The sequence below is a fragment of the Amblyraja radiata genome, chromosome 4 (genome assembly GCF_010909765.2).
Source record: "Amblyraja radiata isolate CabotCenter1 chromosome 4, sAmbRad1.1.pri, whole genome shotgun sequence".
Taxonomy (NCBI): Eukaryota; Metazoa; Chordata; class Chondrichthyes; order Rajiformes; family Rajidae; genus Amblyraja; species Amblyraja radiata.
The window spans coordinates 95,266,844-95,555,201 of record NC_045959.1 but is presented as its reverse complement, the minus strand read 5'-3'; the positions used below and the strand labels follow the sequence as shown (position 1 = coordinate 95,555,201).

The 288,358-nt window shown below is 42.5% G+C and overlaps 2 protein-coding genes across 5 annotated transcripts in view; one reads left to right on the top strand and one right to left on the bottom strand.

The window, feature by feature from the left end:
• The window catches only part of pou6f2 (POU class 6 homeobox 2), a 473,829-nt gene extending 413,257 nt beyond the window's left edge, over nt 1-60,572 (bottom strand). The window contains exons 1-2 of the mRNA XM_033019974.1: nt 60,466-60,572; nt 43,443-43,617 (exon numbers count right to left, since the gene is read on the bottom strand). Of these exons, the coding sequence (XP_032875865.1) occupies nt 43,443-43,617; nt 60,466-60,570 (280 nt within the window). The 5' untranslated portion in view covers nt 60,571-60,572. The remainder of the gene's footprint in view (nt 1-43,442; nt 43,618-60,465) is intronic.
• A 37,438-nt stretch (nt 60,573-98,010) lies between these two features.
• Nucleotides 98,011-277,083, top strand: vps41 (VPS41 subunit of HOPS complex). 4 transcript variants are annotated; one of them, XM_033019972.1, is made up of 30 exons: nt 98,047-98,087; nt 106,591-106,629; nt 128,975-129,055; nt 135,508-135,615; nt 140,865-140,942; nt 153,219-153,293; nt 175,353-175,415; nt 181,808-181,873; nt 204,790-204,909; nt 206,060-206,206; nt 209,294-209,360; nt 214,921-215,018; nt 222,599-222,731; nt 229,166-229,281; nt 229,381-229,437; nt 230,652-230,713; nt 230,804-230,885; nt 235,547-235,639; nt 239,208-239,335; nt 240,054-240,198; nt 242,649-242,690; nt 243,513-243,563; nt 249,627-249,764; nt 254,457-254,511; nt 260,403-260,543; nt 265,072-265,208; nt 268,921-269,020; nt 272,013-272,057; nt 273,709-273,788; nt 276,585-277,083. In XM_033019972.1, exons 3-30 carry the CDS (start codon nt 129,017-129,019, stop codon nt 276,642-276,644), a joined length of 2,526 nt encoding a protein of 841 aa, XP_032875863.1. In that variant the 5' UTR covers nt 98,047-98,087; nt 106,591-106,629; nt 128,975-129,016; the 3' UTR covers nt 276,645-277,083. The 4 variants fall into 4 exon arrangements, with proteins under 4 accessions (XP_032875862.1, XP_032875860.1, XP_032875863.1 ...); XM_033019971.1 differs by lacking the exon at nt 128,975-129,055 and having other exon boundaries at nt 98,011-98,087; nt 222,602-222,731; nt 276,585-276,974; XM_033019969.1 differs by lacking the exon at nt 128,975-129,055 and having other exon boundaries at nt 98,035-98,087.
• Nucleotides 277,084-288,358: the final 11,275 nt, after the last annotated feature.

The window sequence follows — 288,358 nt, the reverse complement described above, 5'->3', positions numbered from 1 at the left end:
TTCTGCACCGCTATTATGGGAAACCTTCAAGACATATATTCGCGGTGTCATAATTTCTTACCAAAGTTTTCAAAATAAGGAAAATAAAAGAGAACTTCAGCGGATAGAACAGAAAATAAAACTACTAGAACTGGACAATGCAACTGGCCCAACCATAAATAAACATAATAAGATAACTTTATTGAAATATAAAGTCAATAGAATACTATCGGCTAGAGTAATAAGATTATTCCAAATTACAAAACAAGCACACTTCGAATTTGGGGATAAGCCACATAAACTACTTGCGAGGCAACTGAAGCAACGAGAAAAGGAAAAAACTATTACTAAAATTGAATCGGATAAGGGTGAGTTTTTAACACTGCCTAAGGATATTAATAAGAGGTTTGCCCAATTTTATCACAATTTATATACATCTAAAATAAATACAGATGTAAGTAAAATTACAAATTTTTTAGATAATTGCAAGCTCCCAAAATTGGATAGTTTAGAACAAGAGCAATTAGGAGCACGGATTACTAATGAAGAAATAAAACAAATAATAAACTCACTGAAAAATGGGAAGATCCCAGGACCAGACGGTTTTAGTAATGAATTTTATAAAAGATTTCAGGAGTCAATTGTACCAAGATTATTCAATTTATACACGCAGGCTTATACCGAAAATAAACTACCAGAAACCCTAGCAGAAGCAACAATAACACTTATACCAAAAAAAGATAAAGATTTAGATGAACCGGGTTCTTATAGAGCTATATCACTACTAAATACGGATCAGAAAATTTTAGCAAAGATTCTAGCTAGAAGGCTAAATAATTATATTAACAATTTAATAAATACGGATCAAACGGGATTTATACCCAAAAGACAATCATTTAATAATTTGAGAAGGCTTTTCAATATAATGTACTCTCATAATGAGGACAATGAAGATATTTCAGTTGTCACGCTGGATGCAGAGAAGGCATTTGATCAAGTAGAATGGCAGTATTTATACAAGGTACTCCAAAAATTCAATATGGGAGAGAATTTTATTAGATGGGTTAAACTACTTTACGATAGACCTACGGCAAGAATACTAACTAACAATACGCTATCTCCAAAATTTTACTTATCAAGGGGTAATAGGCAAGGGTGTTCCTTATCACCATTGCTATTTGCCCTTATGATAGAACCGTTGGCCGAAAAGATTAGAAATCACCCTAAAGTATTCACGGATATAACACTAAGGACTCAAAGAATAAAATTTCACTATATGCTGATGATATCCTTTTATATATTACTAATACACAAACGAGTATACCCACCTTATTAACACTAATTGAGGAATTCGGCTCTTTTTCAGGATATAGAATAAATTGGAATAAAAGCGAAATTATGTCTTTAAAACCACAGGATTCGAGACACTTACTAAAATTCCCCTTCAAAACAGGAAAATTCAAGTATCTGGGTATTCAAATTACGAGAAGACACAAATCATTATTTAGTGCCAATTTTATACCACTATTAAATAAACTGAATGATATGATTAAATTTTGGAAAACGCTTCCGCTCTCATTGATAGGTAGAATTAACGCTATAAAAATGACTTTCTTACCACAATTAATATATTTGTTTCAAGCGATCCCAATATATATTCCAAAATATTTTTTCAAAAAACTAGATTCCACTATCACTAATTTTATATGGGATTACAGAACACATAGAATTCAACGAAAGCATTTGTGCAAATCTAAAGAAGTTGAGGGTTTATCATTACCTAACTTTATGTATTACTACTGGGCAGTGCATATTAAGAACATAATGTACTGGCTGGATAGTTCCACTCAGCAGTTGGAGTGGATAAGAATGGAGAAAGAGGAGTGCTATCCGCACGATATAGGAACGATCCTGATCTCACCGATAAAATTGAATAGTATAATATATAAGAAGAACCCAATTATTCACAATATAATAAGAATTTGGAAACAAATAAAAGTATCCTTGAAATTAAATAATTTATCAGTACTAACCCCACTATTGAACAACCCCGCATTCAAACCTTCTCTCATCGACAACACATATCAACAATGGGATAGACTGGGGATTAGGAAAGTAGGGGATATGTATGAATTGGGCAAACTGTTATCATTTCAACAATTAAAATTAAAATTTAAATTGAAGGATAATCAATATTTTAAATATATACAGGTATGTGACTTTATGAAGAAATATACACATAGATTTCAAACTATATTTTCAGACCCTTTAGAAGAAGCAATGAATATTAAGGCTGATTCACAAAAATTAATATCATACTTTTATAATTATATATTATATAGAGAATCACCCTCAACAGAAGCACTAAGGGAAGATTGGGAACATGAGCTAATGATAAAGATCTCGAAGGATAGATGGGAAAAGTATTTGATGAATACACATAACTGTTCTATTAATGCAAGACATAATTTAATTCAATTCAAATTATTACATAGACTATATTATTCAAAAACGAGGTTGAATAAATGTTATCCAAACGTCTCTCCCAGATGCGATAAATGTTTGTTTCAAAATGCTAATATACACATTCATTTGTAGGATGTACAAAGTTGAATAAATTTTGGAGTGATATATTTGATATATTTACAAAGCTCTTCAAGTCAAGAATAGAACCCAAAATGGAATGGATTATATTTGGAATAACAGAAGATACCAATTTAAATAAAGACCACATTTTTTTTTTATTATGGGTTAATAATTGGAAAGAAATTGATACTTAAATTTTGGAAAAATACAACCATACCAACTGTTAAAATGTGGATTAGGAATATGATGGACATAGCACGCCTTGAAGAAATGAGACTCCGACTAATAGATAAATATGACCAATTCTTAAGGAGTTGGTCTCCTCAACTTTTTGGAATCATGTGATGCAGCGGTACCATAAGGATTGCTGATTTCAGTTCATGACGTGGATAGATTTACATCTCCGAATATAGATTTGAAAAATTCTCTTTTAAGGGGCCTTCTCTTCTATTTCTACTTTCCACTTTTTCTTTTTTATTTTATTTTATTTTATTTTTTTTATATACACACTTCACGTTTTTCTACTCTCTACCATCTATTTTTCCACTTTTTCCCCTTTCTATTGTTTTCTTTTTCTTGTCTTGCTTACTTCCTTCTCATTAAAAAAAAGGGGGAAATAAATAAATAAATAAAAAATAAATAAATAAATCAAGCTTTGTTGGGAGTGGTAACTTTTAGTCGGGAACATGTCTATAAAGCTGAGATGTCAGCAAGATTAATATTCTCCAATTAATAATTCCGTTAGATGCTACTACAAATTGCATTTGGTAATGTGCACATTTTTTTTCTTAGAAAATTGAGTATATTACTGAAGAAGATTGTGCCATATAGTTACGGTAATACCTGGAATAATCCACAAAATAAGTATAACTGTGGAAAATGCACATAATATATTGTTGTAGAAGTGCATGCATCACTGGAGAGAGGTTTATAGAAAATATATCACAGCAGTCTTGTACACATATGAATTGTATTACTGATGGTAGCAATACTGTATAACAAGGGAGTGAAATATACCTCTTTTCTGTAATGGGCTTTGAAAGTGAATTGAAAATTTTGTATTTCTCCAGGTACCTTTAATCTATTAAAATGAAGATAATCCCTTTTCATCCATGCTAAATGGAAATATTTTATAAAGAAGTATGTTTGGCTGATTTGTATTCTTTTAAAAATTCTCTAGGCTTACCCAGCTATGGAGAGAGATCAAAATACCTAAACATAGCTATTCAGATATATGGACAGAACATTTACAATGCTTGCTGATCTCTGCAGCCAATTTAACAGTGTTCTATAAAGTGTGCTCATTTGTTAAATTGACCTTGGGGTTTATGCAATGCCAGTAAAAATCTAGGGCACAATATTCACTCTGATCAATTGTTCTATTTGTGCACATTTATAACTGCTGCACGATGTGTTACAGAGGCCCAATTCATTTTTGTCACATTTTAGTTAAGTAACAGTGCAAATATCAAACTGGGAACTTAGTGCAAACATAATTGAATCAATGAATAAAATTATGGTGGATGAAATATGCAAGGATAAATGGCTAGTGGCCCCCTTAAGAGTCCCTTAAGAATAAGGGGTAGGCCATTTAGAACGGAGATGAGGAAAAACTTTTACACCCAGAGAGTTATGAATCTGTGGAATTCCCTGCCTCAGAAGGCAGTGGAGGCAGAATCTCTGGAAACTTTCAAGAGAGAGTTAGATAGAGCTCTTAAATATAGCGGAGTCGAGGGATATGGGGAAAAGGCAGGAACGGGGTACTGATTGTGGATGATCAGCCATGATCACAGTGAATGGTGGTGCTGGCTTGGGCCGAATGGCCTACTCCTGCACCTATTGTCTATTGTCAGTAGGTGGAATGGACAATAGACAATAGGTACAGGAGTAGGCCAGGATTCAGGAGGAGATCAGGCTGGACCCAAGGCTCTCAGGTTCTTCATCCCTTTTTGTTTTAAAATTTGATCATGTCTCCAAGATTATGTCATTCAGAAGCTTCCTTTCAAACAGACTGTAAGTCATTCAACAAATGTACTTTCTACCTTTTGATTGGACAATCTATTTCTTCCACAGCATTTTTGTTCTAAATTGCCTGAAATATTTGTTTTTGCTCAGTTTTTATTGGTCTGACTTGGGGCATATGCTCAAACTATTAACCTATCTATAACCTTGACAGCTGAAAAATGATGTGCACACATTTTTTCTCTTGTTTATTTTTTGTTAAGTGGATTTTTCTTTAAAAGTAGATTTTTTTCATCTTAAAGAAACAGTACAATTTCTTTCAGCTAATTTTTAACCAAAATGTTATTTTTCTTTAAATTTGAGAGATTGTAAGTACATTTCAGACAAAGTCCAACCCTTCCGCGCAACATATTACAATTTGTCTAAAGACATTGTTAATTTCCAGTCTATTCATTGGATCCAAAAAACAGGTAAATAAAAGCATACTTTTTCTTAGTGCTCAGAGAGATAATTTTAATGTTAAAGATCATGAAAGATCTACAATCTAAAGTGTTAGTTTGGTTTCTTTCTCCACAGGTGCTGACCGATCTGTTGAATCATTACAGCACTTTCCATTCTTATTTCACATTCCCACATTTTGCAGTCATTTACATTTGGATTATTCGCGGAGAGCAAATATTCCAATCTTTAGTATACTCTCATAAACAAAAACAAAAAACATTTATGATCTAGTGACAAGAAGGTGTGTCAATAAATGACAATAAATGCTTGCATTCATTTATTGTCTTTGCAATACATATTTAAATCTGATCCTATAACAGTTTATCTTGGAATTTTTAATTCAGCCTCATTCTAACTTGATCACCATGCCTGCTAATGATTGCCAAATGTTTTAAAAATAATCACCTAAATATCATATTGATCTACTTTCCAAGCCCCCTACTATACCTTGTTCAGTGGTTTATCATCCAGAACCGTTGTCTCAGAGGAGGTGGAGAGTTCCTAATGCTAACTTCAGCAAGATGACCTTGTTCTATTTGATGGGGCTTGTCCTACATCACCCCAACACCTGAATTACATATCTTATTCTCCATTAACAATTATTTTCTAAGAAGAGAACATACTGGACCTTCTGTGGAGGAATGAGCCTGGCCAGGTAACTGGTATTTGAGTAGAAGGGCATTTTGAGAATAGTGATCACAACTCCATACGTTTAAGGCTGAAGACTGGCTCCTGCAGGAAATAACTAAATTGGAGTAAGGCCAATTACAACATTTTTAGGCAGGGGTTCGGGAAGGTACACTGAGAACAATTGTTATTGGATAAGTCTACATTTGACATATGAGAGTCATTTAAAGACCAGTTGATCAAAGTGCATAACTGTAGTGAGATGGTGGGATGAGGATGGCAAAGTAAAGGAATTTAGATGACCAAAGAGGTTATAAATTTAGTCAAAAATAAAACGGAAATGCATGCAAGGTTGAATATATGAGGGGGGAGGAAAGAACTCAAGCGGGCAATTAAAACGGCCAAAAGGGCTATGAAACGGCTTTTATGATGGATAAAACAAAATCTGGAAGCTTGTTATACCTATATTAAAAACACGAGGGAAACCAGAGAGAAGGACCACTCGAAGATCTGAAAGGGAATTAATAACATGATCCCTAACAGCATTGATGTACAGATGGATCTTGGGGTCCTAGTCCGTAAAGGGCCTGTCCCACGAGCATGCGACCTGCATGCGGCGAGCGCGACCAAACCGGAAGCGGGGGCCGCGCAGAGGTCGAGTGATCCCCGTACAGTGCCGGTCCCACCAGCATGCGTCTGCATGCGGCGAGCGCGACCAAACCGGAAGCGGGGGCCGTGCGGAGGTCGAGTGAGTGACGTGAAGTTCGAGCGAAGTCCGCGGGAAGTTTGCGCGTGACGGACGGCGTCAAGAAGCTGCGTACGGCTTGAGATGCTGCGCACGCCCGTCGAGGCGGTGCGTAAGGCGTCGAGGCGGTGCGTACGGCGTCGAGGTGGCTGCGGGCCGGCAGGCCGTTTCCGCGCGGAATTTTTGAACACGGTCAGATTTTCAGAGCCCCGTGCGATGTTGGGACCAGCTCCGCACAACTCCATATGGCTCCGGGGATCGAAGTGGGACCGGCCCAGCGAGGCCGTACGGCTCAAGCGACCACGTTAGGTCGTGCTTGCCGCATGGAGTCGAATGCTCGTGGGACAGGTCCTTAACTCCCTGAAAGTGGCAATACAAGTAGATGGAGTGGTAAAGAAGGCATATGGTATATTTGATTTCATAGGTCGGAGCATTGAGCATAAGAGTCAGGAAGCTTTATAGTACTTTAGTTGGGCTGCACTTATTCTTAATTTTTATTTATTTTGTAGCGGCACCAAATGTCGTGAATAACGCCACAATTTATTTATTTATTAGAAGTAAATATACAAAAATAAAACCAACGGCATATAAAATAATACTTATTGTACAGCTTCAATTTTAACTTTTAGCTATAGTCGGAAGAAAAGGAGAAAAAGCAAGAAAGAGAAAAAGTGAGATGTGCAAAGATAGAACCCCTAGACTACCAAAGTACCGTAACCAAAGAGTGAATAAATGAAAGAAGATAGAAAAAATAAGAAAAATAAAAGGACAAAAAGAGAAAGAAGGAAAAAAGTGGTGATATACCTGCCTCACATCCCTCCCCACCCACCTCACCCAAGCTGTATTTAGATTTAAATCCAATGTTGTGTTGTACCATATTATCCTTGTAATAAATCGATGAATGGTGTCCATGTCTTCGAAAAGTGATCTGGTTTTTCTGCCAAGACAAGTCTAATATTTTCAAGATGTAGCATCTCGGACATGTTTATAATCCACATCTTAAGAGTAGGAACTGATGTATGTTTCCAAAATTTGAGTATTAATTTTTTCGCCGTTATCAGGCCATAATTAAGGAAACGTCTTTGAAATAATGATAGCTCAGAGCAGGCTTCTGATGTACCTAGAATAATGATAGCTCAGAGCAGTCTTCTGACGTACCTAGAATAGTGATAGCTCAGAGCAGGCTTCTGATGTACCTAGAGCGATCAGTTCCGTGTCGGGATCCAATTTTATTTTTAGTGTTTTTGAAAACATTTCAAAAATTCCTCTCCAGAATTTTATGTAACTTTATACAAGAGACAAAGGAATGGGTTATAGTTGCTTCCTGAAGAAGACATTTATCACAAATAGGAGATACATTTGGAAAGATCTTATTCAGTTTAGACTTTGAATAATAGTCTAAGCAGTATTTTAAATTGAATTAACGAATGCCTAATGTTAATCGAACAATTGAGTATATATAAGTTTTCTTCCCATCTGTCTTTGAGAATTTTTAGGCCAAGTTCTTCTTCCCATGCTCTTCTAATTACTTCTGATGATGGGATTTCTACATTTAAAAGGGTGTTATACAAATATGATATTAACTTGTCTGGCTCTGAGTTTCTATTCATACATTAGTCTAGTATGTCTGGCAACAAAGATTGGTAGTCTTGGGTATATGATTTCAGATAGTCTTGAATTTGAAGGTATCTTTCATGTGATATTTCGACTGTAGTTCTTGAAATGAGAGAAGAGTTCCCATCTCATAAAGATCTCTGAGTTTTTTGATTCCGAACCTTTCCCAATATGTGAAAGTTTTGTCTAAAATAGATGGCTTGAATGAAAGATTATTGGCAATTGGTGAAAGAAGAGATAAATTTCTCAATTTAAGGGTTGACTTGTTTCCAGATTCGTTGGGTACTACGGATAATTGGATTTTTCTCAAATACTGTTTTCTTCAAATTTGTTGGAGAGAAAATAATCGTGCCTATATTAAAAGGCAAACAATCCTCTCTCTCCATTATTAACCATTTTACCTGTTGGCGTGTGTTACAATACAATACAATTCAATTTATTGTCATTGTGCAACCAATAGATTACGTTTTTAATATTCGTTGCCCAATAATAGTATAAAAAATTGGGGAGAGCCAGTCTACCAGTTTCTTTGGGTTTGCATAGATGCCGTTTAAGGATTCTATGTGTTTTATAATCCCAAATAAAATTTGTAATCAGGGAATCAAGTTTAAAAAATAATAATTTAGGAAGGTATATCGGTATTGATTGAAAGAAGTACAGGATTTGTGGTAGGAAGATCTTTTGGGTTTTATTCATTTATGGCATTTATTCTGCCTATTAAAGACATCGGAAGTGTTTTCCAAAATTGAGTAGTTAATTTAGTAACTAAGGGAGGAAAGTTTGCATTAAATAGAGAAGTGTATTTTCTGGTTACGTGAACATCCGTTACTAAATTCCAAGGAAATAACCGTTATTCGTTACTAAATTCGTTACTAAACCCGTCTGGGCCTGGTGTTTTGCCATTCTTCAATGAATTGATAGTCTCTTCTATTTCTTTAATTGAAATCTGTGCTCCTAATTCATCTCGTTCCACCGCGTTAAGTGTCGGAAGATTACAGTTATCGAGAAATGTTGTAATTATTCTCATTTCTGTTGATGTTTTGGATGTATATAAATTTTGATAGAATTGGGCAAACCTTTCTTAATGTCTTTTGGAAGTGTCAACAATTCACCTTTATCTGATCTAATTTTTTGAATAGTATGGTCCTTCTCCACTTTTCTCAACTGACGTGCTAGAAGTTTGAGTGGTTTGTCACCGAATTCAAAATTTTCCTGTTTAGTAATTTGAAATAATCTGATAACTCTTGCGGAGAGAATTTGAATTAGCTTAAATTTTAATACTGCTATCTTATTATGTTTATCCATAGACGGATCTGTCGCGTTTTCTGAGTCCAGCTGTCTGATCTGTTCTTCTAATTGCAATTGTTCGATCCTATTCTTTTTGTTTTGATATGTTTGATATGAAATGATAGATCCTCTAATAAAAGCCTTAAAGGATTCCCATAATAACGAGGGCGGAATACCTGGAGTATCATTGGTCTCAAAAAAGTGTTCCATCTGTTGTTTTAAATATATAAAGCAATCTGGGTTGTATAGTATTTGAGGATTAAATAAAGGGGTGGGGAGAAGGGGGGGGGAAGGGGAGAATGGGGTGGGGGGGGGAGAAGGGGGGGAAAGGGTGGGGAAAAGGGGGGGGGGGAGGGGGTGGAGACACTTTTAAGAAGCCAGACAGCATTTAATAAAGTTTAGAGTGCATTTAACATTACCGGTCGGTTTACTTAACTTTTTTTTCTCTACGAGCTTTAACTTCGACTACCTTCGATTGCCTTTGCTTACCTAGGATATCATGCCGACCTACTATGACCTACCTCGACTAAACCTACGAGTAAAAAAATATCAATTTTTTCCATGGTGACCTTTTTTTGCTCGCGGGCATTTTTCAGCTTGTTGAAAAAAAACACAGCAACCTAGCTGAGGTCTCGAGTACTCGAGAACTACTCTCGAGCATGAAGGAGAGTTACAAAGACCTCCTAGGACCTCGTGTCGACCATGCTGCGAGTATGAGTCGAGGGCAAATTCTTCTAAACTCGCGAATTAGGTGGCCGCAGTGGAACAGACCCTTAACACTATCCTACACCCACGAGGGACAATTTTTTTTTAACATTTACGCCAAGTCAATTAACCTTAGGGTGGTATTAGCAACAGGGAGAGATTGGATTGTTTTCTCTGGAATGTCGGAGGATGCAAGGAGGCCCAATATATAATTATGAGAGGCAAAAATGAGGTATACAATCAGAATATTTTTCCCAGGATGAAAAACTCAAGTACTAGAGGGCACAGCTTTAAGGCGAGGGGGGGCAAAGTTTAAAGAAGATGTGTGGGACAAATTATTTTATACAGAGACATGCTGCCGTGGTTGAGGCAGATATGATAGTGACATTTAAGAGACTGTTGGTACAAGCATATAGATATGTAGGGAATGGAGAAATATGGATTACGTGCAGGTATATAAGGGAAGGTCTTGGCATCATGTTCGGCCAGACATTGTGGGTTGAAGGACCTGTTGCCATGCTGCACTAATAGTAAGATTAAACGAGAACTTACCAGTTTGAAGTTTGATCGTTATTTTATGAGGAGTAACGTTGAGGAATTACGTGAAGAACCCCGCCAGGACGCATGCGTGTCATTCTTCAAAGCAGCGGTGTGAAATCACAGATAACTGTAGACTAAACATAGTAAGATTAGAGAAGAGATACCAGTTGAGTATATGATCAAGGGTGGGAGCGGAGGGCACGTAATCCCTCAACGTTACTCCTCATAAAATAACGATCAAACTTCAAACTGGTAAGTTCTCGTTTAATCTTACTATTTTACTTCGGAGTCACGTGAGTGACTACGTGAAGATTTTAAAGCTCTGTGATTTCATGCCGTGGAAACGAGTCCATGCATCACATCTGCCTTGATTATGGGGAGAATAGTGTTAACATCATTAGACATCAATACGATATTGAAAACCCAACGATAAATATATTAACACCAAATTATAGCCCCTATTTATGGGGTGAAATTATATTACAGAACTTAAAATTGTTTCTGCAAATGTTCCAGGTTCAATGACTGGTTTGTTATAAAATCGTTGGAAAGTTTTCTCCATTGACCATCCTGCTGTCTTGAGGATTTGGTCCATAGGAACATCCAACTTCATAGCTGCCGATGTAGCTGCAGCCCTGGTGGAGTGAGATTTAAAAATGCTAGTGTTTACTCCAGCCTTTATTAGGACCTGTTTTAGCCATCTAGAGATGGTCTGGACTGTCACTTTTTTGAGTGGCTGTTTGTAGCTGATTAAAAGTGACATTTCTTTGCCTCTGATGATCTTAGTATACTCCATATATAATAGTAAGTGTGTTACAATACAGAGACGATCATCTGTCGGGTAAGCCCTGAATTCTGTTTTTAGGCCTGCTGACCCCTGTCTGTTCTGTTTGACTAATTCATTGATGTGAAAAGTTAAATTTCCAGATGAAATAGTCATGTTGTCCAGCCTTAGTTTCTGTAGCGACTGGACCCTTTGTGCCGTGACCAAGGCCATCAGCATGACTGTTTTCATAGTCAGTTTCTGTAGGGACAGAGCTGTAGCTGGAGATCAGTTTCTTAACATGGTCAGTACAATGCTCACATCCCATATTTGGGAGTACCTGGTTCTTGGGGGATTAACATTAAAAATGCCCCTCATGAGTTTGGTTACCAGGGTGTGTCCCAACAGAATGCCGCTCTGTTCCTTGCCACAGGTATGTTGACAGAGCATTTCTGGCGCAGTTGATGGCACCATGACTGAGCCTCTCATCGTAATGGAGGCTTGCCAGGAATTCCAGAACAGACGGGATGTTTATAGATCTGTGGGTGGTGTTATTGTTGTGACAGTACTTTTCCCATTTCTTGATGACACCAAGTACTGTTTTTTGGTGGACTGTCTGTGGGCTGTTGAAATAATATCCACTGTTCGGTCCGTCAGTCCCAGGTGTAGTAGAGGTGCTTTCAAACTCTACAAATTAATAGGTTTATATAATTATGACATGGGTAACTTCCCCTTGTTGCGGGATGAACCAGTAAATTAAGTCTATGATGGATGGTGATGCATGGTTCTAATACCATGTCGAGTATCACCGGGACCCATGGTTGAGTAGGCCAATCGGGTACTATCAAAATACCAGACGCGGAGTCTTGCTGTATTTTCCTTAATACCCGACTGATGAGGCAGAAAGGAGGGAATGCATAAATAAACAATATCCCCCAATGCAGCAAAAATGCATCTGTTGCCGCTGCCCCAGGTTCCGGTTCCCATGAACATAATTCGATAACTGGTGTTAGGCGCTTCCCCCCCCCTGGTGAATGCTATGTACTTACTTCTCTGTTTCTATCCCAAGTACAGGCCTCGTGGCTGTGAGTCTGGAATCGAGGGGTTAAAGGCTCCTGTACCCGATTGGCCCAGCTGCGTCAGGTGACGGGTGACTCATCTGAAGTATAAAGACCAGAGCTTCCCAGAATCCTTCTCTTCGTCGTAGACTCTGACATGAGCAGACTGTTGGTGGGGGCCGAGGCAGCCTGACCACATGGCATAGAACTTTGTGTATTTTCACCATTCCTTGTTATCAGATATTGTATTGGGACGGATAAGGGCTGACCTTAGAGTTTTAGTGTATTTTGGTTTCAGGGTTGTATCTCTTTGGGCAGGTTTTGGAATCTCCGGTTCGACGGCCCATGGTGTGGCTGGCTGGAGCATTGTTAAATTGTTTGTCGGTTTATCCATATCCCTGACTGGGTTGTTTAAATCAGGTTTGAGTTTTGTGTTCAAAATAATAATTAAAACTGTTTTTGAACCTGAACCTGGTTTTTGACTTGTGTTACGTGGCTCTGAAGTACTTGCATTCGGGAGTCGTAACACTGGTGTGAGGCTGGATGCGAATAGGTCGATATCTGGTGTTCCATACCGTGCTGTAATTTCAGCAAATACATTTTTATCCAACATCCATTCAACATCCATATTTTAGCCCTCTGTAATTTTTGATAATGTAAAGGTCCGATTTGTGTGGCTGGAAACGCAGCCACTATTATGCCAATTATTCTTGCTACCAGTCTGATGGATGGTTTTGTGATGTCAATGATTTTGCTGCAAGCCTCCATTAAGGCTGTAACCTTTTCTTTCGGCAAAGTCACTGACATGTGAACTGAGTTAAGGGTGTACCCCAGATGATCCATTGTGTTAAATAACATCTGTGGTCACCTCTAATGGGTACTGTATAGTAAGCATCTTTTAAATCGATGCTTGCCATGTAGTAACCTTAGGAAATCAATTGCATAGCAGTAACAAAGGTTTCCATCTAGTAATAAATATATAGTACGAAAGTATTCAAATTAGTCAAGTCTATGATGATGCGGCAACCACCATCTTGTTTATGATAAAGATTTTGGACACAAATTCCTGTGATTCGTGTTGGGTTTCCTCCATTACTCCTTTTTTATAAGGCCACTGTAGTTCAGCATGCGCTTTTGATTTTTCTTTGCCTGTAAGCACGAACATTCGGTTCGGTACATGCTGAACTGGAGGGTTATGTTTTTGTATAAATTCTATGGTATAACCCTATACTTCTGAAAATATAAGTGTCGGTAGTTAATTTATTCCATGCATCCAGATAGAATTGTAATCTCCCACCAACCTCGTAAGGAACCAGACCCACCTACCTCCATGGTTACTATTGGTAGGTTTGTTACTTTTTCGGCATCCTCCGTGGACGTTGAGGCGCCGGTGTCTGGATCTGTAGTTGGGTCGGTGTTGAAGGTCAGCGCATTCCCCAGGAAGGCCGGTATGGGCCATGGCCTAAAAAAGACCGATGTTGAGTGTTCCTGGCCTTTGAGCTTTCACCAGTTTGTCTTGACCGACTGGTGGTGCATAGGGGTGCTGTTTCTGGCCGAAGTAGTTTTTAGACGTTGTTTTAATGAGCCCCAGGGTTTTAGCCTCTTCGTCAAGTTCTTTTACCTGTTTTGATAAGTTTCCTCCAAATAGTAATATTGGTGGTTTGGAGGTTCCAGGTTTGCACAGGCCTGCAAATTAGGATCTAATGCCGGATGGATTGCACTCTTCCTAATGCTGTTTACTCGTATTGGTAGTTGCAAAATAAAGCCAGTGCATCCTGGTGATCTTGTGTCATGTCTTTTTCGTTTATTGTGCGGGCGAAAACCGTAATTCCCGCTGTTAAGACTTTCAGAACTTTCTGTAGTTTCAAGTCCTGGCTCTGATTGAGGCTCCGACATGTTTTCAAATACACTGGTTGACACTGGGAACATTCAGTGATTTGCAGTTCCCTGTTGGTAAGTGTCTTGCTGTGGTGTCCAATAATGCCTGTCCTTATAGCTGGTTGAATGACAAGTAGTCGATACTTGCAGCTATTTCAGGTTCCAGGTTTTGGCCAGTTTGGTCGGGTTGAATAAACTGGGACACCATATCCAATAGGTTTTCTTGTACCCCATGCGCACTAGGGGTATGTTCTGCACACCCCTCTTCAGGGTCAGCCCAGAATTGACCCCCTGTACTCCCCTCTGATGAGGGAGAAACACTGTGCAGCCCTACAAGAGGTACTGCTGTAGGACTTACTAGCTACCCACTGTGACTAGTCTCCATCTCCCGGAGCCTGTCACTTTGGAGTATTTGCTCCAACAGCCGCTCCAACTGGCTCCAATGCTCTCGGGCACTGGTCACTCGCGGCTGCTCCTGTCCTCAAGCCGCTCCAACCGGCTCTAATGCACTTGGGCACTGGCCGCTCGCGGCTGCTCCTGAAGCCGCTCCAACCGGCCCCAATGCTCACGGGCACTGGCCGCTCGTGGCTGCTCCAGTTCCTGCAGCCGCTCCAACCGGCTCCAATGCTCACGGGCACTGGCCGCTCGCGGCTGCTCTTGTTCCCCCCTCCCAGCCGCTCCAACCGGCTCCAATGCTCACGGGCACTGGCCGCTCGCGGCTGCTCCTGAAGCCGCTCCAACCGGCCCCAATGCTCACGGGCACTGGCCACTCGTGGCTATTCAGAGTCGGACTCATCGGAGTCAACGACTCTGTTAGTTTTTTGCTTCGCTCTACCGCCCGGCCGTGGCCGGTGCGGGTGCGAAGTCGGGCACAGCTGTTCCCATTACGGGAGATTGGCGTGCCGTTGGCTGCTACTGCTGGCCCGCAACTCCGCGGTTCTCCCCCGCCAGCTTTTTCGCAGCCTTCGTGGATCTGGTCCATGCCTCCACCTGTAAGGTAAGTGGAAGGAACGCAGAGTCTCCTTACCTGCTGTTCCCGGCTTTCAAATTCTGCCACTAAGGGGAACGTCGTTCCCCCTGCTGTGACTCGTTACAATGCGTGTAGCGATATGACACGCATGCGTCCTGGCGGGGTTCTTCACGTAGTCACTCACGTGACTCCGAAGTAAAATCTATCTTTTATGCTCACTTCATAATAGTATAAACCGCAAGGTGATGCTGTTGCATATAAAAAAAAACATGAATATACACCTGCTGTACAGGTCGTTGATCAGGAGGACATATTGGCTAATCAATTAAAGTAAAATGGCTGCTGGCATCTGTTGGGTCATCTCAGGATCAATTAGGATATTTTTCGAAGCAGGTCAGGACAATGGGATAATTAATTTATGATGAAAATGGAAGAAGGTTCCTACAAGAGGTACTGTCACTTTGAAAGCCGGGAACAGCAGGTAAGGAGACTCAGCTGTGCCCGAATTCTGCTTGATTCTTTTGAAGGTAGACTCTTGTTGGGGTATTGATTTACGCTTTTAAAGTCTGAACACCTTTCAAAATAAAAAGGGTATTAGATTGCAGGAAACTTGAAAAGGAAGAAATTAGCACATGAAAGGCTGGGTTATGCATGGAAAGCAAATCATCTCCAATTCCCCAAAGCATTTCCAGCATTCATAAGGCTGATGGCAGGACTTTGGTGCAATTATCTCCATTTGCCTTGAAGAATGTCTTTATTTAGCAACTTGCACAGCTCCTGGATGTCCCAAAAGCACTTTACAGGCACTTCATTGGGAACTTGAGCTTTAATTGTTTAAGCCGCAGTGAAATTCTTCTTACAGCAGTATCATCTCCAAATATAGGCACATGGATATGCTGGGAATTGAGGGATATGAATCATGTGAGGTAGAATTAGTTTAGTTTGTCGTGGCATCATGTTCAGCACAGACTTTGTGGGCCGAAGGGCCTGATCCTGTGCTGTACTGTTCTATGCTGTACTTACCTTGCTCGTTAAAATGACCTCCTGATCAAAGCTTTTATCTTTTGTTCATATAGCTCCTTCTTTGCTCATTGCTCACTGGATAGCGTTCCTGTAAAGTACTTCTTCACATTTTGCCTTGAACATGTGATATTTAATTGTGACTGATGACAGCATTATCGTTGGGATTTCAGTATAACTATACAATGGTGATCCAAACAACAACATACAAGTATGGATTCTGTCCCTCCAAAAATGGATTGGTGACCAGAGATAGTAACACTTGGGCATAGATAACATTAACAGTAATTGAATTTTCAAGCAGTCTTGATGTCTATTGATTCTAATTACTATTTACTTGAAGCACTGGTATCAAGCGACTTTGGTTCCCAAAGCTCTCAGGCAATGGAGTTTTTCTTTCATCTCATTTAAGTCTACAGTGGACTAATTGATAGAGATTAATTGCTCAGATTAGTCAACAACTCCATTATCATTCACTCATGTAAACTGTGTAATCTTTGCTTCATCTAGCAATTGCTACGTTTTTTTAACATTCAAAGCCAAATTCAAAAATCTCAGTGATAACAGTGCCTCGTGATTCAGGTTCCCAAGTGAATATAGGCTATTTGAGCAGTGTTATCAACAGGCAATAATGTATGGAACATGCAGCACTGAAGTGGACCCTCCAACCCAATATTTCTCTGTCAGTGTTTGTGCTCCTGGCAAACCTCCACCCATTTGAATTATCTCTCCACACACCATCATCACTTTGTTCTATCCCATCTCTTTCACACAACATCGACATGTTAAATCCTCCCTTTTAATGTATTGATACTGCCTCTTTTGGCATCTGCATGGTGGCAAGTTCCACGTCCTCTGGTTTCTGCTCGGCAAATCCTCTTGATCTGTTGACAACTATTTTTGATTTAGAATTCATTATTCTGAACGGTTCCATTTTTCTGAAACATTTTGGGGGGTTTGGGGGGATTTTGGGGGCTTCAACCAAGACCACCATTTCCTGTCCATTCTTAATTGCCCCAGAGAAGGTGGCAATGAACACCTTCGTGAATTTGTGCAATTGTTGTGATTTAAAGGGAGGGGAGGAGAACAAAGGAGGAACTGGCGTGGGAACCTCTACGATAGATGGATGCCCTTGTGAAGCAGGTGGGGGCCTCAGAACGCAAAAGCAAGAGGCTGAAGATGTCCTTGAATACTCCAGCCAGTTAGTGCACAATGCTTTAGCACTCAGCCAGATAGGCTGACTGAATCATGCATTTTGTTGAATCACCCCCTGGAAGGAATGCTCTGTCATAGACTGAGATCACAGGGATGCTGAGGCTAATGCAGTGTGCTACTGTTTTTCCTTTCTAAGCGTGCGTAAAAGGCATTCTCAGTTGTTGTCATTTATGTTGTCTGGTTTCACCTGCTAGGAGGTGATAGCGTGTGAGCACTGCCACAGGTGTTGAACCACGAAACAATGGAACTGGGCAATTGTAGTATGGAGCTGGTGATGAGGCTGCCATGCTGTTATAACCAACTCTAAAAACATCTTGAAACTTGGTTTGGCTGGAACCAGCATGGTTTTCAGTAACTTTCAGATTTAGCAATAAAAGATGAGAGAAAGATATCAACCTCATTTTCCCTTCTGGGTTGTAATTTGCTGTAGAAGTGTTCTACTGTTCTACCCATTTATCCCATAGGTTAAACATGCTTTTAAAATAACTTATAGTATTGTTTTGGCCGTTTTAACCTGTGCTGCCAAAGGCACCACATTTGCTACTGTGCACTGCCTTGTGTTGAAAGTTGTGTGTGTACGTTATGACATCTCAATCCAGACTCAAAACCTCATGACAGTTGAGGGAAATTTCCACCTTGAGGAAACATACTAAACAACCCTCTACATATTAGATAGTAATGGTATTCCAAATACAACATTATATTCAGTGACAGTAAAAGTATACATAGGATTCGAGCACTCTGAAGTTATCATAACATTGAAGCTTTTGGAGTAAAGATTGATTATGCAGGAAGTTGTTGGGACTCCTTTTGCTATGAAATCTGCTTTAGCAACTTGCATTCTGGCATTTTAGATATTTTAATCAGTTAAGGACAAAACATGCTAAAGGTCAGAACATCTTCCAACAATTTTGCTTGATCTCAGAGGGATCATTCAAACCAATATTGGTATTCTGATCCAGTTACGGTAGGCAATAGAGTGATGCAGCACGGAATCAGGCCCATCACCGCAACCTGCATATGCTGACCAAGATGCCCCATCCACACTAGTCCCACCAAACCACATATCCCTTTAACCTTTCCTATCCATGTATCTGTCCAAAGGCCTTTTAAATGTTGTTATTATAGTACCTGCCTCAACTACCTCCCCTTGCAGCTTGTTCCTTATACCGACTGTGTGAAAAAAAAATTGCCCCTCAGGGTTCCTATTAATTCTTTCCTCTCTAGCCTTAAACCTGTGTCCCCTGGTTTTCGATTCCCCTACTCGGGATAAAAGACTCTGTGCATTTACTCTACCTATTCTCCTCATGATCTCATACACATCTCTAAGATCATTCCTCATCCTCCTGTGCTCCAAGGAATAAAGTCCTAGTCTGCTCAACCTCTCCCTATAGCTCAGGCCCCCGAGTTTTGGCAACATCCTCTGTAACAACCTTTCCCTCAATGTCAGCAGCAAGACAAAGGAAAGTGTAATCAACTTCAGGAAAAGAAGCAGCATACATGCATTGACGGCGCCGAAGTAGGGATGGTTGAAAGCTTCAAGTTATTTGGAGTAAATATCCCCAGTAATTTGTCCTGGACCAGCCACATCGAAGCAATGGCTAAGAAAGCACACCAATGCCACTAATTCTTTAGAAGGCTTCGGACTTTGCCATGTCCTCAACAGCCCTCACCAACGTGTACAGATGCGTTGTAGAAAGCATTTTATCAGGATGCATCAAAGCATGGTTTGTGGACAGCTCCATCCATGACCGCAGGAAATTAGAGAGTTGTGGACGTAACCCAGACCATCAAGCAAACTAACCTCCCTTCCACATACTCCACCTATACTTCATACTGCCTCGGCAAGGCCACCAACATAATCAAGGATGAGTCTCATCCTAATCACTTCCTCTTCTCCCCTCTCCCATCAGGCAAGAGGTAGAGAATTTTGAATGTGCACACCTCCAGATTCAGGAACAGTTTCTTCCCAGCTGTTATCAGGCAGATGAGCCATTCTATCACCAACTGGAGAGCAGTCCTAACATACATCTCCTTCATCGGAGACCTTTGACTATCTTTAATCGGACTTTACCTTGCACTAAACATTATTTCCTTTATCCTGGACAGCTTGATGTAATCATGTACAATATAGTCTTTTCGCTGACTGCATAGCATGCAACTTCACCTTCACGGAGAAGGTCCTGCCCATCCCAAAATGCAACACCTAGCACTTATCTGCATTAACATCCATTAACCATTCCTCAGCTCAATTGTCCAAATGATCAAGATCCTGCTATAATATTTGATAATCATCTTAGCTATCTACGATACCAGCTGTCTATGATAATTGTGAGGACAGTATGGCATTGCAGTGGTGGAGACCAGAGTTTGATCCTGACTACGGGTTCTGTCTGTACGGTGATTGTATCTTCTCCCCATGACCGTATGGGTTTTCCCTGGGTGCTCTGGTTTCCTCCCACATTCCAATGACGTACAGGTCTGTAGGTTAAATTGGCTTGGGTAAAAATTGTAAATTGTCCCTAGTGTGTAGGATAGTGCTAGTGTACAGGGATCACTGGTTGGTGCGGACTCGTTGGGCCCCAAGGCACTGTATCTCTGAACTACACTAAACCACCCACTTTAGTGTCATCTGCAAACTTACTCATCATGCCTTCTATATTCTCATCCAAATTGTTGATATAATCCACAAACATCATTGGGCCTAGCATCGATCCCTGAGGCACACCACCAATCACAGGCCTCCAGTCCAAAATACAACCTTCCGCCATCGTTTTCTGCTTCCTTCCACAAAGCCAATTGCCTATCCAGTCAGTTATCTTTCCATGGATCTAACTTTCCAGAGCAGCCTACTTTGCAGATCCTTATCAAATGCCCTGCTGAAGTCCATGTAGACAATGTCTATGGTTTTGCCTTATCAAGGTCCTTCTACAGTTGTATAGGGCCCAAGTAAGACCCCACCTGGAGTATTGTGTGCAGTTTTGTTCCCTTAAAGTTTGAGGAAGGACATTATGGATATGAGGGAGTGCAGCGTAGGTTTATAAGGTTAATTCCCGGGATGGCGGGACTGTCATATGCTGAGAGAATGGAGTGGCTGGGCTTGTATACTCTGGAGTTTAGAAGGATGAGAGGATATCTTATTGAAACATATAAGATTATTAAGGGCTTGGACACGCTAGAGACAGGAAACATGTTCCCAATGCTGAGGGAGTCCAGAACCAGGGGCCATAGTTTAAGAATAAGGGGTAAACCATTTAGAACGGAGATGAGGAAACACTTTTTCACACAGAGAGTTGTGAGTCTGTGGAATTCTCCGCCTCAGAGGGCGATGGAAGCCAGTTCAAGAGAGAGCTAGATAGGGCGAGATAACTTTAAATAGCGGAGTCAGGGGACATGGGGAGAAGGCAGGAACGGGGTACTGATTGGGGATGACCAGCCATGATCACATTGAATGATGGTGCTGAATCGAAAGGCCGAATGGCCTACTCCTGCACCTATTGTCTATTGTCTATCAACATTTTTGGTTACTTCTTCGAAATACTCAGATTCATCAGACACCATCTCCCACCTACAAAATCATGCTGACGATCCTCAAACAGCCTGTCTATCTAAATGCATATACATCTTATCCCTCAGAATACTGTCCAGTAACTTACCTACCACAGATGTTAGGCTCACTAGTCTATTGTTCCCAGGCTTTTCCTTGCAGCCCTCCTTAAATAGAGGCACAACATGAGCCACCCTCCAGTCTTCTGGCATCTCAGCCATGTCTAACGATGACATATCTCAGCCAGGGCACCCTTCTTCTTTAGTTTCCCACAGTGTCCTTACATTCAAAATATTCAAAGTATTCAAAGGTATTTTATTAGTCACATTCACATACACCGAGGTGTAATGAAGTGAAATGCTTTTTGCCATTTTGCAGCACACAAAAAAAAGAATACAGACATAACACCAATGAGAGTCTTAAAGACAAAGAACATCCCCCCACAATGGCTCCCACCATGAGGGAAGGCACAAAGTCCAGTCCCCAACCCCAGTTCACCCATAGTCGGGCCTATTGAGGCCTCCACAGTTGCCTCTACGGAGGCCCGATGTTCCTGGCCGTTCTCGCCGGGTGGTGGTGCTCCGGCGTCGGGAGAGTCCTCACAGCGGCATGGGAACCCTGGAACGGCCGCCTCCGTACTGGAGGCCGCGGCTTCCGAAGCCGACAAGGCCGTGCCGGATAGAGCTCCACAACTGCCGATCTCGTCGCGAGATCCCAGGCTCCCGGTGTAAAGTTCGGCGCAGCTGGCCGCTCCACAGTCCCGCAGCTCCGCGATGTTGTTCCCGGCGGTCTCAGCTCACCGGAGCTCCAGCGCGGCGACCCAGGCAAGGCATCGCCCGCTCCACGATAGCGCTCCAGCGCTGTGCCGCCGCCGAAGCCGAGGTTCTTGGCGGTCCACGACAGGAAACGCCGCTCCAGGCCCGCTGGTAGGCCGCGAGGACGGGTCGAAGCTACAGCCCGGAGAAAAGCTGCCTCTCCGACCAGGTAGGGACCCTGAAAGGCAGTTTCCCCCTTCTCCCCCCCCCCCAACACAAAAAAGTCTAGACCTCCAAACAAAACACTTTAACTAACTAAAAATATAAATAAAACGGTGAAAAGACAGACAACTGCTGGCAGGGCAGCCGCGCACAGGACAGCGCCCCCTGTCCTGTACATATATATGATCCAGTCCAGATGATGTATCTACATTGACATAGGACATTCAGCACCTCCTCGACCATAATGTGAACTGTACTCGACATTTCTATTAACTGTCCCAAGTTCTCCTGTGTTAATATCTTTCTCTACTGTAAAAAGAGGAAAAATACACAGTGGGGACCTTGTTCACCTCCTGTGGCTCCACACAGAGATGACAGTTCTGGTTTCTGAGGGCCCTATTCTCTCTCTAGTTAACCTCTTTCCCTTATAAAATCGCTTTGGATTTTCCTTAACATTATCTGCTAGAAGCATCTCCTGCCCCTTTTATACCCTCCTGATTTTCTTCTTAAGTATGCTCGACAGTTCCCAAAGCTCCTCCAGAGATGCACTTGATTCCAGCTGTCCCTATGTCTCCTTCTTTTTCCTGACCAGAGCCTCCATTTCTCTCGTCAAAGTATCCTTACTCCCACCTGCCTTGCCCTTCACTCTAACAGGAGCACACATTCCCTGAACTCTTGTCATCACACTTTTAAAAGCATCCCACTTACCAGGTGTTGCTTTACCGCAAACAACCTACTCCAATCAACTTTAGCAAGTTCCTGTCTAATACTATCAAATTCGGCCTTACCCCAATTCAGAATTTTAACTCGTGGGCCCATCCATTTCTTTATCTCTAACTATTTTAAAGCTAATAAAACAGTGGCCACTGGTGCCAAAATCCTCGCCCACAGATCCTTCAGTGACTTGCCCTTCCAAATTTCCTCAGAGTAGATCAAGCTTTGTAGGGCCCTCCACTATCGCCAAATTTGATAAACACCTTTGACAAATTCCAACCCATCTAAGCCCTTGACACTATGACAATCCCAGTGGAATTTTAAAATCTCATACTATGATAAACTTATTAGTCTTGCAGCAACCTGCAATCTCTGGGCTTATTTGTTCTTCTCATTCCCATTGACAATTTGGGGGCTTGTAGTACACTCCCAAAAAGGTGAACACCCCTTTTTATTTCTCAGCTCCACTTATATAGTCTCACTGGACGAACCATCAGTAATATCTTGTGACATTCGTCTTACTAAATAAAGCAACACTCCCTCTCGTTTTGCCGCCACCTCAACTCTCCTGTAGCATTTGTACCCCTGAATATTAAATTGCCAATCTGGTCCCTCTATTGGCCAGATTTACCACAATGGTCACAATGCCCCAGTCATAGGTACCTGTCCACACCCTGAGGTCCACACTTCCCGTCAGGCCACTTGCATTAAAATAAACGCAATTCAATCGAACTTTCCCTCCTTGCTCCCTTTACTCAACTCCTCCTTCCGTTTTATACTGAATCTCTCCTGTTCTTCATCCTGTCACTTGGCTTTGCTTTAGTTTTCTCATCTTCCAGCTATCATTGTGTCTTAAAGCTCATTTTACCATTATGTTATCCTAGTCCTGATGATCAGCAACTTTTCTCTCCGTGATCCTGACTGACCTACCATGTCTTTCTTTTTGTTTTCAGTTTTCTAACATGTAAAACTTCAACTCATGTTCTCCTTCTGTATCAGAAGGTGGCCAGGATATTCACGTGGGATATTTCCTCTCTTCCACCAGTTGTAGCGCTTTGATTTTTCAGATTTTATGAGTAGCCTAATGGTGATTATGAACAGCTCATCCAGACTGCACATCTGAGGCTAGTGATTTTTTTTGTGAATTCCATTGTTATAAAGATTAACTAGGGCACCAGTAATATTTCCCCAATTCTTCAAAATAATGGCATGGAATGCTTCCTTTCAGGTAGCTGATTCTAATTGATCTTGATGCTCCGAGTTACATAACTGATGAGGTGACAATGCTGAAAAAATTCTCGAGGACCATAAATTCCAAACAATATAAATCAATAAATAAGCATTTCTTTCCGATGTCGTCTGCTTCTGTGCAGTCATCGCCCTTGAAGCAGAAGCCTCGAGTATCCGCTTGTCATGAGTTATGTTAGAAACCAAGTCTATGACCCGGATACAAATGCTATTCCCAGGTCAATGCTTGGAGCCAATATAGTTCACCAATTGCAGAAGTTGACATCAAACATTATGAAACAGGAGCATTTTAAATTGATGGGAAATTCTTTGGAATATATCACTTGTGTTGAACACAAAACCTCAGCTTTCTGCATCCATATTAGAACAAGAGTATGGTGAAGAAATGTGTTGAAAACCTTCATTGAGATAACCGAATAATGTTGTAATATCATCAATTATATACATTGCCCATATCTCTCCACATGACTAATACACCAGTAACACAATGTTTATCTCTTTGAAACATAAAATTGTTAGATGGTTTAACAGAGTAGATACCGAAAGTATGTTATTCCGAATTGAAAAATCCTGGAATGTTTGGGAGGGTCTGAAGATCATGGACCCACATCAAGTAGCTGGCCATTAAGCAACAAGATGAGGAGAGGGTTGTGAGCCTTTAGAATAGTGAACATTAAAAGGTCGTGTATATTCAAGATTGAATGAGATCGATTGACACTCGGAACTAAGTGATCCTGCAATAAGGCGAGTTTTAGGAAGAACACCGACCATCAGCAATCAGGGTTTGAAAAGGAATTGCAGATGCTGGTTTAAACTGAAGATAGGTCGAAACCTTTCTTCAGACAGGTCTCATATGTAAAATAGGTCAACGCATCATTACGCGCGACGTCGAGCGCAAATCATGCATCATCATGCTGTCTGGTGCGCGTGACATCATTAGAATACCCTGCGGCGTGCGACGATGCATGGTTACGCACGGTGATGTAACAATGCGTCACCACACAATACACGTGAGACGTCGGGAAGCCAGCGTTCGATGCCAATGCGTCAGCGTGCGTACCCAATGCGTCAGCGTGCGTACCCAATGTGTCAGCGTGCGTGGCGTGCAAGGATTTCGTTACTCTACGAAATCCTGGAGCGCCGCGCGATACCGCGCGCCACCGCATGCGATTCCACGCCTCACCATGCGCAACGCATGCACACCCCACACGTCATGACGCGTCGACCTATTTTACATATGATGCGTAAATGAGGCGCAAATGACGGCCAAGTGGGTCAGGCCCTTAAGACAGCAGACCAGCTCACCTACTTCCTCAGGAGACAGAGGGAAATTGGCAAGTCTCCAATTACTCCAAACCTTCTACAGATGCACCAGAGAAAGCATAATGTCAGGTTGCATCACAGACTGGTATAGAAACAGCTCTGCCCAAAACCGCAAGAAAATTCAGAGATTTGTGGATGTACAGTATCTCAGTTCATCAATCAGACCAGCTGCCCTACCATTGACCCCATCTACACTTCACACTGCCTCAGGAAAACAGCCAATATAGACTTGTCACACCCTTGTCATTCCTTCCTCTCCCCACCTCCGTCAGTCAGACAATACAGAAGCATGAAAGCATGCACCACACCAGATTCTGGGACAGCTTCTTCCATTCTGTGATCAGCTTCTGAACAGTCCTTCTATTGGCTAGGGTACCGTCTGATTCACCTCTACCCATTGTGCACTTTGGAATTTGAACTGTTGTGCTGCAATGCTGAGAACTATATTCTGCACTCTGTATCTTTCCCTTTGCTCTATATATTGTGCTTGAGTTTGGCTTGATTGTATTTATGTATAGTATTATCTGATTTGATCGCTTAGCTTGCAAAACAAAGCTTTTCATTGTACTTCAGTACACGTGACAAGAATAAACCTAAACCTGCTAACATAAGCTTATAATCTTGCATGGCTGTCAATGTATTCAACTCCAGCAAGGGTCTCTTCATATACTTTATTAAAAGAAATAAGAGCCTGTTAGTTTTGATTGACTGCTTTTGGTCATTTGCATGATTCCACGTGTAAATCGATTTTACTTGAGATTCAGATCCACAAACTCCATGTTTAGAGGCGTGCAAGGACAGATGGATTTCATCTCCAATTCAAGGTTTCTGTGTAAACAGGATTGCTCCCAGGTGGGATCGCATCTGTGAGCACTCCTCTTGGAAAAATGCATGACTGGAAGAAGGAGAAAGGGGAGTCATCTATGCAGGCCATATCCAGGATACTTGGGGAGCAATTTGCAGATGTGAACTTCTGCAGGGAATAACATATTCCTTGTAAGAGTATTCTCTCTGAAATCTGCGATCAGCTTAAACCACAACTCCAACCACATGACACAGTAATGACCACATTGCCAAGAGCTTCTAGGGTGAATGTGGTAACTTTCTTTATATATTCAGCTAATGCTGGAGATGTTCTCACACTGCTGTCTACTGTTGCACAAGGATGTTTGTTAAACAACATTCCTTTAAAAACAAACTTACTTCATTACACTCTCTCAGCAGTGGCAAGCTAGCAGTGAACACATATGAGCTTTATTTCTGACTCCGTGGTGTGACATGACAAAAGTCGAATGGCAGCACATTCTATTCCTTCAAACTCCAGCTGATGCATGACCAAACACTGAACATGGTATATTTTAATGCACAGTATCCTGACAACAATCTTTTCATTCTCATTTGGTGATAGTCCAATGTAGCTTCTCCATTTGAAAGATCATGACAAAGCACGAGGGCATGGCTACCTACTGGCGGGTAGGCTCATGATCCAGAAGGCAACCAGAGCATCCTTACATAGCACGCAAATTGTGAGACCAATAATGAAATGATGAAATCTGATATAGAAAACTACCAGTGTGGTTCAAGTGTCTTCACTACTTGCAGGAGAGGAAATGTCAATCTCATTCATTGTGATGTGTCTGTCACAATTAAATTGATAGCAGTGCATACAGGTTCTGTGACATGGTCGAGAACTTTGCTAATGCGCAATGTTATGAGGATGAAGTCTGAGTCCTGGCTGTCAAACATCATTGCTAGGTCTATTAGGAACGTGATTAATTAAACAGTATTTTAGACAATGGACAATAGGTGCAGCAGTAGACCATTCGGCCCTTCGAGCCAGCACCGCCATTCAATGTGATCATGCCTAATCATCCACAATCAGTACCCTGTTCCTGCCACCTCTCCATATCCCTTAAAGGGCCTGTCCCACTTTCACAACCTAATTCACGACCTCTGCCGAGTTTGCCCTTGACTCATACTCGCAGCATAGTCGTCACGAGGTCGTAGGAGGTCGTGATGCTAGTCATAGGTACTCGTGGCATCAAGTAGGTTGGGCCGTTTTTCTAGCCTGATGAAAAATGGCCACGAGTAAAAAAGGTTGTGAATTAGGTCGTGAAAGTGGGACATGCCCTTAACTCCGCTATCCCTAAGAGCTCTATCTAACTCTCTCTTGAAAGCAACTAGAGAACCAACCTTCACTGCCATCTGAGGCAGAGAATTTCACAAATTCACAACTTTGTGTGAAAAGGTTTCTTGCCTCTAGTGTGTCCAAACCCTTAATAATCTTATATGTATCAATAAGATCCCGTCTCATCCTTTTAAATTTCAGAGTATACAAGCCCAGTCGCTCCAATCTATCAACATATGACAGTCCCGCCATCCCGGGAATTAACCTCGTGAACCTATGCTGCACTCCCTCAATAGGAAGAAAGTCCTTCCTCAAGTTTGGAGACCAAAACTGCAAACAATACTCCAGGTGTGGTCTCACTAGAGCCCTGTACAACTGCAGGAGGAGCTCTTTGCTCCTATACTCAACTCCTCGTGTTATGAAGGCCAACATGACATTCGCTTTCTTCACTGCCTGCTGTACCTGCATGGCTACTTTCAGTGACTGTTGAACCAGGACCCCCAGATCCTGTTGTACTTTCCCTTTTCCCAACATGACACCATTTAGATAATAATCTGCCTTCCTGTTTTTGCCACAAAGTGGATAACCTCACATTTATCCACATTAAACTGCATCTGCCATGCATCTGCCCATTCACCCAACCTGTCCAAGTCACCCTGCATCCTCATAGCATCCTCATAGCATCCTCCTCACAGTTCACAATGTCACCCAGCTTTATGTCATCTGCAAATTTGCTAATGTTACTTTTAATCCCTTCATCCAAATCATTAATTGCGGTACCCCACTAGTCACTGCCTGCCATTCTCAAATGGACCTGTTAATTCCTACCCTTTGTTTCCTGTCTGCCAACCAATTATCTATCCATGTCAGCACCCTACCCACAATACCGTGTGCTCTGATTTTGCCCACTAATCTACTATGTGGGACCTTATCAAATGCTTTCTGAAAGTCCAGATACACCACATCCACTGGCTCTCCCTTGTCCATTATTCTGGTAACATTCTCAAAAAATTCCAGAAGATTAGTCAAGCATGATTTCCCCTTTGTAAATCCATGCTAACTCAGACTGACCCTGCTACTGCTATCCAAATGTGCCGCTATTTCATCTTCTATTATTGACTCCAGCACCTTCCCCACCACCGATGTCAGGCTAATTGATCTACAGATCCCTGTTTTCTCTCTGCCGCCCTTCTTAAAGAGTGGGATAACATTAGCTACCCTCCAATCCACAGGAACTGATCCTGAATCTATAGAACATTGGAAAATTATCACCAATACGTCCACGATTTCTAGAGCCACTTCCTTAAGTACCCTGGGATGGCCCTGGGGATTTATCAGCCTTCAGTCTCATCAGTCCACCCAACACCATTTCCTGCCTAATGTGGATTTCCTTCAGTTCTTCTACTACCCTAGATCATCTGGCCACTAGTACATCAGGGAGATTGTTTGTGGTACAATTTAAAGTTTCTGTGTGGTGCTGCTCCCAAGGCCTTCTGAGTATATATTTTAATAGGTTCCTTGTACACTTGTGCCCGGAAAGGGAATGGGACAGTCAAATGAGAAAAAAAACAATCCGCAGGACAAAAGGAAGGAGTGGGCATTGTTACAATGAACTGAAGGAGATCTATGGCTCTCTACAGATAAAAAATATCTCTTCCTACGTTCCATGATAAAGCCTCTGGCATAAGCTTCCAATATCTTGGAACCTACTTTTCTCTTTATGTTATTCCTCATTATTTCCCAGGTGATGCTCTCTGAGAGAACGACCATCAGCATCTATGTTATTGTGCAGCCATAAATTAGGTATGTTGCAAAGCCTACCTGAAGCGTCACTGAAAATCTGTCGCTGCGGGTGTGCGCGATTTTGGTGCCATTTAGAGGGGGGCGGGTTTAAAACGCGATTTTCTCTAGGCTGTTCAAATCGAAGATGTTCAGCCTAGTTAATTATTAACGAAAAATCGCTGGAAGACCCCGTCGCAAAAGCTATTATTAGTTTTAAAGGCCTCGTATAATAGTTATAGTAGTTTAAAAATCAATCTCTAAACCCGCGACCACCGGCAGCTGTCAGGGTCGCATAGAACAAATAATAGAAGGTATGCTGCTTATTTTTACATTAAAAAGGGCTTCTTAAGATCCCTTTATACAAAGTTTAATATTGCGAGTAGCTCATTTTGGGCCCATTATATCCCGCAGTATTTTTCTGGGCATTTGAGGGCACAAATCTACCGCAATGTGAATGTTCTAAAACAGCGCGTTCACAGGATCCCACTAGAAAGCTGATTTAAAATGGACTTTAATTTACAGCAATTGAACACTAAATTCCTTCCATTTGGCCTATCAATTAATGTAAATGAGATTTAAAAATCATGTTTTATTGTGAATTATTTATGAATATTATTTGGACACTTAGGCTATTTAAAAATGTTAATCATTTATTAAGAAATGGATAGATGTTTAGATCTAGTAATTGAAGTTTGAAATTAGCTACACTTGGGTAACTAACTAATTATATGCTTTAATTTCAGGTCATCCAAGTAAGATTATTTTATATTTGTTTCAGAATGGTTCAATCTACGATAACTGAAAATTTCATTCAGTTCTCTTAATTTTTAAGAAGGTTATGGGCTTTTGACTGTCCACGATCACAGCTTTTATGTCCATAGAAAATCAACAGGGAACAAGATGCTAATTTCCGAGTATGAAAATGGCCATAACTTTTTAAATACTTGAGATATGAAAGTGAATTAGGTGTCAAATTAAACTTCTTTTTATGCTTTATCTGATGGGATAAATTACAGACTTGATTTTTTAAATCTCAAAATTTTGTAACATTGCTACATAAATGATGGCGGGGGATTAAAAAAAAAATAGATGTTTTTATCAAGAACATTCAATCTGCAATAAGTACAGAGTACTACAAGTGCAAAAGAAAGACAAAAGCATTAACAAATTCATTTTCATTCAAAGATGTTAAGCGGTTAATCCTTCATAGATTCCTCTGGGAATCCCCAGCTCCATTTCAAGAAATGGCCAAGAACACCGAATGCAACAATGGCCTTTGGACCAGGCAATATCTGATCTGTAACACAGTGCTGGAGTAACTCAGTGGGTTACGCGGCATCTCTGGATGACAGGGATAGTCAATTCTTCTTCAGACTAATTGTAGTAGGGGGAGGGGGAGAAAGCTGGAAGACTGGTGAGAGAAGAACAAAGCCTGGCAAGTGATGCGAGGAGGGGGACTTCATCGACAGATGGGTGTTCAATGGCAAGAGATGAAAAGGAAACAAAAGTGTGTCAGGTAAGGAGAAAGGATAGGTTAAAGCCAGAGGAAGGGATAATGGTGGAAAGAAGTTGAAGAAACAGGTGCATATCAGGGTGGGGAGGTGCACAGGAAAGAAGGGAGCGGGTTTTTTCTAAAATTGGAGATTTCAATGTTCATACCATTGGGTTTTAAGGTACTCAAGTGGAATACAAGATGCTGTTCCGCCACTTTGCGCGTGGCCTCACTCTGGCAATTGAGGAGGGCCAGGCCAGAAAGGTCGGTATGTGAAGATGAAGGGGTTTTAAAATGGTTTAAAAACCAGAAGATTCAACAGGCCTTGGCAGACTGAGCGAAAGTGCTCGGTGAAATGGTCGCCAAATCTATGCTTGGTCTCAATGGCATAAAGGAGGACATATCAAAAGAACTGAATGTAATAGATGAGGTTAGAGGAGGGGCACGTGCGCCGCTGTCTCACCCGGAAGGGCTGGATGAAAGTGAAGGAGAAGGTGTAGGGCCAGACATTACATCTCCGGCGGATGCAGGTGAAAGTGCCTGGGAAGGAAGAGGATGTCTGGAAGGGATGAGTGAACCAAGGAGTTGTGGAGGGAGTGGTCTCTATAGGCCCTACCAGAAATGTTGCCTATTCCATGCCTTCTGGAAATGCTGCCTGACCCACTGAGCTACACCACCACTTTGTGTTTCACTCTAGAATCCAGCATCTCAATAACTTGATAACACAATAACTGCTCCAAAACAGGTTGTGCCGCTGAGCAAGCCGCTCCTATACAGTTACAAAACAGCATTTGCCGGAAGTGGCGACGCTGCCCTAGCAGCTGCGGCTCACCTGCAGTCCGTCTGTTTTTACTTTTTTTTTTGTTTTCTTTTGTCCTGTTTTAGTTAATTTTGGTTTATTAGGTTGTGTATGTGTGTGTGGGAGGGTGGGAGAAACATGTTTTTGGTCTCTTTCTTCCGGGGGATGCGACCTTTTCTTGTCGTATCCCCCGTCTCCGCCTGCGCTGAGGCCTCCAACTGGGACCGACCTCGAGGCTCCAGAGGCAGAGCCAGCCAGGACTTACCATCGCGAGGCTGGCCGACTTCGGGGCTGTGGTGGCGTTCCGGCGTCAGCGACCCGACTTCGGGGCTGTGGCGGCAATCCGGCAGCGGTGACCCGACTTCGGGGCTGTGGCGGAGCTGCGGCGGCGGCGACCCGACTTCGGTGCTGTGGCGGCGTTCCGGGGGCGGCGACCCGACTTCGGGCTGTGGTGGTGTTCCGGCGGCAACGACCCGACTTCGGGGCTGTGGCGGTGTTCCGGCGGCGGCGATCCGACTTCGGAGCCTCGGCTGCGGGCCCAGTGGACGACATCGTCAGGAGCTCGCAGGTCACAGGTTGGTGAACTGTTTTTCCGGAGCTCCCGCAACAACAGTTTCGTCTGCTGGACTAGAGGGCAGCAGCTTCAGCAGCTTCGACCACCCCGGCCGCGGAGTTTGAACCGGCCCGTTCGCGGAGCTCGGATTCAGCCGCGGGTCTGACTTACCATCACCCGGCGGGGTCACAACATCGGAAGCCTGGATCGCCTCAACGCAGAGGGAGAACAAGGAGGGAAGAGACAAGGACTTTAAGACTTTTGCCTTCCATCACAGTGAGGAGGTGCCTGGTGGACTCACTGTGGTGGATGGTAAATCTGTGTTTATTGAGTGTTTTTGTTATTTTGTTCTGTGTTATGACTGCAAGGCACGAAATTTCGTTCAGACTGAAAGTTCTGAATGACAATAAAGGATACTTGATACTTGATTTACCGAACAATGTCCAAAATTGTCCTAGTCCACCTTGTCCACATAAAACAGAACAAATTGGATCCCTCTAATTACTGCTAATTTCCTCTCAATCATCAGTTAAGTGTTGGAAAATGTCACTGAAAATTCTATCAAGTGGCACCTATTCTACAATAACGTCCTCATTTAACCTCTGGGTCTCAGTTGAGCCTTAGTCGAAAAAAAGGCAGAAAAAGCTGAATTACTGGGGTTAGATGAAAGTGACTGCCTTTGACATCAGCAGCGTTTGAACAAGTTACATCGATGAACCTTGGTAAAATTGAAAAAAAGTGCGTACATACCATTGGCTGGTGCCATACCTTGCACGAAGGAATATGGTTGTGGTTGTTGCAGGTTCATGTTCATACATTATAGGAGCATGTTATATCATATCTTATATTTCCTCTCATTCCCATTCTCCTGCCTTCTCCCTATAACCTCTGATATCCATACTAATCAAGAATCTGCCAATCTCAAAAGTTAAGCTTCTCTGCTGCATTATATCACTATAGGTTTCCTCATGGCCTAGGTCTAATCCGCTGTTTCATCATGTCCTTTCTTCCATAAGATTGGAAGCAGGAATAGTCACTGATGTCTACACCATTTGTCATTTCACAGAAACTAAAACAGCCCATGCTTGCATGCAGTAAGATCTAAACAACATTCAAGTTTGGGCTGTTAAAAGGCAATTCATATTTATGCAACCCTACTGCCAGGCGGTAACCATCTCCAACCAGGGAGAACCAAAATACCACCTATAATCATCTTTAGTTTTAGTTTAGTTTAGAGATAGCATGGAAACAGGCCTTTCGGCCCACTAAGTCCACACCGACCAGCAATCCCCACTAATCAACGTTCTCCTACAACGTTCTCCTACAGGTTCACCAGACTGTTTCCTGGGATGGCAGGACTTTCATATGAAGAAAGACTGGATATACTCGGCTTGTACTCGCTAAAATATAGAAGATTGAGGGGGGATCTTATGGAAACTTACAAAATTCTTAAGGGGTTGGACATGCTAGATGCAGGAAGATTGTTCCCGATGTCGGGGAAGTCCAGAACAAGGGGTTTAAGGATAAGGGGGAAGTCTTTTAGGACTGAGATGAGAAAAACATTTTTCACACAGAGAGTGGTGAATCTGTGGAATTCTCTGCCACAGAAGGTAGTTGAGGCCAGTTCATTGGCTACATTTAAGAGGGAGTTAGATGTGTCCCTTGCGGCTAAAGGGATCAGGGGTTATGGAGAGAAGGCGGGTACAGGATACTGAGTTGGATGATCAGCAATGATCATATTGAATGGCGGTGCAGGCTCGAAGGGCCGAATGGGTTACTCCTGCACCTATTTTCTATGTTTCTATGTTTCTACACACACTAGAGACAATTTTACACTTATACCAAGCCAAATAACCCACAAACCTGTACGTCTTTGGAATGTGGGAGGAAACCCGCACAAGATCACAGGGAGAATGTACAAACTCTGTACAGACAGCACCCGTAGTTGGGATCAAACCCGGGTCTCCGGCGCTGCAAGTGCTGTCGGAAGCAACTACACTGCTGCGCCACCGTGCCGCCCTATTTACTATTGTCAAATCTGTCAACATCAATTTCTGGAGGCCATCAAAACCCATAAATTTAACTGCATCATCCATAAAAAATCTATTTACCAGAGCAGGATAGAAACTTACCCCATCACTCCCCCCAAGTCCTTTCACCTTCTACAATATATAGTCCATGGTACCAATAGCAGTAAAAAGACTCAGCAGCAACCATTCTTGCTTGAGTACGTCTCATCCACCAACCTAAATTTTCATGCAACCACATGGCTGCTGTATGTACTGCATACAAAATTTAACTCACCAAGCCTCTCTAACTGCACTTGTGAATCACCAAGGAGGACAAGAACACTGTCACCTCAGGTTTCCTTCCATGTAGTACAACATTCTGACTTGGAAATATGTAGCCATTCCTTCACCATCAAAGGATCTAATGGTGGAATTCGCCAACCAAACTGTGAAAGTATAGTCTTCAGACAGATGACAACGTTTCAATACAGATATTAAGCACCATCTGCTGCAGGGCACTTATGGGTATTGGCCTTGCTCAGCAACATGCACATCCTAAAAATGATCTGAACAAATGTAGGACAAAATAGCTTTAACATTTTTTTTTAAATTAAGAACGCCAGACTTCTGCAGTTGTGTCTGGCCAATGTACTGACCAGAACCACTGTCTGGACACCACATTAAATGAATGAGCAGTCAGGGCAAAGCTGCCTGGTTTTGCAATTACTGAGTGCAGTTTATTATATGTTGATGGCATATTTTCTGGAATAGATCTGACACTAACTTTCTGATTCAAGACTTTAGGATCTATATTATTATTTCCAGCTCTTTTCTTGCTGTTCTTCCACTTGCAAACGTTGTGGTTTGCCCTATCAGAATGACCACCCCATGATTAGCTTCAATTTTTGATCGGCCATAAGGAAATAAAATTTAAGGCAAAATAAGTGACAGACACTGACTCACCTCTTCATCCCTCAGGATTGAATACCAATATAATCAATATAAGATGAACACCAATGAATCAAAAGGGAAATTTAAAAAAATCACTGCTTTGGCCAACGATTAGTAAGGATAAGGAATTTGAAATTACGTGGTACTGAAGGCAAACAGATGAGAAATGAAGAAAAGGCTAAGTCGGCATGATGTTTAGGAGGAGGCTTTGCAGACAAGTGTTAGGCAAGTGTGATGGATGGTGTAATTTGAAGTAATGAATGTTCCATGAAGTATGGCTTTGATACATTATTGTGCCCAATACTACTACTTATATGAACCTGTGCCTTCAATAAAGGATGTTTATTTGCTCAGAAGTATTGTAATACCATACAAAGAAACCTACCTAACAGAGGAAATGTAAGTGGCCTCTCAAGTGCAGTATGAACATGAATATGGACTTGTTAAGCAGAATAGTCATCTTCTGTGCTATATATTCTGTGCAATTGTGCATTTGTCATAATGCCATGGATTTATGAGAAAAATAATGAGCATTTTTGCCGTGCATTTTAAATCACATCAGGAATGTGCTTTGATTCCAACCAAATACACTTGGATAGTAATTTGTGCTGCACTGTGCGACATATGACAGCTGTGTTGTGCATGGGAAGGCTTCAGAAACGTAAATACAATGACTAGATGATCTTAGTGATCAATGGTTGACTAAAATAGTACCTCGATATTTTGTCCATCCACCAGGGAGAGCAGGCAAAGTTTGAGATCAATATCTTTTCCAAAAGGAATCTTTCCATCAGACAATAAAATCAGATGTATAGCATAAAAAGGCTATTCATTACCAGATCTATCTATGCTTATTAACATTGATAGTTTAGAGTTGTGGACTTTGAACGTGCTTCAATATAGTTATTGTAACATGGAGAGCAGAACAATTTACAGAAATCTAAATGTAGTCCCACTCAAACTTCTATACTAATTTAATGTAACCTCTGTTTGGAGTTCTTGTAGTCTAAAATGAACCTGAATGCTGTCATTTTACTTTATGTTTGAAGTTGCATTGCTACTTTTAATGGTTGTTAATCTGTGCCTCTAGCCCCATTAGTCTTTTATTTTCCAAGCAGTAGGTGGCCTAATTAATTATATTACTTAAATGCACTTCCTCTTGTCTAGGCTCAGCTATTTGTCCTTTACACCCCAATTTTAGAGTTTGTTGACATCTACTGTTGTTATTATGGTCTTGCTCTGGATAATCGTTATCCTCCAAATTTCTGTTACCTTTAGACTTTGATGCAACACTGTTCATTCACAAATACAAGTCATCTCTTGTAATACATGATCAGGAAGGAACTGCAGATGCTGGTTTACACCGTAGACACAAAATGCTGGAGTAATTCAGCGGGACAGGCAGCATCTCTGGATAAAAAGGAATGGGTGACGTTCGGGTCTGAAGAAGGGTCTCAACTCGAAACATCACCCATTCCTTCTATCCAGGGATGCTGCCTGACCCGCTAAGTTATTCCAGCATTTTGTGTCTATTATCTGTATGATCAACAGGAGTGCCAGTTATGCTCATGGAACATTTTATGTGGCACTACACAACAATATTACGGGAGCAGATTTATCACATGGTTTATCAATCGTTCAATAAAGTTCATCAGTCCTTTTCATATAAAAGCAAAAAGGATTAGCTTAGTTGGTGGATCTACATCCAGAGGAAAATATGTCAAAAAATTAACTCATTTTCAAGCATAACACACATTGATAATTCAGGGCTGGACAAATTTGAAACAAATCAAATTTGGAATGGTCCCTTTAGGAAGTCAGGATGTACAAAACAGATTACTGTTTAAAGCATAATACTTACGCAGTGAAATTAAATTGTTACTGAAGGATTCTGATTTAAAGGTATTCTTTACATAGTTCACTACAGGCCTCCAGTGGTAGGATCTATGCACTGCAATAGATAAATGGCCAGGCATCTGTGACATAAATATTTTGGCTAGATAACTCACAGGCAAAAGTTAATCACTAAGCCCACTGCAGTAGAATTCAGGTATTTCATAATCTGCTGCACCATTTCGCACAACGGCTTAACGGTTTTCCAGCTATACCAAAAGGAATCATTAATTTCACCGTGTCGCAGCAGCAAAAGAGGGAACTAATAAAGCTGAAGAAGAACATATTAATGATGTTATGATTCAAAGATTCAATTTATGAAGCGCCTTTACCATTGCTGATGCCACAAGGCGTTCCAGAAAGATTAAAAATAATTGATGTAGAGTCACATAAGGAAATAATAGAATGTAGGTTCACTAGGTTGATCAATGCTTGTGGCTTTTCAGGACCAATGCTATAGGTTTCAAAACGAAGAAAGAGATGCAGTGAAACTGAAATATTCAGGGAGGGAATTTCAGTGAGAGCTCTGGCTGTTCATGCCACAAGCGTCAATTGTGAAGTAATTAAAGTCATAGAAGTTTCTAAAATACAGAATTTGAGGTTTGATGAAATCTTAGTGTTGTACGGCTGGAAGAGATGGAGAGCGGTAAGTATATGGAGGAATATGAACAATAAGGGGTAATTTCAAATCAAGCCATTATTTAAAAAGATGGTATCTTACGTCTTTGCGCAAAGGGATAATATGGAACAGAATTGATACAAGTTAGGACACAGATAGCTAAATAATTTGACCACAAGAGAGTTAGGTTAAAGGGTTTAAATATATATTAGCTCTGAATTATTGGAAACTGGTACATTTTAGTTCAATACCAATTTATACAACAGATTATTAAAATATCTCCATGAGCTGTTTCAGAATAAATCTCACTAGTAATTTTAGCTGTTTGATTTTGAAAATAATTTTGATTCTATATTTACTAAGTCATGTCCCTGAAAATCAAATCAAGATTGCAAATTTTTGTTATTTCCAGTTCTAAAGAAAAAAACACAACATCTGAACAGAGGCAGCCATGTGTCTATAGGAAACTTTCTTAATTTAGTTTCTCTGTATCAGAGAATCAGTCACTGGGTTACCACTGGTCCCCAAACATCTAATGAGTAAGTAGATTCATGTCGGCTTGAATTTGACGAAGCCCGAGATGTTTTCTCTGATTTAACAGTATTTTTCAAGATTAGGTAGTTCTCTTGCAACGGTTTTTTTTTGTAACTGCTGAATTCTTTTATTCAATTAAACTATTTCTTAGATTACAAATCGATTGTGAAAATTCAAAACTGGTCCCATCAGCAAGTCTCAATCAGCATTACTCAACCACATCTTGTTATAACCGTACAAAAAATACTCAATGCTGATAAAACAAAGTGCTGGAGTAATTCCGCAGATCAGGCAGTAAGTCTGAAAGCCACAGATGGATGACATTTCGGGTCAGGACCCGTCTTCAGATGCACAGTGCTCCGTAGCCACTCAAAATGACCTCATTAACCTAATCATCAACACCTTGGTAGACACCTTACATGCACAAATTGGCTGCTGCACGTCCCAACATTATAAAAGCATGTTCTGAATTGGTAGCAAAATATTAGGCGTTACCTGAGCTGCTGCAAAACATGAGCTCTTTCCTGCTGAAATCATTGTTTTATCCATTTCAGGAACTACCCTGAATTCAGGCAACAGAGTTTATTTTTAAGTTTGTCCTGTTCAAAAATCTTCAGCAAGTCATCATTAGGTGTTCCACATTGATTGTCACTTCCTCAAATGCAATTGTTCAGGCAGGATCTAAATTCACGTTGTTTACTACCAGCAGGATTCTTACTGAATAGATATTCTTCAATTCAAAACTGTTATACAAGATTAAGATTTTTTATTTCTAATCTAACATTATCACTGCGATATCCATTAAATCCTTAACAGTTGTCAGCACCTCACATGTTTTCTCTCGTCTCATGAACACAACCATCCGTCAAGAATTAATTCATTCTAAGGTGGGATAAAAAGTGAAAAATTGCTGCTAGCTATCAACTCAATATTGAATGTTGAAGCTATTTACAGTAGATGATATACCCAAATTTACAATGCTTCTGTGAAAAATTCATATGGAAACACACAGCATTCGGTTCAGCTCACACAAACCTAAAGCACCCGAAGGTAATGACTTTGGCAAAGTTGCTAAATAATGACTTCGCAATAGTACTAGAATTAACCCTTTATTCCGCTGGATTAAAATGAAGATGTGTACAAAAAATGTTTAAACAAATCGTAGGTTCAACCTTATATCAGTTATGTTTGCTGCCAGTAAAGTTATCAGATTATACAATGTATTTTTCTGTATCCCAATTGAAGAATGATCAGGGCAGGTAGAAAACTAGCCTGTTGTTTTGCTATCATCTGGTATGGGCTATAGTTGAACTTTAATTTCACCATCCATGTGCTTTGAAAATAAATGGGGGGGGAGGAGTAATTTGCATTGAAAATAATAGGGAATACATTTAAAATCGTTGCTGAAAAGATAAAGTAAAAATTAATTTAAAATAATTCATAATTAATTAATTAGGTAAAAAATAGGCAAACTCAACAGCCCTTTCAGATAACCACATAGACATAGAAACATAGAAAATAGGTGCAGGAGTAGGCCATTCAGCCCTTCGAGCTTGCACTGCCATTCAATATGATCATGGCTGATCATCCAACCCTGTATCCTGTACCTGCCTTCTCTCCATACCCCCTGATAAATTTAGCCACAAGGGCCACATCTAACTCCCTCTTAAATGTAGCCAATGAACTGGCCTCAACTACCTTCTGTGGCAGAGAATTCCAGAGATTCACCACTCTCTGTGTGAAAAATGTTTTTCTCATCTCAGTCCTAAAAGACTTCCCCCTTATCCTTAAACTGTGACCCCTTGTTCTGGACTTCCCCAACATCGGGAACAATCTTCCTGCATCTAGCCTGTCATACCCCTTAAGAATTTTGTAAGTTTCTATAAGATCCCCCCTCAATCTTCTAAATTCTAGCGAGTACAAGCCGAGTATATCCAGTCTGTCTTCGTATGAAAGTCCTGCCATCCCAGGAATCAGTCTGGTGAACCTTCTCTGTACTCCCTCTATGGCAAGAATGTCTTTCCTCAGATTAGGAGACCAAAACTGTACGCAATACTCCAGGTGTGGTCTCACCAAGGCCCTGTACAACTGCAGTAGAACCTCCCTGCTCCTATACTCAAATCCTTTTACTATGAATGCTATCATACCATTCGCTTTCTTCACTGCCTGCTGCAACTGTATGCCTACTTTCAATGACTGGTGTACCATGACACCCAGGTCTCGTTGCATCTCCCCTTTTCCTAATCGGCCACCATTCAGATAATAGTCTACTTTCCTGTTCTTGCCACCAAAGTGGATAACCTCACATTTATCCACATTATACTGTATCGGTCATGCATTTGCCCACTCACCCAACCTATCCAAGTCACCTTGCAGCCTCCTAGCATCCTCCTCACAGCCTCACATAGGCACTGCAGGCTGAATAGGATTAAGGTTCTATGTTCTGAAACAATCTAAAATGTTCTATCATTCAACTTTTTGGGATATACAACCTTTCTTCACCAACATATACATGTAGCAAAGAGAAAGTTTCAACATAAAATTAGGTATTTAAATTTGTTTTCGAAAATAATTTTTCAACCAAAAAGAATACATTATTAAAGGATTCCATAAGTTGGTTCAATACAGGGGCAACACAATGGTGTGGCAGTTAAGGCTGCACAGCACAAGAGACCCAGATTCAATCCTGACCTCGGGTGCTGTCTATGTGACCGCATGGGTTTCTTTCATGTACTCAGGTTTACTCCCATATCCCAAAGATATGTGTGTTCATAGGTTAACTGGCCGCTATATATTCCTCCTAAAGTACAGGGAATGGATGCAAAAGTAGGGTAACATGGAGCTAGTGCGAATGGCTGATCTATGGTTGGTGTGGACGGTGGGCCAAAGGGTCTACTTCCATGCTGTATCTCTAGATTAAACTAAAATTGCTGGAAAGGATTGTTGTAAAAGGATGGGTGCCAGGGGATAAGGTTGAGATTTGGGCCAAATGGGCTTATCCACATCTGGAGTCTGTACAAAGGCAAAACAAAAGCAAAAATGCCAAATAATCTATTCCCCTCATGAAGTGATAAATTAAGCCTATCAATACTTAATGTTGTCAATTCTAAAATAACAGAAATCGTTACTTTATTTTCATACCTAGTTGCACACTAATCGTGCATTCGAATCTTAGCAATATTTCTTAATTTAAAGATAATAAAGTATAATTCCAAAACACAAGCTCAGCTTTGTATAATAATGTAAAGATAGAAACAGTTTATCATGGTCCTGAGTTACATTTTTACATATAATTTTTAGACCAGGAAACTCTGAACAGGAAACAGTCACCTAATTCATGTGATCACCAAAAACACAGCAGATGTATTACATTAGGCAAAAACACAAACTACTGGAGGAACTCAGTGGATCAGGTATCATCTGTGGAAGGAAATGGACAGAAAATACTTTGGGGCGGGACCTTTCTCCAGTTTGAAGGGTCCAGTACTGAAACGGCATTAACCACTCACTTCCACAGATGCTGCCTGACTCATTTAATTCCTCCGGCAGTTTGTTTTTTGCTTAAGATTCCAGCATCTGTAGCCTTTTGTGCCTCCGTATTACATTAGGCACCAGTTATCAGTCTTTTTTATGCATCACATGTTTTAATGTATAATTGGTTAAATGATAATTATTCCAAATCTAGACTTTCAATTCATTGCTCTATTACATTTATGACTTAGCCATTTGCAAATAAATCCTTGTAACTTTCCAATACATAGAATTTTTCAACAACACAACAGAAGGGTTGATGGTAGAAAGCTTGTTGTTTGAAATAATAAGACATATCCAGAGCATAGAGAGTAAAAACTTAAAAATAGCAGAATGAAAGATGTCTATTGTTTCATAACATTGGATTTATTAGTCCAATGCTGAAAGTACAAATTATATAACTGAAACAATCATTTAAACATAAACTATCCTGGTTATTAAGGACGATCAGATGGGTTGAATTTTGTTTGCTACTATAACTATTCTTATGATATTCATGCCTTTGGATATACTGAAAAAATTATTAACTTCACAGCATGACACTTTACTCAGATCTCTCTCTTGTCACTTTGCCTTCCTGAAGTTTTTCCACCAACCTTTATTTCTAGTACTGGAAAAACCCAAATGGATCTTATTAAATTTGAGCTTTGCAAAGCCATCCACAAATTTGAGTCTGAATCTCATGATCAATGCATCGAAATAAAACATGACCACCAGGTGGACAAGGATAAAAATGAGTTTTTTTTTAAACTGGCTGCTCTCAAATGTTCACATGCTTCTCTTGATGCATAGCTGTATGATCTATTATTAATCTCAAATCATATAACAGCAGGGTTTTTAATCAAAGAAATTTCCAGATTCTGACAGCATTAAATAATCTAGATTTATTCATTTCTGACAAGAATACAACAATAGAAATTCAACTGTTTTAACCACATGAAAATCAGTACAGATTGATTTTTTTTCAAATTATTTTTTCTTGCATTGTACAGAAAATGTATATCCAGCGATCTTCAACAATATAATGCGGAAGTTCAAAGTAACAGTAAAGTTGTATAAATTCCTTGATCCTTGTACTTGCTTAAGAGTTATGACCTCAAAAAATTACATAACTTACCAAAACAGGGCAAGGTGCACTATTACAGATTTTCTGTTGTTGTTTAAAGATATTAAATTAATTAACTTAACAACTCCTATCAACAATTGTGCATCAACCCAATCACTCCATATTTTGAACAGAGGGACTTGAACCTACATTCAGTGTCAATAATGCAAAATCAAGTTTCACTCTGAATCGCTCGCAAATGACAGGGAAATTACAAAATCATTAATATATTTGAGAAATTGGTGCAATTTTTTTTTTTAAAAGCACATCATTACAGTATTGCTTAAAATAACAAACCCAGCGTAAAGAAGAGGAGAAAGTAACAGCTCGGAAGCATTTAAAAATAGTAGAATGAAAGACGGTGCAAGAGGTATCAAAGATATAATTCTAACATTGCACATAATGTTCTCAAAATATAGCATCAGATAGTCACCAGGGTAAAATTGATGGACTAAAATATGCTAATGTTACTCAGATAGTTCCCCCTTTAGAATCACAAGATCAAATCTCAAGTCTGTGCAGGCAATATCTGGCTTATGTTTACAAGTCTGGTAAAAAAAGTTAACAATTTTCAGATGGTTCATGAATTTTTTGGGCAAGGTGGGGGATGAGAAGGTATCGATAAAAAACTGGATTTTGAGAGGGAATCTAACATGAATTTGATTTGCACTAAAATGAAAATCAAATACTGAACCATACTGTAGGATTTGGTCCACTTGCCCTCAGCACTAAACTGAAAGAAAGACATATCCTTTTCACAGAATAGGAGTATTCAAAACAAACTCACCGAAGAGCTTGCTGGGAGTGTCCTCGCTGTCATTTAATTCCACAGGCACAACCAGAGACTCATTTAGCTCATTGTCTGAAGTGGCCGTCTTGTCCTCACCTCTCGATTCTGCATTCATTTCAGCTCGTAGGGACAGCAAGGGTTTGCTGAGTTGCTGTCCAGAAATCATAGGATCCTGGGAAAGAAAATTGAGTGAAACAAGGTTAGCTTTGGCGTATACTCTCCTCTTATCTAAGTCCCAGGCAGCTCCAGCTGCTATTGCTAGCTGCAGTCAAGTGAGGAGCTATTATAGATTCAATGAGTTTTCCATTACTCTCCGCCCTATTAAAGATCTACTAGCATGCAAGGATTTTACTATGCTTTGTCAAAATACTCCTTTTCATGAAAAGCTGATTAAAGAAAACATGGTAGTGTAAGGCAGGCTGCCCAACATTTTTATTTTGTCCATTTATGTCTTCAATAATTGTGCAGTTCATGTCTATCATCAGATGCACTTACTGCTCATGTCATAGCCAGTCAAAATGATTTAAAAAAGTTTTCCCTCTGTACATGTATTCTCTGCATCATTGACTCTAAGAAAGGCTGCAAATAAAATGTAATTTACAATAAAAACCCAGTTCTAAGATTTTGTTTTACATGTCATCTGTATAAATTCAATCAATTAATAATTCCACTAGTTAGTACAAGATGAATTTAATGATTTCTGATCACTTCTGTGGAGATCTAACAAAAGTATTAACTTTTCGAGTTCTCTTTTCTTGATTATTGTTTGACCTCTGACAGGAAAAGGCAGGCAAGGAAAGGGTAAACAGCCTGCTATTAAACTGTATGACATTTACCTTTGATGGCTACAGCTGCTCTAGAAAACCTCCGCTGATGAATACTGGGAAGTACTGAACTCCCAGAGCTACCCCTCACATATTTATTGCAAAGTTTGTGCCTAAATGGTTCTAAGTGAAGAACAGGTGACTAGCATTCATTGTATACTAGTGTTCTGTATCCACTCACCACATTGGTCGATGAATGCCTGTGGGTTTTTAATATATTCATTTCGGAAAATTGTATTTGATATGACACATGATAATCTATGAAAATGTTAATCAATAAAAATAGTTTAAGCTGTCATCAAATGCACTCCTTTAGTCAATACTAATATCGCTGCAAACAATGTCACTGTCATCGGGGCTTAATTTGCACAGCACTTAAATATTGGACTCCGTGCATCAATGTGCTGGTCTTCAAAGAGGTAAACAGATTTTCCTCTTTTAAAGACTGATGCAGTCCAAATGCTTGTGCTGCAGCAAATTCCCCCTTTGAATAACTTGATAGGTCCACTGGAGGGCAAAATTAATACTTAATTGAATCTCACCATCATCAAAATAATCAATACTTTTTTATTATTTATTCTTTACAGTCTGTTGACTGTTTAAAACCTCACGGGGGAGGCTGGAACGGATTCATGATTTTAACATGCAGTTGTTAAACAACACAAATTTCAACACGCATTATGTCTGGGCTTGTGGAAGTATGACTGGATTAAATGTACACACTGAAAATAAATTAATTTCTGACATCAAAGCACAAAAAAAGTGTGGAAATAAACTGCAGTTGCACACATGGAGTTAGCTTGTTTCTGAAGCGTTTTATCACACCAAGAGCAGAGCTGAGCTTTCATAATGCTGACATTCCTCATCCTGACAATCCTAAACAAGTGGAAAGGATGAGACCACAGATATCATCTTTCATTGCATCTCTGGCTCCACAAATAACATGACAGCAATTTTTATACTGTTAATTAATAAATAAAATTGATCCCAAATTTAATTCCAAGCATAATTATACTACTAATATTCATTGCAGTCAGGAAATAACAAATAGAATACATTTCTGCTGCTTTGTGTACATATGAATCTGTCACCACAGAGAGCCTCGTTGAAATGCTGAAGCCCAAGCAGTGGCATTTTCCAAAATCGAAGATCATTAAATTAACCTTTAGTGCTCCAACTGCCTTTTGTTGGATATTCACATTTGTTTTCTCACTGTCCAATCTTATTTGCTTTTACAATAATCTTCAGTAAGCTTCACAAGCAAGCTCTAAGCAAGCAGCATTATCACTCCCACAAAAATATCAACAAGCAGTCTACTGTTTACTTTATGTTTGACTACTGAAAAGTTTTACAACTGAATATTAATTACTATCCCAGAGGGGAGTGCAGAAGGACTCCTGACAATGTGTGTACAAAATATATGCCCGACACATATCAAAAAGAGCGAGTTTCAAATGGGCTCATAAATTCAAAAAGAATGACTGAACCTTGCAGGTTCAAATTTAACCAAATACATATTGGTAAACAATGCATACAAAAAAAAAATCAAACTTAAAAGTCCTCAGTGTACACCTCTGTGCCAGTAACCAGATGTTGTGAGAAATATTCAAATCAGACCTAATCTGACTTTCAGTTTAGTCATTGTAGTTGTATATATTAGGTACTTACAGTCCATGCCATACTCTCTTCAAATGTGCAATAAAGTATTCAAGAACTGCTCTTGCAGAGAACACTTCACGCATTCGGCATTTTCTCCTGCACCCCCAATTCCACTAAAGCTCAATATTCTTTCAGTCGAGCTATTTGTCTAGCTTTCAGTAGCACAGCATAGTTCAATTGGCAATCCTTGGCCCAAGACAGCTGAATCACTTCACTACCATATAGCACGCCATTTTGAAGCTATTATACCTTTACACTGTCCTTTCATCGCAGTTTCTCTAATCTTGCTTTGTGAGAGCAGAAAAAAAAAACAATCAGGCGAAATTATTAGTCAATCTTTACCAAGTTATTCTACAGTGCAAATTTCAAGGCCTTAGTTATGTTATGTCAATTACTATAACGTTTAAAAAATGTAACCCAAGATCATAATTGCAAGCAAATAAATGTTATGATAGATATGCTTATCTCATAAAACAACATTTCAATGCTAAACACTTCAAAAATAAAGTACAGAAACAAATTAATTTTTTCCACCTGGCAAAATGTACAATAGCAATGATACTATATTCTATTGTATGCTACTGCCAAGGGATTTCTTGTCAAAGTCAACTTCCAAGGCAGCCTCATGGGAACTGTGCTGTGTGCATTCTCATGAAAGGTGTGAAAATCTGATTTTCCAAAATGGATCAGTAATTCTCTATGAAGAAAAAAAATTAAATCGATAAATCTGTGCTAAGTAGATTGCAAAGGAAAAAATATTCTGCCATTGACAGCTCATTAGGAAGTCTAAAACAAACTAAGCACAGTGCTTGCAAACCACCTCCATGCAAAGAGTTCTAGGTACTTGCACGAGTGTAACAGCTAATTGGAGTGCTTTACCACACTAATGAGAGCCACAGTGTGCGATCTGTAAATCTGTCTGAAACAATCTAGTGCAGATAATTAAGTTTAGACACATGATAGAATGAGCTACAAAAATAAGGTTACCATGAGGAAATTCTAGCTAATCATAGTGTATTTAGCTGGTTCACAATACAGACAGCCTTGTGTTTTTTAATAAATATTTCATAGTGTGGCATTAATAATAGTACATGGATTAATAAGCTACCTCTCCCTGCTGCTTGTATTCTGCAAGATTGTTGTTTATTAATGCTGTTAAATAATTATTTCAAGATATTATAGTATGCTGAAAAGCAAGCTTTTCAAATTTTTAAATGTTTTTCAATATTTCACCATGTGACATCAAACTGCTTAGAATTACTTAGATCAAAATAAATACTTTTATTGTTTTCTCAGTGTATTTTTTTCCTGTTCCCTTTAAGATGAAGTCAGTCATGTCAGGAAGCTATTGCCCGAGTGGTTGATTCAGTTCCCTTTTTTTGCCCATTGTAGCTCCTGACCCGATCAATAGCCAGGTTATGAGGCAGAGGAAGCTAAAGAGAGATTATGCTGATGAGGAAAGTGACAGAATTATCTCATGGATTTGTTCTTCGTATCACCTTCAATCTTTACCCGTTCTGACGAGGATAAAAAACCAACAAGAAACAAATTTGAAGCAGGTCCTGACAGTTTTTTGAACAAATACCAAAGGCACTCTACCATTATAGAACAAAAAACATTTTGCATTGTCGCATTAATTAATGAGGAACATTTTTAACAAACGATTTATTATGTGACATGGTATTTCATCAGCTACACAGTTACAAGAAAACAAGCAAAATAAATGACGATTGTGTTCCAAATCAGTAAAGTTATTTTACTTAATTCCCTGACTAAACAAATGACACCAACATAAAGACATGCACAGAGCTGGTCTACAAATGTTTTAGCTGCAATCTCATGACTCAAAAGAATAAAGTTCAAATAACTGCCTCAATGCATATTTATTTTTATGACAGACAAATATCTTGTTTCTGCCTGTTCTGATTTTCATGTTAATCACAAAAACAAACATAACAGCAAACACAGAAACTAATGGACAAAGGGACTAGAAAAAATTACAACAAAACTCAGTTTTATGTCTGAAGAAGGGTCTCGACCCAAAACGTCACCTATTCCTTCGCTCCATAGATGCTGCCTCACTCGCTGAGTTTCTCCAGCATTATTGGCTACCTTCGATTTTTCCTGCATCTGCAGTTCTTTCTTAAACATCAGTTTCATTTTTGTTAAGTATGAGAACTAGTTGCACTCCAAGCCCTCGTAGAGATAAGCATAAAGACAAGAATACACGAGCCCTAATTTGACAGCCCAACACTCCATGTGGCATATGAGGAGCATCGGTAAGAAAATCGAAATAACAACTTGTTGGCCATTTCTCCAATCACGTCACTTTTAAGAATGTCTTTCTCCCAAGAAGTTACCCCACAAAATGCTGGAGTAACTCAGCGGGACAGGCAGCATGTCTGGATAGAAGGAATGGATGATATTTCAGGATGAGCCCCTTCTTCAGTTTGAGAGTCTGGGGAGGGGGAGACACCGAGATATGGAAGAGTAAGGTGTGAAAATGAGACATCAAAGGGGATGTAGTTCAAGGAAAATGTAGAATAGATCATTGTTAGCTCGGGGAAGGTGACAATCAAGCAAACAAATGTAAAATTTAATCAGGAGGACAGTCAGACTAGTCGGAGAACTAGGTTGGGCGAGGGATGGGGAGAGAGGGTTACTTGAAGTTAGAAAAGTTGATATTCATACCGCTGGGTTGTAAGCTGCCCAAGTGAATCATGAGGTGCTGTTCCTCCAATTTGCGCTGGGCCTCACTCTGACAATGGACAAGGCCCAGGACAGAAAGGTTTGTGTGGGAATGGGAGGGGGAGTTAAAGTGTTTTGTAACCGGTAGATCAGGTAGGTTAAGGCCCTAGAAGTGTTTGGTATTCTTCAATAAGCAATTTAGGTTCCATAATATTCAACGGAGGATCTAATATGAGCAAATAAAGTAAATTCCAAAAATGTGCACAACAGCGCTTTCAGTGCCAGAGACCCAGGTTCCATCCCAACTACGGGTGCTGTCTGTACGGAGTTTGTACGTTCTCCCCGTGACCTGCGTATGTTTTCTCTGAGATCTTTGGTTTCCTCCCACACTCCAAAGACGTACAGGTTTGCAGGTAAATTGGCTTGGTATAAATGTAAATTGTGCCTAGTGTGTGTAGGATAGTATTAATGTGTGGGGATCGCTGGTCGGTGCCAACACGGTGGGCCGAAGGCCCTGTTTCTGTGATGTATCTCTAAACTAAACTAAACTAAACTAAATGGCGATTAGGAGTTAGACAAACATTGCTGGGAGTCCTGCACCATTATGCATCCAATCCCTATGTCCTCTCTCCAAGAAGTGGAACGTTAGTGCAATGCCTTCAATTTTTTTTACGTGAACTCAGTAATCAGTAAAATTTTAAAAATCAGTAATCAGTTATGCTGTCCAGTGTCAACAAAAGATGTATTAAAACATCACAAATTTACAGAGGCACAAGGAACTGCAAATGCTGTTTACAAAAAATGTACCCCAATGTGCTGAAGTAACTCAGCAGGTCAGGCAGCATCCCTGGAGAACATGAAGTAATAACTTTTCAAGTTGGGACCCTTTTACAAATTGGCTGTGATGAGGGGGAGAAAGCTGGAAGAGAAGTGGAACCATGACAAAGCCTAGCAAGTGATAGGTGGATAAAGGTGAGAGGGTTTGATTAACAGTTCAAGAAGGAACTGCAGATGCTGGAAAATCGAAGGTAGACAAAAGTGCTGGAGAAACTCAGCGGGTGCAGCAACATCTATAGAGTGAAGGAAATGGGCAACGTTTCGGGCCGAAACCCTTCTTCAGACTGGTTTGATTAACAGATGGTTGAACAAAGGCCAGAGATGGAAAAACAAAAAGTGTGAGAACTTCTTCTTCTTGCGTATGGTGTGCACAGCCTAAAGTTGTAAGACAACGTGTTCTGTTTGATCTTCTGTTTGTGCACGCCAGGTTGATTGCATTCGTCAAAACAGGGTGGACCACGTGAAGGTTCAAATCTCTCACCCCAAGTGTGAGATGAGAACAAAAGAGGTGAGAATTGTAGAGCCAGAGGAAGAAATGTAGGTGAAAATTACACCTAGGGGAGATGGGCATGAATCCAGATAGGGCACAGGGAGCAGAGGGGGAGAAAAAGGGAGGGGGAGGGGTGGAGAGAAGGGTTTTTTGCAAGTTAGTTATCTGTAATTGGAGTATTCAATGTTCATGTCGTGAGTTGTAAGCTACCCAAGCGCATACCATTAGATTGTAAGCTACCCAAGCTAATGGTATAAACATTGAATTCTCCAATTTTAATTAACTAACCTACAAAGCCTTCCCCCCCCCCCCTTATTTCCCCCACTCTTCCCTGTACCCCATCTGAAATCCCCCCTTGCTCCCCCCCCCTACCCCTTCCACCTATATTCCTTCCACTGGTTTCTTAATTCACACCTTTTCTGTCCATATCTCACGCATTTTGTCTTTTCATCTCTGGCCTTTGTCCAACCATCTGCCGATCAAAACCCCTTCTCACCTGTATTCACCCGTCACTTGCCAGGCTTTGTGCGGCCCTCCACTTCTCTTTCAGCTGTCCCCCCCCCCGTACCACCATCTCGAACACAATCAGCAATTCGTTTGAAGAACTATTCCAACCCAAAACACCACTTATTCACGGTCTGCAGAATTACCCTCTAATCTATTTAGATAATCCAGCATTAGTTTATTTTTACCACAAACATATCTGGATGCCTCTTTTAACATCATAAAATGGCACAACCATAGTCCCAGGAATCTAATCAAATAAAAAGTTAGGGCAAAAAAGTAACCTTTAAGTTAAGAAAGGTGGTGGGATGGTAGATTACGGATGTAATGCTAGTATTTTGGGCCAATACAGCTGAAATTACAACAATGTGCAGAACAGAGGGATGCACAATCAACTCAGTTGAAGGAGTTTCATAAAAGGGGAATTAGTAATGGGTGAAAAATTTGAATAAGAATTAAAAAATGTTAAAGTCAAATTGTAATCACCCAAGAGCCACTTTGGGTCAGTAACCCCCCCCCCCCCCCCCCCCCCCCCCCACCCCACCACCCCACCCCACTCCCTCTCAAATGATACGATGAATAAACAAGACCAGCTCAGAGTTATATGTACTGCAGAAATTTAAGTTGCCAAACCATATTAACCAAAGAAAAAGATGGTTGATGGGCCAAATCTTGCTGGCTGTGACCAATCTTTGCAAAGGTCCAACCCTCATTCATTAATGCAAACCAAATTAAACCCCGGTCTTGCACACAAGCCCTGTGAGTCAGGGACTTAATTCAAGTTGTTCTAGACCATGTCCAGTAGCAAGACCCCGTCTTGCTGGATTCCCCACATTACATCAGGGATATTGCCAGTCAGACCTGGCACAATATCTGAAACCCAACTGATTCCAATGCAGATTCCAGGCCTGATTAAACGTTATACTTGAGTCTAAAACAAGAAACAGGGTCTTCAGCTGACGAATCCACACCGACCAGTGATCACCCCGTACAATAGCACTATTCTACACACTAGGGACAAAATCTGGATAGACACAAAAAGCTGGAGTAACTTGGCGCGTGAGACAGCATTTCTGAAGAAAATGAATAGATGACGTTTTGCATTGAGACCCTTCTTCAGATGAGGGACAGGGAAAAGGGAGATATTGATGGTGATGTACAGAGATACAGAACAAATGAATGAAAGATATGCAAAAAAGTTACGATGATAAAGGAAACAGGCCCTTGTTAGCTGTGGGCTAGGTGGAAACGAGTTATAGACAATGAGACTCAACAATATGACTTTGAAGTTTCTACCACTTTGATACAACTCCTTAGTTAACAATTCCAGAGACAAGAACTGAATTTTCCAAGGACTTACTTAGATACATAGATACATAGACAAAAGGTGCAGGAGTAGGGCATTTGGCCCTTCGTGCCAGCACCGCCATTCAATGTGATCATGGCTGATCATCCACAATCAGTACCCTGTTCCTGCCTTCTCACCATATCCCTTAATTCCGCTGGCCCGAAGACTTCTATCTAACTCTCTATTAAATGCATCCAGTGAACCGGCCTCCACTGCCTTCTGAGGCAGAGAATTCCACAAATTCACAACTTTCTGGGTGAAAATGTTTTTCCTTTCCTCCATTCTAAATGGCCTACCCCTTATAGAAACATAGACATAGAAATTAGGTGCAGGAGTAGGCCATTCGGCCTTTCGAGCCTGCACCGCCATTCAATATGATCATGGCTGATCATCCAACTCAGTATCCCGTACCTGCCTTCTCTCCATACCCTCTGATCCCCTTAGCCACAAGGGCCACATCTAACTCCCTCTTCAACTGTGGCCCCTGGTTCTGGAATCCCCCAACATCAGGAACATGTTTCCTGCATCTAGCATGTCCAATCCCTTAATAACTATATGTTTCAATAAGATATCCTCTCACCCTTCTAAATTCCTGTGAATACAAGCCCAGTCACTCCATTCTTTCATCATATGGCAGTCCCGCCATCCCGGGAATTAACCTCGTGATCCTACGCTGCACTCCCTCAATAGCAAGAATGCTATTCTCTTCATTCTCTTAGCACTGACCACAGGTCTACGGCACTTGTCTCCTCCACAGTCATTCTTATGTTTTTTGCTTAACTTCAATTCATGAAATCAACTATATTTAATTCATTCCAAACAGAACCACCTCATTAGACCATAAAATGAGTTAGGTCATTAAGTCTGCTCCATCATTTGATCATGGCGGATCTATTTTATCTTCTCCACCCCATTCTCCTGCTTTCTCCTCGTAACCTTTGACATCTTTACTAGTCAAAAACATATAAATTTCTGCTTTGAAAAACCCATGACTTGGCCCCCACTGTCTGTGGCAATAGAATTCACAGAATCACAACCTCTGGCTACAGAAATGACTCCTCATCTCATTTCTAAAGGTACGTCCTTTTATACTGAGGCTGTGGCCTCTAGCCCTATACTCGCCCACGACTGGAAAAATACTCTCGATATCCACCCTACCGATATCTCGATATCTCGATGCCTTTCATTATTCGGTAGTTTTCAGTGAGATCATCCTTTTAAAGTCCAGCAAGTACAGGCCCAGACCCATCAAACATTGACTCAATCATCTCTGGGATCATTCTCCACTGAACCCTTTCCGATGCTTGTGCATCTCCCTCAGATATGGGGCCCAAAACTGCTTACAATACTCAATATGCAGTCTGACCAGTGCCTTATAAAGCCTCATCATTACATCCTGCTTTTATATTCTATTCCTCTCAAAATGAATGCTAACATTACATTTGCCTTCCTTACTAACATCTCGACCTGCTAATTAACATTTTGGGAATCATGCACCCGCACTCTAAAGTCCCCTTGCACCTCAGATTTTTGAATCCTCTTCCTTTTTAGTAAATATAGTCTCTGCCTTTATTCCTTCTACCAAAATGCATGACTGTACAGTTTGCTACGCTGTATTCAATTTACTGTTTATTTGCCCACTCTTCCAATGTGTCAAAGTCCTTCTACAGACTCATTGCATCCTCAACTCTGCCTGTCCCTCCACCTAACTTCATATCATTCACAATCCTGGCCACAAAATTTCACCATCCACAATCATTAACATATAACATGGAAAATAGCGGTCCCAACAATGACCCCCTGCAGAACACTACTGATCACCAATAGCCAACCAGAAAAGGCCCCCTTTATGGCCACTCTTTGCCTTTATGGCCACTCAGCCAACCAATCTTCTATCCATGTTTGTTCCTTGCTTTTAATACCATGGGGTCCTACCTTGTTTATCAGCCTCACATGTGGCACCTTATCAAAGGCCTTCTGAAACTCCAAGTAAACCACATCCATTGACTCTCCTTTATCTATTCTCCTTGTTACTTCTTCAAATAATTCAAACAGATTTGTCAGAGAAGATCTCCCCTTAACAAAATCATGTTGACTTTAGCCTATTGTATCATGTGCTTCCCAATATCCCGAAACAGCAACTTTAATTAATGGATTCAAAAATCTTACCAACCACTGAAGTCACATTAACTGGCCTATAATTTCCTTTCTTTTACCTCGCTCCCTTCTTAAATAGTCGAGTACATTCAATTAATTCATTCATCTCGACATTCTCCCAAAACAAATGTTCTTCCTCACGTGAGCCTTGAGACATTTAAAAACTTACTCTGATGAAAGATGCTTCAATTGAAGCTGACTTGTAAATTCTCTGGAATCTATGCATTAGAGTTTTAAAATTATTCTTCACATAATAAACAATATTGCCAAGATAAAAAACACAAACAAATGACAGGAAACCTGAAGGAAATAAATGGGTCGAAGCCTGTTTTGGTAGCCACGAAAATTAAAAGCTATTATATCTGCCTTAATTTAAACATTCCCCTCAATATCCAGCTCAATTGATTTCAATAGAACTCAATATAAAGTGCATTGAATAACGGAAAGCCAATAATATCACGTGAGAGGAATATATACAGCAATTAATCTCAATTAGGACTAAATTATCAAAAACATAAAAATCTTATGACCTACTAAATATTCTAAACAGGCGTTTCTTGAATTTTAAAAGGATGTGATACTTTTATTTAAATAAACTCTGTACCATACATCAGAAAGCTGATGCGACATTTATTCATCATTTAATTTACGTCTGTCACTACTAAAAGAATCAGCCTGTTACTAAAGACAAAATTGTATTTTGACTTCATCTATTGTCAATAAAAGCAAACTTTAAAACAAAGAAAATACTGCCCAGACCTGGCAGTAATATCTGGCTGGATTTGTGAAAAACAGTCAGAACAGGAAAGTAGAGATCCTCAGGCTAGAATCCTCCCAGATTTTCTGACCTACTATAAACCACTAATGACTAGCAATGGAACCACAATTAACAGCTACTGGCAACTAATCCATGCACAGGATGCTGTTGCCATCAAACACCCAACATCAGCAATGCTGCTGAATGTGCTTTGCAGTAACCACTTTAGTCCTTCTCACTATCACAATTCAGCCAAAATTGCCGAAATTTCAGTGATTGACATTTTTTTTTTTGGCCTGCAGGGATTTCATTTTTTTGGATATGTAATTAATTTCTTTATTCATATAATTTAATAACCTTTATACAATATTTAAAACTGAAACATTCGAGATGATTTGCTTTTAAACAGATTGTTGGTATTGTGCAGCACTTAACAGAGTTTAGTATCAAATTACTGATCATACTAAAAGGAATGGCATATTTGAATATATCTCTCCATCTATGTACACCTGCCTTCTTCCCAGTTTAAAAAAAACTGCAATCTTATTTTGTCATCTTGCATCATACTATAAGTTGGATATTAAAAACTATCAGGGATGTAGCAGATTTACACTGTTAGTTTATATCTGAAACTGCACCTATAGGTTCACCTGATGAGCAAACATGCTGGGGAAATATCTTCAAGTATCCATGCTTCGACAATACGCAGGTTTTTTTTTCATCTATATCTACAGCTGTCACCCTTGAAGGCCTGTAGATTTGGACTTGCATCTCAAAATCTGCTGATGTGCTCTATTGATTTTGTATTTTTAAGAGTGGTTTGTTACCAATAATAATGCATCCTGTTTGTGGAAGCATTTGAAATCCATCTATGCAAAACTTCAGAGAGCCCATCTAAGCATTCCTCATTTTATAAAATTAGTTTTGCCAATAAGAGGAAGCAGTTCGCATTTTTGTTTTACACTTGGGTTTCATGAAAATAAAACACTCCTCGTCTAGCTTAAATGACAATTACAATAGAAGTTAAATGGTCAAGATTACTTCCTTTAAAAAGAGTTGCATTATGCGGCTATTCTAATATAGCCCTAGCAAACTAAGCTCATTATGCATAAATTAAAGAAGGGAGAGAGTCAAATGCATTTAATGGATGAAAAGAACCAAGGCAGGAATTGGACCAGACCACAAGAGTATAAACATGTGGAAATACACTTAGAATGTTATGAAAGAATATTCAAATAAAAAATTATCTGAGCTAAATAATATCATAATGTCAGAATTTATACATAAAAAACATATTTCTCTGATAAGGCCTTTATATATTTTTTTTAAATCTGAAATATTTGCGTGCAAAGGAAAAGATTCACCATTTGAATAAGAAAGATTGGAAGCTGAACTCATAATTCAACAATAACTCACCTATAGAAATAAAAAAATAATCCACTGGGACCATTTACTGCTTATTCTTCTGGCAAGTAGAATTTGGAGCAAATAGTAAAAACATACTTGACATTTACCCAAGTTTGATCAAATAAAATAATCTAGAAATTACTGCATTTTTAAAGGAAATTTTCATCTTTGATTTCTTGAAGAAATAATACAGGATATTTCCTCTCCTAAGCATTTAATATAATGTACCACAGCTACTCGTTGATTCTTTTAAAAAACAAACTGAAGAAACTAAACCAATGGTCTCAAATCCTTTTTTATCATTTCTATTACACATTTACTGCATTAAAATTAGCTCATGAAGGGGTTTTTATTGCATCAGGAATTTTCATCTGCAGCATCAGGGAGAAAATATTTATTTTTCGCTGTAATGCTTAAATTTACTAATAGTATATTGAACAAGTGTCACATGTATTGCATTCAAATTTTAGCATCAGTCTCTTCACAGAAAGCATACCCATATTTGACTTTGGCAAGTTGGCACAACAAAGTACATGCAACAAGAAATATAGGGGAAGTCTCACCCCTGGACTGCAAGCAAAGTACCAAATCTAATTCACTAAACCGATCAAAATGAAGTAATGCCACATAATATATTTGAGCATTTAAATATTGAGTAAAACTGCAGTAGCGTACCTTTTAAATGTGGTTAGTAAATATTTAAAAAACAAAATAAATACATTTTCTGTTAGCGAAACTGAGGTGAGATATCTTTAATATATTATAATTTGTGTGTAAGCATGGTTTTTGATCTTTGTGGTTAATATTATCAATATTTGTCATTGTCTAGATTAATATTAGAATCATTTTATTATTCTACTCTTCCTCTTGCACCAACCCCCACCATTTACACACGCAGACCCCTCAGATTCAAGTCACAGCATTTTTACTCTTTCTTTTCCTCATTTAACAAGCAGAGCTGTATTATGCTTTTCATACCCAACAAACATACAAATGCACAGCTAGTCCAAGCCCTCGGGCCTAGGGATCATGATGGCATGGTTGGAGTGTTCCCGGGGGAAGAGAAGTGTAAGAAGGGTGACTGGACGTTGTAACCTGCCTGCCTCAGCTGAGACATAAACAGGAGGGTAGTAATACTGATGAACATACCTGTCACTCAGAGGATGTGGCCTCAGTTAGAATAAAACAATTGTGGGAAATGTTTAATAACAAGAAAACTGCCAATATCTAACAAAACACACCAAATTTATAATTCCCTTTAGCACAGCATCATGTGAATAATATTTTTAAATAGGAGATTTTTAAATAACATTTGGATATTGCACAATCACACATTTGATTAGCCGCAGTGTATTTTTGGGAGAATCAATTGTTATTTAATTTCCAGCCTAAACGTATTTTAATATAGTTAATTTCAGTCTAAATCTAAGTGAGCAATTAAATAGCACTTGCCAGTAAAATTGTTATCCAATTACTGTAAAATTGTTCAAACAAAGTTAAGATTGTTCTTTACATATTAAGGGACTTCTGGAAAGAACACAAGCTATTTCACACAGCCTACTTTTACATGGTAGCTTGTTTAAACAGACTAATTCAAAACAAATTTTCTTTAGTCCTGTGGTATCTTAGTTTAAGAAATTGTACTAAGATGATTAGTACTTCCCTGTCTCATACCATTTGTAACTGCGACACATTTTGTTTAAATCTTTACAATTAATATGTAACAATGCAAGTAAGTTGCAAACTGTTATTTCTCGAAATGACATGTCTTTTTCATCTAGAGTACTCACAAATTAAGTCCTGTGTTTTCAAGTTCTGTTGTTAAATAGAGAGTTTGAAATTGATTTTCCAGAGACTGAAAATTTTTAGAGGTAAAATTACATAAAGGTGAAATGTTCATGGATATTTTGGTAAAATAACCAATTTTTTAGTTTAGTTGCAGAGATTACCATAATGTTACAGGCACTAAACTATTCTAACATTACATGAAATTATACTTTTTCAGCATTCGGTATTTTATTGCTGAAAGGACAGACTTTTATGAACAGTAACAATAAAAGATTTGCAGTAATTGAATAAATCAAATTGGGATTCTATATTTCTAAACAATGCTATTAAATATATGCCATTTGTAGTTGTAACATTTTCAAAATAAAAATTGTGCTGAAAAGCGAATGGCAATACTTGAAGGACTTTTTATATTAGAGAACATTGTTCTTAAAATAATTTAACTGTTTTGATCATTATGGAAAGAGAATATGGGGAGAAGATATAAGGAATAGAGAATAATGAAAAGAAAGACAGAGAGAAACAATTTTACACCGACAAAGGCGCAAACACGCACAAAACACAAAAGCACATATGCATGCTAGAATTTGTTTAATAACAATTTGGTATTATATCTACATCTACACAAGGACCATGAAATCTCCTTCAATAAATATGACCTCTGCAGTGATGAATATACTGAGATTAGATACTCTGACATTCATCTTCTGTGGCTAAAGAAAGTTTAACTCTAACAGAAATACTACATTTTCAGTTTTAATAAATGTGTGTGCCTTTTGAAGATTATGATGCGATTTTACATGTTGGGAAATAAAGTCACTTGAATTCAGCAACTGAAGTCATACATAAATGTTTTGAGTCAGGTCTGGTCGATTACCGCACAACTAATTTGGTTGCACCGAGTTGTTCATACAGGCACACTTTTCAAATCCGAGGATGAATTAAAAAGCTATTTTGCTACTGTTACTACTACTGACAATTTAAATTAGTCAATAGATTTCTATAAAATAACTTTATCATGCTTGACATTGCATTTGAAAACTTGAGGGAATAAATTATTTTGTTTATATACTAGATCAGTGAAGTTTAAGCCATTAAAATGATAAAGCTCTTATAATCCATTTATTTACCAGAACGGAGAATTAAGCAGATCAGAATAACTCTGAGGAAAACAGGCACATTGTACTTGTGCTGCACGGCATAGTTTTAAAATGTACTATATACAATTAGCAAATATTCTCATCTCTTTAGTTTCAATACATGAACAATTTAACACTTAAGTAATTCGTCAATAACAGAAAAGTCCACAACATTGAGTCTAATAAATATAAATTATTAGAGTATACGTACTATAGTTAGTAAATATCAGAATTATATTCTACACAGCAAAAAACAAATCCTGTTTTAAGGAAGGGCACTGACTTTTGAGGATTAATACCAAAAAGCACCTTCAGAACAATTATATTTTCCGTGTAGTGTACATTTGCTCATTAAATCTACTAACACAATTGAAGTGGTCAAGCTGGCATTTCAATCACAAGTGAAGGCTCTCCTGTATTAATTTTCTAACAGATTGAGATGTTTTCAAGTAACATCTTTCACAAAAAAATTACACAACTGCTTCTTGGAACTTCAATGTATAGAATTAAATTGTGATATCTTTGTTTGAATGTTATATAATTTATTTTGAAAATTTTACCATTTTATCAAAATATTCTTAGAAAATGCTTACTTTACACAGACTGTTTTTAACCAACCTTCCTTACCCAGAAGAGCATAATTCCACCAGTTCCTGTGATTATATGCAGATAAACAAGAAGATTACAAGCCAGGGATTGCTCTCTAGATGATTGTGCTTAAAAGCAAAGGACACAAATAGTAGAACTACTCAGAATACAAACAACACAAGAAGCACTAGTGACCCATCTGGTATCCAGTAGACAAAGACGAAATGGCTCTAAAGCCCAGCATGTGAGGCCTTTGAGAAATATTCTTCTGGCATTTCATCACAGCAGCCCTAGACCAGTTTATCTTAGTGGCTTGAGGGAGTAAATAGAGCTGTTTATTAAAGCTACTCTGCTGTATTACATTAGACGCAGCAGACCACCTGGACCTTTTGGATTGTTGTAGGTTTTTTTTAATTTGCAGACTGGCTTTTGCACAACAGGAATTATTGCATTTACTGAGATAACACCTCATTTAGCTTAGAAGTAAAATACAGAAGGCAGAGCAACGTTCAAAACATTAAAATAGACGATAAATCACCCAACAACGTATCAAAATCTGAGTCATCATACCACCTTAAAGGTGTGCCATAGATATAAAACAACAGTAGAAAAAGGATATGATAAAATCCGAATAAGCAGTAAACATAGACCAAAAAAGGCAAATAGTTTTAAACATTAATTCCCAGATTAAGATGTTGAATTTCTCACTAAAATTGCTGCATGTATTTGTGGACCAGACAGTAGAAAGGTAATGGAAATATGAATTATATGAATCAAACTGTTATACCCCATGGAAAAAATAAGAGAGGAGTTGAGAAATGGCTGACTCCATACCTGACCAATTACAGCATGCATGGTCCCTGTATCCTGCTGGGCCAAGAGATCGCTATCCATCACACATATCTTGTGAGGAGCAGAATGAGGGTTTCTGCCATGCATCTGTCAATCAATGCTTGCAGTCAAAATCATCACCAAACAGAGGCAAAAGCAAAAAGTCAGGCTGCTTCACCAAATAGGATTGAAAAAAAAATCACATGACAGCAGTACACAGCCACACACACACAAACATACTGCATGTATTTCCTGCACATAAGTGACCTTGCTTTAAAACATCAAGATCCAGACATTTGAAATCTGTTAATAAGGCTTTATTTTAAATGAATTAAAATATATATATAGCTTCATTTGGAAACATTACAATTTCTTAAATTCTGTAAAACACAATTGGTTGAAGATAATTTTTATTTTGCCTCAAATTTAAAAAAAAAAATTGGCATTATGTGGTGCACTGATTGGTATAAAACAGTCATTTTTCCCCCCTAAATACATTATTAAAAGTTTGTGGCATATCACCAAATTTTACACTTAAATTATGTTAATTCTGCTACAATACTTTTTGAAGTATACAAAACAAAATGCAAAACTAGCGCCCAGTTTAAAGAGCCAAACGTACAAATAACTGTCAAATGGCAAACGTCCATCAGCAGAGAAAGCATTGCTACTTGTCACAGGTAGTCATGGTGAATGAATGGACTTAAATTGTTGGCCCGGCACCAATTACTTCCTATGAACAACATATAAAATCTATTAAGATGACAATCAACCACCTTTGAATTTGTTTTTGTTTTAACTGAAAGCTATGCAATTAATGCCCAGAAGTTATTCCAATTGTAATTGGGAGTTTTCGAAACTTGAGCGTCTCAATTCGATTGCCGTGGGAAAATTATTTCCACATCACAAAACTACCTTTTGTTTTATTTTACAAGAGCTTCCCGTGCATGCTTTGTTATTGTTTCTTGGGGGGAGATGAACGTTTGCCCTGATTTTAATGCAATCAAATATATATCCTGGCTTATTTTAAACTTGCATCCTATTTCTTCCGTTAAAAACATGGACCATAAAACTACAACCGATCATGGACCAGCGGACCGTTGCAAACTCTACCCCTCTGGGACAAATGATCAAACATCGTCAAGGGAACTGTTCAAAGTTTCAGCTCTTTATATATTTCTTTACCTCAGAGATAATGCCAGCCACACCCGCCAGCTGCAGCCGGACAAGCCTTTAACCGCTGTCAAACTACTGCCACTCTGGGGGGAAAGAGAGTCAATTATTAATATGCATTCTGGAAAAGTTTAATTACGAACGAAAATGAGAGCTCCCGTCTTAAATAGATCTCAGAAAGCGGTCAACGCTGACACTAGCTGAAGCGGACGATGCGCTGATTCTACAAAGAGCCCGGGGTCGCCGCGGGCTAGAGTTACACCCCCGCCCCCGCGCGGCCCCGGGACCGCGGGCACGCGCCCGCGCTCGTGCACGCACCTGCTTCGGCCGCCGGCGGCAACCGAATTGCACCCTTTTCTCACACCTGGTCCTGGAATTGCACACTCTAATCACACCCTGCAACCGGGTACTCAGCAGCAGCAGCAGCAACACCCTCGCATGTTTGTCGTTTCAATCCCTCTGACGATACACGTGCTGCACAACCTTACACATCAGCTCCAGCTCTCGACCCTCCGCGCTTGCACACTCTCTCACACTGCCGGCCAACGCAACCCTGGATGTGCATGTCCTGCCACATCCGATTCAAAGATCAGCCGCTGGTCTTGCATTGCCCTCAGTCTGTCCAGTCCAAAAAAAACCATGGAGTTGTACACTCTCACGCCTACAACTGGAAATGCACACTCATTTCACACAGGGTGGTTGGTGGGTTCATCGAACAAGTTGCCAGAGGAGGTAGTTGAGGAAGGGACTATCCCGACGTCTAAGAAACAGGTACATGGATCGGACAGGTTTGGAAGGATAAGGACCAGACGCAGGCAGGTGGGACTAGTGTAGCTGGGACATGTTGGCCCGTGTGGACGTTGGGCCGAAGGGCCTGTTTCCATGCTGTATCACTCAACGACACCATGCTTAGCTGTCAGTCCACACAACTGCCCATTTTCCACAACTGTTTGCAATATCAGCCCCTGGAATTGAACATCTTTCGCCTGTGCTTCTGCCATTTGCTCATGGAATGCACGATCTGACACGGTTGCATCAGCAACACCACAACATTGCACTCTCTCACACATGCTACAGCTGATAGCCCTTTGAATGGATTTGGAGAGGATGTTTCCACTCATGGGAAAGTCTAGGACTAAAGGTCGAAGCTTCAGAATTAAAAGACGTTCCTTTAGGAAGATGAGGAGGGATTTCTTTTGTCAGAGGGTGGTGAATCTGTGGAATTCTTTGCCACAGAAGGATGCGGAGGCCGTAAATGGATATTTTTAAGGCAGAGATAGATAAATTCTTGATTAGTGCGGGTGTCAGAGGTTATGGGGAATGGGGTTAGGAGTGAGAGATAGATCAGCCGTGATTGAATGGCGAAGTAGACTTGATGGGCCGAATGGCCTAATTCTGCTCCTGTCACTTATGACCTTATGAATTGCAAACTCTTCCATAACCAATTCTGCCATCAGCACTTCTGCTTTGAAAATCCTGCTCAAACCTGATCCAGCATTCCTTAACTTGCACAATTGTGTCTGTATCGGTCTTGTATTTTCATTTTTGTATATACGTATCATAATAATAAAAATCGACGCACTCTAAATGCCTCATTCATCAGTCATTGGATTTGCACATTCTCACAATTGCTTCAACCGTTATCTCTTTGATTTGCACACTTTCTCACATCTGAAGTAGACACAAAATGCTGGAGTAACTCAGCGGGACAGGCACCATCTCTGCAGAGAAGGAATGGGTGACATTTCGGGTCGAGACCCTTCTGCAGACTGGTTCTCACATCTGGTTCAGTTGACAATTTTGGAATTGGACATTTTAGACCTGCCCTAAAATCATACCCAGACAATAAACCCCACACTCGCACACCTACTGTCAACATCAACCCTTGGACTTGCATACTACCCAACTCCTATGACACCAATTGGACCCTGTAATTGTATGTCATTTCATTGATTCTACCATAAACCACTGGTACTGGGCGAGCTCATGACTCTTCCAGACATTATTTCTCAGCATGCACTCACTCTCACTTGCTACTGCTTCAGCCCCTGTGTTTGCACGCTCTTCCACACTGTTTTAATCATCAGCCTCTGGTATTTTTATTCTCTCCCACCTGCTACAATTGTCATTCATTGGAATTATAAAGTCACTCTGTGAGGGTGATGGTATTGTGGTGGCAGTACAGTGAATATGTTACGAGACTGGTGATCCCGAGTTCAAATACCAACATATGTAGGAAGGAAATGCAGATGCTGGTTTAAACCAAAGATAGACACAAAAAGCTGGAGTAAGGAATGGGTGACGTTTTGGGCAGAGACTGTTCTTCAGTCTGAAGAATGGTCTCGACCCGAAACGTCACCCATTCCTTTTCTCCAGAGATGCTGTCTGACCCACTGAGTTACTCCCGCTTTTTGTGTCTATCTTCAAATACCAACATGACAGCTGTGGAATTTAAATACGGTTAATAATCTGGAATTTGGAAAAATAATAATGACATTACTCTGGTTCAGATGACAACAAGTCTACTGAATCATCAAAGAAAAACATCTGGTTCAATTTGTTGCATGGGTGGAATTCTACCAACCTTATGTATTACAACAGACCTACCCACGTGGTTGACACATAAATACCCACTGAAACAGCCTAAAGAGCCGCTCCAGCTGGACCATCACCACTGCATTGAAACAGGGTAAGAACAAAACTTGTAGGAAGGAACTGCAGATGCTCGTTTATATCGAAGTTAGACATAAAATGTTGGAGTAACTCAGCGGGACAGGCAGCATCTCTGGATAGAAGGTATGGGCGACATTTTGGGGCGAGACCCTTCTTCAGACCTTCTTCAGTCTGAAGAAGGGTCTCGACCCGAAACACCACCCATTCCTTCTATCCAGAGATGCTGCCTGTCCTGCTGAGTTACTCCAGCATGTTGTGTCCATCTTCAAAGAACAAAACTTGCTGGCCATCAGGCACGACTTAGACAACTAACTCAAAGTGGCAAAATTACTCCCAACCCAGTTAACCATACAAAGTTCTATTCATAAACATCTGGGGATTGGTTTATAAACTGGAAGAACTATCCCACAGAGTGTTCATGCAACAGCCTGATTGAGTCAGACTTACAGAATCATACTTTACAGACAACATGCTACTCTCTGCCTTCACAATCCAGGGGTACATGTGATCCTACCAGCAGGCCAAGCTGACCTGTGATATCTATGCTCATATAAAGCCTCATGGCATAGGGTCAAACATGGAAAAGAAGACCTCCACCTGATTATCCTCTGTTAGCCAATGAATCAATGTTCTTCCATGTTGAGTAACACAAGCAAGAAGCACTAAAAGTACTGCGTCGCAGCGGTAGAGTTGCTGCCTTACAGGGTCAGAGACCTGGGTTCGATCATGACTACGGGTGCTGTCTGGACGGAGCTCGTACGTGCTCGCTGTGGCCACCTAGATGTTCTCCGGGTGCTCCAGTTTCTTCCAAGATGTACAGGTTTGCAAGTTAATTGGCTTAAGTAAAATTATAAAATTTTCCCTAGAGTGTCAGATAGTGCTATTTTGAGGGGTGGTCGCTGGTCTGCGCAGGCTCGGTGGGCCGAAGGTACAGTTTCCAAACGGTATCTTTTAAGTCTAAAGTCTAGTAAAGCCACAGAACGTACTCAGAATGGGGGGACTTCAATGTTCATCACCAAGAGTAGGCTAGTAGTGCTGGGACTGGATGTAGTTGCAATTTTGGGTTTGTGTCTGGTAATGAGTGAACCAACATGGGGTATCAATCTATCTGACCTCAGTCTCACCAATCTACCTGTGGTAGATGCTTCTGTCCATGACTTCACTGGTGGAGGAGACTGTTATGCAATGAATGTAACAGAGAGGTGTTATGCAGGCAATGCATAGCGATGCAGAATCAGCTTAGGTTGAAATTACGAATAGCAGGACATAATAGACACAGGTGAACATATTCTGCTAAACAACAGGTGAACAACATGCCTGCTAAAGCAGAGCATAAATGGAGAAATCTAGGGCATGTTTGAAGGGAGGTGCAATTTTCACGCAAGATTTTATTCTACATATTGATTGAATGAACCAAACTGGCATAAGTATCACAGAAGAATTTCTCTGGTGAATCAGGGATTGCTTCTAAGAACAGTATGTTGTGGAACCTTTCTGGGAACAGGCCTTTTTGGATTTGGAAATGAGTAATTGGAAAGGATTAACACAGGATCTTGTGGTAAGACATGACCTACAGTACGATACAACTTCAGTTGCATTTTGAGTGTGAATATCACAGAACCAAAGGCAGGTCTTCAAATGAACTGCCTTTATAATGGCAATTATAATGATTCGAAGGTGAAGTTTTCTAAGGTGGAAAAAAATAAGTTAAGAGACAGGTCAGTGATTGAACAGTGGCAGATATTCCAACAGCTGGTTCATAACACTCAGCTAGAATTTATCCCATTTGGAAAGAGGGATTCCATGAGAAGAGGGTATGTCTGCAGTTAACAAAGGAGGTCACAGATAATGTTGAATTGAAAAGTAGGACATACAAAGTAGCAAGGGCTGATGGCAGGCCAGAAGACTGGGAAGATCAGGTACAAAATGACTAAAGCTCACAGGTGGGGAGAAAATTGCTTTGAGAGAAAACTTGAAAAATGCGTCCCCCTCATTGTGGCCATTTGGATTATGGAAGTTTGCCCATACAAAATTCACAACACACTACCCAAAAATTAAAGATGTAGAAGAAAATTAGCTCTCATGGAATCTGTGTGGAAAAAATAAATTAGCACAAAATGTATTATTTTTCTTGGCGCATGTGCAGATTATGCAGTATTACATTATGGAAAATCGCGATACAAACCATTTTCTAGGAATGCAATTAATCGGCAACAGTATCAAACAAACATTAAGATTTTCTATGGGTATATATAAAAAGGAAGGTAATTAAGGTAGGTTTGGGCTATCATTGAATGGACTTTACTGGTTTTACCTTGCACTAAACGTTACTCCCTTATCATGTATCTATACACTGTAAATGGATTGATTGTAATCGTGTCTTTCTACTGACTGGTTAGCATGCAACAAAAGCTTTTCAAAGTACCTTGGTACATGTGACAATAAACTAAACTGAACTGGGACCTTGAGAGAACAAATCTAATGAATTAATAATAGGAAGCAAAGAAGTGGCAGATATATTAACTCAATTTTTGAATCAGGCTGCACCAGGACTCTGCAAATAGTAGATAGTAGATAAGCTAATTTCAAATAACAGAGTGGGATGTAAAAATCTCAATCACAGGGGATAAAGTATTTGAAAAACTCCCAGGGCTGAAGGCGACAAATTGACAAAACACACTGGCCTGCACCCAAGGATTTTAAAGGAGGTGGCTGTGATTGTTTTCATTAATTTTTTTAACTCACTAAATTCTAAGAGGGTACCAGAGGTCGGAAATCAGCCAATGCGATTCCCTTGTTCAACAAGGGAGGAAGACAAAAGGTATATTGTGTTTGACAAATTTGTTGAAATTCTTTGACTAGGAGAGATGATAGAGAGGAAGCTAGAAACATTGTGTATTTAGATTTCACAAAGGCTTTCGAGAAGATAAGAGACTGGCACATAAATTAAGAGTCCATGTATTGGAGGAAGTGTGCTAGCATGAATTGAAACTGGCTTTCACATAGAAAACTGAGAATTGGAATAAATGGGTCCTTTGCAGACTTGTGGAGTACCCCAGGGACCTGTTCTTGGCCCTCAAATGTTTGCCATTTAGATGCATGGGGTCTGAATGAGGCGATACAGAAATAGCTGCAAGAGCATGTTGTGATTCTATTGTGCAACATTGTGATTCTACACCAGGGTATGGTATGACTGAGTGAGGGGATAACTGGCAAGTGGAGTTTAATGTGGGAAACTGTGAACTCATGCACTTCAGTAAGATGAATTGAAAGGCAGAATATTCTCCAAATGGGAAGAAGAAATGAAAAACACTGCGATCACACAGATCTGAAGAAGGGTCTCGACCCAAAAGTGGCTGAACAAGGGTCTCGACCCAAAACGTCACCCAATCCTTCTCTCCAGAGATGCTGCCTGTCCTGCTGTGTTACTGCAGCATTCTGTGTCTATCTTCAGGTTCCCGGAACTGTGTGTTCTTTCACTCTTCCATCAGTTGTTGAAACTGTACACTCTCTCACCAGCTTCATCCCTGCAGTTGCATACTCACATACTTCCTCATGCGAGGAATAGATCAGGTGGATGCACAGTCCCACGCCCAGAGGAGGTGAATCAAGGATCAGAGAGGACATAGGTTTAAGGGGAAGGGGAAAACATTTAATAGGAATCTGAGGGGTAACTTTTTCACACAAAGGCTGGTGGGTGTATGGAACTAGCTGCCAGGTAAGGTAGTGGAGGCAGGGACTATCCCAACATTTAAGAAACAATTAGACAGGTACATGGATAGGACACATTTTGATGGATATGGACCAAACACGGGCAGGTGGGACTAGTGTAGCTGGGACATGTTGGCTGGTATGGGCAAGTTGGGCCAAAGGGTCTGTTTCCACACTGTTTCACTCTATAACTTGCATCCGCCATCAGCCCTAGAATTTGCATGTCGCCGAGCACTCTATCGAACTTTGACAGGTGTACGGTGGAGAGCATACTCACTGGTTGCATTACATCCTGGTTCGGTCATTCAAATGACCAAGAAGGAAGGAGGCTGCAGAAAGTGATGGATCTTTCACCGTCCATCTGAGGTATTAACCTCCCCATCAACAAAGGGATCCACAGGAAGCACTGCCTCAAAAAGGCAGCTGATATCATCAAAGGCACACCACCCTGGCCACACTCTCATTTCACTGCTACCAGCTGGAAAACGGTGCAAGAACCTGAGAACCGTGACTTTCAAGTTCAGCTTCTTTCCATCAACCACCTTGCACATCCCCAACCACAACTCCACCCTTAGGTTGCACCAGGTAGACAAAAGTGCTGGAGAAACTCAGCGGGTGAGACAACATCTATGGAACGAAGGAATAGGCAATGTTTCGGGCAGAAACCCTTCTTCTCCCGTCTGAAGAAGGGTTTCGGCCCGAAACGTTGCCTATTTCCTTCGCTCCATAGATGCTGCCTCACCCGCTGAGTTACTCCAGCACTTTTGTCTACCTTCGATTTTCAAGCAACTGCAGTTCCTTCTTGAACACTTTAGGTTGCACTACTTCCTTTGGCTTTGTACTATCGTGGTCTAGTTACCTTGTATTACTGACAATTTATTGTATCATTTATTATTTGATGTCTATTTGTTGTATCACCGTGTTAGTTCTGTAAAGTTGTAAAATAAGAATTTCCTATGAATTAAACTCTTAACTCTCATTCTCTCACAACTGCTTCACCTGCCAGAGGTGCAACTTTCTTGCGATTTTGTTTGTCAGCAAAAGATCTTCTCAATTAGTTTTAGCCTCAGATTTGCTGATAATGCACTCCTTGAGGTGATAGTAAAATTGTTATTGTCCTGCATGGAGTAATCGTACTGTTCTGCCTGTAACAATCATACTCCTTTCTTTAGTCCCCGAAAAGTTCAAGAACCTGCACTAATAGAAAGCCCCAAATTCACTGGCTGTGTTCTAAAAAAAGACCTTGTTATAATTCTCTAGCATTTAACATGAGAATCTCCTCTTGGATCCCATGCCAGGATGACAGTGCATGTTCCATAGAGATATTACGACTGCGAGAAAGAGAGTTGTATGCTGCAGTAATGTGTTTGCTCTGCTTTTAATTAATTAAAATATTTAGATGGTTGATTTATTTTATTATAAGTTGGGGGTTTTTTTTGAGGTTTTATTTGTTCACTTCATTAATACTTTTGGAAACACTGAAAAATCTGGAGTGCTTACAGACTACAGACCAGCAGCATCGCCACCTAATTTTACTTCGGAGTCACGTGAGTGACTACGTGAAGAACCCGCTCAGCACGCATGCGCGGCATTACGCCAGCAGTGCAACAGCGGCCGCATCGGGAGTCAGGCGCTCCCGCTACAGGTGAAAGAACGGACCGTCAGGTAAGTACCCTGAGGTCGGGTTTTCTTTCACAGGAGGAGCCTTCTGCTTTTCAGGCAGAGAAGAAAGGCTCTTGGACAAACCTGTCCCCCGCTCGACTCCACGGAGGAGCGTTCCATCTGGGGGGGGGGGGCAGCAACAAGGCGGTATGACCGCTTACCGGGCGCTCCGTTATTCCCCGACACCGTGCCGAGCCCAGTCCCGCTAGCGCCTGAGCAACGGGCTGGAAGTAAAGCCACGGAAGAGGCGTCCTGCCGGTGGCTTCCGACTAGTCGGACGGGGACGTCTCTCCACCCGCACGGGGAGGGGAGACAGCCGCATGAGCCGCATGGAGCGGCTCCTGGAGCAGGAGCTCCAGCGAGACGCGCTTCGTGAGGGGCGCTCTCGCAGGGGGAGTTCAGGCACTCCCTCCACAGTGTCTTGTGCACTGTCCATTGCTTCCTCCTTACCCGAGGGTAGCTTTGGTGACCAGGACTGGGCTGGTCAAGAAGAGGGGACGCTGGCTGAAGATGTCGGGAGTATGTAAGGGGTGCAGGAACAGGAAGAGCTGCTAGGTGTGGTGGACCGCTACGTGGCAACCCCACGTGCAGGAGGCCGTTAAAGGCCAAACCAGCGGCCAGCATTAACCACCTCTCCAACAGGGCACTACAGGAGAGGTGATCAATGAGGCGTATACAGCTCCAGAGAACTGTGAGTCCCTTAAAGTGCCGGCTGTAAACAGCCAAAAGTGGGGGCACGTTGGGGCAAATATTCGGAACTAGGAGCTAAAACTGCAGCGGATCCTCAGGCTCCTGACGTCAGCCATCACATCGTTTGCTCGTTCCGTGGACAAATACGGAGATGACCACAACCTTCGTAAACAAATCATAAGACCTGCCATAAAATCCTAAATTTGCGGGGTTGTGCATACCCCAGCCACTGAGCCAGACCCACTGCTCTTTGGCAAAAACCTCAAAAAGCATATGAAGGATATGGAAGAGGCCTTAAAAAACTTTCGGTCTCATGAGGGCAGGCCCCGGGACGAGCAAACCAAAAACAATAATTCCTAAGCAGCAGCACCCCATCGCGTCCATCAGTCGACGTCTACCATATGGGACTGGTGTAAAGCTCGGGGTCCGCATACTATCCCCGGAAGTCTTCTTTAGACCAGGGCCCAGAGCGGACCCCATGGAAAATGCGCCACCCCACAACATCACCGCCACGTCAGACAACGTGCAAGACTCTTTGGGCCGGCAGGAAACAGAAGAATACCCATAACCATGGAGGTAGGTGGGTCTGGTTCCTACCAGCATATAGAAAATAGGGGCTTAATACTAACAGGGGGAAGATTACACCTGTTTTAAGAAGCACGGGAGTCTATCACGAGTGATCAGTATATACTCAATGGCATTAGTGGATACAAAATACAATTCATACTAGAAAAATTGGCACCAGTTCAACATTCACCCCAGAGGGTATTTTCCCTCTCCGTTAAAGAAACGAGAGGGACAAGCTGAACTGGTGAGACTAATTACAAAGGGTATCATGGGAAAACATGAACCCTTGGAATTCGTATCAAATATTCGTCACTAAACCCAAAAAAGATGGTGGATGTCGCATCATCATTGACTTAACTTCACTAAATATGTTTGTTAAGTATATACATTTCAAAATGGAAACGGTTGTTACTGCCAAACAACTAACTTCCAAAGGATACTTCATGGCAAGCATTGATCTTAAAGATGTTTACTATTTAGTACCATTCACAAGGATCATCGCAGATACCTGAAATTTACCTGGATGGGGCAGCTATGGCAGTTTAAAGCGTTACCCAATGGGTTCACATCAGCCCAAGATTATTCACCAAGATACTAAAACCAGCTCTGGCAATATTCAGAAGACAAAAACATATTGTCATGGCATATCTTGATGATATCTTAAATAATAGGCAGACCATGGAATTGACTATGTTAGCTGTATCAGCTACCAAACAGTTATTCGAAACCCTGGGATTGTTTTACATCCAGATAAATCTAAGTTGAAGCCATCCACAATCATGGACTACTTGGGCTTCACAATTAATTCAGTCTACGTGACTGTAACATTGCCAAGAGACAAAACAGTTGAATTGGCACCATGCAACAATTTAATGGTCAACGAACTACCAACTATTCGAGAAGTAACAGAGTAATTGGGGAAATGGTAGCAGCATTTCCGGCTACACAATTCGGACCTTTGCACTGTCAAAACTTACAAAGAGCAAAGGTACAGGCACCAAAACGACATACAGGTCATTATGATCGTGTCATGAAGTTACCCACTGAAGCAATATCAGAACTACAGTGGTGGGCAAAAAATGTTTGGCATAGTTTCAGCCCTATTATCATCACTAACCCTACGTTAGTTATCCAAACAGATGCCAGTGCTCATGGCTGGGGAGCAACTAACTCTATATCCAGCACAGGTAGCAGATGGACTAACCCAGAGTCATCATTACCACTTACACTGGGCATTAATTGTCTATAGATGTTGGGTGACTTTTATGGTTTAAAAGCATATGCACAAATATGCATCACTTGCATGTACGGTTACAAATAGATAATACTACGGTGGTGGCCTACATTAACCATATGGGCGGCATATAATCGATATCATGCGCAAGTTGGTCAACACAATTTGGCAATGGTGCGTCGAAAGACATATTTGGATATCAGCAACTTACCTGCCAGGTAAGCTAAATACAGTGGCAGACACCAGGTCACGTAAATTTGAAGACAACATCGAATGGATGTTAAACCCCAAAACATTTGCAAAAGTTATCAAGCAATAAGGCACGCCAGATATTGATTTATTTGCATCAAGGCTAAATCACCAGGTACCTATGTATGTCGCTTGGGAACCAGACCCTGAGGCAGCAGCGGTAGATGCGTTTGCGCTGGATTGGGGAAATTCTTCTTCTATGCATTTCCTCCCTTCTGCCTCATCAGTCGGGGACTATGCACAATACAAATGGACTCTGCTTCAGGTATTTTGATAGCACCCGACTGGCCTACGCAGCCATGGTTCTCAATACTCCATGACATGGTTGTTGAAAATCCGATGGTATTCCCCAGTGACCCAGAGTTATTAACACCCAGTGTTGGGCACAAGCCACCCATGCCATGAAAAAATCAAACTCCTGGATTGCAGATTCTGCACAAACCACTTCTGGGACTGGGAATATCAGAACAAACCGTCGACACCATGTCAGCATCCCTCCGAACATCCACTAAAAAACAGCACTTGTCCAGCATCAAAAAATGGGAGAAGTACTGCTTGGATACAGGGACCACCTACTCAACCGCTACAGTTACCAACGTACTGGAATTCCTGGCGAACCTTCACCACGATGAAGGACTCAGCTACAGAGCCATCAACACAGCTAGAAGTGCCCTGTCTGTCTATCTAAAACCTGCTCCAGGACAACAGGCCATGGGGTCGCAACCGCTGGTGGTCAAACTAATGAAGGGTATTTACAACTCTAACCCCCTAGACCAAGGTACACCCATACATGGGATGTCAGTGTGGTCCTGACATACCTCAGGGGATGGCCACCAGCCAGTTCCCTCAACCTGGAACAATCTATGCTCAAAACACTCATGTTGATGGCACTTGTATCTGCACAGAGGGTCCAGTCACTACACCTATTGCGACTGGACAGCATGCTCACAGCTCCAGACCAGATCTCTGTCGTTATCCAGGGACTGATCAAACAGAGCAGACCAGGAACACCTAATCCAGTCGTGGAATTCCGGGCTTACCCGCCAGAACCACGGTTATGTGCCATGACCCACCTACTATCCTACATAGACACAACCAAAAATATTCGAGGGAGATGAAAAGCCTTGTGGGTCAGTCATAAAAAACCTTATGGTCGGGTGACGAGCCAAACCATTGCGAGATGGCTCAAGCAGGTGCCAAAAGCTGCTGGGATAAACACTAACATGTACAAATCTCACTCCACCAGGGCAGCATCCACGTCGATGGCTAAAAGAATGGACGTGCCTATAGACCACATCCTGGCTACAGCAGGATGGTCGGGGGAAAGACTGTTCAGAAATTTTATAATAAGCCGTTGGCAAAACCTGTTTTATTTGCAGAAAAGATTTTACAGACTGTAAATATTTAATTTAAGCCCACGGGAGCAGTTTAATTCTTGTTGTTATTGTTAACAAATACCTTTGTGTTTTTCTACAAACAGATTCATTGGTTGATTACGATAACACACTTCCTCCCTCAAGGACTTCGGCAGTGAGTGAAGTAATAACTGTTACATGGTTTGAAATCACAGAGCTTTGAAGTCTTCACGTAGTCACTCACGTGACTCCGAAGTAAAATAGTAAGATTAAACGAGAACTTACCAGTTTGAAGTTTGATCTGTATTTTATGAGGAGTTACGATGAGGGATTACGTGCCCTCCGCTACCACCCTCAATAATATGGGGCAAACTGATAAACTGATGTCTCCTTTTGTTTACTATGTTTACTTCAATAACTGTGTCTATCTGTGATTCCACACCGCTGCTTTGAAGTATGCCGCGCATGCGTGCTGAGCGGGTTCTTCACGTAATCCCTCATCGTAACTCCTCATAAAATACAGATCAAACTTCAAACTGGTAAGTTCTCGTTTAATCTTACTATTTTATGGTGAAGGACTCACTAGTGCATATTGCCAAGTGGGAGCATGGTCAGAAGCCGAAGCTCTAAATGGCTGAGGAGACATAGGGAGCTGGGGGTTGGTCGGCAAGTCTGCCCCTTATATAGGAAATTGGTTATAAGTGGGTCCGTTAAAAAAACAAGGATTTCCTGGCTTGGGGGCCAGGCAGAGTTAAACACAAAAACCATAAAACACTGAGCCAGCAGAGAGAGAATTCAACAAGGAGGGATTTCAATGTTTACATGTAAACAAATAATAATTTTGCGATGGAGGGACACCACCCAAAAGAGCCCTCGCCACTCACAATGCTATCTGTGGCCGCTCTGGGAAATTTCAACTGAGCTCTCGTAATTTTATCCGGATACTTATCTGGACCATTAGTTGCAGGTAAATCGGTGTTCAACCTGTAAAGTGGCCATAACTATTTACAGTGTCCCATTTTGCTTAACAACTGTTCTTTGCAGTACAGTTCTAACATAATCTCATGAGTCTAATGTTCCATGAATTGGTGTATAAAGGGAAGCCTTCTATAAACCTTTTAACAGCTTTTTTAGGCTATCTTAATCGTTTTTAGGGCTCAGCGGACGAACATAATTGTTTTTATTTTAATTACTACAATTTCAAGTGTTCAGTAGTTTCCAAAATTGTTTCAAATTACACAGGTCTACAGGGAGTAATGTGACAAGTGTCAAGGGACCTTTTATTGACTTCTGTACTGCTGGTACATTTTGAGACATCTCAGTGGAATACCACCTGATTGACACAATAAGCAGAGGACAGAGAAAGCTGGAAATGCCACATCCAAGGAAGGATGATATTTTGAAGAGGACACAGTATAGACCAACTGGAATGAACCCTATACATGAAGGATTAAATTATAATAAGAGAAGCAAAAGATCCCTTGAATTTGGAGGATTTGATTAAAGTTTTCAAAAATTTCAAAAACATGTACAGATCAGATAGAGAAATTAACTTGGCTGGTTCTGATGTCTCTGATGAGGATGGCTGATCAGGCCTTATAGAAGTAAAGTATGGAAATATATTCAGAAGGTAGTAGTTTTGAAGTCATTTGACATATGTAACTTTTAACACATCTTCACCCTGGTACACACCTGCACTTCGTAAGCTGAAACAGACTGGTCGCCGACTTGAACGACTCACAAAGAAATCATCTCTCACAGTCCACCATGAAGCTTACAAACTCCACCTCACTGCCTACAAAGATGCCCTCATTGCTGCAAAATCTGCCTACCTCTCCTCCATATTCACCGACCCCTGCCTAAACCACAGAACCCTCTTCTCCACAGTGGGCAACCTCCTCAAGCCTCGAGCCAACACTCTCCCTACCTCTACTCCGGTTCTCTGCAATTCATTCCTCCACTTTTTCGCTGATAAAATCAGCACCATCTATCAATCTTTATCCCCTGTACCCGACTCCCCAGCATCTACACCACCACCTACCAAGGCCCCTCCTTTCAACATCTCCACTGACCTCTTTACCCCTCCTCCACACTGCTTCCTCTCCCAGTTTGACCTGGTCACCCCTACTGAAATCTCCAATCTCATCAGCTCTTCCCAACCCACTACCTGCTCCCTCGACCCTCTCCCCACTCCCCTGCTGAAGTCCTGCCTCCCCGTTCTCTGCCCCTACCTCACTAATCTCTTCAACTCCTCATTGTCCCAAGGAATTGTCCCCTCCGTTTTCAAAACTGCTGCTGTCACACCAATCTTAAAGAAACCTGGTCTTGATCCCTCCTCTCTCATTAACTACTGCCCAATCTCAAACCTCCCCTTTCTTTCAAAAACCCTGGAGCGTATCGTTGCGCCATAACTTCATTCCCACCTCCTTGCGTATAACCTATTCGAACCCCTCCAATCTGGCTTTCACCCCCTCCATAGCACAGAAACTGCTCTCCTCAAAGTCCTCAACGACCTCCTCACCTTTGCTGACACTGGTTCCCTCAACATCCTCATCCTCCTCGACCTGAGTGCAGCCTTCGATACAGTGAACCATAACATCCTGCTTACCAGACTTGGGGACCTTGGCATTGAAGGTTCTGCACTCAGCTGGCTCTGTTCCTACCTTTCCAACAGATCCCACTTCATCTCTCTCCATAACCACACCTCTGCTACAGCCACAGTCACTCAAGGCGTTCCCCAAGGCTCCGTACTCGGCCCCCTCCTCTTCATCATCTACATCCTCTCCCTTAGACAGATACTCCGCCACTTCAACCTGGACTTCCACTGTTACGCCGATGACACCCAGATCTACCTCGGCACCAAATCCCCCCACAACCCCCCCCTCTCCCATATCAACTCCTGTTTGTCAGCTATAAAAATCTGGATGCAACATAACTTCCTCAAACTCAACAGCGATAAAACAGAATTCCTCCTCATAGGCTCCAAATCCACACTCAGCAAAATCAATAACCCCACTCTCACCATCGACAGCACCACTGTCTCCCCATCTCCCCTGGCCCGCAACCTTGGCGTGATCTTTGATTCCACCCTCTCCCTTGAGCCTCACATCCGCCATGTCATTAAAACCTCCTTCTTTCACCTCCGCAACATCGCCAAAATCAGACCCTCTCTCACACCTCCCGCTGCTGAAAGACTCATCCATGCCTTCATCTCCTCCCGACTGGACTACTGCAACTCACTTCTCCTTGGCATCAGCTCCACCTACATCAACCGACTCCAACTGGTCCAGAACGCAGCCGCCCGACTCATCACCCACACCAAATCCTGGCATCACATCACTCCAGTCCTCAAACAACTTCACTGGCTTCCCATCTCCCACCGGATCACCTACAAAATCCTGGTCCTCACCTACAAAGCCCTCCACCATTTGGCCCCCCCATATCTCACTGACCTCCTCTCCCCCTACCAACTCTCACGGTCCCTCAGATCCACATCAGCCGGTCTCCTCTCCATCCACAAATCCAACCTCCGCAGTTTTGGGGACAGAGCCTTCTCCAGGGCAGCTCCCAGGCTCTGGAACTCCCTCCCCCAACTGATCCGCAATTCCGTGTCCCTCACCATCTTCCAGTCCCGCCTCAAGACCCATCTCTTCACCTCTGCCTATCCTTAGCCCCACGTCCCCCTCCCTTTTCATCTGTGCTTGAATTGCCTCATATTGTGTTTTGAATTGAATTCTGTCTTTAATTTGTGTACTAGTCATGTCTCTACTATTTATTTCATTCCGCTTACATGTTTTTCCTCTACTATCTAAATTTTGGTAAGGTGTCCTTGAGACTCTTGAAAGGCGCCCATAAATAAAATTTATTATTATTATTATTATTATTATATGGCAACTCACACATGGTCAATTTTAATAGAAACTGATGGTGAACTTTGCTGTTGGTTAGAAAACTACAAGATGTTGAAGATATTTCCAATTTTACCTGAAAACACTTAAAAGAAAAGCTGCTACTCTCCTCGACAAACATATGATACGCAATCCTCGTCTAATTTGCAGGTATTGTGGCCTCAGCAGGTGCTAGATTTCAGTGAAGAGATCTTTATTCAGATACAGATATTTAACACATTAACACAGAAATTGGATCCATTTACCTGGGTTAGCTCGTACGAGAGATCAGTTCCAGTGAAATCACTGCCCTTGTGAAAGAGGCCAGGGCAGTTTATTTTACCAGTGTTGGTAACACAATACATTTTCCTCCAATGCTGCCATAAGTTGCATTTTTTGAAAATCTTTGTGCCTTTTCTTTCAATTTGATACCATCCTTACCTTTGCCAAATCGGTAGTAAAGAAAGCAAACTCAATGCTAGCATTTATATTTCCAGAGGGCTTGTAAACAAAAACAGGGATGTAATGCTGAGGCTCTACAGGCTGGTCAGGCCGCATTTGGAATATTGTGAGCAATTTTCGGCACCATATCTGAGGAAGGATGTGCTGGCTCTGGAGAGGGTCCAAACGAGGTTTACAAGAATGATCCCAGGAATTAGTAGGTTAACCTATGATGAGCGTTTGTCAGCACTGGGCCTGTACTCGCTGGAATTTAGAAGAATGAGGGGGACCTCATTGAAACATACAGAGTAGTGAAAGTCCTGGATAAAGTGGATGTGGAGAGGATGTTTCCACTCATGCAAGAATCGAAGACTAGAGGTCTGTAGTGTATATAATGGTAACTGTAACTTTAAGAACTGAGTACTACACTGGTATGATATGTGTCATGTGATATATTCAATATCTTATCAGTCTCGTGAATATGTGTGAGTATGTGCAGTGTACTTTTGTAAAATAACGTAGGCCCACACGGACAACAGCGTGTACTGAAAACATGTGCTTGTTTCTATCTACATGCTGAAGCCATAATAGACAATAGACAATAGGTGCAGGAGTAGGCCATTCGGCCCTTTGAGCCAGCACTGCCATTCAATGTGATCATGGCTGATCATCCCCAATCAGTACCCCGTTCCTGCCTTCTCCCCATATCCCCTGACTCCGCTATCTTTAAGAGCCCTATCTAGCTCTCTCTTGAAAGTATCCAGAGAACTGGCCTCCACCGCACTCTAAGACTCACAACTCTGTGTGAAAAAGTGTTTCCTCATCAACATGGGTAGGAAATTCATTCTGGTTCCTGATCATAAGCCACTTCTCACTATTCTTGGTCTTTGGTCAGCAATACCTACAATGGCAGCCTCGAGGATGCAGCGCTGGGCAGTTCTCCTGTCACAGTATGACTGGAGCATTGAATACCGCAGCTCAAAATAAATTGCTATTGCTGATGCAATGTCATGTTTGCATCATGAAGAATCAGATATGGGCACTGAAGGTGCTATCTAGAAGGTACAGGAGAAGGTACAGGAGCCTGAAGACTGCAACAACCATGTTCAGGAATAGCTACTTCCCCACAGCCATCAGGCTATTAAACCTGGCTCGGACAAAACTTTGATTATTAATAACCAATTATCTGTTATTTGCACTTGATCATTTTATTTATTCATGTGTGTATATATTTATATTTATAGTATATGGACACATTGATCTGTTTTGTAGTAAATGCCTAGTAAATTCTGTGTGCTGAATCAAAGCAAGAATTTCATTGTCCTATCAGGGACACATGACAATAAACTCACTTGAACTTGAACTTGAACTATCTACATTGCAGAAGCAGTGGACAATGACTTTCCAGTCACAGCAGCTGCTGAATTGCTGCTGAAACTCAAAAGGACACTGCTAAAACAAGTATACAAACTTTGTGTGGATGGTCAGAAATAAAACCATGTTACTAATTAACTAAAACCTTATCACAATAGACACCATCAACTGTCATGTGAGCAAGGGTGTATTAATTGAAGTCCCAGAGTAGTAGCACCCAATTCCCAAGTCAAGTCAAGTCAAGTTTATTCGTCACATACACATACGAGATGAGCAGTGAAATGAAAAGTGGCAATGCTCGCGGACTTTGTGCAAAAAAACAAACAAACAAACTACAACAGAATGGAACAGAATCACATATTCTTTTACATATTAAATATTGTGGGCGGAAGGAAAAAGGGAAACCCCCCCCCCCCACCCACAAAAAAACAGCAATTAAAAAAAAAAGTAGAGTGGTACAGTAAAGTTAGTCCCTGGTGAGATAGGAGTTTACAATCCTAATGACGTCTGGGAAGAAACTCCTTCTCAACCTCTCCGTTCTCACAGCATGGCAACGGAGGCGTTTGCCTGACCGTAGCACCTGGAACAGTCCGTTGCAGGGGTGGAAGGGGTCTCCCATGATCTTGTTGGCTCTGGAGTTGCACCTCCTGATGTATAGTTCCTGCAGAGGGGCGAGTGAAGTTCCCATAGTGTGGCTGGCCGAACGTACTACTCTCTGCAGAGCCTTCTTGTCCTGGGCAGAGCAATTCCCAAACCAGATTGTAATATTTCCAGACAAGATGCTTTCCACAGCCGCTGAGTAAAAGCACTGGAGGATCCTCAGAGACACTCTGAATTTCCTCAATTGCCTGAGGTGGTAAAGGCACTGCCTTGCCTTACTCACGAGTGCTGCAGCGTGTGATGTCCATGTCATATCCTCAGAGATGTGGACTCCCAGGTATTTAAAACAGCTCACCCTATCCACATATCCCCATTTATCCTCAATGGTGGCTAGCAATTGTTTAAGACAAAGATTCCTTTGTCCATTGTGAACACACAGGTATTGTGGGAATAAAGTCTACAGCCAGAGGTTGCATGAATTGGCCAGGATTGAACAATGACATAGAAGCAATGGCAAGCAAATATAGCATATGTCAGAGTTGTAGAGGTAGGCCTGCCCAAACCCCTTTGCTAACATGGTCTTGGCCTACTAGACCTTTTCAGGGGGTTCATGTGGATTTTTGTGAACACAGAATAATACTGTTTTTGTTTTGGCAGATAGCCACTCAAAGTGGATTGAGGTGGTACATACGGGTACAAACACAACAACAGAAAGAACAATAGATGCATTGTGGTCTATCTTTGTGTGTCATGGATGACCTGAAGAGCTTGTCTCTGACAATGGCCCCCTATTTCGTGCTGCACTGTTCCAAACTTTCATGAAACTAAATGATAGCAAGCATGCCTTAGTGCCAACTTACGATCCGGCATCTAAAGGCACAGCCGAAAGGTCAGTCAGTATAGTCAAAGGGGCTTGAAGGAAATTCAAGTTCTTGAAGGGAATTCAAAATTGTCACAGCGGCTAGCTAGTTTCTTACGGAAATATCATACTACGCCACAATCTACTACAGGGTATACACCAGCTGAACTTCATGAAAAGGCTCAGAATTAAACTAAGATTGGTTCCACATAATGGAATTTCATCTAACCTATCTCCTCAGGTTGAACGCAAACAATCTGATCAGAAGCGTCATTATGGTGGAAGTCAATAAGAACACGTTCAACACGCATAATCAGGTTCGTGTTCACAGCCCCCCTTACAAAGCAAACAAATGGGAGGTGGGAACAGTAGTTCTAGGTCCTGGAGTTTGGATGGGAATCTGATGTTGAAGGCCAAGCTATAATTGATAAATAGGAGTCTAGCATACAAACAAATACAAATGCAAATTGCCTTTATTGTCATTCAAACAAACAGAGGTTTGAACAAAATTTTGTTCCCTGCAGTCATAACAGAAAAATAAACATAACACACAATTAGCACAGTTTCACACAAACATCCATCACAGTGAACACCTCCTCACTGTGATATGGCAAAAGTCTTATCTCTTCCCCGTTCTTTGTTCTTCTCCCGCATCGAGGCGTCTGATGTTAAAGCCCCCGGTGGGCATTAAGCCGCACCAGGCGATGTAAGGCCCTGCGCCGGGCCGATTCAAACCCCGCGATTCAGGGTGGGCGAAGTTGCCGTTGCGGGAGCTCCCGAAAATCGGTCTCCCAGCAGGGACATGCGAGCTCCCGATTTTCCCGTCCACGGGGCCTGCGGCCGAGGCCTCCGAAGCTCCGCAGTGGGGTCGTCGCTGCCGCGCCACCACAGCCTCCGAGTCAGCCAGCTCCGCGATGGTAAGTGAATAGTAGGTGAGTCCGCAGGCTTTGCTGGAGCCCCCAGGTCCATTCTGGTTGGGGGCCGCCAGCTCCACGATGTTAGGCCCCAGCAAAACGGAGACAAGGAAAAAGTTGCGTCTCCGTTCAAGGAAGAGATTAAAAAGCTTCCACCCCCCCCCCCCCCACATATATACACAGCTAAAAATAAACCGAAAACATACTCTAACAAGACGAAAAAAAAGACAGATGGACTGCAGGTGAGCCGCAGCCACAAGGCGCCGCCACACTGATACAGTAAGAGTCCTCAATGACGAGGGGTTCCAGTGATGAGTTTAGTGCCAGTGACATGGCACCTGCTGCGGACCTATTGTAATGGTAAGCAAACTGCAGCGGATCAAGGCTGGCTGTATAGCTGAAGTTAATGAGCACCTTCACCAGCCTCTCGAAGCCCTGCATGACGGTAGATGTCAGAGCTACATGACGGTAGTCGTTACAACACGCTACCTTACTTTTCTTTGCCAGTGGGATGATAGTGGTCTTCTTGAAGCAGATGGGGACTTCAGAATGGAGTAGTGCATGGTTAATATATCAATAATACTTCTGTCAGCTGATTTGCATAGGTTCTGATGCACAGCCAGGAGCTCCATCTGGACCAATTGCTATCCATGAATTAACTCTCGGGAAAGCTGATTTTATGTCTGCCTCAGTTCAGTTCAGTTTATTTTATTGTCACAAGTACCATGGTACAGTGAAAAGTTTTTGTTGCGTGCTATCCAGTCAGCAGAAGGACAATACATGATCACAATCAAGCCAGTGACCCTTGCTACAGGCCGACCCAAGTCTGCCAGGGCAGGATACCTTCTACCACAAACCTTCTATTCAAAATTCTGTAATGCTGTACATTTAGAATTTAATGAAAGCTATGTTAAGTCCACAGAATCAAATGACAGTGTATCTAATAATGTCACGTTGTGGCATTGAAGAACCTTTCGTAATATTGCAACTTAAGAGCTCTAGTAGACAGAACATAGGAAGCACAAGCAAGTCTTTCTATCTTTTTTTTTGCTCTGTCATTCAATAAGATAGACCATAACGTCATAGAATCATTAAACATGGAAACAGGCTCTTCGGCCCAACTTGTGCATGCTGACTAACGTGACCCATCTAATTAAATTAAATTAAAATTAAAACTAAACTAAATCTAAGCTCATCCAATTTGCCCATGTTTGGCCCATATCCCTCAAAAACGTTGTTATCCATGTACATGGACAAGTGTCTTTTAAATGCTGTTAAAGTACGTGCCTCAACTACCTCCATATACCCACATCATCCGAGTGAAAACATTTGACCCTTGGGTTCCTATTAAATATATCCCCTCTCACCCTAAACCTATATCCTCTGGTTCTTGATTCCCCTTACCTGGGTAAAAAATGTTTGTACATTCACCCTATCCATTCCCCTCATGTTTATATATACACTGATACAAGATCACCCCTCAGTCTCCTGCACTCCAAGGAATAAGATGCCAGCTTGCCCAACTTCTCCCGATAGCTCAGGCCCAACTTCTGGCAACGTCCTCGTAAATCATCTCTGCACTCTTTCCAGCTTAATGACATCCTTCCTATAGCAAAGTAACCAAAATTGAACACAATACACCAAATGCAGCCTTACCAACATCCAATACAACTGTAACATAATGTCCTAACTTCTATATTCAATTGCTGGACTGATGAATGCCAACACACTAAATGCCTTCTTGAACACCCTATCTACCTGTGACACCACTTTCAGGGAACTATATGTTCTACATACACCACTTTCCAGGGCCCTACCATTCAGTGTTAAGGTCCTGCTGTGGTTTGACTTTCCAAAACGCAACACCTTACATTTATCTGGATAAAACTCCATGAGCCATTCCTCATCCCACTTGCCAAGCTGATCAAGTCCCACTATAATTTCTGATAACCTTATTCACTGTCCACGATACCACCTATTTTAGTGTCATCTGTAAACTTAAGGGCCTGTCCCGTGAAGCCTGTATGGTCGTGAGTAGTCGGCCAAAGAGTCGTACCTTTTTCTGGTCGCTGCTGGATTTTCAACATGGTGAAATTTTTCGGCGACCTGCTGCGACTATGACGGGTGCCGGTAAATCGCAGAGAAAAAAAAATTATTTAAGTGAGACGACCCTTTACTAATCATGCCTTGCACATTCTCATCATGGCTGTCCTTTTATTAGCTGCATTTTTCTTACACTAAATGCTTTGATTCCTTGTAATTCTATCAATCTCTGTCGAATACTTTTTGACTGAGCCTTGACAACTCTCTTAGTTGGAAATTTCCAAAAATTCATTACCTCCTGAGTGAGTTATATTTTCTGAACCCCGTCTTGAAGGGCCAACTCATTATTTTGAGATGTTGACCCTTGATTCTGGATACCTCAACGAGGGATGCATCAGCTCCACATCTACGCTGGCTGGTCTGCTTTGCGAATTGATTGATGAGAAGACTCAGTATAAATTACTCAGCATGTCAGAGAAAACATTTAAGAAAGCCTGTCAGATAGCAACCTCAAGAAAGATGGTAGTGCTGACCATCCCTAATGGCAGTGTTAAACATACTTGCACAGCCATTGAACATTTAAACATAGAGAAAGGGACATGTCGTTGAAACATATGCATGGGAGATTAAATTATAATCATCCAGAACAGCAATGCAAATTCAAAGTGGCCGAGTGTTACTTTTTTCAACACGAAATGGGGTTTTCTGGGGCCAAAAGTGGACACAAACGATTTGATGCTTGTTAAAGACAAAGTACTATTCTGGCCAGTTCAATTCTTTTTGAAGCAGCATACAATAAGAGGCACAAGAGACTGCAGATGCTGGAATCTGGAGCAATGATCTGCTGGAGGACCTCAGTAGGTCAGGCAGCATATGGGAAGGGAAATGGGTGGTCAGAGTTTTGGATCCCAACCCGAAACGTGAATTACCCATCTCCCTACTAAGTTCCTCCAGCAGATTGCTTAATGCTCATGCACAAAGAGGTAGGGCAAGGAGTGATGGTGCGATTCATGCAAGATGCAGCAAGGTGGTCAACTTCTCCTTGTTTACGGTGATAACTCTAATGAATTGATGCTTTATGACATGGCATTTGGAATGGTCATTGGTCCTGGAATAGATAAAGAGCAAATAAATCCATCACATTTGCAACCCATACACTGGTGAAAAGCAAGTGGAGTTACAGCCAAATCAAAAAGGAGCCGTTGGTATCAAACTAGGCAACAGGAAGTTTAATGAGTTATTTCTTAGAAGTCAGTTTATATTCACAACAGATCCCAACCCATTACTGTCAATTGTCTGAAGGCGATTGGCCAAATACGGGATGGGAAATTGTTCTATCACAGTTTGATCAAAAAACAGAAGGAGGGCATTGGCCCAAAATGTTAAACATACTTGCACAGTGGAAAGTGAAGATTAAGCTAACAGGGTGATATGGGTGGCCCAGCATTAGAGATGCTGCCTTTACAGCACCAGCCGGGTTCGATCCAGACTACGGGTGATGTCTGTACAGAGTTTGTACGTTCTCCCCGTGACTGTGTGGATTTTCTCTGAGATCTTCGTCTTCCTCCCACACTCCAAAAACGTCCAGGTATGTAGGTTAATTGGCTTGGTATAAGTATGAATTGTCCATAGTATGTGTAGGATAATGTTAAGGGATCGCTGGTCGGCGCGGACTCGGTGGGCCGAAGGGCCTATTTCCGCGCTGTTTCTCTAAACTAAAGTACGGTAGGGATTCTAATTTTTTAACATTCGGCCATGCACCTGGATCATAAAAAAAGTGTTTGAGATCTCAGTGAACAAAGTCACCTGCCTTTGAAAACTGATAAAACTCCCTGAGGCCAAACATGATACCAATGGCTCCTGCTCTATATGGGTATATCTTTATTTGATTTTCTCCTTCCCTTTGCTCAACCTTTGTCTGATGACTGCCCCAATGCCATACTCTGCATGAGGCAGAGTTTAGTACCTTTAAATGTTATAGACAGATTGGAATAGAAACAAAATTGTCAAAAACATCACCTCGAGTAAGGTTCTAAAGGGTGAAGATTTCAGATCAATGATCATGACTGAATTTTGAATTCCAGGTTAAAATAAATGCAGACAAATGGGAAGATGGGTCACTTGTTACAGTTTGTCAATCCAAGGAGTAATGTGCAGATTGGTGAAAAAAACATGAACCACATTTTTCAGTGATAGATGTACACAACTCGGTCAAAGTATTGTCGCAATTATAGGTTGCTTCAGATTCTAGTCTCATTGCCTGAACAGGTTCCATGACAACACCACAATCATCAGTCTTCAGAAAGGTCAGCATTTGCAATACCATCTATTTATACCACAAAAGGTAGTGAGATTCAACAGAATGAATCTATTCAACACAGTTATTCCGACAGGTACAGACATGAAATTGTTTCTTCTTAAGGAAACAGTGGAGGTCGAGAAGAGATTAGATCTGTGAGGGGTTAAAATGGTTGGATGGTAGGCCTTGGGGTGCATGTTTACAACTGTGTAAACACCTTTGGCTTATACAAACACTCAGCATAGGAGCACCGCAAGGCTGCGTACTCTCTCCTCTCCTCTCTCTACACCAACGACTGCACCTCCACAGACACCTCTGTCAAGCTGCTCAAGTTTGCGGATGACACAACCCTGGTTGGACTGATCCCGGATGGGGAGGAATCTGCAGGAAGTGTCACAGCTGGCGTCCTGGTGCTGTAGCAACAACCTAGAGTTCAATGCTCTTAAGACAGTGGAATTGATTGTAGACTTTAGGAGAGCCCCCTCTCCCCTCACCCCACTCACCATCAACAACACCAAAGTCATATCTGTGGAGTCTTTTAAGTTCCTGGGAACCATCATCTCCAAGGACCTTAAGGCTACCATCGACTCCACAGTTAAAAAGGCACAACAGAGGATGTACTTCCTGCGCAGCTGAGGAAGCACAATCTGCCACAGGCAATGATGGTCCAATTCTACACGACCATCGTAGAGTCTGTTCTCACCTTCTCCATCATGGTCTGGTTTGGCTCAGCCACCAAGCACGACACCTGGAGGCTGCAGCGAATCGTCCGATCAGCAGAGAAGGTTATTGGCTGCAACCTTCCCTCCATTGATGAACTGTACACTGCAAGGGCCAGGAAGCGAGCGGGCAAGATCATTTCTGACCCCTCTCGCCCTGGCCCCAAACTCTTTGAATCACTTCCCTCTGGAAGCGACTCCGGACTGTCAAAGCTGCCACAGCCAGACATGAAAACAGTTTTTATCCACGAGTAGTTGCTCTACTCAATAGCCAAAAATCTGTAGCTTCCCTTAGATCTGGTATTTTGTTGGTTCACCTGTTTGACCAATGGTGTTTTATCATTAATGTCTTATTATTATTAATGTTTAGTGTTTTCTGAGTCAATTGTAACTGTCACTGTATGTCATGTTGTTACTTGTGGGCGGAGCACCAAGGTAAATTCTTTGTATGTGAATACTTGGCCAATAAACTTACTTACTTACATGGTGAAGTCTTTGATGAGAATGACCAGGAGCTAGTTAGCACCAAAACAACAGGAAAAATCTGTTCCCTAGACACACGTGAAACCCAAAACCCACAAAAAAACCCCAATGGCTTAAGGAAGAGATGGGGGTGGGGGGGGGGGGGGGGGGGGGTGGGGGGTGGGGGGGGGGTGGGGTGGGGGTGGGGGGGTGGGGGGGGGGGGGGGCTGATCTACCTTTCCCTCTCAACCTCATTGTTCCTACCGTAACCCCTGACACCAGTACTAATCAAGAATCTATCTACCTCTGCATTCAAAATAACCATTGCCTTGGCCTCCACAGCCTTCATTCATTGGCAATGAATTCCACAGATTCACCACCGTCTGACTAAAGAAATTCTTCCTCCTCATGTGCTTCCTAAAGGAACGTCCTTTAATCCAGAGGCTATGACCTCTGGTCCTAAACTCTCCCGCTGGTGGAAACATCCTCTCCACATCCACTCTATCCAGGCCAAGTTCAGTAATTCACATATAGTTATGAGATGCATTGATTCTTTAACACTGTCAAAAGTACCATTTATGGATTAAACACTTTAGAATTACATTTCTATGAGTAAAGAACAGACAGTAAGCACCTGCTGGATGGAACACTTTGAAGAACTCATACGATGATGAATGCCTTTGGTCTTCTCCATTGAAGTTCTAAAACATAATGGAGAGGAAATTGATGACAAAAATAATCACAGCCTCATCTATCATACCTGGGAAGAAAAGGTCATGCCGGGGGTCTCATCGGCGGTGAAGCCTCACGGGTCGGTGGGAACCTCGCGAGTCAGTCGATGAGGGCACGGGGGAACCACTGTGAGGGGGTAGGGGGAGAAACGGTGGGGGATCCGGCATGAGGGACCACCGTGAGGGAGGGGGAAGAACGGTGAATGATGGAGGACCCAGCGGGGTGGGGGGGGGGGGGGGGGGAGGGACACACCTGGCCCTGGCGTGGGATACTTTGTTAGCACTGTATTTGTGGCAACTATCTGCATACCTTGGGTAGGCAAGCAAAGAATTTCACTGTGAATTGTCACGTGACAATAAAGTATTCCTTTCCATTCCATTGTGACCATCTTCAAGAAAGGAGAAAAAATCAATTTGTTACCACCATCTCCCCACTGCTCGTCCTGGAGCAGGTTATTGACAGAGACACCCTCACTAATTGAGAACAGATGGAATTGGAGAAAGTGTGTTGACATGGCCAAGAAATTGGTTAAAAACTGGACCACATTAATTGCCAGAAGATCTATTTTATTTAAATGGAAAGACTCTAACCCTCCGACCACACTCCATTGGTACTCTGAAACGATATCATGTTTAAATTTAGAAAAAATCAGGAGTGACCTCGTTGAACCCTTGGTTAAATTTGATACGACTTGGGGAAGATTTATTCAACATTTTCACACAACATAAATTGTCCCCTCTCCAACCGTTATAAAACATTTTATACCTTTATAGAATAGAATGCCATTTTATTGTCACTATACACATGTACAATGTGATTTAAAGCAGTTCGTACTCAGTGCAGACATGTAATTAGTTCAAAAAAACAAAAAACAAAACAAAAGGGGGGGGGGGGGGAGATAAGGTGCACAGTTCTGCGGCGCTATATACATATCTATAAAAAGACAATGGGTGAATAGAGTGAATAAATAAATAGGATTCCTATATACAGTATGGGTTATTGCACATATTAAAAATTACAGTTACAGTACAAATTACAGTAGGTGGATAGATGGAAGTCCGGGGGTTAGGCTGTGAAGCCAGTGCATGTGTGAGTTCAGAGAGGTTATAGCTTTTGGAAAGCAACTGTTCTTGAGTCTGTTCTTGTTCTGATGCACCTATAGCGCCTCCCTGAGGGCAGCATGTCGAACAGGCCAAATGCAGGATGGGAGCTGTCCTTGATGATGTTCTTCGCCCTGCTGAGGCAGCGGGAGGTGTAAATGTCCATCAGGGAGGGGAGAGGGCAGCCAATGATCTTCTGTGCTGCCCTAACTACCCTCTGAAGCCTCTCCCTGTCTGCCATGGTGCAGCTGCCGTACCATGCTGTAATGCAGTATGTCAGCAGGCTCTCAATGGACGAGCGGTAGGTCAGCAGCAGGTTGGAAGCCAGGTTGTGCTTCCTGAGGACCCTCAGGAAGTGCAGCCGCTGCTGAGCCTTCTTGATGACCGCTGTGATGTTGTCTGTCCAGGAGATGTCAGCGGAGATGAGGATGCTGAGAAACCGGAAGGTGTAGACCCTCTCCACACACTCGCCGTTGATGTATAGGGGGGCTAAGTCGGTGCTGTGCCTCCTGAAGTCGACAATGAGCTCTTTTGTTTTCTTGGTGTTCAGAGCCAAGTTGTTTTCTGAGCACCAGGCTGTCAACCTCAGGACTTCCTCTCTATAGGCTACCTCGTCTCCCCTTGAGATGAGTCCGACTACTGTAGTGTCGTCAGCAAACTTGACGATGCGGTTGTTGTTGTGGGCCGGACTACAGTCGTGGGTGTAGAGACAGTATAGGAGGGGGCTTAGCACACAGCCCTGTGGGGAGCCGGTACTCAACATGCGAGTGGAGGAGAGGTGGGGGCCGAGTCTCACAGTCTGGGGCTGGTTGGTGAGGAAGTCCTTTATCCAGGCACATGTGAGAGTGGGGAGGCCGAGAGTGACCAGTTTGTCGATGAGAATGTCCGGAATGATAGTATTGAAAGCTGAGCTGTAATCCACAAAGAGCATCCGGACGTAGCTCTGCCCCTGCTCCAGGTGGCTCAGCACAGAGTGGAGAGCTACGGTGATGGCGTCTTCTGTGGATCTGTTTGGGCGATAGGCGAATTGGTGGGGGTCGAAGTCTGGAGGGAGATAGTCCTTCTTGGGGTTCACTGCCAGGAGCACCCGTCTGACATCGTTCTCCCTTACAGTGAGTGGAGTGGTACAGGAGCCAGGTGAGGGTGGGAGCAGGGCTGTAGCAGATGGGTGCTGCTGTTGTGATGTTTCAAAGCGGGAAAATAAGCAATTTAGCTTCTCTGCCAGCGGCGCACTCAGGTCTTCTGTCGTTGTGGCGCAGCCTCTGTAATTTGTGATGTCTTGTATGCCCCGCCATACCTCCCGTGTATTATATGGTGGAACGGACTTGACGACAAACAGGGACTTAAATTGTTGAAATTCTTTGCAGCCCAGATTCTGTTTTGCTTTTTTTTTCCTAGTTTAGGGGGGTTTTGTTTTTTCCTTTTTGCTCTTTTTTTAAATTGTTTTTCTTTTTATCTTTTTGTTTTTTTTAATATATAAGTTTTCTTTTAAACATTTAACTATATTTACATAGAGTCCGGGAGGTCTATATTCAATGTGTATTTTGGCACTGGACTCATACTTAGGTTATACCTGTTGTTAATGTAATCCTGATCCCTATGTATCAATATCATTGTTATGTTTATCATTATTCTTTTTTGTTGTTGTTTTGTTTTTGTTTTTGAAAAAAAAGCTAATAAATAGATTTTTTTTAAAAAGAAAGCAAGAAAACTGGAAAATAGTGTTGGGTATGCCCTCAAATTGGGAGGATCAAGAGTCAAGAGTGTTTAATCATTATATGTACCAACAACAGATCCTTGGAATTCTTACATGCAGCAGCATAACAGGCTTGTAGCCACAATATACATAGATAATAAACAAACATTAAATTAATTAATAAACACAATACTGCAGCAAAAGAAACCCCAAAGTCCTTAGTGCAACCAAAGGGGTCCATGGGAGTTCATTGCCAGGGTTGATTTTGCAAAGTGTTCGAGAGCCTGATGTTTGTTGGGAAGAGGTTATTCTTGAGCTGTTTCCAGACTCCCATCTCTTCTTCCTGACGGTAGGAGTGAAATTGAGACAGTGACCAGGATAAGGTGGGACTTTGATTATATTGGCTGCCTTTTTGACCCTGCACTGTTTTCCAGTTTTTAAACCAATGTCTTGGCCAGGTCAACATACTTTCTCCAATTCCATCTGTTTTCAATTAGTGATCAGCCACCAAAGATCCCTTTGATGGTGGAGATTGATTTCTCATATTCTCAAAGCATTTCTACTGGGGCCTTGGCTTTTCATTACACTTATCAGTGACTTAGAACTGTGCAGCAGCAGAGAGATTTAGGGTAAAAGTACAGAGGCTGGTAAACAACTACAAATGGAAGTTAGAAAGGCTATTGCCAAATGTCTTTTATCTCAAAGGGCTGGAATACAAAGGAAATAAATAAAGTTATGGGTACATAAAGGTCTGATACTGAACTCAGTTCTGGGACATTACTCTGGAAGGATGCATTGGCTTTGCAGTGAATGCAGAGCTGATTCACCAGAATGACATTTGGAGCTAAAATGGATAAATTATGGGGATGGAAACCACAAACCAGTAGTAATCTATATATTACTAAAACTCTGTTCTTGACCGGTTTTGGCTTTCTGTGCTGCGGTTTCCGAGAGTACGCCGCCACCTACGGCCATCATTTTTGGCCACCTCGCTCAGAGCCCCCCTCCGCCGCATGTGTGCCGAGGATTTTTCCCGTCAATGAAAATTGACAGAGATATTAATGTTTTTACAACATTCCCCATTCTCTCTGCTGCCCCTGCTGGAGGGAGGGGGAGGGACTATAAAACCAGGAAGTGATGTGCCTCAATCAGTCTCTGCAAGTGGTGTGCCTCAATCAGTCTCTGCAAGTGGTGTGCCTCAATCAGAGCTTTGAATGACACTGACAAATGTCTACAGCACTGTGAGTACCCTTAATTTGGTTTGAAAATGAAAATATGGTTAGAGGTAAAAAAGCACTGCCTGCAAATGGTTGTTTGGGTTTGGGTTGAAGTAAAAAGGCACTCTCTCTCTCCCCCTCCCTCTCCTCCCCCCCCCCCCCCTCCTGCATCTCCTCTCCCCCCCCCCCTCCCTCTCCTCTCCCCTCCCCCCTCTCCTCTCCTCTCCCTCTCCTCTCCCCCCCTCCCTCTCCTCTCCCCCCCTCCCTCTCCTCTCCCCCTCCCTCTCCTCTCCTCCCCCCCCTCTCCTCTCCCCCTCCTCTCCCCCTCCTCTCCTCCCTCCTCCCCCCCTTCTCCTCTACTCCCCCCCTCTACTCTCCTCACCCCCTCTCCTCTCCCCCCCCCTCTCCTCCTCCCCCCTCTCCTCCAATCCCCCCTCTCCTCCTTTCCCCTCTCTCTCCCCCCCTCTCTCCCCCCCCCTCTCTCTCCCCCCCTCTCTCCTCCCCTCTCCCCCCCCTCTCTCCTCCCCCCCCTCTCTCTCTCTCTCCCCCCCTCTATTAGCGTGAGTGCGGGAGGGGAGGGGTAGTTAGTGTGTGATGCTGCATGCCGCCTCCCCCCCACAACCGCACGTTGGGGGAACAGACCCAACGGGTCTGCACTTGGTCTAGTCATAGTATAAAAGTTAAGATTATTAAAGTGTTTAAGATGAAATAAAGGATGTTATGGGGAGATAAATCAATTCCTCCAGGTATGTTGGTGCCACAGTAGCTATATTGTTAGAAGCTGGACCAAATCAATTCACATACTTCATGAAGCAGCTGAGAGGAAAAGGTATATCAGCAGAAAATATTCCAGCTATAGCACTGAAGGGCACTACAGCCAGTTATGCCTCCAACCAAGCTAGCCCAGCAGTTACAACACCAGAAGCCATGCAAAAAAAAGGAAAATTGCCTGGATATATCCTTCCACCGGAAGCAGTACAAATCCTGTCCAGCTAATTATTGACCAGTCAATCTACCATTTATCAGCAAATTGACAGAAGCTATCAATGACAATGCTGTGAAGCAGCACATTATCAACAGTTACTGCATGTTTATTGATACCTATTTTGGGTCTGGCTAGGTCAGGATGGCATCAGAGCCATTATAACCACGAACCAAACACCCGAATCATGGAGATTATGTGAAGACGACTGTCCTTGACTGATTGTGGCATCAAGTATCCTGATATAACTAAACATCAATGAGAAATCACTCCAATGGTGATAGTCAAGATATTACCCATGGGAGACATAATTGGATAATCATCATCCCTGCCATACAATACGAATTCATTAGACAGTTTCAAGGCGAATATATTCAACTGCTTCATAAGAGTGCGGGCTAAATGTTCAACTCCTCAATAAATAAAACAGCCCATGCTTGCATGCAGTCAGAGAAAGAGATTATTCAGCTTTGAAAATCACAACCACTCCCATCCCACCCTCCCCACACAGATGTTAAAATTCTGCAATAAAAAGAGAACACATAGGTAACACTCAGCAGGTCAGTCAGTATTAGTAAAAAGAAAAGAGATAACAGATAAGTTTCCAATATTTCTTGTTCTTATTGCAGCACTCAGTCCATAAAATCAGGTCATTTTTGTGCCAAGCAATGGCCTTATCCAACAAAAGGGAGTCCAATCACTCACCTTTAACAATAATTGGCTGCTCCACTAACAACAGCTCGAGGGTTACTGTTGTTCACATAAATAATGCAATTACAGGAGCACGTTAGAGACTGCCACGGCAACTGACTCACTCACCTTTGGAATCCCAACGATTATCCATGTGACAGAATACTCTCCACCTGCCAGGTACTCGTTCAATCAAGAAGCACACTACTATTCAGGACTGGGGGGCAGAAACCAATCCCCACCATCAAAGGGATCTTTGGAGGTCTGATGGCATCTTTCAAACTCTAATGACAGGAAGGACCGGGGAAACAAGTGCAAAGGAAACCCATTAAGTGAGTTTCCAGAGAGTTGCGAATTTGTGGAATTCTCTGCCACAGAAGGCAGCAGAGGCCAATTCACTGGATGAATTTAAAAGAGAGTTAGATAGAGCTCTTGGGGTAGTGGAATCAAGGGATATGGGGAGAAGGCAGGCACGGGTTACTGATTGTGGATGATCAGCCATGATCACAATGAATGGCGGTGCAGGCTCGAAGGGCCAAATGGCCTCCTCCTGCACCTATTTACTATGTTTCTATGTTATGCACCGTCATGAATTAGAACTATAATACTATTTGGCATTATAAACGGTGGTGCAACAGTCGAGCTGCTGCCTTACAGCACCAGAGACCTGGTTTCGATCCTCACTACAGGTGCTTGTCTGTACAGAGTTTGTACGTTCTCCCTTGACCTGCGTGGAATTTCTTCGAGATCTTCAGTTTCCTTCCACATTCCAAAGACGTACAGGTTTGTAGGTAATTAGTTTGGTATAATTGTAATTTGTCCCTAGTGTATGTAAGATAATGCTAGTGTGCAGGGATCGCTGGTCAGTGCAGACTCGGTGGGCCGAAGGGTCGGTTTCTGCGCTGTATCACTAATACTAAATTATTACTGGATCTAAACCTTTAAACCTCATGGGGGATCTTCTCCAATTAAAATACTGCAGTTCAATAAGGTGAATCACCAGCATCTTGTGGAACACAATTAGGGATTGGCAGTAATTGCTGGTCTTGTCTGCAACACTCTATTGTGAAAAAATATGCATTTAATGTCAATGCCTTTTAGTATAAAGCAGAAGTGTACAGAATTAGACACAAAGCGTTGGAGAAACTCAGCGGGTCAGGCAGAATCTCTGGAGAACATGAATAAGTGACATCTTGGGCTAGAACTATTCTTTGGACTAATTGCGATGGGGGGGGGGAAGGAAGGAGTGAAATGTGGAAGAGCGGTGGGGGGTGAGATAAAGTCTGGCAAGTGATAGGTGGAGGAGGAGGGGGGATTGATTGGCACATAGTTGGACAAATGTCAGAGATGAAAAGATAAAGTGTGAAATAAGGATGGAAGATGAGCGAATTGTGGAACCAGAGGAAGTACGATGGGAGCAATGGGTCAGGGGGGTGGGAGAAATGGGTGTGCATTCAAAAGTCAAAGTACCCTTTATTGTCATTCAGACCCTTCAGTCTGAACGAAATTACGAACCCTGCAGCTATAACACAGAATAAAATAACAAAACATGCACTTAACACAGTTTAACATCCACCACAGTGAGTCCACCAGGCACCTCCTCACTGCGATGGAAGGCAAAAGTGTTGGTCCTTGTCTCTTCCCTCCTTGTTCTCCCTCTGCGTTGAGGCGATCCAGGCTTCCGATGTTACGACCCTGCCGGGTGATGGTAAGTCCCGCGGCCGAATCTGAGCTCTGCGAACGGGCCGGTTCAAACTCCGCGGCCCGGGGCGGTCGAAGCTGCCATCCTCCAGTCCAGCGGCCGAAGCTGTTGTTGCGGGAGCTCCGGAGAATCGGTCACCAACCTGGGACCTGCGAGCTCCCGACGATGTCATCCACTGGGCCCACGGCCGAGTCCACTGGGCCCGCAGCCGAGCCTCCGAAGTCGGCCAGCCCCGCTTTGGTAAGTCCTGGCACTGCCTCCAGAGCCTCGAGGTCGGTCCCAGTTGGAGGCCGCTAGCTCCGCGATTAGGCCTCAGTGCAGACGGGGGATACGACAAGAATAGGTCGCATCCCCCCCCGAAGGAAGAGATTAAAAACAAGTTCTCCCCCCCCCCCAACTAAAATAAACGAAATAAACTAAAACAACAGGACAAAAGAAAAAAAAAAAAAAAAATCAAAGACAAACGGACTGCAGGCAAGCCGCAGCTGCAGGGCAGCGCCGCCACTTCCGGGTAGGGCATTGGGAAGCAGGGGTGGGTTTGTTCGTAGATTATTCACCCAAAATTACTGAATTCACTGTTCGTATCATTAGGTTGTAAGCTACCCAAGTGGAATACGAGGCGCTGTTTGCTTCAGTTTGTGTATGGCCTTGCTCTCATGCCTCTTCTATTCCTATCATCTGAACTCACACTTTTTTACTTTTCATCACTGGTCTTTGTTCAACCATCTGCCAATTGAAAACCTCTCTTACCAGTATCCACCTATCACTTGTTAGGCTTTGTCCCAACCTCTCCGCTCTTCCAGCTTTCTTCCCCCTTCCACCACAGTCAGGCTGACGTAAGGTCCCGCCCCAAAAAGTCACCTGTCCATGCACCCATAGTCCTTCCGCTGATTTCACAAATTGCACCTGACCCTCCAGCATTTTGTCTTTCTTTTTGTAAACCAGCATCTGCAGTTCCTTGCTTCGATACAGAATTAGAGGCAGGATGTGCAGGAGTGATGTCAGAAAGTACTTCGTCACACCAATCTTAAGTGAGAAAAAATCTGTACCTCTTTAATGTTGCTACTTTCTGGGCTTCAGCAGTATTTGTACAAAGTTCCAGAGTTTTCCTGAATCGACTGTATCTGTATCTTTGACAAATAAGTACCATCACTGGTTGTCGCATACGTTAGGAGGACAAAGTCGCAATTTAAACACGATCCTACACCCACTAGGGGCAATTTTCACATTTACCAAGCCAATTAACCTACAAACCTGTGCGTCTTTGGAGTGTGGGAGGAACCCAAAGATCTCGAAGAAAACCCACGCAGATCACGGGGAGAACGTACAAACTCCATACAGACAACACCCGCAGTCGGGATCAAACCCGGGTCTCCAGCGCTGCATTCGCTGTAAGGCAGCAACTCTACCGCCACGGTGAAGTAAACGTCGAATCCATATACTCCGGCAATGCTGTCTGACCCATTCAGTTACTCCAAAGCGTTGTACTGTTTTTTGTAACCCATTGTTGCAATCATATAAAATCATGAGAGGCATAGATAGTGTGAATGCAGTCTTTTATCTGGGGTAGGGGAATCAAGAACCAGAGGACATGGATTTAAGGCAAGATTTAATAGAGGAACCTGAGGCCCAACTTTCTTCTCTCGGGGGTGGTGAGTATACAGAATAAGTTGCCAGAAGAGGTAGTTGAAGCAGGACCAAAGATAGACACAAAAATCTGGAGTAACTCCGCAGATCAGACAGCATCTCTGGAGAAAAGGAATGGGTGACGTTTCAGGTCGAGACCCTTCTTCAGACTAAGAGTCAGGGGAAAGGGAAAAATGAGAGATATAAACGGTGATGTATGGAGATGTAGAACAAATGAATGAAAGAGATGGATATAGAACAAATGGATGAAAGAGTGTGGAGGAAGGAACAGCAGATGCTGGTTTAAACCTCCAGTTTAAATTCCATTTGGAATATTTTGGAGGACCATGAAACCAAGAAAACCAAGAAGATAGCCCAATATTCCGGGTGTAACTCAACAGGTCAGACAGCGTAAGGTACACAAAATTGCTGGGGAAACTGAACGGGTGCAGCAGCATCTATGGAGCGAAGGAAATAGGCGGCGTTTCGGGCCGAAACCCTTCTTCAGACAGCTTCTCTGGATAGAAAGAATGGGTTAATGAATGAAAATAAAACAACAATAAAACAAATGAATGAAAGATATTGAAATAGAACAAATGAATGAAAGACGGTATTGAAGTAACAATGGCCTGTTTCCTTAATCATCGTTACTTTTTTTTGCATATCTTTCATTCATTGTTCTTTATCTAATGTTTCACTTATCCCTAACCAGTCTGAAGAAGGGTATCAACCCATTCCTTTTCCCCAGAGATGCTGCCTGTCCTGCTGAGTTACTCCAGCATGTTGTATGTGTCTACCTGTTGGAGTAACTCAATGTGTTCCTTGTTGTCTGCTCTGACGTTTTCCTTTATGCGGACTACAACTCCCATGAGGCGGCGCGGGTTCGTGCGCAGTCGCAGTCGGCGGTGGTGGTCACGTGCCGCCGGGCCTCCCTCCCCAGCAACATCACCATGGCGGAAGTGGAGCAGGTAAACAGAGCGACTCCAGGCTGTGCTCCATCCCCTCCTTCTCAGAGCAAGTCGTGTGCGTGAAACCGAGCGGCTGTTCAAAGGGGAGGAATGGAGGGTGGGTTGGGGCCTGGAGGATGCGGTCATCCCTCGGTGTAGAGTTTTAGTCGAGTCCCACAACACTACCGTGGGCTGCGGCCATCCCTGCCCGTCCCTTCCACACTCACTTCAACAATCGCTGCTGTAAAGATGCGCCTTTCCCGTTGTGTTGCCGTTTCTGAAGAGTAATCGTTCTTTTTTGTTTAAACACAACTGCCTATCTCTTCACGGGCTGTCTGGGGTCGAGTAATCAACCAGAACCTGGATAACTTGCTTTCCACTCTCGGCTGTGGATTCTGAAGGGACCCACTGACATGCAACACGGACACAGAGGCAGCATCTAAGGATAGAAGGGTTTGAAGACTGAAGAAGGGCCTCGACCCGAAACGTCACCCATTCCTTCTCTCCAGAGATGCTGCCTGTCCCGCTGAGTTACTCCAGCATTTTATGCCTATTTCATTGTCCTATCAGGGACACATGACAATAAACTAACTTGAACTTGTGTAAACCTGCATCCACATTTTCCTCATGCACATGTTGCCAGTGATGCTACCTGACCTGCTGAAAAAATCCACTTTTTATCTTCCTTTAGTCAAGAGTGTTTTATTGTCATATGTCCCGGATGGGTCAATGAAATTCTTACTTGCTGCAGCACAACAGAATATGTGAATATGTAAACATAGTACATAACGGGGAAGAGAAAAAAAGAAAAAGCTCAATAAATAACAAATATAGTGCAATAATAATATATTCTTTTGCAGTTCAGAGCTTATTCATTGTTGTGTTTAATAGCCTGATGGCTGTCGGGAAGAAGCTGTTCCTGAACCTAGATGTTACAGTTTTCAGGCTCCTGTACCTTCTTCTTGATGGCAATGGTGAAATGAGTGTGTAGCCAGGATGGTGTGGGTCCTTGATGATTTTGGCTGCCTTTTTGAGGCAGTGACTACGATAGATCCCTTCGACGGTGATGGTGATGGACTGGGCAGTGGTCACAACTTTTTGTGGTCTTTTTCGTTCCTGGACGTTCAAGTTGCCAAACCAGGCCACGATGCAACCAGTCAGAATGTTCTTTACTGGGCACCTGCAGAAGTTTAGGAGAATCCTCTTCGACATGCCGAATCTCCGTAATCTTCTCAGGAAATAGAGTCGCTAATGTTGCATCGGTGTGCTGGGTCCAGGAAAGATCTTTGGAAATATGCACGCCCTAGGAATTTGAAGTTATTGACCCTCTCCACCATCGTCCCATTGATTTGAACAGGATTGTGGGTCCTCATCCTTCCCCTACCAAAGCCCACAATCAGTTCCTTGGTCTTACTGATGTTGAGAGCCAGGTTGTTGTGCTGGCGCCATTTGGTCAGTCAGTCAATTTCACTTCTATACTCTGACTCGTCCCCATCTGTGATTCGTCCACCAACAGTGGTGTCGTCGGCGAACTTGATGATGGAGTTCACATTATGTCCGGCTACGCAGTCATGGGTATAGAGTGAGTATAGCAGGGGGCTGAGCATGCAGCCTTAAGGCGATCCCGTACTAATTGTTACTGAGGATGAAGTGTTTCCACCAATTCGAACAGACTGTGGTCTGTGGATGAGGAAGTCGAGGATCCAATTGCAGAAGGATGCGCAGAGGCCCAGTTCCGTGAGCTTGGTAACCAGCTTGGAAGGGACGATGGTATTAAATGCCGAGCTGTAGTCTACAAACAACAGCCTGACGTAAGTATTTTTATTGTCCAAGTGGTCCAATGCGAAGTGGAGAGCCAGTGAAATTGCATCCTCCGTTGACCTGTTGTGGCAGTATGCGAACTGTGGTGCGTCGAGGTTCTTGTCGAGGTGGGAGTTGATGTGCACCATAACCAACCTCTCAAAGCACTTGATCACCACAGACTTTAGTGCCACTGGACGATAGTCATTGAGGCACGTCACCTTACTCTTCTTGGGCACCGGTATTATTGACGCCCTCTTAAAGCAGGTGGGAACCTCAGACCTCAGAAGTGAGAGGTTGAAAATATCTGCAAAAACTCCCGCCAGTTGGTCTGCACAGGTCTTGAGAACTAAAGTAAATTTTACTCTTGAGGGTAAAGTATCAGCTTTTGGAGTCTGGCATCAATGTCGACTGAATTAATTAGATCCTCAATAAAAGGCATGTTGGCCTGACAGAATACTGGGTTGATTAATGCCATCGTGGAGACATATTTCTCATGACAACTACCTTGATGCTTATTTTTTGCAGTCCTTATTGATTGAACCAAAGCCATAAACCTTTGGGGTGGGTGTTTGTGTCAGTAATTGTCATGCACTGTGGATGGTGCTCACTGCATCTTGCTTGTTGTATAGTGAAGATGCCTACTGTATCTTTAGGTGTACAGGATTGTCGAAGTCACAACCTGTAATAAGACTTAAGGACTCATATTTAACCATCAACAGTAAATTTATTTTACTTGCACAAGGGGAGAATTGTCTCAGCTTTTGGCATCAGGATCATTCTACAGGATCATCTCCATGATTTGAGGAGCAGCTGTGCTGCTGCTGCTGTTGTTTGGAGGCATTCGGGGAAAGACCCTTGTGCTGATTTTAGGTAGACAAAAATGCTGGAGAAACTCAGCGGGTGAGGCAGCATCTATGGTGCAAAGGAATAGGTGACGTTTTGGGTCGAGACCCATCTTCAGCATTTTTGTCTACCTTTGATTTTTCCAGCATCTGCAGTTCTTTCTTAAACTTGTGTTGATATTTTCTGTGGCAATCAACAGGGAATTTCTCTGTAGTTATAGTCACAGTTGTAAAACAGTATATGTCACAGTTGTAGTGCCTCTGAGCAGATCCTATTATTTTTGGATGTTGGAGACTGGACAATGAGGATCATCGTAAAGTTTTAAAGTCTCTTTGTGAGGCCGTGTGCTTTTTTTGTTGGTATTTGCTATATCGACAACCAGTTGGTTAGGGGGTGATGGCAAGACTGGAACAGGATGCAAAATGAAGGAGAGGGCTATCGGGTCTTGCAGCAGCCACAAAATTATGGCTAGGAACTTCTTTGAAGTGTCCTTCCAGCAGATGCTGACAATCCCTGACCTTGATTGTCAATAGACTGGGCTCTAGGTGGTCTGATCAAAGATAAAGAATTCACATGTGCAGTGGTTATTTCAAATGTTTCTATAGTCTATAACAATTTTTCTGTTGTTTCTTGGCTTTTAGGTTCTTTCAGAGCAGTTTCATTGCCCACGAAATGTGTTTGAGTTTACAATCTATTAAACCAGTCCTGATCTTCTCCGATAGGGAAGTCAAAGAGCCTCTTCACAGCTGCGAATTCTGACGGACTTCAGGTCAATCCACTATGGCTCTCTTTTATAGGGATCATCAGCTTCTATGCAAGACTCTGTTTGATTAGCTTTTTATGCAGTTAGGCTGTGGGCCGAGGAGCTTTATCCTGCAGTTTCGTGACCCAAGTCACCAAACTACATGAAATTTTCACATATTGTGTACATTTTTTTAATATAAATCACCCCTGAAACTCGATATGAAGAAGACTTGCACATTTTTATTAAATTAGAGAAAAACCGGAAAAATGTTGGGAATTTTTTAGTCCAATCAAAGCACATTTAACATTGAGTTGTCTGCCAGTTGGCCAATCACGCGCTTTGTTTCAGGCTAGCACACAAAATGGCTGAGGGGGCTTCACAGATGTCTGTGAATGTCGTGGAAACTTGCAGCAGGTAATTGTATTTAGTGGGAAAAGCATTAAAAAGGCTGAAGAAAGTGCTGCGAAGTGGATTAAAGTGCAAGAAAGCCTTGAAAGTCCCTGCTGATGTGCTGGAACACAAAGAAGGCCCTCATGAATCAACTCTAACTGAAAGGTAAGACTAAAGTCTGAATTTATGAAAATCTATCTGTATGGACTTTAATTAATTTAATTGCACCCTTTATAATGTGAATAAATTCATTCATTCATTAATTCATTGATTCAGTCATTTATTCATTCCTTATTCATTCACTCACTCACTTACTCATTCATTCATTCATGAAATTGAGGGCCTAGACTATAACAGTCAATTAAACATTGTCACTAATGCCAGCTTGTTGTAGAGTAATAAGTCTTTAACAACTAATCTCGGAGCTGCCTGCGAAAACTTACCGGGAAAAAGTGCTCCGACCGCGGGGCCTAGGTACTCGCGGTAAAGAGCGATCGATATCCCACCGTTTTTCTCCCGTTATCGGGGTCTGAAAACGACCGCTACAGACGGCACTATGTACAGCCTCCCCCCCCCCCCGCCCGCGGAGATGATCCACAGCTCCGCGATCGCGAATCGGCCGCTTATTAATTGAGACCGCGGCTTCACTTTACCGCGAGTACCTAGGCCCCGCGGTCGGAGCACTTTTTCCCGGTAAGTTTTCGCAGGCAGCTCCGAGATTAGCTGTTAAAGACTTATTACTCTACAACAGGCTGGCATTAGTAAAAATGTTTAATTGACTGTGTTATAGTTTAGGCCCGCAATTTCATGAATGAATGAATGAATGAATGAGTAAGTGAGTGAGTGAATGAATAAGGAATGAATGAATTAATTTATTCACATTATAAAGGGTGCAATTAAATTAATTAAAGTCCATACAGATAGATTTTCATAAATTCAGACTCTAGTCTTACCTTTCAGTTAGAGTTGATTCATGGGGGCCTTTTTGTGTTCCAGCACATCAGCAAGGACTTTCAAGGCTTTCTTAATAATAATAATAATAAATTTTATTTAATGGGCGCCTTTCAGACATCTCAAGGACACCTTACATAGATTAATAGGAATAAAAACATATAATCAGAATAAAATAAGTAATAAAGACATCACAGAGACACAAATTAAACACAGAATTCAATCCAAAAACAGAAAATCAAAAACACAATGTGAAGAGAGAGCAGCGGCAGCCAAAGCGCGCCAGCGTCCACTCTCTCTTCACGGCAGCCATCTTGGACACAGACTTACAGGATTACATTAGACAAAAAAATCATCCCCCCACAGTGGATACCACAGTGGGGGAAGGCACAATGTCCAGTCCCCACCCCAAGTTCACCCCAAAGTCAGGGTGGGGACTGGACATTGCACTTTAATCCACTTCGCAGCACTTTCTTCAGCCTTTTTAATGCTTTTCCCACTAAATACAATTACCTGCTGCAAGTTTCCACGACATTTATTCCACAGAACAACACATCGGAATCTCCAGTAAAACAGGCATCTGTGAAGCCCCTTCAGCCATTTTGTGTGCTAGCCTGAAACAAAGCGCGTGATTGGCCAACTGGCAGACAACTCAATGTTAAATGTGCTTTGATTGGACTACACATTACCGACATTTTTCCGGTTTTTCTCTAATTTAATAAAAATGTGCAAGTCTTCTTCATATCGAGTTTCAGGGGTGATTTATATAAAAAACTTTACACAATATGTGAAAATTTCATGTAGTTTGGTGACTTGGGTCACGAAATCCTATTTCTAGACGCATTTTTGATGCTCGGCCCACAGCCTAAGTGTTCTTACGAAATGCACGATTGATTTTCTTGTGGTAGCCTATCTGTTTCTCCTGTTGTTTTGGGGACAGGTTGATGGTAATAACACAGTGGATTAGATGTTGGTAAGCTTAACAGTCTTGTGTGTCTCATGGTTGTTATGAATATACATACATACCGTGTTCTCTAGCTCAGATCATGGCATGATGTACTCGTGTCACTGTTAGGTTTTGTCTAAGTCGTAAGAGGGTCTAAAATGATTGGATACCAGGTCTGCTTACAACTGCAGGTGCACATGTACACACAGGGTTCCCACCTTCTGTTTCCTTGTCCATTCCCATTATGAATTCTCTATTTCTGATTCTCCTCCCCTTCAGTGTCCATCTATTCCATACTTCTCCAACTCTCCCTTGCACCTTGTCGTTTGTCCCTTCCTTTCCCTGCTCCACATGTTTCCTTCCTCTGATGCTCTGCTGTCCCCTTCCTGCACCTGCTCTGCTCTTTCCTCCCGCAATCTACTTTGGCAAAATCTCAAACTGACTGCCCACATGCACCTTTGTCCTTCTCTTGCTTCTTTCCCTCTGTCTTAATTTCCCTGCAATCTTATGCATCCACCTTACCGCACTCTCTAGCAGTCAGCTGCTTGCTCACACTAAAGGGAAGCCTTCCTCTGGACGAGTGTCAGCAGAGAACTTGAAGGGCCAACACAGTGTGCCTTTGCTACTGCAGCTATCTCATAGATCCAGCGGGGTGGGAGATTGCAACCTTCACGTGGTCCGCCCTGTTTCGACTAATGCAATGAACCTGGCGTGCACAATCAAATAAGATCAAATATAACAAGTTGTCCTACAACAGCCTAAAGTTGTCCTACAGCAAAAGCCACAGTATAAACTATTAGAGAATGCTAATACTAAGTGTAACAGAAAGAACGCTTGGTTACCAATGAAACTAAGTAATGATTTGCCGGATGAAGCACAGCTCTACACGTCGTCTATTCCTTTTCTCCAGAGATGCTGCCTGATCCGTTGAGTTACTCTAGCATTTTGTGTCGATCTTTGGCGTAAACCAGCATCTGCAGCTCCTTCCTACACATTCTTAAATGTGAAGGTCCCCATACAAATGGTAGAAAAGGAAACGAATGAGAGGTTTATGTTTCCATTCGGATAGCATCTAATTACTCTTCCCCCATAAGATCCTGAAATGTTGGTAGTCACATATCCAATCCCTTATCCTCATAGGTCTGTGAACCTCTTCCAATTCTTGCTGGTGGCAATGCACAATTACCTCAGCCATTGTGTTTCTGTAATTAGCAGAATACCTGTTTGTGCTTTTATAATTCATCAAACTGTTTCTCTCATAGGATGGCAGTTCCCAAACCATTCTTATATATTTGTTCTCTGCACAGCCAATTTTGTGTTAACACAAGACTATATGCTCACATTTACAAACCAGCTGTTGACCAGATGGTTTTCCATCACTGTGTTCTTTGTTCTATAATTCCCAGCATTGTTTGCTACTCCAAAAGCCTGATGAAATACTTAACATCTCATTTCCAGCCACATTCATGGGTGGAGGGCCTGTCCCACTTACGCAACTTTTTTGGCGACTGCCGGCACCCGTCATAGGTTGCCGAAAATTTTCAACATGTTGAAAATTCAGTGGCGACCAGAAAGACGCTACGACTCTTTGGAGACCTCTCACGACCATACAGGCTGTATGGTTGTGAGAGGTCTCCTATGGTCGTGAGAGGTCACCCGCGACATGTCCCCTGTATGGTTGTGAGAGGTAAGTAAAATTGACATCTATCATGTTGAAACAAATCTCAGCCATTCTAAAAAACAAATTAATCCCCAAATAAGTTATTTTCCAACCAGTGAAGACGTGCTACATCCAGATGCTGAATTTAGATGAGGGCCTAGAGGAAATCCTAAATGTTGTTGTGGTTTCTGTCAACTTCTCAGCAGAATGCTGTATTGTCACTCGTTGAACAATGCTTTGAAAGATCTATGACACAACAGGCCATCAATCGGCCAAATCGTGAGCTGTAAAATACTTTCACTAACTGTGGTGTTGTATTTTCCTTTAAGTGATTGGAGACTTTTTCCACCATTATCTTGGAGATCATTTTCAAACTAGGATTCATGTTGATTTTAAACTGAAATTATCTTTGGTGCATTCGTTTTTCTGGCTATGATATTGTACTTTGTGAATCTTTGGGGACCTATGGTAAAATTACACTCTCTTGGTAACGTCTTACATTCTTTAGATTTACATTGATATGTAATGCCTATATTAAATAACTTTAGTTTAAGCCAAAGCTTTATTCAGTTCCCAATTAGTTAACTGTTTGTCTTGTTCTTTAAGCTTAACCAGGTGTGGGTTGGGTGGGTTAAGAGGTGGAGAAAAGGCTTCTTCATTTGATCAATTCACAATGAGTGAAAGGTTATCAGGATGTTATTTTTAATGACAGGTTGAAGCTCATCCACTCCTCCTCTGTCTGCAATAGTAGAATCGGGAATTTGATCACCTCAAAATCGTACAAATCTATGCTACTTTACACCAAGGTTAAAAATGACCGTCAAACACTTAACAAGACTTGATGTAATTAGAGGTTGCATAGCGCATTCACTCAAAAATGCAGTTACACTTAAATGCGTAATAAGCCAATAAATTGAAGCAAGAGTCCTCTTGCCACCCCATGCCCTTTTTACTATTAAATATTCCAAATACTAAATAATGACACCTCTCCAAACTCATTTGCAGCAGTGGAAATGCATTTTACTTTGTAGTGCCGGAGGTGGCTTCCTGCCTTCCATTCTTGTGTTGGTGAATTTTCATTGAAGCAGTGTACTTTGATCCCATTTCCTTGTTTTTTCCCTATTTTCTAAATCATATTCTCTTTAATTAAGCAATGCTTTCATTCTAGTCTGTTTGTCTTTTACAGGAAACTCAAAACTATGAGGAGTCCACAGATGAATCTGAGGTAAATTAAATCTGGCAATTGTGTTATTTCAGTTCAAACCTATCCTGCATGCTTGCTCTAGTAATAGTGCTACACGACTCTACTGCTACACAACTCTACTGCTGACATGTTGGCGCAGCGGTAGAATTTCTGCCTTACAGCGCCAGGGACCCGGGTTCAATCCTGACTACGGCTGCTGTCTGTTCGGAGTTTGTGTGTTCTCCCCGTGACCTGCGCGGGTTGTCTCTGAGATCGGTTTCCTCCCACACTCCCAAGATGTACAGGATTGTAGGTTAATTTGTTTAATGTACATGTAAAATTGTTCCTAATGTGTGTAGGATAGTGTTAGTGTGTAGAGATCGCTGGTCAGTGTGGACTTGGTGGGCCAATGGGCAGGTTTCTGCGCTGTATCTCTAAACTAAGCAGTTTTACATTGACACTTTGTTTGAGGACTTGATAGCAATTGTAAATTTGATAGTTATTTTCTAGAGAGTGAAAACTGTTGCTGAAAGTTCAAAGGGTATAAAGAAGAATGTGATGTTTTTAGCAAGACAAGATGGAGTGGAGAAGGAAAGTAATACTTGCAATGCCCGATCTGGTTCAGGCAGCAAATAACTTTTCTTGTTCCTGATAGATCATTGCTTTCTACAATATATTCCAAGCCCTGGATTTTATGCTTACGACGTCAACTTTCTCAGCAGCCTCTACTCTGGCTGAGAGCTGTCATTTCTTCCTCATGTTATGCCAATAAGTATATCATTTCTGGCCCTGAAAGAAACTCAACAAAGTCATGTGAATGTTGTATCCACCAGCTTGCAATAGAAAAATAGGTGCAGGAGTAGGCCATTCGGCCCTTCGAGCCAACACCGCCATTCAATATGATCATGGCTGATCATCAAAAATCAGTACCGATGGGACGACAGATGGCACGATGGGCTAAGTGTTCGGCTGGCAACCGGAAGGTAGCCGGTTCGAATCCCGCCTGGAGTGCATACTGTCGTTGTGTCCTTGGGCAAGACACTTCACCCATCTTTGCCTGTGTGTGAATGTGTGTGAGTGATTGGTGGTGGTCGGAGGGGCCGTAGGCGCAGATTGGCAGCCACGCTTCCGTCAGTCTGCCCCAGGGCAGCTGTGGCTACAGAAGTAGCTTACCACCACCGAGTGTGACTGAGGAGTGAATGAATAATGCGATGTAAAGCGCCTTGAGTATTAGAAAGGCGCTATATAAATCCCATCCATTATTATTATTATTATTACCCCGTTCCTGCTTTCTCCCCATATCCCTTGATTCCGTTAGCCCAAAGAGCTATTTCTAACTCTCTCTCTAAACCATCCAGTGAATTGGCCTCCACTGCCTTCTGTGGCAGAGAATTCCACAGATTTGCAACTCTTTGGGTGAAAAATTCCACAGATTCACAACACTCTGGGTGAAATATTCAGTTTTAGCACAACATTGATTTAAAAAAAAATGCTAGAAATAGGTGAATATTTAAAATGGTGATTTTGAAATTTGAAAAGTGGTGAAATTTGCAATATCCAGCAATAAAAAAAGAACACACAATATACAATCAAAATTTAACACAAACATCTACCACTGCATTCATCACTGTGGTGGAAGGCACAAAACTAGTGGGAGAACTGGGAAGAGGAATCAAGGGCTATCTGAAGTTAGAGAAGTCAATGTTCATATCGCTGGGGTGTAAACTACCCAAGTGAAATATGAGGTGCTGTTCCCCCAATTTGCACTGGGCCTCACTCTGACAATTGCGGAGGCCCAGGACAGAAAGGTCAGTTTGGGAATGGGAGGGAGAGTTGTAGTGCTGAGCCACCGGGAGATCAGGTAAGTTAAGACGGACTGAGCGGAGGTGTTCAGGGGAACGATCACTTGGTCTTGCCGATGTAGAGAAGTTGACACCGGGAACAGCGGATACAGTAGATTCTGTCTCTTTTTAAATGCTCTTCTTAAAAGCTCCACTCCAGGCAACATTCTGGAAACTTTCTTCTCCACCCTGTACAGCACATTTACATCCTTCTTCCTAATGTGGTGACCACGACTGCACAAGATACTCCAGGTGTGTCCTAACCAATGTTATATAAAGCTGTAAACATGGCGTCCAAACTCTATATGCAAAGCCAAGGCCATTGAAGGCAAGCATTTCAAATGCCTTCTGCAACAATTTTTCCACGTGTGCTGTCACTTTCAGGGGATCTATATACTTGAACCCTGAGGTGTTTCTGTTAATCAACACTCACCGGGGCTCTACGATTTATTGTATATGTCCTACCCTTGCTTGCCTTCACAAAAATGCATCACATTTGTTAGGATTAAATTCCATCTGCCATTGTTCTATCCAACCTTCCAGTTGATTTATATCATGCTGTAGCCTGCAGAGTATTGTGTACAATTCTGGTCTCCTTACTGCAAGAAGGATGTGGAAGAGGTAGAGAGAATGCAGAAGAGATTCACCAGGATGTTGGCTAAAATGGAGGGCTGTGGTTATAAGAGGAGATTGGATAGGCTGGGTTTATTATCACTGAACGTAGCGGCCTGAAGTTGATTTTATAGACGTTTATAAAATTCTGAGGACATACAAATTTTAGAATTGTGTTTACTGGGGCAGGGGTGTCTGAACCAAAGATCCTATAGCGAAGCAAGATAGACCACTCTTTCTAAATGCAATGGGCTGGCGTGTAGTACGCAATGGAGCGGAACGCGGGCCTTTTATCATCCATATCAGTAACCCGACCCGACTCACAGTGTAATCAACGTTGCGGGGGAAAAGTTTGTGTTAATAAATTATGATTCTGAAAATGAGGAGAAGATTTTTACCTAAGAACTTTGATTTTGACGAGGATGTTTCCGTAACCGGCTTCCATCTCCGCACTAGTATCTTTGCTCCGCTATGGGATCTTTGGTGCAGAAACGGAAGCCGGTCACGGAAATGGGGCCGAAAATTACCCATGAATCTGCCCATGACTGTACCACGTCTTTTTCGTCGAGTGATCTATCTTGCTCGCTATAGGATCTTTGGTTTGAACGAGAGGGCACAGAACTAAGGTGAGAGGGGAGAAATTTAAAGTAGATCTGAGGAATGTTTTTCATGCAGTGGTGAACATCTTAAACAAAGAGGAGGTTGTGGAGACCGATGCAATGTTTAAAGGGCATTAGGACAGATGTTTGGATAGGAAAGATGGAAAGGATTACAGGTTTAATGTGGGCAAATGGGATTATCATAGATTTGCATCATGGTCAATATGGATGTGGGTAGAATGAGTCTATTCCAGTGCTGAATGCTTTTGATTCTTCCAAACTTCCTTGCTATCTCCCCCACCAAATTTCATAACGTTTAAATAGTTGCGTACATCACTGTTTAAACAAGCCATTAATCCTAAAACCAATCCTTGTGATACAACAACAGTCACAGAATTCAATCAGAAATGCAATCTCCTATCTCCACCCTATTATGAAACCACTTGGCCCATCAAATCTATGCTAGCTTTCTGAGTAAAAAAATGGTATTTGACCTGAAATCTTACGTTTCCCTTTCCAGCATTTTCTCTTTCTATTTTAGATTTCCAGTATCTGCAATTTGCCAGTTTCATTAACTACCCTGGTCATTTTTGAAGTACTGTAAAATAATCTTTTGCATTCAAGTGAAAGAATGGACTTTTCATCCAAAGAACAGCGTCACTCCACAGGAGAAGTCCCTCAGTCAACACAGATTTTTGAGCCCCAGTCTATGGAGAGGGTCTTCAACCCTAATCTGATTCACAGGTTCCGATCACTAGTGAATCTGTGAGAAATGAAACCTAAATACTGGTGGGTTAGGTGGCTCAATAATTCTCATGGCTTGGGGGTCGTGCCAACTGATGATTATTGGACATCTTGTTTGAGGTGCAATGTACATTTTTTCACAGTTACCTTCTTGGTAAGATTTTCCATTTTGTGTTAAGGGAGGTGATTGTTTTGTGCTAAGCTAAATTGATGAAAAGTGCGTAGAAATATAATTGAGTTGTCATTTAGTTTAGTTTAGAGATACAGCGTGGAAACAGGCCCTTCTGCCCACCAAGTCTGCGCCGACCAGCGATCCCCGCACATTAACACTATCCTACACATACTAGGGACAATTTACATTTACATCAAGCCAATTCATCTACAAATCTGTACGTTTGTGGAGTGTGGGAGGAGACCGAAGATCTCGGGAAAACCCATGCAGATCACGGGGAGAACGTACAAACTCCATACAGACACGTATCCGTAGTCAGGATTGAACCTGGCTCTCTGGCGCTGTAAGGCAGCAACTCTACCGCTGCGCCACCGTACTGCTCCACATCTGTGTGGTCATTTTTCACATGCATAGGTTTAAATTACGAAATCTACATTATAATATCACCAAAGGTGGACAAAAATGCTGGAGAAACTCAGCGGGTGAGGCAGCATCTATGGAGCGAAGGAAATGGGCAACGTTTCCAGTCGAAACCCTTCTTCAGACTGATGTGAGGGTGGGGGGGCGGGAGGAAGAAAGGAAGAGGTAGAGCCAGAGGTCTGAGGGAGAGCTGAGAAGGGGACGAGAAAGTAAGGACTACTTGAAATTAGATAAGTCAATGTTCATACCGCTGGGGTGCAAAGTGCCCAAGCAAAATATAATATCCCCAATTTGTTTTTTAATACTTCAAGAATATCACATAACATGGAGGTTACTTGCTTGTTTAATCAAAGATATGTATGGCTGTAATAAACACGGGCATGCATCACAGTGCAAGATACAAACTGCTTGGATGCTTAAGTGGAGATCATTGGAAAGAATGCTGCTGTTTTGTATGAAAAGCTAATGCAAACCAGCATAAAATACCAAGGTGATATTTAGGGTCTGCTATAGTCCAGTCAGATAGCTTGTTACTTATGGCAGTAGAAGGATGAAAGGGAAAAATGAAGCTGCTAGTATTACTCGGAGATTTAGGTCAATTACACATAAAGTAGGAAAAACTCCATTCTTGACATTGGAGCTTGACTTCCAAATTTCAGCTTTCTACATTCTGATGTCAGAACATTCTGACGTTCTCCAGTCATTTTTCGCCTGGAATGGATGAATAAGATTTATAGTAGTAAAAAAAAAGGTGATTGAGATGCCAGGAGAAAATTAGAAAAGGGCATTGAATCATGTGCAAGCTATGTTTAGTTTAGAGATACAGCACGGAAAAAGGGCCTTCGACCCACCGAGTCCGTGCCAACCCGCGATCCCTGTACTCTAAAGGGCCTGTCCCACTTGGGCCGTCACTTGCACGACAGGCCGGTAGTGACAGTCGCGCGAGAGTCGTGAGCGTCACCATGCGCCCGCTCAGCCATCTGGAGCGAGTGACATCATTTGAAGATGGACATAAAATGCAGGAGTAACTCAGCGGGACTGGCAGCATCTCTGGAGAGAAGGAATGGATGATGTTTCGGGTCGAGACCCTTCTTCAGTCTGAAAGAAGGGTCTTGACCCGAAACGTCATCCATTCCTTCTCTCCAGAGATGCTGCTGGTCCGCTGAGTTACTCCTGCATTTTGTGTCTATCTTCCATCTTCTTGGCCCTGCTCTGGGAGTAGGAGTGGGGGCGGATCCTGATCCGCCACAGCCGTGAGCCCCAGGCTGAGTTTGACGATCGTTTGCCTGTTTCTGCTGCTGTTGGAGGTGAGACGTTGCGCCTGTCTCACTTTTGGCCTGTCACACTTTGGCCGTCAGTTACGCGACAGGCCGGTGGCGCGTGAAGTTTTCGTTCAGGACGAAGTCCACACTCCTCCACGCCACTCCACACTCCTCCACACCACTCCATGCGCCCGTCCCCGTGCTACCCACACGCTACCCACATGCTAGCAGGTCGCATAAATGGCGCGCGAAAGACAGCTAAGTGGGACAGGCCCTTAACACTATCCTACACACTAGGGACAATTTACAATCTTTGCCGAAGCCAATTAACCTACAAACCTACAAACCTGTACGTCTTTAGAGCTTGGGAGGAAATCAAAGAATTATATCATTCTTTGATAAATTATATGTATATATCATATTCATGAAAGGAACATATGATTTCAAAGAATTGTTCAAAACATCTCCTGTATAAAGGGTAATCTGTTCCCTATCTCAGCTGCTCAAGATATAACATCTCTTGGCCTGATAACCTTTAGATCAGGTATCTAATGCTCAAATGCAGTCTGTGGTCACCTTTAGCCCTTTTCTGTTGCCCGAGCTGCAATTGCCATTGTCCTGTTCACTTTCAAACGCAGCCAATTCTGTCACCCACCTGATCCCAACTCTGCCCAGCTTATCATCTTCCCCTACCCCACAACCCCCACTGTTATCTTCGTGGAATTTCTGAAACCCTAGGAAATGCCAGTGTGGTTAGTTAAATGCAAACTGCTCAGGAGCATTGTGTTCAATTCCAGGAAACCTTGGGTGTTTTTATAAATCAGCATTTAACTTATGTTTCAACACATGTTTGATAAATCGCTGCACACATCTCCGTTGCACATAATGATCGATAATTTTGAGACATTAATTAATGTGGGTGTTGGTAAGAGAGTGTATGGTAGTTGATGAATAACTAATCCATTAATTATTGAGATGTTGAGTGGTACCCTTACGGTTTGTAAAAGAAAGCCCTCTCTTGATGCACCTAGCATTGTGGTCTCAATGCAAATTACAAAGGTATCCTAACCATTGTAGACTGGAAGGTACACAAAAATGCTGGAGAAACTCAGCGGGTACAGCAGCATCTATGGAGCGAAGGAAATGGGCAACGTTTCGGGCCAAAACCCTTCTTCAGACTTGTAGACTGGAATGTATTTAGAAAAAGGATTTTATAGATGCAAAATAACCCAAAATGGAGAAAGAATATGTTAAATGAATAACGATCATGAAGTAATAACAGGAGATTCAAATACCCCAAACAACCTGACAAGAGGAGGGAACATAAAAGTAGTGAATTGAATTTTTATATTGTGTGCAAATTACTTTCTTACCCTGTGTTTTGAAAGTCCAACATGAGTAATACTACAGGACCTAATAATGGGAGATGAACTAATATGAAGAGAAGTAAGTGTAGAGGAACAGCACGACAAAAGCGACCATTGCGGAATATACTTTGTTAAAATTGAGAATGCCTAAGTAGGGAACATGCCAGTAAAAGAGGAAAATTTATGATTTTAGGGAGTTGAGAATGGGATTAGGGAAAATAAAATTGAAAATTATGCAAATTCATGAAGACTATGACAGTCCACAGATTAATGCAAACATGAGTGGATGGATGTTAGAGTACAATGAAGGTAATATGGAAGCATTTATAAAGAACATGCAAATTCACTGATGATACTGTCAAAGATGAAGAAAGATTGAATAATTCCTTTGCCGCTGTGTTTCGGTTAATATGAGGAATGTGATATCTGATAAACTAATCTTAAAAGAATATAATCCCTGATCTGGATAGATTGCATCTATGCTTATTGAAATGGGCGTGGAAGTGATGGCAGAGGCATTACATAAAAATTCATTGGAAAAAGACAGTGCAAGAGGACTGGTGGGCAGCTAATGGGATTCTTGTATTTAAAAAGAATGCTAGAACAAATCCTGGCAGCTATGGACGTCAACTTAATGTCAATGGTTGGAAAGATAATCCTTTCTCACGAGGTAATAGAAAAACATTTAGAAACTAAAAATAAAATGATCAGCATTGATTTTCAAAAAGGGGAAGGTTCCGTCAACTTTATTGAATTTCTTAAAGAAATAACAGGGAGGATAAAGGGAATGTTACAGCCGTAATATATATGAAATCTTAAAAACATTGTACAATATGACTAAGATCAGAAAATGTGGTGTCAGGAGCAAGTTGTAGAATAGATAGCAAGTTGGTTATAAACCCAAACAGAGGAGAGGACTAGGTTAAATAGGACTAGATGTTCTTTTTAGTTGGTATTCCACATGTCGATATCGGTACCAGGTTCAACATTTTATCAAGCAATTTGGGATATGAAATCAAAACCATAATTTCAATCTTTACGGATGACAGAGTATTTGGGATGTAGTGCCAAATACCTGAATGCATTAAAAAACACATAGGTGGGCACGTAATTGGTAAGGCAGGAAGAGGCCATATACTGCTCGAAAAATATGTGTCATACTCGAGTGGAGGAGGTGGGGGTCTTGGGGTCTTTGTTTAATAATTCATAAACACTAAAAGTAGTGACAGATTAATAATGCATTTTTTTAATATAGTAGAAAAGCACCGGATGTCATTACGAGGGGATAGGTTTGTTCACCTCGTTTTACATCTTGATTAGATTAGACCAGCTAGATTAAACTTTACTGGAGCTTTGCAAATACTTTTAATTTTTATGTTACCATAGAAATAGTTAGCCTGTGACTATTTTTGGTTTGAACTGCTGCGGGAAAGCTCAAGTGTTCTGCCACACTCGAGGATTGCAGTGCGTTGCCTCTTCCTGTGCTCGTGCACACTGGCAATTGTGAAATAAATGTGTTGGGATGAGGCTTGAGGATTGATGGAGTGGATTAGAATTAAAGGGTTATGGGTATGCGCAAGATTCAAGCTAGAGTGAAGTTAGAATGAATATTTATAAGGCAGGGATAGATAGATTCTTGATTAGTACAGATGTCAGTGTCTACGGGGAGAAGGCAGGAGAATGGGGTTAAGAGGGAGAGATCGATTAGCCGTGCTTGAATGGCGGAGTAGCCTTGATGGACCGATGGCCCAATTCTGCTCCTATCACTTATGAAGATTGTGTGATGGACATTTGGAGAGGTCTGAGGAGTGGGCTGGTCGGGGCATTGATTTGGTCTGATTGTCAGAGTGAGGCGGGATTAGTGAAAGAGTTACAGTTGAAGGGACAATAGAGGAATGGAGGGAGTTTCAGAGAGAGAATGGTGTGGGGATGAAGACTGGGAAGAATTATCAGGCACATGGTTCAGGAATCTTGGAATATTTTCACGCTTGCTCATACGGCATTGCAGTGACTTGGTGCGGTTACTCTACTGTGCAATCATCACATTTGTGTTGGGCGTTTCCAAAGTCGAGGAGACCTCATTGTGAACACCAAATGCACTATATTGGATTGTAAGAAGTGCAAGTCATTACTTCACATGAAAAAGCTATTTGGGTCTGTGGGTGGTGGGAAGGGAAGAAGTGAAAGGACATGTTTCTATTGTACGGGGGTGTTATTAGAAGAGGAGTAGTTGATGGGTTTGGAAGGGCAGACCAGGAAGCAATGTCATTGAACTGTTGAAACTAGATGAGAGGGGAATACACATCTGCTGGTAGATTCTTGCTAGTGCTGCTGGAAATTGTGGAGAATGATCCACTGAGAGGGTGAAAGGTAAGGATTCGGGGAGCCCTGTTTTTATTGTGTCCAAGTGGGGAAGCCATGAGAGCAAAGGTGTGGGTTATAGATGAGATGTAATCACGAAATGGTAGATGGGTAGCCATGATTAAGAAAGATGGAAAACATTATTGAGACACCTGTCTTGGAGCAAATGCGATGAAGAAAAAGCTTTGGAGAATGGACAGGAGCCCTAATATGTGACAGGGTAGGGGAGAGGTTAGTCCAGATAGATGTGGGAGTCTGGGAGCTTGCAATGGATGTTTGTCGCTCGCCTATCCCCTGAGATGAAGACATCTAGAAAGGAAAAGGAAGAGTTGAAGATTTACCATATGAAGGTGAGGGTAGGGTGGAAATGGCAGTAAAAGGTATGAACCTTTTGAGTTTTGTATCTGAATGCTGGAAGCAGCACCTGTGCAGTCAATGAGCAAAACAGCATTGAAGCAGTGGAACAGAGTATTGCTAAAAATACATCTATTGATGCTCTTGAACACATTGGGTGTTTCGGGTCTTTCAGCATCAGACACCCTCACCCTGCTGTTCTTGATGGCCCTTCTCCTCGCCATTCCGTTGATGCCCAGTGCACTCAAGTCTTTGTAGAGCGATTGCCCTGAAAAACCTCTGCAGCCAACCTCGATGGGCATACACCTTGCCTTCCAGCCCTGCTTACAGCAGTCTATGACCAGCTTTTCATACTTGGTCATCTTCCTCTCGTGGGCCTCCTCCAGACGGTCCTCCCATGGCACTGTCAGTTCCAACAAGACAATGTTTTTGGTAGCCTCTGAGACCAGGAGGATATCTGGCCTCAGGGTGGTCATGATAATGTGCTGTGGGAACTTCAGCTGTTTCACCAGGTCTCCAGAAAGCTGCCAGTCCTGCGCAGTCGCCAGGATTCCTGACGGATTCCTGGCTGCTGTGGTATTTGGCAGCTGCACAAACGTGATCATCTGGGTGGTGGGGCGTGCACGTCTGCAACTGCTGATTCCCATGCTGATGGCTTCTGCAATGGGTTTGAGAACCTGGTCGTGATGCCAGGTGTACCGGCCCTGCCCAAGAGCTTTCGGGCAACAGCTCAGGATGTTTTCCAACGTCCCCTTGCCTGAGCATTGCGGGCAATCTGGAGATTCTGCTTTGCCCCAGATGAAGAGGTTCGATGGGCTGGGCAGGACATCATACACTGCCTGGACCAGGAACTTGATGCGATGTGGTTTGGTTCAGCTTGCCAGAGCTCAGTCCATGGCCTTTTCCCAACTTGTCCAGGCCCCCTGCTGCCTCAAGCCAACCACTCTGGTATACCTCTCCTCCTCCACCACTGCCCTCACTTCCTCCTGGACCAGCCTGCTCCCCTCCTTCCCCGTGGCCTTGTCGAACTGGGGAGATGGGAAGATTCCCAGGCCTGCTCTTCCCCGAGTCACTGTTCCCACCAGGACTCTGTGGCGTATCCGAGACTCCGCTTGCAGCACGCCTTCGCCGGCTCTTCACTTCCTCCCAGTTTTCACCTCCACCCCTGCCTGAGCCAGTTTAGGGTTACTGGAGTCCCTGTACAGCATCGCCTCTCTGGCCCGAGTCACCTGAAATTCCTCCTCCAGGGACTTCAAGGGCAGCTGGAGCTTGGTATTATTTCCGTAAAGGGCGATGCTGCTAAAACACCTGGGCAGTCCCAGCCACCTCCTGAGAAATCTGCTGACTTTCCTCTCCAATCTCTCTTGATTTGATTTGATTTAATTTAATTTATTGTCATTGTCTTCAATGAAGATACAACAAAATCATTTTTCCATTAGTCATACAAAAAGGTAAAATAAAAACACAGAACACAGTAGTCCACAACACGAACATCCTCACAGCGGCACCAAAGTTCCCCACTGTGAGGGAAGGAACCAAACTCCAGTCAACCTCCTCGCCGATGTTCCCCAATGTTCATCCGTGGTCGGGGTCTCCCGAGCACCCCGCAGTCGCCGCTATGGGCGACCCGATGTTCAGGCCCTCTCGCCGGGAACCTCTCGTCAGCCACTTCCACCAGAGTCCGCGGCTCCCGATGTCCACAGGCCGCGCCGGGCGAAGATTTGCGCTGGTGACCCCCGGCAAAGGGTCCCAGGACTCCGCGATGTTAAAGTCAGCGCAGCCCGCGTTGGGAGCTCCACACCCACAGCTCCGCGATGTTGGAGAAGCGGCCAAACACTCCTGAGCTCCAAGGAAGACCTCGCCCACTCCGTGATCTTTCCAGTGCCCCGCCGCCGCTGAAGCTCTGGTCCGGTCCAGGCAGGAAAGGCCGCGCCAATCCAGCTGGTAGGCCACGAGGGGAGGGGGGGGGGGAGGGGCGAGGACGCGACTCGGATAATAGTCGCATCCCCTCGCCTGGAAGCGACTGGATAGTTTCCCCCTTACCCTACCCGCTCCCTCCCCACATAAAATACTGAAAAAAACAAAAAAAAACACACTCTAAACATAACAAAATTAAAAAAGACAGCCTGACCGTGGGCAGATGCAGCTAGCAACAGCGCCACCGGATATCCAACGATGGATATTGGGACTGTAGACAAGCAGTGGCCAGAGTATCCTTGGCAGGATACCATACTGGTAAATCCATTCCTTGAACTTGCCGGGAAGCCCCAACCGGTCCACTGCTCGCAACCAGCTCCAGCTCCTGACAGGTTGCCTGGACAGATGTTGTATCCTTCAGGCTGCTGTTAAACACCTTGCCAAGACTCTTCACTGGCCTTTCGGAGACAGTTGGGATTGGTGTCCCTTCGATGCTGAAGCGGAACGTGTCCATGACTTTGCCCTTCAGCACCAGTGACCTTGATTTTCCTGGCTTAAACCTCATCCTTTCCCATCCAATCAATTTCTACAACCCCTGCAGGATCCACCTGCCTCCTGCCACTGACTCAGTGGTGACAGTCAGGTCGTCCATGAAGGCTCTGATGGGTGGTTGGCGCACTCCTGACTTGGTCCGAGGGCCCCGGCACTCTGGCTCAGCAGACTGGACAATCATGTTCATCACCAGGGCAAAAAGGATCACAGAGATGGTACAACCTGTAATGATCCCAACCTCCAGTCTGTGCCATTCTGATGTTCCTGCCCCTGATGAGACTCTCATGCTGAACTGGTTGTAATAGTCCAGGATGAGATCTGCCACTTGGCCCAGCACATGATGCCTGGCCATGACTGTCTGGATCAGCTTGTGCAGGATGGAGCCGTAGGCGTTGGCCAAGTCAAGCCAGAGCACTGTCAGGTCTCCCTTGTTCTCCCTGGCTTCTCTGATGAGTTGGGTCACCACTCCCGTGTCCTCTAGACATCCCGGTACTGCAGACAAGCCTCCCTTTTGCACTGAGCTGTCGATGTAGCCATTGTTGGAGAGGAACTTAGTCAGCCGCCTCGCCACTATGCTGAAGAAGATCTTGCCTTCAAGTCTTAGCAAGGAGATGATCCTGAACTGATCGATCTTCTTGGAATCTTCTTCCTTTGGGATCCAGACTCCTTCAGCGGTTCGCCACTGCTGCACCACTTTCCCTCTCCTCCAGATGACTTTCAGGATCTTCCACAGCCGTTTCAGTAACAAGGGGTAGTTCTTGTAAACCCTGTAGGGGACTCTGCTCCGGCCAGGGGCTGAACTGGATCTTGCTCTCTTCGCAACATCCTGCACCTCTTTCAGGAGTGGCTCTCTACTATCAAACTCCTTGATGGGTGGAGGCGGTTTTATCAGGATGTTGCACTGGCCCAGCTCCTGCTGCCTCACGGGGTCACTGTAGGTCATCTGGATGTGTCGGTCGATCTCCTCCTTAGAGGAAGCCAAACTCCCACTGCGCTTCTGCCCGAGTAGTTGTTTGGTGAAGCCGAAGGGGTTGGCTATGAAGGATGCTCGCTTCCCGGCTCTTTCCTTCCGGCGTCTTCGGTGCCACTCAGCTCTACGGAGGGTCATCAGCTTCTTCCTCAGGATGGTTCACAGCTCAGCCAAGGGGGGACGTTGCTCTTCGGTGGCCTCTGCTCAAAACCTTTCCACAGCTAAGGCTGATGATGATTGTCGTCATCGTCCGCAGCCTTCGGTCCACATCTCCCTTCGCAGTTGCTTCTAGCACCTTGTCGACGTCCTCGTCGAACTGATGCCAGACTGCCGTCTTGCAGGCCTGAGGCCATTTTACTCGAACGTTCTCCGGAGAACTGTTCCGAGGGACTGGTTGCGCCACTTGGAGGCTTTGGGTTCTATGGGGTGATTCCGTGCCCGGCTCCTCCTGCGTCTAACCAGATAAAATACCTGTGCGATGTGAACTGAAACTATTCCATGTATTACACAAAAAGACAGGCATAGCCCTGTGAGTGCCCTCAACTCTACTTGCAGTAGGTATGGTCACAGATAGCTCAGTGAGTGATCACTCCTTTCTTTACTGATGATGAATAGCACCGTAGCCTTTTTCAGATTTGTTCTGGTTTTCTCATGGGCTTCAACCGCACAGTTTCATTTTGAGCGAGTGAAGCCAACTAATGCTCTGCATTAAATTAAAATTCTGCAGATGCTGGATATCTGAAATAAACACAGGAAATCTGGAAACACACATCAAGTCGGGCACATTTGTCAAAAGAGATACAATATAAGTTTTGGTCTGAGTCCCTTTGGCAGAATTGGGAAAGAAGGTTCAGATGGAGCGTCTTGGACCCAGCAGTTTCTGATTTTGAAGATTGGACACTATTTGATGTAATTTAACGTGAAAGCAAGTTCTCTTATAGCACATCATTAGCAGGCTGATGCCTACAACAATCTTATACTCTGACCTGAAAGCGGCACTCCTAGCTCAAAGCACTGGTGTGGAGGCTATGGATAAAATGTGGGGGTCAGGGAATGAGTAAATAATCTGACACCAGAAATGTTTTGTTAATCCCACAATTATTAAACCATTATGGCAGAAAATTTGTTTCCATTCCTAGTGGAATCCAAAACTTGGAACCACAAGTTAAATATAGCACTCCAAATCTAGGGAGAAATTAAAAGAACCCTCCTTACCCAAAGAGTGGTAAAATATGGACCTTGCTAATATGAGAGGAAGAAATAATAGGGTGTGATGAAAAATATTTGTAGCGGGCTTGCATGTAATATAAATATTGATATATATCTGGAAGAGAGAAGATGGGAGACAGTGAGAACGGGAGGGAAGCATGGAATGCCAACGTCCCCGGGTGTTGTACCTCTTGTGAACAGGTTCACCCACTTAGAAGCTGTCGGGACAGAAGAGGTGTTTACATTGGGCGGCGGACTGGCTTGTGATGCGAATAGGGCTGTTGAGTCAAAACCAAAAAGGCCTAAGGCAGGCAACGCCATTGTAGTGGGAGACTCCATTGTGAGAGGTACGGACAGGGGTTTCTGCGGCAACAGACGGGATGCGAAGATGGTGTGCTGCCTTCCTGGTGCCAGGATCCAGGATGTCATGGACAGAGTGTTGAAAATCCTCAAGGGCGAAGGTGAACATCCGGAAGTGGTAGTGCATGTCGGCACAAACGATGTCGGAAAGAAGGGGATGAATATTCTGCAGCGTGACTTTAGAGAGCTCGGAAAAATGCTGAAAAGCAGGACCTCCAGGGTTGTTATCTCCGGTTTGCTTCCAGTTCCTCGTGCTGGCGAGAGCAGGAACAGGGAGATACGGGACCTGAACGTGTGGCTGAGGAACTGGTGCACGGGGCAGGGATTTAGATTCTTAGATCACTGGGATCTGTTTTGGGGTAAGGGGGAACTGTACAAAAGGGACGGATTGCATCTTAACAGGTGTGGGACCAGCATTCTGGCAGGCAGGTTTGCCACTGCTACACGGGTGGTTTTAAACTGAATAAGGGGGGTGGGGTGTCGAATGGGATAGTGGAGGATGGAGTTAAAGGGAAAGGGTTTCTTAAATGTGTGAGCGTATAGACAGAGGGGTGTAAAATGAGGGTAGAAGCAATAGGTAGCAAGGTGAAAAGTAAAAGTGGCAGGCAGACAAAACCTGGGCAAAAATCAAAAAGGGCCACTTTTCAACATAATTGTATAAGGGGTAAGAGTGTTGTAAAAACAAGCCTGAAGGCTTTGTGTCTCAATGCAAGGAGCATTCGTAATAAGGTGGATGAGTTGAATGTGCAGATAGCTATTAATGACTATGATATAATTGGGATCACGGAGACATGGCTCCAGGGTGACCAAGGCTGGGAGCTGAACATCCAGGGATATTCAATATTCAGGAGGGATAGAGAGAAAGGAAAAGGAGGTGGGGTAGCGTTGCTGATTAGAGAGGAGATTAACGCAATGGAAAGGAAGGACATTAGTTTGGAGGCTGTGGAATCGGTATGGGTAGAGCTGCGAAAAACTAAGGAGCAGAAAACGCTGGTGGGTGTTGTGTACAGGCCACCTAACAGTAGTAGTGAAGTTGGAGATGGTATCAAACAGGAAATTAGAAATGCGTGCGACAAAGGCAAAACCGTTATAATGGGTGACTTCAATCTACATATAGATTGGGTGAATCAAATTGGCAGAGGTGCTGAGGAAGAGGATTTCTTGGAATGTATGCGGGATAGTTATCTAAATCAACATGTAGAGGAACCAACGAGAGAGCAGGCTATTTTAGACTGGGTATTGAGTAATGAGGAAGGGTTAGTTAGCAGTCTTGTTGTACGTGCCCCCTTGGGCAAGAGTGACCATAATATGGTTGAGTTCTTCATTAGGATGGAGAGTGACATTGTTAATTCAGAAACAATAGTTCTGAACTTAAAGAAAGGTAACTTTGAGGGTATGAGACGTGAATTGGCCAAGATTGACTGGCAATTAATTCTAAAAGGGTTGACGGTGGATATGCAATGGAAGACATTTAAAGACTGCATGGATGAACTACAAAAATTGTTCATCCCAGTTTGGCAAAAGAATAAATCAGGGAAGGTAGTACATCCGTGGATAACAAGGGAAATCAGGGATAGTATCAAAGCGAAGGATGATGCGTACAAATTAGCCAGAAAAAGCAGCATACCGGAGGACTGGGAGAAATTCAGAGACCAGCAGAGGAGGACAAAGGGCTTAATTAGGAAAGGAAAAATAGATTATGAAAGAAAACTGGCAGGGAACATAAAAACTGACAGCAAAAGTTTTTATAGATATGTGAAAAGAAAGAGATTAGTTAAAACAAATGTAGGTCCCTTGCAGTCAGAAACAGGTGAGTTGATCATGGGGAACAAGGATATGGCGGACCAATTGAATAACTACTTTGGTTCCGTCTTCACTAAGGAAGACATAAATAATCTGCCGGAAATAGCAGGGGACCGCGGGTCAAAGGAGTTGGAGGAATTGAGTGAAATCCAGGTTAGCCGGGAAGTGGTGTTGGTTAAATTGAATGGATTAAAGGCCGATAAATCCCCAGGGCCAGATAGGCTGCATCCCTGAGTACTTAAAGAAGTAGCTCCAGAAATAGTGGATGCATTAGTAATAATCTTTCAAAACTCTTTAGATTCTGGAGTAGTTCCTGAGGATTGGCGGGTAGCAAACGTAACCCCACTTTTTAAGAAGGGAGGGAGAGAGAAAACGGGGAATTACAGACCAGTTAGTCTAACATCGGTAGTGGGGAAACTACTAGAGTCAGTTATTAAAGATGGGATAGCAGCACATTTGGAAAGTGGTGAAATCATTGGACAAAGTCAGCATGGATTTACAAAAGGTAAATCATGTCTGACGAATCTTATAGAATTTTTCGAGGATGTAACTAGTAGCGTGGATAGGGGAGAACCAGTGGATGTGGTGTATCTGGACTTCCAGAAGGCTTTCGACAAGGTCCCACATAAGAGATTAGTTTACAAACTTAAAGCACACGGCATTGGGGGTTCAGTACTGATGTGGATAGAGAACTGACTGGCAAACCGGAAGCAAAGAGTAGGAGTAAACGGGTCCTTTTCACAATGGCAGGCAGTGACTAGTGGGGTACCGCAAGGCTCAGTGCTGGGACACCAGCTATTTACAATATATATTAATGATCTGGATGAGGGAATTGAAGGCAATATCTCCAAGTTTGCGGATGACACTAAGCTGGGGGGCAGTGTTAGCTGTGAGGAGGATGCTAGGAGACTGCAAGGTGACTTGGATAGGCTGGGTGAGTGGGCAAATGTTTGGCAGATGCAGTATAATGTGGATAAATGTGAGGTTATCCATTTTGGTGGCAAAAACAGGAAAGCAGACTATTATCTAAATGGTGGCCGACTAGGAAAAGGGGAGATGCAGCGAGACCTGGGTGTCATGGTACACCAGTCATTGAAAGTAGGCATGCAGGTGCAGCAGGCAGTGAAGAAAGCGAATGGTATGTTAGCTTTCATAGCAAAAGGATTTGAGTATAGGAGCAGGGAGGTTCTACTGCAGTTGTACAGGGTCTTGGTGAGACCACACCTGGAGTATTGCGTACAGTTTTGGTGTCCAAATCTGAGGAAGCACATTATTGCCCTAGAGGGAGTGCAGAGAAGGTTCACCAGACTGATTCCTGGGATGTCAGGACTGTCTTATGAAGAAAGACTGGATAGACTTGGTTTATACTCTCTAGAATTTAGGAGATTGAGAGGGGATCTTATAGAAACTTATAAAATTCTTAAGGGGTTGGACAGGCTAGATGCAGGAAGATTGCTCCCGATGTTGGGGAAGTCCAGGACAAGGGGTCACAGCTTAAGGATAAGGGGGAAATCCTTTAAAACCGAGATGAGAAGAACTTTTTTCACACAGAGAGTGGTGAATCTCTGGAACTCTCTGCCACAGAGGGTAGTCGAGGCCAGTTCATTGGCTATATTTAAGAGGGAGTTAGATGTGGCCATTGTGGCTAAGGGGATCAGAGGGTATGGAGAGAAGGCAGGTACGGGATACTGAGTTGGATGATCAGCCATGATCATATTGAATGGCGGTGCAGGCTCGAAGGGCCGAATGGCCTACTCCTGCACCTAATTTCTATGTTTCTATATCAGTTGAGTTGAGACCCGTTTGCATGCTGTGACTATTTAATACAATACATTAAATGCCGCCTGTTCCTCTGGTGTATTATTCAATGTGTAGACAAATGGATAATAGGGATTCAACCTCTGATGATGAAAATCTTCAATACTGCTTTGAGTGACACAGATCTAGAATTTTCTGGGAGTTAAGGTTGACTTGGAGGGAGGAAAACTCTAAGGGCGTATAATCAAGATTTGCATTTTGAATCTGCAACCTTCGAACTTCAAGCAGCTAAATAAGAGCTACACGTAATTAAATGCAAGTTGAATTATTTCAGTACCTACTGGAGCTGCATTACCTCAGGAGACCAATTGTATTACAACTTGCCATTGCAGTTGTTCCTTGGTTGAGGCAAATGAAATTTATTATATGTAGGAAGATACTGCAGATGCTGCTTTAAACCGATGATAGACACAAAATGCTGGAGTAACTCATTGGTCAAGCCGCATCTCTGGTGAAAATGAATAGGTGCCGTTTCTGGTTGAGACCCCTCTTCAGACTGAGAGTCAGGGGAAATGAAAACACGAGATATAGATGGTGATATATAGAGAGAGATATAGAACAAATGAATGAGAGCCATGCCAAAAGTAACGATGCTCAGGGAAAAGTGGAACCCACAATGGTCCATTGTTGGCTGTGGGCTTGCTCATAACAAGTTACACAGACAGTGAAACTCAACAGGACGACAGTGAAACCAGTATGAGGACTAGGATGGGAGAGGGAGGGGATGCAAGGAATCAATAAACATACCGCTGGCTTGTATTTTGCCCAAGTAAAATATGAGGCACTGTTCCTCCAATTTGCTTTTGGCCTCTCTGCCAATGGACAGAAAGGTCAGTATGGAATTGAGGAGGGATGTTAAAGTGGTTGGCAACCGGGAGATTATGTATGCCAAGGCAGACTTAGCAAAGTTGTTCAGCGAAACGATTGCCCAGTCTGTGCTTGGTTTAGCCTATATGCAGGAGTTCACACCTATTAATTAATAAATGTATTATTATAGATAATTGTCATGTGCATCTTATTAGAAACCAGTGTTTCAGAACATATTTACAGTTTTATAATGTTCTGTCATACTTATCATGTAACGTGGCATTGCATTTGTATTAAGAAATTGTGCTCTTGGCAATAACTTGGTTGTCACATCAAGTGGTCCCCTGTGCTGAGGACGGCGCGCTTCCACACCAGTTCTGTTTACTTATAAGATGGCTGAAGAAGTCAGCGTAGAACCTGCAGACTGTGTCCTGTTGTTAAATTACTCGATCTTCATATGCTCTGCCAAAGGGACCTTCCCAGGTTTCCCCTCCTCCATTTGAAATGATTAGATGCCGGGGATTCCCAAAACTAATAAGGGTGCAGGTTGACCACTGATTTTCCGGCACCCTCGGTTCCAGGATTATTCGTTTTCCAGACCAGATGAGGTCACGTGATAATTAAACGACAAAACGCCCCTAACCCACTAACAACACCCCTCCCGTGTCTCTAAAGCACCATGGGAGGCAGGTGCATGGGAGGCAGTGGTGAATCTTATCATTATCTATGTCTTCACTAAGAGGAGTACTGCCCAACACATGGAAAGTAATCCACGGCACCTGGGTCTGGTCATGGACTTGTATTGCACAGCCGGGGCAGGTTGGTAGACGATTGTTTAGTAAAGACCTGCCCTTTCAAATGCTTCAGTGAACAATGAACTTGGGATCATCATGCCAGAGGGTACACATCTGCATATTATACCTCAATGACCGAAGTGCTTGATATCTAGCCTCCAACAAGCTCTCCAAAGGAGTGGTATTAATCTATAGGACAAATAGGACTCTTGAATTTTTGCTTTCTCTCCAGAATATTGATTGTATCCCAACCTTGAAATCCTTCAAACTTCTGTCAACAAAAACAATACAAGTCTAACCATATGAGGGTCAATAAACAGATTTTACTGTAGACTTGTCACTGAGATTAATGTCAACTATTGTTCTGCAAAACAGTCTGGAGAGGTGGGTTAGTTTAATTTGGTAACCAAATGAAAAATCTCTTTTGGTCTGCCACAAATTATAATTTAATTGAGGCTATCAAACCAGATTGCTGAGTTCTTCATTCCAACATTACGATCTAAATTTAGATTTTTTTTTTTAAAGCAAAAACTAAACACAAGGCTAGTAGAATTCAGTACTAAAAAATGCTGAGAAAACTGTTAGAAGAGCTCAGTAGGTCAAGCTGCATCTGCGGGGGCAAAGGGATAGCTGACTCTTTGGATCAGGGCTGTGTGGAGGGAGGATAGCCAGTATGTAGAAATGAGCGGAAGGAGTGAGATGAAAGCCAGCAAGTGGAACCAGATGAGGGGTGAGGGCCAGGTTGAACCATTGCAAGGGAAGGCAACGAGTCCAAACAGTGAGGAGGCGAGCAGTTTATGGAGAAGGTGAACAAAGGGAGAGATTTCCTGGTTGGGGTGGTGGGAGTGGGAAAGGTACACGAGGGATTACATGGAGCAAGTTGCCCAAAACCGGAAAGCTTGATGTGTGCATCATGTGTGTACACACACACACACACACACACGCACACGCACACGCACACACACACACACACACACACACACACACACACACACACCACACACCACACACCACACACCACACACCACACCCCACACACCACACACCACACACCACACACACACACACCCCCCCCCCCAGGTAAACACAAGGTGTCATACCTTCTCCATGAAGAGGGCCATGGACATTAGGTCGCAAAGAATCAGACGTGGAGTTAAAATGAAATGGAGATGGAGAGTTAAAATTACGTGGAAATGGATGCTCAAGATGGCTGTTGCGATCTGAGTGCAGATGCTCTGTAAACCAAACGCCTAGTCTACTAGCAGTTTTTTTTTGCTCCAGATTCCAGCATTTGCAGTTGCTTGTGTCTCCAGTAGAATTCAATAATGTTTGCTCTTATGAAATAGAACAAATTAAAATAATCATTGCCTCAGTAGCACACGATTTATTTTTCTGGCATCTTGAGATGCCTTTTTTTTCTTCTTGTATGTGGCCGGAATGTCTCTCTGTTCATGTTTTCATTCTGCTACGTCAAAACTTATTACTGGTTGCACAAGGTTTCCATAGAAACACAACTAACTGTCATTTGAACTCAGAACATTAGTGGTTATATTTGTTGATTTAGAGGATTATTAAAATTTAACAAAATTATTGATTTTATTTTTATTCAAGCCGAATAGTTTCTTCAGCTCACTCTTAAAGGGCAAAGCTTTTCTACACCTGCGTCTGAGGCATGGGAACCAGTATCATTAATATATTTTAGATAAATAAGGACATTGTAAGTAGTCAGAAAATTTATTGTAAAATGATTTGTGCAAAGTCTCTGCATATTTTTGGAAAGCTATTATGTTCACATGTAATAATGGATTTCATTGTTATTGGATATCATTTTTTGGTGTTCTTATTATTCACCACCATTTTAAGGCAGAAACTTGAATCTTGGTGTGCTTGCAGACAATGTATGGTTGCCTTGCATGTAAGGTTCTGTGTAAATTATGGGATGAGCATAAATCTGCTGTTGATACATGTGCAAGGTGGACAGAATTGCAGAGGATTAATTTGTGAAAGTCATTCAGCATATTTGTATTGGGGGTGGGGGGAACCGGATAAGGTAAATACTCTTTTGAAATAGTTTAATTTAGTTTAGAGATAGTGTTGAACCAGGCCCTTCAGCCCACTGAGTCCACACCGACCAAATGATCACCCGCGCACTAGTACTATCCCAAACTCAGGAGCCAATTTACCTATGAACCTGTATGTCTTTGGAATGTGGGATAACCAGAGCTCCCAGAGAAAAACCCACACGGTCAGAGGGGCAAAGTATAAACTCTGTACAGACAATACCCGTGGTCAGGATCGAGACCAGCCATTCTACTGCTGCGTCACTGTGCTGCCCCAAATATTTTAAATGTGCTATCAACTCGTGTGTAAAGCATTTCATCTTTATTTTTAATTTTACTTCCCTTGGTTTATTCCTTGAATCCAGGAATACAAGTGGTTTGTTCCATACTGTCTGCTGTAGAGACAAATGCAGGAAAAACGGGAAATTATGGAAAAGCTCAGCAGGGTGGGTAGCATATGTGAGAAAATATTTAATCAACATTTCAAATCTATGACCCCCCCCCCCCACCTCCCTCCCCATCAGAGCTGAGAAGAGTGAAAGCAAGTTAGACTAAGTGATAGAGAAGGTTTATTTTCATTTACTGTTGAAATAAATGAATCTGAAGTCCTTAATTTGTAGGGAGGCCAGGAAGAGGTGGCAGGAGTAGGTGAGGGGGACACTAAAATGGTGGTGGAGGGGTTGCCGTGTGAGGGAGCCTAGGAACATGTTGATGATCCATGTGATTGTAGGAGAGGCCTGATGTTGTAGAATCTGCTGTTTCTGTAACAGCAATTTGCTGAGAATTTTAGTTTTATTTTACATAGATCAAATTGAAATTTATAATTTGGAAATTCCCGGTTTATTTTTACTGAGTTGCGCCAACATTATCCTCCAAGTTATTTGTTACAACTCATTTTGTCTTGCCATATCAGCTTATCCTTATTTGATCTTTAATGTGTTTACTTATCTAACATATCCTTTCATGCATGTGAGCGATTTGCCTACAACAACAAACAAGGTGCTCTAGTTTAGTTTAGAGGTACAGCGCGGAAACAGGCCCTTCGGCTCACCGGGTCCGTGCCGACATGCGATCCCCATATATTAACGCTATCTTACACACACAAGGGGCAATTTTTATATTTACCAAGCCAATTAACTGTACATCTTTGGAGTGTGGGAGGAAACCGAAGATCTCGGAGAAAACCCACGCAGGTCATGGGGAGAACGTATAAACTCAGTACAGACAGCACTTGTAGTCTGGATCGAACCCGGGTCTCCAGTGCTGGAAGGCACCACTGTTGCTGTTGGAGCTGCTGGAGGAACTCAGCGGGTTGAGCAGCCTTTACGGGAGAAAAATAATTGTAGACATTTCAGATCAAAACCCTGCAAGAAGAGGGGAAAATGGCCAGCATAAAAAGCAGAGGAGTGTGGGAGTGGTAGACAGAGTTGAGTCGATTATAAACTAAGTGTTGGAGGAACTCAGCGGATCAGGCCGCATCTGTTGATAGGTTGCAGCAGACAAGGAGAAGAAAAAGATAGAATAAGTCGGAGGGGGGAGGGTAAGAAAGGTTAAGTTGGAGACTGCACTGGAAGGGGAGTAGTGGGGGCACATGGACTGCCACTTCTGGAATCTGATACAAAAGGGAGGTGCTATTAAAAACCAGAAGCGGAGAGGTGAAGGGTAGTCAGAACCTGATGCATGGGGGAACTTGCTGTGTGAAATGAATGGTGGTAGATAAATAGAACTAGGAGAAGGAGGGGTCACATGGTGGATTGGGGGAGGAGTGGCTTGAGGAGTGCTACGGGAAAGGACAAAGGAAAGACTGAAGATGTATCATTAGTGGAAAGAGAGTGGGAACACAGGAGTTAGGGGTTACTTGAAATTGGAAAATGCTATGTTCAGAGCATTGGGTTGTAGACTATCCAGGCAGAATATGAGATGTTTATCTCCCAGTTTGCCATGAAGTGGAGGCGTGCCCTGCAGCTGCGGCTCGCCTGCAGTCCGTTTGTCTTTTTTTTGTTGTTTTCTTTTTGTCCTGTTTCAGTCTATTTTAGTTTATTTTGGTTGTGTTTGGGTGGGGGGTGAGAGAAACATGTTTTTGGTCTCTTCCTTCGGGGGTTGCGACCTTTTCTTGTCGTATCCCCCGTCTCCGTCTGCACTGAGGCCTAATGGCGGAGCTGGCGGCCTTCCAACTGGGACCGACATCGAGGCTCCGGAGGCAGTGCGAGGACTTTCCAACGCGAGGCTGGCCGACTTCGGGGCTGTGGTGGCGTTACGGCGGCGGCGACCCGACTTCCGACCTGACTTTGGAGACTCGGCCGCGAGCCCAGTGGACTTGACCGCGGGCCCAATGGACGACAACGTCGGGAGCACGCAGGTCCCAGGTTGGCGACCTGTTTTCCGGAGCTCCCGCGGCAACAGCTTCATCTGCTGGACTGGAGGCTTGCAGCTTCGTACGCTCCGAGTTTGAACCGGCCCGTTCGTGGAGCTTGGATTCAGCCGCGGCACTTACCATCACCCAGCGGGGTCGTAACATCGGAATCCTGGATCGCCTCAACGCAGAGGGAGAACAAGGAGGGAAGAGACAAGGACTTTAAGACTTTTGTCTTCCATCACAGTGAGGAGGACCTGGTGGACTCACTGTGGTGGATGTTAAATCTGTGTTTATTGTGTGTTTTGTTATTTTATTCTATGTTATGACTGCAAGGCATGAAATTTTGTTCAGACTGAAAAGTCTGAATGACAATAAAGGTTACTTTACTTTTTTACTTTATGGGCCTCGACCTGCCAGTGGAAAAAGCCAAGGACAAACAGTTTGGCGAGGTATTGGGAAGGGAAGTGTTCCAGATTACAGCATCTATAGTCTCTTGAACTATTTGCCTCATTTACTCTGGATCAAGAATTTTTTATCCAATATTTCTTGATTACCTTGTATTGACCCTGGCTTTCATTCTTTTGCACAAAATATCTTCTCCATGTTCACCTCATTAAATGTCTCAATGTTTTAGATGGATTCCCTCACATGTTTAGTCTTTACTGATAACTAAAACCTCAATTCTTGAAAATCCTTGGAAATCTCTCACACCTTCTTCAGGATTTCCATATCTCTTTACATGAACCTAACTCTCTCTGTTACTGACAAAGGCCTCCACAAGACACAATAAGATAGTGAGATGATTGCATGGCTATGATGTATTTTTTGTCCTAAGATAAAACTTGCAACACCATAACAGGTTAAACATGGCTAGGAAACCTCCAGTTATTGTCACCTACTTTCCTTCCTTGGCTCATGAATCAATGATTCTCCACAATAAACAACACTTGGAAGAAGCGGATATGAAGGAACTGCAGATGCTGGTTTACACCAAAGATAGACACAAAATGCTGGAGTAACTCAGCAAAACAGGCAGCATCTCTGGATAGAAGGAATAGGTGTCTTTTCGGGTCGAGAACCTTCTTCAGACTGAGATCTGGACGAAGTTCTGAAAGTAGTAAAGGCATAAAATATACTTGTGTACTCGTGTGGAGAACTTTTAATGCCACTATAAAACTGACTTGGTAACATCCGTGCTGACCAAATCTTAGTAGGAGTAGTTATCATACTTCATTTGTGATAAGGTAATGATCACGGGAGAAACCTACTTTACCTTGTCCTCATTGGTTCTACCTGTGTCGGATGCATCTGAATGTCAAGAGTGATCATCGCATGAGTGATCTCGCATCGCAGAGCTATAGTGGCTCTGAACCGGCCCTGCTGAGTGCCCCCCACCCCCCATGGACTGTCTCCCTCGGATGGTTACGTCGCACAGACACATCTGCATTTTAGTCTGTTTGAACTGTTTTTACTATTTTACTGTTGTAATGTTCTTTTTACAAACCATGTTCTCAGGGTATCTAAATTAAATTTCATTAGTTATTTAAGTTATGATATCAGATGGAAGCTGCATACCAAATCTCGTTGCGCTTATGTGCAATGACAATAAAAGATGTTATTATTATTATGTACTTTTGCGGTCAAACTCTTCACACTAAAGACTTGTACATTATATTGAGTGGTTCTACGGTCATGCTGAATTGGATAGGATCGGAACGACTGTGGCAGCGCAAGACTGGGCATCCACAAAGTGTTGTGCACCTCTGTCGGCTGCTGCTGAATTGCACTTAACTACATTCCGTAACATCCTGGCCAGCTTCATCCCTGACCTTTGTAATCAAGATAGCACCTCTAGCCTGGCTGCATGAAGAGTGCAGAAAATCTGCAGCAGTTTCAACAACATGTCTAAAAATGGGGTCACAATCCGATGAAAGTATTACCCGACTGACTGTGTGTGCTAAACAGTGTGCAGAAGCTCCGTCGTCCTACACTGACAAGCTAACTCAAAGCTCCATAGTCCCGTTAAACTTGGTCATAAATGGTGGAAGAAACTTAACTGGAGCAACATGCTACCTACAAGAAGTTGGTAAGACCACATGTGGAGTTCTATTTACAGTTCTGGTCACCCTGCTATAGGAAGGAATTCATAAAACTAGAAAGGGGGTTTAAGAAAAGAGGATGTTACTTGGTCTGAAGCGTTTGAGCTACAAGGAGAGTCTGGATCAGCCTTACCTTTTATCCCTGGTAGGAGGCTGAGGGGTGAGTTTAGGGTAAGAGAAGGATTTAAAAGGGACCTGAGGGACAACATTCCCCATAGAGGGTGGTGCATCCATGGAATGAGCTGCCAGAGGAAGATGTAGAGGTGGGCACCATTCTGACATTTAAAAGACATTTAGAAGGGTGCACGGATAGAAAAGGTTGGAGGGATATTGGCCAGGTGTAAACAAGTGGGACCAGCTTGGTTTAGCAACTTGGCCAACGTGGATTAGTTGGGTCAACGGTCCTGTTTCTGTCTGCATAACTCTATGCTAACTAAAGCTGAAGACTGGGTCAGGAAGTATAATAAAGATACATGTGATTGATATTCGTATTGGTGTAGATGTGTGGTCGGAACTTTCCATTGGGCAAATAAGGAACACCCAAGTTATAACCAATCCAGTTTGAGTTTGATCATGTTGGCATTGGTTCCTCAGGCATGCATGCATGCAGTCAGACATAAGACAATGCATGGACAATTTTGGGCTGCATTGGTGCGTGCACATAATGGAACCTTGACCATATTTAAAAACTGAGAGTGTGCAGCCGTTTGCAAATGCCTTCAGTGTGTGAAGCTTGTGTTATAATTGATTTTCACAGACTGAAGGTGGTAAAAGGATCACAATCCTCAGGACTATCTCTGAGAGATATAAGGGATATTGATTTCTGAAAGAAGTGAAGTTGTGTTTTGCTGGAAAAAAACAGGGAAAATTAACTAATTTAATGACACTTTTAAAATGATAATAATGTAGGAATGATGGGTTGAATGGCATTGTTCACTATGATGGAAAATCTTGTGATATAGTAGTGACAATACATCAAAAAACCATGATGTAAAGTGGTTTAGGACATCCTGAACTTAAGACGATTATGTGATATACCTCTTCATCACAAAATAAAATTTGGTCTGAACTGGTTGGGTTTAGTACCTGAAATGAGCATCTCTGTCATATTCCCCCCCCCCCCCACCCTATTTACTATGTTATTTATTAATTATTTACCAGCATTTGGATTTAAAATAGTTACAAAAGAAGGATGTGTTGCGTGGAAGAAGTTGGTCTAGTGCAATTAATGTTGTGCAAAAAAATATGATGTCAAACCATGCATCTCATTAGCTCGGAGCCCTCTTTACAGGAGACGAGTCAACCAATTGCACTTGTCGACTTACTGACATAATTTGACCCATTCTTGTAGCACTTTAACATAGCTTTGCTGATTGTTTTCTCGTAAAATTTGTATTATTTTCTCTCTTGTAAAGAATTACTATTGAGTCGGTTCCACGACCATTTCATGGTATGCATTCTGGATCGTAAGTTGCTGTGTCACAATAAAATATAATAATCCTCACTTTTCCGCTGGGTCTTTTGCATGTTAGTGTAAATCTGCAGGAAAGAACTGCAGATGCTGGTTTAAATCGAAGGTGGACACAAAATGCTGGAGTAGCTCAGCGGGACAGGCAGCATCTCTGGAGAGAAGGAATGGGTGACATTTCGAGTTGAGACCCTGCTTCAGACTTATGTCAGTTTCTGGTCACTGACTTGCCTGTTAGTGGGAAGCATTTCTTCCTATCTTGTCTCTTAAAAATGTAATAATCCTGTGTAGTTTTTTTGAATCATATCAAATTAGTCTTTGTTACTGTAAGGAGAATAAATATTCCAGTTTTGCACTAATTTAACATTTTAGACTAGATTTTTCATTTGCCATTGTTTTGGCTATTGAAAACCCTTGAAATAAGGGGCCATTAGGTTAGGGATTCAGTCCTCAAGCCATCACATCCCCTCAGATGATGACCTGAGGGGGTGGTGGGAATAGACAGCTCCCCTGGCCTTTTTTTGTTTCCAATCTTAGAGCTTGGCATTGTCAGTTGTTTGAAAAATAGAATATTCTCCTCCCTAGCACAGTCATCCATCACTCCGATCCAGAAAAAATATTATACAAAGGAGCAGTGTCATGATGTGATTAGTTGTTTTTGGTGAGTAAATTCTTTTAGGTTTAGCTGAATTCTGAAAACTATGCGGGTAGCATGAGTCACTTTTGTAGCCATGTTAACAAAAATATCCCTGCATGTAATCAAACAGGGCACATTCGGTGACTCAAAAAATTATAAGTAGTTGGTCTGCCACTTTAATTTCCCGTAGGTGGAATCTTGGCAGACAATCAATAATTCATGGTTGTCCTGGGATAACAGTAATTCCAAGGTAATTGTTTTTGTTGTTTTAAAAGAGTAAAACCTGGAAATTATCAGTTCATTTAGCTGTTGTTTTTTTATATTTCATTTAAACACAGGAGGAAGAAAGCGAAGAGGAGCCGAAGCTTAAGTATGAAAGACTGGGGAATGGAGTGACAGAAATCCTGCAGAAAGATGCAGCAAGTTGTATGATCGTGCACGATAAGGTACTCTCTTTGTAAAGTGTTTTTTTTTTTTTAGAAAGGTCTATAATCTTAAAAAGATTTTAATTTATCCAATAATGTCTTTAAGGAAACAAAAACATGTTAAGCAGATTACAGAGCTAATGAATGCTAATGGTGAATAAATTAAAATTGTATGCATTGCTGGTCCATCTCATGATTCATATCAAGCAATGGTGATTATGCATTCTTAAAGCATCTGGGTTTTTTCCAAGTTGAATGTTCAGTATCTATTCAAAACAAATGTTTTCCCTCTTTCAAGCAGCCACTTTCCTTTCTAAAACATCATATTTTCACAAGCATCAGTCTGTACTAGATGACTAATCGTCATGGCACCTGGTGCAGTCAAGCAGGCTTGTGCAGTGGAATAGTCATACCTAGTTATGTCTGCACACCTGATGTTTTATTAACCAGTATTGATTTTCTTTACCCGGGGGATTTTCTCCTTCCTGAAAAAAAGCAACCTTGCAGGGGTGAAAGACATTGCTGGGCTGAATTTGCAATGCACCTCGTTCTCCTTTCCTCCTCTTTAATGCAGGTTCATGTTATAAGTGCCTGAATTTAATTTTCAGTTTAGCAATTCCATCTTGATAAATCCTTTTTAAACCTCAAGTTAATGGAAGGTTATTTTTTTAGATGGTGCCGGTTGACTGACATGCTTGGTAGTGCCTGTAAATATGAGCATTTCATTAGAGTCTCCAATCAAGCATGCTCGGATGCTCAAAATGACTGTAATTTGAGTTGCCCCAGAATTTGGTTAATACATTGAACTCGTATGTATTGATTTCCTGTTTACTGTTCCATTTTTTAAACTCAATGTTTAAAATGTTATTTAATACGTTTGTTAAAATTCTGAATGTGTTATGCATTTTTTTTCCCCTTCATCAACGCGTTCCCAGAGCTCGACATTTTCAGCTGTTTTGAACAATTACATTTCACACAGCTATAACTCTGCTAAATAAAGCTGCAGACATGCTCTCATCCATGCTGTACATGTGTATCTTCCTCCAGTTTTAATGCTGCACTTTTAATTTGCTGCCACAGTTCATCAACGAGTGTGCACAAGCTGAAAAGAAACAATTTGTTGTCAGCAGATGAGGCTTCCTTGTGACTCATTCTGACAGGTAGCCAGTACTTGCACAATCAACATTGGCCCAAAGCTTCATTTTGAGGAAAAATGCCATTGAATTGAGGTGAAACTGTTACTTTTTCTGAACAAAAATTAACATGTGCTGGGTAATTAGGAAAGAAACTTCTAATAATGATAAAACAAAATTATGCTTAACATTTACGGTAGATGTAAACAGAATTCATGAGCACATACTGGGGAACATTATATTTGGTAGCAGTCTGCTGGTTTTGGGAGGAATAGGAGGTAAAGTATTATCATTGAGTTGATTGCTATTTCTGCATTTCTTTAGTTCTGAAGGGTTGTGAAGTACTTTCAAAAAATATATATATTTAAATTAAAAGTATGTCAATCATTGGCAAATATTCTGAAGATATGATTTTCTGTGCTGGGAAATTGTAACAATAAATATGTAAAGTTCTCCCATTTCATTCTTCTGAGCTTCTGTGATATATCATGGATATAGCGACAACAATGCACAAATTCAAATACTGACGTTGTTTTGATTAAGGTGAGTTAAATCTGTCAATGAGTTAGGATGTGAAAGGATCTCTCTACACCTCATCTGCAGAGATAGATAGCTGAGGGTTGGGGGCTTTGATATTACCCTTTTATTTCATGGAGATTCTCGAAGGAGCAATAGTTCTGCTGTGCCCTGGAGCTGCTGAAGCTGAGAATCTATGCCACTCCACTGGCGTGGATCTGCTATTATTTGTGAAAAAGAAAGTTTTATATCTGTATATTTCTCCTCGAAGCTGATTATACATAATATTGGCATGCAAGCCATTGTATATTTAAAAATATGTTAATAGTTGACATTAAATGGTTAGAACCAATGTCGTAAGCAGCATTGGAATTTACAGAGGATATTAGACGTAAAGAACAAAACGGTGGAAGAACTCGAGTGTCTCAAACAGCATCTGTGGAGGCAAAGTGTGTGAAGACATTTTTTGAGTTGTGACCCTCCATCAGGAGAGGGAAGAGGAAAGGTTGTCAGTATGCAGTGGTACTAGGTAGATTGGGGGATGGGGGAGCGGTAATGATGGGAAGATGGATCCAGGTAAGGAAGTGGGAGGGCAGAGGGGATAGGAAGAGTGAACAAAGAAGAAATCTAGGTGGACAGGTAGGTGTGTGTGTGTAGAAGGGGCGCCGTCCTGTATGGGTATGGCTGCCCAGCCTGCAGCTGTCCGTTTTTTCACTTTTTTAATTTTTAGTTAGTTGAGTTTTGTTTCTCGGAGCTCTAGTCTTTTTTATGTGGGGGGGGGGGGGGAAGGGGGAAACTGCTTTTCAGGGTCTCTACCTGGGGTGAGAGGCGGCTTTTCTCCGGGCAACGTCTTCGCCCCGTCCTCGCGACCTACCAACAGGCCTGGAGCGGAGTTTCCTGTCGGGACCGGCCAGAACCTCGGCTTCGGCGGTGGCACAGCACTGGAGCGCTATCGCAGAGCGGGCGATGCCTTGCCTGGGTCGCCGTACTGGAACTCCGGTGAGCTGAGACCGCCGATAAAAACTTCGCGGAGCTGCAGGTCTGTGGAGCGGCCAGCCGCGGGCGGCGGCACTGAACTTTACATTGGGAGCCTGGGATCTCTCGCCGAGATCGCCAGTAGTGGAGCTCCATCCAGCACGGCCTGTCGGCTTCGGAAGCCGCGGTCTCTGGTAAGGAAGCGGCCGTTCCAGGTATACCAAGCCGCTGTGAGGATTCTCCCGACGCCGGAGCACCATCATCCGGCTAGAAGGGCCTGGAACATTGGGCCTCCGTAAAGGCGACTGCGGAGGCCAAAATAGGCCCGACTAAGGGTGGACATGGGGATGGGGACAGGACAATGTGCCTTCCCTCATAATAGGAACCATTGTGGGGGGATGTTCTTTATGTTTAAATTACTTATTATTGTTATGTCTGTATTTTTTTAATGTGCTGCATTGGCAATAAGCATTTCACTACACCAATTGGTGTAAGTGACTAATAAAGAACCTTTGAACCTTTGAAGAATACTGGAGGTGTGGGGTACCCAAGTTGGAAAGAACCCAATGTGCATAGCAAGTTACCAAAACAGAGTATGTAATGTTGCTCCTCCAATTTGTGTTTGGCCAGTTCATAGCAATGGGAAGGCCAAGGTTAAACAGGTCAGCATGTAAGTGGGAAGAAGAGTTGAAATGAGATGTAATTGGAAGCTCGAGACAGCTGTTGTGGACAGAGTGCAGATGTTCAACAAAACTGTTGCTTGGTTTTTGCCTGATTTCCCTTGCAATCGACATCTTTTATGAACCAACTGACCCCCACAGCTACTTTGATTAGACTTCCTCCCACCATGCCTCCTGTAGGGATACAATCCCTTTTTTCTCAATTTCTCAGTCAGAACAGGCCCTTCAACCCTATTCATCCATCTTGACCAAGATGCCCCATCTAAGCTCGATGCCCCATCTAAGCTAGATGCCCCATTTAAGATTCCCTACGTTTCGACCATATCCCTCTGAACATTTCCTACCCATGTACCTCTTCAAATGTTTTTTCATTGTGTTTATTGTACCTGCCTCAGCTGCTACCTCTGGCTGCTCATTCCATATTTCTGTGTCTCTGGTTCCTATGAAATATTTTCCCTTGCACCTTAAACCTCTAAGCCCTCTAATTCTTGATCCCCTACCCTGGATACCAGACATTCACTCAATCTATTTCCCTCGTGTTTTCACATTGCATCCCTACAGTGCTCCAAGGGAAACTAACCTCTCCCTGTAGCTCAGTCCCTCAAGTCCTGGCATCATTCTCATAAATTTCTCTGCACTCTTTCCAGGTTAATGGCGACTTTCCCTTCCTGATACTTCCTTATATTGGCAGTCTTTCTCCTCAGTCCTGAAGCCTTGCCTAGAACTGAAATATTGACATGGACCTTTTGACTCCACGTAGGGGGCGCTGTCCTGTGCACGGTTGCCCAGCCAGAAGCTGTCTGTCTTTTCATCTTTTTATTTTTTATTTTAGTTAGTTAAGGTTTTGTTTGGAGGTCTAGACTTTTTTATGTGGGGGGTGGAGGGGGGAAGGGGGAAACTACCTTTCAGGGTCCCTACCTGGTCGGAGAGGCAGCTTTTCTCTGGGCTGCAGCTTCGACCCGTCCTCGCGGCCTACCAGCGGGCCTGGAGCGGCGTTTCCTGTCGGGGACAGCCCAGAACCTCGGCTTCGGCGGCGGCACAGCGCTGGAGCGCTATCACGGAGCGGGCGATGCCTTGCCCGGGTCGCCGCGCTGGAGCTCCGGTGAGCTGAAGATCGCTGAGGAAAACATCGCGGAGCTGCGGGACTGTGGAGCGACCAGCTGCGGGCGGCGACGCTGACTTTACACCGGGAGCCTGGGATCTCTAGATGAGATCGCCAGTTGTGGAGCTCCAACCGGCGCGGCCTTGTTGGCTTTGGAAGCCGCGGCCTCCAGTACGGAAGCGGCCATTCCAGGGTTCCCAAGCCGCTGAGAGGACTCTCCCGACGCCGGAGCAACATCACCCGGCGAGAACGACCTAGAACATCGGGCCTCCGTAGAGGCAACTGTGGAGGCCTCAATGGGCCCGACTATGGGTGAACTGGGGTTGGGGACTTGACTTTGTGCCTTCCCTCATAATGGGAACCGTTGTGGGGGGATGTTCTTTATGTTTAAAACTCTTATTAATGTTATGTCTGTATTCCTTCTTTATGTGCTGCAAAATGGCAAGAAGCATTTCACTTCACTACACCTAGGTGTATGTGAATGTGACCAATAAAATACCTTTGATACCTTTGTACTTTGACCTGCTGAGTTCTTGCAGTAATCTGTTTCTTTTTGTTCCGGATTCCAGCACCTGCTTTCTCTTGTCTTCAAGAATATTAGATCTCTTCGTGGCTGATAGTAACTATCCAATTGCACCTATAGTTTCCCCATGGCACATATTTGTCTGGATGGTTTTGTGCGGCATTCCAGATTTATAAAGAAATGGGCGCAAATGTTTATTTTTCATATGAAGTGATTTGGAATAACAATTGTTGCCTGTAAGCTTTCTCAATGAAGCACAATAAATGGCTTCTGTTGATAATAATGGATGAAGATTGCGTATATTCTTCAATAACTTTCACTACGCTGTTTTTCTGTTCCAGTTTTTAGCACTGGGGACACACCATGGCAAAGTCTATTTGCTGGATATCCAGGGTGACGTGACGCAACACTTTGACATTGTAAGTGTGGTGTAGTAATATTACAAAAATTGCAAGTGACAGGTTTTTAACTTTTCTACTGTCCATCTTTTAACCCCCCCCCCCCCCTCCCCCCCCCCCCCCCCCCCCCGCCTTGTTTTTACTACCTCCTGCTCCATAAATTCATATCGTTCTTTTGTCCCTTTGGAAAGGATGAGCAAACCACTTACTCTGAGCTCTCTTCACATTCTGCTCCAGAACCTACTGCACAAAGCTTTTTGAGAAAGGTCCAAATCGACGGCTGTTTTTAATTATTTTTCTTTCCACCTTTGCTGCTCTTATGATCCTTTAACTGCTCAGTAGAGATTTGCTATGGGAAAAGCAAAGGTTTGAATCCATGCCTTATTCTGTCAAAATTCTAACAATGCCTAATTATTGGAAAGTAATTAGGAGAGGAATGTTATCTCTAGACAAAAATATTTTGAATACAGTCCATTTGCACCTCCTTCTCTATTACACTCTTTTTAACGTACATCTTTGGCCAAGGTTTAGATCACTGGTTGTATGCGAATTTTTTTACTTTAAGTTTTTATTTAATTCTGCTCTTCTGATATATTTTAGAATCTCTTATTTAGTTTAGTTAAGAGATACTGTGCGGAAAGGGGCTCTTCGGCCCACCGAGTCCGCTCTGACCAGCGATCCTCGCACATTAACACTACTTACACACACCAGGGACAATTTTACATTTATACTAAGCCAATTAACCTATGTCTTTGGAGTGTGGGAGGAAACAGAAGATCTCGGAGAAAACCCGCGCAGATCACCGAGAGAATGTACAAGCTCCGTACAGACAAGCACCCGTAGTCAGGATAGAGCCCGGGTCTCTAGTTCTACCGCAACATCACTGTGCCGCCCCTTAATGTTGAAGGCACTATGAATGCAAATTGGTGTTAGTTTCTTCCAATGTCTAAATTTGCCTTGTACAATAAATAAATGCAAAACATTTATGATGCTCAAAATCTGAAATTTATAAAAAATCAGGAAATAGTGAGTGTCAGAGGAAATGTGTTTCAGATTGATGAGACATCATTGACAACAATTCCCTCCATTTATCCTCTTTATTCAAAATGGATTAATCTTGAGTCCTGGCCAGAATGGAGATGACGAGGTAATTCTCTGTCAGTTATGTGTGGAAAAGTAATTGGGACATGCATTTTTAGAGTGAAGCGAAATAATCCAGATTGGACTCTGGAGACCATTTATTGTCATTTCACTCATGGCTTTGGAGATTCTCAAGTTCCACTCTGCTCCTTATCATTAACTTCTCAACTAATGGAGATATAATTTCAACTGAATGTTAAGAATCTGTGTGCCTTTTGCTCCATCTTTTTTATGTCTTTTTTTCCTGAAAGCCTTACGTTTCCAAGAACTTAAAAATATATTTAAATATCTGCTGAATTTGTGTGGGAGCTACTTTTTGTATTTATTTTTGTTATGCTTGAGTATAAATAAGTTAATCATAAGCATACATTCCATTCACTCCTTTTAAAATAATAATTTTTCTTTTAGAAGACAAAAATAATGGGATTCATTGTGATGTTGCATTATCATTCAATGTGTGTTGAATCTGCTAATCCTTTTAGAAAACGAGTTTTCCATTAATAAAGATAAAAATCATGACATTGTTCAGAGGGAGGTCCAGTGAGAAGAGAATGCAAATGATTTAATTTAATTCAGCTTGATTAATTAAACCAAACTTGTGAATTAGAAGTTAGGTATTCATTTTAACTGTGATGTTAATTACTTTCCCTCAGAATGGTAATAATTTATAAGATTTTATTTTAGTTTTAGAATATTGGCTGCCCTTTTTAAAATCATGTTGAAAAATAAAATGATTTTATAAAGATAGCCATTGATTTTAAAACTCATTTTTTAAGTCAGCTGCATGCAACATCTTAGACCAAGCTTGAGTTCATTCGAATATTTCAAGATTTGTTTGATTGTCTATAAAGCTTCAGTGAGAAGCCAGTTTACTTCTGAACAAACATCAGATTGCGGATTTGATTCAGCTGCATGTATTGTCATACACACCAAGGTGCAATGAAATTCTTTGTTCTCATGGAGCTCAGAAAATAAACAGTGTACATGCAGTAATGATAAATACAATGACGAGTGCAAAACAGCAGAATGGTGCAAGAGTGTTGTGTGGTCTGAAGTAGTGCAGACAAATATTAGAGTAATGGAATAATCAAATAAGGCAGCATTAAGAGCAAGTGTACATGGCAGCAACTGTACGTACACTTGTAAGATGTGTAGGAAGGAACTGCAGATGCTGGTTTACTCTGAAGATAGACACAAAATACTGGAGTAGCAGCGGGGCAGGCAGCATCTCTGGAGAGAAGGAATAGGTGACATTTCGGGTTGAGACCCTTCTTCAGACTTGCAAGATTAGTTCAGGAGTCTGATAGCCATGGGGAAGAAGCTGTTCTTAAGTCTGGACATCTGGACTTTCAAGTTCCTGTATCTTATCCTATAAGTTAGAAGAGAGAACATGGAATGGCCATGCTTCATTGACGATACTTTAAGCCTTTCCGTTGCAACACACTGTGAAGATGGACTGGATTGAAGGAAGTGATGAGTGCGTGATGGAATGGTCTATGTTTACCACTCTCTGTAGGTCCAGGCATTCAAGAGTAGAGCAGTTGCCAAATCAGGCTGAGATGTATCCTGTCAGAATGTAGCCCATTTGTAGAATGTTGAAACAGTTCACATGGACATGCTGAATCTTCTCAGACACTAAACACATAAATACGTTGATTTGTTTTCTTGATCACTGCTTCAATGTGAAAGGACAAAGTTAGGATGCTGATGATATGGATGCCAAGAAACTTGAAGTTATTGACCATTTCTACCGGATCTCCGTTGATAAGAACAGAGTTGTGTTTCACCCCCTCGTTTCCTTTGGTCAACAATCAAATCTTTTGACTTTCTGACATTCAGGGCGAGTTCGTTGTTCTTGTATCATGTCTCAAGGTGCTTGATCTCTTTCCTGTACTTCATTTCAACATTGTTGATCCAACCAACAACAGTAGTATAATCGGCAAACTGAAGATTGCGTTGATGCTGTGCTTGACCATAGTCATGGGCGTACAGGAAATGGAGCAAGGGACTGAACACACTCCCCTGAGGGACACCAGTGTTGAGGGTCAGGGTGGAAGAAATGTTATGCCAATTTATTTAGTTCTACGTATGATTTTTCATTTGTGGATATATTCAAATCAGAGGTCTTTGCAGCAGTTTCAAGGATATTTTGGGACTTGAAGGTGTTTGCAGTTTTGAGTTGAATAGGAAGCTTTGACACCTCACAGCATTGAAAAAATGGGAAAAGAAACACTACATATGTTGGGAAAGACTGTAAAAGCATTACTTAGTGTTGGACCGAGTACTTTTATTTCTATCTTAGAAGAATTTCCATTTAAACTTTGACTAATTTATTGTCTTCTCTTGTGGAAAAATAAATGTATATACTTAGGCTTAAAACAAAAAGGGAAACAACATAACAAGGGAATGGATATTTCATTATTCTGGAGCACATCACTGGAAGCTGATAAAGATGTAAGGACTACTGAAGACTCAGAACTCATCAATTAACTTTTCTAAATATTCCACAATTCTGGCATCTCTCCACTAATGCTGCTTGACCTCCCAAGTACTTACATCATTTTTGTTTTTATTCCAGATTTTTACTGTTAAATTATTTTAATCTATATTCAATTATTTTATAACAGCAGATCTCGGTGGAAGCAGATGTGATATAATCCCTTAGCAAATCAGTGCTCTGCAAATGCTTAAAATTTATATAATGCGTCCATCATTTTTCCTTCCAAAATGGACAATTTAGCGTTTCCCCACTTCTTAGTTGGTTTGCTAGACCTTTGCTCAGTCACATAATCTGTTCATATGGAGGCACAAGAGACCACAAATGCTGGAATCTTGAGCAAAAGAATAAACTGCTGGAAGAAATCATAGAGTAAAGGGCCTGTCCCACTTGGGCGTCATTTGCGCGTCACGCAGATGGCGCGCGAAGATTTTATGAAACCCAAATTCCTGTGGTGCCACGCGCGACTGCGCGTCACTGCCTACATCATTACGCACCATGACGTGCGCGTCATGACGTGTGTGTCATGACGCGTAAATGATGTCGCGCAAATGACGCCCAACTGGGACAGGCCCTTAAAGCCTTGCATGTGGAGGCAAGCGATTGCTAGTTGTATTGGGCTGAAACCCTACATCACTAATTGCTTACTCTGATTGAAGAAAGGAGAGACAAATAAAATCAAGAATAAATATTACAAAGAATAACTACAATATTGGCAAGGATCACCATACAATCTTCATTGATGTCCTCCATGTAATGATACCAAGCTATTTATTTAAAATACGTTTAAGTGGTATTTTTGGCATAACATTTAAGCAAATGTCAACGATATTAAGGGATGGTTTAATTTTGCACTGTGATATTAATAGCACTGTAAAACTCATTGAAAATAAACAGAATAGCATTCTGCTTCATTCACTTTAGTCACTCACTCCTTTTTGAGATATTAGTTTTTTTTCCGCATTATACGCTTCCAAAGCAGATTTTCCATGGGGATGCAACATTTGCAAAAGAATCAATTACCTATTTGTTAGCAAGGCAAGCTTTACAAATGACCCATTAGCTGATTGATCACTTTAGCTTCTGTTGGGTATCTGAGCAGTGGACGCTGGTGTGATGGATGCTAGGGGAGACGACATTACCAAAAAGGATATGATTTTAAAAGGTCCTCCTAATAGTTAGGAAATCGAAAAGCTGACAGAATCCATACATAAGGGTATTTTGTCCATATTTTACGGTTTAGGTTCAGGGGTTTATCTGTCAAGTCTCATGAATTCTGCACTGGTTCTTTTTTTTTTTTGCAACAAAGTTATTTGTCTTATCAACTTTAGTGATGTCAGTGATGACCAAGAATAACTTGTGCATCTCCTACAGGTATTATTCCCATGTGTTCGCTTCTGGTGAGGTGGTGGAATCACTTTATTGGATATGTTATCGGAAACAGATATGACATATACTTAAGGTACACAAAATTGCTGGGGAAACTCAGCGGGTGCAGCAGCATCTATGGAGCGAAGGAAATAGGCGACGTTTCGGGCCGAAACCCTTCTTCAGACCCTATATGGTCTGATTTGTCTGGGCATATACTTTGTGGGCTGCGCACTTGGCTTTTATACGATTTCTAGCAGGTGCACTGTTGAGTTGCCTGCCAGTCTTTTACAGTGCAATAGGAAATACATGACCCGAATATTTTATCCAAACTGCAAGCCTGACTCGTGTCAAGAGCCTTCACTATGAACGGAGTGACCAACAGTCTGAGCAAGGAAACGAGCCAGAAGTTTCAGACTGAAGGGAACAGTGAGGGGGAAAGGTTGCGTGGGAGCGGGGAATAGAAGTTTGGAGGCATCAAAATGAAGTTTGCGAGGACCGTAGTGGGAAAAACAGTTATGAGGGAGGAGGGAGCAAGTGTGGTCTGCACCTTTCAGTCAGTGTGGTCAGCAAAGCTGCATTATTTAGTCAGGGTTTAATAGGAAGTAGAAAACATAAATGCATGGACCTATAAGATACTTTCACAATGTCTTTAGTTTAATTTTTGGTCCAGATTTGAATGCAGAGCCAACAGGTACAAAAGGGTGCACTTCGAGGTGCAATAGTGCCACCCTGTGACCAAAGGTTTGCAGTGCTTTCAGGAGGAACTTAATGTAGCACCTTTCACGACCCAAGGGTGCCCTAAAGTCAATTAAGTTATTCAACAATATTGTCACTTTTGGAATCTATTGTAATATTTCAAGTCTCTTCCTTTGTCAAGCTAACAGTCATAAAACAAATAAGCATTTGTGAAGAGTTAGAAAAACACTACATTTGCGGGATCATTTGAGGTTTAAATGAGAGACCAAACAGAGCATTCATCATGGAAATGGAAATAATCTTCAAGTTGCTTTAATATGAAAGGAGTGATAGAAATTCAGTAACATATTGCACATAGATAGAAAGGGAATGTATTGTCCAAATTTGAAATGCCAGATTTTCTATGATAAACATATGAAAGCAATAATATGGATTGTGTTTTTTAATTGTTTCCCCCTGTCCAGTTAATAGTAAGATGCAAGAATGAAATGGTCTTTTCTCCAACTGATGAATATGGTGGAACGGTTCTGCAGTTTGGGTAGCAGCTTTGGACCGAGAACCAAAAGAAGCATTGGATGGCTCTGCTGGGCATGCATCCTGTGCCTCACAAAAAGTTAAATACATTTAATGACACAAGGTTTTGTCAATGTTGCAGTGAAGAATAACAGCACACTATTTTCCACCTTCAGTTCCTTGGAGCACCCATAGGGTAGATATTTTGACAGTAAATGCTGAACTGTTATACCTGTAAGCAAATGTCTTGAGGGTACAGAGCTACAGTTTTGAGCAGAATTCAGCTTTTTTTGGTCATTATTTGACTGGAATGCCTTGTGCAAACTATTGGCAGGCCTAATTTTAATCAATTCATTGTAGTTTACTTTGTATCATCACTTGCTCCGGAAATTTCTATTTATAAATCATCATACGTGCATTAAATTAATATTCAAACAATATTATATATTTGAAAGGAAACTTAAAGAACTGCAAAATCTGGAACATTGAGCAAAAAGCACAAAGTGCTGGAGTAACTCAGCGGGTGAGGCAGCATCTATGGAGCAATAGGCAATTAAGAAGGGTCTCGACCCGAAACGTTGCCTATTTCCTTTGCTCTGTATATGCTGCCTCACCCGCTGAGTTTCTCCAGCATTTTTGTCTACCTTCGATTTTCCATCATCTGCAGTTCCACACTTTCTGATCAGCTCTTCCTAGTTTCGACCACTCACCCACACACCCGTGTCAATTGACATTGGCCACTTCTGTCCCTTCGGGATGTGGCTGGAAATGGGAGCACCTGAAAGAAACCCATGTGATCCCAGGGAGTGTGCAAACTCCACAGAAATGGCATTTGGATTGAATCTGGTCGCTGGTACTGTGTGGCAGTGGCCCTATGAGCTGCCCTGAACTACTACACTGATAAGCTAGCGTGTTGTTGTTGGAAAAGTAGAGGTGATCTCGCGACTGGCTCACTGTAATTCTTCTCAACCAATACCACTTTCAAAAATGATTATCTAATTATTCGTCTTATTGTTTGTGAGGCATATTATAACAGGGACCGAAATTGAAATGTATTTTTTACTCTGGATCCGAGAACCAGTAAAAACCGAGATATGTAACTATGTATTACTTAGAGCCACCATAGTAAGTTCATAACAGATAGGAGCAGAATTAGGCCTTTCGGCCCATCAAGTCTATTCCGCCATTCAATCATGGCTCATCTATCTTTCCCTCTTAACCCCATTCTCCTGCCTTCTCCCAGAACCCCTGACACCCATACTAATCAAGAATCTATCTATCTCTGCCTAAAAGCCCTGTCCCACGGTACGAGTTCATTCCAAGAGCTCTCCCGAGTTTGCCCTGATTCGACTCGGAGATTTACGGTAATGGCCACTCGTCGGCACTCGGGGCTCTCGTGGACATTTTTCAACATGTTGAAAAATCTTCACAAATCTTCCCGCGCTTACCTGCCGTTAGCGAGTCTTCCCGAGTACCTGCCGTTAGCGTTACGAGCCTCTAAGAGACGTCCCCGAACTCCGACGTACCCGCTACGTTCATTCGCCGTGCTTACCACGAGTTTGATTTTTTTTTAAACTCGGGAGAGCTCTTGGAATGAACTCGTATCGTAGGACAGGGCTTTTAAAAATATCCAATGACAGTCTCTACAGCCTTTAGTGGCACTGAATTACGTTAATTCCGAGGCTATGATCTCTGGTCCTAGACTCTCCAACTAGTGGAAACATCCTCTCCACATTAACTCAATGCAGGCCTTTCACCACTCGATAAGTTTCAATGAGGTCCCCCATCATCCTATACTCGAGCGAGTAGAGGCCCAGTGCCGTCAGAGTCTCATATGTTAACCCACTCATTCCTGGCTGCAGTCCAGAGCAGATCGGTGCTGCGATAGGATTGTGTTAGGGTAGTTCAAAAAAACTGATGGTTGATGGGAGGATGCTGTTCTTGAACCTGGAGTTTATGGTTCTGAGTCCCTTGTCCCTTCTTCCTGATGTAGCAGTGAGTCAACACCACCAATATTTGTGTCATCTGAAAATTTACTAATCATGCCTTCCAGATTCACATCCAAATCATTATTGTATATAAGGGGTAAATATTAAGCACCAATCCTTATGGTGCACGATCGGTCACAGATTTCTAATCACTAAAGCTCCTGTCCCACGATGCGAGTTTACCCAAGAGCTCTCCCGAGTTTAAAAATAAATCTAACTTGTGGTACGTCATCACGAGTATTTTTTTACTCTTGGTAATTTTTCACACTGTTGAAAAAACTTCACGAGTTTCCGCGTTTCCCGAGTACCTGCTGTTAGCATTAACAGCCGCTACGAAACATCCACAAGCTCCGACGTCCCTGCTACGTACATTCTACATACTTACCACGAGTTTGATTTTTTTTTAAACTCGGGAGCGCTCTTGGGTAAACTCGCATCGTGGGACAGGGCCTTAAAACAGCCTTCCATCATCACCGTCTGCCTCTTATCACAAGGCCAGTTTGGCATTCAATTTGCCAACGCCATGAATCCCATGGATTCTAACCTTTTGGACCAGTTTTCCTTATCAAATGCCCATTGTTCAACTGTACTACTCTCATGAATACATTTTGTTGCCTCTTCAAAAGTGCAATCACATTAGTCAGATAAGATCTTCCCAAAGTAAAATCATGTTATTTCTTTTATTAATCCTGTCTTTTCAAGTGCACATTAAACCTTTCTATCACAGTTATTTAAAATAACTTTCCTAGCACTGAGGTTAAATCTACAAATCTGGCTTAGGCCTATTTCTCTTGGATAAAGGAACCATTTTCTTTCCCTGGGTACCCTCTTGCGCATATAAAATGTTTTGGGATTTATCTTGAACTTGTCTGCTAGTGATATTGCAAGCCTCCCCACTGCCCTCCTAATTTATTTTTAATAATTACATGTACACTTTGTGTACACCTAAAGCAGGCGTTGGCAACCTATGGCCCCCGGGCCGAATGTGGCCCGTAACCCGAAATCGTCCGGCCCGCAGCGTATTTTTTCCCCCCGTATTTATCTGTCCTGCCGACTTCCTTCACCTCCGGTACCTCCCAGGCTCGAGGCCGACGCGCCCACGCACGGTGATGCAAGGAAGCCTGCGCTGGCGGCTGCAATGGCGGAGCGCCAAGCAACGCCGAGCAGCCGAGGAGCGCCGAGCTGCCGGGGAACGCCGAGCTCTGGCTGTACCGCATCCTGCGCAAAGCTGCCGGCACAGCTTTGCACCTGCTGTGTTTGGGCTTCACTGTCGGGATCGGAGGAAGATAATAAAGCTGGAGAAACTCAGCGGGTGAGGCAGCAAATATGGAGCGAAGGAATAGGTGACGTTTCGGGTCGTGACCCTTCTTCAGAAGCGGCTGATGTTGCTCTGAGACCAGTCCGAAGAAGGGTCTCGAACTGAAACGTCGCCTTTTCCTTTCGCTCCATCGATGCTGCCTCACATGTTGAGTTTCTCCTGCATTTTTATCTACCTTTAATTTTTCCAGCAACTGCAGTTCTTTCTTAAACACACTGTCGGGATCGTTGTTGTCAATAGACTGGGGATGAGTGAGAATGAGTATTTGAACCACCGCCTTCAGGACAGAGCCAAGGCAATGGTCCATAAGTGCGACATGTTCGTGAGTGCCCGTAACCATCTTTGCCCGTAACTAGAGGCCAGTGCTCCGGGTGGCGTCTTCGAAGGGGCAGGATCTATGTGAACACGTGATTTGATGCATGCCTTCCGGGATGGGATGGGGCGTGATAGATGTGGCTCGCCATCCGCTCACATTCATGCGTCCCGGCCCCAATGCAGAACAAGGTTGCCGACCTCTGACCTAAAGGATCCCCTCCCCCCTCCGTTTTCAGTTTTTTTATATTTGCCACATGCTTTTTTTTTCATTATCCAGGGCTCCTTGGACTTGCTGTCCTTACCTTTGACTCTTACTGGATGCCACTTCTCAATGACTCCCATGGACTTATGCTCCTGTCCCACTTAGGCGTTTTTTTAGGCGACTGGGCTGTCGGCACATGGTCGCCTGTATGGTCGTGAATTGTAGCGTTTTTCTGGTCGCAGCTGGATTTTGAAATGTTCAAAACTTTTCGGCGACATCCGGCGACAGTTGGCTTGACGCCAATGAGCGTAGCTTGATTTCTCCTGAAGTAGGTGCTGTCATAGGTTGTCGCCAGGATGGCGCAGTTTGTCGCCAGCTGACGTAGGTTGTTGCTGGTGCTGACTTGGGTGAATTCCATTGGCGATTACCTACGTCAACCGGCGAAAGGTAGCGGCGACTGAATTGTCTTAAGTTGTCGCCGACAGGGTTGTACCTTGTTGTAGCTTGTCACGGGTGGACGTAGGTTGTCGTAGGTGTGGTCATAGGTGGACATCCTAATCGGTCGCCGGTTGTTGGTAGCATGACGTCAACTAGGTGGTAGGTTGTTGTAGACATTGTTGTAGGGGGATGTCCAGTCACCGGTTTTTCAGCGACCTGCTAATGTCTATTGTCTGCTCCGACTATGACGGTCGCCGAAAAAATCGCCTAAATGGGACAGGCCCATTACCTGTGAGTAGCTGCATTCTGACTGAATTTTGCTAGGTCTGTTGTATAATATTGAAATTGGCCCTTTTCACTCAGAACCTTAATTTCTGGACCCTCATTATCCCTTTCCACAACTCAATTAAATTTACACAGTTATGGCCACTATCTCCAAAATACTTTCCTGCTGGCATTTTCACCACTTGCCTGCCTCCATTTTCTAAGATTAGGTACAGTATGCCCTTGCTCAAATAGAAAATATTGGCACAAACTGTCTGAAGGGGAGTCAGAACCTGAAATGTCACTTATCTATGTTCCTCAGGGATGTTGCCTGACCCGCTGAGTTACTCCAACATTGTGTGGCTTTTTTTTATCGTTAGCAGAACTAACATCTGCAGTTCCTTGTTTCTACAGCTCTCTTTTATGCACTTGAAAATACCCTACCTCATTCACATTAAGACAATCCCAGTTAATAGAAACATAGAAAATAGGTGCAGGAGTAAGCCATTCGGCCCCTCGAGCCAACACTGGCAATCAATATGATCATGGCTGATCATCCCAAATCAGTACCCCGTTCCTGCTTTCTCTCCATGTCCCTTGACTCCGTTAGCCCGAAGAGCTATATCTAACTCTCTTGGATACATCATAATATTGGGGAACTTGAATTATTGCCATGTTTTATATTTTATAGCTAATAATGGAAAGCTCCCTCACTTCATCCCTTTTTCTAATAGGCCATTTTGTAAACGGTTACTCGTGAGCTGAGAAAACTTGGGCATTTTACCTCCAACCCTTAGCTGAGTGTGTGGAAGATAATTGTATGGTGTTGCTCCAAGTCAAATGTGTCACGTTTTTTATTCATCTTGCACAAGAGCATCATTGTTTCCTGACAGACACAAACTGCTGGAGTAACTCAGCGGGACAGGCCAGATCTCTGGAGGGAAGGAATGGGTGACGTTTCAGGTCGAGACCCTTCTTCATTATTTCCTGATTAGCTTTTCCTACTCTGTTTCTGATCTCTATGATACCTTTCTTTCATCCACCGATTGATATGCTCTATTTTACCACAAAGTAATGCAGGGTTTTCACCCTTTGTGCAGTCACTTCAATGAGAATTTATGATTCAAGGACTTAGGTGTGTGGCTGGAGTCATTGGCTTGATGAGTTCCATTTCTGACATCATGCGCCATTTGGATTTTGAAAATAATTTGCCACCATTTAGGTAATTTCCCAATTTAATATGAATGCATTGTGTTCAAATCTGTGTGAAAGAGTGGCAGCACTCACTGACTATAGATAAGAACGCTGATCGTGAGATTAATCTAGAAAGTTCGGTTTTATCTCATCTGATTTTCATTTTGAATATCATTAGATTATACATCAATTACAAATGTTTTAATTTCATTAACATATGAAAATTTTCAATTGCCCCATTTTCAGATTTCTTTCCTAGCTTTACACTAAATGTGTCCGGAGGATTGCCCAATGAGAGGAATTAGACTGTTTCATGATCCACTGATCAGTGACATGTTCTGTTTTAATTACTGCATTTCAGAGCTCTGTGAAGGTGAATCAAATTAGCTTGGATGAAAGTGGAGAATATATTGGAATTTGTTCAGAAGATGGCAAGGTAGGATTTGCTCTAGTCTGCACCTTTTACAGTGTCTCCCATGTTTCCTTATTGCTTTTGCTGTGTTTTTTTCTCACCATTACTCCATGAATCCAGGATCAGCGATGATTAAAGTAGAAATGTCTACATGGAGTCTCAGAGACATACTGAAAACAGACCCATTTGACAGTTTTTCGATCATAAGAATCTAAATATTTTCTATCCATGTGCCTGACCATGTGTCTTTGAAATGTTGTCACTATACCTGCCTCAACTACTTCCTCAGGCAGCTCATTCCATATACCTAACACCCTGTGTGAAAATGTTGCTCCTTTAATTCCTAGTTACTTTTTTCCCTCTCACCTTAAACCTATGCCCTCCAGTTTGTGATTCCCTTACAATGGGTAAAATACTTTGTGCACTCACCTTGTCTATTCCCTTCATGATTTTATATGCCTCTATATGATCACCCCAGAGCCCGTTGGGCTACAAGGAATAAAGTCTCAGCGTGCCCAACCTCTCCCTATAGCTCAGGCCCATAAATTCTAGCTAAATCAAGGGGACCAAGGACGAGTCAGAGTATAGAAGTGAGATTGACCGATTGACCAAATGGTGCCAACACAAAAACCTGGCTCTCAACACCAGCAAAACCAAGGAACTGATTGTGGACTTTGGAAGGGGTAGGATAGGGACCCACAATCCCATTTACATCAATGGGACGATGGTGGAAAGGGTCAAGAACTTCAAATTCCTGGGTGTGCATATTTCCGAAGATGTTTCCTGGTCCCAGCACACTGATACAATTACAAAGAAAGCACATCAGCGCCTCTACTTCCTGAGAAGACTACGGAGAGTTGGTATGTCAAAAAGGATTCTTCTTCTTCTTCTTCTTCTTGCGTATGGAGTGCACAGCCTAAAGTTGTCGGACAACTTGTTCTATTTGATCTTATTTGATTGTGCATGCCGAGTTGATTGCATTCGAAGAAACAGGGCGGACCACGTGAAGGTTGCAATCTCCCACCCCAAAGAGGACTCTCTCGAACTTCTACAGGTGCACTGTAGAGAGCATGCTGACCAGTGGCATCGTGGCTTGGTTCGGCAACTTGAGCATCCAGGAGCGGAAAAGGATGCCGAAAGTTGTAACCACTCATCATCGGCTCTGACCTCCCTACCATCGAAGGGATCTATCACAGTCACTGCCTCAAAAAAACAGCTAACATCATCAAGGACGCACACCATCCTGGCCATGCACTCATCTCTCCGCTACCATCGGGTAGAAGGTACAGGAGCCTGATATCTGTTACATCCAGGTTCAGGAACAGCTACTTCCCCACAGCCATCAGGCTATTAAACTCACCAACAAACACACTCTGAACTGTAACAGCCTATTGCACTTTATCTGCTTACTTATGTGTATATTGAACTGAACTGTTCTGTATTTTTGCTTACAATACTCTGTTGTGCTGCAGCAAGCAAAATTTGCATTGTCCTATATGGGACTCATAACAATAAACTCTCTTGACTTGACTTGAGACAGCTGAATGGATAGAGAATTGGCTTCGTGGAAGGAAGCAGAGGGTGATGGTGGAAGGTTGCTTCTCTGACTGGGGCCCTGTGACAAGTGGTGTGCCTCAGTGTTCGGTGCTGGTCCCATTACTGTTTGTCATCTATATCAATGATTTGGATGAGAATGTACATGACAAGATTAGCAAATTTGCAGATAACTAAAATGGGTGGTATTACAGATAGTGAATATGGTTGTCAAAAATTGCAGCAGGATCTTGATTGATTGGCCAGGTGGGCTGGGGAATAGTTGATGGAATTTAGACAATAGACAATAGGTGCAGTAGGCCACACGGCCCTTCAACCATTCAACGTGATCATGGCTGATCATCCACAATCAGCACCCAGTTCCTGCCTTCTCCCCATATCCCCTGACTCCGCTATCTTCAAGAGCCCTATCTAGTTCTCTCTTGAAAGTTTCCAGAGAACCGGTCTTCACTGCCCTCTGAGGCAGAGAATTTCACACTCACAACTCTGTGAAAAAGTGTTTCCTCGTCTCCATTCTAAATGGGCTTACCCCTTATTCTTAAACTGTGGCCCCTGGTTCTGGACTCCCCCAACACCGGGAACATGTTTCCTGCCTCTAGAGTACCCAAAACCCTTAATAATCTTATATGTTTCAATAAGATCCCATTTCATCCTTCTAAATTCCAGCGTATACAAGCCCAGCCTCTCCATTCGATCAACATATGACAGTCCCACCATCTCAGGAATTAACCTTGTGAACCTAAGCTGCACTCCCTCAAAGAATGTCGTTCCTCACATTTGGAAACCAAAACTGAACACATTACTCCAGGTGCGGTTTCACTAGGGCCCTGTACACCTGCAGAAGGACCTCTTTGCTCCTATACTTAACTCCTCTTGTTATGAAGGCCAACATGCCATTCGCTTTCTGTGGTTGCTGGGTGCAAAGGGCTCAGCCTCTGACACTGCAGTCGCCTGCCCTGCCTGATTCTCTCAGAGTAGGACATTATCTTATTTTGTGTTGTTCTCATTTTTTTTAGTGTGGTCTCACTTTCAGATGTATATTTGGCAGCATGTTCGCCTGTGGGTATGTTTAAAATGTAACCAGTTGTCCATGCTAAGGAACCAATAATATTTTACTAATGACCAAATTATAACCGAGAATATGAAAATCAATAAAGTGCAGCTTCTGACGACCTGAAATAAAAATAAAAAGTTCTGAAAATACTCAGCAGGTCAGGCAGTTTCTGTGGAAAGAGGAACAGGCAATGCTTCTGATCCAAAATCATTGGTCAGCATTGTGAAAGACTGAAAACAAGTTAGTTTTCAGTAGCAGCAAAGAGTTAGGAGTAAAGGGCCTGTCCCACTTCGCGATTTTTTTTGGCGACTGCCGGTATCATTGACTGATGTATCAGGTCACCGAAAAATTTGAGGCGTGATACGGCGGTGACGCGGCGTGACGACGTATTGACACGCGGTGTTTTTTTAAGTGTCGCAACATTTTTTTGTCGCTGATGGATTTTGAAATGTTCAAAACCTTTTGGCGACACTAATATGATGCCGCCAGTCGCCAAAAAAATCGCCAAGTGGGACATGACCTTAACAAGGGGAATATGTCTGATTGGGGGAGACCTTAAAAATTAATGCTGCAGTTAGAGGGTCAGCTTGAGCCACATTATAGTCAATAACCTCATGTAGGGTCTCAACCTGAAACATCGACGAATCATATCCTCCCCCCCCCCCCCCCCCCTTGTCAGTTTGTATTTTGCTCCAGATTGCAGCGTCTGTAGTCTCTTGTCTCCAGAACCACATTATGCTTCTATGTCAGTGTCATGAGTTGTTAATAGTGAAGCTCTGGATCATGTCCAGCTGGCTAGACAATGCTCACAGAAAGAGGTAACCCGAGCCAAAATGAAGACAGGCAGAAATGGCCAATTCGGTTACAGACAGAAAAAGGAGATAATTTAACGAAGTTAGAGAATTCAGGTCATTTCTGTAAATGTTTCACAAAGCTAACATTCAATCTGTATTTACTTTCTCCAATGTATAGAGATGACATTGTGAGCACCAATAGTAATCTGAGGGGTAACTTTTTCACACAAAGCGTGGTGGGTGTATGGAACAAGCTGCCAGAGGAGGTAGTTGAAGCAGGGACTATCCCAACATTTAAGCAGTTAGACTGGTCCATGGCTTGGACAGGTTTGGAGGGACATGGACCAAACACGGGCAGGCAAGACTATTGTAGCTGGGATATATTGGCCAGTGTGAGCATGTTGGGCCGAATGGCCTGTTTCCACACTGTTTCACTCTATGAATCTATGACTAGATTGGAAGGAGTGCAAGTTAATTGCTGCCTTCTCTGGAAGGACTGTTGGGGTCGCTGACTGGGGCTTTATTGTTTGCCCTGTAGCGAGAGGTGTATAACGTGAAGGAAGAATACAAAGATTTTATTTTCCCATGCAAGTACGTTAAGTCCAGTTCACCTTGAGAAATGAATTATTATTGATTATTTTAAAGTTATTTTAGAGAGTTATTTCAGTAAAATAGTTACTTTAATTCTCCATATCGTCATTAACAAATAATGCCTATACAAGTGCAGGGCCTATTTCATTCTGACTTGGAATTTTGAGAACACAGAGGTATGCGATGCTTTGTCATCAGAAATTACGTTATTTGTTGTTAGGATGCATGCAGCACTCTGTAACCATGTTTATTGCTTGTCCTGACTTGTCCTAAAGGTATAAAATATGGTGTAAGGTTGGAATCAATCCTTAGCAAAATCATATGGGGGCAAAGTAGGTTTCCTCCCCTGCTGTGATTTGTTGATAGTTCTATTCATTTTTTTTTTACAATGCCCGGGACATTATCAGATTTATTGAATTCATTTTCACAAGTTACCACAGCAGGATTTGAACTTACGATCTCTCAGTGTTAATTCAGTGCCATCACCCGTCGATTACTCTAGTTTTCTGTCTGCAGAATCCGCAGACCATTTAATGTATACTAAGAAAATATGCAAGGTAAATTATAACATTCTGGTCAGATACAGTTGGAAATATGTATTTTACTTGAAGCGCAGAAGAAAGCAAGAGCTAAATATTCCAAATAGAAATGAAAAATTAATATCCAAATCAGCTGGCTTTACATCTATATTGAGGACAATGTTTAACCATTTACTGATTGGTATCAGCACTTCTTTAAAGAGTGCAAAGTCCATCCGAAGGATTCGGATAGATTTATAAGCATTTGGTCGCGTGAAAATACATCCAATTAGTGAATGGTGCTATATGGGTAATATACAGTAAAAGCTTCAATATCTAGTAAACAGCAGATGGCACAATTGCTAGAGTTGTGTTGGTTAAAAAAAAAGGTATTGGCAGAGGAGGTAAAATACAGTATTCTAAGATAGTGTTTTATTTATTGTTGTAAAGCATTATGTTCATAAGGTCATAGGTGATAGGAGCAGAATTAGGCCATTTGGCCCATCAAGTCTACTCTGCTATTCAATTATGGATGTTCTATCTCTCCCTCCTAACTTATTCTGCCTCCACAGCCTTCTGCGGCAAAGAATTCCACAGATTCACCACCCTTTGTCTAAAGATATTCCACCTCATCTCCTTCCTAAAGGCCGGTCCTTTAATTCTGAGGATATGATATCTGGCCCTAGACTCTTTTACTAGTCGAAACATTCTCTCCATATCCACTCCATCCAATCTTTTCGCTATTCTGTAAGTTTCAATGAGGTCCCCCCTTCATTAATACAGTACAGTAAAATATGCTGTATACAATAACTTAAAATGACACTGTGGCGTCAGCATAAACACGGGCCACTCATGCTCGAACCCTTGTCAGGAGATACGAGGGCGGGCACGTGACGTCATGGGCTAGAGGGAGTGTCCTGGTACTAAAGGTCTCTCACCGCGAGACCTTGAGGAGTCGACAGGTAGCTGAGTCCGAGATAACAACCTCGCTCAGCTACAGCAACATTGTATTTTAGTTAGCGCACCACCTAACGTATCACCACTGAATAAATGACTTTGAACCGGCCTGACGTCTCACCTTTATTCACCACGTATGGTGCCGCTACACTGTACATTTTGGATAGTGGCAAATGAAAATTTATTGTTTATTCATATATTTTTAGATATTGTTATAATGCGATGCCATATAACATTTTGAACACTTCTGCATCAGGGAGGAAATATCCAACACTAACTGTTTATGGTGTTGGGTGAGGTTACAGAACCTGAAGGTATCACATATGCTGTGGAATCACTTTGCTCCAATTTTTGAATATCTGATTGCCTAAAACAAAGCAGCCTGTCTTTAAAAAAAAATGTAGTCCTGAGCAGAATAACTGGAATTCTTCTTGTAGAACTCGATGATTGATTCCAGAGGTCCAACATTGAAGTCCAACATTTATCTAGGGTATTTTGGCTGATCAGATTGGTTATCATCATCTTCAGAATCTTTATCTAATGCAGTGACCTGCTAGGATTAGCAACATTTTGGGTGACACGATCATTGTTTAACATTAACATTGGTGAATTTGACAATTGCAGCCTTATTCTTCCAGTTCTTGTTTTACAAATTCAGTGAGTTAGTTTCAGGGTTCAGAAAACCTGAGGCTGTCCAGGATTTTATGAATTGGCATCTTTTTGCTTCCTTTGAAATCTTCAAAATCTTCTTCATGAATAGAATAGAATAGAATGCCTTTTATTGTCATTCAAACAACTTGGTTTGAACAAAATTGCATTTTCTACAGTTTTTTACATTACAAAAAACCCAAGTTACCCACTTAACACAGTTTACATAAACATCCTTCACAGTGAGTCTCCAACACCTCCTCACTGTGATGGAAGGCAAAGTCTTATCTCTTCCCTTTGTTCTTCACCCGCGGTTCAGCAGTCCAACCCGCGTTCAAGCAGTCCAACCCGCGGTCCAGGAGGCCAACTGCAGCGTCTAGGTGAACTGGGGCTCTGATGTTAAAGCCCCCGGCGGACGGTGGTAAGTCCTGTGGCCATTAAGCCACGCCGGGCGATGTTAGGCCCCGTTTCCGTGTCCTTTAAACCCCACAATTCCAGCGGGAGAAGTTGCTGTTGCGGGAGCTTTAAACCCCGCAATTCCAGCGGGAGAAGTTGCTGTTGCGGGAGCTCCGAAAAGCCGTCTCCCAACAGGGACCTGTAGCTCCCGATGTTCCTGTCCACCAGGCCTGCAGCTGGAGCCTCCGAAGCTCCAGAGTTGGGTCGCAGCCGAGCGCCACCACAGCTCTCCCCGCTCCGAAGACTGCCAGCTCAGCGATGTCAGGTCCGCAGGCTCTGCGACTGGAGCCCTCAGGTTGGTCCCGGCCTGAGGCCGCCGCCGGCTCCACGATGTTAAGCCCAATGACACCGGAGATCCGACAGGGAAAAATTCGGGTCCCCGAACGGGGAAGAGACTAACGGTTTCCCCCACATCCCCCCCTCCACCCCCCCACAGGTACACAGCTAAAAAAATAATTAAAACTAGGCTCAAGACATACATTTAACAAGCAAAAATTAAAATAAAGACAGACGACTGTAGTCGAGCCGCTGCCGTTAGGCGCCGCCACACCCACATCAGAAGAATTACTCTCAAATAATAGATAGTAAGAATTTTCTCCAAGGTCTCCTCAAAGATTGATTCATCACTGAATTCTACAAACAGGTTAAATTATATATTACATATTTGATGTTGTTGGTTTTCAATTCTAACCTCATTGTTCATCAATGTGCAATCCTTCTTGTGAAGCATTTTCATGCTTAGGAGAATTCCATGATCCTTCTGCAGTTGTACAGGGCCCTAGCGAGACCACACCTGGAGTATTGTGTGCAGTTTTGGTCTCCATATTTGAGAAAGGACATTTTTGCTATTGAGGGAGTGCAGCGTAGGTTCACCAGGTTAATTCCCGGGATGGCGGGACTGTCATATGTTGATAGAATGGAGCTTGTATACTCTGGAATTTAGAACGATGAGAGGGGATCTTATTGAAACACATAAAATTATTAAGGGTTTGGACATGCTAGGGACAGGAAACATGTTCCTGATGTTCGGAGAGTCCAGAACCAGGGGCCACAGTTTAAGAATAAGGGGTAAGCCATTTAGAACGGAGATGAAGAAATACTTTTTCACACAGAGTTGGGAGTGTGGAATTCTCTGCTTGGGGTGCGGTGGAGGCGGGTTCTCTGGATGCTTTCAAGAGAGAGCTAGATAGAGCTCTTAAAGATAGCGGAGTCAAGGGATATGGGGAGAAGGCAGGAACGGGATACTGATTGTGGATGATCAGCTATGATCACATTGAATGGAGGTGCTGGCTCGAAGGGCCGAATGGCCTACTCCTGCACTTATTGCCTATTAGTGGGGTATAAGAAATGTTTGACTGGCAGAACAAGAAAACTGGGAAAATATTTCCAGACACTAACTCAAACTCTGAAAGATGGACTCTGTAGTTATCAAGAATAAGAATTACGTTTGTATCTTCTGGGTTTCCTGTTTACCTTAAGTGTACCTTTATTGCTGGCATTAAAACATGGTGGAACCAATGTAAAAACATTCCTCCCTCCACCCAACCAATAAGTTTTTTATGTTCTACATGTGGATGGTTCCTTGAAAGTTCTTGACTCATTGTATTTGCCAACAACCACTGACAATGATATATGCTGCATTGATACTAAGACAAATCTTGATTAAAGTTAGGTGCTGTTTTCTTTGCACATGCTAATGTTAATTTTGGAAGACAATGATACCACATGGTGGACACACAAAACTGGAGAAACTCAGCGGGTCAGACACCATCTGTGAAAAAAAGTACCATTTTGGGTCAAGATGGTACTTTAGACTGAAGGGCCTCGACCCATAATGTTACCTATTACTTTTCTCCAGAGATGCTGTCTGAGCGGCTGAATTACTCCAGCTTTTTGTGTCTATCTTTGGTTTAAACCAGCATCTGCAGTTCCATCCTACACATTGATACCACATGGCTGTTTCATCAGCATTGTAGATTTGTTTCAGAGAAACCATATTCATCGAACTTTTGAAGGAACTCACTATTTTTTTCAGCAGTCCCTTGATCAACAGATTTATTTTTGACCTAGAACTATCAAGTCTTTGTCTGCCTCGCTGAAGCTTGAAGCAGAGAAACCAACTTTCTGCAAATTTTCAGCTTTCCATACTCTCCATCTTTTTATGTCTTTAACCTTTTTTGATGTGCGTAAGTCCAGAAATTAGTGAGCCTTCCAAATATTTCAAGCTTACCACTTCTGTAAAACCTTCTCTAAATGCACATTTCAATTTTTGTTACATAGCCTAGATCAGGAGTTCCCAACATTTTTTGTCCCGTTTACCCCTGGCACATAACAATGTTATTTCACTTATTTATGAACAACTAATGATGAACAGATACGGGTATACCAGACCCAAACACAGTCAGTCAATGAGAAAAAAATATGTACAAATCCAGAATCAACAAATTTCCCCCTGGGTAGGCGGAATTTACCCCTATGGGGGTAAACCTACCCCAGGTTGGGAACCCTTGGCCTAGATAATTTCCAATGCAGCCATATTATTTCATAACTGATCCTTTCAAGTATGATGTATATTGTAGATCATTGATGAGCTCCTAAAATAGACACGAAATGCTGGAGTCGCTTAGCGGGTCAGGCAGCATCTCTGGAGAAAACAAATAGGTGACGTTTCGGGTCAAAACCCTTCTTCAGACTGGTGATGTCTGAAGAAGGGTCTCCACCCGAAAAGAGTAATGAGCAGCTCAAGATGCATGACCTAGGGGGTCATCATCACTCTTTAAATCCAGACAGTGATACAGATTGGTATGTGAAAAGTACATGGCGTAGGGGTTAAATAGTAGAGATTAAAGGTGATGCTAAAGATAGACACAAAACGCTGGAATAACTCAGCGGGTCAAGCAGCATCTCTGGAGAGAAGGAATAGGTGATGTTTCGGGTCGGAACCCTTCTTCAGTCTGCAGTTCCTTCCAACACATAAAAGGTAGATGCTTTCTTCATTTGCAGCTTGTAAGTTTGAGAAAGTTGTGGGGTGAGACAGAATTTGAAGTACTAAGGTGGATTAGGAACAAGGATGCCACCAACATTTGACTCGGCCCCGATAGTGGCCCCGGGGCCACCAATTGTTCTTTAAATGGTCACCGACTCTCGCACACGCAGGTCTGTCGATCGGCATCCAGATATGTGCCATCTAACCTGGTAAGAGAGGGCAAAATGCTTGTGGTATGCTAGGATCTGTGCAATGTGCCTGATGTGCTTGGAGACGTAGCACTAGAGCAAGTGCTACTCATTTCATGATGGTGGAGGGGGAGATGTATGAAAGTTAAATGAGTCCTGTTTGATGTATACTGTAGGTGGGTGGGTCAAGATTTGGCAGTGTGAAGCTGATGGTAAATCATAATCATAATCGTAATTTATTAGCCAAGTATGTTTTGCAACATATGAGAAATTTGGTTTGCCATATCAAAAAAGCAATAAGACACACAACTACATAAAATTTGACTTAAACATCCACCACAGCGGCTCCTCCACATTCCCCGCTGTGATGGAAGGCAATAAAGTCTTATCTTCCTCCCTCCTTTCCTCCCGCGGTCGGGTGAGTCGAACCATCCGCAGCCGGCGATCAAGCTCCCACGTCGGGGGCTGTCTACGCTCCCGCATTGGGGCGGTCGAACTCCTGCGGCTTGGAGTTCCCGAAGTCGGTCGCTAACCAGTCTGCTGCTCCCACGGATTGGAATACCAAAGGCCGACCCCTGGCAAAGGGATCGTCCGCTCCGAGATGTTAAAGTCCGCAGGCTCCGCGGTTTTGGAGCTCTAGAAGTCCCAGCGAGAGGCCGCCAACCCCCCGGTGTTAGGCCGCAGGGCGGACGGAGACACGGCACGGATCAAGTCGAATCTCCGTCGAGGAAAGAGATAAGAAAAGTTTCCTCCACCACCCATATAATACAAAACTAAAGATAAACTAAAACATTTTTACAACAAACTAAAAACATAACGAAGGAAAAAGACAAAGACAGACCGTTGGCGAGGCAGCCATCGTGCGGCGCCCCCTGGTGGTGTTTTCTGAATTTGGGTATTTTGAAGGTAGTTTTCCAGGCTGCTATCAGTGTGAGGTCACTGACCTGCCTGCAGAACAGAATCCATGGCCCAGAGCTTGAACCCCTCACACTGATGTGCAAGACCAACTGATTGATTGATACTTTATTGTCACGTGCACCTGGTGCAATGAGATTCTTTGTTTGCATACAGCACATATGTGGAGTCGCCACGTAAAGGGCACTGACAAAGTATTCAATGTAGTCCCTCTTCCTCCCCCCCCCCCCCCCCCCCCCCCATATTTCCCCCTTTGTTCTCCGTGCCCCCCTCATGCCGGGTCCTCCTTGTTCTCGGTGGCTCCCCCATGCTGGATCCCCCTTTGTTCTCTTCGGCATGTCCAAGACAAAGTGCTCCTGAGATGTTTCTGTGCATGTGCCTGGAGGACCTTCTAAACGTCTCTGGATATGATATCTCTCTTCTTGCATATGGCTTCCACTTAGAAATATTTTCCTGTAAAGGTTCAAGATATTTGGAAAGCTTTATGACATATGGCAAATGAAACAAACTGTGTCGCCATGACTAAAAACATAACAGAAATAGCTGGAAATACTAAGAGTTCAGACAGCAACTGTCAACAGAGGACACTGTGAAGCTGAGACTCTGCCCTTCGTCACAGCTTCCCATATCCGATTAATTTCCAGCATCATAGTCATAGTCAGCACCTATACCAGCCATGATGCACATCACTTTAAAGGTTAAAGGGCCTGTCCCACTTTTGCGTCATATGTGCGTCGCGCAGATAGCGTGCGAAGATTTTATAGATCCCAAAATCCTGGGGCGCCGCGTGCGACCAAGGGTCACTGCCTACGTCACCACGCACCATGCGCGCCTAATGCACACAATGCGCGCATCGTGACGCGTAAATTATGTCGCGCAAATGACGCCCGTGGGACAGGCCCTTTAGCCTAACTTAAATTGTGCAGTACTTGCTAGCTTTGATGGATACGAGCCATTTACAATGTTTGGACCCCTGTCAAACTAAAAAGCCTGTGAACAATGTGATTATCATTGGCTGCACAAAACATGCAAGTAATTAAGCAAAATGTGGTTCCAGAGTCTGTGTTGTATTTTATAGCCACAGTTTAATTGCAAAAATAAATCTCCACATCTGCATCGAAGAGGCTGCTCCAATGTGCTCCTTACATTCACCACAACTTATCTTTGGCCCAATTAGGAATTGATATCAAATTACATTTGGAATAAGTGTATGGTGCAAATATTACAGAAGATTGAAAACTTGCAATAATGATCTACTCCAGTATGGTTTTTAAGTCTGTTCTTATTTAATATTGATTTTGCTACATTGCTAATAGCGCTGAACTGAAGCATCAATGGTTCAGTTCAATTCTGTATATTCTTTAGTTCAAAGGCCTAGATTAAAGCAAGTCTGGATCAATCAATGCTTCATGTCAGCTTTAATCTGGAGCTAAATACGTAAAGACGAACAGTGTGGCACCATTGAGATGTTTCAGTATAAATATGGCACCAACTAAGTTTTAATCACTTGATTTCGGCAGAATCACAGGGAGTGAATAATCAAACCAATTAATATGTTAAAGGTGCCATTGTGATCAGCCATTCATTAACAAAATAAGTTTAACTAAGTTATAATTGTATGTTAAAGGTGCCATTGTGATCAGCCATTCATCAACAAAATAAGTTTAACTAAGTTATAATTGTATGAACATGCATAACATAATATGAAGCCATTAACTCTTTTCTGGAGTTCACTAATTGTATTTTCTTGCTATTTCCCCAACTTTTTTTTTGTACTAATGTCAATAATTTTGGTAAAGGCTCTGTTTGAAAACAGGTATTCAAAAAAAAGTACAAAGCTGTCATTTAGTATCTCCCCTTTGCTTTTGGCTCCCAGTCTATCATTTCATGTGGCCATATTCATAGACTGGGCGGCATGATAACATAGTGGTAGAGCTACTGCCTTGCAGCGCCAGAGACCCGGGTTCGATCCTGGCTACTGGTTCTTCTCTGTATGGAGTTTGTAAGTTCTCCCCGTGACCTGCGTGTGTTTTCTCTGAGATCTTTAGTTTCCTCCCACACTCCAAAGACGTAAAGGTTTGTAGGTTAATTGGCTTGGTATAAATGTAAATTGTCCCTAGTGCAGGATAGTGTTAATGTGAGGAGACCTCTGGTTGGTGCTGACTCGGTGGGCCAAAGGGCCTGTTTCTGATCATTATCTCTAAACTAAACTAAACTAAATTAAATAGTTTAGAAAATGTTTTTGAATTCTTTGTATCTATAGCTTGTCTCTGTAAGTGCAGTGAAACTGCTTGCTCAATCCAATACTTTCTCCTTGGCTCTCCAATCCTCTTTAACAGCCACCATATTATCCCTGATAATAATCATCTACTGCATAAAATGTACCTGGAGTCATATAATTTGAGAACGGGATCTTCAAGTCCATGCTGATCTTCAGAATCCACCTGTACTAATATCACATTATTTTTCTCCACATTCCCATAAACTCCTCCACCCTGATTCTACCACTTTCCTACACGTTACGGTTCATAGTCATAGGAGCAAAATTAGGCCTTTCAGCTCATTGAGTCTACTGCACCATTCAATCATGGCTGAAGATAGACACAAAATGCTGGAGTAACTCAGCGGGACAGGCCCGCATCTCTGGTGAGAAGAAATGGGTGATGTTTCGGGTCGAGACCCTTCTTCAGACTGGTTAGGGATAAGGGAAATGAGAGATATACAATAGACAATAGGTGCAGGAGTAGGCCATTCGGCCCTTCGAACCAGCACTGTCATTCAATGTGATCACGGTTGATCATCCCCAATCAGTACCCCGTTCCTGCCTTCTCCCCATATCTCCAGACCGCTATCTTTAAGAGCCCTATCAAGCTCTCTTGAAAGTATCCAGAGAACCGGCCTCCACCACCCTCTGAGGCAGAGAATTCCACACTCACAACTCTCTGTGAGAAAAAGTGTTTCTTCGTCTCCGTTCTAAATGGCTTACCCCTTATTCTTAAACTGTGGCCCCTGGTTCTGGACTACCCCAACATGTTTCCTGCCTCTAGCGTGTCCAAACCCTTAACAATCTTATATATTTCAATAAGATCCCTTCTCATCCTAAACTCCAGAGTATACAAGCCCAGCCGCTCTATTCTCTCAGCATATGACAGTCCCACCATCCTGGTAATTAACCTTGTAAATCCACATTGCACTCCCTCAATAGTAAGAATGTCCTTCCTCAAATTAGGGGACCAAAACGGCACACAATACTCCAGGTGTGGTCTCAATAGGGCTTTGTACAACTGCAGAAGGACCTCTTTGCTCCTATACTCAACTCCTCTTGTTATAAAGGCCAACATGCCATTCACTTTCTTCACTGCCTGCTGTACCTGAATGCTTACTTTCATAGACTGATGAACAAGGACCCCCGGATCCCATTGTACTCCCCCTTTTCCCAACTTAATCTACCTTCCTGTTTTTGATTCCAAAGTGGATAACATCACATTTATCCACATTAAACCTCATCTGCCATGCATCTGCCCACTCCCCCAACCTGTCCAAGTCACCCTGCATTCTCATTGCATCCTCCTCACAGTTCACACTGCCACCCAGCTTTGTGTTATCTGCAAATTTGCTAATGTTGCTTTGAATCCCTTCATCCTAATCATTGATGTATATTGTAAATAGCTGCGGTCCCAGCACCGAGCCTTGTGGTACCCAATTAGTCACTGCTTGCCATTCTGAAAGGGACCCGTTAATCCCTACTCTTTGTTTCCTGTCTGCCAACCAATTTTCTATCCATGTTATCACTCTACCCCCAATACCATGTGCCCTAATTTTGCCCACTAATCTCCTATGTGGGATCTTATCAAATGCTTTCTGAAAGTCCAGGTACACTACATCCACTGACTCCCCCTTGTCCATTTTCCTAGTTACATCCTCAAAAAATTCCAGAAGATTAGTCAAGCATGATTTCCCCTTCTTAAATCCATGCTGACTCGGACCGATCCTGTTACTGCTATCCAAATGTGCGGCTATTTCATCTTTTATAATTGACTCCAGATATAGAAGGTGATGTGGAGAGATAAGGAACAATGAATGAAAGATATGCAAAAAAAGTAATGATGATTAAGGAAACAGGCCATTGAAGCTGTTTGTAGGGTGAAAATGAGAAGCTAGTGTGACTTGGGTAGGGGGAGAGAGAGAGAGAGAGAGAGAGAGAGATGGAATGCCAGAGGGTCTGAAGAAGGGTTACGGCCCGAAAGGTTGCCTATTTCCTTCGGTCCATAGATGCTGCTGCACCCACTGAGTTTCTCCAGCACTTTTGTCTACCTTCGATGGAATACCAGAGCTACTTGAAGTGAGAGAAATCAATATTCATACCACTGGTCTGTCAGCTGCCCAAGCAAAATATGAGCTGCTGTTCCTCCAATTTGCGTTTAGCCTCACTCTGACAATGGAGGAGACCGAGGACAGAAAGGTCTGTGTGGGAATGGGAAGGAGAATTAAAGTGTTTGACAAGCGGGAGATCACGTCAGTTCAGGCGGGCTGAGCGAAGGTGTTCCGCAAAACGATCGCCCAGTCTGCGTTTGGTCTCACCGATGTATAAGAGTCCACATCTTGAACAACGGATACAGTAATTGATGTTGGAGGAGGTGCAAGTGAACCTCTGCATAACCTGAAAGGACTGTCGGATCCCTGGACAGAGTCGAGGGGGGAGGTATAGGAACAGGTGTTGCATCTTCTGCGGTTGCAGGGGAAGGTAGCTGGGGAGGGGGTGGTTTGGATAGGAAGGGATGATTTAACTAGGGAGTTGAGGAGGGAATTGTCTCTGCAGAAGGCGGAAAGGGGTGGAGATGGGAAAATGTGACTAGTGGTGGGGTCCCGTTGGAGATGGTGGAAATTTCAGAGGATTATGTGTTGTATGTGACGGCTGATGGAGTGGAAGGTAAGGACTAGGGGGACTCTGTCTCTGTTGCGACAAGGGAGAGGGGGAGCAAGGGCGGAGCTGCAGGGTACCGAGGAGACACGAGTGAGGGCCTCATCTATGATGGAGAGGGGAATCCCCGTTCCCTAAAGAATGAGGACATCTCGAATGTTCTGGTATGGAACACCTCATTTTGGGCGTAGATGCGGCATAGACAGAGGAATTGGGAGTAGGGGATCGAGTCATTGTTGATCCTATTGGCATCCGCAGCCTTCGTCCTGCTGCCCCAGCTCACGGCAGCAAAGAAGATGGCACTGGCTACCATCGATTGGTAGAACATCTGCAGCATCTTACTGCAGATGTTGAAGGAGCATAGCCTTCTCAAAAAGCTCAGCTGGCCAGTCCCATCTTGTACAGGGCCTCAGCATTCCTGTACCAGTCCAGTTTACTGTCCAGGTACACTCCGAAGTATCTGTACTTGATGATTGGTTTTAACGTCTGATGAACGTTTAACAGCTGTATTTGATGCCTGTACTCGCTGGAGTTTAGAAGGATGAGGAGGGGGTGCTCATTGAAACTTATCAAATAAATCATGGCTGATCTGTCTTTCCCTCTCAACCACATTTTCCTGCCATTTCCAGTAACCTTTGACACCCTGACTAATCAAGAACCTGTCAATCTCCGCTTTAAAACTACTGTTTATACCAGCTCCGTTTAAAGAGATTCCTCCTCTAAAGTCACGTCCTTTTATTCTGATGTTATGCCCTCTGGTCCTAGACTACCCCACTCTCCAAATCCACTCTATCCAGGCCTTTCATTATTTGATAAGTTTCAATGAGCACCCTCTCCATGACACACTGGTCAACCTGAAGAGTACCTTCAGCAACAGACTGGTTCCACCAAGATGCAGGACAGAACGCACGGGAGATCCTTCTTCCCTGTGGTTATCAAACTGTACAACTCCTCCCCCTTCTGTCGTGGGGTAGACTGAGACTGACCACTTGTCCCCCCCCCCCCCCCCCCCCAGTGTGCACATCACCAAGCCTTTCCACTTGTCACTTTAATTTCATGTATTTTGTGTGTAGTGTATTCTGTTTTTTTGTGTATTCTGTTGGCAGATCAATTTCCCTCCTGGGATAAATGAATTCCCTCCTGGGATCGTATCGTATCATAATCCTAGGGTCATTCTCTTAAACCCTCTCTCCAAAGCAATCACATGCCTCCTCTGACATGGGGCCCAAACTGCTTACATTACTCCAAATGCGGTCTGACCTAATGCAGTCTGAGTTACTGGCATTATCCCTGACCCCCTCCTGCTCAACACTCCTGCCCGCGCCGCAACTTTAACCCCTGGCCAGGCTTTCCACACGCTGTGAAAGGAAATCTGCCCCCAATTGGTCACTTGAACTAGTATTGTAATTCAATTAGATGACAACTGATTCAACTTGTCCCTGTGTGCTCCCGTTTTTCCCACCATCTCTCCACCTGCCATCACCCTCCACCCCCCACCCATTCAGTAATTCAGAATGAAGGAGACTTGGAAGCCTTGGGCAAATTGAATTGTTACTTTCTTTATTTTTATTTTTTATTTTTACGGAGAGAACAAGCTGCGCATACGCGGTTTAAGTTATTTTTTTAAAAAGCCGACTGACTGCCTACCCTGAATAATTACTCACGGCACGTGCCTGCTCCCAAGTCTCATTGAATCCATTTCTGAATCCACTGCCCATTTCAAAAATAGTCTACACCTTAGAAAAAAATCTATAATTTATATCCTACATCCTGCCTATGGTTCGGAGGCCTGTATATAACCCCCCCCCCCCCCCCCCCCCCCCCCCTCCACTCAGGGTCATTTTACTCTGTGTAAACTTACATTGACTTATGAATATACTAAGCTGCACACAGCATTGGGAGGTCTGAGAAAACTGGAGCATCCAGAGGAAACTTACATGGTCATGGGGGACACGTGCAGACTCCACGCAGACAGTATTGGAGGTCAAGATTACAATTGGGTCACTGGAACTGTGGAGTAGTGGTCCAAATAGCTGTAGCACGGTTGCGCCTGTTATCTTTGGTTCTTTTGTAAATCACCTTAAATCTATTCTCTTGTTCTCGACTCTTCCACCAGTGGAAACATTTCTCTTTATATATTCACCCTACAGTATATTCTGAAGGGGCCTCTCATTATATTGAAAATCTCTGTTATATCTCATCTGAACTTCTCCACTCTGCAAATAAGTTAATCTTTCCTTGTAATCTAAAGTCAGCATACCAAGAGCTGTAATGGTAAATCTTCACTCTCTCCAGGGCCTTCATATCCTTTCTAAAATGCCATGTTCTGAATTGAATGTAGTGTTCATGTTGTAGTTGAACCAGTATTTTATGAAGGTTTTTCACTGACTTTTCACTTTTCTACTCTATATTTCTATGAAGCCCAGAAACCCATATATAATATTCAAGGAGCAGCAATGAATCTAGATGCAATCCCTGGAGAAATACTACATCCTTGGATTGAAAATTAACTTCACTCCAGCTTGTGTTCATTTTCCCCAGACTATTTATATTCACCCTACTATTTCCCTTTTTTCTTCCAGAGTCTCCAAATTTGCTGAGCATACCTTATTTTATCCAGTCTTTGTGGAAGTCCATGTATTCTATTTCTAATGCCCTAATTTATTTTATCTTGTGTCACAAAGATCATTAGATTAACCATCATTTGGTAATTACACACACAACCGGGGGAATGTCCAAATTGGACTGTTGCTAAAAGAGGTTGTTCCTTATACTGTATCTATCAATTCTTAGTTCATGTGGATGAGCACTGATGCTTCAGTTGATAGAAGGCAGTTTTCAACAGTATTGATAAAAAAAACTTATCCTTGAATTAATTTTAGTCATAAAGTCATGCAGTGCACATCATACTTTTTCATCATTTAACAGTTTAGCTGAAGATGTTATGTTTTGATCAAGTTGGGCAGATAATAGATTTAATTATTTGTGGGTTTGCTTGGTCTTTACCCCTGGCTGTGTTAGTTTTTATCCTCGTATAGTTTCACTTTGACTCGAGCTTTCTCTCTGTAACATTATTCATCACTGCAAGTCACTCCACAAAAAGAGCATCTTCCTTTAATTCTGCCTGAGGAAATGGTGCCAAAAAGATTGGTTATAATGCAGTTCATAATGTTTGGGACAAAGGCCCATCATTTATTTATTTGCCTCTGTACTCCACAATTTGAGATTTGTAATAGAAGATAATCACATGTGGTTAAAGTACACATTGTCAGATTTTATTAAAGAGTATTTTTATACATTTTGGTTTCACCATGTAGAAATTACAGCTGTGTTTATACATAGTCCCCCCATTTCAGGGCACCATAATGTTTGGGACACATGGTTTCACAGGCATTTGCAATTGTTCAGGTGTGTTTAAATGCCTTCTTAATGCAGGTATAAGAGAGCTCTCAGCACCTAGTCTTTCCTCCAATCTTTCTATCACCCTTGGAAACTTTTATTGCTGTTTATCTACGTGAGGACCATAGTTGTGCAAATAGATAGATAGATAGATAGATAGATAGATAGATAGATAGATAGATAGATAGATAGATAGATCCTTTATTGTCATTCAGACCTTTCGGTCTGAACGAAATTATGGTGCCTGCAGTCATACACAGAATCAATAATAACAAAACATACAATAAACACAAATTAAACATCCACCACAGTGAGTTCACCCAGCACATCCTCACTGTGATGGAGGCAAAGTCTTAGTCTCCGTCTCTTCCCTCCTTGTTCTCCCTCTGCGCTGAGGCGATCGATCCAGGTCGAAGATGCCGCTCTCCAGTCCAGCGGACCTCCGTGGTGATGTCGCCGCCGCCGAAAGCCGGAACGCCGTCTGCGCTCCGAGACGGCCCGCCACAGCATCAGCTCCGGGCAGCCGCCCCAGCTCCAGGTCCCGCAGTCTCTGCTCCGGTCCGCCGCCCCAGCTCCGGGTCCCGCAGTCTCCGCTCCGGGCCGCCACCCCAGCTCCGGGTCCCGCAGTCTCCGCTCCGGGCCGCCGCCCCAGCTCTAGGCCGCCGCCCCAGCTCCGGGTCCTGCAATCTCCGCTCCAGGCCGCCGCCCCAGCTCTAGGCCGCCGCCCCAGCTCCGGGTCCCGCAGTCTCCGCTCCAGGCCGCCGCCCCAGCTCCGGGTCCCGCAGTCTCCGTTGCGGGCCGCTGCCACAGCTCCGGGTCCCGCAGTCTCCGCTCCGGGCCGCTGCCCTAGCTCCGGGTCCCGCAGTCGCCGTTCCAGGTCCCGCAGTCTACAATACAATACAATACAATTCAATTTATTGTCATTTGGACCCCTTGAGGTCCAAACGAAATGTCGTTTCTGCAGCCGGGTGATGCAAGGTCGCGCACCGGGTCTTGGTGTTAGAGCCCCCGGCGTGCGCTCGCAAAGTCCCGCGGTCATTCCAAGCCGCGCGGGGCGATGGTGTAAGGCCCCGCTCAGGTGCTCTTCAACCCCGCAACTCGGGCGGGAGAAGTCGCCGTTGCGGAAGCCCCGAAAAGCGGTCTCCCAGCAGGGACCCGCGGGCTCCCGGTGCCGCCGTCCACCAAACCCGCAGTTGCAGCCTCCGGATCTCCGGGGCTCCGGACTCGGCCTCCGCAGCTGGAACCCCAGGTCGTTCCTGTTGTAGGCCGCTCCACGTTGCAGCCCCAACGACAACGGAGACCCGACAAAGAAAAGGTCGGGTCTCCCGTGCAGGGGAAAGATTTTAAAGTTACCCCCTCCCCCCCCCCACCCCCACCCCCCCACACACATACCCCAACAAAAAAAATAACAAAAACTACATAAAAACGAGACAGAAAATAATAAAACACAGACGGACTGCAGAGGCCGCTGCTGACGAGAGTCGCGCCGCCCACTTGCTCCGGGCCGCTGCCCCAGCTCCGGGTCCCGCAGTCTCCGCTCCGGGCCGCCGCCCCAGCTCCGGGTCCCGCAGTCTCCGTCTCTTCCCTCCTTGTTCTCCCTCTGCGTTGAGGCGATCGATCCAGGCCGAAGATGCCGCTCTCCAGTCCAGCGGACCTCCGTGGTGATGTCGCCGCCGCCGAAAGCCGGAACGCCGTCTGCGCTTACCTGCATTCTTTCGGGCTTGAAACTTTTTGTAGTTTCAGGGCCCATATGTCGAGGATACGGTCCGCGGGGAAGTCGGCTGCCGAAGACCGCAGCATTTCCCAGAGAAGACACCCAGCAACTGGTGATGTCCATGAATCGCAGACTTCAAGCAGTTATAGCATGCAAAGGATATGCAACAAAATACTAAACGTGACTACTTTCATTCACATGACATTGCTGTGTCGCAAACATATGGTGCCCTGAAATGAGGGGACTATGTATACACACTGCTGTAATTTCTACATGGTGAAACCAAAATGTATAAAAATGGCCTTTATTAAAATCAATGTGCACTTTAACCACATGTGATTTTTTTTCTATTACAAATCTCAAATTGTAGAGTACAGAGTCAAATAAATAAATTATAGGTTTTTGTCCCAAATATTATGGAGGGCACTGTAAATCCTTGTAATTTGATGCAGGCAAATTATGCAACAGTTATGGTCACCAGCCAACAGGCAGTTCAGTGTGATCCAGGGGCAACAAGTTCAAAGTAACATTGAAAACGCTGGAGTGAATTGTATTTGTTATTATTTGGATATCTCAGCCTATTAGAATCACAGTATGCCATGCCAATGTAGCAGTCCATTGTGCACATGGCAAAGGTCAAAAACAATTGAAACAGTTGTATTGCTTGAGAGGAGAATCCAACCAAAAAAAATCTTCATGTGTGCCTTTGAGTATCTTCTAACCTTATTAGTTCAGTTTAGAGATAATAAGAACTCTATTATCTTAGAAACGGGCCCTTCGTTCCACCAAGTCACCTAGATGCCTTCCCCTGGCTGCAAACGTCACCCCTCTTCTCACCTTCTCTCACAGCCTTTTGTCTTTTCATTTTCTAGCCTTTGTCCAAACCATCTGCCAGTCACCTCCCCCCCACCCCTCCCCCTCACCTATATCCACCTAATACTTGCCAGGCTCAGTCTGAAGATGGGTCCTTACTCAAAACGTCATCTATCCATGTTCTCCAGAGATGCTGCCTGACCCGCTGAGTTACTCCAGTACTCTATGCCTTAGAATTTAACATTTTATCTTCATAGCTTCAAGAGATGGAATAACGGATCTTCCTTTGAGATTCATTCCTAAAAGAGCTCTGATTACTCAGGCTAAGTGCAGAGAATATTGGGAATCACTGCAGCTCCAGAGAGAGAAAATTGGTTAATATCTTGAGTAGATTCAACATCACGACAGTTCTAACAAAATATTATTTATTGACATGCTTACTCTGTAAAGATATTAAGACATTGACATGACAGCTGTGCATCTTCTACTTTTACTTGTGATATTGGCTGCTTATACTGCAGTTTATTCTTCATGCGCTGACTTCCTGTTATATTTTGGTTTTGTGCTCCAAACAGGTCCAAGTGGTTGGATTGTACACTAGAGAAGGATTTCATGAAAGCTTTGACTGCCCTATAAAAGTAAGTGTATTTTTGTTTTAAAAAAAATCTGCAATATTGCACTGTTGTTATGTTGAAAGAAAGACTAGAGACAAACATTTCTAAGATATGGATTGCAGCAGTAATAAGTTGTGGCACAGTTGTGGCGATTAGACATGAAGTTAGACTTTGTACTTGGTTTTATGTTGGAGGAGACCCGTCGACTTAATGCCAGCTAATACGGTCTTTGCTGGGATGAAAACTGAAAAGAATGAAAAGCTTTTTTGCTGCCCTTCTTCACTGTCGTGTTTTATGAAATGTGACACGATACATGGTGGAATAAGGTAGTGAAATAAATAATCAGTGAATATGGGCAATCTATAGAGTGGAATTTTGGAAATAATATCTTAAATTGGCTAGTTCTCTTATGTTTTCATTCCCAAAAAGCAGGATAGTGGGAGAAAGAATTGACCTGACTTCACTGAAAATGTACTAATGGTTTGTTCTTGGGTATGTAACAGTAATCATGCAAGGGCGATTAGATTGTGGCAAATAATTCCAAAGCAGATGTGTTGACCCCTGTGAACTTTTCTCTTAAACCAAGAGGATGATGGATGCATGAGGTTTTTCATTCACAGAAACCTGGCAAGTAAGTATGTTAACCCTACTGTTACAGTACCATTACAAACCTATTGACTCCCGCAGTTATCTGGACTGCACTTTTTCCTATCCTACCCGTTGCAAAGACTATATCCCTGACTCCCAATTCTTCCCTTTCTGCCACATCTGCTCCCAACATGAGGTGTTCTATACCACGACATCCAAGATTCTTTCGGGGATTCTTTAGGAGATGGGTCGTTGCTGATCAGGCCGGTCTGTTTTCTGCACCGTCTCGACCTTCTTCTGTAGCCATGGAACCGGGAGCTAATGGAGCCTCCTTTCTCTCGGAAACACCGGCGGAGATAGGAGGCTTCCAACAACTACTGCAGGAAAATCCCTTTCATTGCTTGAAAAGGCCGGCTGGGATTGTCTGCGAAAGGCTGCAGCTCGCCAGGGAATGCAGGAGAGCCAAGATAGCCGGGCGAAGAAGTGGTGAGCGGGTGGAAAGGGACTCCTCGGACAATGAATCAATGGATGTTCTCGCTCCCCCCCGACGCCACTCCACTCATTCCAGTGGAGGAAATCCGCAAGTTCATCGAGGCCACCGAAGGATCCCAACATCGGCCCAGACTGGCCTCCCTCCGGTAGCCAAACTTACACGGGCTTATCAGCTCGCTGAACCTCATCCTCAAAATGAGGGGGAGGGGCAAGGTGGTGCATGGGGTGAAGGGGAACGACCGGCGTCAGCTCAGGTCCTTCTTGGACGACCTGGAGAAGGACGCCAGGACCAAGAGCAGCGTCGTTCCTGCTGAGGGTATAGGGACCAGTAGAACGTCCCTAGTAGCCAGGGACTGGAGGGCAAGGGGCACCGCCACTCCACCTAGGGTCCGCAAGGGGAGGAGTGGCTCTGCTGTCAGTGACCGAAGGACTGGTGATGGGATCTAGGGAGTGGATAGGGCCGAAGATGTCCTGGTTGGGTTGCTCCTGAGTCTGGCCTCTCCCGGGTGGTTTTAGAGAGGGACATAGTTGTATAGTAGTTATTTAGTATATTTGTAACAAAGTTGTTTGGAAATTTAGTGTCTGAATAATTTGGCGATTTTGTAATTTAGAAAGATAGAAACATAGAAAATAGGTGCAGGAGAAGGCCATTCGGCCCTTCGAGCCAGCACCGCCATTCATTGTGATCATGGCTGATCGTCCCCAATCAATAACCCCTGCCTGCCTTCTCCCCATATCCCTTGATTCCACTAGCCCCTAGAGCTTTATCTAACTCTCTCTTAAATCCATCCAGTGATTTTGCCTCCACTGCCCTCCGTGGCAGGGAATTCCACAAATTCACAACTCTCTGGGTGAAAACTTTTTTTCTCACCTCAGTCTTAAATGGCCTCCCCTTTATTCTAAGACTAGTTCTGGACTCGCCCAACATTGGGAACATTTTTCCTGAATCTAGCTTGTCTAGTCCTTTTATGATTTTTTATGTTTCTATAAGATGCCCCCTCATCCTTCTAACCTCCAGTGTGGTGTGGTGGGTGTATGACCATGATTTTGTTTGTATCGTGATAGTACAGGTGCACAACCTTTTATCCGAAGATCCAAATAACGAAAACCTCCGAATAGCGGACATTTTTTCGGTCCTTGAAGAAAGGTCCTTGAAAACGTTCACCGAGGGCGGCCCGCAGAGGTGACAGCGGAATCTCCGGTCGGTCCTCGAAGAAAGGGGAACTAAATCCCCATTCATAAAAGAGAAGATGAGGGTATATTGCGCGGGAGGGTTAATAATTGACAATATGCTGCTGCCTGCCCGCTGAGTTAAAAAGTTCCCACGGTAGACTCACGATATACAGTGTTTCGTGAGTCTTGCGTGGGAACTTTTTAACTCAGCGGGGCAGGCAGCAGCAGATTGTCACTCCCTTCAGTATCACCCCACCTACACCCCTCTGCTTCCCGGCCATGTGTGTGACCCCTTCCCTCCCCTCTCCAGGTCCCCGCCCATTGCACCGGCGCGGGGGCTTTGCACTGTCTTCAAGTCGGCGATTGCAGCAGGACCGTGCCAGGACCAATTGGACACCGACCACCAGGCCCACCGCAAGCACGGAGATCCCAGAGACCCACAGCCAACAGCAGCCCAGCCCAGCCCCACTCCAACTACAGAGGAACCTGGGTTGCGGATGACGGGGCGCAGCTCGGGGCGTCGTAGGGGCCCATCAGGGAGCGGCCACTCAAAGCCACGCCGGGAGATGTAGGGCCCTGCCCCGGTCTTGATGTTGGAGCCCCCGGCGGGCGCTAGCAAGTCCGTGGCAATTTACAGCCGCGCCGGGCGTTGTAAGGCCCCCCTCCAGGTCACTCTCAACCTCTATGATGTTTGCTCTCAACCCCGTAATTCGGGCGGGAGAAGTCGCCGTTGCCGGTGCCCCGCAAAGCAGTCTCCCACTGGAGACCCGCGAGCTCCCGGTGTCACCATCCACCGGAGTCGGGTCGCAGCAGCTCGCCCCCTCACCTCTCCACGCTCCGAAGCTGGCTAGCTCCACGGAGGTAGGTCCGTAGGTCCACAGCTCCCACCGCCGCCCAGGCCCACTGCAAGCACGGAGATCCCAGAGACCCACAGCCAGCAGCAACTCCAGCCCAGCCCCGCTCCAACTCCAGAGGAACACGTAGGGACAGAAGCTGATGGTGTGCAAGGTACGTCTTGTTCTTGGGGTGGCGGATGAGGGGGCGCAGCTCGGGCTGTGGGCGAACTGCCACTTGTCGCTGTAGCGGCCAAAGATCATAGAGGAGCGATGATCTTTGGTAGCGGCCCATCGGGGAGCGGATTCCTCTGGAGTTGGAGAGGGAGGGGGGTATTGTGCTGTTTGATCGCCCCCTGCTATCCCAGGGACAGGGAGACACCGCGGCTTTTTAGACTGGTGGGCAATCACTTCCAAAGTTCTGCCCACACTTCTCCTACACTGTATTTCATACAAACATTTATTCTGCAAGAAAAAACGACATTGAAGACTCAAACTCGCGATCGAGTAACTGCCAGGATCAAGGCGCAAACTCGCGACCTTGCGGATATGAGCCGAGCACTCTACCACTGAGCCAGCCATTAAAATCTACGCAAAAAAATTTCCATTCCGAAGACCGACAAATTCTGAATTACGAAAAGTGTCTGGTCCCAAGGCTTTCGGATAAAAGGTTGTGCACCTGTAATTAAATAAATTATTTTTGATACCAAAAAAAAAGAAAACAAAGCTGATTACCAAGCTCACGGAACTGGGTCTCTGCGCATCCCTCTGCAATTGGATCCTCGACTTCCTCATCCACAAACCACAGTCTGTTCGATTTGGCAGAAACACTTCCTCCTCAATAACAATCAGCAAGGGAGCACCTCAAGGCTGTGTTCTCAGCCCCCTGCTCTATACTCACAAATGTTTAGCCGGAAACAGTGCAAACTCCATCTTCAAGTTCCTTGATGACACCACCGTTGTGGGACAAATTACAGCTGGTGATGAGTCAGATGTAGAAGTAAGATTGACCGATTGACCAAATGGTGCCAGCACAATCACCTGGCTCTCAAAGTTAGTAAGACCAACAAACTGATAATGGGCTTTGGAGGAGGAAGGATAAGGACCCACAATCCTATATAAACGGGACGATGGAGAGAGTAAAAAACTTCAAATTCCTGGATGTGCATATTTCCAAAGATCTCTCCTGGACCCAGCATACTGAAGCAATTATAAAAATTATAACGCCTCTACTTCCTGAGTAGATTACAGAGATTTGTTATGTCGGAAAGGATTCTCTTGAACTTCTACAGGTGCACAGTAGAGAGCATATGGACTGGTTGCATCACGGCCTGGTTCGGCAACTTGAATGCCCAGGAGCGAAGAAGACTGCAAAAAGTGGTGAACACTGCCCAGTCCATCACCGGCTCTGACCTCCCCACCATCTAAGGGAATTACCGGAATCGCTGCCTCAAAAAGGCAGCCAGCATAATCAGAGACCCACACCACCCTGACCACACACTTATTTCACCCCTGCCTTCAGGAACAAGGTACAGGAGCCTGAAAACTAACATCCAGGTTCAGGAACAGCTTCTTCCCTGCAGCCATTCGGCTATTAAACGCTACAACCTCAAATAAGCTCTGAACTACATAGACTATTATTGTTTGATTTTGTGTGTGTGTGTGCGTAATCTATATATATATATATATATATATATATATATATATATATATATATATATATATATATTTGTGTATTTGTGAGTATGTGTATATACTGTATATACACATACTGAACTTTTTTCTCTTGTTTATTATACTGTTTACAGTGTACTATGTTTACATAAAGCCCTGTCCCACGGTATGAGTTTATTCCAAGAGCTCTCCTGAGTTAAAAAAAAAAAAATCAAACTCGAGGTAAGCACGGAGAATGAACGTAACGGGTACATCGGAGCTCGGGGACGTCTCTGAGCGGCTCGTAACACTAACGGCAGGTACTCGGGAAGACTCGCTAATGGCAGGTAAGCACGGGAAGACTCGTGAAGATTTTTCAACATGTTGAAAAATGTCCACGAGAGCCCCGAGCACCGACGAGAAGCCATTACCATAAATCTCCGAGTTCAAATCAGGGCAAACTCGGGAGTACTCTTGAATGAACTCGTACCGTGGGACAGGGCTTTATGTAAACATAGTACATTGTAAACAGTATAATAAACAAGAGAAAAAAGTTCAGTGTGTGTATAAACAGCATATACACATACTCACAAATACACACATATATAGATTACACACACACACACACACACACACACACACACACACACACACACACACACACACACACACACACACACACACACACACACACACACACACACACACACACACACACACACACACATTCTTATTTTGCCTCCCCTCCTTGCTATTGGTTAGGCAGATCAAAGCTATTGAGTTTGGAACCTCCCAATGTTAGGAATTTCTTGGAAGGAGCTTGCGTCTGCCATTCATCATTGCACCCCTGAGGCTCATAAGAGTTTTATCGATTTTTCAATCTTGTGAAAAGCTGGAAATCTATTGAGGCAAAGCTAATTTGTAACCACGGTGTAGTAATAGAAAAAGCATGAAATTTGGTGATTAAATCAAGAAAATTCAGTAAACATAAATCTGCTCACATACATACCTTGCTAGAAATAATTTTGGTTCTCTAACCACCTGCTTATTGCATGGCTTCAGGCCTAATAAATTTGTATGAGATTATTTTCTCTGATGGTACCCTTGTTACAGGAAAATCTGTTATCTGAGGAGTGAATGTGCATTTTTAAGATTTATTTGTAACTGAGATACAAATTGTCCCTACCTGTAAACGGTACCTTAAGTGAGAGTTGTATATTCAATGCCATTTTTTTTTTTAAGTAACTCAAAACCAATCATGAATGGAGCGAGCTACAGGGATTGCTGAAAAACAGATTTGGAGAGTTAAAATCCATAAGTATTTTCTACACAGTTTAGACCACAGATATCTTGCTCTTGTTACACTCATGTGGATACTATGTAGTCAATTTTGCTGTCTGACGTAATTGCGATGAATTAAGCTCAGCATCGGGGTTGTTCAGAACAAGTTTTGGAAAAGAGGGGAGTATTGGGCTCGCAAAGGGAGAAAGTACTGGATTAAGCAACCTACGAATGGCATGTAATCCTTGTTGGCCCAAAGATGGGCAATTCCTTGTACAATTCCCCACAGTTGCACTTCCCCAATTTCCTGAGGTCCATATCCAGAGAGTGAACCAGACAAAAATTGTGCCATGTGAAGCAATTCTCAGTTGGATTTTGTTTTTATTTGTATTCTAGATAGTGGCTCTCCACCCACAGTTTAGCAGATCAAGCAGCAAGCAATTCGTCACCGGGGCAAATAAGGTAAGCTCATCATTCTCATTCTTCGAATTTTATTAAAGAGTTCCAGAGTGAAAACTGGCACTACGGCCCAACTTGTCCACACTGGCCAACATGTCCCAGCTACACTAATCCCACCTGCCTGCATTTGGTCCTTATCCCTCCAAAGTTGCCCTATCCATGTACCTGTCTAACTGTCTCTTCAACGATGGGAGAGTCCCAGCCTCAACTACCTCGTCTGTCAGCTTGTTCCATATATCCACCACCATATGTTTGAAAAAGTTACCCCTCAGATTCCTATTAAATCTTTTAAATGTGCCAGGATAACTGCAGGGCAGTAATTTTGCGTTGAGTTAATAAGTGTTTTTAAAGTGTAAACATTGGTAAGCATGCTGCATCAAAATTGGTGTTTTTTATAATCACAATACTTAAAACAAAACAGGGCATGAGTAAGAATTCAAAGATGGGCAAATGCTTGATGGAAGACGGTCACCTTTTGGGATATTTTAAAATGGACCAATTGGTATGGCAGAAATAACTAACACAGGTCCTGCACTTATGCCAAGGGTATTTTTAACATCATCATTGACCTTTTGTACAGATGTTTCAATCATGCAACCTGTGTTGCAAACTTTTGCACCAAATTTAGCAGATAAAAATAATAATATGATGGATTTGTTGAACATAATTTGTTGAAGAGGGAGAGAGAAGTAGGGAAAACATTAATTCTGCAGACCTCAGCACCAATATAGGTATTAGAAAATATGCTGATAGGCAAGGGAGCAGGGCAGCCTTGGAATGCAAACCAAGATAGGGAGCATTGTTGAATGGAGTTCTGTGTTCGGCATGAACCACTAGCACATTGGAACAGAACTTCATGTTCTCTGTAGCATAAAATAAATGCAATAGTAAAGTTTTGAAAAGGTTCAGAGATTACCAGCTGTCTGGTCCGGGCCAAAACATTAGTTGTCGTGCGAATGATAGTGGCAGGGGCACATAGCGTTTCATGAAGCTAAATGGTATCAAGAGAGAGTTTATTGTCATGTGTCCCAGATAGGACAATCAAGCATACCTTCATGCCAACTTGCCATCCGGCAGCTAACGGCGCAGCCGAAAGGTCAGTCGGGATAGTCAAAGAAGCTCTCAAGAAACAAGTTTTGGCCTTGGCATGAAGACTTTGACATAGGGGTTCAGAAATCAGTGGAAAGGAAATTATGGCTGCCACTGAGCTGAATGATGGACAAGTAATTAGGCAAGCAAGGTCAGGTGAAAAGGATGTAACTTAGAACCATAATTGTACATGCAGTAAAGCCCCTGTCCCACTTACGTGTCCTTGGCATGCTAATTACGCGACCTTGTGGTCGCGTTGAGGCGCGACAGTCCCGCAAAGGTCGCGCACGACTGCATGCGCCCGCACAGCCGTCTGGAGCGCGTGACGTCATTTGAAGATGGACCCAAAATGCTGGAGTAATTCTGCGGCACCGGCAGCATCTCTGGAGAGAAGGAATGGATGATGTTTCGGGTCGGGACTCTTCTTCAGTCTGAAAGAAGGGTCTTGACCCAAAACGTCATCCATTCGTTCCCTCCAGAGATGCTGCCGGTCCCGCTGAGTTATTCCTGCATTTTGTGTCTATCTTCAATTTTCTTGGCCCCGCTCTGGGAGTAGAAGTGGGGGCGGATCCGGACCGCAATGACTGTGAGCCCCAGGCCGAGCTCGGCAATCGTCTGCCTGCTTCTGCTGCTGTTGGAGGTGAAACGTTGCGTCGCGCCAGGGTTTTGGGCCTGTCCCACTTTGGCCGTCAGTTAAGCGACAGGCCGTTGGCGCACAAAGATTTCGTTTGCTACAAAATTTCGGAGCGCCGCGCGATATCACACACAACTCCATACCCCTCCGCGCTTCTCAGTGGACCGGCCCCGCGCGGCCACATGATGCCCGTGCGCCTCAACGCGACGACAAGGACACGTAAGTGGGACAGGCCCTTAACTAACACTTTGCAGTTAGCATTGTAATTCAGGATATTCTTACTTTAGAATCGCCTAGAGAGATATGTCACAATATCAGATAATTAGCCGAACATCACATATTGTAAGAGCCCCCAGCACTGTGGCGTGTATTCAACAGTGAAAATGCATCATGTCAACTGGAGTAATGTGCAAAGTAGCATAACTTTAATTTAGTTTAGAGACGCAGCGCGGAAACAGGCCCTTCAGCCCACCGACCAGCGATCCCCGCACACTAACACTATCCTACACACACACTAGGGACAATTTACACTTTTACCAAGCCAATTAACTGATAAACCTGTTCATCTTTGGAGTGTGTGAGGAAACCGAAGATCTCGGAGAAAACCCACACGGTAACAGGGAGAACGTGCAAACTCCGTACAGACAGCGCCCATACTCGGGATCGAACCCGTGTCTCTGGCACAGCATGTGCTGAAAGGCAACAACTCTACCGCTGCGCCGCCATGCCACCCTGATTTGAATGTTCTTAATTTAAATACAAAGGTGACCATTGCCAGCAAAGCTCACATCCCATGAATGAATAAAAAGAAGGAAGGTGGTGAGGTGCAGGATCTAAATCAGAAACTCTGTCAAAATATTTTGATTAAATATAGCATCATATCCAAAAAGCAAAAGAGAACAAAAAAAAGTACAGATTAAAACAGAGAAAATAAGTGAAGCAAATTAATGGAAAAGATACTTAGAGATAATATATATAAGCATATGGATAAACAGGGTCTGATTAGGAACAGTCTACATGGATTTGTGCCTGGAAGGTCATGTTTGACTAATCTTCTTGAATTTTTTGAAGCGGTTACTAGGGAAATTGATGAGGGTAAAGCAGTGGATGTTGTCTATATGGACTTTAGTAAGGCCTTTGACAAGGTTCCTCATGGAAGGTTGGTTAAGAAGGTTCAATTGTTGGGTATAAATGCAGGAGTAGCAAGATGGATTCAACAGTGGCTGAATGGGAGATGCCAGAGAGTAATGGTGGATGGCTGTTTGTCAGGTTGGAGGCAGGTGACTAGTGGGGTGCCTCAGGGATCTGTGTTGGGTCCACTGTTGTTTGTCATGTACATCAATGATCTGGATGAAGGTGTGGTAAATTGGATTAGTAAGTATGCAGATGATACTAAGATAGGTGGTGTTGTGGATAATGAAGTAGATTTCCAAAGTCTACAGAGAGATTTAGGCCATTTGGAAGAATGGGCTGAAAGATGGCAGATGGAGTTTAAAGCTGATAAGTGTGAGGTGCTACACCTTGGCAGGACAAATCAAAATAGGACGTACATGGTAAATGGTAGCGAATTGAGGAATGCAGTTGAACAGAGGGATCTAGGAATAACTGTGCATAGTTCCCTGAAGGTGGAATCTCATGTAGATAGGGTGGTAAAGAAAGCTTTTGGTATGCTAGCCTTTATAAATCAGAGCATTGAGTATAGAAGTTGGGATGTAATGTTAAAATTGTACAAGGCATTGGTGAGACCAATTCTGGAGTATGGTGTACAATTTTGGTCGCCCAATTATAAGAAGGATGTCAACAAAATAGAGAGAGTACAGAGGAGATTTACTAGAATGTTGTCTGGGTTCCAGCAACTAAGTTACAGAGAAAGGTTGAATAAGTTAGGTCTTTATTCTCTGGAGCGCAGAAGGTTAAGGGGGGACTTGATAGAGGTCTTTAAAATGATGAGAGGGATAGACAGAGTTGACGTGGACAAGCTTTTCCCATTGAGAGTAGGGAAGATTTAAACAAGAGGACATGACTTCAGAATTAAGGGACAGAAGTTTAGGGGTAACATGAGGGGGAACTTCTTTACTCAGAGAGTGGTAGCTGTGTGGAATGAGCTTCCAGTGGAAGTGGTGGAGGCAGGTTCGATTTTATCATTTAAAAATAAATTGGATAGGTATATGGATGGGAAAGGAATGGAAGGTTATGGTCTGAGTGCAGGTAGGGAAAATAATTGTTCGGCACGGACTTGGAGGGCCGAGATGGCCTGTTTCCGTGCTGTAATTGTTATATGGTTATATGGTGAAATTTGACAGAAAGGTTGTTTGACACCTATCATGCCAATAGGAATTCACAGATTTGAATAGTCCAGGCCTTATTAGTTTGTGGATAAATTCAAGATTTATTTTTCACACAAATAAATATAATTTATATAACTAGCAATAGTGCACACTGATCTGGTCAGTTATGTGCAGTTGAGAACACACTATAATTGACAAAGTATTGTAGGTGTAGCACTGTATATAGTTTTGGTTTCCTTATTTAATGAGAAGATACCCTTACAGAGCTGGTGGTTCAGAGGAAGTACATTAGGCTGATTCCTTGAATGAAAAGCTCGCCTTGGGGAAATAGTTGAGAAATCTACTTGGGCTGCCCACTGCGGCAACCTAATCCGCGAGTTCAGACGAGTTTGCCCTCGACATACTCGCAGCATGGTTGACATGAGGTCCTAGGAGGTCTTTGTAACTCTCCTTCATGCTCGAGGATAGTCCAGACGTACTCGAGGCCTCAGCTAGGTCGCGGCGTATTTTTCAACATGTTGAAAAACGTCCGCGAGTAAAAAAAGGTTGCCATGGAAAAAATCGATACTTTTTTTACTCGTAGGTTTAGTCGAAGTAGGTCGTAGTAGGTCGGCATGTTATTCGTAGGTAATCGAGGGTAGTTGAAGATAATCGAAGGTAGTTGTAGATAGTCTTCATCATAGTCAAAGGATGATCGAAGGAGGTCGTCTTCACTCTCCATTATTCTGTGTCCAATTTACCCGAAGTTAGTCTTAGCTAGTCTTCAACATAGTTGAAGGAGGTCAAAGGAGGTCTTCTACATAGTCGAAGGAGGTCTTCAACATGACACTTTTTCAAACTCTCCTAAACTCTTCTAGACTCGCCAATTAGGTCGCCGCAGTGGGACAGCCCCTTTACGATTGTTCGTTGGAATTTAGAAAAATGAGATGTTGTTATTAAAACATATTAGATTTCTGTTTTTTTTCCATAAAGAAATCTAGACCTGGACAGGAAAGGGATGATGGAGGTTGCAGTTTTCGACCAAAATATCACCCATTTAACTTGGAGATGAAGAGGAATTCCCTCATGGTCGTCATTCTTTGATATTCTCCACCTTAGATAACTGTAAAGGCTGAATCATTGAAAATAGTCGTGTCTAAGGCTGACAGATTATTCAATGACATGGGAGTCAAACATTGCAGAGAGAAGGCATAAAGGTAGAGCTAATACCAGGATCAAATCCTGCTTGATCTTACTCAATAATGGGTCAGGCTCAAAGAGCCCTGTGGTTTACTCTTGCTTACACTTTGCCAGAGAGCTTTTGTGGCACCAGCACCAATTTCAGCAAGTCCCTCAGCACCATGTCCTGAAGCTGGGAATGTGCTAAAAGCAGTATTTAATTGTGGTCTGCTCATTATTCCAGATGGCCGGTGATCTTTAGACAAACTAAAGGGTGTCTTTTTGACGTCTATGTGCATGTCTGGGATCGGTTTGCAGAAAAATTAAACGGCACGTTGGCATAGTGGTAGAGTTGCTGCATTACAGCACCTGAGACCCGGGTTCGATCCTGACTACGGGTACTTGTCTGTACGGAGTTTGTACATACTCCCCATGACATGCGTGGGTTTTCTCTGAGATCTTCGGTTTCCTCCCACACTCCAAAGATATACAGGTTTGTACGTTAGTTGGCTTAGTATGAATGTAAATTGTCCCTAGTATGTGTAGGATAGAGTAAGTGTGCGGAGATTGCTGGTCAGTGTGGGCTCAGTGGTCCGAAGAGCCTGTTTCGGCGCTGTATCTCTAAACTAAACTAAACTAAACATTTAGACAGTTACATGGATAGGCAAGGTTTTGCGGGATATGGGCCAAATGTGGGATTAGTGGCATCTTGGTCGACACAGGCAAGTTGGGCTGCAGGGCATGTTTACATGCTGAATGACTTTATGAATCTCTGGTGGTATGGATACATTCACGATAAACCCAATCACTTTAATGGTGTGTGGGGGCAATGACACTCAACATATGAAGGATCTAATGAGGGAGGCTGTTTCTCATCACCAGCCTGGCAAAATTATGGTGAATGTATTGATGATGAGCTATTCACCAAATTACATTAACAGCTTGATCATGGACAATCTACCAGAATCCATCATGGCCTCTGCCATGCACACCAATGTCGAATTGACTTGGGGCAGTACTTTTTTTCTGCAGAAACCTTTCTGAGGGACAAGTGGTACTGCACGTTGCAACTGAATGGAAGGTTCTGCAGAAACAAGGCTAGACCCATTCCTCACAGTACCCAAGATTAATGGAACCAGTTCTAGCAACGAACAACATGCTCTCCACAACCACAAGAAGGAACTTTTTTTTCTAGCCAGCCCCGAGTCTTTAAAGTTGACTGGGTAGACGCTTCCCTCATCCAGCTTGCAGTGTCTATTCATAGCTGAGTTGCAGCACTTGTGCATGCATGCACTTCCAGGAATCGCTCCAACTGGAAAAGCTTGGCTTGCATGCTCTCTGAATTATATACCTGGCGAACTTCATTGAAACCTGAAACATCAAGTTGAGCACTGAACTGAGAAAACCAAACCCAAAGTACTGTCTAAACTGATTATACAAACTTATGCTGAGGCCAATAACTAACTCCATATGCAATAATCAGAAGTAATATTGCTGCTGTGTCCAAAGTATAAAGTCAGAAAATACAAATAAAAACTATTCTGCACAATCAAAATCATTTTTGTGAAATGGCATTAGTGGTTTCGGAATATTACATGGGAATTACATACATGCCAGTCATGTCGCTCAAAATGCCAATTTGTATAAAGTTGTATTTGTTTTGCATTTTTCAGTGATTGCCTTTTCCGAATGACCCAAGGTACTTTGTAATCAGTGAAATACTCAAAATGTAATCAGAAAATACATAGCTCCAGTAATTTTGGGTGTGGACTCCTTTGAGGATTACAGCCTGTCTCGACATTTCAGTCCTAAATGGCAGAGCTGGTCTATTGCAGCAGTGTTTTGAGAGAAAGGTTCCAGAAAGTCTGTCTCCCTGTAGAAAAGCTGCCTGCCTGTCTGTGTGCGGACTTCATAGTGGAAAAATAATACTTACCTCTGTACTTTTGCTTAGGGAAGCACTTTGTTGGTTTAACTTATCACTCTCTAAGGATGCTTAGTGTCAGAAATGCTGGTTGGTAAAGTTATAACATTTAGATGTTGTGCCTGCATCCCTGATAACTAATGAAACACGTGGACGTGCTGGTTGATTCAATTCATAGTATCATGGAACATAGTAAGCCCGCCAAGAAGCTGGAACTCTGGTTAAGTAACCTGCGTAAAGAATGCAGACATTGGAGTGAAAATTTGACCACTTTATATCGAGCTGGATATATAAAATAACTGGACCAGCTGAAAGTAATCATGCTATTGAATCTCATTGCTCTCAAGAGAAGGGAATTGTACTGTACCACAAAGCCCTCAAAAACAAATCCTTAAATAATCAATTGAATGCATTACAACTGCCATGCAACCCTCTAGAAATGGAGGTTAAGCATTGCATGTTCTTACAATCAAGAGAGAACGTTTCAATACTTCATTCATGGCATTGTTGACAGATTACTGCGGTTGCATGTATTTTGGATTGTTTTTGGTGCCTGTTGGTCCAGCCTGTGTAAGTGGCCACAGTGACTCCACTTCAGGAGTCAGAAGTATCTCTAGAAAAGTGAATATAGACATGGAAAGCTCTACAGATGTCCAAAATTAGGCTGGAAATGTTCGGTAGCCAACAGGAGTAAAGGGCCTGTCCCACTTGGCCGTCATTTGCGCACCATTTACGCGACCTCGTCGTCGCGTTGAGACGCACGGGTAGAGTGTGGGCGGCGCGGGACGGTCGCACGGAGAAGCGCGGAGGGGTATTGAGTTGCGCGCGGTATTGCGCGGCGCTCCAGGATTTTGTAGTGCACAAAATGTTTGCGCGCCTCTGACGAGTACGCACGCGGACGTAATGCGTTCGCACGCTGACATTCTGGTCTCGTGCGTGGTGACGCATGATTACGTCACCGTGCGTAACCAAGCGCCGCCGCGCGCCGCTCATACGCAGTCGGCCCGCCTTTTACGCATCATGGATATAAGCGCGCACGATTAAAAAAATTGCACAGTTTCGTAGAGAAAACTACGTGGTGAACACCAAAATATACTAAACCGGAAAGTGCAAAAGTGAATTGATGCTTCACTTGCAATGACTGCTTGGGTCCCTGGATTGTGGGTAAGGAAAAGGTTAAAAAGACAAATGTTGCATCTCCTACAGCTGGATGAATGAATGACATGAGAAGGGGTGCAGTTGGTAGAAATGGAAGAGCAAACCAGATAAGTGATACAAAATGCTGGAGTAACTCAGCGGGACCGGCAGCATCTCTGGAGAGAAGCAATGGGTGACGTTTCGGGTCGAGACCCTTCAGACTGAGTTACTCCAGCATTTTGTGTCACTTATCTGGTAAATCTTCAATTTAAACCAGCATCTGCAGTTCCTTCCTACAGATTAATTTGGTCTGCAGCTTGCTACTTTTCAATCACCTCTTTTTTTGAATAGGGGCATCACATCTGCAGTTTTTCAATTGCTAGCACCACTCAAGAAACTGGAACATTTTAGAAAATCACCATAAATATCATAAACTGGGTAAATATCATAAACTGCGTATTCAAATGACGTCACGCGCTCCAGACGGCTGTGCTGACGGATGAAGACGCATGATGACGCGCGCGACAGTTGCGCGACCGTCGCGCGTCAGTCACTACTGGCCTGTTGCGTAAATGACGGCCAATTGGGATAGGCCCTTAAGTATACGCAAAGGCGGAATAGGGACAGCGCATCCAAGGCAGCTTAGTTGTTGCAAGTATACTGGACATAGCCGTCCAGTATGAGTTGGTAAAAAGACATTCTACGTGATCGGGAGAAAGTGTGATATGGATTGGAAAATAATTTCTATAAACATTGCCCTAAAAGTCCATGGAATAGATATAAAGAGAAAGAGCCGGGTCAGATTTGGAATATTGGTGGTGCAAGGCCAACCATGTGACATTTCAACTTGTTTTGGAAGTGTACTACTGGATTCATCTCCACCCCATTACAGACATTGGACTTTGTCTATGGAACAGGTGTCGACAATGCTCAGAATGAAACTCTGCACTCTGTAGCTTCCCCTTTATTCTACCTGTTTGAGTTTGACTTGATTATATTTATGTATAGTATTATCTGTTGGGATTGCATGTAAAACGAGGCTTTTCATTGTACCTCGGTACGCATGATATTAATAAACCTAAATCTGAGGCAGTGCAGTTGATAACAATGACTAACAAGACTAATCAGATGTCTTGTCTGAAGAAGGGCCTCACCCTTACCTTCTCTCCAGTGATGCTGCCTGTTCTGCTGAGTTACTCCAGCATTTTGTGTCTATCTTTAAGACTACACTGAAGATGGCTGGGAGATGGTCATTGGAGTATATAGCATGCAACTAACAGAACTTGTGTATATTTTGCAAAGTAATGAGGCGATAAAGGAAACGGTCTGCTATCTGTGTTAAAGAGGTAAATAGAACAATGATATTTGTCTCTCTTAAGTTATTTGTTTAAATAAAGCACTTTGCAAGTTAACCTCTCGCATCTGCGAGAATGTTACTGATGCAGTGCAGAGGCAGCAACCAGTTTGCATACACAGAAAATGCATTACTCTGAAAGAGCACCAGATGGAATTAATATACGTGCTTCTCCTTGAAATAGTGCCGTGGAATCTGCTAGTTCCACCTGCAAGAGCAGGCAAGGCCTCATTTAATCCAACAGGGTATCATTCATTCACTACTACACTATGCCTGCCCAAGTTTTTGTTCTTGTATCTCTAGAGTTGCATTTGAGCCAAGACCTTCTGACTCTGCAGGCAACTAACCCACAAATGCTTTTAAAATTTCCTCGGCTGTTTTCTTGAACATGGAAAAAGTCTGTATATTTCCATGTGGTTATATAATATCTCTGTCATAATTACATGCATATGAAATAACAAAAATATTATTATGTTGATACTAGTTGGCAATCCGAACAGAAACTTTCTTCTTGAACTTTAGCATTTGAAACCTTATATATCTGAGGCACATAACCTAACGTTGATATTTTTAGTATGTTTAGTAATCATATTTGAGAAGCACTACTTCGTAAGTTAATGTGATAGGGGCAGAATTAGGCCATCCAGCGCCCATCAAGTCTACTCCGCCATTCAATCATGGCTAATCTATCATTCCTTCCCCACCCCATTCTCCTGCCTTCGCCCCTATAATCCCTGATACCCGCACTAATCAAGAGTTTGTTAATCTCCCCCTTAAAAATATATATTTGCCGGCCTCCGCAGCCATTTCACTTGTCATCTCCCTGTGGCTCAGCACTTAACTCCCCCTCCCATTCCGAATCCGACCTTTCTGTCCTGGGCCTCCTCCATGGCCAGAGTGAACACCACCGGAAATTGGATGAGCAGCACCTCATATTCTGCATGGGCAGTTTACACCCCAACGGCATGAACATTGACCTCTAATTTCTGGTAGCCCTTATTGTCTCCTCCCCTTCTCAGCTCTCCCTCAGTCCTCTGGCTCCTCCTCTTCCTTTCTTCTTCCCACCCTTCCCACCCTCACCCCTCACCCCCCCCCCTCCTCCCCCCCACCCTACATCAGTCTGAAGAAGGGTTTCGGCCCGAAACGTTGCCTATTTCCTTCGCTCCATAGATGCTGCCTTAGATTTTCCAGCACCTGCAGTTCCTTGTTAATCACTTGGAAATGATTTCTGGCTCATCCTTCAAAGTATGTTGTACACTACTGTATTGTACATATTGACTTATGCTGAGACTGAGGTGCTGTTCCATCAAACCTTGCTGAGAAGGAGGAGGAGGAGGACTTCCTCATTTCTGCAAGAGGGGGTTATTAGATCATATGATCACGAGATAGGAGCAGAATTTGGCCATTTAGCCTATCAAGTCTGCTCCGCCATTAAATCGTGGCTATCTCTCCCTCCTAACCCCATTCTCCCGCCTGCTCCCCATAACCCCTGACACCCGTACTAATCAAGAACTGGTTAGAAAATTGTTGTCTGATTTATTCTTCAAAAGAGTAAGCACTAAAGGGCCTGTCCCACTTACGCGTCCTTGGCTCGCAAATTACGCGACCTTATGGTCGCTTGAGGCATATGGGCACTGTATGGCCGCGCGGGGCCGGTCCCACTTAGAAGCGCGGAGGGGTATGGAGTTGTGCGGGGCCGGTCCGGACAGGTTGTCCTGAACAAAATCTTCGCGCGCCAACGGCCTGTCGCGGAACTGACCAACGGCTCAAGACCCTGGCGCGACGCAACGTCTCACCTTCAACAGCAGCAGAAGCAGGCAAACGATCACCGAACTCGGCCTGGGGCTCACGGCCGTTGCAGTCCGGATCCGCCCCCACTCCTATTCCTAGAGCAAGAAAATTGAAGTTAGACACAAAATGCAGGAGTAACTCAGCGGGACCGGCAGCATCTCTGGAGAGAAGCAATAGGTGACGTTTCGGGTCAAGAACCTTCTTTTCAGACTGAAGAAGAGTCTCGACACGAAACGTCACCCATTCCTTCTCTCCAGAGATGCTGCCGGTCCCGCTGAGTTACTCCAGCTTTGTGTCCATCTTCAAATGACGTCACGCGCTCCAGACGGCTGTGCGTACGCATGTAATCGCACCGGACCTTCGCTCGACCGTTTCGGCTCAACGCGATCATGAGGTCGTGTAATGTGCGTGCCAAGGACACGTAAGTGGGACAGGCCCTTAAGAACCTCTCCGGTATTTCTACTGCAAGCCTGGACCACGGACAATGCAAAATGTAGAACGCCAAGAAATTAGTGCTGAAAGAATAACGAGCAGACTATTTGTGGAGATGCAAAGTGCATGCAAAAGGTCAAATAATAACGAGTCGAACACCCATGAATTGTGCGCGAGGTTTCAAGGGCATAGTTTTTAAAGTGAGCAGTGCAAAGTTTAAAGGAAATGTGTGGGGGACATTTTTTACACTGAGAGTAGTGGGTGCCTGGAATGAGCTGCCAGGGAAGGTGATGGAGGCAGATATGATAATATAATTTAAGAGACTTTCGATAGGCACGTAGATATGGAAGGAATAGAATGATATGGATCATGTGGAGACAGGCATTTCTGTGCGGTACTGTCCGTTTTGTAAAATGGTCAAGTGAAATGCATTTGACAAAGTGAATAATTGCCTGGGGCAAGTAGGTGCAATCTCCAGCCTTATTGATACAAATACATCGATAGATGCTCCTGAACACATCATCAGTGATGTAACCTGGGGTCATTGGGTGTTTCGGGTCTTTCAACATCAGACACCCTCACCCAGGCGACCCAGCCGTGGTTGATCAGTCCACGACTTGTGTTCAGGTGGCATTCGCTCCTCCCCATGGACCTCCTCTCCTGATCCAGAGCCATCTCGAGGCCTTCTCCGCTGCCTCTGTGGTGTTCTTGATGGCCCTTCTCCTTGCTACTCCGTTGAAGCCCAGTGCACTCAAGGCTTTGTAGAGCGATTGCCCTGCAAAACCTCTGCAGCCAACCTCGATGGGCATACACCTTGCCTTCCAGCCCTGCTTGCGGCAGTCTATGACCAGTTCTTCATATTTGGCCATCTTCCTCTCGTGGGCCTTCTCCAGACGGTCCTCCCACGGCACTGTCAGTTCCAACAAGACGATGTTTTTGGTCGCCTCTGAGACCAGGAGGATATCTGGCCTCAGGGTGGTCGTGGCAATGTGCTGTGGGAACTTCAGCTGTTTCACCAGGTCTACGGAAAGCTGCCAGTCCTGCGCAGTCGCCAGGATTCCTGACTGATTCCTGGCTGCTGTGGTTCTTGGCAGCTGCACTCCGGCCTTCACGAAGGTGATCATCTGGGTGGTGGGGCGTTCTCGTCTGCAGCTGCTGATTCCCATGCTGATGGCTTCTGCAATGGGTTTGAGAACCTGGTCGTGACGTCATGTCTACCGGCCCTGCCCAAGAGCCTTTGGGCAACAGCTCAGGATGTGTTCCAACGTCCCCTTGCCTGAGCATTGCGGGCAATCTGGAGATTCCGCTTTGCCCCAGATGAAGAGGTTCGATGGGCTGGGCAGGACATCATACACTGCCTGGACCAGGAACTTGATGCGCTGTGGTTCAGCTTGCCAGAGCTCAGTCCATGTGACTTTTCGTTCCATGGCCTGCTCCCACCTTGTCCAGGCTCCCTGCTGCCTCAATCCAACTGCTCTGGTACACCATTCCTCCTCCACCACTGCCCTCACTTCCTCCTGGACCAGCCTGCGCCTCTCCTTCCCCTTGGCCTTGTCAAACTGGGGAGATGGGAAGATTCCCAGGCCTGCTCTTCCCCGAGTCACTGCTCCCACCAGGACTCTGTGACGTATCCGAGACTCCGCTTGCAGCACGGCTTCGGCGGCTCTCCACTTCCTCCCAGTTTTCACCTCCACCCCTGCTTGAGCCAACTTGGGGTCGCTGGAGTCCCTGTACAGCATCACCTCTCTGGCCCGAGTCACCTTGAACTCCTCCGGGGACTTCAGGGGCAGCTGGAGCTTGGTGTTATTTCCGTAAAGGGCGATGCTGCTAAGGCTCCTGGGCAGTCCCAGCCACCTTCTGAGAAAGCTGCTGACTTTCCTCTCCAATCTCTCTACGATAGATATTGGGACTTCGTAGACATGCAGTGGCCAGAGTATCCTTGGCAGGATACCATGCTGGTAAATCCATGCCTTGAACTTGCCGGGAAGCCCCGACCAGTCCACCGCTCTCAACCAGCTCTCCAGCTCCTGACAGGTTGCCTGGACAGATGCTGTATCCTTCAGGCTGCTGTTAAACACCTTGCCAAGACTTTTCACTGGCCTTTCGGAGACAGTTGGGATTGGTGTCCCTTCGATGCTGAAGGGACACCTTCTTTAGTAACAAAGTTCTTTAGTAACTTGTCAGTTTCTTTGTTGAACTAAATTAAGGCGCATGTTGCAATCAAAAGCGCTTGAACAATTGGTTGGGAAGAAAGCCAAACTGTAAGAAAGACGACTGTCCATGACTTTGCCCTTCTTCAGCACCAGTGACCTCGATTTTCCTGGCTTAAACCTCATCCTTGCCCATCCAATCAGTTTCTCCAACCCCTGCAGGATCCACCTGCTTCCTGGCACTGACTCAGTGGTGACAGTCAGGTCGTCCATGAAGGCTCTGATTGGTGGTTGGCGCATTCCTGACTTGGTCCGAGGGCCCCAGCACTCTGGCTCAGCAGACTTGACGAACATGTTCATCGCCAAGGCAAAAAGGATCACAGAGATGGTACAGCCTGTGATGATCCCAACCTTAATCCCTTAAAATCCTCCCTATTTTAAAGTTATATTTTCATTACAGGTGCCATATTAATAATGGATCTGTCAATATTCACATAATATAAATGAACCTCCATGCCAGTGGGGATGTTACAGTGCTTTAACAAGCAGCAGAGGAGTACAATTACTATACAGACATTTTCATTATAAATATGGATGTCGTTGATATTCATAAATTCATAAAAGTGCATAGAAATGTATAGCGTCTGCCTGTGCGAGGATGTGCTAACACTGGGAAGTACACATGTCTAACTGAACAGGTTTGGCTTGATAAACAAGTGGTGTGTGGTGTGTGCTTAGGTGCAGTAAATGTATTTGTGTTGTTCAACATGAAGTGATTTTTACACCAGGAGGTTTGAGATACAAGTGGGGTATACTCTGATCAGTAACACAATTACAGGTTGAACACCGATTTTCTGGTACCCTCTGTTCTAGAATCTGTCTGTATTATCCGTGTTTCTGGACAAACAGAGGTCACATGATAATGAAACTACAAAACGCCCCTGGCCTGATAATGACACCCCTACCGTGTCTCAAATACCACGGAGAGCCATAAACTTAAATCAAATAAATATAAAATGTAATCTAAATGGGAATAAACTGACCTGCCCATACATCCCCGGCTCCCAAGGTCTCCCAGGTTGTTTGGACTCCGGGCTTCCAACCCCACTCCCGACTTGCAAGACAGCAGCCTGAAGAAAGCATTGTCCCCAGGGACTACAACGTGAGCTGAAAAATCAGCTGTGCCACCGGACCATGTGGTGGGTGCACCTTGTGAGTCTGTGCAAAATATCCGAAATTGGTTATAAGTGGGTCGGTTAAAATGAGGGTTTACTACATTGCCTTTGCGAAACAGTTAGGAGAGAAGATTGAGGGCATTGTTGCAAAGGGAATTTTGGAAGCAGCCCTCTAATGGTGTCCAGTGCATTAGAGAAGGCCTCACAGGAAATTCCAGAGAGTAAGAGGAACATTGAAGAGAATGGTGGGAGGAGGGGTTGGGGAGTGGTGCGTGTGGGCCAGGCAGAGATGAAACACGAAAAACCTAAACATTAGGCCAGCAGAAAAAGAATTCGACAAGGCCAAGGAGGAATTTCTATGTTTAGATGTAAACTGTTGGAGGGAATTTTGAAAAATTGTAAGGAAGATGAGTAGGTTATAGGTAGACGAAAAATGCTACAGTAACTCAGCGGGACAGGCAGCATCTCTGGAGCGAAGGAATAGGTGACATCTCGGGTCGAGACCCTTCTTAAGGCTGGTTAACCCTGGAGTTCACATACTGAGGAGCATGATGGGAAAATGGCCAAGATAGAATATAGTCAGAATAGCTAAAGCTGAAACACTCTGCTGTGAAGCAGGCTTCCTTATCACTAGGGGGAAGGATAGTCCTTTACAGTTCTGTCTAGGTTCTTTTGCAATCTTGCATCACAGCTGTTCTTGGTCACTGTGTTTAGAAAGCAAGTCTCCAACGTCTTTTTCGAGGGGACTCCATTTGACGAGTAGAATCTGGACAGTTATGATATATACATGTTAGATATATGGGAGGAAGATTTCTAAACAACAAGAAACCCAAGATTATAGTTAACTTTGGGGGAACACAAAGATAAAATGTAACAGACATTGATTAATTATTATTTATTTCAACTCCACAAGTAATCATTGTGTCATGAGGGTATAAAAATCCTACAGTTTGAGCTTGCTCATACTGCTTCCCAATGTATATTGCTAAGGCCTTTATTAAACCAACTAGTTCAACAGACTCGCCACTCGTCTATAAGTTGTTTGAGGTTATCTGAGGTAAAGTCAGATATAGAGTACGGGTAAAGTACAAAATTCCCTCTTACATAAACAAATAACTCTTTCGCACCAGAGGGACATCGCCCAAAAGAGCACTCGCTACTCACAATGCCACCTGTCAAGGAATTTCAATTGACCTCTCGTAATTTTGTCCGCATTATGGGGGGGAAGGAACCATCAGTTGTCCTAAAATCGCTGTTCAACCTCTCTATCTCATATGCTTCTATGTTTTCTCTTTTATTAAATCTGGCGTATAAAAAAATACCGAAGATAGACACAAAAAGTTGGAGTAACTTGGCGGGTCAGACAGCATCTCTGGAGAAAAGGCATAGGTGACGTTTTGGGTTGAGACCCTTCTTCAGACTCTACCAGAACATCACCTACCCCTGGCTTATTAGTCTTTTCATTTGCAGTAGCTGCCTCTTCTGTCAAAACATTTATTTGGTTTTATGCAATTATTCAAAAGAAATAGAGATATAAAATGTATACTTGATTCGGGGGGAGAAAAGCTGGAATGTGCATGTATGGGGTTTTCAAGAAAAATCAAGTGATGTAGAATTTCTTGTGATTTGTTCTTTTCATATTATTAATATTATTCAAGATTCTGTCTTTTTTTAACTGCCATATAATTAAATGTTATTACCAATTGATGTGTTTCTTATGTTGATTTAACTAAACTTTTCTGATTTAGAATTATTCACCAATGAGGCAAAACAGGATTTTTTAAATAATTACAAGCTTCTTCAATTCAAATAGGCTGTGGGCCGAGTATCAAAAATGTGTCTAGAAATGGGATTTTGTGACCCAAGTCACCAAACTACATGAAATGTTCACATATTGTGTAAAAAAAATTATATAAATCACCCCAGGAGCTCGATATGAAGAAGACTTGCACATTTTTATTAAATTAGAGAAAAACAGGAACATTTTCGGGTAATTTTTAGTCCAATCAAAGCACGTTTAACATTGAGTTGTCTGCACGTTGGCCAATCACGCGCTTTGTTTCAGGCTAGCACACAAAATGGCTAAGGGGGCTTCACAGTTGCCTGTTTTACTGGAGATTCCGATTTGTTGTTCTGTGGAATAAATGTCGTGGAAACTTGCAGCAGGTAATTGTATTTAGTGGGAAAAGCATTAAAAAGGCTGAAGAAAGTGCTGCAAAGTGGATTAAAGTGCAAGAAAGCCTTGAAAGCAAAGTCCCTGCTGAGGTCCTGGAACAGAAAGATTTAGACAGCCAGGGACCAACTCTAACTAAAAGGTAAGATCTAAAGTCTGAATTTATGAAAATCTATCTGTATGGAGTTTAATTAATTTAATTGCACCCTTTTATAATGTGAATAAATTCATTCATTCACTTACTTCATTCATTCACTTACTTCATTCATTCATGAAATTGAGGGCCTAAACTATATGTATCCATAAGACAGTCAATTAAACATTGTCACTAATGCCAGCCTGTTGTAGAGTAATAAGTCTTTAATAGCTAATCTCGGAGCTGCCTGCGAAAACGTAACGGAAAAAGTGCTCCGACCGCGGGACATAGGTAATCGCGGTAAAGTGAAGCCGCGGTCTCAATTAATAAGCGGCCGATTCGCGAACGCGGAGCCGCGGATCATCTCCGCGAGGGGGGGGAGGCTGTACAAAGTGCCGTCTGTAGCGGTCGTTTTCAGACCCCCGACAACGGGAAAAAAAACAGGGATATCTGACCATTTCTCACTGCAATGGAAGCCTATAAATAGCGATCGATATCCCTCCGTTTTTCTCCCGTTGTCGGAGTCTGAAACGACCGCTACAGACGGCACTATGTACAGCCTCCCCCCCCCCGCCCGTCCGCGGAGATGATCCGCAGCTCCGCATTCGCGAATCGGCCGCTTATTAATTGAGACCGCGGCTTCACTTTACCGCGATTACCTATGTCCCGCGGTCGGAGCACTTTTTCCCGGTAAGTTTTCGCAGGCAGCTTCGAGTTTAGCTGTTAAAGACTTATTACTCTACAACAGGCTGGCATTAGTGACAATGTTTAATTTACTGTGTTTTGGATACATATAGTTTAGGCCCTCAATTTCATGAATGAATGAAGTAAGTGAATGAATGAAGTGAATGAATGAATTTATTCACATTATAAAAGGGTGCAATTAAATTAATTAAACTCCATACAGATAGATTTTCATAAATTCAGACTTTAGATCTTACCTTTTAGTTAGAGTTGGTCCCTGGCTGTCTAAATCTTTGTGTTCCAGGACCTCAGCAGGGACTTTGCTTTCAAGGCTTTCTTGCACTTTAATCCACCGCAGCACTTTCTTCAGCCTTTTTAATGCTTTTCCCACTAAATACAATTACCTGCTGCAAGTTTCCACGACATTTATTCCACAGAACAACAAATCGGAATCTCCAGTAAAACAGGCATCTGTGAAGCCCCCTTAGCCATTTTGTGTGCTAGCCTGAAGCAAAGCGCGTGATTGGCCAACTGGCAGACAACTCAATGTTAAATGTGCTTTGATTGGACTAAAAATTACCCGAAAATTTTCCGGTTTTTCTCTAATTTAATAAAAATGTGCAAGTCTTCTTCGTATCGTGTTTCTGGGGTCATTTATATAATTTTATTTACACAATATGTGAAAATTTCATGTAGTTTGGTGACTTGGGTCACGAAACTGCAGAATAAAGCTCCTCGGCCCACAGCCTAAAACTACAAAATTGTACTTCCTTGGAATTCCAGCAGCATTTTTCCATCAGTCTGAAAAAGGGTTTCGACCCAAAGCGACACCCATTCCTCCTCTCCAGAGATGCTGCTGAGTTACTCCAGCATTTTGTGTCTACCTTCGATTTAAACTAGCATCTGCAGTTCTTTCCTACACATTCCATCAGGTTAATTGGTTTTAATGTTTTAAGTGTGTTAAGCGTATGTTGAGGTCTTACAAAAACATCAACTTGTCCATAACTTCATCACCCGCCTGTTTACTATCCTTGTCAAATTAAACATCAATTTTCCAGCACCTTCAGTTCCAGAGCCTTTCTGGATTATCTGTTTTTTTCTGCACCAACAGAGGTCACCTGATAATGAAACACCCCTGGCCCGCTAATGACACCCGTCCCATGTCCCTCAAGCACCATGGAGTGCCAGCAACTTAAATAAAACAAATATAAAATGTAAACTGAATGTGAATGGAATGACCTGCTGACCCATCCCGGCTCATGCCGACTCCAAGGCCGTTTAGAGCCCCGGTTTCCGACCCCACTCTCGATTCGCAAGGCGTAACAGCGAGCCCTTCTTTAATCTGCATAACCTGATTGCCTTTTCCTACCGATTTGCAAAATGAGCATCCTCTTCCACAAATCCTTCCTGCTTTAAGGGCCTGGGCTAGAACTTCAGCATTTCTTAGGTTTAGATTTATTATTGCCATGTGTACCAAGGTACAGTGACCCTTCATGTTTCTTGATTCTGCTGTCGTAGATCGTCTTCCCATCGGCTATTTGCAGCTTTATGAGCATCATTGAATGCTCCATAGCTCAATGTTTGGTTCTTCCATGGGTGCATCACTAGGAGACACTTGCTACATTAAAATAGCTGTGACTCAAGTCGGTGTAATAGAAAAGCTGATAGAACTGGTTAAGAGTTGTGAAAGGCTCAGTGGTGCCCTCATGTCACAGGATCAATAGATGATAAACTTTTTGTTACAATTTAGAATTTTTACTGTAACAGTTTAATGAAACCGTACTTTGCAAAGGAATTGATAAAATTGCTGAATCTATTCTTGACGTTTAGTTGACAACTGCACTGGATATTATTGATTGTATCTGACCTTGTGTTCCTGCCAGCTTATAAAACCGGTCTGTTCATACCAAATACAGTGAAGATTGGCCTGCTATGATTTCTCTACCTTTTAATCAGTTTTGGTGATTGTTCCTGTTCTCAAGCCAAGGAAGGTGGAAAATTAATGCATCTAAAGGACATGATGCCGATATGTGTGTGTATTTCTTTTTAAAAGGAAATGTTGCTTTGTGTCAGAGTGCTCAATAACATTGAGACACAAGAAACTGAAGATGCTGGATTCTTTAGGAAGACACAATGCTGGAGAAACTCAGTGGGTTAGGCAGCATCTATGGAGGGAATGGACAATGACAGTTTGGGTCAAGATCCTTCCTCAGCCTTACAGATGACTTTTTGAGTCAATACCCTACTTTAAATAGCTGCCCAATGTAGGTGAATAGATGAAATAAATCACAAAATACATCGTCACAATGTGAACAGAATTAGTGAGTATCACAACTTTTCCGGTTTGATATCACGATGCGCTTCTAAATATTTTTTTAATGGCAGACCTACATGTTTGGACTGGTCCGTAATTGGTCAGGTGACATTTTTAGTAGTTGAGAATTCTAGTAGCAAATAAGTTCACTGGAAATTTAATAGAAGCATTTTTTTCTGAGTGGGAAGGGAGAAACCATTTCCACAGTACATTGCAAACAATTTCCTCACCTAAAAATATTGCTGTTTCATCATAAGGTCATAAGATTATAAATGGTAGGAGCAGAATTAGGCCATCAAGTCTACTCCCATTCTCTGACCTTCTCCCCATAATCCCTGACACCCGTACAAATCGAAAATATATCTATCTCTGCCTTAAAAATATCCATTGACTTGGCTTTCACAGCCTTCTGTGGCAATGAATTCCACAGGTTCACCACCCTCTGACTAAAGAAATTCCTCCTCATCTCCTTCCTAAAGGAACGTCCTTTAAGGCTATGACCTCTCATCCTAGACTCTTCCTCTAGTGGAAACATCCTCTCCACATCAACTCTGTCTAAGCCTTTCACTATTTGGTAAGTTCCAATGAGGTACCCCCTCATCCTTCTAAACTCCAGTGAGTACAGGTCCAGTGCCGACAAACGCTCATCATCAATTAACCCATCATTCCTGGGATCATTCTTGTAAACCTCCTCTGGACCTTCTCCAGAGTCAGCACATCCTCAGATATGGTGCCCATATTGCTTGCAATACACCAAATGCGGCCAGACCAGCGCCTGATAGAGCCTCAGCATTACATCCATGTTTTTGTATTCTATCCCTCTCGAAATAAATACTAGCATTGCATTTGCCTTCCTTACTATCGATTTGACTTGCAAATTAGCTTTTTGGGAATTCTGCACCAGCACTCCCAAGGCCCTTTGCACCTCCGATTTCTGGATACTCTACCTATTTAGAAAATAGTCTACACCTTTATTCCGACAACCAAAATGCACGACTCCAGCCTTTGCTACACTATATTCCATCTGCCACTTCTCTGACCACTGTCCCAACCTGTACTTCTGCAGAGTCCCAGCTTCCTCTGCACTACCTGCCCCTCCACCTATTTTTGTATCATCTGCAAACTTGCCGCAGAGCCTTCAATCCCCTCAACCAAATCATTAATATACAACGTGAAGAGTAGCGGCCCCAGCACCGAGCCCTGCGGAACTCCGCTAGGCTCTGGCAGCCAATCAGAAAAAGCCGCCTTTATTGCCACTCTTTGCCTTCTGCCATCCAGTCAACCTGTTATCCATGCTAGCACCTACCCATTGATACCATGGGCTCTCATCTTCCTTAGCAGCCTCACGTGTGACACTTTATCAAAGGCTTTCTGACAATCTAGGTAAACAACATCCACTGACTCCTTTGTCTGTCCCGCTGTTTACTTCTTCAAAGAATTCCAGCAGATTCGTCAGGCAAGATATCCCCTTCACAAAACCATGCTGACCAGCCTATTTTATGAACTTCTAAGTGCTGTTGTGTTGTCTAAATTCTAGAATAACTTATCCACCTTCACCATGGGGTATCTTTGCTGGAAGCACTGTGGCAGCCTAAGAAGGCATCTCACTGCTACTTCCTTGAGAACTATTACAAGTGAGCAGTGAGTACTGCCATGGCCAGCATTGTTCGCATCTGGGAAATGAATAAAAAGCAAACATAGAAACACTAGAAACGGGTTATCCACCAATCAGCATATTATAAATATGTTATATTTTCCCCATTTCCTTTGCACTCTTCCTTTTAAAATGCTCTTTTGACCCATAGCCAAATCAAGGCCTGACTGTTCACTGTACCTTTGCTGCATGGTACACTGACTCTTTTCAGCTTTGCGTTAGAGCAACATGCTAATCCTGTGGTTTAAACACGCTCTCTCTTAAAGTCTGAGAAGTTTTCTTCTGTATCAGCTACGGGAAGAATATAGCCTTGCTAAATGGATGGCAATTTCAGTCATGAATCTCATCAGGTTTTAAGTTTAAGGTTGCATTTTTCAGCTTAGTTATGTTGTTGAGTGCATTTTTTCATGATAGTAAATTTCTTTGTACTTTAAAATCGTTCATTCCTTCATTGAGATGTGTGATGTTTTTGAAAATCAGCTTTGATAATGGAAAATATTTTGGATAGTTCCGCGAAATAGTTTAGACTTTGCTGAATGGATGAATGTTTGACCAAAAAGGCTCTATCCCTGGCAGTGGTGATGTTAGTTTTCAGATTTCAATGTGGGCATTTAATACCACAGTATGACTGATAACTGCAGTACAGTACAGACTGACAACTGTGAATTCCCTATTATTTCAAGGCAGTTTCTATTTGCCTAGTATTTAATTCAGCAAAGATTAACCTGCACCAAAATGAAATTGAAAGGGATTGTGGATTATACTTTGCACTAACTTTTGAATTTATCTCTTTCCTCCCCTCTTCCACCTCCCTCACTTTTGCTGCCAGCTGCTGCTATATGAACGGAACTGGTTGAACCGGTGGAAAATGACAGTGATACACGAAGGAGAAGGCACTGTAACAAATGTCAAATGGAGGGGCAGCCTCATTGCATGGTCGAACGGTGTGGTAATGAATCCTGCTGCTGTAAACTATATTAATAACGTGTAGAAACATAAGAAATTACTGAAAAAACATGAAGCTGCAAACAGGACCTGTACATCTATTTTCTTTCCTCTTGTTTTATATTGTTAGTTTTAGCAAAGTTTTCTATCAAATTAAGTCTGTGCTCCAATGGCCGCATCTGATTTTTAAAAACCTGTGTTGTAATACACATTGTGTAAAAAAAAAACCAAAAAAACCCTTTCCAGACCACTCCTTTTGTCTTTCTAGTCATAATCCAAGGCCTCAACTCCATGGCCAAGGTTGCACCGAATAATTCAAATTACTTCTCACTTTCTGCCCTCTCCAAACTTTGCATTATTTTGAAAATGAATGCCAAATTCCATTTAGTTTCTCTCCTTCAGTGATAAAAGGTTCCAAAGTTCATAATCATACTTTGTTAGCCAAGTATGTTTTGCAACGTACGAGGAATTTCATTTGCTATACAGTCATACTTGTACTAATAAAAAGCACCAGAACACACAAAATACATTTTAACATAAACATCCATCACAGTGACTCCTCCACATTCCTTACTGTGATGGAAGGCGAGAAAAAGTTAAATCCCTTCATTGTTCTCCCGCGGTCGGGGGCCTCGAGTCCTCCGTTGACGGGACGATCTTGACTCCCGTAGCCAGTGGCGGGCCCTCCACGTCGGGGCAATCAATCTCCTGCATCGGGAGTTTGAGTTTCAGTTACTCGGCTGTAAGATGTTTGGGTTGTACTTGAGAGTGAATTCCTCACAAAGACAAGTGACTTGGTGTCTTTATTGGTTCCTAACATTTTTGATTTTAATTGTGATAGTTCGATTGGATCCATTGTATTAATATTGACTCCCTATTTGAGCCCTTGATATCAATAACTGAGAACATTTTGGAAACTTACTTTTGTTGGATCGAAAGCATTGACAACAGTGACAGTTGCTCCCAAAGCTATTGCCTTATTTGAAACGTGGTGTTTTCAGATCAATGCTTTTGGAAAACTGAGTGTGTTGATTCATAATGTTTATTTTAGTAAAACGAAGGTCACAAAATCTGTCCATCGCATTATGGTGACATGAAAAATTGCATTTTGTTTGTCAAGTTTCAGTTGCCATCCTCAATCCTTATTTCTTTAGGGAGTCAAGATATATGATGTTAATTCAAAGCAGCGAATCACAAATATCGCTCGAGACAACACAGACTTTCGCCCGGATATGTATCTCTGCAGCTTGTGTTGGAAGGACAACATAACGCTCATTATTGGCTGGGCAACATCTGTCAAGGTAAATTTTACTTCAAAATTTTGAAGGGTTTCAACTTTTCCAAGATGGCGTAGTTACAGGTAACAATCCCAATGTTCATTTAGTATTTTAATAGCTTTGCATGCGAATGATTGATAAAAATGTGATTAATATATTGTGGTAAGAAGGACAGTTCTCTGTTACCCTCTGTCACCAGAGAAGAGAAGCATGGGACAATATTTGGATTTGCTCTTTTCGCTAATGTTTGTGGCAGGAATAGATTTTAGATTAGAAATAAAAAATGTCGTTCACGAAAATTTTTATTTTTTTGAATCCATGTACTAGATATTGTAAGTTTAGAATACAGTAAAAGTTTAGAGTTGTTTATTTTGATTGAACAATACTAAATATTAAATGGCCACTGAAATCGAAAGTAGCTGTTCACAAGTTTATTTGAAAGATTAAGATTCTCTTCAACAACCTTTGATGGAAACCAAAATTGAATAAATCTATTCAAATAAAATTCCATTCTGCTCATTCTATCAAGTTCCCGGACAGTAAGTGTTGGATATGTTATTTATGCCACAAACTGTGTATTGATCGAATTATTGGTTTGGATTGATTTATATCCTGTTAAGAGATATGTTCATATATTGAATATAAATCATTTAACATCCATAGATTTGAATTGCAAGGAGCATTCACAAGGTCCAATTAGGTATTGATATATTCACCCATCTAACTATAATGAAGCTTTTAAAGGAAGGAAAGTGATCAATTGTTCTCTTTTTTTTCTTTGAAAGAAAATCTTGGATATCTCTTATTTTCTGAGTCTTTTTCATAACACCAAATTTTATCATGGGATATGTGATGAAGTTGTGTTATTCCCTGCCGGTCGTTACAAATGACAGCAATTACATAGATCCTCGTAGCTTTGGCTCTGACACTGCAGCAGGGTCACATTTCATGGTTATCGGAGTAAACTCTGAGGGTGCGTTTTGGGCAGGTTCAGTGCACAACGGGTGGGGAAGGTGGGATGTAACTGGAGCCCGATAACTAGTCTATTGTGGCTCGGACACTTTGTGGTGGCATCACCAGCAAACGCTAGGAATGTTAAGTGAGCATCATTTTCTTGGGGTGTGAATGTTGATTCTGGAGAGGGCAGAGTTTAGTTTAGTTTAGAGATACAGCGTGTAAACAGGCCCTTTGGCCCACCAAGTCTACGCCTGTAATCTCCACACACTACCATTATCCAAATCACACGAGGAACAATTTACAATTATACTGAAGCCAATTAACCTACAAACCTGTACGTCTTTGGAGTGTGGGAGGAAACCGGAGCTGCCGGAGAAAACCCATGAGGGTCACGGGGAGAACCTACAAACTCCGTACAGACAGCACCCCTAGTCAGACGGCTCTAACACTGTAAGGCAGCAGCTCTACCGCTGCACCACCATGCCATCCTAGTTGCTTTAGATGTTGATACCTGATGGGAAACAGACACTGAACCGTACATTAAATTACGAGACTAAGTGGGACCCGTTGGGTCCCAGCATCACACGGGAAGGCTGGTCCCCCAAAGCAATATTCCACCTCTCCACCAATTCCAATATTCAACTCACTCACGGCTGGTGGTCTGGCAGATGACTCACGGCTATTCCTTGAAATTCCATTTCAAGCAAGGTGCAAGGCCACCAAATTCAAGTGCAGTTTCATACCATTTCAAGCAGGGTGCAAGGCCACTAAAGACAGCGAGTCGTGACCTCTCCCTCCTCCATCTTGCAGAGACTGAGCCACGCCCACACTTCTGGGTTTTATAGTCCCTCCCCCTCCCACCAGAAGGGGCGTGACCTTCATGGCGTGAATGACAGGAGAGAGAATCACAACATTTTTTAAATACTAATAACTCTTATTTTTCATCGATGGGAAAAATCCTCGGCACCTGATGAGCGGAGGGAGACTGAGTCCAATAGCCAAAAATCATAGCTGTACGTGGCAGCGTTTTTTCTCAAATCAGTATAAAGCGCAAACAGGAAGTGTTCAAAATTAGACTTTTAATTATATAGAAGGCAAGGCAACTTTAATTAGGCAAGGCAACTTTAATTAGGCAAGGCAATTTTAAATAGGCAATGCAGCTTTAGCATTTCCAAACCAAAGGCAACACAGGGTCTGAAGAAGGGTTTCGGCCCGAAACGTCGCCTATTTCCTTCGCTCCATAGATGCTGCTGCACCCGCTGAGTTCCTCCAGCAATTTTGTGTACCTTCGATATTCCAGCATCTGCAGTTCCCTTTTGAACACAGCTTTAGCATTTCCAAACCAAAGGCAATACAGCTTTAGCATTTCCAAACCAAAGGCAACACAGCTTTAGCATTTCCAAACTATATTTTCAAACCACATTAAGGGCACTGACATGTCAGTAAAACCACTCACAGTTTAGTAGACATGTGTTCAGTGTTATTCACAGCTCAGACTGAGAGACGTGACCCTCTCGCTCCCCTATCTTGCAGAGACTGACTGAGGCACTCAACACTTCTGCGTTTTATAGTCCCTGTGGAAGGGGCGTGGCCTTGAGAGAGAATCTCAACATTTTTAAAACATTAATAACTCTTTTATTTTTCATCGATGGGAAAAATCCTCTTGTCCTGAGTAAGATGGCCACAAATCACAGCCGTAAGTGGCAGCGTTTTTTCTAAAATCAATATACAGAACAACAGGAAGTGGTCAAGATCAGACTTTTAGTAATATAGACAATTGTGCTTGATGGGAAACTGTAATCTCGGGTCCTGTGTAGAGTGGCGATGTAATGAGTTAAAACATACATTAAAAATCTTTGGCAAATCACAACGCAAAGAGGGATTTTCTTGTCTGCATTCTTAATTCCACGCAACATTCTACATAATAATTTTAAAGTGCTTTTGCTAACAAAACCCTTTTTGCATGATTATTAACACCATGAGAATGTTGAGTGGGATCATTATTGTTCTCTTTTGAATTCCAAATCGATTTTGGTGTGACTAGAAGTGAACAATTATTTTTGAAGCACAGTATCATGGACAATGCTACATCAGCTAGCACACGTATCAGGAATAGGATCTGTTTTAATTTAACATACCTTGTTTTTCACCCAGGTTTGTATGGTGAAGGAGCGTGATCCAGCTGATCTCAGAGACTTGCCCAGTCGTTATGTTGAAATCGGTAAGATATCTATTTTCTCGTCACAGCCTTATTTTGACATGTTCAAAATGTCCTTGTGAAATTAATAGCTATTTCATTAGCGAATTGTGATATTGTGATGTAGTAGCACATTCTGGACAACATGCAGGTCTCTTGAAGAATTAAAAAAAAAAAATTTAAAATAATGTCTGTGTTATTTTTGATGAACTTTGTCAGCAGCTCTCTTTAAATAGATAATCTTCTCATCTGGTTTTCTAAAAATACACATGCTTCGAGCAGTAGACACTTCTGGCAGTAGACTAAGCTTAATGGAACTGTAATGTTAAATTTTGGACTGGAAGTGTACAGAGGCAAAAGTAGGGCTTACAGTACTGGAGCATTAGATGATGTGAAGTAATTCATTACACAAGAAGAAAATAATTGTTGAGATCATAAAATGGTGTTTTATCATTGCAATTCTTCTGATGGATATTCTGGAGTTGTAAAAACAATAATCAGGGGTTGAATTGGAAGTCGGACAAATGAGATTGATTGGAGAAAGCCAGAAAGGCAAATTGTGCCTTTATTTAAAATAAATAACATTTATTTTAATAAAGTAACAGAGAGGGTTAATGAGGAGAATCACAGTTTATAAATGAACTTTCAAAAGATATTTAAAATAGAGCATTGTCAGGATTGAAGTCCATTTTATGCAATTGGGATTGGAATTTTGTAACACAAGATATGGGAAATTTCACAGGGGATAAAAATTTCACTTGATACCAGAAATCATACTGTGGTAAAAGCTGTTTTTTTTCTGACTGGAGGGATTTGAGCTGGGGTCAGATCTAAGAACTGCTTTTCGTAATGTAAATGGTTTGCTCTTGGGTGTTCAGGTCACGATTTCCAAATGTATAGACATAGACATAGAAAATAGGTGCAGGAGGAGGCCATTCGGCCCTTCGAGCCAGCACCGCCATTCATTGTGATTATGGCAGATCGTCCCCTATCAATAACCCGTGCCTGCCTTCTCCCCATATCCCTTGACTCCACTAGCCCCTAGAGCTCTATCTAACTCTCTCTTAAATCCATCCAGTAACTTGGCCTCCACTGCCCTCTGTGGCAGGGAATTCCACAAATTTACAACTCTCTGGGTGAAAAAGCTTTTTCTCACCTTAGTCTTAAATGACCTCCCCTTTATTCTAAGATTGTGGACCCTGGTTCTGGCCTTGCCCAAAATTGGGAACATTTTTCCTGCATCTAGCTTGACCAGTCCTTTTATAATTTTATATACTTCTATAAGATCCCCCCCACTCTCATCCTTCTAAACTCCAGTGAATAGTCTTTTCAATCTTTCCTCATATGACAGTCCCACCATCCCAGGGATCAATCTTGTGAACCTACGCTGCACTGCCTCAATCACAAGGATGTCCTTCCTCAAATTAGGAGACCAAAACTGTACACAATACTCTAGATGTGGTCTCACCAGAGCCCTATACATCTGCAGAAGAACCTCTTTACTCCTATACTGAAATCCTCTTGTTATGAAGGCCATTAGTTTTCTTCACTGCCTGCTGTACCTATAAGCCAACTTTCAGTGACCGGTGTACAAGGACGCCCTGGTCTCGCTGCACCTCCCCCATATAGGTGACAGTAAACGTGAGAGGCATACTGTAAAGTGAGAAGACATATAGATGGACAGACTGATGGGTAGAAAGCAGGTGCAAACAACACTGAGATATTAACGTTGGTGGGAAGAACGAGAAAAGGCAGTTTAAATGTGAGGGCAGAATTTAAAAATGAATTCTAAAAGGACGGCACGGTGGAGCTGCGGTAGAGCTACTGCCTTACAGCATCAGAGACCCGGGTTTGATCCTGGCTACAGGTGCTTGTCTGTACGGAGTTTGTACGTTCACCCCATGACATGTGTGGGTTTTCTCCGAGATCTTCGGTTACCTCCCACACTCCAAAGACGTGCAGGTTTGTAGGTTAATTGGCTTGGTATAAGAATGTAACATTGTCCCTAGTGTGTGTGTGTGTGTATGTAGGGTAGTGTTAATGTGTGGGGATCGGTGCAGACTCGCTGGGCCGAAGGGCCTGTTTCTGCGCTGTATCTCTAGATTAAACAAAACTAAACGAATATAAGGAATGAACAGTCTGGAGCATTAACTCCTAGTTTTTTTAAAGTGATGAGTCAGATTGAGAAAAACCTATGGGATGCTGGGATTATGAATATAAATTGTGAGGTATCTTTATTGGGGTTTGGCCTCACCTGGAGTGGGAGGACCACATTTCATAAATGGTGTGAAGCCTGGAAAAGCAGACATTATTCTTCTCTGAATAGAGGAGGCTGCGTGGAGATCTAATAGAGATATCCAAAATTGTGAAGCGTGTAGACAGAGTAGATGGGGGGGAAAAAAATATTCCAATTGGTGGAGACTTCAAGAGGAAGAGAACATAAAAAAGAGGACAAAAAGTGATTTGAGCAAAAATAGTTTTTAAACTGCAAATGGTTATGGTCTAGAATGCAATGACAGGGATGGTGGTGGGGGCAGATATAGTAGTCTTCAAATGGAAACTGGATGAGTATTAGTAAGAGAGAACGTGCAGCCTTCCAGGGAGAGGACAGAGGATTGGGACTGGTTGGACCGCTGTTACGTAGAAGCAGTGGAGATGTTGAAGGATAAATGGTCTCCAATGAACAACCATGGGTGTGTTAAGGAATGGTCTCATCCTTGGGAGTGTCGTAGCACTGGGAGACCCAGGAGTGCAAATACACAATTCTGTGAAGATGACGACATAGGTACACAGGGCCGTGAACACAGGAGGTGTAGTGTACAGTTACCATCATTGGTCAGAGTACAGGAGATGGGACATAATGTTACAGCTGTACAAGACTGTAAGATCACATTTGGATTAATATGTACAGTTCAGGATGTTCTATGAGACAAAGGATGTCATTAAACTGGAAAGGTGTGCAAAAAGGAATTTGAGGATGTTGCCAGATCGAGAAGGTTTGAGTTCTAAGTGGAGGTGGGTAGGCTGGAACTTTTTCCCCTGGAGAATAAGAGCTTGAGTGACCATGTAGAGTGGTAGCGATAAGATGAATAGCCACAATCTTCCCCAGTGTAGCGGTGTCTAAAACTAGAGGGAATAGGTTTAAAGTGAGAGAGGAAAGATTTAAAATGGACTAGAGGGACAAGCTTTTCCACACAGAGGGTAATGCATATATGAAACGAGCTACCAGAGGGAATGGTAGAAGATGGTACAATTGTGATATTTAAAAGATACTAAACCAAACGCAGCCCTGTTGGGTCTCCTCCCCCAACAAATATTCCAGCACTTGCCCGTTCCCCCAACGCAACGCGGGGGGGGGGGGGTGTAGGGGGCAGGGGGATGGTGTGGGCGGGGTGGGGGGGAGGGGGGTGCAGAGGGGCGGGGGGGAGGGGGGTGGAGGAGTGTGGTGGGGGAGTGTGGTGGGGGAGTGTGGTGGGGGGGGGGGAAGGGATAACTTTATGGCTTTGCAATTTTGGTCCTTCTCTTGCTGAGTGCAAATTTCACAACTATGTGCATTGAAATCTCTATGCTTTTCGAGCTGTTGTCAGTAATGTGAAGTTGGAGAATGGTCTTGAATAACTTTAGAAGCTGGTCTGTAAGTGGGATTGAATTCCTTTACCACGGTGTTGAGAGTTGGGCGTATTACTTTCAAATCATATTTGGTCTGCGATGGAAAGTGTGTGCGAGGGAGGGAGAGGCGGTGAGGTGGGAGCACCGCGTTGTTGGAGGGAGGGAGGGTCGACGTGGACCCGAGGACCCGAGCGAGGCCGCCATTCAATATCTAAAATCAGTACCCCGTTCCTGCTTTTTCCCCCCATATCCCTTGATTTCTTTAGCCCTAAGAGCAACATCTCTCTTGAAAACATCCAGTGATTTGGCCTCCACTGCCTTCTGTGGCAAAGAATTTCACAGATTTACAACTCCCTGGGTAAAGAATTTTTTACTCCTCTCAGTCGTAAATGACCTACCCCTTATTCTTAAACTTAGAGCCCTGGTTCTGGACTCCCCTAACATCGGGAACATTTTTCCTGCATCTAGCCTGTCCAATCCTTCTAAATTCCAGTGAATACAAGCCAGTCAATCTATTCTTTCATCAGCCTTTGCCTGATCAAATCCTGACAAGCATTTGGTTTCTAATGTGTTTCTATGAGCTCCCCAAAGTGCTATAAAATGTGTGAAGAGAATGTGGTTTTGGTTCTTTTGTCTTTGCGCCGAGCACAGTTGCAACAATCTTGCTACTTTCACTTCCATGTCGGAGCCACCTGCTGTTCAAGTAAAGCAGTGCAGTGTCTCATAAATGGTTCAGTTTGGAGACACAGTGTGGAAACAGGCTCTTCAGCCCACCGAGTCCGCATCAACCAGTGATCCCCGCACATTAACACAACCCTACGCATACACTAGGGATAATTTTTTAAAAACATTTCCAGCAAACCAATTAACCTGTAAAACCTGCATCTCTGTGTGGTAGGAAACCGAAGATCATCGAGAAAACCCACGCAGGTCGGGGGAGAACGTCCAAACTCCGTACAAATCCGTAGTCGGGCTCGAACCCGGGTCTCTGGCGCTGTGAGGCAGTAGCTCTTCTGCTGCCCATTCAGAGGGTTAGTTAAGAGGCGGTGATGATTTTATTAATTAATTAAAGAGATATATTTGTCTGCCCTCGCAATAGTTAGGCTAGGTTTAAGCTGCAACCTGATGTTATCTATGTTCTTTCATAGAACATTCTGGAAATCCATTCTTGCAATGCTGCTGCTTTGTGATATGCTGCATAAAGGAGATTTATTTTTAAACAAATAAGATTTCAATGGATTTACAAGCATATAAACTTCCCTAGATACATACAGACTCCACACATTAACCAATTTCTATACATTTTAATCCTGTACAGCAATCTTCAATTGAAGCAGAGAATATATTTAGCCTTGTAGTCCAACTCGGCTAAGGAGAACTGGTATTGATTTCTCGTGAGAACCAGAAAGTTGCATCTCTTCAGAGACAGAAACTTCAGTGTCCTCTACAGGCCTTGTATTATAAAGTGTAATTTGAACAGTATTTCAGATGAAGTGCTTGATTTTATAAATTAAATAATATTTGATACTCAGAAATGTGTCAGAACAAAATGCATTACAGCAATTTCAAAGATTTTCTCTAAAAAGAGGTTAGCGATGATTTGCTATTGCAGAGATCGAACCTCATTGCAGAATCTGTTACTATTATGTCTCACTTGGCCCACATACCTCATTGGTGACCCTCGGACTATCTTTGATCAGACTTTACTGGCTTTACCTTGCACTAAACGTTATTCCCACATCATGTATCTATACACTGGAAATGACTCGATTGTAATCGTGTATTGTCTTTCCGCTGACTGGTTAGCACACAACAGAAGCTTTTCACTGTACACGTGACAATAAACTAAACGGAACATTCCCGTGCAGAGTTTCCAATATTTATTTTGAAATAAACGCACCATCCAAGTCACGCTTTGAGCAAGTTATAATATTGTGTTCTTTGCTTCATTGCTGTGTTTTCTTTATCTTTGCAGTGTCTGCATTTGAGTCGGAGTTTTACATCAGTGGGCTGGCACCGCTTGGTGAGCGTCTTGTTCTCCTAATGTACGTGAAGGAGACCTTGGAGCAGACGGTAATGGCATATTCAAAAATTTATTGTTAAAAATGCACAATTAATGGGAAAGTAAAGTGTCAGCGAATTGCTTTTTGTCCCATCTTCTTCCTTTCTGGAATGATATTGTGAATGTCAAATTTCAATGACGCTAAATATATTCTGCTTAGTTTAGTTTAGAAGCAGCGTGGAAACAGGCCCTTCAGGCCCACCGAATCCCAGCACACTAACACTATCCTACACACAAGGGGCAATTTACATTTAAACCAAGCCAATTAACCTACAAACTTGTACGTCTTTGGACTGTGGGAGGAAACCGATTTCGGAGAAAACCCACGCAGGTCACAGGGAGAACGTACAAACACCCGTAGTCAGGATCAAACTCAGTGACTGATGTCAGATCTTTGGAATAAAATCAATAGACCATCAGGTAGCTCAGACTCTGATTACAACATTTTTTAATGAACAGAGATTTACAGTTTATTGTTTTCCATGGCTGTATATTTAGCTTAGTTTAGTATTGTCACGTGTACCGAGGTACAGTGAAATTTTTTGTTGTTGCGTGCTATCCAGAAAAGAAAAGACTATGCATGATTACTATCAAGCTGTCCACAGTGTACAGATCAAGAGTACACCATTTAGTGCAAGATAAAGTCCGATTAAAGAAAGATCAAAAGTCTCCAATGAGGTAGATGGGAGGTCAGAACTCCACTCCAGCTGGTTAGGGGACAGTTCAGTTGCCTGATAACAGCTGGAAGAAACTGTCCCTGAATCTGGACAAAAGCATTTTCACACTTTTGTACTTTATGCCTGATGGGAGAGGGGAGACGAGACTGGTCCTTGATTATGCTGGTGGCTTTGCGGAGGCTGTGTGAAGTGTAGATGGAGTCAATGGAAGGAAGGTTGGTTTCCATGATGGTCTAGACTACGTCCACAACACTACATTTTCTTGTGGTCTTGGATGGAGCTGTTCCCTAACCACATTGTGATGCATCCCGATACAATGCTTTCTATGGCACATCTGTAGAAGTTGGTGATGATTGGTAGGATTTGTCGAACTTCCTAAGCCTTTTAAATAAGTGGAGGCATTGGTATTGCAGCACTGTCTGGGAATGTTGATGCCAAGCTCTAATTTTCCAACAATGAGTATTTTTCTTTGTAAAAGCATTTGAGACTGAAAGTGCAGAGAGACATTAATCATTAATTTTACTACCTTAAAATCTGTATAAATATCATGAATAGTTAGCATGAACTGTCTTGGACATTTCATTTGAATGTCAGGCATTTTTATTGCTGAAGGAAAACAGCTCTGTTCAAAGATACGTGTGGAAGAATTCTAATCTTCAATTCATCTGTGGATGTCATTCACAGCTTTATCTGTTTTTGGCCTAACTAACCATTGTTATAACAAAGATTCTAGCCATGTACAAAATATAAATAACTGGAGGAACTCATTGGGTCAGGCAACATCTGAGGAGTGAGTGGACAGGTGACGTTTCGGCCAGAACCCCATCTTCAGACTTAATTCTGAGGAAATGTCCTGATCCAAAACATCACCTGTCAATTTCCTCCACAGATGCTGCCTGACCCACTGATTTCCTGTGTCTTTCTGAAGATTCCAGCATCTGCAGCTTTTTGAGTCTCCATTACAGTAATATGCCTGATCTTAGACTAAGTGGAAAAAATCCAAAAGAAGCTTTGATTATAGATTAATTAAGTAAATTTGGTTTCATATGCTTTCTGTTTTATTGTATCCTACCTTGATAAATAAGCAGTAGACCATTCAGCCCCTGAACCTGTTGTACAATTGGTTGACTTTTTGTTGTTGTGCAATTCAACATCTTTGCTCATATGCCCCTTAATACCTTGACCTGCAAACTCATCTGAAAGCTCTAATTGTTCTCACACTGAGAACACATCAGAAACAATTGAAGTTGTGCTTCAATTGTTTCTGTTTACAGTTCATATTTATATTATATTTTGAGTGGATCCTGATTTCAGAATAACACATACATTTTAAAAATGAAGTCACCTTGATCTTTATTTCTACACCAGAGGATGTAATTACTTTATTTACCCAATAATATCATTTTAACATTATAAACTCCATGATTAAACCATCTTTCAGTCTTAATTCAATGGAATGCAAGCAACTGTTCTCATAACTTGATCCTTGAAATTGCAGTGTCAAGGGCCAGTCCAACTTAGGCAACTTTTTAGGCGAGTGCAGGAGACTGCGCTCGCCACATGATCACCACATGGTCGCCACATGTTCGCTGGTGGTCTCTGGTGAGTCTCCTTCATGGTCGCGAGGAGTTCCCGCATTCTGGAAACTTGTTGAAAAAATCGATAATCCTGTAGTCGTGGGTGCAGTTGTAGTGGGGTCGCCATATAGTTATGGGTAGTCGTAGGTAGTTTTAATTAATCGCCTTTGCTGACCGGGCATTTTCATTGGCTCATTGGGGAAAAAAATGTAAGCACGAGTTTTCAGAACCAAGGATAACCGACCAGTAATGTTAAATGCCCGCTAAACTTCACAGCTGTGTATCTCTGGCTTATTAAAAGTTGTCTGGCTTCTTATAAGTTTCTCCACTCATTCTCCCCCCATCTCCCCTCCCCCCTTCTCCCTCCCCCCTTCTCCATCCCCCCTTCTCCCCCCCCCCCTTCTCCCTCCCCCCTTCTCCCTCCCCCCTTCTCCCTCCCCCCTTCTCCCTCCCCCCTTCTCCCTCCCCCCTTCTCCCTCCCCTTCTCCCTCCCCTTCTCCCTCCCCCTTCTCCCCCCTCCTCCCCCCCTCTTTTAAAGGACTTACCGTACACTGTGCTAGCTGTCTTAACCTTCCTGTTCATGTGTCTGTAACACCTTGGCTTTGCACCGTGTGAATTTCAGACAGCGCTCCCCCGCTTTCCCTGGCCTCCGCCTTTGCGATGTGTTTGTGTGTGTGTGTGTTCCACTTGCCATTCCAGTTCCCGGTTTTTCAGCGAGTGCTGCGAACTTGTCCGCTGAAAAATCGCCCAAGTGGCACAGGCCCTTTATTGTTTGCATCATCTTGATGCTGTTCCGTACAGCTTCCATCTCATTACCTCTACCATATAATATGCTCCAAAAGATTTATCTTTCAATAATCAAATCTACAGAAGCACGTTGTTGAAGGTAGTTATCTGTAATTCAAAGGTTTATCCCGTGTACGTTACACAGATCAATGCCGATAATTTTGTGTGTACATCAAAGTGCTAAGATATCTACAGTATTATACGTCTCTTGTTGGTTGATACAGCCATACAGGGGTGTTTCCCTTGTCAGTTACTTTATAGAAAATCTGAATTTGACTGGAAACAATTTGTATTCTTGTGTGAGGAAGTTGAAATGATCAATGATTAACATAAACCTGGCTTTGATCATCTCAATAGAAATAAACTAGAAATGAATTCACCCACGTGTGTGCACTCCTACCTAGTACTTCTTGCTGTTTGATGTGATATCTGCACTCTTGGTGAGGCAGTCACATTCTGAATGATTGTGCATTCTCACGTTACGAGCTGACGCAAGAGGTAACCCGAGTGAAGGTCGTGGTTGAGCACGATATAACAAGTGAAATATCAAGAGGTTAACCGAGTTCCCACGGGTAGACGGCAGTTTCCCGTTTACTTGTCATTTCTGCGATGTTCCCAGTTCGTCTCCCGAGTTACTCTTGAGCCAATCCTGATTGAAGTTTTGTTTGACTAAGCAACAGTGTTATGTTTTAATAAGCAACAGTGTTAAAGAAGACCTCTCCATCCAGTGGCTTTGTTTTAAAGATATAATTCAGAGCGGCCGCATCTATTGATGTGACCTACAAAGGGAAAATGTGCACCATCCAGTGCCAGAGCAGTTATACTTATGATTTGTTTGAAACACACAGGTTTGATATGTTTTAATTGAATTTACTGCCATGTCTACACACTGCAGGGAGACGGGAGATTAAATCTTTGAATGTGGATGGATGTGCACATCAGATTGTTGTGAGACGGAGCTCAAGGTTCGCCTCCTGAGTTGCTTTGGTGCCCAGGCGTGAGTTGAGATGGAGAGAGGTTTGGGGGGGGGGGGGGCGTCATTAATCTGTCTGGGTGACATGGCTCTTGGGTTAGGCTGGAATCATTCTCTGCGGGGTGATCTTAGTGCGGGAGACAAGTGTAGGAGAGGTGTACTGACTGTGTGGGCAGAACTTTGGAAGTGATTGCCCACCAGTCTCAAAAGCCGCTGTGTCTCCCTGTCCCTGGGATAGCAGGGGGCGATCAAACAGCACAATACCCCCCCTCCCCTCCAACTCCAGAGGAATCCGCTCCCCGATGGGCCGCTATGGCGACAAGTGGCAGTTCGCCCACAGCCCGAGCTGCGCCCCCTCATCCGCCACCCCAAGAACAAAACGTACCTTGCACACCATCAGCTTCTGCCCCTACATGTTCCTCTGGAGTTGGAGCGGGGCTGGGCTGGAGTTGCTGCTGGCTGTGGGTCTCTGGGATCTCCGTGCTTGCAGTGGGCCTGGGGGTCGGTGTCCCGTTGGTCCTGACGTCTCCGGCCACCCCCCTGGACAGGAGCTGAGACTGGGAACTGTACCGCCCTTGCCCCCTCCCTCTGCAACTGCAAACAACCACACTCTCCTGCTCACCTGCAAGGGCGGTACAGTTCCCAGTCTCAACTCCTGTACAGGGGGGTGGCCGGAGACGTCAGGACCAACAGGAACCCGCTCCCCGATGGGCCGCTACGGCGACAAGTGGCAGTTCACCCACAGCCCGAGCTGCGCCCCCTTATCCGTAACCCGGGTTCCTCTGGAGTTGGAGCGGGGCTGGGCTGGAGTTGCTGTTGGCTGTGGGTCTCTGGGTTCTCTGTGCTTGCAGTGGGCCTGGTGGGCCTGGGGGTCGATGTCCCATTGGTCCTGACGTCTCCGGTGACTGGCACGGACCTGCTGGCATCGCCGACGTGAAGACAGTGCAAAGCCCCCGCGCCGGTGCAATGGGCGGGGAGCTGGAGAGGGTAGGGAAGGGGTCACACACATGGCCGGGAAGCAGAGGGGTGTAGGTGGGGGTGGTGACAGATGGGGCCAGCAAAGAGTGGAGAAAGACAGAAACACAGACGTGCAAAGGAGACCTACAACAGTGCATGATCTCTCTCGCGTGGCAGGTGACTGTCGCTGGGAAACTGAAGGGAGCGACAATCTGCTGCTGCCTGCCCGCTGAGTTAAAGCGTTCCCACGGTAGACTCACGATACACTAAGGTAAACGCACGGGCCACTACTTTCTTAAATCGAGTTAAAATGTTTCAATTATTAACCACAAGAGTAAAATTGACTCGTGGAAAATTTCAAACATGTTTGATTTTTTGCAAGAGTAGACAAGTTACACGAGAACCTGCCGTTAGCGCCACGATGCACTACGTTGCGTCCACGAATGCCGTACGTTAATCGTACATTATTACCACGAGGTTTAACTCGGGTTACCTCTTGTGTCAGCTCGTAACGTGAGAATGGCCTATAACTCTTCTGTTCTACTAATACCCTCATGCTCCAACTTTGTGAACCATTTGCAAAGTACGAGAACAACTCATTTAGAGGAACGAACATGTCTATGGTTTGATGTTTTTTCCACCAGTAAATTTTGAAAATATAAAAAAATTTGAAATTTTTCAATAGGTAGTAACTGAAATCTCAATAAAAGTTACTTTGTCCTGAGATTCACAACATTATTTTAATGGAATTTTGTATGACATCATGTTAGGAGTATTCATTTACCACGAGAGATTTAATCCTTTGAAAGAGTGTAGAATAAAATGTAACATTTATCAGGAGTGAAATCAAGCACACTTTACAAATTTAACATCTCGTCTTTAAAAATCACGATCTGTTAATAAACCACTGGTTGTGTAGGAAGGAACTGCATGTTTACACCGAAGATAGACACGAAATGCTGCAGTAACTCACTGGAAGAGGCAGCATCAATAAATCAATGGTAGACAATAATGCTGGAGAAACTCAGTGGGCGAGGCAGCATCTATGGAGCGAAGGAAATAGGCAGAAATCAGTCTGAAGAAGGGTTTCGGCCTGAAACGTTGCCTATTTCCTTCGCTCCATAGATGCTGCCTCACCCGCTGAGTTTCTCCAGCATTTTTGTCTACCTTCGATTTTCTATCATCTGCAGTTCCTTCTTAAACATCAATAAGTTACTGGTTGTTGCTTATAGCTTATAGCAAGAATATTTAATTTTAAGGTACAAAGAGTCCGCACGACCAGAAAAACTTTTTGTATTTCGGTCTGTGGAGTAGGATTGTGGAACAGTTTGAATGTGGAGTTAAAGCAATGTCCAAACATGAACCAGTTCAAAATGACATACAAAAAACTTTTTTTCACAAGATACAGGGATGAAGGGGATGGTTGACAAACAGGGGTTAATGTTTATTTATTATTTTATTTATTATTTATATATGTTTTTTGGTTACTTCATACATATTACTTGTATGTGTAAAATTTACTAGAATGTTGCCTGGGTTTCAGCAACTAAGTTACAGAGAAAGGTTGAACAAGTTAGGGCTTTATTCTTTGGAGCGCAGAAGGTTAAGGGGGGACTTGATAGAGGTTTTTAAAATGATGAGAGGGATAGACAGAGTTGACGTGGAAAAGCTTTTCCCACTGAGAGTAGGGAAGATTCAAAACAAGGGGACATGACTTGAGAATTAAGGGACTGAAGTTTAGGGGTAACATGAGGGGGAACTTCTTTACTCAGAGAGTGGTAGCTGTGTGGAATGAGCTTCCAGTGAAGGTGGTGGAGGCAGGTTCGTTTTTATCATTTAAAAATAAATTGGATAGTTATATGGATGGGAAAGGAATGGAGGGTTATGGTCTGAGCGCAGGTATATGGGACTAGGGGAGATTATGTGTTCGGCACGGACTAGAGGGGTCGAGATGGCCTGTTTCCGTGCTGTAATTGTTATATGGTTATATGGTTATATGGTTATATCAGTTGTATGTATATGTATGTCTGTATGCATCTCTAAAAATTGTCTGGGGTATTATTATGATCAATTAATTAATTATTAAATATGAAAGAAGGATTTAGGGAGAAGGGGTGAGATTAAATAAGTTATTCTTCTTCTCCTTTTCGAGCTTGTAAAGAAAAAGTGTTGGACATTTAAATTTTGCTTTATGCTTTTCATTGCTTTGCAAATATTGCCTGGAATGTCCAATTGTTTGACTATTTCGATTTTGTTGTTGTTATTTATGTCTTTACTTGTTCGGAACAAATAAACAAATCAAAATCAAATATAGTGCTGGCAGGTAAGGCTTTAAATAATGACTAAGAATAAATAGTGATCAGAAATCAAACCGTAGACATGGGGATGAGTGGTCTTCATCAGCATCAGGTAACATTTGGAATCCTTATTTTCGATGGCAAATGTCTTACACTTTATCAGAGCTGAAGATCCCATTCCATAGCACTCTTGTGCAATAGTAACAATAACGGTTACCGGACAATATGAGATCAGTTGGCTGGAGGATCTGAGTGGGTTAAGGGAAAGAATGATGAATTGTCATTATGGAGAAACAAATGACACACTCCCTCTTCTTTCTGAAGCAGGACAATGAACAGTGTGCAAGGCCACGGCTGGACATCATCCACCACTTGCCTGATTCGTATGAGGAGATATCCTCTGATGCCCTGTCTGTGAGAGGTTTCCAAGAGAATGAATGCAGAGATTACAGTTTGGGTAAGAAATGAGCAAAAATGAACTGTTTAATGTTACCTTGTCTGAAGACAACTATAGATTAGTAATACATCCAATGAATGCGAGTTTTATTAGTTTCATGTTATCCACTCAAGTGAACAATCAAGCTTAATGTTTTAGGATAGAATTGCAGATTGGCCTTTGAGAGAAGTCACCAAGCAACAGAAGCCAAGCATTCTGTTACTTATATCCAAGTCAACAAACTCTCACTGGAACCCTATTCCTTAACACTGATGTGGATTTGGTTGAAGGGATGAGGTTGCAGAATATTTACTAACCAATGATGACGTCTATCATAGTACAATATTTGAAAGCAGTTATGTAGGCAGACCAAGTGCAAAGCAGCACTGCTCCCCTTGGCTCAATGCCAGCTGTAAAAAAGCATATACTCCTGTCACAGATTTAATTCCCTGCCTCTGCTTTCTTTGTTATTCTCAGGATGGGGCCATGCTTGTGAGTTTTAACAGTGCTCTGGCTAAATAGCAGGAAACAAGCCAAGGATCTCCTAATTTCTCTCCAATGTTAGCTGGAGAGTGCAACAGTATTTTCCCCCAAATTCTCTCCATATATAAAATGTACAATTTTCCCATGTTGGATATTTACTTGTGTCCATTCATTGCACCAAAGCATCATTGCATTTGTTTACAACCTCCTTAGACAGTCTTTCAGGATTAAGTGTAGGAAGGAACTGAGGATGCTGGTTTGCACCGAAGATAGACTGAAAATGCTGGAGTATTCAGCGGGTCAGACAGCATTTATAGATGGAAGGAATGAAATTTAACCTGAAATTTGAGGGAGAGGGTGAAATCGGATGTGTCGGTATTACACCTGAGCAAAGTGGACTACAGATGCATGAGGGAGGAGCTGGCCAAAGTTGACTGGAAAGGGACCCTAGCAGGAATGACGGTGGAACAGCAATGGCAAGAATGTCTGGGAATAAATCGGAAGATGCCGGATCTTTTCATTCCAGAGGAAGAAAGATTCTCAGGGGAGAACGAGGCGATCGTGGCTGACAAGGGAAGTCGAGGACAGTGTAAAACTAAAAGAGAAGGCATATGATATTGCAAAGATTATTGGGAAGCTAGATTATTGGGAAGCTTTTAAAGAACAACAGAAGGTAACTAAAAAGGCAATATGGGGAGAAAAGACAAAATGCCGAAGGTAAGCTAGCTAATAATATAAAAGAGTTTCTTCAGTTTTATAAAGAGTAAAAAAAAGGCAAGAGTGGATGTTGCACCATTGGAAAATGATGCAGGAGAAGTGATAATGGGGAATAAAGAAATGGCAGAGGAGTTGAATAACTTTTTTGCTTCAGTCTTTACAGTGGAAGACACCAGTAACGTGCCTGGAATTCAGTGGAGTCAGGGGGTGGAAGTTAGTGGATTGGCTATTACTAAGGAGAAGGTGCTTGGAAAGCTGAAAGGCCTGAAGGTGGATAAGTCACCTGGACCAGATGGACTGCACCCTAGTGTTCTGAAAGAGGTGGCTTTAGAGATTGTGGAGGCATTAATAGTGATATTTCAAGAATCACTAGAGGCAGGAGTAGTTCCAGATGATTGCCAATATTACCCCGCTGTACAAGAAGGGAGCAAAGCAGAATAGTGGGAACTATAGGCCGATTAGTCTAATTTCAGTAGTTGGTAAGATTTTAGTCCATTATAAAGGATGAGGTTACGGAGTACTTAAAAGTTCACGATAAAATAGGTTTTATCTATAGAAGGCAGCATGGTTTTGTGAAGGGGAGATCTTGCCTGAGGAATCTGCTGGAATTCTTTGAAGAAGTAAATATTAGGACAGACAAAGGAGAGTCAGTGGATGTTATTAACCTCGATCTTCAGAAAGCCTCTGATAAGGTGCCACACGTGAGCCTGCTATGGCAGATGAGAGCCCATGGCATCAAAGAGCAGATACTAGCATGGATAGCAGGTTGGCTGGATGGCAGAAGGCAAAGAGTGGCAATAAAGGGGGCTTTTTCTGGTTGGCTACCAGTGACTAGCGGAGTTCCACAGGTCTCGGTGCTGGGGCCACTATTCTTCACGTTGTATATTAATGATTTGGACGAGGGGATTGAAAGCTTTGTGGCCAGGTTTGCGGATGATACGAAAATAGGTGGAGAGTCAGGTAGTGCAGAGAAAGCAAGGACTTGGACAGGTTGGGAGAGTGGGCAGAGAAGTGGCAGATGGAATATACTGTACCAAAGTGTGGTGTCATGCATTTTGGTAGTAGGATTAAAGGCGTAGACTATTTTCTAAATGGGGAGAGTATCCAGAAATCGGAGGTGCAAAGGGACTTCGGAGTGCTGGTGCAGGATTCCCAAAAAGTTAATCTGCAAGTCAAATCGGTAGTAAATAAGGCAAATACAATGCTAGCATTTATTTCAAGAGGGTTAGAATACAAAAACAGGGATGTAATGCTGAGGCTCTATAAGGCGCTGGTCAGGCTGCATTTGGAGTATTGTGAGCAATGGCTGCCTCTGTCCCTTCCTTCTTTTGTTTCTATGTGTTAAATGTACGTTTTAGTGTTCTTTAGCTTGTTTTATGTGGGGGGGTGGCTGGGGGAATCTGTTTCTAAACTCTTACCTCAACGGAGATGCAATTTTTTACCGTATCGTATCTCCGTCCGCACTGCGGCCTAACATCAAGGAGTTGGCGGCCTCTGCTGGAGACCGACTTCGGGAGCTCCACCATGGGAGCCTGCGGACTAACCATCATGGATTCCACGATCCCTTTGCCAGGGATCGACTCCTGAGCACTACCGCGGAGCCGGCATACTTTAACACCATGGACCTTGCAGTCTCTGGTCAGAGACCGACTTCGGGAACTCCAAGCCATAGGAGCTTAGACCGCCCCGAAGGGGGAGCTTCAATCGCCCCAACGCAGAGGCATCGATCGCAGGCTGCGGGAGCTTCCATCCCCGACTGCGGAAGGTTCAACTGCCCCGACGGCGGGAGAATAAAGAGGACGAAGACTGGCCTTTATTGCCTTCCATCACATCGAGGAACATGGGGCATCTGCTGTGGTGGATGATTATGTTAACTTTTATGTAGTTGTGTATCTTGTTACTTTTTTCTTAGTAATGCTGTATGGTAATTCTAAATTCACTGTACGTTAATGGGTACATGTGGCAATAAACTTACCTTGACACCTTGAATTTTGGGCACCATATCTGAGGAAGGTTGTGCTGACCCTGGAAAGGGTCCGGGGGAGGTTTACAAGAATGATCCCAGGAATGAGTGGGTTAGCATATAATGGGCGTTTAATGGCACTGGGCCTCACTGGAGTTTAGAAGAATGAGGGGGGACCTCATTGAAACATACCGAATATAACCATATAACAATTACAGCATGGAAACAGGCCATCTCGACCCTTCTAGTCCGTGCCGAACACGTATTCTCCCCTAGTCCCATATACCTGCGCTCAGACCATAATCCTCCATTCCTTTCCCGTCCATATAACTATCCAATTTATTTTTAAATGATAAAAACTAACCTGCCTCCACCACCTTCACTGGAAGCTCATTCCACACAGCCACCACTCTCTGAGTAAAGAAGTTCCCCCTCATGTTACCCCTAAACTTCTGTCCCTTAATTCTCAAGTCATGTCCCCTTGTTTGAATCTTCCCTACTCTCAGTGGGAAAAGCTTATCCACGTCAACTCTGTCTATCCCTCTCATCATTTTAAAGACCTCTATCAAGTCCCCCCTTAACCTTCTGCGCTCCAAAGAATAAAGCCCTAACTTGTTCAACCTTTCTCTGTAACTTAGTTACTGAAACCCAGGCAACATTCTAGTAAATCTCCTCTGTACTCTCTCTATTTTGTTGACATCCTTCCTATAATTAGGCGACCAAAATTGTACACCATACTCCAGAATTGGCCTCACCAATGCCTTGTACAATTTTAACATTACATCCCAACTTCTATACTCAATGCTCTGATTTATAAAGGCCAGCACACCAAAAGCTTTCTTTACCACCCTATCTACATGAGATTCCACTTTCAGGGAACTGTGCACAGTTATTCCAAGATCCCTCTGTTCACCTGCATTCTTCAATTCCCTACCATTTACCATGTACGTCCTATTTTGATTTGTCCTGCCAAGATGTAGCACCTCATACTTATCAGCATTAAACTCCATCTGCCATCTTTCAGCCCACTCTTCCAACTGGCATAAATCTCTCTGTAGACTTTGAAAATCTACTTCATTATCCACAACCCCACCTATCTTAGTATCATCTGCATACTTACTAATCCAATTTACCACACCATCATCCAGATCATTGATGTACATGACAAACAACAGTGGACCCAACACAGATCCCTGTGGCACCCCACTAGTCACTGGCCTCCAACCTGACAAACAACCATCCACCATTACTCTCTGGCATCTCCCATTCAGCCACTGTTGAATCCATCTTGCTACTCCACCATTAATACCCAACCATTGAACCTTCTTAACCAACCTTCCATGAGGAACCTTGTCAAAGGCCTTACTGAAGTCCATATATACAACATCCACTGCTTTACCCTCATCAATTTCCCGAGTACCTCTTCAAAAAATTCAAGAAGATTAGTCAAACATGACCTTCCAGGCACAAATCCATGTTGACTGTTCCTAATCAGACCCTGTTTATCCAGATGCTTATATATATTATCTCTAAGTATCCTTTCCATTAATTTGCCCACCACTGACGTCAAACCAACAGGTCTATAATTGCTAGGTTTACTCTTAGACCCCTTTTTAAACAATGGAACAACATGCGCAGTACGCCAATCCTCCGGTACTATTCCCGTTTCTAATGACATTTGAAATATTTCTGTCATAGCCCCTGCTATTTCTACACTTACTTCCCTCAATGTCCTAGGGAATATCCTGTCTGGACCTGGAGACTTATCCACTTTTATATTTCTCAAAAGTGTCAGTACTTCCTCTTCTTTGAATCTCATAGTTTCCATAGCTACTCTACTTGTTTCCCTTACCTCACATAATTCACTATCCTTCTCCTTGGTGAATATCGAAGAAAATAAATTGTTCAATATCTCCCCCATCTCTTTTGGCTCTGCAGATAGCTGTCCACTCTGACTCTCTAATGGACCAATTTTATCCCTCGTTATCCTTTTGCTATTAATATAGCTGTAGAAACCCTTTGGATTTACTTTCACCTTACTTGCCAAAGCAACCTCATATCTTCTTTTAGCTTTTCTAATTTCTTTCTTAAGATTCTTTTTACATTCTTTATACTCCTCTAGCACCTCAATTACTCCATGCTGCCTATAATTATTGTAGATCTCTCTCTTTTTCCGAACTAAGTGTCCAATTTCCCTTGAAAACCATGGCTCTTTCCAATTTTTACTATTTCCTTTCAATCGAACAGTGACATAAAAATTCTGTACTCTTAAAATGTCACCTTTAAATGTCCTCCATTTCTCTTCCACATCTTTCCCATAAAACAAACTGTCCCAATTTACTCCTTTTAAATCCTTTCGCATCTCCTCAAAGTTAGCCTTTCTCCAATCAAAAATCTCAACCCTAGGTCCAGTTCTGGCCCTCTCCATAATTATATTGAAACTAATGGTATTGTGATCACTGGTCCCGAACTGTTCCCCAACGCATACCTCTGCCACCTGACCCGTCTCATTTCCAATCAGGAGGTCCAGCACCGCCCCTTCTCTAGTAGATACTTCTATGTATTGCTGCAAAAAACTATCCTGCACACATTTTACAAACTCCAACCCATCCAGCCCATTTACAGAATGTGTTTCCCAGTCTATGTGTGGAAAATTGAAATCTCCCACAATCGCTACCTTGTGCTTACTACTAATATCTGCAATCTCCTTACATATTTGCTCTTCCAATTCTCGCTCCCCATTTGGCGGTCTATAATACACCCCTATAAGTGTTGCTACCCCTTTCCCATTTCACAGTTCCGCCCTAGACGAGCCCTCTAATCTATCCTGCCAAAGCACTGCTGTAATATCTTCCCTGATAAGCAATGCAACACCTCCACCTCTTGCCCCTCCAATTCTATCAAACCTGAAGCAACAAAATCCTGGAATATTATAGTTTCCAATCACAGCCCTCCTGCAACCATGTTTCACTGATCGCCACAACATCATACTTCCAGGTGTCAATCCAGGCTCTAAGTTCATCCACCTTTCTTACAAGAATAGTGAAAGGCTTAGATAGAGTGGATGTGGAGTGACTTCTTTCAGTTGATTTTGTGCATGTCTGTTCATTATATATGCACTCCACTGTCTTTGATGCAAACATTTAATCCATGCATTGAGGTTTTGCCATGAAATTTGTAATTAGTTGTGGACTTGAAAGGAAAATTTGATAGGTGTAACAACTTCTGCAAATCTTTATGATCTAATTTAATTATGACACCTACTACCACCCCACCCCACTCTCTCATTCAGAGCACTCCAATGGCGAATCGCTGTTTTACATCATCAGCCCAAGAGACATTGTAGTGGCCAAGGAGCGGGACCAAGATGACCACATTGAATGGTTGCTGGAGAAAAAGAAATATGAAGTTAGTTTTTCGGTCTGTCAACATTTTTCTCTGTATGCAATTAATAATATCAACATTTTTAATGCAACAGTCCCAAAACACTTTTTTTTTTTCCTTTAGGAAGCTATGATGGCAGCTGAAATCAGCCAGAAGAATATAAAAAGACACAACATACTGGTATGTTAAGCACATGGAATATGCATTAATATGGTACTGGAGTCAAGTTTGTCTGCAAGAACATTTAAGCCCTTAAGAAAGGCATCCAACCCTTCAGAAATTTTGCATTGACTTGTTATGCTTGAGTTGAATGATGAAGCAGGCGTGCTGACCTCGAAGACTAAGTCCTTTCTCTGGGTGAATGAGAGGGGAGCAGGCAGCATGAATGATCAGCTTTTAATTAGTTTACTTAGTAGAAAGATATCCATTGATATTATGTAATTTAACAATACAGTACAGTGGTGGTGTGGTAGTTATATTACCAGATCAGTAATCCAGCACGCCGAACAAACAGCCCAGAGACCCTGACTCAACTCCGACCAGTGTAGCAATGGTGGCGCATCAGTAGAGTTGCTGCCATACAGCGCCAGAGACTCGGGTTCGATCGTGACTATGGGTGCTTGTTTGTATGGAGTTTGTACATTCATTGTCCCTAGTGTGTGTAGGGGAAGTGTTAATGTGGAGGATCGCTGGTCGGTGCAGACTCGGTGGGCTGACGCTTTATCTCTAAACTAAACTAAATCGCATATTTACAAATAATCTTTGTATACATTTTCAATACAATGCCTTTGCCCATTTTACCTAATTGTTTTCAATTTACTACGTTTTATTTTGCTGTAATGAATAGGGCTTCAGTCTTGTGCTTAGGAATGCACAGTATCAAAATGCCCAAAGAACGTCTCCGCCAGCCTTTTTGATTTATAGAATATCTTTGTGAACATCGTTAAGGCATGTCTTTCATAAATTAAGTACTATATTTTACTTCTTGCAACCACCAGTTACCATGCAAGGCCTCCAACAGTTCTACCTTTTTTGCATCTTTCAATCATTTGTTCTAACAATTTTGCATAGCTTTCTTTCATTTGTTCACTATCTCTCTACATCAACATCTATATCTCTTGTTCCCTTTTCCCCTGACTCTCAGTCAGTAGAAGGGTGTCGACCCGAAACGTCACCCATTCCTTTTCTCCAGAGATGCTGTCTGACCCGCTGAGTTACTCCAGCTTTTTGTGTCTGTCTTCAGCTAAAAAATTTGAAATGATTTGTGAAAGTCAGTAGTGCATACTAAGTGACACATGTGAGTACCTTATCAATGAATAATAACGAAGAATGGATTGAATGGAAACTTATCAATACACAATTAAATACCTGTTTGGTGGCATTTCATTTTTCAGGATATTGGCAGGGCCTATATAAACTACCTAGTGGACAAAGGAGATTACCATGGTGCTGCGAGGTATTGTTCATTCATGGATTTTGATCCTTTATCTTAAAGATTTAATTGTCAAATTTGTATTAAATAATTTGCATTGATTATGCCTTCTAGAAAATGTCAGAAGATTCTTGGCAAAAACATGGATCTCTGGGAAAATGAAGTGTATCGATTTAAAAAAATAGGCCAGCTTAAAGTAAGTTTGCCATGAATTGGCACAGTGATTTCTACTGGTACAAATATCTCTCCTATTAAACTTACATTTTTACTTGTTGTTAGCGTGAAGGGGAATGGCATGAGCAGTGGAATGGAGAACAACTTCTAGCTACGCAAAAATATAAACTACTGGAGGAACTCAGCAGACCAGGCAGCATCCACGGAGGCAACAGGTGACATTTCCGGTTGGGACCCTTCTGTGCACACTCATGGGCAAAAGCTGGAAAAGGGAGGTGGGAGTGGAGCAAAGGTAGGAGCTGGCAAGTGATAGATGAAAGCGGGTCTGATTGAGGGTCTCAACCCGAAACGTCACCCATTCCTTCTTTCCAGAAATGCTGCCTGTCCCGCTGAGTTACTCCATCATGCTGTGTCCACCTTAAGTGATAGATGAATACAGGTGAGGTGAGGACGGTGATCAGCCGATGGGTGGAGCAAGTGACAGAGGCTAGTGGTGAAAAGGTCAAAAAGGTGTCAGGTAAGGAAAGAGGAGGGGTGAATTATAAAGCCAGATAACTCAATTCTATTGTCCTCTCTTGTCCAGTCCCTTCTAACCTACATTTGAGACACCCCACATGCTCTTCTCTACTTCAATAGTTTCCAATACCTCGGCACGCCTCATATTTATCATGGACGTCCAGTTCCTTTACACCTTCATTCCCCATCAGGAAGGCCTCAGGCCCCTCCACTTCTTCCTTGAACAGACACCTGACCAGTGCCCCTCAGCGAACACTCATGACTGGCAGAACTTGGTCTCACCATTAACAACATCTGTTTCAACTTTACTTCTAACCTCCATCCTGCCCTCAAATTCACATGGACTATCTCTGATACCTTTCTCGCCATTCTCGATCTCTCTGTCTCTATCGCAGGGGACAGACTATCGACTGATGTCTTGCCCAGTGACTATCTGAGCCCACTGGCTCCAAAACTACTTCAACTGCATCTCCTCCCACCCTGCTTCTTGTAAGGATGCAAATACTTACTCTCAATCTCTCTGTCTCCACCACATAAGTCATTAGGTCATTGGAGTAGAATTAGGCCATTCGAGCCATCGTCTGCTCCGCCATTCAATCATGGCTGATCTATCTCTCCCTCCTAATCCCATTTTCCTGCCTTCTCCCCATAACCTCTGACACCTGCACTAATCAAGAATCTATCGATCTCTGCATTAAAAATATCCACTGACTTGGCCTCCACTGCCTTCTGTGGCAAATCTTCTCTTAAGGTGGGGCTTTCCATTCTAGAACATCCAAGATGTTGGCTCTCTTCATTACACGTGGCTTCTCCACTGCTCTTAAAGATGGATCCCTCACCCATTATGATTCTGTGTCGTACAGTTCTCCTCTTGCTCCCTTACCCCAAATGGAGTAAGCATAGAGATTGCCTGGTCCTCACCTTTCACCCCACCAGCGTCAGTATCCAACACATCACTCTTTGATATTTCCGCCACCTTCAGTGTGAACCCACCACCATTCGCGTCGCCATCCTACCCCTCTCAGTTTCCCACACACTCAAGTCAAGAGAGTTTTATTGTCATGTGTCCCAGATAGGACAATGAAAGCCTTGGTTCACTCATTATCTTTCCAACCAACCTACCCCCTCCCCAGGTACTTTTCTCTGCAAATACCAGAGGAGATATAACACGTGCCCCTACATCTCCTCTCTCTCTTCCATCCAGGGGCCACAGCAGCCCTTCTAGGTGAGACAGAAGTTCACGTGCACCTCTCCAATCTGGTTTATTGGATTTGGTGCTCCCAATGCAGCCTCCTTTACCTCAACAAGACCAAGTAACAACTACGTTACAGTTTTGCTGAATACTTGTGCTCCATGGCCAAAGCCTGCTAGAGCTGCTGGCTGCTTTTTAATTCTCCTTCTCATTCCCATTCCCATACTGCCCATTCTCTCCTTGGCCTCCTCCATTGCCAGAATTAGGTCACCAGTAAACCTAAAGAACAAAACTTCATATTTCTCTTGGGTGCAACTCAACGGTATGAACATTGAAATGTCTAATTCTCCAATTTCAAATTATACCGCTCAGCCTCTCTCTTTCCCTTCGCCTCCCCTGGTGCGCACACATTTCTCCGAAATCTCCCACATTCTAGTTACCTGCTCCAAACCTTCCTCTGTATGCCTATCTCCCATCCAAAGTCCCGTATTTCTCTTTTATTTCCCCTCCATCCTGCCAGATTCACAATTAGCATCTCCTCTTTCTAATCTTATCGTTTAGTCTCCTTGTCACCTCTAGCCTTTGTCACTTAATCCACCCATCTGCCAAGCAAATCCCTCTCACCTGTATCCAACTATCACTTGCCAGGCTTTGCCGTTCCCCCACCTCTCTTTTCCAGCTTTCTCCCCCACTACAAAGTCAGAAGTAGGGTCCAGAACCAAAACATCACCTGTCCATTCCCTCCATTGATGCTGCCTGACCCACTGAGTCCCTCCAGCAGTTTGTATGATGCTCAAGTTGCCAGCATCTGCAATTCTTGCATCTACATGTAGCTGCTATTATACTTATGTTTGGCTCCTGTAATTTGTGCCTTTGGAAATTGCTAAATACGCTGGGGGATTTATACAGGGGATTTGACAATAAACTGGTGTTAGGCGAGTAAAATGCTGGTGGCCAGGGGGAATACATTTTAATAAGCAGGCTTAACTGGCCCATATTTTCCACAAACTTGATAACAAGCAATGCAATCCCAACTATTGAATGGTGACCATCTTCAATAAGGTAATTAACTAGAATCTATGGCCAGGATTAATTCAATTCAGCATAATTGTATTAAGGAGAAGCATGTAATTATCGTCTTACAAAATTAGTGCGCAAGAGAAGGCTACTTTGGAAATGTAGTACTGCTGAATTGTCAGGCTGCAACTGGGCTGCTCATACAAATATCCTTTCTCTCTCTGCTATTTTACTAGTGCTGTGTTAATGTGCCAATAAACGCACTTTGCAAAGTGTCTGTTTCCCCCCGCCACGGGTACCATGTAATCCCGTGCTACCTGCTCCATGGTCAGATAGTCGGCGACTAAACCGTCTCCCCCACTTAGTTTGCCAGGTGAGGAGGGGGCTGTGGACCCCCAGCAGGACCATAAACAAGACCTGTCAAAGGGCGGATGAGCTTCTAGCGAGCCAACGGCCATCCACACTTCAGTAGAAGTTGCGATCACTGTCATACATAGCATTGTAAGAAATGATGATAAAGCACACACACTGATTGGGGATGATCAGCCATGATCACATTGAATGGCGGTGCTGGCTCGAAGGGCCGAATGGCCTACTCCTGCACCTATTGTCAATTGTCTATAAAATCCGATACTTCCAGCGGCGGTAGTCTGCAGGAACTGGAGGACAGACGTGTGGTGCACACGTCACCGTTCCTGTTGGAAACCAGCACCCCTGCATCGCTAATTTTTTTAACGATGATGAATGAATGAATGTTTTGCCATCACTGACATTAACATTTCTAATTTGTTGTGGTGATTCACCAATGCCCATTGGATCATCAAAGAAGTCCATACTTTGAAGTCAAGAGGAATAAGTGTTGGCTTTCAAAAAGTATTTTAAGGTTTCAAATACCCTTTTGATAGCATTACCTCTTTTAAACCGTAACCCACTACATGGCCTGCTGGAAGAGATGAGAGTTCTTTCTGCTCCAAACAGAGATCTAATTTTTCCTCACGCTGCCTCTGCAAGGCCAGCAGCACAATCACGGATGAGTCGCGCCCTGGCTATTCCCTCTTCTCCCCTCTCCCATCAGGCAAAAGGCATAGAAGTGTGAAAACGCACACCTCCAGATTCAGGGACAGTTTCTTCCCAGCTGTTATCAGGCAACTGAACCATCCTACCACAACCAGAGAGCTGAACTACTATCTACCTCTTTGTTGACCCTCGGACTATCCTTGATTGGACTTTGCTGGCTTTATCTTCCACTAAATCTTATTCCCTTATCATGTGTCTATACACTGTAAATGGCTTGATTATCATCATTGTCTTTCTACTGATTGGATAGCATGTAACAAAAGCTTTTCACTGTACCTCGGTACACATGACAATAAACTGGAACTGATACATGCTCCAAAATGGAAATGGCAGCTGGTATTTTTGTCACAATCTTGAGACAGTGCTATATTCACAGCCTAAATAATCACAAACTGTAAACTATGACAAGACATAAGCAAATAATTTCAGGGGTCACAGTGTGGAACAATTACATCTGGCAAGAGCCGGGGGGGGGGGCTTCATTTCTTCTGTGGGTGAGCTCGCATCCAAACCAATTTCCCAATATATATATAGTGCTTGATTGTTATAACAATTGGAAACTGGAACATTTCTCAAACATCCTGTTGCAGCATTTTCTCCTGGGATGGGTGTGAAGCTCTGTGCAATGCTTCAAAAGGCATCTGCCTGACAAGTTTTAAGAATGTTAGTAACACTAACAGCAGATATTAATTTCCCATTTAATATCCATTTCCTTCCACAGATTGTTCTGACCCACTGAGTTCCTCCAGTAGTTTGTTTTTTCTCAAGATTACAGCATCGACAATGTGTACTGTGTCTCCAGAAGATATTAAATGTCACTGTTGTCAATATTTTCATGTGACAACTATATGTACTTATACAAAGTTATTTGTTCCTTTTAGGCAATTAGTAGATACTTGCCCAGAGGTGACCTGCGCCTGAGGCCTGCTATATATGAAATGATTCTGTACGAGTTCTTGGAGAGTGATTATGAGGTATTGTAGTCATTTATGGATTGGCACAGGGCAATGTAAAAGTGATGGGTGATGCTGGCCCAAAGATTTCAACTGTGATTGTGTATTTTGATGGGTCACTATTGCACATTATCTTCTGAGCTGAACAATTCTTTCATCGAATGGTGAGAATATACCACAACAACTTGGGAGCACACTCTGCTACAACCTTTAACTGCCTTACAGCTTTTCCGATTAGAGTCATAGAGTGATACAGTGTGGAAACAGGCCCCTCGGCCCAACTCGCCCACACCAGCCAACAATGTCCCAGTTACCCTAGTTCCACTTGCCTACGCTTGATCCATATCCCTCCAAACCTGTCCTATCCATGTACCTGTCCAACTGTTTCTTAGACGATAAGAAAGTCCCATCCTCAACTACCTTCTCTGGCAGCTTGTTCCATACACCCACCTGTGAAAAAGTTACCCCTCGGATTCTTTTTTCCCTTCACCTTGAACCTACGTCCTCTGGTCCTCGATTCCCCTACTCTGGGTAAAAGACTCTGTGCATCTACCCAATCTATTCCTCTAATGATTATGTATACCTCTATAAGATCTCCCCTCATCCTCCTACGCTCCATGGAATAGAGACCCAGCCTACTCAACCTCTCCCTACAGCTCACACCCTCAAGTCCTGGCAACATCCTCATAAATCTTTTCTGAACCCTTTCAAGCTTGACAATATCTTTCCTACAACATGGTGCCCAGAACTGAACACAATATTCTAAATGCGGTCTCACCAACGTCTTATACAATTTTGCTGAGAAGATCTCTTTGGACCCTGCCCATCTGCCTAATATGGGGGTGGCGGCTCCTCCTCTTAAGGACGTGGGTTCTAAGATCCCACCCCTCCTGCCACCTTGAAACATTTAAAAGTAAATTTTTTTTAAACTGAAACAATTACAAAGAATAAAATACTGAAAGCAAATAGAGTGTGAGGGCAAATGGCTGCATCTGGTGTTAATTCATCTGAGTTGCTCTGGGCTACCTCCAGTTAATCCTCCACATTGGAACAATGCTATGATCCTTTTACATGTGCTTGAGATGGCAAGCATTTCACAAATTAGTTTCACATAGTCATAGCGTGGAAACAGGCCTCTGGGCCTAATTTGCCCGCACCGGCCAACATGTCCCACGTACACTAATCGCACCTGCCTACATTTGGCACAAATCCCTCCAAACCTGTCCTATCCATGTACCTGTCTAACTGTTTCTTAAACGTTGGGATAGTCCCTGCCTCAACTACCTCCTCTAGCAGCTTGTTCCATACACACATCACCCTTTGTGTGAAAAAGTTATAGTTACCCCTCAGATTCCTATTAAATCTTTTCCTCTTCACCTTCAACTTGTCTCCTCTGATCCTCAATTCACCTACTCCGGGCAAGAGTGAGCATCATTTGTCCAAAAAGATCATATTATTGACAGTAAATAGACACTAAATGCTGGAGTAACTCAGCGGGACAGGCAGCATGTCTGGAGAGAAGGAATGGGTGACGTTTCGGGTCGACACACTTCTTCAGTCTGATGTCAGTCTGAAGAAGGGTCTCAACCACGAAACGTCACCCATTCCTTCTCTCCAGAGATGCTGCCTGTCCCGCTGAGTTAATCCAGCATTTTGTGTCTATCTTAGGTTTAAACCAGCATCTGCAGTTCCTTCCTGCATATTATTGAAAGTGCCTGTTTCTCTCTGTACTGTACTGTACTGTACTGGTAAAACAAACCTAATTATGTGATGCTTTCTCTGGAATGGGAGCTTCACTAGTTTTTGACAGATTACAGTGCTCCCATTGATGAACAAAGTATGAACATTGGTAATGAATCCAAAATCTTTTCCGTTCCCAAATACAGCTGTCGAAAGACTGCATTTGGCAACCACGTACAGTGTTCTCAGCTTTCTATTACCAAGATGTGGAAATTCAAACTGAGAAAGTAGAAAAGTGGAATTGCAATTCTTTAATACACTTGTACCAGGAAATACATTTCTGTGTGGATTGTTTCCTTAATTATTCATCATAGGCATATCGAATATAGACCCCTGATTTGCAGTTTCATGGGAGCCACAAGCTAGGCTAATATTGCAAGAGGGATCCCACCACAATTCCTGCAATATTGCACCCTTTATTTCTTAAAAAACACTTAACACTTAGTTTCTCGTTTCCACCAATGCTGCAGAAAGTAGAATGGCCTTATTTCCACATTGGCACACTGAACACAAGAGGATAGGAGCAAGAGTAGAACACCAGGCCTCTTCATGCCTGTCTTCCATTCAATATAATCATTGTTAAACTATACTGGGCTCGATTCCTCTTCTGTACCAACAGTTAAAGAAATAGTTTATTGATATCCATTTCTCAAGTCCTCCATTTGTTGTTCTATTGTTCTATCTTGTAAGAATAAAGCTTCCACGGTGGTCAGTTGGATGAGATGTTCCTTAAACTGAACATTCAAGCTCGCCTCCGTTTATTTTCTATTCCTTAATTGTATGTTATGTAAATCTAGTTTTAGCAACACTTGATCAGAGTATAAAAATAAACAAGCTGGGCAACAAAGTTGTAATCTATATGTCCAATAAAGCTGTGGCTGTTTGTTCATTTATGCTAATGACACACACACATACTGTCTGGTTTTTAGGGTTTTTTTTGGACATACAACACGGAAACAGGTCCTTTGGTCCACCGAGTCTGCACCGACCAGTGATCCCCACACATTAAGACTAGCCTGCACACACTAGGGACAATTTTACATTGTACCATCCAATTAACCTACATCTTTGGAATGTGGGAGGAAACCGAAGATCTCGGAGAAAACCCACGCAGGTCAAGGGGAGAATGTACAAACTCCGTACAGACAAGCACCCGTAATCAGGATCGAAGCCGCGGCTCTGGCACTGTAAGGCAGCAACTCTACCGCTGTGCCACCATGCCACCCCTTCTAAACATTCTGCTCCTAAAGATTCTGTATGCCTTTGTAGTCACATGCCAGCAGCAGTTGGGATTGAGAATTTGAATCTCTTATCTAAAGTGCAATTAATTATTTACAGTTAAGAACAAAATCCCTAAAACAGAACAGAAGAATATTCCCAATGTTGGGAGTTCTCTACCCGGAAAAATAGTTCCGCATCATCGGGTAGTTCCATCTCACACTGACTTGGTATAGTTCTTACATTTTTGATATGTCTTGTGCTTAGCTGCTGATATCATATAATGGCCACTCAATGGTAGGGAAATGCTGCATCCTGTGGGTACACCCAACGTTATGGCATCACTGGAGGAAAGGACATTAATGCCGATGTGATCAAAATATAGCACAGTGAAATAATCCACTTCAATACAAGTATTGCCCAAGTAAGGACTTCTGTCTAGCTGAAGAACACAAAATTGTTCTGCATTCCTCAGTATGACAGGAGGGCTATCTTAAACTAGATCTCAGGATAAATCCACCATCAGACTTCCTTCCTTTGTTATGTGGAGGATGCATCTATTCAGAGAGCGAAGACTTGACCAATGATACGCCTGGACTTTTAACCTATGCACATTGCTCTTTTTCTCAAGGGGTTTGCATCCTTGATAAGAGAGTGGCCAGGTGACATATATAATAATATGGCCGTAGTCCGCTCCGTCTTGGATCATTTGGATGGGGCTCCAAATAATCGAACTCTGCTGACAACTCTAGCGGAATTGTGAGTATCTGGCTCCACATGTCTATTTGTAACAATGCCTTTCTGAAGCAAAGATCTCAGAGATTTTTTGATAAAGGGACCAATTAGTAGATACAAGAATGTATTTAAGAAAGTGACTAGAACATGGCAACAATCTTGTTGTTGAATCTGAATATACAAATTATTTTAAGTGTATTTCACAATTGCTTGATTGGGAGACATTTTATAATGTCATCGGGGAGAGTACCACTAGATTAGGTGAACATGTCTAAATGGCTTAAATAACCTAGTGAGAATGCTAACATAATGAATGAGAAAGGTTATTCTGCACATTTGAATTCACTAATTAATAATGCCTCTAGACCCATCTCCCCTCTGTTCTGTTTGATTATTTGCTATTCTGTGAGTAGTATTTTGTACTATGTACTATGTTAATTCGTATCCTTTCTTGTTCTGTACATACAGTGTATATATTCTGCAGTGACCTCCGGAAGAACATGGTGCATTTTTATCTGCTGTGCATTTGTCTATTTGTTTTTACCTTTCCAATGATTGGTTTTGCTTAAAAGATTCATTATCTTCCTGCATTGTGAATAGGGCAAATGCAATGACACAGCAACATGGAAGCATGATGCCATACAATGTACAATATTGGATATGTTGCATTAGATTTCTTTAATTTTGAAAGAGCAGGTTACACCTGGTAATGGAGTTAACAATTGTTTTTTGCTATTCTCAGGTACACGTATGACCAGCGTTATGATAAAGCCCTAGAAATTTACTTAAAGCTGCGACATAAAGATGTCTTCCAGCTCATACACAAGCACAATCTCTTTAGTTCCATAAAGGATAAAATAGTTCTCCTCATGGAATTTGATAGAGAGGTATGTAAGTTTAATGCACATCGTGCATTGGGGGGAATCAAAGGACAATGGGGACCCGGCGTGGGGGGACAACTGTTGGGGGGGGGGGGAGTGGGGGGAACTGTTGGGGGGGTGGGGGGACAAAAGGGGGAGCCGGCGTGCTTTGTAACTTTGTCAGTGCCAGAGGTGGCTGCTATTTGTATACATTGTGTATACAAGCAAAGAATCTCACCGTGCCTTGTCACATCTGACAATAAAGTATTCCTATTCCTGCTCAGTTATTGCTTTTCACTTGATCGGATAACCTTTAAAAATCAAGTCTGATGATCTTTTGATTACATCGAATTTCATATAGAAATCCTGTATTGAGGGGGGAAGTGAGGCTTCGGGAAGAGTGAAGAGGTAACATAGAGGTTGACTGATGCGGGGTAAATTAGCTAAATTCTGAGGAGACCCTTGTAGTTAGTGAGAGCTTCAGCAAGTAGGGCAGTGTTCTGGGGTACGATGGCTGAAGGCTTGTGCTGATGGTAGGATGGGGAGGAACCAGAATTTTAAAAGGCCTGATAGGAAGAGTTTAGTGTGTGATGAAAGGAAATGTGTTCAGTAGGCTCTGGTATAAGGCAGGAGGTAAGGTTAGAATCCAGAGAATTCTATATATTACCTGATGGTTCAAAGATTGTCAGTAATTTGCAACCTTTCGAGAATGTAAATCATGAGGGGGGGGGGGGGGAAGGGACAGTTACATTGCAATGATTTTCCTCACTTTCCATGCTGCTCGACAGTTCATTCTTAGGCTTGGCTTTCATCCAGCTGTTTGTATCAGTAACCTCAGTCTTTTTAACCTCTGTCTTTCACAGTGGTTCCATTGTGAGAAGGTAATCTGCATCTCGAACAGTAATTATTTATATGTTCCTCGAAGTAAGAATGGAGGTAGTTAATATTTAAAAAAAGTAAACGGACACCAATCTATATGATTTTGCACTTCTAGTTGTGAAGTGCCAGTGGATTAATGGACCCGGTAGGAAATATCTTAAGAGGTCCATTTGGTTACTTGGTACAATTGCTAGACAGTCAACTTTTCGCAAGCCAATACATTTGTAAAGGTCCTCAGTAACACTTAGTGATCAGGGATGAATATGTTGGGTGAATCTTTCATTGTAACTGGTCCAGAGAATGCCGCCCAGTATTCTTTTATCATTGGTGATTATCTTAGCCAGCAGAAACCAGGCATTCACATAACTTGTAGATCTCTCCAAATGTATTTGGTCAATGCTAGCATGGAATTTTAGTGATGGCTGTAAAGAAGAGATATAACTTTGTCAATATGAAATGTTGCTTATGCTCTTCTGCCTCGTGTGCATGAGGAATCCCGCTGTCAATATCACTGAGGCAGAAAGGAGCTTTTCTTCTCATCTCCAACAATCTCATAGAAACATAGAAAATAGGTGCAGGATTAGGCCATTCGGCCCTTCAAGCCTGCACAGCCATTCAATATGATCATGGTGATCATCCAACTCAGTATCCTGTACCTGCCTTCTCCCCATACCCCCTGATCCCTTTAGCCACAAGGGCCACATCTAACTCCCTCTTAAATATAGCCAATGAACTGGCCTCAACTACCTTCTGTGGCAGAGAATTCCACAGATTCACCACTCTCTGTGTGAAAAATGTTTTTCTCATCTCGGTCCTAAAAGACTTCCCCCTTATTCTTAAACTGTGACCCCGTGTTCTGGACTTCCCCAACATCGGGAACAATCTTCCTGCATCAAGCCTGTCCAACCCCTTAAGAATTTTGTACGTTTCTATAAGATCCCCCCTCAATCTTCTAAATTCTAGCGAGTACAAGCCGAGTCTATCCAGTCTTTCTTCATATGAAAGTCCTGCCATCCCAGGAATCAGTCTGGTGAACCTTCTCTGTACTCCCTCCATGGCAAGAATGTCTCTCATCTATTCTAATTTCTTGCTATGCCTTCAATGGTTGCAGATTGATCCTCCACTACAAAGCCATCTTTAAATGGCTGACATTTTACAATTTCGTTGTACATGGTTCATGTTACAATGACAATAAAGAAACTATTCTATTCTAACTATTCTAAATCCATTCATTGAGATTTTGCTAACTTTACCCCTTTCATGCATCGCCATTCATTCCTCCGTCCTACTTCGGAAAAACGTTGGGGTATTTTCCAAGTTAGTGCCAGATTAATAAATTGTGCATTGTCTCTATTAAGTCTCACTAAACATATGATCATTCACTTCTGATTTCAGTTTCGGATATTTGTTAGATAGCTTTTCCGAAGATTTAACAATGTTAATGCCTACAATATTCTGTTGTGCTGCAGCAAGCAAGAATGTCATTGTCCTATCTGGGACACATGACAATAAACTCTCTTGATTTGATGTTGCATTTTATTAAAAATCTCATTACAATTCTATTATTTGAACCACTGTATTCTCTGCTACCTCCATAGCAAGCAGTCAACATGCTCCTGGACAATGAAGATAAAATTTCAGTAAGTTGTGAATTCTATTTACAATTCGTTCTCGCGTTGAAAAAGCCTTCGAGACAAAACCAAAGACGAAAGCCTGCATTCATTCAACATCTTCCATGATAACAGCTATTAGCATAGAGGAATATCTGTTATAACACGTGTTTCCGTCACACAAATTGGATATAATGATAGTGTGAATTAAGGAACACTCTTTGCATTACGTGGTCCAAATTGGTTATTATACAATTTTGATTGGGAACTTGAGAACCACTTGAAAGTTACTTTGGAAATTGACAAGCAGAATAAACGCCATCTTGAATAGGGGACATTTTTTAAATCCTTTTCCACGTGATCTTCCTGTAGTACTCAGCCACTATTATTCTTAAGTACACAACTGCTACTTTAGTCACCGATATCCTTTGAAATTGATGAGCAGTCATTTCCAATGACACATGTCTATTAAACCATGTACCATTGCACCAATGTACCAGTTACTCTATTAAACAATGTAACATACAGCCCAGGGTAACATAAATAAGCATATTGCTATTGAAAAGATCTTTATTTTTGAAAATCCTGCAGGAGAAAATAACTTTATTATTGGTCTCTAGCCCCCAACCCCCTTCCCCCGTTGACTCATTTGTCATTATAATGCAATGTTCTATGCCACGAGTTTTCTTATGAATGCAACTCTCGGGTTATACCAGAACTACCTGTACTTATGAAATGAAATTACTTGTAAATATAGAAATTGTGGAAATGCTAAAAGTGTAATCTAGCAAAAAAATAGGATAATCATGTAAGTGTTGCTCATCTGATTAATAACTGATATATCTATTTAAGATTGACAAAGTTGTGGAGGAGTTAAAGGACCAACCTGAGCTGCAGCATGTGGTAAGTCTGCTTTCTCAGTATCTCACTAACATCTAATGCTCATTATTAAGGGTGTCATATGATATTGGAAGATCCAAAAATGTGGTTGAGGCTTTGTGTTTGTCAGTTTTTTGCGCTTGTCCAAAGTGACATTTTGTGAGGCAGTGAAATGCCAATAGTGGGGCAAGGCAGCTCGGACAGCTACTTTAAAATATTTTGTTCACATTCATCAGCCCCCTTGCCTGAGGTTACTGCACCATTTAAGCATCAATAACCGAGTCCCATTGACTTCATTATTTGAGATAATGCCTGAAGTGCTTTAAAAGTGACAAGGAAATCCAGTATTCATGATATTATTAATATTAGTATTATTATAACAGCCAATAGCATAATAATTATATTATTATTATTATTACAATTATACAATAATATTATTATTCAGAATAATATAATAATATTATGAATATAGAATAATTCAGAACCAAGCCTACAAAAATTATATATTCATGCCTTTAAAGAAAATATACTACCAGAAACTTAGCTGAATCAACGATCACACTTATACCAAAAAAAGATAAAGATCTAGAAGAACCGGGTTCATATAGAGCTATAGCACTCTTAAACACAGATCAGAAAATACTAGCAAAAACTTTGGCGAGAAGATTGAGTAAATACGTTAGTAAACTAATAAATTCGGACCAAACGGGGTTTTTATCTAAAAGATACTCAGCCAATAATTTGAGACGCTTGTTTAATATAATGTATTCACAAAAAACTGAAGAAGAAGATGTATCAACTATTTCATTGGACGCAGAAAAAGCATTTGATCAAGTAGAATGGCAATATATGTACAAAGTATTGCAAAAATTTAACATGTGAGAGAATTTTATCTCATGGATAAAATTATTATATGACAAGCCGACAGCCAGAATACTGACTAACAATATGTTATCTTTAATATTTCATTTATCAAGGGGCAATAGACAGGGGTGTGCATTATCACCCCTGTTATTTGCCCTGGCAATAGAGCCTCTAGCTGAAAGTATAAGAAGCCATCTGAATATCCGGAGATATAATACCAAAGATTTAAATAATAAAATGTCACTATACGCACATGACGTATTATTATACATTACAAACTCGCAAGTCAGTATACCAAATATACTAAATTTAATAGAGGAATTTGGCTCCTTTTCAGGATACAGAATAAATTGGAATAAAAGTGAAATTATGACGTTAAAACCCCAAGATTCGACACACCTGTTAAAATTTCCAATTAAAATTTCAACAGAAAAATTTAAGTATTTGGGTATCCAAATTACTAGAAAATATAAATCACTACTTAATGCAAATGTTATGCCTGTACTGACTAAATTAAATGCGTCGATTAAATTCTGGAAAACCTTACCGATGTCTTTAATAGGTAGAATAAGTGCTATAAAAATGATTTTTCTACCACAAATATTATATCTATTTCAATCAATACCAATATACTTACCAAAAAATGTCTTAAAAAAATTAGACTCCAATATTACAAACTTCATATGGGACTACAAATCGCACAGAATCCAAAGAAAACACCCGTGTAAACCTAAAGAATTAGGGGGACTGACACTTCCGAACTTTTTATACTACTACTGGGCAGTACATATTAAAAATATAATTTTTTGGTTGGACAGTTCGGCCCAACAGGCAGAATGGATAAGAATGGCGAAAGAGGATTGTTCTCCTTTTAATATAGGAGCGATCCTCTTCTCCCCGATAAAATTAAACAACACAATATATAAGAAGAACCCAATTATCCACAAACAATTCGAATTTGGAAACAAATAAAACTAACTTTGAAATTAAGAAACATATCGCTTTTATCTCCAATAGTAAATAATCCCTCATTTAAACCATCTCTCACTGACAGAACGTATATCTATTGGGAAAGATTAGGAATTAAAAGGATTGGAGACGTATATGAAATGGGAATTTTTTTATCATTTCAACAATTACAATTAAAATACAACTTGAAAAATAACCAATACTTTAAATACCTTCAAATTAGAGATTATCTGAAAAAACATATACAAGGATATCAAAGTTTAACTCTAGATTTATTAGATGATGTAATGAATATTAAGGCAGATTCATGCAATTTAATATCATACGTATATAATATAATTTTAAATATAGAATCACCATCGACAGAGGCAATTAGAGCAGATTGGGAACGAGAACTACAGATAAAATTTTTGAAAGAAACATCGGAAAAAACACCTGATATATATACATAAATGTTCGATTAATGTAAAACATAATTTAATTTAATTTAAAATTTTACATAGATTATATTATTCGAAAACAAGATTGAATAAAATCTACCCAAATATCTCTCCCAACTATGATAAATGCTTATCTGAGAATGCCACTATAACACACTCTTTTGTCTCCTGTATAAATCTTTGGAATGAAATTATTGAAATTTTACAAAACCATTTAATAGAAGACTCGAACCTAATACGGAAATGATTATCTTTGGATCAATGGTAGATGGGAATAAGCTAAAAACGTTTTAAAAATCTCTACTTAATTATGGTTTAATAACGGCAAAAAAACATACTTAAATTTTGGAAAAATGCGCCAACACCAACGCTCAAAATGTGGATTTCAAATATGTCGGAAACGGCATATCTGGAAGAAATGCGACTCCTTCTAGCAGGTAAAGCAGATCAATTCTTATTGATTTGGTCTCCTTTTATCGATATCTTACAAGCATATGGTGCAACACAACCTTAGAAATAAAATGTTTTAGAATCAGGTGGCGAGTGGCCTGGAACATAAAATAGGTATATAGCTTTCAATTTCCTTTTTCCTTTTCTTCTTTTATTTTAATTTTATTTTTTTCGGCTCTTTCCCCTTCTACTTCTTCTTCTTCCTTCTTCCTTCTTTTGGACTATCTTTCTATCTCACTTATGTCAATCTCTTCTTTTCTACTCTTTTCTTCCTTATTCCTGTTTTGCTATTAAATTTAAAAAAAAGTTGTATATGAAATGTAATATGTCAACAAGTATTAGGTACTGAGGTACCACAGTATTGTACTTCTAACAAAAATAAATTAAAAAAAAGAAATTGTGAATAATCTGTTTACATGCAACTTTGAAACAAAGATACTAAAATGATTTGAATTTAATTAAAAAAGGAGAGAGATCATACCCAAGCCAAATTCATAAATGTAATATGTTTTGCAATGAGGAATGACGTGTTGAACATATGAGATTGGGCCAAGCCTTTAACAGGTGAATATAAAGTTGTTGAAACTGTCTCTGGACAAAAGCTGATGTTTTTCATGTGTAGGAAGGAACTGCAGATGCTGGTTTAAACCGAAGATAGAGACAAAAAGTTGGAGTAACTCAGCGGGACAGGCAGTATCTCTGGTGAGAAGGAACAGGTGACGTTTCAGGTCGAGACCCTTCTTCAGACTGAAGGGTCTCCTCCCGAAACATCACCCATTCCTTCTCTCTAGAGATACTGCCTTTCCCGCTGAGTTACTCTAACTTCAGGTTGACCAGTGTGTCATGGTTGTAGGTTGTATAGTCCAAGATGCTCTGCTGTTTGAGGAGCATCCTCACTTCCAAGACCACCTCCAGTGAATCCAACTCCACTCCAAGGACGGAGCCGGCCTTCCTGATGAGCTTGTTGATTCTGTTGGCGTCCGCGGTCTTCACCCTGCTATCCCAGCACACGACAGCGTACAAGATGGCACTGGCCACCACCGATTGATAGAACTGACCTGAAATGTCACACATTCGTTTTCTCCAAAGATGCTGCCTGACCTGCTGAGTTATTCCAGCATTTTCTGTCTATCTTTGGTATATTCTAGCATCTGCAGTTCCTTCCTACACAAGATTATGTTGTTTTGGATCGCTGTTGTAAAGGGCGGACAAGCACAATGGGCTGAACTTGTGTGCAGTAGGACATGGTACATGGGACATGAAAATAATTAAATTCCGAGTCAAGATTTGCAAAGTAATTTCTTATTGTTAATCCCAAAGAGACGCTGCTGCAGAGATTTAGATAAATATGTCAGTGGCGTTTTACAATTATTGTAGAGTTGGTCATGAAATATTGTTATTTAAGGAAGCTTGTATCCCCAGTTTGTAATACGATGCTGCATTTTCTGCAAGATCACCTCAAATTAAAAGAAAACAGAAAGCAACCTTCTGGACCTTCTCTTGGGATGCTCTTGCATTTTGTTGCAATTCAGCAGCATTCAAACTTCACGACCTTACCGCGTTTCCCGAGTACCTGCCGTTAGCGTTACGAGCCGCTAAGAGATGTCCCGCTACGTACATTCTACGTACTTACCACGAGCTCTTGGGCCGTCACTTACGCGACAGGCCAGTAGTGACGGTCGCGCGGCGGTCTCGTGAGAGTCGCGCACGTCATCATGCGCCCGCACAGCCATCTGGAGCGCGTGACGTCATTTGAAGATGGACACAAAATGTAGGAGTAACTCAGCAGGACCGGCAGCATCTCTGGAGAGAAGGAATGGATGATGTTTCGGGTCGACACCCTTCTTCAGTCTGAGTTGCTCCTGCATTTTGTGTCTATCTTCAATCTTCTTGGCCCCACTCTGGGAGTAGGAGTGGGGGCGGATCGGGATCCGCAACGGCCGTGAGCCCCAGGCTGAGTTCGACGATCGTTTGCTTGCTTCTGATGCTGTTGGAGGTGAGACGTTGCGTCGCGCCGGGGTCTTTGGCCGTCAGTTACGCGACAGGCCGGTGGCGCGTGAAGATTTCGTGCAGGACGAAGTCCACACTCCTCCACACCACTCCACACTCCTCCACACCGCTCCATGCGCCGGTCCCGCGCTACCCACGCGCTACCCACACGCTAGCAGGTCGCATAAATGGCGCGCGAATGACAGCCAAGTGGGACAGGCCCTTTACTGAGCAAACATTGCAGTAGATGTTAACAGTCACCATCACCGCTCCCTCCAATGACTAACTTTGAGGAGATCAAGCCTCACGGAGTGTTTACTCTGATTGCAGGTTTTGGTGGAGACCAAAGAAAATAAACTTATTGTTCACACCCAGAGACACAAAGCATGTTTTAAGATCTGTTGCACAGAATATTTTCAACTTATAATTGTTTTCTTAGTGCCCAGTAGCTTAGTGTTTTAATTTAATTTTCAGTAGTTTATCAAAAACTATTTGATCAAAACCCTTATACACTGTAGTTAACCCATTTTTGGCTGCATAATCAATCAACATGTTGCCATTTTCAATATATCAAGGAAATATTTTTAAAGAAAACTTTTTAAAAAAAAGATATAAATATTGTGGTCTAACTCTGGTTTGCGCTGGTTCAGGGCAGAATCTGCTTTCACCAGATGCAAATATGAGTGGAAAATTGCTAAATAAGTTTTATGTGTCTCAAATGTGGTACATGTGTCAATAAATTTGAGTTCAAATTAGGGATCTTGGCCCAGAGTGTTTATTGAATATTCCAGCGATGGCATATGAGCATGATTTGTGTGTACATTATGGGGAGTTTACTATCTACACTTTTCAGATTAGGCACTGATTTGATTTGCTTCCTGCAATTTAAAGCCTAATAAAATCACCATTGCTTGACTGTGCAAAGGTAATGGTGGTCATATGGGCTACCCATCTTTTGGAGCTGCAATCATCAACTTGCTTCCACTTTAGAATTTGTTTGAATGTTAGTACAATTGGTCCTATAAGGTGTTATTGTAACTCTAAGATTGGTGGGCATGGCATGCTGCAAATCTAATATGACAGGTGAATGCTTATTACAACCTTTCATGATAATTACTGGCAATCTTAAAATTATACGATTTTGTTCACATATATCCTTGTCTCTATAAATGTGTTGACTTTGAACCACCTTCATCAAGACTCTGTTTTCTGGGAGGCCGATCGAAGGGAAATAGCTGAATACGTATTTCTTATCAATATTTTTTAGTTTACCATTCTCCTCATGTAATATTACTAATATTCTTTTATCTGTGTGGGAAAGTTTTGTTTCGTGTTTACGGCTATTCTGCTCTAACTTCCACTTTTCTTTACACAGTACTTGCATAACCTATTCAAGAGGGATCACCATAAAGGACAGCGGTTCCACGAGCAGCAGATCAGCCTGTATGCTGAATATGATCGTCCAAGTCTGCTGCCGTTCCTGAGAGACAGCACCCACTGCCCACTGGAGAAAGTAAATTGGTCTTGGTAACTCTGTAATGTGTCTCCCTTTGCAGGTACTGCTGTGAAGGGACATGTATGGTTATGCACCAAAAGTAATTATATCCATGGTACAAAAATGTGATTTAGCCCAGTTGTTCTGTGCTGGTGTTTATATGCACATATATCTTTTCATTCCAGTAATCAATTTTCACTCTGTCCCCTATGTGTTTGGATCAAACCTCCCTTCAGTACATTACTGCCATCTGTTAGTACCACACCATGTGATGACAACTTTCACAAAAAAAAACAAATTACTCTTTGACCTTTCAATAGCTGTCTTGTGTTTATGGCCACAAAAGGTCATAGAATGATATAATGCAGAAACAGGGCCTTCAGTCCATCGGGATTGCGTCCACCATTAAGCATCCACCTGCACACTGATCCTAATATTTCCCCCATATTCCCATCAATCCACCCCTCTTATATTCTCCCACTCATCATACACCAAGATAATCCACTAACTACACCAAAGTGCTACCCCTTCATCACACTTACATTCAAACAATCCCTCCTCATTCAACTGATCCAAGACCTTCATAATTGTAACGTATTTCAGCAATAATTGAGCAGCATTATAAGGGACCTGTGTTGATCTCCAGTTATGCCTTCTGCTTTTGCAATCACTGTATGCTGTGGCCAAGGTAGGGACTGCAGAGAAAGGTTTGTTGCTGTGTTCGTTTCTGACCTGACATTCTTTCAAAGTTGGATATTGACAAGTAGTTGCTGAATACACGGGATGATTACATCAAAATTTAAAAATTGCTAGAGTGACACAAATCCACCAGATTGGGCAGCACAGTGAAGTAGCGGTAGAGTTGCTGCGTTACAGTGCCAGAGACCCGTGTTCAATTCCGACTACGGGTGCTTGAATGTACGGAGTTTGTACGTTCTCCCCGTGATGGCATGGGTTTTCCCCGAGATCTTCGGTTTTCTTCCTCACTCCAAAGACGTACAGGTTTGTACGTTAATTGGCTTGGTATAAATGTAAATTGTCCCTAGTGTGTGTCGGATTGTGTTCATGTGCAGGGATCGCTGGGTGGTGTGGACTCGGTGGGCCGAATGGCCTGTTTCCCCGCTGTATCTAAACTAAACTAAACTAAAAATATCCATCTAGTTCCTTGGGGAATTAAGTATATTTACTGTATATTGTTGCCACCTAGTGTGGGAATAACTGATCCCCACACCCACACTCATAGCAAAAAAAATGGTCTTAAATGTCCTCTGATTTATTGTAGGAAGCCACACAGTCCATGAACTACTCAGATCAGGCAATAAATTATATAATTGCAGTAACTTCACTATCACAAGAATACGTATAAAAATAAAGATGATATTACGTGCACATTTTTGTTACCTCCATTACCCGATTGTCATTGTATCCCACTGATATACTACTCGGTTCAGAATTAACTAGTTTACTTAAATATTATATCTTCATGCCAAAAGCTCTGATCTTCTCCAATGAAATTCAAAATAATTAGACTGTTTAAGAATTACTGTAATGTAGAGGCACAAATGGGGTGAATAAATGGATTCTTTATTCAGGCATTGTAGGTTAGATGCACATGCACGTTTAGCACTCTAGCATAATAGTCATTGTTGTTGCTGAGAGGCTGTTGCCTCGTGGGCTCGGTTGAGCTCCTGCTGAGGTGGCAGGACACTCTCATGAAGAGAGAGGAAGAGAGCGAGAGAGGGAAGGTCAGTTCTTATATACTCGGGCACACCCCTATATCCCATGACTCCTTCCCGTGACTGCGGAGGATTCGCATAGCAAGAGTGGCCTAACCACTAGGTGCCGCTACAGCAATCTATTTTACTCCATTGTTGTTGCTGTGATTGCTATTTTCGGTCAAGTACAGTCTGTTTCTCTCAAACTATGTTTGTTGCTTGAAATCTTGTGCCCGCAATTAGTAACGGATAATGGAGAAATAATTAACATTATTTCAGACTGATATATATCCACATTTTAAATTTAGTTCACATGGAAAAGACACCAAGCCTTCTCAAAATCATTGTAATATGATTTTATAGAAGGAAAATTATTGGCCCGGGAAAACAACTCGCCCCATTCAGAGTCATTGTCATACAGTGTGGAAACCGGCCCTTCGGTCCAACTTGCCCACACTGACCAACATGGCCAATCTACACTAGTCCCTCCGGCCTGCGTTTGGCCCATATCCCTCTAAACTCAACCTATGCATCTCCCTGTCTAAATCTTTTTTAAGTGTTGTGATAATACCTGCCTCAAGTACCTCTTCTGGCAGCTCATCCCATATACCTACCACCCTTTGCGTGAAAATGTTGCATCTCAGGTTCTTATTAAATGTTTCACCCCTTACCAGAAGCCTATGTCCTCTGATTCTTGATTCCCCTACTTTGGGTGAAATACTAGGTAGACATAAATGCTGGAGAAACTCAGCAGGCGAGGCAGCATCTATGGAGCGAAGGAATAGGTGGCGTCTCAGGTCGAGATCCTTCTTCAGAATGGGTAAAATACTGTGCGCTTAACCTAGTTATTCCTCTTATGATCCTAGACACCCCTACAAGATTACCCCTCATCATCATGGGAATGAAGTCCCAGCCTGCTCAGCCGGGGTGGCGCAGCGGTAGAGTTGCCGCATTACAGCACCAGCGATCCTGGTTCAATCCCGGCCATGGGTGCTGTCTGTACTGTTTGCAAATCTCGCCTAGGGTACCTGCAATTTCCTCTCCAGCTTCCCACAGTATCCTCGGATATATTTGATCAGGCCTGGGAAATTTGTCTACCTTCATACCCATTAGAACCTTCGGCACCTTCTCAACGTAATACTGACTACCCTCAAGCCACTCCCATTGTCTGCTCCAAGTTCCCCAGTCCTCATGTCATTCTCCACGGTAAAAATAGAGGAGAACCAAGCATTGTCGACCTTACCCATCTCCTGAGAGGCCCATTCTCTCTCTGGTTACCTTTTTCCCTTGATGTACTTATAAAGTCTCTTGGGATTATCCTTAATTTTATCTGCCAGAGTGATCTATTTTTGCCCTCCTGATTTCCTTTTTTAGCGTTTAGAATTTTAACTCATGTGCCCGCTCTGTCTCTATCCATAACTATCTTAAACCTAATAGAACTGTGGTCAATGGTCCCAAAAGACTCCTCTATGAACACTTCATCCACTTGTCCCTCCCAATTTCCTGAGACTAGATCAAGTGTTACTCTCTCGTGTGTAGGGCCCTCTACATATTGCCTGACGAAACTTTCTTGAACATATTTGAGAATTTCCACCCTGTCTAAACTTTTTGCACTGTGACAATCCCATTCAATATTAGGGAAAGTTCCCCTACTCAGGCAACCGGATTAGTCCTGCAACTGCCTGCAATTTTCTGCCACTTTGCTCTTCTAATTCCCATTTTCTATTTGGGGCCTGTAGTACATTGCCAACAAGGTGATCATCCCATCGTGGGGCAAACCATAGTAATGTCAGTCGTGACACCCCCCCTCCCCCCCCCCTTTATCATTAAAGCAAGGCCCCCTCTTTTACTCCCACCTCTACCTCTCCTGAAGCATCTGTACCCTGGAACATTAAGCTGCCAGTCCTGTACCTCTCTTAACCAGATTTTAGTAAAGGCTACAACGTCCCAGTCACACGTACCTATCCACGCCCTGAGTTAATCTGCCTTACCTGTCAAACCTCTCGCATTAAAATACATGTAATTCAACCCAACATTTCTCCTGGCTCCCTGCCTTTCTCCTGCCCATTCAGTCCACTACACGTTCTTTCATCACCATCCATACTGCATTCCAGCCTCTCACCTGCCTCGATCCTCCATAGATCTTCATTCATGATCTGAATCTTTTTCACACAGAAAGTTGTGAGGTTGTGGAATTCTCTGCCTCAGAGGGCGGTGGAGGCCAGTTCTCGGGATACTTTCAAGAGAGAGCTGGATGGGGCTCTTAAAGATAGGGGATATGGGGAGAAGGCAGGAATGGGGTACTGATTGAGGATGATCAGCCATGATCACATTGAATGGCGGTGCTGGCTCGAAGGGCCGAATGGCCTACTCCTGCACCTATTGTCTATTGTCTATTGAATGAAGGATTTGAATGATGCTGAGGGATGCTTTACATCCACTTGTAAGAACAAACATGTCTGATTTGAACGGCAGCATTCCTGATAGGGTATGCTCCTTCAATATTTTCTGCGTCCAAACCCAGAATCTTCTTATTCATTGGAAAGGCATAGTATTAGTTAATGAAAAGCATATGCAAGTGTTCATATAACGGTGACAAATAATGAACAATGAGAACAAAAGATTGGACCAACAATGAGAGTTCAATTAGCTATGGCAATAAAATTGTCCTATTAGAAGAAGGTTGAGGGAGATATGGTCTTGTGAATGCTTTTTGCTCATCCTGTGTTTGCTAGCCTATCGAAAGTAGTCTGGAGCTCCTGATTTCCAGACAAGTTCAGAGAAACTATGAGGAAACAAATCACATATGAATCTGTGTCAGATTCCTGAGAGAATATCTTGAACCTCTTGGTAACTATGTAAAATGCATGCACATAATGCTTCCCAAATACATCCCACATCTTGCCCTTTGCAGGAAAGTATTGTTGCGGTAGAACAAAATATTAACAATGTGCAATGGCAACAGCCTTATCTTTTTTGTTTATTTTCTCCACAGGCTCTTGAAATTTGTCAGCAGCGGAACTTTGTTGAAGAGACAGTTTTTCTTTTAAGTAAGAATATTTTTGTTTTTAGATATTTTTTGGGAGGGGTTGTGAAAGAAGTGCTCTCTGGAAGCAAAGCCTCTGGACGGGGTTAATTTATTAGAAGTGAAAGGATAGGTTAAGTAACTTTTTTCTCACCAATTGTTTACTAAACAATGCCTAATCCACTTTGCATTGTTGCCCACAACACTATTCTAGCCATTGCTACCAAAAAATTTGAAACTGTCTTGAAAGATGCTTGATGCTTAAGAAAGTTAACCTGTGTGCATTAATCCCCAAAATTGAACCAGCCAAAATACTGTGGCATTGTCAATATCAAATATATCTTTATAGGATATAGCTTAATGATTATATGGATGTCATCAAAATGATGAAGGTGGATTAATTAATGTATTTGCTGGTTAAAAGACAGATAATTTCATTATCTTTTTAAACTTGGAGAAAATGCTCCCTTTTCCATTAATCTTGCATGTTAGTTTGTATCTTATTTCGTGGCAAATGCTGCCCTCCACTGGTCTCTCCAACACAATGAGTATAAAACCATCAAAAAAGGGAGAAAGAGTTTGAATGAAATTCTTGGAGTATTTCAATACAAAGGAACCGAGTTCATAGTTCACAACAACAGAATAAGAAGCATTAATTTACAAGGTATGTTGCTGCAGGCAGATGTAATGTTAATTTCACCCATGCTGAATGATTCTTGATGGCTAGTCCATAAGGGAAGTACTGAATTCAAATAAAAAGTTACAGTAAATACTTTGGAAGTTTCACCATCTCAAGGCAGCAATTGATGAGTGATACAAGAAAATCAGAGCAGATCAGAGCTGAAAGAGATTGAGCTCACAGTGTCAACTAAAATGCCTAAACTTGTGAATCATACAGACTTTTAATATCCAAACATTTTAACCCCACCATTGTCACTGTCCTTGCTTATTACAAACTGTTGCAAATATTGTTCAAGTGGTACTGAACAAGTGCATGTAACAAGGGGACTGCATAGCATATCAACTGTTTATATTAACCATTTCATACAGTTATACCTGCCGCTGTGGGAAGAACATAATCACAATTGTCCAATATGTTATTAGGTGACGCTTAACAATTTACAGTGCTCCCTGATAGCAGTTACAGGAGCCTCTTGGACGATGGAGCCTTCAGGCGGTTTTGGTTTGTTGTTCACATCGTTTATGCCTGGGGTGATATTTTGTCACGCCCAGTTATGGATGCTATCCATTATGTACACTGGGCAGACTGCTGGCAAGAAGATGTGTCTGGGCAGGAGATATTCATCCCATCAGATTGGTTTCATAACAGACGATCGACAATTGCTCAAAACACACTTCCAAAGTCATACCTCTTTTCTCATATTTAGCTGTGCATTATAACAGAAGTTCTACCCTTCACATTTCACACTTAACCATGGTTCAAGATTCTCAGCATTTCTCACATCACTGTTCTCATTGCATCTTGATGTTCCTGTTTAAAACACTGGCATAAGCATTGTATTGATTTCTCTCTTCCCAACAGCACCGATTCTTTCTATCTCAAAACCTTCCTGGTCTGTTCTGCTCCTTCATCCTTTGCTGCTTTCAATGCTTCAACAAAGACAATTTTTCTTTCTTTCAGCCATCAAAGATCACAAACACCAGCAACTCTTGAAGCCTAATACTGCTTCAGACCTTTTTCTGCTTACATGTTCTCAGCTCCCATCCTCTGCTCTAGTCATAGGCCGAGCTAGGTATTCACCATCCCTCCTGATCTTCATCTTTTGATTCCAAATTATCTAACCCCAGCTCTGCCATTTCCCGCTGATTTCCGCGTTATTATGAATTCTGGGCCCTGCATAATCTTGAGCTCTCTTTTCAGCACTTTTTCATTCATGTCCATGTGTTTGGCTGTTTCACCCATCTTCAGATTTTGTGATCCAGGTGGATCCGTCCCTCTGGCTTTTTATCCTCTTATCTATTCATTGTTAACCTCAAGCAAGACAATGGCTGTCTCAACATTTTGACAACCCAATCTCACTCAAATCTATCACTCTAACATGCAGATCTACCAAGATTGCTGGGATCATGGGCTGTGAGGAAGGCTGTCAAGGTATACAGTGGAATATAGATCAGCAACAGAAATGGGTGGAGAAATGGCAGATGGAGTTTAATCTGAGCAGGTGTGAGGTATTGCACTTTGGGAGGTCGAATGCAAGAGAAAATATACAATTAATGGCATGACCCTCAACAGTATTGATGTGCAGATGGATCTTGGGGTACAAGCCCATAACTCCCTGAAAGTTTAGATTAGATTAGATCCTTTATTTGTAATTCAGACCTTTCGGTCTGAACGAAATGTCGTTGCCTGCAGCCATACATATAATAATAAACAACAAAACACACAATAAACACAAATTAACATCCACCACAGTGAGTTCACCAGGCACCTCCTCACTGTGATGGAGGCAAAAGTCTTAAAGTTACTGTCTCTTCCCTCCTCATTCTCCCTCTGCGCTGAGGCGATATGTTGTTACCCCACCGGGCGATGGTAATCAGTCCCGCGGCTCAACCGAGCTCCGCGAACGGGCCAGTTCAAGCTCCGCGGGACGGGGTGGTCGAAGCTGCCGGGGTGGTCAAAGTGGCAAAACAATTAGATCGAGTGGTAAAAAAGGCATATGGTATGCTCGCCTTCATGGGTCAGGGCATTGAGTATAAGAGTCAGAATGTCATGATGCAGCTTTATAGGACTTTGGTTAGGCCACATTTGTAATATTGCATGCAGTTCTGGCCGCCCCATTAGTGGAAGGATGTGGTGGGTTTGGAAAGGTTGCAGAGGGAGTTTACCAGAATTTTGCCTGGATTAGGGGGTATTAGCTGCAGATATAGGTTGGACAGACTTGGATTATTTTCTATGAACCCCCCCTCCTCCCCCCTTTGGCGACAGACGAGACACGCCACACACATCCTCAACACTCCTCTCAACAAAATAATCGTACAACAACGAGCTCCCCCCCTACCCTAAAGAAACTCCCCCATCCTATCCCCCCTTTCCACTCCCCCCTTCCACTCCCCCCTTCCACCCCACCCCTTCCACTCACCCCTTCCACTCACCCCCTTCCACTCACCCCATTCCACTCACCCCTTCCACTCCACCCCTCCACTGCCCCTCTCCCCTCCCTCCTCTCCCACCTCTATCCTCCCCTCCTCTTGCCCTCCTCCTCTTGCATCCCTCCTCTCCCCTCCCCTGGCCTCTCTCCCTCCCTTCTCTCCAATATCAAGGGGGGTGGTTATTGTGTGCGTGTGGGGGTGGTTAGCGTGTGAGTGTGGGGGGCGGTTAGTGTATGTGTGATGCCACAGGCCCCCCCCCCCACCACCGAAACCGCACGTTGAGGGGACGGGTCACAATGGGTCCCCCCTGATCTAGCTATATATAAAAGTATATAGGAGATATTAAAGTATATAACATTTAGATGAGAGGCATTTCGGTTAGACTGCTGATGTCCTGTGAGATTGTTTCATAGCTCCTTCAATTTGTCTGCAATTTCTGACCCCCTTTACCACACCATCCTCCTCCAACACCTCTCCTCTTTCAAATGGTCCTGTTCTGAACCAATCAGTCCAACCCAGAGAATGAAAGCAATGGCTTCTCCTACATGTTCCCATCATTACCTGGAGCCTCTGGAGAATTTGTCTCCCATTTCTCACCCACATAGTTGAAAATGCCACCAATACAGAGAGCACACCAATACAGAGTTCCACATGTGTGCTAATGACTCTTGCCTCCATCTCACACTCTCTGGATTCCTCCACTGTCTCTAATTTGTCAGACTATTTATCTGACAGCCATTATTACTGAAACAGTAATTTCCTCCAACCGCATATTGGGAACAAAGCTACTGTCTTTCATCTTTGACACTAATTCTATTCCCTAGCCACCAATTCCATCCCTCTCAGTGGCAACTGTGTGAAACTGAACCAGCCTGTTTCTGATCTGACATTACAAAGGCAACCAGTTTTTAGCAGCATTTGACTCTGCCCCTTCAGCTCATCTGATGCTGAAACCCTGGTCCATACCTTTGTGAGTTTGAGACTTGACTTTTCCAATGTGTTTGCAACCAATCACCCTCACTTCACTGCCGATAAACTTAAGGTCATTTAAACTGTGCTTTCCTGTGCTTGGCAACTTATATTGACTACAACTTAAGCCTTGTCTCGATATTAAGTTTCTCATCTGTTTTCAGATCCCTCCTATTCGTCTCACCCCATCCTCTCTCTCTAAGCCCCTCCAATCCTACAACATTTTAGATAAGAATCATCAAAATGCAAATACCAGAAATTGAAATAAAAACACCAAGAAAATTAGAAGGTAGACAAAAATGCTGGAGAAACTCAGCAGGTGAGGCAGCATCTATGGAGCGAAGGAAAAAGGCAACGTTTCGGGTCGAGACCCTTTTTCAGACTGATGTGAGGGTGGGGCGGGAAGAAGAAAGGAAGAGGCGGAGACAGTGGGCTGAGGGAGAGCTCTGAGGGAGAGCTGAGAAGGGGAGGAGATAGCAGGGACTACCTGAAATTGGAGGTCAATGTTCATAGCGCTGGGGTGTAAACTGCCCAAGCGAAATATGAGGTGCTGCTGCTCCTCCAATTTACGGTGGTCCTAACTCTGGCCATGGAGGAGGCCCAGGACAGAAAGGTCAGATTCGGAATGGGAGGGGAAGTTGAAGTGCTGAGCCACCGGGATTTCGCATGAACCTACATAATCTCCCGGTGGCTCAGCACTTCAACTCCCTCTCCCATTCCGAATCCGAATTCCGGCCCTGCTTTATCCTCCCCTTCTCAGCTCTCCCTCAGCCCACTGTCTCCGCCTCTTCCTTTCTTCTTCCCGCCCCCCCCCCCCTCACATCAGTCTGAAGAAGGGTCTCGATCCGAAACGTTGCCTATTTCCTTCACTCCATAGATGCTGCCTCACCCGCTGAGTTTCTCCAGCATTTTTGTCTACCTTCGATTTTCCAGCATCTGCAGTTCCTTCTTAAACATAAAGAAAATGAGGATCATTTGTGGGGAGATATTAAAGTTAACTTATCAAGTTGAAGATACTTCGTTAGAACTGCAATTCCTTACTTATGTACGTTATAATTCAAGGATACCTCAGCTCCTCCAATTCTAGCCAGCTGAATGACTCAAGGTTTAATTGCTCCATTATTGCTGTCCATGCTGTCAAATATCCAGTCCATGAGCTCTCAGACATTCTCCCTAAATCACACTGTCACATAATTTCCGTTCCAGAAAGTAATTTCCAGAACTACTTTCATTGGTGGCGCAACAGTAGAGTTGCTGCCCGACAGCGCTTACAGCGCCAGAGACCCAGGTTCGATCCTGGCTACGGTTGTTTGTCTGTACGGAGTTTGTACTTTCTCCGCATGGCCTGCGTGGGTTTTCTCCCACTGCAAAGACGTACAGGTTTGTAGGTTAATTGGCATGTTATAATGTAAAAATTGTCCATAGTGTGCGTGTAGCATAGTGTTAATGTGTGGGGATCGCTAGGCAAAAGGGCCTGTTTTCCTCGCTGTATAACTAAACTAAAATTAGTTCTGAAGCATTCCGTGGCAGCCTGATGTCATGAAAGGAGCTATATAATTTCAATTGTATCGTGTTCAATTCTATGGATTAAGTTTCCAGAGAATGCATTGTAGCAGAGATTGGAACACCCTTGAGATTGTCAAGGTCGCTCGATTTTGATTCATGATCATTTATCTTTATTGAAGTTATTTAAAAGAAAAATTGGGTTGGGCTGCAAAGCTAGCCAATAATCTGCTGCCTCCTTTTCTTCCTCGCATTAAAAGTTTATAATTCTCCAATTATCATTTATGATGAGAGTGCAAATAAAGTGGTGTGATGCCTGTCTTTCTTCTGCAGGTAGGATGGGCAATTGCCGCCGTGCGCTGCAGATGATAACTGAGGAACTGCAAGATGTAGACAAGGCTATTGAGTTTGCCAAGGAACAGGATGATGCTGAGCTCTGGGAGGACCTTATCTCCTACTCCATTGACAAACCACGTACGTAGATGATGATGTCATCGCAAATATTAGACATATTTTCTCGAATTAGCTGCTATGTTTCTCGCTAAAATATGCTTATCTATTTACATTGGCACTATCAAATTCCCAACGTTAGATCCTTCAATATCACCGTGGAACAGTAATCTACTTTGCGATTCTCTCATCTCCTCCTTCAGTGTTTGTGCCCTGGTAAAATCTTAAATCATCCTCCTCTTCTTCATTCTCGAGTGCAGGCTTTTTTTTTTTTGCTTCCCGTAGTCCAAAAAGAGTGTCGAATCCATAAGCGATATAGACACCCAGACTGTCAGATCTGGCAAGATCACATCATAAGACCTCCCTCATTTGTCACTATCAAATTACTAAATGTCTGCTCACTTCTCTACCAATGTCCCTATTTTTCTTCCAGTTCTTACTTCTTCTTATTTTTTCCTTCATTACCTCCAAAAGAGGTCTATAAGTTGAATGGAATTATTTTTAACCAAGGTTCGTACCATTTAATTTCCTTCCCTTTATGTACTTAACCAGGGCGCGGTGGGTGAGAGAAAGAAAGAAACAAAAATGATGCAGGCTTTTCCCTTTTGCCCCATCTTTGCTTATGGCTCTTACCCTTGCCCTTATTCCTAACTCTAAGAATAACTATGAAGAAGATCCCCTTGTCAAGCACTCATCTCAGTGCTCAGCCTGAATTGTGCTGTCTGTATCCTAATTCATTCTGAGTCACAATCATCCATTAGTTTTGTTTTTAATTTAGAGATACAGCGCGGAAACCGGCCCTTCCGCCCGCCGGGACCACACTGACCAGTGATTCCCAAAACCCAGCTACTCCACCTTAGTCCCCAGTCCTGGTGTCATTTTCTTTAGGTTAGAATTAGTATTAGTCTGATTATGTAACTGCAATGCATCATGGCAGCGTTTCCCACTGCAAAAACTATTTGTGATGATTAAGGAGGGCAGATTAGACAAGGGAGCTGTGTTCAGTGCTGGCAGGCTTTAATCTTCATTTATTTATCTACTGTTTTTAAATTCATTAATGCTTTAAAATAAATTGCTCACAATTTATGCATATCATTTTCTCTGGAGGCTTTTATGAGACCTATTGCAGACCAGATATAACAAACTCGATAAAGTATCTAATATTATCCAAGTACAGTGTAGTAGTTGGAGGGCGGTGGGAGAAGGCCAGTCTGCCTTTGTTCACATATTGGCTTCAATGTTGGGGGTTTTATTGTACCCAGAGTGCAGCTTGCTGGTCACTGTATGAAGTGATAACACACTACCATACTGAATACAGTTCAATTTTTGTTGAATTATTTTCTCCCTCCTACTTCACTGCATGGTCTACTGAAATCCTACTTCTGTGGCCTTCTCAAAGCTCACTGTCTTTGTAAGAAAATTGAGCTCTGGGTCTCTCTCCAAATAATTTTACTTACCTCTGTCCTCACGATCTCTTATATTCGGGCTGTATATTATTTAGTAATCATAATTTTTACTTCTGAATTAATAACATCCTTCGTTATCACCTCTATCATAGCCAACAATTGACCATTGTGGGCTCCAACTTTCCTGGGTCCTCCAATTTGTTATGTACCTTTTTATACCTCTAGTTTTCCTCCCTCCTGACTTTCAGTCTGAAGAAGGGTCTCAACCCAAACTATCACCTCTTCCTTTTCTCCAGCACATGACCCGCTGAGTTACTCCAGCATTTTGTGCCTATCTTCGATGTAATGCAGAGGCTTTGTAAGGCATTGTTCATATGGAGTATTGTGAGCAATTTTAGACTCTATATCTGAGGAAAGATGTGCTGGCGTTGGAGAGGGTCCAGAGGAGGTTTACGAGAATTATCCCAGGAATGAGAAATAAAATTTCTCAGGTGTTCTTTGAACATTTTAACGGCAGTATGCAGATGTCCTGAGGAACCCACTGAAGCATGGTTTAAAAGAAATGTTATCATTTATCAGTTATCTGCTCAGAAGAAGCCATAATTTAACCTGGTGGCTTGCTCCGTTTGGTTACAGTTGGATCCTCTTAATATCTGTGACAATTGAAGGAACTCTGATCAGGTTCTCTTAAGAATATTAATACTCAATTCATTTCCATACAATCAGTAGCAGAAAATGGTGGCTCTCAAACTGACCTCAAAGGAACTTGCCCTGAAAGCTTCAGTAAGATCTTTGGATTTCCCTTCACTGACAGCAATTCTGGCAACTGCTTAATGTCGTGGATCTGTGGCATCACGGGCAGCTGCATTACAAGCTAAGCAGCCAATATAATTGAAGAATTCTGACCAAAAGCACCAGGAAGTAAAAATATATAGATTTTAACCGGCATAAATTTTAAAGACGTGATTTTTACCACTTCGAATGATTTTTTTGTGTTTTCCAACGCAGACAAAATCTACATATAAATGTCTGTAAAAATGGAACCTGGGTGTTACCTGGAAACAACAGTATTATTTAAATGGGAAATGCGATGAGGAGACATTTCTTTAGTCAGAGGGTGATGAATCTGCAGAATTCTTTGCCACAGAAGGCTACGGAGGCCAAGTCAATGGATATTTTTGAGGCAGAGATAGATAGATTCTTGATTAGTATGGGTGTCAAGGTTTATGGGGAGAAGATAGGAGAATTAGGAGGGAGAGATAGATCAGCCATGATTGAATGGAGGAGTAGACTTGATGGCCTAATTCTACTCCTATCACATGACCTAATTATGAGAGTAATTTATGTCCATCTGTTCATTGCAACAGTTGATTGCATATCCAGAGAGCTCCCAGTCTCTACACTGTAGTGCAGCAACGTGGGCAAGTTAAATCTTAGTAAATAATTTACTTCACAGGTCTTTATAGTTCCATTAATTAATTAGATAATTAACCAATCTGAATTGGTTATGTTGCTGCCAATGTATTCATTTCGTCCTTGACCTCATTGTTAAAGCCCTTTATTATCTTGCATGGCATGTTTAATAGGCCATTAGTTAATTGATATGGCTGGCCTGACTTGCCCTGAGAAATTGTGGGAGTATTCTTCGATCTGTTATTTATTCCCTGATTCCTTAAGTGCTTTCACTCTCATGATATTTAAAGAAATCTGGTTAGAGTTGAATATTTATAAAGGATCTGTTGAGACACCCGTTCATTTAGTCTCAGGATAAATTAATGTTTGATTTTACGTGATGTTGGTTTAAATATAATATTTTAAGTAATCTGTTCTATTAAAAAAAAAACTTTTCATCTTCCATGAAAGATGGAAGCATGCTGCACCACTTAAAAATATGTAAAGCAAAATCAGAACTTCTTGGGCACATGACCTCCAAAGTGTCCTTGAGTCTGTACTCGTTTCCATCTTGGCTTAAACTCATTAGTTGTTGATTGGTGTTGTTTTGGCTACATTTCGAGCAAGTAAAGGGGCTGTCCCACGGGCGACCTAATCCGCATGTTCTGGCGAGTTTGCCCTCAACTCATACTCGCAGCATGGTCGACACGAGGTCGTAGGAGGTCTTTGTAACTCTCCTTCATGCTCGAGCGTAGTCCCCGTGTACTCTAGGCCTCAGCTAGGTCGCGGCGTATTTTTCAACATGTTGAAAAATGCCCGCGAGTAAAAAAAGGTCGCCATGGAAAAAAATCGATACTTTTTTTACTCGTAGGTTTAGTCGTAGTAGGTTGGCATGTTAGTCGTGGATAATCGAGGGTAGTCAAAGGTAATCGTAGATAGTCTTCATCATAGTCGAAGGGAGGTCGAAGGAGATCGAAGGAGGTCGAAGGAGGTCGTCTTCACTCTCCACTATTCGGTGTCCAATTTTCCCGAAGTTAGTTGTAGCTAGTCGAAGCTAGTCTTCTACATAGTCGAAGGAGGTCTTCAACATGACATTTTTTCAAACTCTTCTAAACTCGCCAATTAGGTCGCCAAAGTGGGACTGCCCCTTTTAGGAGAGTTTGAAAAAAAATGTCATGTTGAAGACGACCTTCGACTATATAGAAGACCTCCTTCGACCTCCCTACGACTATGACGAAGACTATCTATGACTACCTTCAACTACCTTCGACTACCTTCGATTACCTACGAATAACATGCCGACCTACTACGACTATACCTACGAGTAAAAAAAGTAGCTATTTTTGCCATGGCGACCGTTTTTTACTCGCGGGCATTTTTCAATATGTTGAAAAATACGCCGCGACCTAGCTGAGGCCTCGAGTACGCGAAGACCACTCTCGAGCATGAAGGAGAGTTACAAAGACCTCGTGTTGACCATGCTGCGAGTATAAGTCGAGGGCAAACGCGCCAGAACTCGCGGATCAGGTCGCCGCAGTGGGACAGCCCCTTAAGAATGTTGCTCAGAGTGCTTTTCAAAAATGTTCTTGAAGGATAATTCATCACTTTTAAATCAATAATTTTCAATGCCATGGATTAGGAGATGAGATGTTATGATTCAATATGAACCAGTGGTTACCTGATACATGAATATTGTCCATTGTCTAGCCTTGAAATTGCCTGCCAACAATTTGCATTTTATACCACACATGCAGCCTTCATTACTGGTCTGTTGAATAATATTGGGACCCATGTTGATCCAATCCTCTTGATTCATCGAATAAAGGAAGGCATGGAGATCCCTAACCTACGAGATTCACTGGTGAAGATCCTTCAGGATTACAACTTGCAGGTCAGTATTGGAAGGAAGGAAGCAAACGTGGACAATACACACGTTTGGCAGAAGCTGCATAGAAATTGTCTTTAAAGGGCAAATTAAAATGTCATAGCCATTGTGGGAGAAGAGACGAGGGAACTAATGAAGTCAAGTTCACCTTTTCCTTTCCATGACTCACTGAATCAGCTGCACACAGAGAACATTTTTCAACATAATCATCTGATTTAATGATCACAAAGTGACTAAATCATAGATCTCATAAAATAGTCCTTTTGTGAGCAGTAACTTGATCTCAGGTGCTTTTAATTGAAAGTTTTATTTAATTAGAAGTATAAGCTTACGTAGGGAGTTCAGACCTCCACATTTTGCATCAAATGCCATTTGGCCAACGCCCTGTATAATTGGAATTGGGCATCTCTTCTCATGCAATAAAGGTCCATTGCCACTGGTCTTCCTCATTACTCACTGCCTCTGCATGTTCACTTTCCATGGCTACTCTACAAAGACACCCATATCCAAATGACTACTAAAATCTATTCAATCTCTCTTCATTTACAAAATTGTCCAACTTCTTACTTTCTCACATAGTATGGCCTCACATATTTCATCTGCCATCTCCCTGCTTATTGACAATTTGTCCATCTTACCCGATGTCCCTTTGCAACCTCCCCCAACTCCCACCCACCTTTGTGTCATCAACAAACGTGCATATGTTCCCCACTTCCAATTCATGAATACACATTATTAACAGCTAGGGCTGTGACACCACTCCCTGTGGCATGCCAGTAGCTGCAGAATTAGGATGTAGATTGTCAGGTCCTCGAAATATGTCATCCGTAAGATACTAAATAATACTTTTGTTTTACCAATGTTAATTGTTTTCAGATTCCCACTCACTCAAGTTCTGTGTAATTATGCACTAGTTTTGGGAGGTTTTCAATGTCTTCCATGCAGAGGTATACAAATACATTTACTAACTCTGCCATTTCCTTATTCCTCAACATAATTACCAGTGTCCCAGGCACTTGTATTCTACTCTCCTTTTCACTTATTGATGTCTTGCTCCTCCTTAACTGAATTCTGAAATATTCCCATTTTTGCTACTCGGCACTCTTGAATGCTGATAGACAGGAACACGGAAGAATAAGAGAAGGTACACAAAAATGCTGGAGAAACTCAGCGGGTGCAGCAGCATCTATGGAGCGAAGGAAATAGGCAACGTTTCGGGCCGAAACCCTTCTTCAGTGATCTGATAGAGAAGATAGACGGACAGACACAAAATGCTGGAATAACTCAGCGGGCCAGACAGCATCTCTGGAGAGAAGGAATGGGTGAATTTTTGCGTTGAGACCCTTCTTCAGACTGAGAGTCAGGGGAGAGGGAGACACAGAGATATGCAAGGGTAAGGTGTGAAAACAAGAGATCAAATGGGACGAAGCTCAAGGAAAATGGAGAATAGATAATTGTTAGCTAGGGGAAGGTGGCAACGAAGCATACAGAGATGAAATGTAATCAGGATGACAGTCCGACTGGTCGGATAACTAGGATGGGGGAGGGATGGAGAGAGGGAAAGCAAGCGTTACTTGAAGTTAGAGGTAAATATTCATTGGGTATACAAAGATAAAATTTGTATTATTTTTTATATTATTAGTATATTATATTATATTATTACATCTGAAAGATTTCTAAACCCTGGTACCTAACATCCTATTCCAATGCCACAAAAACCTCCAAATCGCAGGTCTGTGAGGTAAACTGAGCTTCTCCATTATGTCCCCATGCCACCAACATGCCCAAATCCACAACTTGTTCTGGTTGCCAGGAATCATTCCCAGTTGTTCCTTACTCCAGTCTTTATTGGAGATAGATGAGTTACTGAAGCATGTTGTGTCTATCTTTAATGTAAACCAGAATCTGCAGTTCCTTCCAACACTTGTCTTTATTGTGGCCTCTTCTACCGGTCGCATGTCAATCCGGCTAACAGCCAGTGCAACAGGAAATAAAACCAAGTTCAAAAGTCACCGATACAGATCAGTGAATCTCACATAAGAACACAATAACACAGGAGCAGGGTTAGACCACCTTGCCCCCCCAACCTACCCATGTCAATATAAGCATGGCAGATCTACCCCTGGCCTCAGCTCCTTCCTGTCAGATCCCCATAGCCCAACAATTCCATGATCTTTCCTTAATTTTTGTACGTCACTTTAAATACTTCTAATCACGTTGTCTCCACAACTCTGGGGCAGAGAATCCCAGAAGAATTTCTGCAAGAAGAAACTTCTATCTGACTGGCCCTTCATCTTGAACCTGCATTCCCTCATTCAAGACTCTCCACAAATAAAAGTAACCATCTCCCCCTGTCAAGCTCCTCAGCATCATGTGAATTTCAATAAGATCACCCTTCACTCTTCTAAACTCCAAAGAGTACAGATCCTAGCTGTTTAGTCTTACTTGATAGGACTATCATCTTTCAGGAGCTAGTCTGGTAAATCTTCCTGGGACTGCCTCCAATGCTGCTGTAGGTAAGAGGACCTAAAATCTGCCTAGTACTCCAGGCTGACTCAACACTCTGCAACTCAGAACAAAACTTCCCAATTTCTAAAATTCAACTACTTGGCATGAATATATAGATTCTCATGTGCTTAACTGAATTGCAATCTATTCTAATAGAAATAACAATATAATAATGTGATTCCTCTTACTAAAGTGTGTGACCTCGCACTTCACCCCCCCCCCCCCCCCCCCCCACCACCCCATTAAGACTCCAAGTGCCAAGTGTTCACCCATTTACTCAACCTAGCTGCATCCCATTGCAGTTAGATTATTCTCTTCACATCTTACTTTCCACCTCTTTTTATGTTTAAGAAATAACTACAGATGCTAGAAAAATCGAAGGTAGATAAAAATCATGGTGAAACTCAGCGGGTGAGGCAGCATCTATGGAGCAAAGGAATAGGTGACATTTCGGGTCGAGATCCTTCTTCAGACCCTTCTCCAGCATTTTTGTCTACCTCTTTTATGTTATCGGTAAACTCGAATGCCTGAGAGTTTCCATTGATATCAAAAGATAGAATATTGGTGAAAAATCAGAGAGAAAATTCCATGATCTTAATAACGTAGTGGGAAAGTTTTACATCTACAAGAAGGCAGCTTTCACACTGACAGATATTTACATGGTTCTTGATTTTCCTTTGGCAGGTATGATAATGCCCTCTAATTTTTATGCCATAAAAATTACTGCATCAATGGCGCAAAATCTGCTTTAAACAAAACTAGGTGATTGCTCATTGTCAAGGATGCCATTTCTGGATGTAATGATAAAATAAGCCGCAATCACGTAGATTTAAAACTTTCCCAGTACATTATTAAGATCATGGAATTTTGCTGTCTGACATGTCAACAATGTTCTATCATTCAATATTATCAGAAACACTCCAACTGGTTGAACAACATATTTAAGGCTTTGCCTTTTGCAGATAGGTACTGCATGTGTTTACAACTTTCCAGATGTAACTGTTTAGTTGCAAAGTATCTTGGCCTCTGCGAAGATGATAAGATTTTTCAGTTCAAAATACAGACTCTAACATTACCATTTGCATTGCCTCCTCACTTAGCACATCCTATACTGATGATCTGTATCAAGCTGAGTTTCATCGAGAAGAGAGAGTTTTTATTTCATTAACTGTATTAACTGTTTCAGCTCATCTCCAATATTTGTTTGCAGATTCTACTGCGGGAGGGATGTAAAAAGATCATCGTTACTGACTGCTTGGCATTGTTGAAGAAAATGCATAAAACCCAAATGAGAGGTGTTTGTGTTGATGGTAAGCAACCTTCCATATCAATCCCGACATCACGGGTTGCTGCTCTTTAATTATTGAATTGAGCTTGTCATTAAACTTGCATTGTCTGCTGGATTCTGCTGTTAAGATTATTTCTGGGTTATTCCGAGAAATATTCCCATTGGGATTAATATTTCTACACGCTGAATAACCACTGACACGCTTGCAACTTTCAGTAAAATGTATTCAACATTAAAATGCAAACACGGTGGTGTAGCAGTAGATCTACTGCCTTACAGCGCCAGAGACCCATGTTTGCAAATTTGGAGATGATACAAAGCTGGGTGGCAGTGTGAACTGCAAAGAGGATGCTAGGAGGTTGCAGGGTGACTTGGACAGGTTGAGTGAGTGGGCAGATGCATGGCAGATGCAGTATAATGTAGATAAATGTGAGGTTATCCACTTTTGCGGCAAGAACAAGGAGGCAGATTATTATCTGAATTATGTCAGATTAGGAAAAAGGGAAGTGCAACGAGACCTGGGTGTCCGTGTACACCAGTCACTGCAAGTAAACATGCAGGTACAGCAGGCAGTGAAGAAAGCAAATGGCATGTTGGCCTTCATAACAAGAGGATTTGAGTATAGGAGTAAAGATGTCCTTCTGCAGTTGTACAGGGCCGTGGTGAGACCACATCTGGAGTATTGTGTTCAGCTTTGGTCTCCTAATTTGAGGAAAGACATCCTTGATATTAGTGCATCGTAGGTTCACGAGGTTAATTCCCGGGATAGCGGGACTGTCAAATGAGGAAAGATTAGAAAGATTGGGCTTGTATTCACTGGACTTTAGAAGGATGAGAGGGAATCTTATAGAAACATATACAATTATAAAAGGACTGGACAAGCTAGATGCAGGAAAAATGTTCCCAATGTTGGGCGAGTCCAGAACCAGGGGCCACAGTATAAGAATAAAGGGGTGGCCATTTAAAACAGATGAGAAAAAACCTTTTCATCCAGAGAGTTCTGAATTTGTTGAATTCTTAGCCACAGAAGGCAGTGGAAGCCAATTTAAAAGAGAGTTAGATAGCGCTCTAGGGGCTAGTGGAATCAAGGGATAGGGGGAGAAGGCAGGCACGGGTTACAGATTGTGGATCATCAGCCATGATCACAATGAATGGCGGTGCTGGCTCGATGGGCCAAATGACCTCTCCTATTTTCTATGTTTCTATGTTTGATCCTGACTATGGGTGCTTGTCTCTACGGAGTTTGTACGTTCTCCCCGTGACCTCTGTGGGTTTTCTCCGAGATCTTCCATTTCCTCCCACACTCCAAAGACGTACAGGGTTGTAGGTTAATTGGCTTGGTATAAATGTATAAATGTCAAATTGTCCTTAGTGTGTGTAGGGTAGTGTTAATGTGCGTGGATCGCTGGTCGATGCCGACTCGGTGGAGCTGAAGGACCTTTTTCCGCGCTGTATCTCTAAACTAAGCTTAACATTCCTCAAATGAGAGGCAGCTGAAACAGTTAATTAATTATTGAAAAGTCTGATTCCACACATAGTCGTTCTTTTCCTCTGGATTAATGCTGCCTTTAAACTGAAGACTATACGATTACAGAGACAAGATCACTATAGATACAAAGCCAGCCAAAGGCCACTGCAAAGGAGTTGTAATGAATGGGAGATGTTTAGTTTGGAGGAAATATACAGTGGTGTATCCAGCAGCACTATCAGGACCTCTCTCTCTCTTTAATATGTAATATGACTTGGGTATGCAGGTAATAATTTGAGTTTATAGATAACATTAAACGTCAAGATGCAGTAGACAGTGATGAGGAAAGGAATGGAGCTCAGTCGGACATTGCTGAAATAGGCAGACATGTGGTAGATAAAGCTTTCTAAAGCAGTGGGAAGTAAAGCATTTTGGAAAAACATCATGTGAAATTACGGCAAAACCACTATTCCCTTCGAATTCATCCATCCCAAGCTTCAATTACGTGCATTTTGTTCCTCAATTACTTGCACTAAACCTGTTTAGTAGAATATTAACATAATTTTTCTGTATTATACAGAAGAGGGAATGCCACTGTAGTCTCCTAAAAGTCAGACCTACTGCCTTTGATTTTGAGCCGTGTTGCAACAATGAGATCTCTGAAATCTTGTGTATGACATTTTTCTTTCTCCGGATTCTCTTCAAGGTGTGGTGGAGTCACTGTGACCCCTTGGATCTGTTGCATTCTGCCATTCTGCAGGAATTCATATTTTTTACTGGATATCTTGCCAGTGGATTTTTTCAGCCCAATAAACTTTTGAAAGTAGTTTGAGTTTCTTCATGGTTTTCTCGGTGGCTGATCAAGGGCACATGAGTCTAATGGGTAGACAAAAAAGCTGGAGAAACTCAGCGGGTGAGGCAGCATCTATGGAGCGAAGGAAATAGGCGACGTTTCGGGTCGAGACCCTTCCTTCTTAAACATTTAGTCTAATGGGTGGTATTTTGAGGTGTTCACTTGATTTCTTACTCGTCTTTCATGATTGTTGTGCCATCTGACAACTCAAGAATTGTGTCAGATTTAGATCGTTTATAGATCCTTTGAATTAAAGGACATGTGTATATTGTTTGTAAGGTTGCATCTCTGCAGCTTTTTTTCTCCCACTATTTGAGTCAAGAGTGAGAGAGGAGAATCTATTACCAGCATCAGTAGTGTCACCAACCAGACAATATGGGTTTAAGGCGACAGGCACAGGAGAAGGGAGCATTTAAATATATTTAATGCTATGTGCTCTTGTGATCCAGAACGCAATGCCTGGTAGAAAAGGCTTGAGTAACAGCCTTCACATTTTTCCATTTTTAGAACTGTGCCTCCAATTCCTTTTTAAAATTGTGTGGAGAAAAGCCAGTGAGGGAGATTAAGAAGAAGAATTGTTTCAGTTAATCCTGTGTTGCATTGTTTTATTATTCTGTAAATAATTGTTTCTGGGTCAACTCTGATAGAAATGATTCTGTAGCAAAGTGTATAATGATATCTGTTTTCTTGCAGAAGAGAATATTTGTGGTTCATGCCATTCACCCATTTTGCCTGCAGGTAGGTGACCTTTCAGCTGGGGGAAAGCTGGGTAGAATTATGAGAAGTAAGCTTGGTAGACCCGTACTGCTTGTGACTTTTCACTGTCTTCTATTTCTGGCTACATGCAAAGTGAAACTCGCTGACTTTTATTCATTAGGAAGACATGTCGTTCACCAATTCAATCAATTCTAAGCACCTTTATTTTGATGCATTTCAGATCAGTTTTCTTTTCTTAAGTTAATATTAAAAAGTAATTATTCGGGACTGTGGTTCTCTTTTGACTGAAAATGAAGGATGTTTAATAATTTAGCCAATGCAAAAGAAAGTCAAAATCAATTTTATTCGTCACATGCACCCTAAGGTGCAGTGAAATGAATGCCAGCAGCGAGAATTGGTGCTGAAAAGAGACACTAGACTGCAGATGCTGGATTCTGGCCTTGCCGAACAGGTCAGGCAGCATCTGTGCAGGGAATGGAAATATGATGTTTCCGGTCAGGACCCTTCTTCGAAAATAAACTCTTACGTCACTTGTATATGAAAAACAAATTTGATCTGAGAGACTTTATGATCTGTGCAGGTGAACACAGGCCCTCATTGTGCTGGCCAATGTACAGCCCTGAACCACCACATCCCAGTGTTGAGTGCTTGTTTCACTTGTCTCAGCCAGCCCACATAGGCAACATCCACACTGCGATGCGTGTCATTCACTGCTGCTCGAGCACCAGGGCTGACTGGATCTCTTATTTAACTTATGGGGGAACGTACGTACCTGTGGATGTTAACCAAAGGCACCTTGAGGAATTGGCTTACTGCAGGGCAGCAGCATTTTGCATAATAGTGTGTCTAAAGTCTGCACTTTGGCTCAAGTCTGTGGGTGGATAATCCTTCTGCCTATGGCATACAACATAGTTTGACTGTCTTTATGGAACTTCTTATTGTCCATTCCTTTATCCCCTATTATCTACATATTAAGATCAAGTCTTAAGTTTGCCTATTGACTTGATTTGGAAATTGCTCCACTATTCCAGTGCGTTACAGACCGCTCAAGGTTTTCAAGTGGGTAAGGTTTCCAAAAGGCCTACGATAAAGTTGGTGTTCTGTTCTCTATTTGTTGAATTGATTTCAGATCCCATTTAACCTGGTAGAGATATTCTTTTGTATAGTTACTCTGTCTTTTCATGACTGAACGTTGGGAATTGCTCATTATTTCTTGACCAAATTCTTTTTAAACTCCTTATCTCCATTTTTCTTTTCCAAAATATTTGATATCTTTGTGTTTTGTCCAGTTTTTTGTCCTTTCATTAATTCCTTTAAGAACAGTGGTTAGAAATACTGTGTAAGAAGCGGAGCAAACATTCCTTTATGCAGTGAACAGAGTTAATTAACTTGCAAAAATTAAAGTTGATAGCAAACAAAAACAACAACCTCAATGAATGCAGAATGATTTATCCAGAAAAATGCAGTGACTGGAAGATGATTAAACATGAATTATTTGTGTAAAATTACTTACAGTTGTGACCTCCAAGCCTGATTGATAAGAGAATTGCCCAATAATCCCTGTCCTTTGAACATTGTCACTTTATGCAACCTTTGATTTTAGTAGACTGAGGAGTTAGATCTTTTAATGTATGAAGGGAATAAATGAATATGTTGTGTTTCCTCATTTTAGATGCTGCAAAAACATTCAGTGCAGTGGTCTTTCACTGCAGGCATATCTTTCACAAGGATTGCCTTCCTTCTCCTGGCATGGTATGTTTTTGTCCCAAACTATTTATATAGATTTACAAAGGCCATGTCTATAGTTGGAATATTATTTTATTTACATGAGGTTGCTTTTCGGTCTGGAGGTCTGTGACTAGTGGTGTATGTCAGAGTTCGGTGCTGAGTCCATTGCTGTTTGTCATCTGTATCAATGATTTGGATGAGGACGTACATGGCATGATTAGCAAGTTTGCAGATGACACAAAAGTGGACGGTGTTGCAGATAGTGAAGATGGTTGTCAAAAATTGCAGCAGGATCGTGATCAGTTGGGCAGGTGGGGCTGAGGAATGGTTGATGGAATTTAATACAGAGAAATGTGAGGTGTTGCATTTTAAGAGCACTAACATGGGCAGGACCAACACAGTGAATAGTAGGGTTCTGGGGAGTATTGTAAAGCAGAGGGATCTAAGAGTACAGGTCATTGAAAGTGGCATCACAATAATACTTTTGGCACATTGGGCTTCATCTGTCAGAGCATTGAGTATAGAAGTTAGGAGGTCATGTTGCAGTGGTATAAGATGTTGGTATGGTCGCATTTTAGAGTATTGTGTTCACTTTTGGACACCATGTTATAAGAAAGATGTTGTCAAACTGAAAAGCATGCAGAGAAGACTTACCAGGATTTTGCCAGGACTCAAGGGCCTACGCTATAGGGAGAGGTTGAGCAGGCTCGGACCCTATTTCTTGGAGCGCAGGGGGATGTGGAGTGATCTTATGGAGGTGTATAAAATCATGAGCGGAATAGATCTGGTAGAGGCACAGAGTAGGGTAATTGAGAACCAGAAGACTTTGGTTTAAGGTGAGTTGGGAAAGATTTAATAGGAACCTGAGGGGTAACTTTTTCACACAAGGAATGGTGGGTGTATGAAACGAGCTGCCTGAGGAGGTAATTAAGAAAGGTACTATCACAATGTTTAAGAAACATTTAGACAGGTATATGGATAGGACAGGTTTGAAAGGATATGGGTCAAGCGCAGGCAGGTGTAGATGGGGCATGTTGGCCGGTGTGGGCCAGTTGGGCTGAAGGGCCTGTTTCGACGCTGTGTTTTTTTCTATTTTATCCAATTGTCCTGAAGTATCCTGCATAAACTTTTGTTTCACATATCTAGATTTCCTTAAGTTAATATTTGATACCTATTGTTATTTTTTTTTGCTGTTTGTGGATGATGTACATTGTAGACTCTCAAAACGCTGCTCCGATGCTTCCAGCAGCCATTTTTGAGCAAGCGAGCTGACTATCTTCTTCAAAATGATCTCTTGTTTCGTCTTGATCAAAAGTTCATCTCTTGAGATTTGGGTCTCTTTTTACTTTTGATTTCATGGGGAGAAAGCATCTGGTATGATCTGGAGAGTTTGATCTTGCCCCTCCAGTATAATTAAATATTCAGGTGTAGCCAAGCTCTTCTGGTCCACTTACATTAGAACTGCACCAAAGTGGAACATGGAAATTCATAAAATAGCTCCATGAAAGGAGAGTAACTCGCACTGCCAGAAATAGGACTATCGAACAACTTCTGGCTGCAAAAGGTCCATAAGGGTGAAATAAAAAATGGCTGAAGGTGCAAAACAGACCATTAGAAATTAGTAGCATGGTTCAGGTTATTAATTGGCAAATGGTCAAATGCTAAGCCAAACAATGAGTTTTTAAAAGAACCTTAAAGGAAGACAGAAGTATAGAGGGAGGTGAAGAAATTTCAGAAGGACATTGGAAATGTGCAAGAGACTATTTGGGCAGGTCTTGAAGAGGAGTTTAGAGATGAGAGGAAATTAGACCATCAAAAAACAGCAGAGAAAGATTTAAACCTTGTAGAGTTCATATACCATGAAACATTACAGACATTACAGATCAGCAAGCATAGATTGATGGGTGAACAGGAGTTGATGCCAATTCAGGAAACTACAGATGCTGGAATCTTGAGCAAAATCAAGATTGAGAACCTTGACATTTTCCTGCTTCCTCTTTTCGCCCCCCCCCCCCTCCCTCCCCCTTTCCATCCACTCCATTCAGTGAAGAAGGGTTAGCTTGGGGTTCAGACATCAAAAATTTGGATAGATTGAAAATTTTGTCGAGTGGAAGAAGTGGAAACTAGCTAGAACGTTGAAATATTCTGATCAGGATTTAATCAGATTTGTGCATGCATGGTTGGGCAATAAAAAGAAAAAAATTGCAAAGTCATAAGCAGGCAAACAAGGTGCCGGAGAAGAAATGAAATTGGAAACACCATTCAAAATCAGGAAGGTTAGCAAATTTTTAAGCATGGGTTGGAACTATAATCTAGTAAATCGCTTTTAAAGAGTTAAAGAAAATGCCTTTATTATTCCTCCTAGTTAATTTATTATATTCCAAAAACAGCAAAAAATCAATATTGCAGGGGAATATATATTTTCAATTCAATAGATTGAATGAATGAAAAACCTATTGGTGTTGGGGATGTATGGTGGAAAGCGTTTCTAATGATGAAAAAAAAATCACAATTTCACACCAAATCTTTGTCATGGATGTTTCTAATCCTTTATGCCAATCTGAACAATTGGTCTTTTGAGCTGCATGTAAAGCAAATAATCACCTGAGGACTCGTGTTGTGGGTAGCACCTATAGGCAAACAATTTCACTTTAATCTGCTCTTCAACTCGCCCATCGTGAAGACCAGAGCAAATTAAAGCTCATAAATGTCATGTAGGTACTGGTCCTAGCACCTAGGATTTAGAAAAATAATGTTGCTTCAGCTTTTTCCTTATGGGAGCAGTACAGATTAACATTTGATTATTTGTTTCTTTAACAGTTCTGTAACATCTGCAGTGCAAAAAATCGAGGGCCTGCCAGTGGAATGAGTGAAGTTTAAACTGAGGTGCATTTGACTAACAACTACTAATCTACAAACCTTTGCTGATTTGTTGTAATGCAAGTTATTTCCATCAAATGTTGTTCGACAAGCATCAATGCTTGTACTTGTATGAATGTCAGATATTAACTGCTAATAAAAATTATTAACATCTAACTTCTTACACTGAATCCACTTGCTGAACCCATATGATTTTATCTAAAATGCAGATAACAACTGTGTATCCGTCCCTTGGAACTCTTGTGTTTTATGCTCATCAGCTTAGAATTATTCAGAAATGTTCTGAGGTTGGTCGAAGATGCAACCAAGTTAAACTTTATTTGCATTGATCATATCTGTCATTGTTCTATTGTATTTGCTGTGAGGTGCACATGATATCTTGCAGAAACCATAAACATGTATGATAAATCCTATGATTAAACATGGAAATGGAGAATTACAGATGCTAGTTTATAAAAAAAGGGACAAATTGCTGGCGTAACTCTACGGGTCAGGCAGCATCTCTGGAGAACATGGACAGGCGATGTTTCGAGTGGGGGGGTGGGAATAAATCTGGAAGAGGGGAGGGGCAGGCCAAAGTTTGGCAAGTAATAGATGGATATAGATGGGGGGGGGTTGATAGGCAGGTGGTTGGACAAAGGTCAGAAAAGACAGAAGGTGCGAGAAAAAGAATAGAAGAGTTGCAAATTGCAAGCTAGAGGAAGGAATGTGGGTGGAATGGGAGGTGGTGGGGAGAAATAGGTGTGAGCAGAGGATGCGGGGAAGGGGGTTTGGTTAGTTATCTAAAATTGGAGAACTCAATGTTCATACCATTAGGTTGTAAGCTACCCATGCAAAATATAAGGATTTATTACTTAACATTGGTGAATACAGTGTACAATATTATTACGTTGTAAGCTATTTGTTACCTAAAGGGGCTGTCCCACTTGGGCGACCTAATTGGCGAGTTTAGAAGAGTTCGAAAAAAATGACATGTTGAAGACCTCCTTCGACTATGTAGAAGACCTCCTTCGACATTCTTCGACTATGTTGAAGACCAGCTTCGACTAGCGACGACTAACTTCAGGAAAAATTGGACTCCGAATAGTGGAGAGCGTAGACGACCTCCTTCGACCTCCCTTCGACTATGATGAAGACTATCTACGATTACCTCGATTACCTACGACTAACATGAAGACCTACTACGACTAAACCTACGAGTAAAAAATATAGCGATTTTTTCCATGGCGACCTTTTTTTAATCGCGGGCATTTTTTAACATATTGAATAAAGCTCCACGACCTAGTTGAGGCCTCGAGTATGAGGAGACCACTCTCGAGCATGAAGGAGAGTTACGAAGACCTCCTCCAACCTCGTGTCGACCAACCATGCTGCGAGTACGAGTCAAGGGGAAACTCGCCAGAACTCACGGATTAGGTCGCCCAAGTGGGACAGGCCCTTAAAATTGGAGATTCTTTTCTGATTAAATAGTTGTTCCATGCAATCAAAGGTTTCAAAGTACCAATTAATTTACTTAATTAATTAAGTAAGTAATAAATAAAAATTATTAACACCTGACTTCTTATTCAGAATCCACTTGCTGAACCCATAATGAGAGGTTTGGTAGCATATGGTGATAAGAACTTTATTTGGATTTTTTTGTAGATGTTTCATTTGCAATTGTTCAAGATAGGATATGTAACTAAAACACTGCATTCTGTGTTCATATTCCACTACTACTCAATATCAAGCCATTCTTTAATGCAAGGATACAGTTCTTCATTTTATATATCCATGCTTTAAAGAATTTTGTACATTTCAATGAGTAAATCACTTTTAACGTTTATGAGGTGAGTCTAATCTGTATTCCTCACCTTGCACACGTTATTGTATATGTGCTAATTGTTATGGCACCAGACTAATTCAAACTAAGCGATGTATTCATTTGTCATATTTGTGGCTCAGTTGAATTCAAACACTTATGCACAACAATCTACTCTTACTTTAGGGGTTCCTGTCCTTTTAAAATAATATTGATACATCCCTTTCTAAATGTCCCAATGTAGTTGACAACCACTTCTTGGTGTACTGTGTTGAAATACATGTACAACTGCCAATTTACACACTGACAACCAGTTGTCATATGTGATAATGACCAAATAATCTACTTTTGTGATGTTGATTGAGAAAAAACTTGGCTTTTTGTCATGTAGATTTATTATTGTCACATGAATTGAGGTACAGTGAAAAACATTGTCAATTGTAAAAGCCAGGAACTTTCCTCAACTTCCTTTTAAAATACTGGCTTTTCTTCAAAATCGTGCCATTGTTCTTTTATCATCGATCTGAGAAAGCAAGGTTCAGTTTAACGCTTCATTTGAAAGACTGAACCTCCAACATTGCAGTTTATCTAGAAAACTGCTTTGGAATGCCAGTCCAGATTTTTATGCTGCGATCTCAGAATAGGGCAGCAACCTTTAGACGGGGAGGTAAAAATGGTACCTTTAGACTTGCTGAAAATTGGACCAATTGAGACACCGTACTTCACGCTGCCTCGGCAAGGCAAGCAGTATAATCAAGGACTAGTTGCACCCTGGCCACTCCCTCTTCTCCCCATTCCCATCGAGTAAAACGTATAGAAATGTGAAAATGCACACCTCCAGATTCAGGGACAGTTTATTTCCAGCTGTTATCAGACAATTGAATCATCCTACCACAACCAGAGGGCAGTTCTGAACCTCCACCTACCTCATTGGTGACCCTCGAACTATCTTTGATCGGACTTTACTGGCTTTCCCTCGCACTAAACGTTATTCCCTTATCATGTATCTATACACTGTAAATGGCTCGATTGTAATCATGTACAGTCTTTTTGGTGACTGGACAGCATGTAACAAACAGTTTTTCATTACCTCAGTATACGTGACAATACACTAAACTAACTAAACCACTGACCTGATATGAGACATTACCTGTTAATATTCAGAAAATGCTTCATCCTAAGGAATGTTATTCTCTTTTCATTATTTTAACCTGCCCTTAAACATCAATGGTCTTGCAGTTTTCTGGATTATTTACTCATTTGGAAGCTATGCCACTACTACCCTCTACATGACAATGTGTTGGTCTTTTTATTCTCCATGAAATTCATTCTTTGGCTAAAATTCAAGATTGTGGCCAATTTATTCTTAAAAAGAAATCTCAAAACTGATCTAATTTTCCAATTAATTGTCATGCATTCCATTGAACATAAATAAATCGATATAGCACATTATGTTCTCCAAACAAAGATAACTTTGTACTACAAACAGCATTATAGTATAGTTATCTAAATGATCACAAGCAGAACAACAAAGCTCAGTCAAGTTGACAAAACCATAGTAACACAATCTCATTCATTGAGAAAGTGTGCATTGACTAAATGCAGAATGTTTGTCCATTATGACAATATAGCTTTCTTCTCTAATGATAAGAGATCTGACTGCTCCAGTCATGGTTTTGTTGGCCATAAACAGATTTTGTCTGCCCCATTAGAAACCACTCCAAGATGCAGTTGGGTATGGTACTACTGCAGTGTAATCTGAAGTGTATCGCTGTTTGATAGAATAAATGTTATCTTTATGAAGATCTCGAGTAAAAGTGCTCATGAACAGGTGCATAATGGAAAATGTTCAGTGACTTTTGTCTGCAAAATGATCTTCATGCACATTAAATTCTGAAGACTTGGTTTGGAATTACCTCCGTGACCATGGTCCTCCATATCTCCAACTTTCTCCAGTCCTGCGGCCTTCACAGCATGGCTGTGATTTTCAGACATTTGATGATACTTTATGATTTTAGCAAAGACACGATGAGTATGGATATATATATACAGAGGTATCTGTAAAAATGTATAAAACTGTAAAAGGCAATATAATTCAAAACTGAAAATATTCAAAATACTCATTCAGCAAGTAGTTAGTACGTGCAGAAAGAAACAGTAAATGTTTCATGTCCACAACCTTTCACCTGAACTGGAAAAAACACATTTCATTAACATTGGAACAATTTAAATAAAGGTCCATAGAATAAAATAATTTGTTTTTAAAGTGAATGTTATGACTTAATGCAGATTCACAGAGTTATAAACTCACATCTTGCCTCTAGTTTGAAAACATTAAGCACACACAGCACAGAGACATACAGCACAGAAACAGGCCATTCGGTCCAACTTGCCCATGCCATCCAAGATGCCTTATCTACATTAGTCCCACCTGTGCACAATTGGCTCATTTCTCTCTAAACCTTTCCTATCACGTACGTGTCCAAATGTCTTAAATGTTGTTATAATACCGGCCTCAACTATCCCCTCAGGCAACCTATTCCATATACCCACCACCCTCTGCATGAAAAAGTTGCCCCCCAGGTTCCTATCTATCCCCTCTTACCTTAAACCTACGTCCTCTGGTTCTTGATTCCCCTACTCTAGGTAAAAGGCTCAGTGCATTCCCCTATCTATTCCCTGCATGCCTTTATATAAGATTACTCTTCAGCCTCCTGAGCGTCCAGGAATAAAGTCCTAGCCGACCCTGCTTCTCCCTATAGCCCAGGCCCTTGAGTCAAGCCCAGGTTCTTCTCAGCCAAGAGCAGCGGAGTTGTGTAATAAATTAACAGGGAAATTCACTGAAGTACAAGATAAAAGGACTAGACTGACAATCAAATGTTTCTGTAAGATGCAAGTGATACATTGGAAGTGAAGATTGGAAGGGGTGTTGGTCACGTGAGCTTGTTGAACAAGGAAGAGGAAGAAAATGTGTTTGCTTTCTGTAAGATTAAAAGAATTCTGCGATTTAGTAGCACATAAATTCATTCTGACATTTTGAGTGCAGCTTATTTCGCAGATAATCAAAATGGGGGGGGGGGGGGGGGGTAGTTTCATTCAGTACTGACTCCACTATTGAGCCTGTCCCTTATCACCATGTTATCACTGCAAGATTGTCCTTCAAATTGAATACTAAACTGAAGGTGTTACATTTTGATGCATGCAGTTTATGGAACAAAGTGGATGAGATAGTGCAATTAGAAGTTGGTAGGTACCACATTGTGGCAAAAGCTGAAGCTGAAAATCCAAGGATACGCATGCTATCAAAAAGACAGGCAGGTGAGCAGAGGGGGTGGGGCAGCTCTTGAGAGACCATGATGGGAGTTATTTACAGGCCTGCGAACAGTAGCCAGGGCGTAGGGTACAAATTACACCAGAAGATACCATCGGCATGTAAGCACTGCAATGTTACAGTGGTCATGGGGGATTTCAATATGGAGGTAGACTGGGAAAATCAGATTGGTACTGGATCGCAAGAGAAGGAGTTTGTAGAGTGCCTTCGAGAGGGTTTCTTAGAGTACTTTGTGGTCGAGCCGAGTAGGGAAAGGGTAATTCTGAATTTGGTATTGTGTAATAAATTGGATATAATTAGAGGGCTTCAGACCTAGGCAATAGTGATCGTAATATGATGACATTCAACCTGCAGTTTGTGAGGGAGAAGATAAAATCAGATGTGTCAGTAATATTGTTTGAGAAGGAACTGTAGATGCTGGAAAACCGCCGCCGACTCCCAACATCGCGGAGCAGGGGCTGCGGGCGTCCGGCCGCGGGCGGCGCCGGTTGTAGCTCCGACCCCGGCAACTCTACCCCTGGTTGCGCGGCGCTCCAAATCCAGCGCCGCCCGCGGCCGGACGCCCGCAGCCCCAGCTCCGCGATGTTGGGAGTCGGCGGCCACAGCGCTCCGGAGCTTACTGCACGGCGACCCGGCAAGGCATTGCCCGCTCCCCGCCTCTCCGACCAGATAGGGGACTAAGAATTAAAGTTTCCCCCTTCACCCCCCCCCCCCCCCCCCCCCCCCCCCCCCCCCCACATAACATCCCTCCAAACTAACTGACTAACATTTAAGCAATGATTTACAATGATTCCCCGGTCTCCGGGGAGGAGGCAGCCGCTCGACTTTTCAAGCCACCCGCGCTACCTACCTAATCTACGCTAAAAATCTTCCATTCCAAAACCCGAAAAATTCCGATATCTGAGAAGTGTCTGGTCCCAAGGCTTTCGGATAAAAGGTTGTGCACCTGTACCTACTTGTATTATTAAGCTTCGTTCTCCTAGCTTTCTCATGTCAATTAAATCTTTGCTTGGTCAATATCGGCTGCTTAAAGCAATGACTTCGTTTAAATTGAAGGCTTAAAATTTCAAAAGTTATTCAACAGTCCACAATAACAAACTCTCAAAAATATGAAATGCGCAATTTGATCCTAGTGTGTAAAATGCTGACCATGACTATTGTTTTGGACTAAAAGGAGAGCTGAAATTTCAATTTCAATGTCAAAAAATAATTATTTGAATTCATAAGTTCATAAGTCATTGGAGCAGAATTAGACCGTTCGTCCCATCGAGTCTACACCGCCATTCAATCACAGCTGATCTATCTTTCCCTCTCACCCCTATCTCCTGCCTTCTCCCCGTAATCTTTGACACCCGTACTAATGAAGAATCCTGTCAATATTCACCAATTTTTTCATGATGCTAATTTCTTAGTTGATATATTCTGTGAGGCTTTCCTGCTTTTCCTGTTTAGCAATTTAACTTGGAAATAATTACTTGCATTGAATAAAAGTCATTTATTTCCCACGCTTTAGTACAATTTATATATTGTATGTTTTATAAGCCTTTGTTTATTGGAGCACAATGAAAGCAAGTCTATCAGATTTCCTTTTCGCTGAACACTTATGCTCAGTCCGCCTTGGCCTACGCGATCTCCCGGTTGCCAAATATTTTAACTCCCTTTCTCATTCTCATACTGAGCTTTCTGTCCTGGTCCTCCTCCACTGTCAGAGTGAGGCTACACACAAATTGGAGAACTGCACCTTGTACGTCGATTGGGCAGCTTACAACCCAGTGGTATGAATATTGATTTCACTAATTTCAAGTAACCATTGCATTCCCTCGCATCCCCACTCTCCCACTCTAGTCATCCTACTAGTTCCACTGTTTGCATTCTTGTATCCCTTCCCTATCACCTCTTCCCCAGCCAACAGTGGGCCATTATGGGCTTCACCCTCCCATGGTCATGTGTTGCCAATCTTGCTTTGTTCTGGCTTTTTCTTACCTCCAGTTCCCTCCCCTTTACTTTCAGTCTGAAGAAGGGTCCCGACGCAAAACATCACCCATCCTTTTTCTCCAGAGATGCTGTCTGACCCGCCAAGTTACTCCAGCATTTTGTGTCTATCCTTCTAAACCTTTCCTGTCCATGTACTGTGGAAGTGTCTTTTAAATGCAATTACCGTACCTGCCTTAACTACATCCTCTGGTCGCCTATTCCATATACCCACCACCCTCTGAGTAAAAATGCCGCTCCGCAGGTTCCTGTAAACCTCTGTCCTCTGTTTCTTGATTTCACTGCCGTAGGTATAAGATTCTGTGCATTCACCCTATCAATTCTCCTCAGGAATATATATGCCTTTATAGGATCATCCCGGGTCAGTGTGCACAATGGAATAAAGTTCTGGCTTACCCAATCTATCCCAATAGCTTAGGTTGTTAATGTGGCAGTTAGACCATGAAGTATGATGCGAGACTGTGGTAATGAAGAGGGAAACATTACCAAGTCAATAGCATGGAGCAAAAATGACCAGTTCTGATATAGACTGTTTGAGTCGAGACAGCAGTAATGTGTTGAGAAGGAAGATGGGATGCCATTCCCAAAGCTTGTATTGAACATAGAAACATAGACTTGCTGGAGTAGGCCATTCGGCCCTTCGAGCCAGCACCGCCATTCAATATGACCATGGCTGATCATCCAAGATCAGTACACCGTTCTTGCTTTTGCCCCATATCCCTTGACTCTGTTAGACCTAAGAGGTAAATCTAACTCTCTCTTGAACACATCCAGTGAATTGGCCTCCACTGCCTTCTGTGGCAGAGAATTCCACAGATTCACAACTCTCTGGGTGAACAGCATTTCCTCATCACAGTCCTAAATGGGATTCTGTTATTGTAACTATGCAAGAGGCCACAGACAGTTTAGTCAGTGGTCCATGGGGTGTTTGACTGGTGTCAGCTTGCTCCCTTTTAGCCAAAGCATCAATTCATCAAGGAGCACAAGAATAACTCTCCGCTCAGTCAGAGTGAAGTGGATCGGAGGATTAAAGTGGCAAGTGTGTGAAGGTTAGAGTCACCCTGCAGAATAGATGATGGTCTTCCCCAGAGCAATCAGCCAATCTGTTTGGTTTCTTCTGTGTTGAGGAGACCACATTGTGAACACCAAATGCAGTGCAACAGATGGGGGGAAATGCGAATGACCCTGAAAGGAATGTTTGTTCTTTATGATAGTGGGATGAGAATAGATAAAAGGTTAGATCTAGCTTCTTCTGCAGCTGTCTGGGAAAGTGCCACAGGATTGGGTAAGAATTGGGGGAACTCTGTTCAATTTAGTTTTTTTTAGTTTAGAGACACAGCGCGGAAACAGGCCCTTCGACCCACCGAGTCTGCACCGACCAGCGATCCCTTCACATTAACACTATCCTACACACACTAGGGATAATTGACACTTATACCAAGCCAATTAACTGGAATATCACAAATTCCTTCTATGCAGACATGCTGCCTGTCCCATTGAATTGCTCCAGCATTGTGCGTCTATCTTCGGTGTAAACCAGCATCTACAGTTCCTTCCTACACATGTCTCTTATTGGAGATGGTCATTAATTAACAGATGGATGGTAGGAGTGTTACTGCCACTATGACGTGATATGGTTCTGTACTCATTATCAGTGGAACTGTGAATGCAATTAGGATCGTCATCATAAAGCATGCACTTACAGCCTTATCCTGGAGGAAACATCAGTGGTACAGCAGCTGTGAGTCTGGTGCAGCTGGAAGGAATGTATATGGTCATGCCCCGGCCAACAATGCTTAACAGGGGAAAACAACGGTACGGGGTTCTGATTTTGGATGATCAGCCATGATCATATTGAATGGTGGTGCTGGCTCGAAGGGGCGAATGGCCCACTCCTGCACCTATTTTCTATATTTCTAACCCTACAGCAGTGAAGGCCATCATCTATTGTGCAACGTATGATGACCCAGTGGAAATGTTATCCCATGGATTCCCACTGATTTCAGTTTTACTTCGTTTCCATGATCAAAACTGCCACGATGTCAAGGACACTCTCATCGAACCTATGTTTGAGACAAGTGTGCAACTGTAATTTGAGCTGGGTAGCTCTGACAGAACTCTAACTGTGTACTGACTAAAACTGAGCAAAAAAACAACTTGCTGGAAGAATGCAGCGGGTCAGGCAGCATCTGGGGAGGGAAATGGATAGAAGATGTTTCGTTGGGACCTTTCCTTATACAAAAGGGACACAAATCCGAGAACCAGAGGAGGATGCGAAAGACAAACACACCAGAAGTGTGAGTTACTTGAAAGTGGAAAATGCAATCTTCATACGATTCCCTACCCAGATGAATTATGGAGTGTTGCTCCTCTAGGTTGCGTTACTACTCCTCAACTTTATTTTCTCTGATACCGCTCCTTGGCTCTTTCTCTACTACATTGACAACTGTATTGGTGCTGCTTCCAAGCAGAACTCATCAATTTTATCACCTTCACTTAGATCATTTCTGACACTCCCCTCCATTACGGTAAACTCACTGACTTCCACAGTTACCTCAAATACACCTCATCCTACACTTTTCTTTTAAGGATGCAATCCCTTCAACCCAGTTTCTCCGTCTTCATTCCCAGGACATCTGAAATGTCCATCTTTTCAAGGTAGGTGACTACCCTTACACAATGGTGGACCAAAGCCTCTGTGCCATTTTCTCTGTTCCTCACTCCGCTTCTCTCATCCCACCTCCCTGCAAACAGAACAAGGGTATATCTCCACAAGTCCTCACCATTCATCCCACCAGCTTCCGCATCCAGCACTTTACTCTTCTTCATCTCCATCAGCTGCAATGAGATCCAACCACCGGCCACATCTTATCCTCCTCGCCTCTTCCCACGTTTGACAGGGACCACTCCCTCAGTCACTCCTTGTTCGCCTATTGCTCCCTAACCCCTTGCATTTTCCCGTACAACTGCAGGAGGTGCAACACCTGGCCCGACACCTCCTTCCTGACCACCTTTCAAAGATCCGCACAGTTCTTCCAGGTGAGATAGAGATTCACCTGCACCTCGTCACCTGTACTTGGTGCTCCAGATGTGGCCTCTTCTATATCTATGAGACCAAGCAAAGATCAGGTGACCGATTTGCAGAGTACCTGCACTCTGTCTGCACTGGCCATGCCAAACACCAGGTTGCAGACCGTGTCAATTCTCTTTCCCATTTCCACTCCAATCTATCCATCCTCAGCCCAATCCACTACCAGGGTGAGGCCCAATGTAAAACGACACCTCATATTCTGCCATGGTGCTCTTTACCCGCCATCCTCTCCCAACTCCAACATTCTTCCTCCCCGACTTGGCAAAATTTGTCCATCATCCTTCATCCCTCCTCAGCCCACCCACTGGTCCCTCTCTCACCTCTTCCCCTCTCTCTTTATGCTGGCTCTCTTCCCTCTCCACATTGTCCTGCAGAAGGGTTTTGATCCAAAAAAATTCAATTATTTTCCCCCACAGATGCTGCTCAACCAACTTGAAGATTGTTTGTTGCACGTAAATAATTTGACTGCAATTCATTCTTTCTACCTACGTAGACCAGAGTTGCCAAAAGGACAAAGGTAGCAGATGTGCAGGACTACACACTGCCTGCAGATTCCTCCAAGTCACCTCGTCTCCTGACTTCACACTTCATTTTTACTCCAAAGATGAACAAGTTTGGAAGTTAATTAGCTTGGTAAATGTAAAAATTGTCCCTAGAGGGTGTAGGATAGTGTTAATGTGCGGGGATCGATGGTCGGCGTGGACTCGGTGGGCCGAAGAGCCTGTTTCCGCGCTGTATCTCTAAACTAAACTAAACACATAACTGGGTTTAAATCCTGGAACACCTTTTCAAATAGCACGGTGGGAGTCTACTAATCAAAGGAAGGGGTGTGTTTCAGGTAAGTGGCTTCAGACCACTCCTTCAAGGGTAAAACCGGTATGTATTATCAGCCGGATCTGCCTATGTCACTCACTCAGCATGATAAACAAAGGATAACTCTGCAGAATTAAATCTACTCCCCTCTCCAAGGGTTGATAGTTCCACACTGACAATTTCTTCTGATTAGGAATGCATGCCATGAGCTCTTAAATTGAATGACTCATATGCCATGGCCATATGAGGACTAATTCTTGACACAATATTTCTTGAACTGGTAATTTTTGGCTCCCTTCCCCTATAAATGAATGACTCATATAAAATGAAAATCACAGTGTTTATTAAAATTACACTGCAGTACCGATGTTGCCAGTTAACCTACCTCAAGGCGGACAGAAAAGGCTGACTAATGTACGATCATTTATGCTGAATCACTGTAAAATGCAGCTCGATTTGATTATCATGATCAAAACTCAATGCTCACAGTTTATTTACTGAAGCAGCTGCTATGACCAGTAAATAAGGAGAATAATAACCAAAAGGTTAAATACCCTGCGGGGTTAAACAAACATTAATATTAAATAAGTCAGGAGTGTTTGTGTTGCTGTAAAAGCAATCATAACCTGATAAAATATCCTCTAAATGTTTAAATTAAAAATGTAAACTGCATTAACACCCTGTCA

Bases quoted from the DNA above. Each gene is read 5' to 3' on its own strand.
- vps41 (XM_033019969.1), top strand. The intron at 175,416-181,807 runs GTAAGTGTATTT...TTTGTATTCTAG, and splicing joins GCTTTGACTGCCCTATAAAA to ATAGTGGCTCTCCACCCACA. The intron at 269,021-272,012 runs GTAAGCAACCTT...GTTTTCTTGCAG, and splicing joins GAGAGGTGTTTGTGTTGATG to AAGAGAATATTTGTGGTTCA.